At 41.3% G+C, this 288,358-nt stretch overlaps 2 protein-coding genes, 2 long non-coding RNA genes and 1 pseudogene across 9 annotated transcripts in view; 3 read left to right on the top strand and 2 right to left on the bottom strand.

Annotated features, from left to right (window-relative positions):
• The window catches only part of STX17 (syntaxin 17), a 44,940-nt gene extending 1,885 nt beyond the window's left edge, over positions 1–43,055 (bottom strand). The window contains exons 1-6 of the mRNA XM_008141862.3: positions 43,024–43,055; positions 35,600–35,780; positions 26,518–26,583; positions 14,347–14,572; positions 7,778–7,893; positions 7,645–7,695 (exon numbers count right to left, since the gene is read on the bottom strand). Coding sequence (XP_008140084.1) covers positions 7,645–7,695; positions 7,778–7,893; positions 14,347–14,572; positions 26,518–26,583; positions 35,600–35,722 — 582 coding nt within the window. The 5' untranslated portion in view covers positions 35,723–35,780; positions 43,024–43,055. The remainder of the gene's footprint in view (positions 1–7,644; positions 7,696–7,777; positions 7,894–14,346; positions 14,573–26,517; positions 26,584–35,599; positions 35,781–43,023) is intronic.
• On the top strand, positions 8,725–12,321 carry LOC103286547 (60S ribosomal protein L37-like; annotated as a pseudogene).
• Positions 43,056–43,130: 75 nt separating the features above from the next.
• Positions 43,131–74,035, top strand: LOC114231724 (uncharacterized). 5 transcript variants are annotated; one of them, XR_008558352.1, is made up of 6 exons: positions 43,131–43,231; positions 52,633–52,663; positions 60,016–60,064; positions 70,179–70,222; positions 70,824–70,988; positions 73,572–74,035. It is a non-coding gene; the product is annotated as an uncharacterized LOC114231724 (long non-coding RNA). The 5 variants fall into 5 exon arrangements; XR_008558350.1 differs by lacking the exon at positions 43,131–43,231 and adding an exon at positions 44,093–44,232; XR_008558351.1 differs by lacking the exon at positions 52,633–52,663.
• Positions 74,036–76,276: 2,241 nt separating this feature from the next.
• NR4A3 (nuclear receptor subfamily 4 group A member 3) lies at positions 76,277–103,601 on the bottom strand. The gene is made up of 6 exons (XM_028145933.2): positions 102,655–103,601; positions 98,717–98,846; positions 98,083–98,255; positions 87,205–87,404; positions 85,168–85,346; positions 76,277–76,723 (listed from the first exon to the last, which is right to left on the bottom strand). Exons 1-6 carry the CDS (start codon positions 103,597–103,599, stop codon positions 76,476–76,478), a joined length of 1,875 nt encoding a protein of 624 aa, XP_028001734.2. The 5' UTR covers positions 103,600–103,601; the 3' UTR covers positions 76,277–76,475.
• Positions 103,602–111,913: 8,312 nt separating this feature from the next.
• LOC114231682 (uncharacterized) lies at positions 111,914–257,900 on the top strand. 2 transcript variants are annotated; one of them, XR_008558393.1, is made up of 4 exons: positions 111,914–112,021; positions 181,664–181,810; positions 193,620–193,742; positions 257,118–257,900. It is a non-coding gene; the product is annotated as an uncharacterized LOC114231682 (long non-coding RNA). The 2 variants fall into 2 exon arrangements; XR_008558392.1 differs by lacking the exon at positions 111,914–112,021 and adding an exon at positions 139,379–139,473.
• The last annotated feature ends 30,458 nt before the right edge of the window (positions 257,901–288,358 follow it).

The following is a 288,358-nucleotide window of genomic DNA, read 5'->3' as shown; positions in this document are numbered from 1 at the left end:
TGAAATCTTTCTACTAATCTGATAAGCAATAAGGAGCAGAGAATGAATTTACTGTCCTGTGTTTTACACCTGTACAATTTAATACATTTTAAAATCATGACAAGCTAAAATGTTTCTGATCAACTATATTAATAAATCATTCTACATAAAACGACAACACCTGCACTGACACAACAGAAATTGTGACTCACGGAATCTCTGGGTAGAAGGAATGCTTAGGTCATTGAGTGGGATTTTTCCCTGAGATGTGTAAAACCCTATTACAACATTTCTGACAAGTGGTTACCGAACCTCTGCTCAGACAATAAAACTTCTTTAATGTTAGCTCCTCTCCCCCAACAACCCACAGAAGCATAAATGCCAGTTCTGACACCCTACCCTTGTTTCTCTTTAGGACAACCCCACACTTTCCATTCTTGCTTGAAAGTCTATGCTAGAAGATAAATCACAGATGTAAAGTTCTATCATCAACCTCCATATCCTGATGAGTTGAAAATAGTCAGCACGTCCCCTTTTTCTCAGACCCAAAAGAATTCCATCAAGATGGTAGAGCCTGCCTGAGCCAACCTCTGTGGCTAAATGGTTGAACATCGACCCATGAACGAGTAGGTCATGCTTTGTTCCCAGTCAGGACACATGCCTAGGTTGGGGGCTCAATCCCCAGTAGGGGGCATGCAAGAGGCAGCCAATTGATGATTCTCATCATTGATGCTTTTCTCTCTCTCCATCTCTCTTCCTCTCTCTGAAATGAATTAAAAAATATATATATATATATTTTTAAAAAGATGGCAGAACCTAGCAGAATTACTATCATTTCTAATACCTCAAGTGTTATCTCAAGACCTCAGGGAAATATCTTTTAATGCTCCTTCCTAAAAGGTTGGATATTGAAGCTTTATTACTTTTTTTTTTTAATAAAGTAAAATTCTAAAATAATTTTATTTAAAATTTTCTTTCCACAAAAATACTTTGGGGTAATTGGAGAAAGGATCACAAGACAAAAGAAAGCCTGAGATTACTGATTATTTGAGCTGTAATGCTCACTATCACTGCAATCACCAGTACTAAATGAGGCCCATCTCACGCTGGGGAGTAGCCCACACCTCTAAGTACTTATTCACTGACATAAGGAAGCTTGCTTAAATATAGGCATGGAAATGAGGCAGAGAGCAGACCACTCCCTATCCTGGGATCAGTAGTCATCCCTCAGTTGTGTAGATCTGCCTTCTTCTTCCTCTATTTTGCTTGGTTTGAATCCCAAACTTTGCCCATATCTTCAAACTCTGCTTCTTGAGTAAGAAGGACTCAAAATGACAGAAAATTAGATTTAGGCAACTGGTGTCAAAGTGTTAGTCACTGTCCACAGCATGACCAGCCAGACTCAGAGCCAAATCTGATCACCACCTGTCCACTGTGTCCTTGGGTCTGTATGTTGGGCAAAATCACACATACACAACTTTATCTCAGTACAGAAACCCAAGCTCTTAACAACAACAGTGGCTCAGGAGCCTCCTCACCTATATCTACTAACCTCCTATATCTACTAAACTGCCTGTAGTGCCCACATTTGACAACCTTCAAACTCTCTTCCTGACATTATATACTTTGTGTATGTTCTCAGCATCCCTTTAACAATAAATTAAATCACTTATGAGAATCACTGTAGTGTTTCTAGAGTAATGCATGGACTTTTTCCTTTAAAAAAAATTCAAAAGACTAAGAATATGTCTATGGATTTCATTTTAAGAAACATTGAATTAGGTCCCACATCTGCCTAGAAAAATAACGGAATCATAATTAGCAGTGAAGAAAATGTGATTTATTTGTCAAGAAGAATGCAATTTGCACATTTGAAGTCAAATTTCAATACTAATTAAGAATTGTTTTTCTCTCTTTTTAAAAATAATTTTTAGTGATTTTTAGAAAGAGAGGAAGGAGAGGGAGAGAGAGAAACATCTATGTGGGAGGAAACATCCACTGGCTGCCTCCTGCACATCCCCTACCAGGGATTTAACCTGCAACCCGGCATGTGCCCTGACCAGGAATTGAACCAGCAACCTTTCAGTGCATGTACAATGTCCAACCAACTGAGCCACACAGGCCAGAGTGAACTGCTTTTCTTTTGAATGTTGATGTTGATAGTTATAGGCACACATCCTCTATATCAAGTAATAGTAATACGTTCAACATATCTACTCCCAAATCCATTTATATCAATAAAAATGCCCTCTCTTGAATAGTCTTGCTAATAGTTGTGCAATTTTATGATTGTGCTTGAAAAGCTATGGTTTAAGAAGTTAATACCAAAACTCCAGAATTTTTTCTTTATTACTGACTCCAAATTTCAGCCAGCTTTCAAGGCCAGCTCTACTCTTAGATCTTGACCAATCCAGATAACATTGATCTATCCTGGTTCTGAGCTCCAAATATATGTAATCTCTATCCTGAATCATATACAATCACATACACAGAAAAGCCCCAAAACATACATATAAATGCTATGATATACAGGGAGAATACAGGATTATATTCACCTAGAGTAGTTAATAAATGAAGTAGGTAAGTAGGATGTTGACATCAGGGGATTTAGCAACAGGAAAAGGGCTGTAGGAGCTATAGTACTAAAACATCCTATCTAATAAAAGAGTAATATGCAAATTAACCACCACTCTGCTACACCCACAAGCCACGCCCACCAGGCAATCAGGAGCGAGTATGCAAATTAACCCCAACCAAGATGGCTGCGGCCATGGAGCCAGCAGGAGACTTGGGTTTCCCCGGCAATGGAGGAAGCCAAGCTTTCTGCACACCCTGGCAGACTCAGGCCTCCACTCAAGGCTACAAAGTTTCAATTATAGAAGATAAATAAATCCCAACAAAAATGGTGGCAGCCACAGAGCTGGAGAGAGCAGGAGGCTTGAGTTGCCCCCCGGCAATGGAGGAAGCCAAGCTTTCCGCATACCCTGGCGGGCCCAGGCCTCCACTCAAGGCTACAAAGTTTCAATTATAGAAGATAAATAAATCCCAACAAAAATGGCTGTGGCCATGTAGTGAGCAGGAGGCTTGGCTCTGCTCCAGGCTACAAAGTTTCAATTATAGAAGACAAATAAATTCCAGATACCAGGGCCTCCACTTGGGTTGCTGGGAGGCGTGGCCGGCCTGTAAACCACCACAGGCCCCTCGCCCAGGCCGCCCTATGCCCCAAGGGAACCCCCACCCTTATCCGGGACACCCTTCAGGGCAAACCAGCTGGTCCCCACCCGTGCTCCAGGCCTCTATCCTATCTAATAAAAGAGTAATATGCAAATTGACTATCACTCCAACACACAAGATGGCTGCCCCTATGTGGTCAAAGATCCTGCCCCCAAGTGGACACAAGATGCCCGCCACAAGATGGCCAGCAGGGGAGGGCAGTTGGGAGGGACCAGGCCTGCAAAGGAGGGCAGTTGAAGGCAATCAAGCCTGCAGGGGAGGGCAACTAGGGGTGACCAGGCTGGCAGAGGAGGGAAGTTGGGGGTGACCGGGCCTGCAGGGAAGGGCAGTTTGGGGGGACCCAGGCCTGCCAGGGGAGCAGTTTGGGGGAGGACCAGGCCTGCAGGGGAGGGCAGTTAGGGGCAAACACGCTGACAGGGGAGCAGTTAGGCATCAATCAGGATGGCAGGGGAGTGGTTAGGGGGTGATCAGGCTAGCAGGCAGAAGTGGTTAGGGGCAATCAGGAAGGTAGGCAGGCAGGTGAGCAGTTGGGAGCCAGCAGTCCTGGATTGTGAGAGGGATGTCCGACTGCCCGTTTAGACTATAGGCAGTCGGACATCCCTCGAGGGGTCCCAGATTGGAGAGGGTGCAGGCTGGGCTGAGGGACACCCCCCCTGTGCAAAAATTTCATGCACCGGGCCTCTAGTATAAAGATAATGTTGGTAGCAAAAGTAGAATTCTAAGCAAGGAGCTTAAAGGAATCAACTAAGGGAGGAACAAAAGCAGGAATGCAATTGGGGTAGTAGAAGGGAAGGGGGTGAGAAGTAATAGGCATTATTTCATTTACTACTCCCATCAATTTACAAAGCTCATTATTGTCAAGTAACATCCTAATGGTCACATAGGTAATAAATGGAGGAATCTGATCTAATCCATTACAACCCAGCTTTTATGCATCCAGAATAAAACTGGATTTAAAAATCCATAGTGAATAAGGCAAAATGTAGAGACAAAACTGGACCTATAGCTAGGGTGGCCTATTATTAAGCAATTGGGCCAGCATTTTTAAAATGCTGGGCACAATTCAACCATTTTTAAGTATACAATTCAGTGGAATTAAGTACATTCACAATGTTGAGTAATTGTCATGACTATCCTATAGGTTCTTTTTTATACTATTCTCTATTCTTAGCTCAGTACAATGCACACAGAAAGTGCTCCATAAATAAATGGTTAACTTGCTTACATACTATCATGTCCATGTGATGATAATGAGAGGATGTGGTCACTCTGATTATGTTCCCAAGTCATTTGTTGACTAAATGGAGCTTCTGTGAGTTCTTGACCATGTGGTCATGAGAACTCAGTCACCCTTGGAATAGTAATCAGGGTTTCTCCTTTGAGCTATTGCCCAATAACAATCTGTCCTTACACAGATTATTATAAATAGGACATTTGTATAGAGCTATGGCTATAGTCTAACTCTCCCTGCACAAACCTTCCTTAGATTAAGGATTAGGAACTGCTTAATAACCTAATAGTACTAGTATATATAATAGTTAAATAGCCCAAAACCCTTCTTTTTCCTTTCATGTGTTGATCTCATTAGAAGGGAAATGTGTTTGTCTTGAATGAGAACTTTTTAACATGTTTAGTTTGTTTTTTAAATAAACTTTAAGTATAATCTACGTACATTAGACCTCATACATTTCATGTGTACATACCAATGACTTTTGACAAATGTATATATCTGTATAACTAGACATACAGATCTTACAAAATACATTAGATCAGAGATTATGCATTACAATTAAATAAATCTTGATTCTAAAAACAACAAATATTTTGGGATTCTTGTATCATTCTTTTATATATATAAATATATTAATAGTTTGTACAGATACCTAATCCAGAAACTTCATTTTGCTTCTTCTGCACTTAGAGGCATCATAAAAAAGGAAAATGCTTTAAAGAATTTGCTATATTTGCTGTAGCTGGTTGGTCAGTGGTTATATCATCTGCCCGCAAACTGAAGGGTTGTAGTTTCAATTCAAGGGCACATATCTCAGTTGCGGGCTCTACCCTCAGCCCCTGTTGGGGTGCCTGCCGAAGGCAACCAATCGATGTGTCTCTCTCACATTGGTGTTTGTCTCTGTCTCTATCCCTCCCTTCCGTTCTCTCTAAAAATCAATGGAAAAAATACCCGTGGGTGAGGATTAACCAAAAAAAAAAATTTTTTTTAACAATATTCAATTTAAACGTTATATTTCAAGAAAAAAAATCCACACACTAGAAAACAAGTAGAGTAAGGGTCTAGTACTGATAAGCCTAGAAATCATATTCTAGGAATACATTAGAGAATCAAGGGTTTTTATGAGAAGAATATATGGTGAGGTAGGATAGAGTGAGGAAAGAGAAGGTGGTCTCAAAAAGGTTGAAAAACTTTTATATGGAAAAGAGATAAAACTTGTTCAGCATATGGCTCCAGGGAGCAAAAGTACCAGAGGGAAGTTATTAAAGGGCAGAGTTTACTCTACATGAGGAAGAACTTCTTCTAAGAGCCTCCAAATGGGATGGTTGAAGTATGATGTGTCCCTACATTGTAATTGTTCAAAAAGAGGCGAAAGACCATCTATTTGAGAAGTTGGGGCAAGAGTAGATTAGTTGACCTTTTAAGTCTTTTTCAATTCCAATTCTGAGATTGGTTGATCTAGGAACCTCTTATAATTTAAAGCCATGTGTCAAGGAAATCATAACTCAAAAATGTACAACCCCAAATCATAGTTTGATCAAGAACAAAGAACTAAACCTAGCCAGAAGCATAAGCAGAAACAGGGTTGCTCCTGCAGGTACTTCCATATATACACACACATAACTCATACATCCAACCTTCCCACACAAAATTCCTGGGAAGAAAAAAGAATTTAGAAAAATAGTAACCAAATCTATTCTATTTTTCCACTAAATTTACTTTATGTTCTCTAATCTATGTTAACAGTTTCACTGGCTACCTGATTAGGCAGAATAAAGCCTTAATGTTCCTTATCTTTGACTTTTCCATCTTCCTCTAATTTCTACTCCAGTTGTCCCTTATCCATGGGAAATATGTTGCAAGACCCACAGTAGATGCCTGAAACTACAGATTGTATTGAACCCTATACATACTGTGTTTTTCCTATACACACACACACTTTACAGCTTTGCTCTGGTATATACAAGTTGCCAGCATCACTACTCTTGCACTTTGGGGTAATTATTAAGTAAAACAAGGGTTACTGGAACACAGGCATTGTAATACCACGACATTCTAGCTGATAAGCCAAGATGGCTGTTAAGGGACTAAGGGCAGGGAGCCTATACAACAACGATACTATGGACAAAGGGATGATTTATGTCTTGAGCTAAGACAGAGTAGTACAGTGCCAGATTTCATCATGCTACCCAGAACGATGTACAATTTAAAACTTATTATTTCTGGAATTTTCCATTTAACATTTTCAGACCACAGTAGACCACAGTAACTAAAACCATAGAAAGCAAAACTGCAGAAAGCTAAACCACAGATAAGGGGCGGGGAGGGGGGGAGCGAGAGGGGGCGTTACTATACTTGCTTTGCCATTGCTCTTGGTGAAACTCTTGCAATTGATTCCTAACCAGTCATCCTGCCTATAATCTTCCCCTCTCCAAGGCCATTCCTCACACTGTGATCTTTCTGAAGCACAGACGGTATGGATCACAGCACTCTACCTATTCAAAAATCTATATTGGCTCCTACATAGTAAAGTTCAAATTATTTGGTATGGCCTTCAATGCCATCTGAATCTCACCCTAACCATCCTTGCTTTGCTTGCCCATGGTACCTTATGCTTAGGTTATACTGCTATACTTGTCACTCCTAAATTATACTGTACTCCATGTCTTTGTTCAGCTATTTTCAAATGTACCTCTCACTCCACCTGTGGACACTTTACTCAATTTTCAAGGCTCAAGCAAAGGCTACCTATCTTGTGAAGCTATCCTTAATGCTTCCACCTCACAACCCCTTCCTCTCTCAAATGTTGCTTCTTGGAGCTTATATTACTTGTTGTCATACCTTATTTTTGCATTTAACAATCATGCTTGAAATTTCAAGTTTGGAGATCCAAGCATCTCTCTACCCACTGTAAATCCTTAAAGGCAGAGAACAGGCTTCATTTATTTCTATAGCCAACCTTATCAGACCCCCATTGCCAAGGATCTAATACAGTACCTTTTATGGCTCCATAAAAGTGCTTAATAAATGTTTATTGAACTTATCTGGAATTTGACAACAATTAGACTTCTATCCATGACCTAATAGCAGTCTTAAAAATTATAACTTCTATTAAAATTCTAGTCAAAAGTCTAATGACTGATAAAAGCCTTTTAGCTACTAATCTAACATCTCTGAGCCAAAAACTGTCATATACTTACATTCACTAGGAGAGAGAATTCTGTGACCAGGTGGCTAAGTTCAATTAGGTCCTTAAAAGGAAAAAGAGAGAGAGGAGGTTATTTACTTTTATGCCTCACAGTTACCAAAAGAAAAAAAAAAAAATTAACATACCGCTTCTAAGGTTTCCCATGATTCTGCAGCATTTTGATCTCGAGGAATTTCAGGCAATGCATATATCTGAGTCATACTCTGAGGATCAGCTTCAGCTTCAGTAGTGTGAAATGCTCCTGGATGAACATAGCCTCATGTTTAGAGTTTATCTGCTTTGCTAAAAAGGCAACAGCATTAATCGACTCCATAAAACAATTGTCATGTAAAGTGCTTACTAATTAAATTCAGGCTGAAATTGATTATTCTATAAAAAGATTTATCTATAGGCAGATTGTTCCCAGGTTAACAAATATTTTTTTTCTTTATTCTACAAAGTCATCTTTAAAAAAAAAATGGCTACAACTACTATCTACCACTCTGAATAACTAGGGCTAGATGTGAAAGCACCACCAAAGGAAAACTATTCTATTTGGCCAATGTTCCATGAAAAGATACCCAGGTTTAACACTTTCATTGCTAAATTATTAACCTTTTTCTCTGGCTATTTTAGTAATAAACATCAGATCCTTAAGCTGTTAAAAGTAGAGAAGTGATGTGTTTTTAGCAATGAAAATCAGTCATTTTTGGTAACAAATTTGTCATAAAAACTAAAAACTAACACCTATTACTACATGTATATTTTTGTATATATTAATACCCTATTTCTCTTCAGAGTCATTTTTCTGACCCATACCTCCATTGCCTCTAATTCTCTTCTGAGTTTTAAGAAGTCATCAACACGCTATGGTTTTCCTCATTAAACACTGTTATGATGATGAATTAATTTACATTCCAAACTCCACCTTCAAATCTTTATTTTCCTGTATTGGTTTTACCAATTGTACATTCATTAAACGTATATTTATACAATGCCTACTATATACCAATTAGTGTGATAAGATGCTGGGTACACAATGGTAAACCATAAAATAGTTCCAAGGAGTCAATATAGTATGGTGGTTAAGGGTATGGGCCTCATCAGAAAGACCTGGGTAAGAATCCTGGTTTGGCTATTTACTAGCTCTTTGACTTGGGAAGGTATTTCATCTTTTAAACTTATTTTCCTCGTTTATAAAATAAGATGATACTTTGCATTGTGCCTGGCTTACATATCAAGTATAAGTGGTTAGCAGTTACTACTACTGCCATTGCTGCTGCTACTATTATTAGTGGAGCTTAACATATGTGTGATATACACATGTTAACAGGCAAACTCAGTATAGTCTCATAAGAACTGTGATATGGGTAAGTATGGAATGCTATATGAGCACAGAGTTAGTTAACTAGATCTGTGGAGAAGAGAGTGGTCCAAGAAGGTTCTGGAGCTAAAGCCTGAGGATGAACAGAAATTATATAATTGAACTGGGATAAGAGTGAAGGCAGAAATAGAGTATTCAGGTCAAGGAGAATAATATGTGCATAGGATTGGGGACTGAAAGGAGTTCAGTATAGCTGAAGCATACTCTATGACAAAAGAAAAGCAAAGGTTGAGGTTGGAAATCGAGGGTGACATTACTCGTGGCATTGTAAACTATGTTCAAGAGTTTTGTCTTTCTCATAAGATCAATATAAAACTATTAAAAGGAATATGAGACTATTGGTAAGCTGCAAGGTGCCATATCAGATTTCAGATTTAGAAAGGGAACCATAGCTGTGGTGTAAATAATAGATTAAGGATGGAGTTGAAAGGTAAAAAAAAATTAGAGAGTGAAACACAAGTTGGAAGGATTTTCAATATGTCTGATGCAAAATGATGATGATCTGATCTGGGATTGTGGCAGTGGAAATGTAAAGAAGAGATCTGAAGGTCTTTCCTTTTGTCCCCCAAACTTCAAGCTAAAAAAAATACCTACCACTTTAATATTTTCTGAGCACTCATGTATTGTGTTGAGTACTAGGGATGAAAAAGTAATACAAAGTAGTTGCTCTCAAGGAAAGTATATTCTAGAAAAGTTAGACATAAAAAGAAACAATCCTAAAAACAGTAAGAGTTCACAAATATCTAAGTAAGTAGATATAGATACACATAGTGCTGTGTGGGTGTTCCAGGCTGGAGTGGCATGTGACCCAGCTAGTGTGGTGTACAGTGTATGGGACAGCTTCATAAAAAAAAAAAAGATCTTACTAGGTAAAGAAGATAATATAAAGGTAGGTAGAGATACAGCATGAAAAAGGCCTCAAAGAAGAAAGAATATAGTTTAACATAAAATCAGCAATTTGGTCTTGCCAAAGCATAAAGTAAAAGCCATAAAGTTACAAGAATAAGACATTATAGATGGTTTTAAGGGGCCTTGTAATTCAGTTAAAGACTTTGGACTATCTGGTAGACAGTGGAGAGCTACTGAAGGGTTTTAAGCAGGGAGATGATAGTAACATATGACACCTGATCTAATCCTAAAAGTATATTATTATAACACTAAGTCCAACTTCTCTCTCAATTTCTTTTTCCATTCTAGCCTATAACAATGGTATTTTATACAACTGCATTACTAATTTACTTTCATAATTCAGGAAAGCTTTACCTCTCGAGAAACACACACACACCTGTTTAAATAGTTTAGGAATGGCAGAAACAGCAATGTGAGACACACACATCGATTGGTTGCCTCCCACACGTGCCCTGGGATTGAGCCTGCAACCAAGGTACATGCCCTCATCCGGAATGGAACCCAGGACCCTTCAGTCTTAGCTGATGCTCTATCCACTGAACCAAACTGGCTAGGGCTGATGATATTCTTTTATTTTTATTTTTTTGTAAGAATACATATATATACATTGATTTCAGAGGGAAAGGGAGAGGGAGAGCGATATAGAAACATCAATGATGAGAGATAATCATTGATCAGCGGCCTCCTGCACGCCCCCTACTGGGGATTGAGCCCGCAACCCAGGCATATGCCCTTGACAGGAATTGAACCTGGGACCCTTTAGTCCATAGGCCGATGCTCTATCCCCTGACCCAGACCAGCTTGGGCTGATGGTATTCTTTTAATTTTGAATCTTAACTTACCTGAATATATTTCCTTATCTTAAACGAAGAGCAAAAACATGAGATACAGAGTAAATTTTACATTACAAAATTATGGCATGCTGTAATATTTTAAAAGCTCTCTATAATCTTTACAAATGCTTAAGAGTTATTTACCTCATGTCCTAATATCACACAAAGACACTTTCATTTTAACTTCAATGAAAATAAATGAAATACTCTAAGACCTTTCTTCCACTTAATATGCCTATTATAAGAAGAACTCCAACTTCTTTAGTAGCATGATGAATAATGATAACTTCATTATTAACAAACAAAATGTAAAGCATAACTTTATAAACACAACACCCACTCTAAATATTTTTAAGGCAATATCTTTGTACTATATAGAGAGGATTCAAATAAATTATGCTAGGGTATATAACAAAATGAGGAGAAATTATCATATATAAATTATTGATCTAAACAATGAAAGGATGGGAAATGTTTGGCATTTTAGGCAAACATTAAAGATTTCCCTCGGCAAAAAATAAAAAATGTTTAAGTCATTTACATCTTACTTGAAACCAAACTGTATATGCATCTTAGTTCAAATGAAGTCTTAGAACAAAGAAATCTGTTCTCCTCCATAGAAAATCCTGTTGTAAACTTACAAGACAGAGCATCATTAATCAATTCAAGGCATGACTAGGAATTAAGAAAGGAAACCCTTTAATTTCTACAACTTCCATAATTTATTTATTCCAGCTTGTATTAAAAATCTGTACTTTAGTGGTCATCCACTGACTTTTAACTTTTACAAAGTGCTATAGACAGAAGGAAGCAAAACACTGAAACAGATTATAGCTGCAGGAAAGAAGGCTAAAGAACTATTATTCTGTGCACATAAGTCAAAATTGCTATTGTTTTATATGACATATTAATCTCAGCTAGTTCTATCTGCAATCAAACAATTGCAAGTGTAAAGGGCACAGAATATATCACTCACCACTGTTTTCAAAACTCGTTCTAAAATCATATTATTGGCTATAAAATCAAGATAGATTTAGTTGAAGTGAGAAATAAGCTTAATATATAGACATAAAACTTTCCCTTTCTCTGTCTAAACATCCATTCATTCACTCATTTATTCATACTCATTCTGTCCTTCTCCCCACGATGCCCCCCCCCTCCATATTTCATGAAAAGTCAGTGATTCTACTAAGAATTACAATATATATAAAAAATTTCCACTAGCCCTTTGGTCTCAGCCGCAGAAACGAGGGGACAAAAGGAATGTCATTGTTCAGCAAGCGCACAAGACGCGCACACGCTGTGCCGCCACTGTGCCTAAAAGAACTACTACCTACAGAAGTCCACCTGGGGCAAGTGCAGCTACCCCGCCAAGCAGAACAGGAAGTATAACTGGAGTGCCAAAGCTAAAGGATGAAACACTACCGGAACTGGTCGCATGAGGCACCTAAAAATGGTATACCATAGATTCAGGCATGGATTCCATGAAGGAACAACACCTAAACCCACGAGGGCAGCTACTGCAGCATCCATTTCATCTTAAGGATTTCAAAGATTGGTCGTGAAACAGATGTTCTGGTTTAAAAATATTTTTTTTTCCCACTAAACTTTACTACACGAGGAAAAGTGTCATTATGAATCTATATTAATTCAAAAGCATTTCCTGATTTTTTTCACTTTCTGACAGTTTAAGATTAGTGAAATTAATTTACTGATCATCTACATAAACCTAACTATCAAAATAAAATGACTTCTAAGTCATGGCTTAACCTAGCTGCAAAGGAGGATTTTTTTTTTTAAATATATTTTATTGATTTTTTACAGAGAGGAAGAGAGAGGGATAGAGAGTTAGAAACATCGATGAGAGAGAAACATCCATCAGCTGCCTCTTGCACACCCCCTACTGGGAATGTGCCCGCAACCAAGGTACATGCCCTTGACCGGAATCGAACCTGGGACCCTTGAGTCCGCAGGCCGACGCTCTATCCACTGAGCCAAACCGGTTTTGGCTGCAAAGGAGGATTTTTAAGAAAATTAAAATCAATTGAAAACACATCTTCTGAATAATATACAAAAACCATTTACATGTTTTACAAAATGGTTCAGTACATGTATATACCTGTGATAAAATCTAATATTACATCAAATTCAATATGCTGGTCTGAAGTTTCCATAAGTTTTAAGATTGGATTATTTTCTTTTGTGAATATTTGTTTAAAATGTAATACGATTCTGTTCCTATTGTGCTGGTGAAGTTGTGTGCTGGATGGGGAGTAAGAAAGACAAGATGGAGAGAAGCAATGATTCACTCTGTATGACTTGGAACACCTTTCTAAATACAATTCAAATCTGTTGGTGGGAAGCAATGTGCTAAAAATGAAACTAGACACACAAGTGAGACAGAAGGTAGTTTCTCAGACCTAGCAAGATTGGCAGAGAAGATTTACTTAAGGAACTCTCAGAAGCTGGACAAAAGAAACAGAAAAATCATCCCAGATTTTCCCCAAGCTTAATAAGCTTCTTTCATTCTCCAAAGAACATAAAACGCCCTATTCTACTTGTTATTTCTATCTGTAAATGAAAAACTATTTTTGTATTCTGATCTCACTCATGGAAATGTGGCAACATTACTCCAAATATCTCTGCTGATGTTTCCAACCAATTTATTTAGAATCAGATTGAATTTTTAAAGGAAAAAGTATTTTAAGGCCCTTCACTTTATGCAAATCAAACTTTTTTTTTCCTGTATAGGCTGTCACTACTATATTGAGTATCTAAAGCAAAAATAAGAAAAAGCCAGAGAACACTGGATAAAAACATGCAGAATGACAGAAAAAATTCTATAGCTAAAAGAAGACTAGACATGGAGTGGAACAAATCCAATCCCACTACTAAAGCTTTAAGTAAATTAGTGCTTTTTCATATTCTTGTCCTTCCATCCTCTCAATTTTTTAAATAATATTTCTGGATTTTGAGGCAACTTAGAAGAAACTCTCATATTTGATGAAAAACTCAGGCACAGGGTGAGACAGTTGATTGGAACTGCTTAATGTTGGCAATGGTGCAATATGACCCAGACCATTCAGAATTTGAAATTCTAACACTGTTTTAGGTATAACTTAGGTATTTGATTTTATAAAGGGAATGACTGTCTTAATCAAATCCGAATCGGTTGCAGAGATTTAATTTTGTAGTTTCTCCAAGTGTTCAAGTGATTAGAGATCTTAGGCCAATATGGTGTTCCATGAATTGAGAAGTTTGAGGATCAAGAGAATTGGAAAATAAACTTTATCTGTTATTTCTTTCCCCTCATCCTCTGGCTCTGCCTCAAACTTTTTCATTTCCTCTGTATACATGCTTCTCAAATTTTGCCAATTTTTTTTTAATACTAGTCAGCTTGGAGAAAGTTTGTTGTCAATACAACAAAATAGCATACATATCAAATCGCATATATATCAACAGATGTGTAACTCCATCTATTGAAAAAAATTTGCATTATTAACCGGTATACCTGGTATTATCTGCAATATCTATACAAAGAGGTGAATTAACTGCATCACTATAATCAAGAATAAGACTAGTACATTACCACCAACAGTCATAGATCTGGTCAAAGAAGGCTGTAATAAAGTTTCTTCATCATGAAATTGTTTCTCAAGTTCTTCTACAGATTCCTGACGGAGCTGGAGAAATTCTGCTGCCGCTGCTGCTGCTGCTTCTTTAACAGGATCTATCATTCTCCTCAGAAGTACTAGGTCATCTTTCCGGACTTTCAAACAAAGCTTCTCCATTTCTCGGATATTGGAGCGAAGTTGCTATAAAAGAAAAAATATCATTAAAGCCAACCATATATCTTAGTATAAAATGTCTTTATTTTCAGAGATAATTTGTGATAATGATTATGAATGAAAATGATTACAATAGAAAGTATGCATAACACTTTGTTATGTTTCATGTCTCTGGCCAAAACCAACTTCTTTAGAAACTCACATCCTCATACTTTGAATTTACTTAGTATTTTTCCTTTATTAAATATGATTACTACAAGGGAACAAATGCTTTTCATAATATATCAAAAACTGCAGAAACATATCAAGAAATATTTAGAGATTTCTCCGCTTCACCAATTCCACTACCTCTCTTAATCCACATTTCTCTTCATTCATCCAAACACTGATAGACATAATCTTATTTTTTACAAGAAATGGATTATATTATGCAAAATCTTACCTAATAATAGACAAACATGTAAATTGACCATACCTCTGCTACGCCCACCCCCAATCAGGAGCGAGTATGCAAATTAACCAACAAAGATGGCGGGTTAATTTGCATATACAGGCGTGGAGTGGCTAGGAAGGGCGGGACGCCTGCTATGAGGGGGAGGAGGGAGGCGGAGGGAGCTACAGGAGCGGTGCTTCAGCCAGGAGCGAGGACTTGCAGGCTCCCAGATGGCCAGGAGTGAAGTCAGGGGAAGGAAGGCCTATTCTTGCACGAATATCATGCAACGGGACTCTAGTAATCTATAATTTGTCATTCCACATCCCAACTTAACAATATCATCACAGATATCCTTCCTAGCCAATGGCTGTACCATATTCCATAGTATGGATGGAATGTAATTTATTCAAACACTCTTCCAGTGGTCAACAGTCATTCATGTTGTTTCCAGTTTTAATTATTACTAATTATGAAACAAATATTCTTGAATATAAAGCCTAATACACTATAATTATATATATTAGTATTATAGTAAATACTATTATACTATATTTTATAAAAATGATTCCCAAAAGTGAAAGGAACCAGTCAAGGGATAACGTGCATTTTTATTTCAATAGCTATTATCATCAGCTTTTTTCCTGAACAGCTGTAACAATTCATACTACTACTAAAATATGAGTACCCATTTCCCCACATACTGCCAGTACTACATGCTATCTCATTGTTTTTTACTTTACATCTCTCTCTGAGTGAAGTTGCTGGATTTTGTCCAAATGATTCTCTCTTTTAAAAAACATCTATTGGCATAATCATAAATTTTCCTCTAATATGCTAATATAATGAATCATGAGCAAGAGTCATGAATAGACTCATCTTTATATTTCTGAAATAAAGCCCTGCCTGGTGTGTGCATGTGTATGTAATCTTTTTTTTTTTTAATTTAAATTCTTTATTGTTGAAAGTATTACTGTTATTTTCCAGCGTATAAGACGACTTTTTAACCCAGGAAAATCTCAAAAGTCAGGGGTCTTATATGCCAGAAAATACGGTATTTGGGTTTTAAGCAATCTGATATACATTGTCAGAGATTTTTCTAACCTACCGTATTTTCCGGCGTAAAAGACCCCCAACTTTTGAGAAGATTTTCCTGGGTTAAAAAGTCATCTTATACGCCAGAAAGTACGGTATATGTCTCCTTTTTACTCCCATTGACTTCTCCCCGGCTGCTGCCACCCCCTCAGCCGCTGCCACCTTCCTCCCACCCCCCAGCACATGCCCTCACCCCCTACTGTCTGTGTCCACTGGTTATGCATACATACAAGTCCTTTGGTTGATCTCTTAACTCCCATCCCACCCTCCCCTTTCTTCCCTCTGAGGTTTGACTATCTGTTTGATGCTTCTGTGTCTCTGGATCTATTTCTGTTCATCAGTTTACATTGTTCATTATATTTCACAAATGAGTAAGATCATGTGATACTTATCCTTCTCTGACTGGCTTATTTTGCTTAGCATAATGCTCTCCAGGTCCATCCATGCTGTAGCGAATGGTAAGAGTTCTTTCTTTTTTACAGCAGCATAGTATTCCATTGTATAGATGTACCACAGTTTTCTAATCCACTCATCTGCTGCAGGGCACTTAGGCTGTTTCTAAATCTTAGCTGTGCTGCTACAAACATAGGGGTGCATATAGTTTTTCTGAATGGTGTTTCTAAATTCTTGGTATATATTCCTAGAAGTGGGATTACTGGGTCAAATGGGAGTTCCATTTTTAGTTTTCTGAGGAAACTCCATACTGTTTTCCACAATGGCTGCACCAGGCTGCATTCCCACCAGCAGTGTATGAGGGCTCCTTTTTCTCCACATCCTCGCCAGCGCTTGTCATTTGTTGATTTGTTGATAACAGCCATTCTGACAGGTGTGAGATGGTACCTCATTGAGGTTTTGATTTGCATCTCTTGGATGATTAGTGACTTTGAGCATTTTTTCATATGTCTCTTGGCCTTCTGTATGTCCTCTTTCAAGAAGTGTCTATTTAGGTCATTTGCCCATTTTTTGATTGGATTGTTTATCTCCTTTTGTTAAGTTGTATGAGTTCCCTATAAATTTTGGAGATTAAACCCTTATCGGACTAATAAAAAGTTTCTGCACAGCAAAAGAAACCATCAACAAAATAACAAGAAAGCCCACTGAATGGAGGACGTATTTGCCAATATGACATCCAATAAGGGTGTGTGTAATCTTTTAATACACTGTTAAATTCAATTTGCTAATATTTTATTTGGAATTTTAGCAAATGTACATTTATGTGTGCATATGTGAACAGTGTGTGTCTATACTATCTTACTACATTTAAACTCACTTTAATAGGTTTAAGGTGTGCTAACTTCATAAAATGGGGAGCTTCCCATCTTTTCAATGGTCTATACATTGAAAACCATAAAAACCAACTATTGTTTGACAATTAAATAGAATTAAATTGTAAGAATTATCTCAGTATGAAGATTTTTAAAATTATAGATCTTGCCCTAGCCAGTTTGGCTCAGTGGATAGAGCATCGGCCTGTGGACAGAAGGGTCCCAGGTTTGATTCTGGTCAAGGGCACATGCCTAGGTTGCAGGCTCGGTCCAGTGTGCAGGAGGCAGCCAATCAATGATTCCCTCTCATCATTGATGTTTCTACCTCTCTCTTCTTCTCCCTTCTCTGAAATCAATAAAAATATATTTTAAAAAATAAATAAATAAAAAGTATAGATCTCTATTCATACAATATTTTAAATTCTTTTCCCCTAATGTATTTTCAAAAATACTAATACAAATTCTATGTAATAGACAGGAAAAAAGTATTAATTTCTTTAATTTCTCAAATGCATACTCTGAATGAGGTATTATATTCCATATTATTACATTCCACATTATTACATATAGAGAAATTTTAAAAAGTAGTTCAAAATTTACTTCATTATATAGAGGCAAAGTTGGGATTAAAATCCAAGTATTCTTACAAATCCAGCAATCTTTCCATCCTATATAATAAAGAGCTAATATGCAAATTGACCATCACTCCAACACACAAGATGCCCGCCCCCATATGGTCAAAGATGGCCACTCCCATGTGGACATAAGATGGTTGCCACAAAATGGCCGGCAGGGGAGGGCAGTTGTGGGTGATCAGGCCAGCAGGGGAGGGCAATTGTGAGGGACCAGGCCTGCAGAGGAGGGCAGTTGGGGATGACCAGGCCTGCAGGGGAGGGCAGTTGGGAGAGACCAGGCCTGCAGGGGAGGGCAGTTGGAGGCGACCAGGCCTGTACGTGGGGGGCAGTTAGGGGTGACCATGCTGGCAGGGGAGCGCAGTTTGGGGCAATTGAGCCAGCAGGGAGCAGTTAGGCGTGGATCAGGCTGGCAGGGGAGTGGTTCGGGGGTGATCAGGCTGGCAGGCAGAAGCAGTTAGGGGCAATCAGGCAGGTAGGCAGGTGAGTGGTTGGAAGCCAGCAGTCCTGGATTGTGAGAGGGATGTCTGACTGCCCGTTTAAGCCTGATCTCACTGAGGGATCCCAAATTGGTGAGGGTGCAGGCTGGGCTGAGGGACACACACACCCATGCATGAATTTCATGCCCTGGGCCTCTAGCTAAACTATAAACATAATCCATATCTATATGGTACCTTAATACAATATAAAGTATCCATTTTATTCTAGTAAAATTAAAGCTAATTCTGGAAATAATAGTTTAGCTACAACCTAAAACATCTTATAAGATTGTCTGGGTGAATAAAAAATGTGTGCCTCTATCCTACCCTGACTCTACTTCCTTTAACCTTATGTGCACTCTTACCATTCCAACGTGCGCTAGAAAACCTAAAGATAATTGGACTGTAGATTAATACAAGCATTAACATGTAAAAATCATAGAACCTTAAGAAGCCAATGTGCTCATCCAATCCAACTTCATGATTTTACAATAAGTAAATTGGCATCCAGATGAACACAGTGGCAAAATTAGGACTATAGCTCAGTTCTCAAATCTTGAAACAGTATTGTCTCCAACACACCATTTTGGCTGTGTGGTTCCTTTCTGGAAGTACATTAGGGGCCACCTTGTTGGATAAAATATATTAATTAATTCATTTGATTAGACTGTAAGGTTTGTAGGAATAGGGGCTATGCTTATTTTCTTCACCATTGTGTTTGGTCCCTAATATCAGTTTGATTCAATTAAACATGGTAAATTAATGAATACTTTATTATTTTCCACAGTGACAAATCAGTGGTCCAACAACAGAGATCTCCAACTATCAAGGAACTAGCTAGAATTCTTCCCTAAGAAACCATAATATAAGTCCCTGGCATGGGAAACATTGCATCTTACAAGAGTTTTAAAAAAGTAATGAGCCGAAACCGGTTTGGCTCAGTGGATAGAGCGTCGGCCTATGGACTCAAGGGTCCCAGGTTCGATTCCGGTCAAGGGCATGTACCTTGGTTGCGGGCACATCCCCAGTAGGGGTTGTGCAAGAGGCAGCTGATCAATGTTTCTCTCTCATTGATGTTTCTAACTATCCCTCTCTCTTCCTCTCTGTAAAAAAATCAATAAAATATATTAAAAAAAAAAAAAAAAAGTAATGAGCTCTGGCCAGTGTTTCTCAGTGGTTAGAGCATCGGCCCATGCACTGGAGGGTCATGGATTCGATTCCAGGTCCAGGGCATGTTCCTGTTGTTCCTGTGTTGCAGGTTTGTTCCCTGGCCTGGTCAGGGTGCAGCAGGAGGCTACCAATGGATGCCTCTCTCACATCAACGTTTCTCCCTCTCTTTCTTTCTCTCTCTCTTCTCTCTCTCTCCTCTTCTCTCTCTCTCTCTCTCTCTCTCTCTCTCTCTCTCTCTCTCTCTCTCTCTCTCTCCCCTCCCTTTTTATACCCCTCCCTCTTTCCCTCCCTCCCACTTTCTCTAAAAATCAATGGAAAAAATATTCTCGGTGAGGATTAACAACAACAACAAGTAATAAAAGAATTGACTCTTTTGGAATTAGTTCTGACATACAACCATAAAATAGTGAAGTGGGAAGGAAACCCATAAGAGAAAACAATCATGCTAGCTTGGAATTCATAATAGTTATAAAAATGAATACTAGAAAAAGTGATACTTTAGGGAAGTGAGTCAAATTGAAAGAAAATAGTTGTATGATAATACAGCAGAAATTATATTGCAATAGGATCTTTTCCAAGAGACAGAGTTTCTAAAAAGTGAACTTCTGACACTGTGAAAAAAGGTAATCTGATAAGTGGCATCTTAAGAATCCAATGTAGTTGTGTAAGGCATGCTATGATAAGTTCAGAATTTTAAGAGACTTTTTTTTTAAGGAATAAAAAGAAAGGCATGTGAAGAAGGATGAATACAGAAGAGTGGTGTGAAATGGGGAAAATCATGTAAGTAAAATAGGAGCCCAAAATGAGCGGAGGCTGGTGAAAAAAGTTAAGAACAATAAAAAGGACGTAAAAAATACATGTAGAGCAAGAAGAACAGGAAAGATGGTTTAGGCCTACTGCTTGGGACAGATGGTATAATGTTAACAGATGATGCAGAGAAAGCAGACTACTTAACTCCTATTTTGCTTTTGATTCTCTATTAAGGAGTGATATTCAAACTTGAAAGGGACAGAAGAAACATGTTCAAAGGACACTTGAAACATCTTACTGTATCTTCACAGGCTTCATGAAGCCTGAAGAAGAATATTGGGAAAACAGAACATGCTAAATAGAATAAATAAATTGGGAAAAGACAAAAGTGAAATAGAAAGGTAGAAGCTTTCTAAATACTATTATTTCATCAATTTTAAGACAGTATCTTTTCCACATTTTAACATCTCTGAAATTAGAATTTATCTTAAACTAGATGATTAAAAATACTATCAATAATGGTCTTATTTTTGTTTTTTTCTGGTGATGTCTTGTCTGATTTTTGACATGAGATTAAATCCAGGCTTATAAAATAAATAAATATTGTGTCATTCTTAACTGGCACCACTTTTTCTTTCTTTGAGGTACTCAAAATAATGATATACCTTACCATTGATGGAGCCTTAGATATTATTTCCTCCCTAAGGTTCTATAGTCAAAATAAAGGTCAAGGATCCTAAGTCCTAATTAATCAGCTCATAAATATTTAAGGCACAAATGAAGTTTAACTTTCTCTGAAGCTTATAATAACCTAAAACAAGTTAACTTCTGATAGCATTCATTTTGGAATTTACTCTTTCATTTTCTCTCCATTCTCTACCTGGCCTTGCTTCTCTTTAATCTTTTCTTTTCTCCTAACTTCTGTCTCTTGTCCTCACTTCTCTCTCTTTCCTCCTCATTTCCTCTTTTTTCTATTGCTTCTACCTTTAAAAATTTTTAAATTAAAAAGTAGACAGCTCAAATATTCTCTATTTCTCCTAATAAAATCATGACTGTCACATTTTACTTCTTTAAGTTCATGGCTGATTTTTTTGTATTTATGCAAACTTGGAAACAGTGATAGAATCTCTGTACAGCAATATCTTTCTAAATGTGGTCTGAAATCTACTGAATCAGATAATTTTCAAAGGGGAACAGAAATCTGTGTTCTCAACAAGTTCTGCATCACCACTGCTACGGGAGACTAGCCTAATTAAGTTTCTGTAAAAGCCAGGTCAGTGAATTATTACAGTAGTACCAAATTTTGAACTTTTTACTTAGTTTCAAAAGGAATATCCTACATAATAAAAAGGTAATATGTAAATTACCATCACTCCGCTATGCCCACGATTGGGCCAGCGGGAGACACAGGGGGCGGGACTCGGGGTGGCTGGGGTGGTGATTGGGCCGGCAGGACGCTGAGCTCGCGTTGCCAGCAGCGACGCGAGCTCAGCATCTGCGCCATGGCTGTGCTGCAGCACAGACGGGCCTCTGGGGCAGTTTGGAGGTTTGGAGGCGGTGCAGGTGGGCAGGCTCCCGGGGGAGGAGTCTGGCGGCAGTTGGGCCGCAGGAGCGCGTGGCGGCGGTGTCCCGGGCAGTGTCCCGGTGTCCGCAGAGGACGCGGGTTTCCACGAAGGCAGAGGAGGCAGCGGTGGCCCCAGCCTTCCTGGGAGGGAGGCGAAGGCAAGACCCCAGCCCCGCCCCGCCTCGCCCTAGGGGCCCAGGGACTTCAGAGCTGCCGGCCACACTAGGTCCCGACCAGTGGACAGACAGCCTACAAGTGCATGATTAAATCATGCACTGGGCCTCTAGTATATATATATAAGAATATACATAGCTTAAAAAATAATAACCGAGCCCAGCCAGTGTTGCTCAGTGGTTGAGCATTAACCCATCCACCAAAATGCTGCTGGTTCAATTCCCGATCAGGGCACATGCCCAGGTTATGGGCTTGATCCCCAGTGGGGGTTGCGCGGGAGGCTGACAATCAATGTTTCTCTCTCCCTCACCTTCCTCTCTCTCTCAAATCAATAAAAACATATTAAATAATAACTGAACCACCAAATGAATAAAAAATCAAAGGAGAAAAAAGCCTCCACTCATTTACTCAGCAAATATCTAAAGAGGACCTACTTATATAGGTATTAAGTGCAGTATTCCACTTTCTATCCACCTGAGTTACTATTAAAAATAATTCCAGATGAGTGTATTAAAAAACTGTGGTACATCTACACAATGGAATACAACGCTTCGGTAAAAAAGAAGGAATTCTTACCATTTGCAACAGCGAGGATGGAACTGGCGAGCATTATGCTAAGCAAAATAAGCCAGTCAGAGAAATATAAATATCACATGATCTCACTCATTCATGGAATATAATGAACAACATAAACTGATAAACAAAAACAGATCCAGAGACAGAGAAGCATCATTCAGACCATCAAACCTCAGAGGGAAGGTAGGGGAGGATGGGGGTAAAGGGGAGAAATCAACCAAAGGACTTGTATGCATGCATATAAGCCTAACCAATGGACACAGACTCCAGGGAGTGGGGGGGGGGGGGGGGGGGCGCTATAGGGCGATAAGGACACATATGTAATACCTTAATCGGCTTAATCAATAAAAAAATAATAATAATTTTAAAAATTCCAGATTGAATTCCTGCACTACCACTTATAGCCTTGTCCATTACACAAGCGATTTTCAATCTTTTTCATCTCATGGTACACAAACTAAATACTAAAATTCTGTGACACACCAAAATATATATTATACTTTTTGCCGATTTGACAAAAAAAAAATCAGGTATAATTTTGATTTAGTCAGACTGAATGGCTATTGTTGTGTTGGCTGTTGTCATTTTTTTTATTTGACAATCTAAGAGAAAAGAGGTGAGTTCCCCTGACTAAAGAGTCAGGTACTGCATGGTGTTTGTTTTTTAAGGGCGGGGGGGGGGGTGGAAGAGAGAGGGAGAGAGAGAGAGAGAGACAGAGAGAGAGAGAGAGAGATTGATTTGTTGTTCCACTTACTCTAGTATATACTTATTCATTGATTGATTCTTGTATGTGCTCTGACCGGGGCTCATATCCACAACTTTGGCATATCAGGATGATGCTCTAAGCAATTGAAGTACCCAGCCAGATATTACATGTTTTAAAAATTCTTGCAGCACACCATTTTAAAATTGCTGCTTTAGACAAACACTAAATTTATCTGTTTTTCAGCCTTCTTTTATCTGAAAAATGAGGATAATACCTTGTCCAGCATTCAGATAGCTGGCACTCTATCACTTCTGGTCTCTAAAATATATTAGACAATCATATACTACCTTATATTAACTCTTTTACTAAAGCTTTAAACTGTTATTTAAGTGTTTTATTTAACTTTTCATGAATTTTCATCTAGCTGAGTTCCTTCAAAGCAAAAATGTGATATATTTTTCAGAATCTTCTACTATCAGCTAGCATTGTTACTATATGTTAAGTATTTAGGGTGGTGGTAGGGAAGACTACGGTTTTTAAAATACACACTTTATACTTTTGTATAACACAAGACAACCAAAATGGGGTAGAGCACCTGTAACATTTGCAATAATGAAGATAAATTTCAAAAAAAAATAAATACATACAAGCATAAAATTTAAAACATTCAATAGGAAAATATCTTCTTGATCTTAGGAAAGAGAGCATTTCTTGAACAATAATAACTAAAACAGATACCAAAAGCATGAACCATAAGAAAAAACATAATTAAACTATGTTTAAATTAAGAACTCCTTTCCAATGGAGACATTATAACTGAAGTGAAAAGGTAGCTCTTACTCTAATGACATACATAAATCTTTTGTGCCAGATGGAGATCAATAGATATATATATTTAAATCAGTAAACAAATACTTTGACAATAACAATTATCTCAAGAAAATCATAAGTGATTTTTAATGACATTAAACAGTGAAGATGTTAAGAAATACAAGTCATAATAATCTCATTGACATTAACGTGCTTAGGGCCATTCAATAAACACTGAATCTTGCAGAGTACCAGATATAGTGGGATACAAAGATAGCAATGGCATAGTCCCTGATCTTTAGGCCTATAAACTAGTTAGCAAGCAGTAAAATAGACATATATATATGTGTGTGTGTGTGTGTGTGTGTGTATGTGTATATATACACACACACACACACACATATATATGTGTGTGTGTGTGTGTGTATATATATATACACATACACACACACACATATATATATATACACATACACACACACACACATATATATATAGTCAAGTTTTTATCTAGATCTCAAATCTGTTTTTCTCTACCTCCACCATCTTTGTAACCTCTCCTAAAGGACCTCTTGCATTCACCTAATTCTATCCTAATATATTCAATATACTGAAGCTATAATAACCTTTATGAAATGCAAGAGGACCAGAGATACATTCTTTGGAGAAAACAACTCTAGATTTAGAAACACCAAGCATAGGGCTAAACAAAGGCGTTTATGTGAAAGCCCAATAGCCTTCACCTAACCTGCTTCTATAACAGAAAAATAAGTATTTACTTGCCCTATGGGGATAATGAGGATTCTTCTTTAGAAAACTAAACTAGAACAACCTCCAGATACTGCTATTTGGAGGCTTTCCAAGTAAAATGTCAGCCTGCCAAGCACCTTAAGTAAAATCCACCAGCAGACAGGCAATTGACTCTTTTTAAGTGTCTCAGAAGTGCAGAAGTTATTATATCCAAAGACAAAATGCTATGAAAAAAAGAAAAAGCTCTTGGAAATTAAATACAATAGCAGATATAGAGAATTCAGTAGAAAGAATTAAAGATAAAACTGAGGAAATCTCCCCGAAAGTAGAAGAGAAAATTAAACAAGCAATCCAAAAGTCCTAACATACAATAGAAGAAGAATCAGCAAACTTTTGCAGCAAAGGGCCAGAAAGTAAATAGTTTAGGCTTTGCAGGCCATATGGTCTCTGCTGCAACCACCCAATTCTGTTGTTGCAGTGTGAAAGCAGCCAAAGACAATGTGTAAACAAATGGGGAAGGTAGCAGGCCAGATTTGGCCTGTGGGCCATAGTTGCTGACTCTTGCAATAAAATATTTTAAAAAAAGGAAAAAAAAAATAACAGAGAAAACACAGAGGAATAAACTATCAAATAAAAAAATTTATTTAAAAAAATTTCCAAGAATGAAACAACATCAATTTTTAGAGTGAAAATGTTCAACATAAAAAGCACATAATCAAAAAAAAAAAAAAAAAAGCACATAATCATCAAATTTCAGAATACCGGGGATAAACAGATTGGGGGAGGGGGGAAAAGGTCCTAAACAAAGACTGGGAATCAGATGATATCAACATTTAAAAATTTTATGTTTCTCACATACAGTTTACATTCAACATTATTTTGTATTAGTTTCAGGTATACAGCATAGTGGTTAAGTAAATAATATACTTTAAAAAGTGTCTTTCCAATATTTCCAATACCCACCTGGAAGCATACATAGTTATTTCAATACTAGAGGCCCAGTGCACGAAAATTCGTGCACTTGGGGGTGTCCCTCAGCCCGGCCTGTGCCCTCTCACAGTCTGGGATCCCTCAGGGAATGTCCACCTGCCAGCTTAGGCCCTTCCACCCAGTCCCCCAACCCCCTTTCTTTTGGCAACCATCAGTCTGTTCTCTGTATGTATGTCTGTTTCCTTTTTTAAAAAAAAATTGAATTTACTGCGGTGACATTGGTTAATAAAATTGTTTCAGGTGTACAATTCTATAATACATCATTTGTACATTGTATTGTGTTCACCAACCCAAGTCAAGTCTCCTTTCATTACCATTTATCCCCCATTTACCATCTTCTAACTCCCTCCACCCCCATTTCCCTCTGTATAAGTCTGTTTCAATTTTGTTCGTTCACTTATTTTGTTTTCTATATTCCACATTAAGTGAAATCATATGGTATTTGTCTTTCTCTGACTAATTTATTTCTCTTAGCATAATACCCTCTGGGTCCATCCATACTGTCACAAATGGTAAGATTTTTAACAAAATTTTCTTAAGTCCGTCTTGTTCAAATTGATTTACTAGAAACATAGCCTTACCTGAACTGTACGTCCCGCATTGATATGCTCTTCGTGCAACTTGTCCCAGATTCTGCATCTCTGATACTACACAAAAGAGAGAGAAAAGGAACAAAATTTTTTTTATCAGTAAAGTAATTATTACTAGCTACCACAAAAATCCCCAGTCACCTACCCAAACTTAAACATACTAGCTAGGAGGGAGGGGGGGGAGAGAGAGAGAGAGGGGGAGAGGGAGAGAGAAAGGGAGAATGAATTGAGAGATTACTGAGAGAAAAAAAAAACAACAAAATATATGATTCTCATTATTTCATCTTAGCTGGAATGTGAGAGCTGGAGCTGGAGCTGCCATTTTATATGAGAGTTGTCCTGGCCAGTGTGGCTCAGTTGGTTGGAATGTTGTTGGTGGTTCGATTCCCAGTCAGGTTCAAACCCCAGTTGGGGTGCATGCAGAAGGCAACCAATTGGTGTTTCTCTCTCACATTAATGTGGTGTCTCTCTCTCTCTCTCTCTCTCTCTCTCTCTCTCTCTCTCTTCCTTCCCCTCTCTCTAAAAAAAGAGACAGAAATAAGTTGAGAATTGAACAGTAAGTTAAAAAGAGCCGGGGTCTTTAATGACTTTTGAGCTGCCACTGTAGCCCTAGACTGTCTCTATGAGATTAAATATAAAAGCAAAAACAAAAACTTCTTATTTCCTATACTAATTTGGAGTTTCCTGCAAACTTGCATGCTAACCATAGACTAATAAATCAGTACATGCTACACAATAAGTTTCCCTCAAATCCCTATAATATGAAACAAAAAAATTATGTTCCAAGCTTGTTGTTCCTATTCACTACTCTTAAGTCTATCTTACATTAGCCAAAAAGTTGAATGCTAATCAAGTCTATCACGTATAATAAAATGTACTGCTGAAGGACCTATGGAATATAGTCCCAGGTGTCCACAGCACACTACTCTCATTGTTTTCAGATATTGCAGAATCACTCCACTAAGGCTTAGCTTCAATTTCCCTTCAGTCTGACTTTCTTCTTTTAAATTCATATTGGATGACTGATGGCTAACATAATAAATATTTTATCTTTCTACACTCTTCACCCAGGAAGAATATGCCTTTTTGAAAGTGAGGCACCATTAGACACCTGAAGTCCAAAATTAGTTCTTAACTCTTGTCCACAGTGAACACTGCTGCTTTTATATAATTTTACATTGCCATAAACTATCTATTAAGATATGCTATTCAATCTTATATAGATACCAAATCACTTTCATAACTAAACTAGAAATCCTAGAATAAGTAAAATGATTAAGAGCATGGAGTAAAACATAGATCAATATGAGTTTAACTGCTTAGCTTCAGACAATATCACTTATATTGTAAATTATAATTATTATGATATTGTCTAACATTTTCACAGTAAGTAAAAAAATTTAAAAAACCAAAGAAAAACTGTTCTGGCAAAGAACATTCAATATAACTCTAGAATAATTTTCTCACAAAGTCTGGTACAACTAACCAAGTCAGTAATAGACCCATTCCTATCCCAACTCAGCTTTCTCTCAGGGTTCTGACTTTTTCACTGATGACTGGATGATACATATGTTTAAGCTCTGAGGATAATGACAGTAGGCACTTTCATATAGAATAAACATAAGAAAAAGGAAATCTAAAACATGCCAAACCTCAAATGTAAAATAGGACAATAAAGAGGAAAATATGGTCTCAGTAGACCATAGTCTACTTATTTCTGCCTTTCATAATCAATTCTGCCAAATTCTTGTCATCTTTATAACCAAGCACTTCAAAATGAGCTCAGGAATTTGAACTAATCAATCAAAAGTAAACAACTCTATTTCTATACTGTTATAGTACTAAAAAAATGAGCCTTCCTAATTAAACAAAGCATGGAACCCTTTAATTTGTTTATGTTCATGACCAGAATAACCAGTTTACTGGAGCACTCCCCCATCCTTAAAGGTCATAGTTCTGTCCCTGGTGACTCCATTGGTCGGAGTGTCATCCCATGCACCAAAAAGGTTGTGAGTTGGATTCTAGTCAGGTCACATACCTAGATTGTGGGTTCAATCCCCATTTGGGGCACAGAATCAATGTTTTTCTCTCTCACATAGATGTTTCTCTGTCTCTCTCTCTCTCAAATCAATAAGACATAGCCTCGAGTGAAGAAATATTTAAAAGCCATAGTACTTATTGCTTATGAATAAAACAGAAATTAAGGAATGACAAAATACGAATCCTGAATTTTAGATATCTTGATATTTGCTTTTTAAAATTTTTATTGCTGACACTATTATAGATGTCCCCCATTTTCCTCCTGTTTGCCCTCCTCCACCCCCACCAGGCCTTCACCCCATTATATACCTTCATATTTGTATGGAAATTTTCATTGTAGTATTCTTGGCACTTATTTTCTATAGTTTTTTTAAAATGTTTTTCTTGATTTTTTTGTTTGTTTGTTTTTTTAAGAAAGAGAAAGGGAAAGGGAGAGAGAGATGGAAACAGCCATTGGCTGCCTCCTGTACACCTTCTACTGGGAGTCAAGCCCGAAACGCTGACATGTGCCCTTACTGGGAGTCAAATGAGACCTCTTGGTGCATGGGACGACTCTCAACAGACTGAGCCACACTGGCTGGGCTATTTCTTTTCTATACTTTTAAAAAATACTTAAATATTAGGAAGACAGATATATATGGAGGAAAAAGCTGACGCTCTTTTAACTTGTATAAGGTAGTCAGTCAGTTGAGGGTGATAAATATTTTTGATAAAGGCTTAATGATCACTTCTACCCCACTCCCCAAATCAACGGAGGGGCATACAGCTTAAAATTTATAGTGGTGAAGGTTCTTTGGAAGGATAAAATACCACTAATCTGTCCCACAGCAAATAAAGACAATATAACCTATCAAAATCAATGCTCAGGTCCGGGTGAGGCTGCGCCCCCCTGGGTCCGGGTGAGGCTGGGTCCCGGGTCCGGGAGAGGCCACGCGCCCCCTGGGTCCGGGTGTAGCTGGATCCCGGGTCCGGGTGAGGCCGTGTGCCCCTGGATCCAGGTGAGGCTGGGTCCCGGGTCCGGGTGAGGCCGCGCACCCCCGGGTCCGGGTGAGGCCATGCGCCCCGGGGCCTGGGTGATGCTGGGTCCCAGGTCCGGGTGAGGCCACGCGCCCCTGAATCCGGGTGAAGCTGCGCCCCTGCGTCTGGGCGAGACCAAACCAGAGGGAGTCGGACCTGCATTACCACCATTTGTCCACCATCCAGAGCTGAAAAGTCAGTGCCGACATGTACACATAAGGAACTGGTGGACATTGAAATTGGGTCTCAAAAGAACTGTTGATCCAGAACGAAACTTACTACAGAATGATTCATTTGCCTGTCAGCATAACTATTATTGCTCGTCTCACATTCGGTTCTTATAAGTATACTAGAGGCCCGGTGCACGAAATTCGTGCACTGGGGATGGGGGTGGGGGGGTGTGCCCCTCAGCCCAATCTGCACCCTCTTCAATCTGGGACCCCTCAGGGGATGTCCAACTTCCAGCAGTCGGACATCCCTCTCACAATCCGGAACCGCTGGCTCCTAACCACTCACCTGCCTGCCTGCGTGATTGTCCCTAACCCCACTGCCTGCCTGCCTGCTCGCCCCTACCTTGATCTCCTGCCAGCCTGATTGCCCCTACCTTGTCCTCCCCTATCAGCCTGATCACCCCAAACTGCCTGTGCCTTGGCCCCCAGTCTGGCCTCCCTCTGGAGGCACCACCCCCATAACCCCAATGCTGCTGCCACTGCAGCTGGTTATGGCTGCCTGAGCCTTGGCCTTTGTAGCCACTGCGGCTTTGTCTGGAAAGATGTCCGGAAGACAACCACTCTAATTAGCATATTATCTTTTTATTAGTATAGATTTGGGGACCATTAAAACCACGCAGAACTTGAAGAAAACACATGGCCCTGGTCAGTTTGGCTTAATGGAGAGAGCATCGGCCTGTGGACTGAAGAGTCCAGGTTTGATTCTGATCAGGGGCACACATGCCTGGGTTTTGGGCTCAATCCCCAGTAGGGGGCCTGTGGGCGGCAGCTGATCAGTGATTCTTTTTTTTTTTTTAATATATTTTATTGATTTTTCACAGAGAGGAAGGGAGAGGGATAGAGAGCTAGAAACATCGATGAGAGAGAAACATCGACCAGCTGCTTCCTGCACACCCCCACCAGGATATGTGCCAGCAACCAATGTACATGCCCTTAACCGGAATCGAACCTGGGACCTTCCAGTCCGCAGACCGACGCTCTATCCACTGAGCCAAACCGGTTTCGGCTGATCAGTGATTCTTATCATTGATGTTTCTATCTCTCTCTCCCTCTCCCTTTCTGACATTTTAAAAATATATATATTTTAAAGAAAACACATGAGCTTCACTTTGGGCTTTGTCATCTTACAATATCCTTTGTGCAGTGTTTTAACTTCCCTCAACTTTCCTTTACCCACCTTTAAAGTGCAATCTATTTTGGGGAAGATGATCAGGAAAGTTATTCCAATGGGTAGAAGTTTTTTTTGGAGGGGATGGGTCATGAAGATATTTAAAAATTGAGCATGGTGATGGTTGTACCATTCTGAATTTACTTTAAAAAACCAGTTCATTGTACACTTTAGGTGACATGTACAGTATATGGATATTTCTCAACAAAGCTGTTCTTTTATTTCTTTTTAAATAAAGACCAGTCTTATAATCAATTGCAGATGTTTACAGAGGCCCCTCAAGATTTGCTCACCATGTCCCAAATCACGGCTGTGATTCCCAGTTGCCTCCAGTCCTGGTGGATCTGGATGGTGTGGTTTGCAAAGGAGAAGGTGGCAAGAGGCTTATGGAATTTCGGCAACCCCATTCCCCCGGTCTCCTCATAGGGCACCAGGGCCATTCCCACTGTGCCAGCTCTGCTCCCTTTAACCTGTTGGGCAAAAGAATCCTGCGTGCTCTGGCCAGAAAGTGCATTCTTTCTTAGGTGGCCCGGATGCTTTTTTTAAGGTCGTTTTATGGATTCAAAAGAATAAACAGAGATGTGGAAAGCTTTTGTCAAAATCCTTTTACATGGTTCTTCCAGTGTCATGGGAAATGAGATGTGGCTCTGAATTCATCCCAAAGTGTGTTTTTGGGCAAAAGCACCCAGAACAGCACAACTCCTGCAGAATGCCCCACACACTTTGCTGTCAGGACTCAGGGGGGCTTGAGGGTGAGCGAGGCGGCGGTGCCAGCACAGGACCTGGGAGAAGGTAGCGCTTTCTACACTGCCCAGGCCACGTGGACTACAGCAGTACCCGCCCAGGTGGGCAGGGTGTTTCTGCTGTTTTGTTTTGGTCTGGCCTCCACCCCGTCAGCCACAGACCTGTGCCTGCACTGAGACTGAATGCTTTGATGGCCCTACTTTTTGGTGGACAGTGGATGCACTCCCAGAGACTGGCAGTTAGACTCTGGTGGCTTCTGAGTCCCTTGCGGGGAGAGTCCGGCCCTAGGTCAAGAACAGACTCAGGCGTCCTCGGCCAGGAGGCCTCCTTGGGCTAGGGGCCGCCACAGTTTGAAGGCTGGCCATGACCCCAATCCTGGCAGGGGTCTCCTCTGGGGTGCTGGCAGGCCTGGGCTAGGGCTGCGGGAGGTTTAGAGGCTGGTCACGCCCCCGATCCTGGTGGGGATCTCCTCTGGGGGGCTGGCAGGCCTGGGTTAGGGTCACTGGCGGTTTGGAGGCCGGTCACGCCCCCGATCCTGGTGGGGGTCTTCTCTGGGGTGCTGGCAGGCCTAGGCTAATGGCCACCCTGGTTTAGAGACTGGTCACGCCCCCGATCCTGGTGGGGGTCTCCTCTGGGGTGCTGGCAGGCCTGGGCTCTGGCGCCGCAAAGGGAGAGGTTCCTGAATCTGCTTCCCACACACCTAGGCTAGGATACATCTTGTAGGAGGCGGCTTTAATGCCCGGGGTCGGTGACCAGGTCCTCTGGAGCCTCGCTTTCTGGGCTGCAGTCCCATGTCTCCCAGTGCCCCAGCCTCGGATGCGCCCATGCAGTTGCCCCCACCACCAGCCACCTCAGCGCAGGCTACAGCAGCTGAAGCCAGCCTCTTGGAAGCCAGGCCACCACACCCACCACCTCTAGTAGCTCTCTGCTGCTTGCTCTCTGTGCCCTATCCACTGGGGTGGGGGAGTGCTCCCAGCCCAGAGGCCCTCCCTCCCTCCGCAGCCTGGCTTGGGAAGCTGGCCTCATGCTGGGGCTACTATGCCAGCATGCCCACTCGGCTACTATGGGTGCGACTCGGGCCCCACGGAGGCCAACCTGGAGAATGTGGACCCCAGCTCTGCATCCGGCTGCTGCAGATGGCCTCCGTGGTCAACTACCACCTGCTCCTTCCACTGGCCCCATTGATCCCTCTCAGCACCAGCCATTTAGGCGAGGGTGGCGATTGCCCAGGGACATCACCCCTGGAGCGGCTGGCTGGGCCCGGCCACGCCCCCCGGGTCGTGATGGGTCCCAGTACCCCAGGGAGGCTGCTGGCCGTGCCCGGCCACACCCCCCCGGGTCGCGATGGGTCCCGGGACCCCGCGGAGGCTGCTGGCCGTGCCCGGCCACACCCCCCCCACCCATGGGTCCCGATGGATCCCGGGACCCCCGGGAGGCTGCTGGCCGTGCCCGGCCACGCCACCCCGGGTCGCGATGGGTCCCGGGACCCCCGGGAGGCTGCTGGCCGTGCCCGGCCACGCCCCCCCGGGTCGCCATTGAACCTGGGACCCCGGGGAGGCTGCTGGCCGTGCCCGGCCACGCCCCCCCGGGTCGCGATGGGTCCCGGGACCCGGCGGAGGCTGCTGGCCGTGCCCGGCCACACCCCCCCCACCCATGGGTCCCGATGGGTCCCGGGACCCCCGGGAGGCTGCTGGCCGTGCCCGGCCACGCCCCCCCGGGTCGCGATGGGTCCCGGGACCCCCGGGAGGCTGCTGGCCGTGCCCGGCCACGCCCCCCCGGGTCGCCATTGAACCTGGGACCCCCGGGAGGCTGCTGGCCGTGCCCGGCCACGCCCCCCCGGGTCGCCATTGAACCTGGGACCCCCGGGAGGCTGCTGGCCGTGCCCGGCCACGCCCCCCCGGGTCGCCATTGAACCTGGGACCCCCGGGAGGCTGCTGGCCGTGCCCGGCCACGCCCCCCCGGGTCACGATGGGTCCCGGGCCCCCCTGGAGGCTGCTGGCCGTGCCCGGCCACGCCCCCCGGGTCGCCATTGAACCTGGGACCCCCGGGAGGCTGCTGGCCGTGCCCGGCCACGCCCCCCCGGGTCGCCATTGAACCTGGGACCCCGGGGAGGCTGCTGGCCGTGCCCGGCCACGCCCCCCCGGGTCGCCATTGAACCTGGGACCCCCGGGAGGCTGCTGGCCGTGCCCGGCCACGCCCCCCCGGGTCGCCATTGAACCTGGGACCCCCGGGAGGCTGCTGGCCATGCCCGGCCACGCCCACCCCGGTCGCGATGGGTCCCGGGCCCCCCTGGAGGCTGCTGGCCGTGCCCGGCCACGCCCCCCCGGGTCGCCATTGAACCTGGGACCCCCGGGAGGCTGCTGGCCGTGCCCGGCCACGCCCCCCTTGGTCGCGATGGGTCCCGGGACCCCTGGGAGGCTGCTGGCCGTGCCCGGCCACGCCCCCCCGGGTCGCGATGGGTCCCGGCACCACAGGGAGGCTGCTGGCCGTGCCCGGCCACGCCCCCCTGGGTCGCGATGGGTCCCGGGACCCCCGGGAGGCTGCTGGCTGTGCATACCATGCCCCTCTAGTGTTGCCATCACTCACCAGGACCCCCGGAACTAAGAGGATTTGGCGCCGCCATCTTGGTTTTCTCAATGGCCAGTTAGGCCACCCGGAGTCCCGCCCCCAGCCTCTGGCAGGCCCAATCATGGGCATAGCGGAGGTGCGGTCAATTTGCATGTTTCTCTATTATAATGTAGGATTTCTAGTAACACATGATCTTACTCATCTAGGGGAAATGATGAACAACATAGAATGATGAACAAGAACAGAACCAGAAACAAGGAGGCATCGATCCAACTGTCGGGCCTCAGAGAGAGGGTAGGGGAGAGTGGGAGGAGGGGGGAGAGATCAACCAAAGGACTTGTGTGCATGCATACGAGCCTAACCAATGGTTAAGGACAACAGGGGGGTGGGGGCATCCGTGGGGAGGGGTGTGGGATGGGAATGGGGGGATGAGGACAAATATGTGACACCTTAATCAATAAAGAAATTTAAAAAAAAAATCAATGCTCAGTACTGAATAAACTTGATGTTCCCATAAATACCACAATCATTCCACCAGACCCCGGCCAGTCCAGGTTCTATGCAACCTCCACCATAGTCCCTGAGACTAGTTCTTCCCTCTACTTATCTCCTAAACCAGTGATGGCGAACCTATGACACGCGTGTCAGCACTGACACGCGTAGCCATTTCTGATGACACGCGGCCACATGCAGAGGATGAAACATTTGCGAAATAATGTTTTTTCCTCAAAGTGACACACTACCCGAGTTATGCTCAGTTACTTTTTGGCGAAGTTTGACACACCAAGCTCAAAAGGTTGCCCATCACTGTCCTCTAGGCTATATTTCTGAATTTGGGGCTTTTCTCAAAGCAGTGAAGTTGGGAAATTCCCTCATATCACATAATGATTTGCCTCTTTAATGCATCTGAAGAGATTAGGAGTTACTGATAGACACACATTCAAGGTTCAAAAAATTTGCCATCGGATGAATAAAATTAAGGTAAGCCCCTCAGCCAAAGTTTGCCACCTTCACATTTTAGTGCATTATCAAATTGTTTGTATTTTAATTAACTGCTTAATATGTCAGTATGTACAACTAAAAAGATGCAGATCTTATTCTTATATCCCTTCCTAAAAAATGAATAATATAAGAGGGGTATTTGCAGAACAACAACAACAACAAAAGCACAGATGAAAGAATGTTGCTAAATCAATAGAAGCGAGATGTTTCAGCAAAGCTTATTTAATATTCTGAATTAAAATGTACAACAAATATAAATCTGAATATGTACATGATTTTTTGTGGTAGAAATAGAAAAACTTACCTTCTCAATATTTATCTGGTGCTTTCTTAACCTCTCCAGGTCTGTGGGGATTACTATTTTAATGAATTTCTGGATAGCTGGTTCAAGACGGCGTAATTTCACTTTTTCTTCATCTTCAGACATCCTAAAAAATGTTGTCTTCTACTTGCAACAACTGTCTTCTCTACTCATATAGAAAAACCTAAAAGGAAAATATTTAAGAATGTTTTCAAATGTGTTTCTATTAGGTAATTTTATAATTTATTCTAAATGCATATTCAACTTAATGATGAACTTCAGTGACTTTTTTCAAGAAACCTTTTATTTGAAAAGCTTTTTCTCTGATCAAAAGTAATGTATACTTCCTTTAGAATGTTTAGAAAATATAAAAATAAAATAAAATCAATAATTATTTGCTCACCCATAATGAATTACTCCCTCCCCCCCATCATCTACTCCTTCTATTTTGATGTATGTCTTTCAGGTCTTAAAAAAATGAAATGGCATGGAACCATGGTGCACATCACACACACACACACACACACACACACACACACACGTATATGTATATGTATATATGTATGTAAATACCTTCTTTTAAAAACTAGGAGTATACTGCCCAAGTTTACATTTCTCAATGTATCTTGGACATTGAATAACCTTTTTGGAAAAGGTGTCAAGTGGTACAACTGGAGGAAAATATTTTATTTTTAACATTTCTGCGTGTATTAAACTTCATTTTAATGTCTTCATAATGTACCTATGTAATTATCCTAATATATAAAAAGTCACGACAGAAACAACTGGATGGACAACCGAACACAGGCTGCATGAGGCGACGGGGGTTAGTGAGGGACGACCAAACGACTTAACAGCAGGCTGCGTGGGGCAACCAGGCTGGCAGGGGGGAAGTTGGGGGCGACCAGGCTGGTGGGAGAGGGCAGTTGGGGGCAGCCAGGCTGGCAGGGGGGCAATTGGGGGTGACCAAGCTGGCAGGGGGGCAATTGGGAGCAACCAGGCCGACGGGAGTGGGGTAAGTTGGGGGCGACCAGGCTAGCGGGGGGGCGGGCAGTTGGGGGCAACAAGGCCAGCAGGGGGGACTGTTAGGGGTGATCAGGCAGGCAGGCAGGTAAGCAGTTAGGAGCCAGCAGTCCCGGATTGTGAGAGGAATGTCCAATCCCTGGGATTGGGCCTAAATTGGCAGTCGGACATCCCCTGAGGGGTCCTGGATTGGAGAGGTTACAGGCTGGGCTGAGCGCCCCCTCCCCCGCCCATGCACAAACTTCGTGCACTGGGGCCTCTAGTATACTATAACAAAGTATATAACTCTTCTCATCAATGTCCTTTAATTGCCTCTTCCCTTTCTTACAGTGATTAGCATTGTCTACAACCAATACCAAAAAATTAGTGACACAGCTGGAATAAGAACCCAGGATTCCTTGGAATACAATCAAATGCTCTTTCTAATTCACAAGAGGTTACTACCAGTATTCCACAAAGTCCAAGTGTATGCATTTGAGGACAGGGTAGAAGAGAGTAAGGATTGGCAAGTGAGCAGGCTCCAGGATCCCACACCTACTCCAATTGGAGAAAATTTACTTATGTCTATTTCACAAACTTGAATTTATTAGATTTTATATAAATAAAGGGCTCCACTGCTTAACCAAGCTTTAAAACCATTGTTATGCACCACAGTTCCATGCCATCTCATTAGCCACAACCTCTTCCATATTTAAAAAAAATTGTAATTACCCATGTTAATTCCATTGGGTTATTATGTCTTAGACCAGGGTCCACAGAGATAAGGGTTCACAAAAAGACTTTGTGGAATCACTGAATCTTTATGAAAAATTGTGTATGTATTTTGAGTTATTTTGAAGGACAGAATCCATTGCTTTCATGAGATTATCAAAGAGATCTATCACTCCAGAAACATTAAGAACCATTATTCTCAGTAATGTTCTGTTTCTCTTTCTTTCACAGTTGAAAATTTTGAAGTGTTGGTTATATAGACTACCTTATTTACTTGTAATTTGAATGTAATGTTTGATCTAAGTTCAAAAGCAAAAAAAGGAAAATCTCTAGACACCAATAATGAGTCCTATAGTAGTGAGTGGGAATTGGAGACACATGGAGAAGTTAACTGCCAAAAGAGTTAGTCCTCAAACACAACAACACAGAAAAATTCCCTAATGGACTAGAAATGATAAAGCAATCTAAAAAGAAAATTAAAGTAGGTACATTAAAAATATTCAAAGGTAAAAAGGAAAGAATATAATCTTTTTTTAAAATTAGATGTTATGAAACAGTAACAGGCCAGTCTAAAAATAAACCAAGTAAAAAGTCTACTTTAAAATTTTTACTCAACACTGTAGCTAAAGATATCAGTCAGAACACAGAGGAATAAAGAGGTACAAAATATAACAGAAAATTAGGGACCTAAAGGATAAATGAGAAGCTCAACAACAAAGAGGAGTCCCAGAAGGAAAGAGTAAAGTGGTGAAGAGGCATTCATTATTCAGAGAGAATATGCTGAGAATTAGAATGTAGGACCTCAAACTGAAGATGCACATAAACCCCAAGTAGCATAAACAGAAAAAAAAAATTTACCTGAACACATGGAAGAGAAATTGCAGAACATCAAGGACAAAGAGAAAAATCTTAAAAAGCAAATCAAAGATAAAAGATAAACTAAACCAATAAAAACAGCAAACTTTTCATCAAAGCAGGATATCAAAAGACAGGAATATCTTCAAAGTGCTAAGGGAGTTGGTATATACCCAAAGAAATTGTTATTTAGAAGTGAAGGCAAAATAATAATTATCAGATATATGAAGACTGAGTTCATTACCAAGCCCATTATTAAAAGAACTACTAAAGTGCATACTTTAACAATAAAGAAAATAAACTCAAGGGAGTGGAATGGCAAAGAACAATCAATATAATAAAGTATACTGTTACTGGGTAAATAAATGAATAAAGAAAGGGTTTAAAGAAAGGGTCTATTTTAAATAACCTGATTACATATAATAAAAATGTTTCCATTAAAATTATTATTTTTCTACAATGCATTTATTATTAATTCTCACCAGAGGATTTGATTTTTGTTTCTGTTTTTTAATTGATTTTAGGGAGGGAGGGAAGAGAGAAAAAGACATTGTGAGAGAGAGACATCGATTGGTTGCCTCCCACACTCATCCTAACTCGGGATTGAACCGACAACCTGGGTATGTGCCCTGCCTGGGGATTGAACCTGCCACCCTTTGGTGTATGAGATGACACTCCAACCGAGTTACACTGGCCAGGGCTACAATGCATCTTTTTATAACACATGGTATTACTTGGCATAGATGTTCTATAATTTAACTAATCATTGATAGTTGGCTATATAGGTTGTTTCTAATTTACCACCATTATAAACTACTAGAGGCCTGGTGCACAAAATTCGTGCACAGAGAGGGGAGTACTCAGCCCAGCCTGTACCCTCTCCAACCTGGGACCCCTCGGGGGATGTCCAACTGCCAGTAAACTGGCAGTCGTACATCCTTCTCACAATCTCAAACAACTGGCTCCTAACCACTCGCCTGCCTGCCTGCCTGCTTGATCGCCCCTAACCCCTCTGTCTGCCAGCCTGATCGCCCCTTCTTGCCCCCCTCTGCCTGCCTGATTGCCCCTAACCTCTCTGCCTGCTGGCCTGACCGCCCCTAATTGCCTCTGCCTGCCTGATCACCCCTAACTGCCCTCCCTTGCCAGCCTGATCTCGCCCCCAGCTGCCCTCTCCTGTTGGCCTGATCTTGCCCCCAATTGCCCTTCCCTGCTGGCCTGGTCATCCCTAACTGCCTCTGCCTCAGCCCCACCACCATGGCTTTGTCCGGAAGGAAATTGGATGTCTGGAAGATGGCCAGTCAACCCAGTCTAATTAGCATATTACCCTTTTATTAGTATAGATGCCACAGTGTAATTACCCTCCTTACAAATAAACCAAAATACCATCTATAGTTATATCTTTAAGTTAAATACCTTGAAAGAGAATTAGTAGGTATACACATTTTTTAGAATGTTTGATAGGAAGTTGTGCCTATTGACATTCCCACTAGCAACACATCAAAATGCCCATTTATTGATTTAATATTTGCTATTATCATTCTTCTTAGACATTTAACTGGTCACAAAAATGGTGTCTCATTCTTGTTTTATTTTTCCACTAGAGGCCCGGTGCACAAATTTGTGCACAGGTGGGGTCCCTAGGCCTGGCCAGTGATCAGGGCTGCCCAGGGGAAGGACCACGGGAGGTTGGCTGGCCGCAGGAGGTTGGCTGTGGGAGCACACTGACCACCAGGGGGCAGCTCCTACATTGAGCATCTGCCCCCTGGTGGTCAGTGTGCACCATAGTGACTGCTCAACCCGTCATTCGGTCATTTTGGTAGTTAGGTCAGAAAGGTCACTTAGACTTTTATATATATAGATTCTTAAACTACTAACGGGATTGATTTACTAGCCCAGTGGTCGGCAAACTCATTAGTCAACAGAGCCAAATATCAACAGTACAACGATTGAAATTTCTTTTGAGAGCCAAATTTTTTAAACTTAACTTCTTCTAACGCCACTTCTTCAAAATAGACTCGCCCAGGCCGTGGTATTTTGTGGAAGAGCCACACTCAAGGGGCCAAAGAGCCGCATGTGGCTCGCGAGCCGCAGTTTGCCGACCATGGTACCAGCCATTTGCATGTCTTCTTTCATGAAATGCCAGCTCATGTGAAATGTTGGTTTTACTATTAGGTATGTTTTTCGTATTATATGTAACATATAATAGACTTATAAATTATCAACTATTTGTCTAACATTAATGTTAGAAATACTGAAATTATGTATCTACTAGAATTGAACAAATAAAATATTTTGTAGAATATGAAAACCAGATTTCTTACTGTCAAAGAAAGAAATTACAAGTAAGGGGTGAGAACAGAATGAATCCTGTGGTGTTAGATTAGAATCAGAGGTATCAGAATAAACTTTTGTTTTTATAAAATATATATATAAATAGTATATACAGATATATATACACAGATGTCTATATATACAAATATAAATTTTTGTTTATGCCTGGATATATGTGTAGATTTATATATATACATATATATATATCCATACTGTATATGTATCTCCATATATAAACAGCTTACGTGTGTGTGTGTGTGTGTGTGTGTGTGTGTGTGTGTGTGTGTTTATGCCAGGCACTACAAGTAATGATACCCCAGTAGCAATGAGCATTCCTATTGCCTAATCTAGATCTTGGTGTGTAAGTAACACTCTAAAAAACAAATAAACAAAAAACCAGGGACCCTTGGAGAAGTGGTTGATTCCAGGGCTGGGGCAAGATAAGCCTAGAGCATCTTAAGGTGCCAGAAATTCTCAAAAAAAAAAAAAAAAGGGTCGAGATTTGTCGAAAGGGCACAAGAAGCAACTGAAAAAACTCCCAAAGGCCAAAGCTGGAACAATTTGAGCCTAAAATAAATGACAACAGTGTAGAATAAACAACAGAAAAACAAATGAATCCATACCGATACTAATAAATAACAATATCACATAAATAAATGGGAAGGGCAGCTTTTCCTTAAGAAGAACTTAAATTAATAAATGAAGAAGTGAGGGAAACAAAGTCACCATCATACCACTACAATAATAATTACTGAAGGCAAGATCCACTGATGGATGCTAAAATCAGAAAGTGAAAGTTTGAGGAGAAACAGGATGTTTGTATAGTTTCCAAGTTCTCTCCCAGGATATCAGTTGTTTACAAAGTTCCCTATGCAAAGCACATAGTAGCTTTACATTAGAGAATTCCAGCAGACACAACCTTAACTAAACGATCGAAAGTAATATAAAATGCAGTGTCTTACATCATAAATGATTAACCGAGAAGGGCCCATATGCTTCTGTGGTATCAACAAAAATGCACAACCTTAACCATGAGAAAAATTCAGGCAAAACCCAACTGACAAAATAACTGACCCGCATTCTTCTAAAGCATCAAGATCACGAAAGACAGAAAAAGACGGAGCTGTCACAGATTGGAGGAGCCTAAGGAGCCATGCCAACTAAATGCAATGTGGGGCCTTCAATTGGTTCCTGGTACAGAAAAAGGTCCTGAGTGTAAAAAATGATGGCAATTTGAAGAAAATTGGTATAGAATTGGGCCTATGTTAATGTCTTACTTTTGATCAGTGTACCAGTTATACAGGTGTTAACATTAAAGTGAGCTATAGAGGACTCTGTATTATTTTTTGTAGCTTTTCTATATTTGTAAAATTATGTCAAAATAAAGTCTTTTTTTTAAAGGGGCTTTTAAACATATATATATATATATATATATATATATACACACACACACACATATATACATATACATACATATATATTATGTGTGTGTGTGTGTGTGTATATATATATATATATATATATATATATATTTTTTTTTTTTTTAAGTAAACTGATGTTTTACATAAACAGGGCAAACATTTAGAAGCCAAAGAACTGCAACCTTGTCACGGCACAAACCCTACGGGGGAGGGGTTTCCAGGCGCTACAAACTTGACCATTCAGCACTCAACTACATCAGCTCTGAGTACCATGATGCTCATGCTTCCCACGAGGAAAGAGCGCCGGGAGTCAACTAAATCACTTAAAAGATTATTTATATCTAAAAGCCCCATTTCTCAGGAAAAAAAAGAAAAAGAAAAAAAACACACACAAAAAATCCAAAATCTCTGGAACACCGCCCCACCCTCTCAAGAGTGACCTTCCAGCAGCCCAGATGCCCCCTCCATTGGTGGCCCCGAAATTCCGCAGGCACGTCGCCCCGAGTTTCTGCCTGGGGGACGGTGCACCGAATTTGGAAAGTCAAGGCCTTGGGTCCTACCGTAGGGTCTCCTCTCGGAGCCTCGGATCCCGAAGGTGCAAAAGGGGGACCTTCAAGTGCAACACCTCCCGGTCGGGCTGACAGGAGGCTCCGACCGCTCGCACCTGGCCCTCCCCTCAGCACCCCGAGCCTCGCGTCACCCCTCGCAGCGTCGCCCACGGCGCACCTGGGCCAACACACCGCACGCCCCCCACCAGGGAACGGATGCGCGGGCCGGTCTCGGGTCCGAGGCGCCGGGGACCCTGGCGCCCACAGTGCGTCACGGGCAGAGCAGACGCCGGGAACTTTTCCACCCCCCCGACCTCGGGAGGCCGTCACACTCGTCCCGTCGGCCGCCTCTCTACCCCCGCTCCGAGGAGTGCTTCTAAAAACGAAACCGCCACTTCTTGGAGCCGGGAGGAGTCCCCACGACGCTGGCATTTACGACAGGAAGCCCGGCTTTCGTGGGGCGCCTCTCCCGCGCGCCCAGCCCACCCTGAGGATCAGAGCCTGACGCCCCTAAGGCGGCCTCCCACGAGCCCCTTACCTCCCACCCGGGCGCTCGAGAGCGGTCGGTGCGCACGGCGCAGGCGCGGGCGCAACGGGGCGGGGCGTCGCGTTGGGCAGGCCGGCTAGGCCACGCCCCCACCGCCCTGTCCCAGCCTTGCGGGCTTGTGGCCAGCGGGGCGGGCGAAATTTTTTTTTCAAAAGTGGTCTTGATTTCTGCAATGGGGTAGTAATACTGGTACCAGAAGGTAAGAGACACATCAACGCCTTTTAAGTCAGTTTGTTGTGTTTTCAATATGAGACAATTCACATTTGTATAGCCTTCTGCATTTTGCAAAAATGTTCTGTTCCTTTTCCTCTGTTTTTTCCAGGAATTTTATTGGCGGGCTGGCCGGGTGTTCTTAGAAATTGAAGCTCAGAAAAGTTGTGCTTTCTCCCTCTCGCCCCCGCCCCCCCTCCCCCCCCGCAAAAAAAACAAACAAACAAAAAAACCCACAACAACTGTGAGGTGAAGAGGGCACAAGACTTCATTGTAACAGGCGCAGAAATTGAAGCTCAGATAAGGTGTGATCTCCCCCCAAAACTGGTGGAGGCCTTAATGCCAATGACCTTATTCCAATTTTATAGCTAGTGATACTGAGGCTCAACAAAAAGCGTTAAGTGACTCACTGCAATTCACCCAGTTAATGACAGAGTGTGAACTTCAGCTGGGTTTGCTAATTTCTTTCCCAAGTTCTTCCTGTTATACCAGCTGCCATCAATGAACAAGCAGATGGCTGGCTTTGAAGCCAGGTCCAGGTTATAGGTGATGGCCTAACTTCCACACCCAGCCTTTTTTTATATATGTGTTTGTGAATATTAAGATGACTTGCTTAGTTAGAATCTATTCACTAATGATATTGTCCTCACAAGTCATAAAGGAAACTTAGTTCTTAGAGTCCTCCAGTGGAGTGGGTGTAGAGGTAGAATTTGTAGATCAAGGAACATTAAGAAAGCCTTGAAAGGCAATTTCTAAAATAAATTTAAAAATCTAAGCAAAGAACTTGAAAATTGTCACTCATATTCTTACCAAAAAAAAAAAAAAAAAAAAAAGCTGAACAAACTGAAAACCTATTACTTTTCTTGGAGTCATCAGAGAATTGAGATTGCAGGGCAAACTTCCCCCAAGAATCAGGAGAGACAGACAAATACAGAGAATTACAGCCACGATCAGCTTCCCCGCAACAGAAGCCCCTGGAGCCTTAAGCTGGTAAGAACATTTAAACAGTAACTTTGACAAGTTATCAGAGGTTGAGTGTGGACTAGTGTGTTAGTGAGAAACTCCTGGGAGCTGTAGTCTTAGGGGGACATGTCCATGGATTTCCCTCCAGGAACCTCACCAGATTCTCAAGGTGAAGAGACAGTGAAAAAAAACCCTCATGTTTCTGGCAGAGGAGAAGAAAAGAAACCATTTCTTAAATATACCCAGTCTTCTTCCATAATAAAGGCCTACTCAGCAGGGAAAAAGACTTAGCCAGAGATTTTTTTTTTTTTTTTTGGAGGGGGCATTACCCAAATCCAGCCCCTCCTAGTTTTCCTGTTTCTCCCAATGGGGGAAAGGATAAGAAATACTTGTGAAGGTCACAGCCCAAGGACACAGGCCCACTAAAGACTGAAACAAGATTATAGAATGCTGCCCCTCACCCTTCACCTTCCCATCACATCCACAGGGCTCCAGTAAAATAACTGGGTTACAGTTGAAAGATCTGCAGGGTGAAAATCCAAAGATTTTAGGAAAATCCAAAGAAAAGAAAGACTCTGAAGGAAATTGAAGCCTCTGATATCTACCTGTGTGGCAAACATTAAACACAGACCCTAAACAGATTAACATAAAACCTGACCTTAAAAGCCAATTCACCTCTGTTCCCATATACATTATATCTGGATTTTAAACAAAAATTACAAGGCCTATTGTTACTGTTGTAAGTAGCTAGTTATTAATAACTAGAGGCCCGGTGCACGAAATTCATGCACTCGGGGGGTCCCTCAGCCCGACCTGTGCCCTCTCACAGTCCAGGAGCCCTCGGGGGATGTCCACGGGGAGTGGGCCTAAGCTGTCATTTGGACATCCTTAGCCCTGCCACAGACGCGGGCTGTATTCGCCAGCCATGAACATAGCTCAGGGATTCTGTCTGAGCGGTGCTCCCCCTGTGGGAGTGCACTGACCACCAGGGGGCAGCTCCTGCATTGAGTGTCTGCCCCCTGGTGGTCAGTGCGCATCATAGCGACTGGTCATTCTGCCATTTGGTCAATTTGCATATTAGCCTTTTATTATATAAGGATCATAAGGAGCAAAGGGAAGGCCAGACTTTATAAGCATGACCATCTGGGGAACTTCACCAGGAAGCTGCAATTTCACACTCCCCAGGGAACCACTGGTCCATTCCCTGCAGATCACTGGAGGAAGGGACCCGACAAAGGGGAAGACTGATACATGCTCAGTAAAGTTGGAGTGAAGTAGGGAAGGTGCTTGTCAGTCTAACCTGGAACAAAGATAATTGGCTAGAGAGGGTGGAGCCACTGCAAGCTCACGAAATCTTAGAAGGTTAAAATCCCCAGACAAAGGGATTCTCTCTCTCTTATTCCTCCGGCTTTGCTCCTGCTTCCTTGCACTCACCCATGTTACCTCCATAGCTATGGGGCCCTGGAATCTGCATGGCCCATGGCCATGTGGACCCCACACCTACTGGGCTGCAGCTGGGAACATAAGTTAAGCTAGCCTGATACTGGACTGGACTGTGCAAATATGGAATGGGCAACACCTTTCATCCTAGCTCTGCTGATAACACAGCTGGACTTCTTCCATGGCAGGATGGAGGGAGAGCGAACCTTGGAAACTCAGGAATTTAATTCCACACAAATAAATGTCACTCATTTTCCTATGCAAGTCTCAGAAAATTCCTTTTCTTATGACACTGCAAGAAGCCCACTTCCACTGGCCACAGGTGGGGACACGGAGAGTTCTTCACTGATAACACTATTAACAGGCAAGTAAAAATGTAGTCTAAAGAAACAAAGCAAGGCCCTAGCTGGTTTGGCTCAGTGGATAGAGCGTTGGTCTGTGGACTGAAAGGTCCCCAGTTCGATTCAGGTCAAGGGCACATGTCCAGGTTATGGGCTTGATCCCCAGTAGGGGGCATGCAGGAGGCAGTCGATCAATGCTTCTCTATCATCATTGATGTTTCTATTTCCCTCTCCCTTTCCCTTCCTCCCTGAAATCAATATGTATACACACACACACACACACACACACACACACACACACACACATATATAAACAAAGCAAGGATCAGATTTGGCTATGGCATAGCTTTTGTAATTATCAGACAGGGAATTTTAAATAACTATGATTTATATGTCAAGGGGTCTAAAGGAAAAAGTTAACAACATGCAGAGCAAGTGGGTAATGTAAGCAGAGAGGTGGAAACTCTAAGAAAGGTGGGGGAAGCAGGAGGACATTTGTAATACTTTTAACAATAAAGATAAATTTTTTAGAAAAGAAAAAAGAAAGCATCAAAAGGAAATATTAGGAATGAAAAACAGTAATGAAAATGAAGAATGCTTTTGATGGACTTGTCAATAGACTAGATATGGTCCCAAGGAAAGAATCAGTGAGTTTGAGATACATCAATAGAAAATTCCCAAATTGAAATGCAAAGGAAAAAACACACAGAATAGAATATGTAAGAAGTGTGAGACAATTTCAAAAGATGTAACGTATATGTAGTTGAAATACCAGAAGGAGAGGAGAAAAAGAATGGAACACAAGAAATATTTTAAGCAATAATGCCTGAGAATTTTCCAAAATTAATGACAGACCCCAAACCACAGATGCAGGAAGCTCATTGAAAACCAGGCAAGATAAATGCCCCCAAATCTATAACTATATATATTGTTTTCAAACTCAAAAATCTTGAAAGAAGCCAGAAGGAAAAACGCCTTACCTATAGAGGAATGATAAGAATTACATAAATATTCTCATCAGAGACCATGCAAGCAAGAAGAGAGTGGAGTGACATATTTAAAGTGTTGGGAAAAACAACAAAATACAAACTTCAAATTTGTTATCTAGAAAAATTATCCTTTAAAAGTCAAGGAATGCCCTAACTTGTTTGGCTCAGTGGATAGAGCGTCGGCCTGTGGACTGAGAGGTCCCAGGTTCGATTCCGGTCAAGAGCATGTACATTGGTTGCAGACACATCCCCAGTAGGAGGTGTGCAGGAGGCAGCTGATCGATGTTTCTCTCTCATCAATGTTTCTAACTCTCTATCCTCTCCCTTCCTCTCTGTAAAAAATCAATAAAATATATATTTTTTAAAAAGTCAAGGAACAATACTTTAAACAATAAACAAAAAAAGTCAAGGAACAATAAAGAAAAAAAAGAGGGAATTTATTTTCAGCAGACCTGCTCTGTAAGAAATCAATATATATAAAAGGCTAAGCGACCGTTGCATCCAAAACAACCGAATGGATGACTGAACAGGCTGCATGTGGCGACCAGGCCGGCAGGGGGGTTAGTGAGGGGTGACAAAATGACCAAACAGCAAGCTGCTTGGGGTGACCAGGCCCACGGGGGGGCAGTTGGGGATGACCAGGCTGGTGGGGGGGAGCAGTGAGGGGCTACCAAACGACTGAGCAGCAGACTGTGTGGGGCAACCAGGCCAGGAGGGGGGTTAATGAGGGGCGAACAAATGACTGAGCAGCAGGCTGCGTGGGGTGACCAGGCCGGCAGGGGGGTTAGTGAGGGGCGACCAAACGACTGAGCAGCAGGCTGTGTGGGGTGACCAGGCCGGCAGGGGGGTTAGTGAACGGTGACAAAATGATCGAATAGCAGGCTGTGTGGGGTGACCAAGCCCACAGGGGTGGCAGTTGGGGCGACCAGGCTGGCAGGGGGGGAGCAGTGAGGGGCGACCAAATGACCAAGCAGCAGGCTGCGTGGGGCAACCAGGCCGGCAGGGGGCTTAGTGAGAGGTGACCAGGCTTGTGGGGGGGGGCAGTTGAGAGCGACCACGCCAGCAAGGGGGGCAGTAAGGGGTGACCAGGCTGGAAGGGGGGGCACTAAGTGGTGACCAAGCCTTGGGGGGGACAGTTAGGGGTGACCAGGTCAGCGGAGGGGGGGGAGCAGTTGGGGGCGACTACGCCGGCAGGGAGGGCAGTTGGGGGTGACCAGGTCAGCAGGGGGGGCAGTTAGGGGCAATCAGGCAGGCAGGCAGGCAGGTGAGCAGTTAGGTGCCAGTGGTCCTGGATCATGAGAGGGATGTCCTGGATTGGAGAGAGTGCAGGCTGGGCTGAAGAGACCCCCACCCCCCCCGTGCACGAATTTCGTGCACCAGGCCTCTAGTGTTAAAATAAGTTTTTCAGAGAGAAGGAAAATAATATAGATCATAAATTTGGATCTACATAAAGGAAGAGCCCAACAGAAGGAATAAATGAAGTTGAAATAAAATATTTTATTTCTTATTCTTAATTGATCTAATAGATAACAGTTCAAAGTAATAATAGTTACAATGTATTGGATAAAATAAATAGTAGCAATGTTTTAAGGGATAGGAGGGAGGAGTTGGGAATACTCTGTTCTAAGGTACTTATACCACCTGTAAAGTAGACTTAGATTAGTTGGAAATATGTATTATAAACTCAAGAATAATTACTAAAAAAAGTTTAAAAAGAAGTATAATTGGTATACCAGAAAAGTCAGAAAAGGGCAGGGAAAAAATATAGAACAAGTACAACAAATAGAAAACAGTTACAAACATGGTAAATATTAGGCCAACTATATCAATAGCCACTTTAAATATGAATGCTCAAAAACACCAATTTTTTTTTGTCAGTTTAGTAGTCAAAGTGAACAAAAAAACATGACCCAACTATGTTTTCTGCAAGAAACCACTTTAAACAGAAAGCTTAAAATTAAACAGATAAAGGGATACCATACTAACACTAATCAAAAGAAGGTGAGGGTAGATATATGAATTTCAGACAAAGCAGACTTCAGAACAAGGAAAATTATCTGAGATAAAAAGGGTCACATTGCTAAAGGGGTTAATTCTCCAAGAAGACCTGACAGTTCTTAATGTGCATGGGCCTAACAACAGAACATTAAAATAAGTGCAGCAAAAGCCAATAGAACCTCAAGGAGAAGTAGACCAAGTGCTTTGCAAATAGGATATGAGAGTAACAGTGCAAAAGTTAAGTTCATGAAAGTTGCCATTTCTTCCAGGGGCAGTAAGATTGTTATAGAAGAACTAAGGGAGTAGAACAATAGACCAAAATGATTTCCAAGATACCAAATATTTCTAGATTCCTGTTGGAGAAGCTGCCGGAGCTCTCTTTGATAGGATTATAGAATCTACTTTCAATCCTTTGACAATTGACACTCTCACCAGGAAACCTTTTAATCCCCCAACTAGTGAAATACGTTTCAAGAATTGAAAATCAACAAAATTCACCAAGAGCCCCACCCTCCCTCTTCGAAGCCCAGCAAGCCCCCAAATCCCATTGTCACACCCCCTAGGGGATTGTTTTCCTTTCTGTGGGCCTCAATAGATTGCAGGGGCTTTTTGAGTGATACTAGACAAAAACCACATTAACTTTAATATTTCTTTCACAAATTATTAACTAAAGAAAGAAGTGTTGCTTGCTATATGGAAATAAATTGATAGATTCAGCAACTGTGACTTTGCTTATACAAGTGAACACTTCAGAATAGAAATGTTCCAAGACTGAGCAAATGGTTTTAAATATGGAAAAAAAAAATTCCGAATCTTTGTACTCAAACATTAAAGGACATCATTGCTAAGTTTGAATCTTTCCAACACCTGGTAAGTGCTTTTCCATTCATTCATTCAGTAAGTCTACAAGGCCAAGGTGCCGGCGTCTGTGCTGAGTCCTGGTGATTGAAAATTTAAAAAAAATCTCATTTCTATCCTCTAGGTAGGGGCGGGGAATGTCCCTCCGGCGGCCCTATAAGGCCTTTGAAATCATTTGGTCTGGCCCTGCTAGGGCTTTAGGGGTGAGTTGATTAAATATTTGACCAAATATAGCAGGCTCATGTTTAAGTTGATAATTTTGTGTGGCCTGCAAGTGATGTTATAACTATCCAAATGGCCCTTCCTGCTACAGGCTCACAGTCTGCAGGTAAAGACAGACATCTCAATAAATACAGTACAATCGACAAGCAATAGTATTAGCTATCTCTGCAAAAGTGCTATAGGAAAAAGCACAGAGAAGCTGACTTCCATACGTAGAAGTTATCAAAGAAGGGAGGAAAGAGCATTTTGAAGAGAGGGAACTTATGTAAAAGGCACAAAGAATACAAAAAATGTTCAGGTCACCAGAGTAGTGGGGGCGGATAAGCAGAGAGAAGGTTGCCAGAGGGCAGGATGAGTAACTACGGGAGATGTGTTTATCCACCTTCTCGCGTTGATCCTATTCCTATTTGTTTCAGATCTGGCCATAGCACTATTTAGCTTTAAACCTTTATTGTGATCCCTTCATCTAAGACATACATTATTCAAACTCACACAATACCTATGTATCATCGATTCCTTGTGGGGGCTTCGGAGGCCTTCCAATTTTTCGTTTAAATTTCCAGCCTCATAGTTCACCATTTTCTGAAGCGCCACTGGGTTCCTATAATTCCCTAGCATCCCATCCACTTCCTTGCTTCTACGCCTTTGCTCAGACTACCCCTCTCTTTGGAATACTTCTTGCCTCCTTTCCATTGATCAATGCTTGACTCTCAAGATCCACCTCAAATCACTTCTTTCCCCCCAAGCCTTTCATTTGTTCCCCAGCCGTGCTCCCACAGCACCTCAGTTTAATGTTGCTCAGCAGAACAGTGGTTCACATACCTGTCTTTCCATCGAGAGCAGAAACTTATGGAGGGTAGGCACGTTGTGTTATTTATTGTGTGTTCGCAGCACATGACCTGGAATGTGACACTTGGTAAATATTTGTTTTAAATGGCCTGTCACATCGCTTTTGTAGTCTCATTGGTCCCTTTTTCAGTTTCACAACTGAGTTCTTCCAGCTGGGCAAGCCTTCTAAAGCTCTGTCTGTCACTGAGGGTGAGATCAGAGGAAGAATAAGAAAACCACCTGAGGCATAGATTCGCAACCCTTGATGGCACAACAAAGCCACTTGGGGACCTTTTAAAAAAATATAGTTGCTTCAGAGATCATGGTTTAATTGTTCTGAAACAGAAATCAGGCATCAATATGTTTTTTTAAAGTTCTCTAGATAATTCTAAAGTGCAGTCAGTTTCGAGAACCACAGTGCTAAAGGACAGGTGAGAAATAGTTGCCAGGCCCCAGATATGAATTAGAATAATGTCTAATTCACTTTTCTCAAAAGGTGATGCTTTCCTAGCTGAAACCGGTTTGGCTCAGTGGATAGAGCGGCGGCCTGCGGACTGAAGGGTCCCAGGTTCAATTCCGGTCAAGGGCATGTATGTACCTTGGTTGCGGGCACATCCCCAGTGGGGGGGTGTGCAGGAGGCAGCTGATCTATGTTTCTCTCTCATAGATGTTTCTAACTCTCTATCTCTCTCCCTTCCTCTCTGTAAAATATCAATAAAACATATTTTAAAAAAAAAAAAAAGGTGATGCTTTCCGCAGAACAACATAGCTACAAGAACGGAGGCCACACATCCGTGTGAAGCTGACCTTCTTCCAGGTGAATCTTTGCCACAGAGTCCAAGTCATGCTGTGGGAGGAATCACACACTGGACATGGGACTGGGCCTCACGTTCCCACTCAGTGTGTCTAAGAATCCCAGTGTGCAGACATCTTTGACAGGAAGTTACAGGAAGTGATTACATGAACTGAAATGAAAGCACCAAGCACTACATCATCAATGAGTGATGGAAGCCTGAGAGTTTGCCGTTCTGTTGAGGGTCTCCAACATGGATATCCCCTATGGCACTCAGTCAGTGCAATGGAGGGAGACAGCCAGACACTGAGGTTAGGACCCCGTGTTGCACCATTCCAAGGGCACCGTGCACATTGTATTCCATGGGAAGGGGGCCCCCTGGAATTGTGGAATGCCACCGCTTGGCACAGGGACTTTCCTGTCCTTAGACCCAGGAGATTCCTGGTAGTGGCCTCCATCTAGGTTCTGTTCCCCAGCCCTACCTCTACTGGCATCTTTTCCGACCTGGTGATGTCTTCATCAGAAATTCCCCCAACTGACAGCTCTCATCAACACATTCTTGATCCACCCAGTGTGTTACACCATCCTGCTGAGCTCCAGCCAGAACTGGTCCCTAAATGAGTCACTGCAGCGGAGTTTCAGAAAGGGTGTCAGTTTCTTCCCAGCATCACTACCCTTTTCCCTCCTTAGTCAAAGAATCCACAGAGATGGAAAGCACATGTTTTCTTTCTAGAACTTGTGTGTTGTGTTTTTTTGAGGGAGAATCAAATTTAATAGTCTACGAGCAAAGAAAAAGGTAAATTGAAGTAGTATTATCTTATCTATAAAGCACCTGGCAGAGAGTACGGACCTAAAAAAATGTTAGGTTTCTGTTGTCCTTGGGGGATGGTAAAATTACTGTGGTAGTAGTTGTGGTTTATGTAATCTCCTGAGTAGCTTTTACTTTTTATATTTTTAGAGAGTGTGGAGAGAGCAGCAGGGTCCTCAAGGTAAGGAGAGGATTAATTATTTTTCTCTAAAAGTTGTGAGAATGAAAAATAAATAGGAATTTAGCATGCAAAAAAGTGTTTTGTAAACTGTAACACACCATATAAAATGTATAGAGTTATTAGTAAGTGTCATAAGAAATGTATAAACCAAATGGCACAAGGGTTTGAGGGAGAGGAAGAGACCACACCCCGCCGTGGACATCGGGAGGAAATGGCATCTACCACTTAATAAGGAGGTACCTTCTACAAGGCTTCTGCATGGTAGAGCATAATCATGATCCCTGCTAGACCACAAAGCAAGCTGGTTTTGAGAATAGGTTAAAATGTTTGTGTCAACTATAGAGCACTATACAAATGCAAAGAGATGCTATTGTGGCTATTCTTGGTGATGGAGATACTGTTATCGACCTTGAGGATACTGGTCACCATTCAACTGGAAGAGCTGTCAGGGGAAGGCCTTATAGGTAGAGAGATGAGGGCTGGAGAGGTTTCCACAAACTTTCTTAGCTGATCCACAGTCCCTCTATCTCTGAGCATCGGTTGACACCTACTGTGGCTGGCGCTGGTATTGAATAAGAAATGCAGCCTGCCTTCAGGTAGTTCATCTTGATTTGGTTTTGAGGATGGCCTCAGATATTAGACCAAGATGTTTATAGTTCATTTATAGCCAATGGAAAAATCCTGAACTTTTCAGAGCAGGGGAGTGAAATAGCCTGCATTGCATTCCAGGTACTCCTGATAAATGCATAATTCCTCTTTCAACCAGCTCAGTTTACCACCAGGAAATATTTTAGGTTAGCAGATGATTGAGCTTCTCCACCCTTGGACTTTTTAGAATGTTGATCCCTCTAAATAGACTTTATTTTTTAAAAACTTTATGAATCACAGATCTGATTGTGTCCTTCTTTGCAATGGCTGTTAGATGCTTAAGTCAAAGTTAACAAGTACACAGGACATCAAAGCATGAATGTACTTCTGCCCTGGCTTACTTTTCCCACATTCAATTTCTTTTCAATCCTGCTTTTGCCTTTAAAATATCTTGTTGAGCCCTGGCTGGGTTTGCTCAGTGGATAGAGCATCGGCCTGCGAACTGAGGGGTCCCGGGTTCGAGTCCGGTCAGGGGCGCATGCCTGGGTTGTGGGCTCAGTCCCCAGTGGGGGGCGTACGGGAGGCAGCTGATCGGTGGTTCTCTCTCATCATTGATGTTTCTGTCTCTCTCTCCCTCTCCCTTCCTCTCTGAAATCAATAAAAATATATTAAAAAATATCTTATTGAATTATATGTAGTTGTATAAGTCATCTTTAATCCTCCTGGAGTAAGGTTAAATTATAAATAAAGATCCTTTCTTATTTTTTAATTTCTTATTCAATTAATTGCAGGTAAAGAGTATTTGCAATGTCCCCTGAGGAAATATGCATGCATAAGGTATATTGGAAAAATAACATTTCATGCATTTCTTTCTGGTACTATTGCTGATCTCCTAACTTTTAAAATTTGGTTAAAGTCATGTATAACATAACAAGAATATAAAATAAATCTATTGGTAACTGAATATTTTTGCATTTCGTGTTAAAGTTTGAATTTTGTTTTCAAAAGAATTGAAGAAAAGGTACAAACTTAAAACTACCTAAACCTTTGTTCCTATGTGTTTTAAAAATTCCATTTAAGTTTAAATAAAAGAGGTAAGATTCATAGCTTATCAGAACATTAGAAGATAAAGTCTGTTATCCCGATTTTTAAAAATCATACATATAAAAATGTACTTGAAGTGGAGTGAAACCTGTTCTGTTACTAAAAGATTTATTGTTAATGCTCGGATTACATTGCTAGATTAGAAGAAAGGGAGATATAGAAAAGTCTATATATCTTCCTATATTCAATCTCCCTTATCACTTTAAGCTTGCATTTTTAAACATCTGAAAGCAAAATAATCTTTAAAAATGCAAAAGTAGCCCAGCTGGTATGGCTCAGTGGTTGAACATCGACTTATGAACCAGGAGGTCACAGTTCGATTCCCAGTCAATGCACATACTGGGTTGTGGCTCGATCCCCAGTGTGGGGTGTGTAGGAGGCAGCTGATCAATGATACTCTCTCATCATTGATGTTTCTTTCTCTCTCTCCCTCTTCCTGCCTCTCTGAAATCAATAAAAAAATATTTTTAAAAATTCAAAAGTATTTTCCTACATTAAAAAACCCCTGTTGCCCTGGCTGGTGTTGTTCAATGGTTAGACGTCAGCCTGTGCACCGAACGAAAGTCACTGGTCCGATTCCCAGTCAAGGGCATGTACCTGGGTTGCAGGTTCAATCCTCAGCCCTGGTTGGGCTCCTGCAAGAGGCAACCAATCCACGTGTCTCTCTCACATTGATGTTTCTCTCTTTCTCTCACCCTCTCTTTTTCTCTCCCTTCCACTCTAACAAAACAAACACACACACACAAAAAAGCCCTGTTTAGCCCAACTTGAACTTGTGGTGGCCCACCCTGCCCAACTCGAGCCCTCCAGGAGGTCAGGGCAGAATCCCAGACTGACTGAGTTGTGTGGCTCTAAGACAGGGGCTATTTTTCCTCACATACCCAGCCAGATCATAGCCCTCCCTTCACGTGGCCAAAGCTTGGTCTGTTTGGGCCTGATAAACTCTGCAGGCCTCACCCTGACGGCTCCCTGAAACCCCTCCCACCACAAAGATAACCCTCCTTCCTGCACTTCACAGTAACTCACAACTAAAACCCTTCCGATGCCCATTTCCACAAGCAAACTTCAGGTCTTTTTCAAGGTAAAGTCCCATATTTTTTATAGAATTAAGAACTTCTCAATCACCTAACAGGTATAAAACTGCACTACTCTCACTCTGGCTGGTTTGGCTAGGCCAATGGTCAGCAAACCACGGCTCAAGAGCCACATGCGGCTCTTTGGCCCCTTGAGTGTGGCTCTTCTACAAAATACCACGGCCTGGGCGAGTCTATTTTGAAGAAGTGGTTCTAACGCTGAGCCACACTCAAGGGGCCAAAGAGCCGCATGTGGCTCGCGAGTCGAGGTTTGCCGACCACTGGGCTAGGCGGATAGAGCATTGGCCTGCGGACTGCAGGGTCCTGGGTTCGATTCCAGTCAAGGGCACAGCTGATCAATGATTATCTCTCATCATTGATGTTTCTATCTCTCTCCCTTCCTCTCTGAAATCAATAAAAATATTTTTTTAAAAATCTGCACTACTCTTTTTAGTATGCTTCTATTTATTTTTACCTGTCACTGGCTAAGTGTTTGAATGTTTTACCCCAGCCCCATTTTTTTGCTTAAGACTTATGATGTTTATTGCATGATTTTGCGTGGCAATGGTGATGAAAACAAACACCAAAACAAAAGCAAACAAAACAAACAAGGAACCCTGTTTAGAGATTGCTTTTAGGGCCAATTTATAAGCCCCCCCCCCCCCAAGTAAATCAATTTTCCCAGTTCATATATATTCCCTTAATCTTTGCCTTCCTCACTTTCCTGTCCCCTCATCCAATTGACTAGATGATCATAGTTTATCTTTTTTTTTTAATAGACTTGAGTATTTCTAAAAAATTTTTAAATTTATTCTTCAAAGGGCAATAATTTTCAACCTGTGAAGACAGAAAGTAAACTTCAGGAGGGAATTCAAAAAGAATTCGATGTTCCAAATAAAGGCAATGTTATCAGAACTAAAATTTTGCCCTCAGGGTGACTACAGGAGGTCCCATAGTCTAGACGGACTCACTACAGTTTTACCCAGACTTCTAAAGAACAAAGAATTGCTGCTATGTTAACTGGTTTGGAACACAGAAAGAACATCACATACCATTGAGTTGATTTTATTATTATTATTATATATTATTTTGCATTTTAATTTCTTTATTGGTTAAGGTATTACATATTTGTCCTCATTCCCCCATTACCTTCCCAACCCCCCGCCCCCCCCCCCCACTCATGCCCTCACCACCCTGTTGTCTGTGTCCACTGGTTAGGCTTATATGCATGCATACAAGTCCTTTGGTTGATTTCTCCCCCTTACCCCCACCCTTCCCTACCTTCCCTCTGAGGTTTGACAGTCTGATCGATGCTTCCCTGTCTCTGGATCTGTTTTTGATCATTAGTTTATGTTGTTCATTATTTCCCATAGATGAGTGAGATCATGTGATATTTATCTTTCTCTGACTGACTTATTTCACTTAGCATAATGCTCTCCAGTTCCATCCATGTTGTTGCAAATGGTAGGAATTCCTTCTTTTTTAGCGCAGCGTAGTATTCCATTGTGTAGATGTACCACAGTTGATTTTATTACTTATACTAGAGGCCCAGTGCATGAAATTTGTGCAAGGGTACGTCTTTGTAGGCCCGGCTTCGTCTGGAAGGTTGCCCAGAAGATCATCCGTTCGGTCGTTCCACTGACCGGCCATTAGGTCGATTTGCATATTATGCTTTTATTATTATAGATTTTGGTTTGGTCTTAAACCCGATAAACCAATAAGTAAATATATCTGCTAATAACCCAGCCTAGAACGTGAATTATGAACTGAGTTATTGTCATTGTCTGATGAATGGCTGGTGCATTTGTAGTGAACTCGTATTGCTTCCTAGCAGTCCCTGCCTTCTTTTCTATGCTCGACAATCTGCCTAAACCTTTCCAGAGGTTTATGTTAGACTTACTTTTTTTTTTAGGCTCAAAACATTTCTCTATTTAGTAAGTCAGAATATATGCTTGTTTCTAGAGTTCAAACACCTCTTCTCAACTCTATAATGTCTCAAAATGTCTCAGAAGACCATAAGCAGTGCCTGTGTTTCTTGTATGTTACGGGATAGGATATATCTGGGTCTAGAGATTTAAAGTGGGACCAAAGGGGCCACATGCTAACCTGACAAGCTCAGGGAAGGCCTGCATGGCAGTCTTGCAAACCAGAGACCTAAAGTCACCACAAAGGATGGTCTGAAATTAAACTTCAACTAGAGCAGTTATGGTGGGTAGTTACGTCCTAGGCTGGTATTTTCACTGACAAGGTCAACCTTTACCTTGACTGAGTCTATCTGTCTTTTTGCATCTATGATAACATATCCTTAAAATGTCTGGGTAACTTGTGTGGACCTCCTGGGGTCCTTCATTGTTATTGTTATCATGTTAATTGTTGACTGCTGACTATTCTGCACCCACCTAAGTATGTGTCTATCATTTTACTTTTTATCCAATCCCAAGGCCCCCCCCTCCCCCTTTGCTTTCTCCTGCCTCTCTAATCTATCACCAGTGGATCTCATGTAACCCACCTACGTCCCCTCCTCTGATTGCAATGTATAAAAATAGATGAAAACCTGCCATTCTCTGGAGCATTATCTTAATCTGTTAAGGTTCTGCTTCCCTGGAATTGTCAACAGTTTGGCTCAAATAAACTCACAAAAATTCTTTACAGGTTTCAATGTTTTTATGTTAACAAAGTCATGTAGAGTAATTAAGGGCACTCTTTCTTCCTGCTCACATATCTTGAGCCACAGATCTCTACTGTTGTGGTTTGTCCTTCCCTTTGAGTTTCTAGTATTCTTCCATTTGCACCAGAAGAAAATGGAAATCAAGTTATCAAGCTGAAGTTGAATATAAAAGGTCAGAACTAGAAAAGTTATTAGATCAAGTATAGGTAAACAAACTGTGAGGGATTTCATCTGTCTTGTTCCTTATGGAGACAAGTGTGTGGGGCTATATTTCTTACTTTTCTTTTTCTTTTGCTCTTTATTTTTGAAAGTATTACATATGTCCCCCTTTTTTCCCCATTGACCCCTTCTAGCCTGCTCCCATCCCTTGCCCCAGGCCTTCATCACCCTATTGTCTGTGTCCTTGGGATAAGTGTATATGCATACAAGTTCTTTGGTTGATCACTTCTCACCCTCCCCTTCCCCCCTTCTCTCCCCTCTGAGATTCTGCAGTCTGTTCTACGATTCTGTCTCTGGATCTGTTTTATTCATCAGTTTATTTTGTTCATTTGATTTTTGGGCTATATTTCAAAGCTGATGCTATTAAATACTGGACTCGTGTGTTAATTCCCCTCGTTCTGAGTCTATGCTTATATGCAGCAGACTTTTGATAATAATTAGGCTTTCTATGTAGATTTGTCTATAGATGAATATACTTATCAGAGGATCCAAGTCCCTGGTTATAAGTTAGTAAACATGTTAGTGGGTATCCATCAGAGAGAGAGAGAGAGAGAGAGAGAGAGAGAGAGAGAGAGAGAGAGAGAGAGAGAGAGAGAGAGAGAAATCCATTCCAACCGTGCTGCTAAATCAGGTTCCAGAGGTGAAACCTCACGAACATGGAAATCACACCAGGACACTTTGAGACCTCTCTAGGCAACTAGCAACTCTTTAGCATGGGATACTTTGATTCCATCGTGTAGCTAGTTGTCCACAAATACCCACTCTGTGAAGACAGTCCACCTCTTGGTTTGCAAGGCTAGAAATAAATACAGCTTCTTCTCGAGACACATTTACTGACCACAATAGTTCCTTTCTTCCCAAGAGCAAAAGCTGGAATTCTCCCACCTATTAACAGCTGTGAATCTTTTGAAATGCTCCATAGAACAAAGACTGTTGTTTGTCTTTAGACATATGACGTGAACATTCATTTTACAGACATACAGTGAAATATGCAGTTGTGTGGAAACCTTCAGGACTAAAGAAAGATTACAATAAATCCCCTTTCAAACCTTTTAGAGATTCTTCAAATGATGGTATCTAATTTGAGAATTTGATACATGTTCCAAGGACTGAATTGTGAATCTTTATAACAAGTAGGAAAAAGGATTGAAAATGCCTAAAAGCTCTAACACCTATGTTTTTTATAAAATTCTTACAAAATATAATTATTGAAAAATACTAGTTGGAAGTATATGATGATGAAGGAAGCACCTGAAAGTAACCTTGCTTGGCAATTTTGAGTTATTTTCCAACTGAAAACTCTGGTTAGTGGACTTTAAGATGATTTTGTATCTGTGTTTAAAAAATATGCATCTCTATCCAATTTGACAGCTTAAGTACCAGGCTCTAGCAAGATAAAATCTGTAGTGACTAAGGCAGTGCTTCTTAAATAAGCGCAAATTGAACCTGCCATCCCAAATCACTCCCATCTCCTCTGGCAAGACTAGATTAGCACTACCTCTCATCTGATGAGGAAGTCACCTCAAGCTTGAAACAGCCAGTTTGGATTACCTAGCAAGTTCAGGGTACAAGCAGAGAAGAATACCAGAACTCTGTTCTTTAGCCAGCCCCGTAAAGAATGAAGAATCTTGTAGGGGTGATGTGGTCAACAGTTGGAGACATTTTAGAAGAAAGCATGACTGGTTTCTTTGTCTCCTTAGGCCAGTTCAAAATGACCAAGCAAGCACCTGCCCTCGCTGACCTCTGAAGGTGAGTTACTGTTAGGTTTTTACTTGTTCTTGCTTTACATCTCTTCTTTGTTTCACTAACTTACCTGACTTTGGTTCTGTTTTTGGCCCTTTGGAATTGGTGTTTGAAATTGTTCTCTGTTCCTTTAGATCAATGGTTCTCAACTTTCCTAATGCCGTGACCCTTTAATACAGTTCCTCATGTCGCGACCCACAGGTTGAGAACCGCTGTCAGGGGTCGCCTAAGACCATCGGAAAACACAGATATTTACATTACGGTTCATTAACAGTAGCAAAATTGCAGTTGTGAAGTAGCCATGAAAATAATTTTATGGTTGGGGGTCACCACAACATGAGGAGCTGTATTAAAGGGTCGCGGCATTAGGAAGGTTGAGAACCACTGCTTTAGATCCTGGATTTTCCTAACAGACTTCAATTTGGTTTATTCTATTGGCTTTCTATGCTCTGGGCTGTCCTAGTTTTTGTCCATTTGAAGCTAAGTACCAAGACAATCCACTTGGCTGGCTGGGGGGTATTCTCTGTGTTTGCAAGGGTATATGTGAGTGTATGGGAGGTAGGGGGAGGGTATATGCGCAATTTGGATAATCACTCACTAAAATGAGAGGGAGGGAGATATCTAAATAGAAACAAGGGGAGTGGGGAAGAAATGCATTTGTTACTCCTTATTAACCATCTTGAGGTTTAAGATAAATTCTTAATTAGTTGTTTACCTTCCTGGCAAGAATTTTATCTCAGCTCTCAGATTTTGCTGCCACCTGGTGCTAAAATGTTCCTGGTATTAAGGACTAAATAGTTTGACAAAATTCAAAAAATATGACCTACATTCAGAAATAGCATGAATTAGGATACTGGATGGTTAGTGCAATAAATAAAAGATATAACATTAAAAAATAAAACTTGACTTAGGGGCGGGGGCAGGAAGAGATTAACCAATGAATTTATATGCATATGTGAATAGCCCATAGACAGACAATAGTGTGGGGAAGTCCTGGGGAGGAGATGGGAGTGAGAAGGGAGGGTCAGTGGGGGGAGGGATATCTGTAATACTTCCAACAATAAAGATAAAATTTAAAAAATAAATAAGTAAAACTGACTTAATATAATAAAAAATGAATGTGGTATACCTGTGATAAGTTTATCCTATCTAATAAAGAGGGAATATGCTAATTGACCCTCATGCTGTCACAAAGATGGCGGCGTCCACAGCCAATAAGGAGGGAATATGCTACTTGACTGCCACACCCTCAAAGATGGCAGCACCCACAGGCACAAGATGGTGGTGCCCAGGCCCCTCAGCCCTGCCTGGGGGCAGGCCCAGCTGCTCTGAATGCCTGCCTCCAGAGTCCCCCAGTCCCTTCAGCCCCCCTGCCACCCAGGGCCAGCCCAAGGCACAGGCAAGTCTCGGATGGCAGCTGCCCAGCCACCCAGGGCCGTCTGAGGCTCAGGTAACCAGGGCTGGCCGAGGCTTGTGCTGCTGGCAGTGGCAGCAGCAGAGGTGTGATGGGGCATCACCTTCCCCTGATTGCCAGGTTGCCTCCCGCCCCTGAGGGCTCCTGGACTGTGAGAGGGGGCAGACTGGGCTGAGGGATCCCCCTCCAGTGCATGAATTTTCATGCACCAGGCCTCTAGTAAGTAATAATAGTAAATTACTATGTACTTCTGAGATATCACCATCAAGTGGGAATGATATGTAAGAGATCAGCTCAAGCAGGGCCTGAAGACACAAGTAAATTTCATTAGTAAGTGGCTCATATTACCATAAATGCTGTTCCTGCTACATTGGGTTTCCTCTTTCAATCTGCCTCTGTGGTCTCACGGGGAAATCTTTATGATCATCTGATTAAGGAAGAAAAAATTGGTCAAATTTACAGGTATTTCCACCAAAAATGTTGGCAGAACTGAAATTGGATACCTACCCTACAGCACTCCACCCCTACTGAAGTGTGGCCATGAATGACAATGTGAAAGAGAAATTTTCACAGTGGGGCAAACTCCAACCATTGCACCTGGTTAGTTCATTAGCCTAGAAGGAGAAATGGCCAAAAGTAGGGATTATATTAATTTATGAGCAATGACTAAGGGTTTGGTTGATTGGTTATGGACTTGGAAGGAAGATGATTAGAAAATTGGAGGAAATGAAATATGGAAAAGAGATATGAGGATAGTCCCCTCTGAATATTATAATACTGCGGTGCCAGGTGAATGTTCACCAAGAGCAATCTTACCAGAGAAGGATCTAATCATCAGGTAGACAAGATGACCATGGCCACTTTATATATGAGTGGAATGGGCAAGGACAGGAGTGACTAGTGAAAGAGGCTGACTGATATCTATAAATCAGGTCATCTTGTCTACATGGACTTCCTCTCATTAAAGCTACTACCGAGTCCCCAACTGCTAACAGCGAAGATCAATATCAACTGGGGATATGACACTGCTTTTCAGGCCACCTGGCATCAGGCTGATTACATTGGGCCATTTCCATCATGGAAGCAGAAGGGCATTGTTTTTACTAGAACAGATACTTTTTTGGAAAGAGATTTGCCTTTCCTTCCCATGGTGTCTCTTTCAAACCCCTCTCCCCCATCTATAGTCTAACAGAATGGTTTATTCATCATCATGGTATCCATACAGTCTCTCTCTTTTTTAAACTACAGAACTTATTTTACAGATGATGAGTGGTGAAGGACTAGTCTTCCCATCACCTGGAAGTAGTTGACCTGATTGAATTATGCAGTAGCCTTTTGAAGACTCAGTTTAGTGCCAGGTGGATGGCAAAATTTTGCCCTTTAAAATAGACAAAGTAGACTTTGTGTATCCTTTTATTAGAATTTTGTGTATTTTCAGTTGTACCAGTATAGACAGTTGAATTTTGTTATACAAAAGCATGGTCTTGTTGGTGTTTTTATTTGGAAGTTATATATGTCTACAGAAGTGTGTGTAGATACCAAGTTGACAAGGGGTGGACTGTGTTGGATTGTGTTATGCAAACTTGGATGAACTGAGAACTACATTTCCTAGAATTTCATTTTTGTACGAGTCTGAGTTAGAGTCAGTCAACAGAGAGATTTGTTCTACATTTGAAAGACAGAAGTAAAAGTAGTGACCAGGTATTGTCATGGACAGAGACAGAGCTGCCCAGCAGGTTCATTTTATCCTTTCCCATTAGCATTTAAACATGTATTTCCTCTCTTTAAAAATCTTTCACTGGACTTCATTTCCCCTTCCATACTACCCTCTATTCTTTTCTGCTGTGTCCATTTTCACCTTCTCCTCCATCCTCTGCTGCTGGTTTCTATCAGATCCTTCTCCCTGAAACTGTTCTTCTCCTGATGCTCATTCTTTCTGGATTTCTATTACTGCTATATGCTGATGGTGTTCAAGAATTTGCCTTCTCTGAGTTTCATACCTGTGTATCCAATGGTCTACTCAACACTGCCACCTGGATGATAGACAGGCATCTACAACTAGGCATGTCCATAACTAAACTCATCATATTTTCCCTCAACACCATACCTCCTGCATATCTCAGTAAATAGCATCATCCTCCACTCAGGTGTCCAAGCCAGAAACCTGGTTTGAAAGTTTCCCACTTTCCCTCTTCCCACTGTCACTCTCACTATTTAGATTTCCTTTATCTCTTGCCTGGATTACTGCAACAGTCATGACTCCTGAAGTTGTGAAGATTCAATTAAACAATACAACTGGAATGTGCCATAAAAATGCTATGGTTTATCTTCAGTGTAGACCCTGAGAATATGGGACTATAAACCCACCTTATGTAAGAAGTTGCAGCCAATATTGGGTAGCCTGAAGTGAACAAGAGGGAAACACAGTTGCACAACAGTGGACATTTTTTAGTTTGTTAGACCTGGTTACAATGCTATTCATTCCACAGATATTTACTGATTTCCTAGCATGAGCTAAGAACTGTGCCTGCAGGAGGCATTTCCAAGGCATTGACTCATTGTGTACTTTTTGGATCCAACATTAAGGTTCCTGTTCTTAAGGGGCTCTTAACTTTCTTCAGTCACTACCCATTATGTTGAATGGTCTCTCAGATGGCCCTATCTAATGAGCTCCTTCCATAGACAGTGTTGCATTGAAATTCTTTCCATGGCCCATGATTTTCAGAGAATAAATGACGTGCAGAGGAAAAGAAAAAGTCAATCTAGAGATATATGTAGACTGTTGTCTAGATGCAAAACTTATTTTTTGGATGACACATAGGGACCACCTCTTTAGGACCCGAATTAAATCGCAAGCAATCTCAGTAATGAATTCAGCCTTGTGTTCAGCCCATTCCCAGAACCTCTGGCTTAATTATGAGAAGAAAACTTATTTATTCTGGGACATCACTATTTTTGTATAAATTCCTGGAAGCCAACAGAAAAGAAAAGGGAAGATCTTTCTCAGAGTCTCTTCTCTGGATTTCTGAGAAAGAAGTGTTTCATGTTTGGCCTGTCAGTTTGCTTTTAATATCAGCTCACAGACTTATCCCTTATTTAATTCTTTTTGAGCTTTGGTCCCCCTGTCCATCCTGAAGCTGAGGTCTCCTATTGGGGAGTAAGTCCATCTTTCTTGTGTCTTCCTCAGATATCATCTTTCTCTGAGCACATTTTTCATGCTATTAGTTATAAAATACTAAAAAAGAATAATACTTATATAGTAATTTACGTTTTACAAAACTCTTTTCATGGCCCTAACCTGTTTGGCTCAGGGGATAGAGCATCAGCCTGCAGACTGAAAGGTCCCAGGTTTGATTCTGGTCAGGGGCATGTACCTTGATTTCTGGCACATCCCCAGTAGGAGGTGTACAGGAGGCAGCTGGTCAATGTTTCTCTCTCATTGATGTTTCTAACTCTCTATCCTTCTCTCTTCCTCTCTGTAAAAAAATCAATAAAATATATTTTAAAAAACCCTCTTTTCATGGATTTTAGTTAATTTAACCCTAACAGCAAGAGGTGTGAGGAACCTGAGGCTCAGAGAAGAGTAACTAGCTCTCAGATGACAGATATCACAAAAAACCCAGATATTCTAACTCATATCCTCCTCCTCCTCCTCCTCCTCCTCCTCCTCCTCCTCCTCCTCCTCCTCCTTTAATATATATTTTATTGACTTCAGAAAAGCAGGGAGAGGGAAAGAGAGAGAGATAGAAACATCAATGATGAGAGAATCATTGATTGGCTGCCTCCTGCATGACCCCTACTGGGGATCAAGCCCGCAACCTGGACACGTGCCCTTGACCAGAATCAAACCCAGGACCCTTCAGTCCGCAGGCCAATGCTCTATCCACTGAGCCAAACCAGCTAGGTCCACCATTTCTTCTTAAATCCATCTGGTGGCCAAAATAATTTCTAGCCCTGATCCATTTCTAAATTATTCTGAAATATGAATAAAGTCATGTTGATATCAGGGGCCAAGGAACATGATGTTTCTCTTGGGGCCTCGCTTGGTTGTGGGGACCCATGGCCTACCAAGTGCAAGGAAATGCAGAAGGTCTCCTGAGACAGTGGTTCTCAACCTTGACTACACATTGAAAATACCCGAGAGCTTTGAACACTATTGAAGCTGGGCTTCTAGCCCCAGAGATTTTTATTTAATTGCTCTTGGGCAGCCTGGTTATTGAGATGTTGTTAAAACTTCCCAGGTGATACTAATATGCATCCAGATTATGAGAAACATTGCCTGAGGGCTTCCACGGGTTTATTTGTTCCTTGTAGAACCTGTGGGCTCATTCTCTCTACCTCTCTTTTCTAAGTGCTTTTTACACCACATATAGTCATTGAATAAAATCTAGAAAATATAGACTCATCTTTTTGGAGGTTAATCATAATCATTTTACAAATAAATAAGAGTATAAATTTCCAGACTTTTTTCTCTATAGAGACACATAAATAAGCCTATAATCTTTTTTTTTTAGATCCTTACCCAAGGATATGTTTATTGATTTGAGAGAGAGAGGAACATAGAGACAGAGAGAGACACACACAAACACAGAGAAATATCGTTGTGAGAGGCACTCTAACTGGGATCAAACCTGCAACCTAATGTGCCCTGACTGGGAATTGAACCTGCAACCTTTTTGGTGTATGGGACGACACTCCAACAGACTGAGCCACTGGGCCAGGACAAGCCTATAATCTTTTTAAAAATCAAAATGAGCCAAAACCGGTTTGGCTCAGTGGATAGAGCTTCGGTCTGCGGACTGAAAGGTCCCAGGTTCAATTCCGGTCAAGGGCATGTACATTGGTTGCGGGCACATCCCCGGTAGGAGGTGTGCAGGAGGCAGCTGGTCGATGTTTCTCTCTCATCGATGTTTCTGGCTCTCTATCCCTCTCCCTTCCGCTCTGTAAAAAATCAATAAAATATATTAAAAAAATAAAATCAAAATGACACATACTGCTGTCTTTGCCATTTTTTCTATATCAGTACATTCAAATCAATATCATTTCCAAAGCTCAATAGCATTCCATTGTTTGGCTGTCCCTCATTTAGCCTTTAATAACAAATAGGAGTTTTCTCTTTATCCATAGCCACTTCCTTTCAGGCAACGTGACACTTGAAATCCTAGAATCTAGTAAGAATGATTAGATTCTGTAGGTTCTCTTGGCTCCTGAGCCAACTCCAATTTATCTGGAAGAATTACAATTAATCAAACAGTGTGCCAATGTGAAAGAGTCTCTTTTTTGCGGGAAACTATTATTAACATTTGAGCCCCAATAATCTTAAAGAAAGAAACTTTAAAAAAAGAAAGAAAGAAAGAAAGAAAGAAAAGAAAGAAACAAACAAACTCTGGGCTCTATGACCATGAAAGCTCCTCTATGTCTTCAGTTGTTTGGGGGTCTTTTCTCATATTGTTAATGTCTAGACAACCACTCTCTTGCTCATTGAGAGAGTTTATGAAATAATGCTAAAAATAATGACAACTAATTTTTTTTTTGTGACAACTAATACCTGATAGCATTTTAGAGTGGTTAATTCCAACATAAAAGTAAGAACTAATTACTATTAAGCACCCTCATTGAGAATCAAAGTGGGAGGTGCTGAACTAGGCAGTTAATAGAGTCCTCTATTTCAGTGGTCGGCAAACTCATTCGTCAACAGAGCCAAATATCAACAGTACAATGATTGAAATTTCTTTTGAGAGCCAAACTTTTTAAACTTAAACTTCTTCTAATGCCACTTCTTCAAAATAGACTTGCCCAGGCTGTGGTATTTTGTGGAAGAGCCACACTCAAGGGGCCAAAGAGCCGCATGTGGCTCGCGAGCCGCAGTTTGCCGACCACTGCTCTATTTGGCATCTCATAAAGTCAACACAGTGCCATTTTATCCCCATTTTACAGACGAGACATCTAGGTTTCAATGAATTGCTCGAGTTGACCTGTTAAAACATGGATTATGTCGTAGTTTTACTGTATCTCAGAGCCTAGCTCAGTGCCTTGCACTGTGCCTAACAGCGGGTAGGCACTCCATACACAGTTGATGGAAGAAATATATGAGTCACATGCTGTTTCATGAATTCATACTGCCTCTGGCTGATGTGAAAGAGATTTGCTTCCTGGATGTTCACTCTTTGCCAGTGATCACTCACATAGTTATAGAAATGTGCCTGAGTTCTTTTCATTCCCTAGGGCAGTGGTTCCCTATGTGGGGCACATGCCCCACAGGAGGGCAATTTGATTTTTAAGGGGGGGCAATTCAAGAATGAGTTATTAACAGTGATTTTTTTTTTGCATTTCTTATGGTTCTCAGGGGCCCATATACAGTATATAAATATACATTGTGACATATTTATGCATTTCAGTTCTCTATTGTATGTTTTGAAACTTTGCTATTTTTTCATATCACTTCATATTATTATTATTTTTAACAATTTCTTAGTGATTTCTTCCTCAGTACTTCAACTGTCCTTTCATTCTTTTATTTTTCTCTTTCATGGATGCCATGTTCTTTGGAAGCTTGTTTAGACCAAGTTAATGGCTTTTTAGGCTTCTTCCACGTGAATAGGAGTTTACTTTTTGAATAAGAATTATATGTCCCAGGGAGGGCATTGGGCTTTTAGAGATGCTTAGGTGGGGCATGGCCAAAAAAAGGTCTGGAACCACTGCTCTAGGGCAATTTTCCTCAAAATGAGGTCCCTCACCCAACAGCATTGGTGTCACTCATGGGCTTGTTAGAAATGCAAATTCATGGGCCCCACTTTAGATGGCCAAATCAGAATTTCTGGACATGATTATGAGAACCACGGAGAATAAATGAGTACCTTCGTGTTCTGAGACTCACAATAGTTTAGCTTGGATTAGCGATTTTTAGCCTTTTTCATCTCCTGGCACACATAAACCTAATTACTGAAATTCTTTGACACACTAAAAAATATACTTTTTTGCCAATCTGGCAAAATAAGTAGGAATAATTTTGATTCATTTACACTGGATAGCTATTGTTCTGTTGGCTGTTGTCATTTTTTTAATTATTATTTTATTTTTTAAAGTATATTTTTACCGATTTTAGAGAGGAAGGGAGAAGAAGAGAGAGATAGCAACATCAATAATGAGAGAAAATCATTGATTGGCTGCCTCCTGCATGACCCACATTGGGAACTGAGCCCACAACCTGGGCATGTGCCCTGACCGGGAATTGAACTATGACCTCCTGGTTCATAGGTTAACACTCAACCACTGTGACACACTGGTCCGGCTGTTGTCATTTTTAAAAATTAGATAATTGAAGGGAAAAGAGGTCAGTGCCTCTGACTAAATAGTCAGGTATTACATGTTTTAAAAATTCTTGGGGCACACCAGTTGAAAATCTCTGGCTTGGGTAATTGGGTGAATAGAGGAACTATTTACAGAGATTGGGAAGACAGGAGGGGCAAATTTGGATGGAGATCACAGATTTGGGTTTGGTATGTTAAATTGGAAGTATCTGTGGGATATGCAGGTGAAGATTTCTGGAGGCATCTGGAACCTCCAAGTTGGGAGCTCAGAGATAAGAACGGAGTTAGAGATATAGATTCAAAAGTGGTGGTTGAAGCCATGAATATGACTGCCTAGGATAGTGGGAAGCATTGGAGGAGAGGCAGGCCATTGACATCCCCTAGGTCCGTGGTCGGCAAACTGCGGCTCGCGAGCCACATGCGGCTCTTTGGCCCCTTGAGTGTGGCTCTTCCACAAAATACCACGGCCTGGGCGAGTCTATTTTGAAGAAGTGGCATTAGAAGAAGTTTAAGTTTAAAAAATTTGGCTCTCAAAAGAAATTTCAATCGTTGTACTGTTGATATTTGGCTCTGTTGACGAATGAGTTTGCCGACCTCGGCCCTAGGTAATAGCATTATTTAAGGAGAGCAGGGGAATCAGCTGTGTTTAAGGAAGAACATGCATTGACCCTTTGGAAAGGAGAGGTGCTCAGAGAAAGAAGAATCTGGGTATAGTCATTTTATTTTTCTTACAATGACTTTCATTAGAATGTTTGTCTCACCTTCCCCTCTGGATTATAAACTCTTTAAAGACAGGGACTGTGTAAACTTTAATAGGTCCCTCAAACAAGAGCACATTGATTCACAGTCTGTGAATAATCAGTGAATTCCTGCCAGGATTCTGCTTTGCAGAAATTCAATGTGATCAAAGCTACTAGCAAGATGTTTCCCCCCAAAACTTACATAATTTCCCAATGGACAGTATGGCAGATTAAAAATAAGTGAATAAATAAAGGGGATCATGTATAATCCACTGATATCCATGCTAATCACATTAACCACAGTGAATTAATTATACCTGAAAACAGATGCAAAGTTAAATTCCTTAGAAAATCAATTCATTAAACTCATATTGGAATGCACAGTCAACAACCCCATGTTTAGAAACTATGATTTGTGGCAACTTCTGATTTACTGAAGAAACTGCTTAAAATATTTTAAAGGCAATTACAATTACTGTCTGGCAATTGATGGAAAGAAATATCGTCAGCATAGTCCCTCGTGTGTCAGCTGTCACAATTTTCTAAAATTTTTGAGGCAAAAAATAGGCAGGCTCTACTATTTGCTAGCCTCGATTAGGGTTAATTCAATGTGTGTCTGCAAATAATAGTGTTTAATGTAATCTCTCTAATTACAGATAAAATGCATTTTCAGTCATGCTCATCACTGACAGCATTTTGGGTAAGTTAAACTGACAGCTGCTTTCTAAAGGAAAGAAAAAAACAAACCTTCCTTGAGGTTGTTCTAATTTTCACTCTCTCTGTCTTTTTTTTTTTTTTTTTTTTTTGCATTGAAGTTCAGAAAAAATATGAAACTAGACACTTTGGCTCTAGATAGATACCAACTTTGAAAATCATGACATAGTCTATCTCTTGAGAATTTGGTATGTTTCCCATCTCCCACCCCCATCAATAAATATTAACTTGAATTTACTCAACAAGGGTTTCAGGGAACCAGGCATTGTGCTAGGCACTTAAGAGATTGAGAAAGAATGATTCTACCAAAACTGTCCTCTACAATTGGCCCCATGAGCAAGTCAACTGTCCTCTATAATTGGCCTATATACTAGACATGTTAGTCCCAGTGACAATATAATCACAACCCCTGTAGATAGAAACTATTCAAGTTACAATATTTTCCGAAGGGTCAATGCACGTTCTTCCTCAATCACAGCTGATTGGACCAGCCATGACCCCAGGGCACCAAATCCACAGATTGTTCAGGGACCTCACTTGGCCTGGCATGAAAAATTGAGCTGGACTGATTACATTTTCTCTCTCAGGAACAGGAATTGGAAAATACTGAATAAGGTGGTGAGTGGCAAAAGTGAAATTAGACGGTGATAAGAGAAGAACCACAAGACAGAGAGAAGTACGACCATGAGGGGGCAGGCTGCATCCGGTCTATGAGGTTATGAAGAAGCACAAACACAGGACCCAGTTCAAAGGTGAATGAATCGAGGAATTAATAAATGAACAAATAATTGTGACCTAAGATGTCTTTGGGTTTTTTTGGTAGGCTCAAAACATGACTGATTCACACTGAGTCATTATCCTTAATACTCCTGGCACTAAAAAAACAACAACCCAAAACAAAACAAAACAAACAAAAAACAACAACAACAAAAAAACCTGTGCTGCAGATGGGCTATTTTTCTTGTGTCCTGTGTATCTTAGTTGGGATTTTAGTTCAGCTTTCAATAATGGAAAAACTCAAAATAAACAGTGATTTAAACAAGGAGTTTCTTTCTCATGAACAGTTTAATATAAGAAACCCAGGACTTAAAAGGGTAGCTCTTCTCCACAAAACTCAGAGACCTGGATTCCTTCCAATTGTTTTTCTGCAATTCTTAGGAGGTACCCTTATCTCCGTAGTCTAAGCAGCATTCATGTTCCAGATAGAAGATGGAGAGAGGGAAGAATAAGAATAGGTGAATGACACCAAGTATTGCTTAAGATAGGTTTCTAGAACTTGGGAAAGTCTTATGTATGATTTTGAGGTGGAAATTAAGGAAAGATCCAAGTTGTACTTCCAGAAATAGGGGTGACACCAGAAAGAAGTACAGCAAGACAGTTCATTAACAGAGCTAAGCAAACAGAAGTGGCACCTTAAAGCCAGGGCTACTGTATAAGTTGGCAGAATTTGAAGATATCGCGAGGAGGTCTTTCGACCTCCCTATTTATGGAATAGGGAGTTCAAAACAATCCCTTCTAGATCCTAAAGAGCAGAGGTCTCAGCTAATGTGGGCTACAGCATATTCCAAGACCAGGCCTATCATGAGCCATCCTAAAATATCACCTATCATGATACTGCTCTTGATTCTTCTCTAAGTTGAAATTTCTACCCACAGAGACACTTTCTGGGGCCAGACAATAATAATGTCTCTAGAAGTCTGCTGTCAGATGCCACCTGGAAGGAGAGGGTTATATAGGACATAGTACCCAGATGGCAATGTCACTTATATCCCATTGACCAGAACAGACTGCCAAGACCACCCCTGGCTGCATGGAAGTATAAGAAACATGTTTATCCTGAGGGGCCATGTGGGTGGCCAAATATTCTATTTCTATGTAAAAAGGCATGGCAGCTTTTTATAAAGTTAAACCTACCCAGCGATTCCACTCCTAAGAAATGAAACATGTTCGCACAAAGACTGTAGGTGTCTCAGTTTTGCAAGATGAAGAGTTCTGAAGATTGGTTAACGTGAATGTGTTCGACATCCCTGAACCATATACTTAAAAATGGTGAAGATGGTGTTATGTGTATTTTACCACAATTTTAAATATATTTTAAAAATTGATTTCAGAGAGGAAGAGAGAGCTAGAAACATCGATGAGAGAGAATCATTGATTGGCTGCGTCCTGCACACCCCCTATTGGGAATTGAGCCTGCAACCCTGGCATGTGCCCTGACTGGGAATCGAACCATAGGTTGACACTCAACCACTGAACCACTGTTGCTGGACTTACCACAATTTTCAAAGAAGTCAACATTTATCTTCTTGTATTATCTTTGTGTATTTAACTTATGAAAATTCAACTACAGGCAAGTACCCCTTATGTAGTCCTGACCTGCTTGCCTCCCTACCCATTCAAAACCAAACTTTTGCTCCTAGCGACCTTTCTTTCCTTTTTTCCTTTTTGCCAAGCCCCTATATTTAAATTCTTATGCAAGATGATGCTTCACTATCTCTCATTTTTTCTTACTAACCACATTTTATTGCTGAGGAAATGAAAGTACTGCTGAGCAGCGGGAAGATGGGTTTGTTTGGCTTTTAGACCACACATGGCACTTAGATGTCACAGAAAATGCTTTATGCACAAACGGATGAAGTAAATCACGAGAGCTCCACATTTCTCTTTCTGAACCATCAAAACACAGAAAAAAGTGTGTTTGCACTAACTCAATGTATGCTGTGTGGGGTAGAGTTGAATAAAAGTTGCATTTGCATTGCCCACAGAGAGGGGTGTCTAGCAATGTAGGAGTAGTAATGGCTTCCGAAAAAAGGCAGAGTACCAATCAATCTTTGAGAACTCTAACCTTGATTCTTGTAAATTCTGATTCACAATTGATATCCCATCATCTTGATATGGAGACAAATCCTTCATACCGCTAAAGAATACACTTAGACAATGAATTGTTAGCTCCATTTACAATTGAAACAAAAAACAGTTCCATACCCTGTGCATTTGTATCTCAAAGCACCCAACAGTGCTTTGCCCGCAGGAAATAGTCATGGTTAAATGGTTATCGAATTTAGAATGTCCTCCTTCCCAATCAGTGAGGTTTAACATATTTCCAATTGGAATGCCTATTAATTTTTCAGCATTAGTAAGCCTTTTAAAAAAAATCAATTTGCGGATGTATTTAAGAGTTCACAGCAAATATACTATTACATAAATGATAAAGAAAATACTGGTAAACGAAGCATGCTCATTCAACACACCAGTAGCCATTGATAAAATGTAATTTAATTTAATCATTTAAATTTACATTGTTAATGTACAAGAGCATTTCTTTCAAACCACAGGTTAACACATACTAAAGAGCAATGCTGTTTGAGGAGCAGAGGAACTCTGGAAAACTCTGCTGTCTGAAATGAAAGCAAGGCACTCTCCACTAACAGCTGGTGGATTCCTGACTTCCGCCCACAGGAGGCCTGTTCACGCTGAGAGAGCTCTCCCCAAGGGAGGAATCACCTGCTTTAATTCTTGCTGTCCTCTTCTGAGCTAGTTCGGTCATCCACTCTGTATAAACTCGTGTGTCCACATGAAGACAAAAAAAGAGAGTTGAATCGATAGATGGCGTGGGAGCCTCCCAAGGCTCTCATAGTTGCAATGACCATGGAAGACAGAAGAACGCTGGCTATAATCTTTGTTTTCAGCACTAAGTGTCTGGGCCTATCTTCTTCATTGCTTCCAGCCAATCGATATTACGGTGAAAAGGTCTTTTTCCTTAAATCTGATGGGTGTAAAAATAAAAAGGAACAGCATTTCTCTAGAGCTCTGTGTGTGTTTTCTTTTCTTTCCTTTTTCAGACATGACAAAAAAACAAGGACTGACTTTCCATTACTAATGGTGCACGGAAGGATTATGTATGCACAGTACTTCTAACTCATTCAAATTCAACTTGAATTTGGTCTGAAGCTACCTTAAATGAAATGTTAGCTTTCCTGATATTGAATAATGTTTATTATGTTCGCATAAAAGCTGAAAAAAGTAATGCAAAAGTACTACTTTACTCATGGTTATTATTAGGTAAAATATAAGTATTTCTGGTTAGTTTAAAAAGCCTGTTTTCCTATAGATGAAGTAAGTTGAGTAAAAAGACTATGGAAAAGAGACTTAGGTCCTAGACTTGATTCTGGTACTAGCTCTTTGACCTTGGTTAACTTTTTACCCTTTGCTGGGTCCCTTTTCTCCTCTATGAATTTTGGGACTGGGGTGGACTAGCTGACAAGTCAGGCCCCTTCCAAGTTGTAACATTCCAAGATCCTAACATTCCAGATGCTATCATCTTGATATAAAAATAATAATCTTTCATAAAAGCTCACACAAACATAATGTATGATCAACTATCAGAATGACTCTTGGGGAAAAAAAAACATATATGGTTTGCTATCTGGGTTCTCCTCTTTGCAGCAATTAGGCAATTCATTTGGCATCTGTTTGATTGTATAATTTAATGACAATATAAACGGCGCAGTTTTGTTATTTTTCCTTTAAAAAGCAAAAATGACTCAGAGCTAACAAAAACTACTGTGATATCAGTTTGACATTCAAAGTTTGTTTCTTAGCAAAATGGCCAAACATATTTTGACTTGATACAGAATATATAATATAAAGACTTTTAGACCTAGAAATCTTCAAACATTATATTTAAATTTAGCAAAACATAAGCAAAATTTTAATATCAAAGTGCTAAACAGTACTGCCTTAAAAGTCACTGCAAATGAACCATAGAATAACCGCATGGGAAGTAACATTTATTGTACAAACGGTTAATAAAAAGACACATTATAAATATATATATGTAACCTGCTATATTTATATATATTTGCTTATTTAATTTCTAGTTGGCGTATCCAAGTCACTGTGAACACCCCATTTAAGTACTCTGTAACTCAGCTTCCAGGAGCTGGTGGTCTTGCAATAAATACAGGCAAAGCTATTACAATATAACGTGCATACAAATGTTTATACAAATAAGAACACTATGCAACAAGTTATCTCATAGTAATATGGCATTAACAGTATAAACATACAAAAGGGAGTACGAACACGGAATGTTGAAACGCAGCCCATTAATCCTTCCTAGTACTCACATTCATACTACTTTTTAAAAAATAAGACTTGCTTACTCTCCATAATTGTCTCTGTAACTGATAACAAAAATTAAATTGTATATATTAAAAACCTTATTACCCCTGGTGTTTACCCTGTATGATCCAGTTCCTATTTTTTGCATGTTCTTACCTAGGGACCAAACACTTGAGACTCACTGAACGCTGCTGGGCTTCTGCATGACTGTGTCCGTCAGTTGCTATAACTGAAGGAATACAACCAAAACAGTTGTATATAATCCATTTTATAATCTGAGCCCCCTTCAGGACAGCTGGACAGTCAGGGCAGGGATCGGGATCCATAAGAATGGCCTGAAATATTGGATGGACCATACCTCAGAAGGGTTCTATAGGGCAGGTGGACAACCTCTGCTAGGAAATTAGCACTTGTCCTTTGCTAACTTGCCTCCTTTTTTATTTCTGTATAAAATAAAGGAGAGTTAATAGACAAGACGTAGTAAGACAGCACTTTAAAAATTGCACTTGTATATGGAAGCGAACAGCCATTATCATTTTGCTATGTCTGATTTATAGGTTATCGTCCATCTTTCACCATTTGTTAAAATAAAGGAAGCAAGAAATTAAGATGAGGGAATTTCTGCCTTGTTTGCACCACATACGTACCCTTGATCCAGGAAGTATATTCTAAAGCGATCCTCTCAAGACAGGTCCTACCCTGGCGAACAACCCTTGGCTGTTCTTGTTTTTAAATACAAAGAAACTATAATTGTATCCCCCAGAAAAGGTTTTCAAACAGTTATATTATCCTTTTTTTCTTCTTTTTTTCCCCCTCCTGCTGGGATAGCATCATCCAAAAGTGCTTTGTTAGCAATTTCTTAGAAAACCCTCATGAACTATAACCCCCTCCCCACCCCAAACCCAAGCCTAAATATAAAACACAACCCCAACACAATACTCTGCAAGTTTTCTGGCTTTGGGTTGTAAGGAAAAGTGCCAGAAAAAAAAAAAAAAAAAGTCTTTCATTTTGTCAGGAGCTGCTTTTTCTCTGAAGGAAGGACAGGAATGGTAGGTGTCCAGACCCCTCCCTCTGCTGCTCAGCAAGCAGGCGCTAGCAGATGAGGCGGCTCCTCCTCAGAAAGGCAGGGTGTCCAGGAAGAGCTTGTCGATGATGGAAGGTGGAGACACCAAGTCTTCCAGCTTCAGGTAGAAGATGCGCTGGAGACCCAGGGTGCAGATCTTCCGCAGTTCTACCAGGGCACCCAGGACCTTGGGCTCCGTGGGCTCCAAGGCCTGTCCCTTACTCTGGTGGTCTTTCAAGCTGCTTGTGATCTTGTGGCATAGCTCCTCCACTCTCTTTGGTTCTTTTAACCCATGTCGTTCTGCAGAGGCATGGAAAAGAACACGTTAAGGAGGCAGTTACATCTTAAGAGACCGTGAATCCCTAATCAAGGCCCGTGTCCTGTTCTGCCAGTTGAGATGGCATTTTACAGAGTGCCCTCCCTCGGAGAGGTAGGTCTTTGAATCCCAGTCTGTCACTCACTGCGTGCCCTTGAATAAGTCCCTTAACCTTTCAGTCCTGGTTTCCTTATAAAACGAAGACAACAGCATACCCAGTTCAGGGTTTCCGGGAAGACGAACTTAGGTAACTAATGCAGATGAAGTACACAGTTTCCTGCGCGTAGCCACATGGACTGAATGAATGACAGGATGGTTATTATTTTGCACACCTTATCCTACTGAGGTCTTACAAAAGCTCTGTCAGGAGGCAACTCCTTTTCGGAGTGACCTGGAATCACATCCGGGCAAATGAATGAATGTTCCCATCTTGGCGAGCTCCCTTGGTGGGCGAGGCTCTAAGTCCCATCGGCTAATGCAAGGGCTGCTCCGCAAGACCCCAAACCAAGGGCACCCCTGTGTTTTCCTGGTAACCAGAATTTTAAAAAATCCATTTTCTCTTTTCCTTGTTTTCCGCCTTGAAACACTCGGGGACCTGTACCTGGCAGTCTGTACTAAACACGCATGTCCTCCTGCTGTGGAGATGGCAAAGGCACAGGGAAGGGAGGAGGCCCGGAAGGAGACAGCGCAGGCATTGTATCATGTGGCTAGACATGAACACCAGTATCTTTTTTATTTATTTAAATAAAACAATATATAAAAGAGCCCCACATTAAATATTATGACCTCTTATTTTATGTATAATGTGAAGTGATTTTTCCAGTCTTCTGAGGCAGATGCTGCCTCTTGCCCTGGAGCAATGCTACTTCTCCCTGTAATGAGAACGGGCCCGCCATCCGGCACCAATCAGCTTGCTCCCTCAGCATGTAGGTATCAAAGCCTCTTTCCTAGTGAACACCTTGGCCCCAGTTATCCCAGTCAAAGTTTTCATCTCTCAGTACCTTGACATGTAAAATAATCATTTGTGAGAGGTGAAAAACATCCATCCCATCGGACATCACGTTTGAGTTTCTAATTTTCCCAGCAGTAATGCTTTTAGTTGGGAATATTTTTGTTACAAAAGTTATTTCCTTAAAGCATAAGTCATCAGAAAAATGAAGCAACTCTCCAGACATTTTTTTTTTTTCTTCTTCCTCTCTTGCCCTAAATTAAAGGAGGCCCGGGGACCAGGAGATCTGCCTTCTTCCCCAGCTTGGCTAGTTGAGTTTGAGTTGTTCCCTTTCTAGGGCCCGTCTTAAAAGGAGGCGGTTGGACTTAATGACCTCTAAGGTCCCTTCCAGCTTTGAGGTGTTAAAATTGTATTCAGGTCCAACCATGAACATTGCCAGCAGCATCTCAATGGATTGTAAACCTAAGACAATGCCCAACGTGTGGCAAATGGCATAGCCAAAAACAAAACAAAACAAACTAATAAAGTCCCCTAATTCCCAAGCTTTGCAGTGTATAATTTTGCTTTCTCCAGGAAACTAGCTAATCAGTCCAGTGGCAAATCTGTCCCCATGGTTTACCCTTACTCAATACATGCACTCAAGAGTGAACTTCAAGAGTAACCCAGCCTGCAATAGTGTTCTGCCTAAAAGTTTTATTTGCCCTCCAAAGCAAAAACAAAACAAAACAAAAAACAGAGTGCAAATTTGGCAGTATATTTCAAGAGCTATGAAATGTTCGTTGCCTCTGTAACCCCACTCACTGGAATTTATCTGAAAGAAAAATTCAACAGGAGAATAAAACTGTATGCATGAAGATATTTTGGATAAGCATCTATTTTAAAAACTTGGAAAAGATAAAGCGTAGAAGAACAGAGGAACCGTTAAGTAAAAAATAGTATGTCCACGTAATGGAAGATTCTTTAGACATCAGAAAGGACAAATACTAACGCTATGAAGCAACATGGAAAAATACATAACATCACATTAAATAGAGAAAAGAATATGAAATGGTCTCTAAGCTGTGATTACATCTATGTAAAGATTATTTCTTCATCTAGAGAAGGATGAAAGAAAACGGAAAAGTGAAAATATTTATGAGATTTGTCAGGTACCACTTTCCCTTTTTCTAAAAAAAATTTCAGGCTAATGCTATTTGTATAACAAACAATGTTAAAATAGAACAAATGGGGATTCGGTCCTTTGTGAGGCCTTCTCCTAGCCGCAACCTGATCACACAATCATCTTGCTGATAGTACATTCTATTAATACTGAGCTATCTCAAATTAGGTTCATAGCCCAGAGAGAGATGCTTCTCCCAGAATAAAATACCAATCCATTGATTTAAGCTTTCCCTTCCTTTCCGTGCCTCATGTCTAGAATTATATTCAAGATACCATATTCATGATCAGCATAAAGAAACTGAGCGATGTTGTTGGCTGGATTTCGGGAGAGAGCTGATTGTGGAGCCTTGTAACCAGACTTTCTCATGGCCAAACTCACAAAAGGTGCCTCGGAGTTTTCCCTGCTCTCCAACCAGTGGTGACTGCTCAATAACTATGGCAACCATTATTTATTCAGTGAATTCAAGTGGAGATCGATACCTCCTGCCAGCTGGATCAACCCTGGGCCTGGAATTCCTTGAGGAATTCAGAGACACTCCTGTTAGAAGCCAGAGGCACCTCCTTTGTTGTTGTGAACAGCGACTGGATTTGTGGCTTCTTTACTTTTTCAAAAGGGCTGAGATAAAATTCAGTCTCCATGCAAACTACTGCCAGCAGCCAGCAAGGTTTTCAAATCACTAGGGAGTCACTAAGTGCCTAGGCGCTTCCCAGTAATTTGAAATTCCTCAAAACCCCAATCACTGACATTTTAGCTTAAGGGACCCCCTTTCTTCTCGCAGCTCGGTAAACATGGCTGCAGAGCTGATAGAGAGTTCACTAACGAGGGAGGAAATCAGACGTTTGAATTACCCCCTTTCCTAGGAATTATACACAGATTTTAGTTTAATATCTTTGTCCACCATTAAACAAAACAAGTTTCTCGGTGTTGCATTTTGATCTACATCATTTTTATCCAGTACTTCAGTATTGTAACTGAGCTTTATGTAGTCAAAACTTTAAAATACAACTTCTAGAAATGGTTAAGTAACGAATGTATGTGTCAGAACCAAAACAATTTGAGTCATTTAGTTCAAACTCCCACCTAAGATAAGAATCTCCACTACAAGATACTACAGAGAATGCTGGGCACCAGCTGGACTAGGAGTTCACTATTTCACCTGATAACAAAAATACAGGGGTGAGCAAAAGTAGGTTTACAGCTGTTCGTATGGAAAATAATGAAATAATTAATAAATAATAATACAAGAATAAACTCTCTTTTGCATACTCACACCTGTAAACCTACTTTTGCCCACCCCTGTATATTTGAAAGCACTTTCTACTACACTTTTACCTCAATTATTTTATCAGACCCTCACACTAACCCTTTGAATTAGACAGGACACACATCGTCTTTGTTTAATAGATAAGGTAAGGCTCAGGGAGTTAAGCTACTTGCCCATGGTCAAAATTAACAAGTGGTTAATTCCTTTCACTCCAAGTCCAGAAATACCAGGCTGCCTTGAACATTATGTTAGAATGTCCCTCCTCCTTCAGCCTCCCTGTAACTCCCTCCTACACTTTGTGTACCTCGTTAACTAATTGATTAACTACTTCTTTCCACAAATATTTATTGAGGACCTACTTATAGCCACTGGGGTTAGAGCAGTGAACAAAACAGACCACAGATCACGCTTCTAACCTGTGTGGTACCTAAGGACACTGCTGGCTTACTGTGTATTTAGCTATCCATGCCATAGACATCCCTGCGAAGAGAGAGAAGAAGGGGAGGCACGGAAGAAGAGGAGAGAGAGAGGAGAGAGATTTTAACTTCACCTAGTTAAAATCTACTCATTCTTAAATCACAGATCAAATTTTTTTCGAGGAAGTTTTTCCCTTTTACTCTCAGTCGAGATTATTTTTTCTATTTTTTTTTTTCTCTGAAGGATACAGAATCAGATATTTATGTGACTATGACCTGCCTCCTCCTTTAAATGTAAGCTCCATGGGGGCACGGGCTGTGTTTGCTCACTGTCGCATCTCTAGCACCAAGCCTACTGCACAGGAGACGCCAGAAGCACAGAGACCAGGCCCCACAATGGATTCACTCTCCTGCTCATTCCAGGACATGCAGTCATTGAGTGCAACAGCCTCTTTTTCTCTTCTTGCTATGAAATTTTATACGTGGTTTAACAAATGTTCAAAGCAATTCCATTGTACCCGCTTTCCCCCAAAATGTGCTGACGTGTTCTACTGCCATGACCTTGCTATGCTGCTCCCTTGGTTTGCAATGTCCTTCCTCTATGTCTTGCCATGCCTAGAAACCACCTCCTTGGGAAGCCATTCATGATCAGCACCTCCATCTTTCTACACCCCCAAAATGTTGGCAGTAATCTGGACTTCCCCTGCACTGACTCTGTCCCTTTTAAGGACCTGAGCACTAACCACCATACATGAGTTCATTGCATCATAATCAGATATGACTTCCTAGTAACCTATATACTTTCTGACAGCAGAATTCACGCATGGCTCATCATTGCATCCCTGGAGACTGGCACTGTGCCTGAAATATAGACAGCACTCAATATTTGTTTAATGAATGGATACTTATAAACGGACAATTTCACACAAACTTTCTATTTGGAGGGGCCGGCTTCTTATTTACTAATCACAATGAACTGCAACTAGATTATCACCTCATTGGTATCCCATCAGAAGCTAAGCACTTCCATTACCCCTGGGACAGGGATGTGGCACTGGCAGAAAGGCATGGTTAGGGTGGATGAACTGGGACCTAAAAACATTTCACAACCACAACTGTGGGGAACTCCCTTTTACTGTAGGGAGGAAGAGTGATCTGAAAGAAACCATTTCCTGCCCCACCTCTCCACCAGTCACAGAGAGAGAGGTGGAGGAAGAAGAAGAAAAAGAAAGAAAAAAAGCCATGTTTGTACAAACTAGCAATACTGTCCAGATTCTTAATTTTCCTGGAAGCGAGACGGGTTTGATTTTAAAGATCCCTGAGTTCACTGTGGTTTAGGAACAGACAATTCTGGGTTGTCTGTTTTCTGATGCCAATAGCCCAAGTGATATCCCACAATCACCCTTTTTGATCAATGGAGTTCATTCAGAAGTCAAGATTTCACGGGAGCCCATATTCAAATGAAATTAATATCCACAACAAGGCGCACTGCTGCTTCCCAGGCATTGTCTTTTCTGCCACTTCCTGATGCTTTCACACATTTCAAACCCCTTCCCATCCAGCAAATCACAAAAAGAATACTGTCAGGTCCAGAAAGGAGAGAAGGGGGACTTACGTTATAACCACAGCACCTAAAACAACCCGCTCTGCACGGGCTGGCAGGGCTGCGGGCAGGACCTGGAACTTCACCATAAAAGACTTGGCCTCTTCTAAGTGCAGCTTAATTACTTTAAAATTATTGTCCTTTTTTGAGCCTCTCTCAAACCTCCAAAGAGAAATCCACCAAACACACTGCCTGTTTCCTCATGTCACTGAGACTGATTTAGGACCCCAAAGGGAAGGGACAGGCCTATTTGAGGGAGTCCCTGTCACCATCCCTCCAGATGGAACACAGGTGGTTCGACTGCCTATTCTGAATTCAGTTTGGCTGCATCACAAACCTAATTTTATGTAATCCTTACTGCTGCCTCATGGAATACATGTTGCTTTCCCCATGTTACAGGTGCGGAAACTGACGTTCAGAGAAACAAAACGCATTACTCAATGGCACCTACTTATTAAAGAGGGGATCCCAGATTAAAACCTGGGGGAGGTGCTGGATCCCAAAGTCCATGCTATGTCTGCCATACCAGACTGCCTCCTTCCTGAGCAAGTCTCCACACAATGGGCAGCGGGCTGAGCAGCCATAACCACAGGACACACAGCAAAGTGCAGGCAGAGACAGGACTGGCACCACCTTCTCCTAATCCCTACTCCGTATTCTCAGCACTGAACTGTCCAATGTTCTCCACGTTGGGACCTCCTGGCCTCACAGTTGCCTACTGATATTTACTTGACTTTGGGCCCTCCTCTTAAACTACAGCTCTCACACCTGGACTGGCCTTTGCCGTCTGAGTCTCTTTTCTGCTATAATTTGTGCTCAAAACCCACTGCCAGGGCAGATCTTTCTAAAGGGCAAGCTTTCCCATGATGCTCCTCTGGTCAACACTTTCCTGTGGCTCCCCACTGCTCTCAAGATAACCTGCAACCTTCTCACCTATGTGTAAAACCCCCATGTCCAACCCCACCCTTACCTAGCGTGGCAGTCTCATTTCCCATCACTCTACTCTTTTTAGAGATTTCCTTCCTGAAACTTATAACAGCCATAGTTTCAATGGCTATTGTAAATTTTTACTTGTGCCTAGAAATCACGCTCCTCCCATTTTAGTTTGGTGACATCGTATCCTCTTTTGAGAAGACCTCATGTGACCTCTTTTGAGAGACCACCCCCCACCTTTGGTCTCTCAGCACTTTGTACCCACTCCCTCATCCCCACCATGGCACTCAATGCCCTGTATCACATGCATCATCTCTGAAAACCTACTGACATGCCAGAGTGCCTAGATCAGCGAACACTTGTTGATTAACTACAGAGATTTGCTGATTTCCATAGAGATGTGGCAATGTACTGGGTTTATTTACAGAAAGCCAAGGCTGACTCTAGATTGTATTTCTGGGTGTGTGTTTTTTTTTTAATTAACTAAACTCCATACTCCCCAGTTTTGAATGTTTAACTGTCCTAAGAAGAGCTGAATCGTTTTGAAATTGAGCTGAAGAGCTTTAGTTGAAAGACAGCCTTTGAACCTATTTCATTACAGTCCTGCTGGAGTGATATGCTTGTCCTTGAATGTGCTTATTATTTTTCTTCGGGTGCTCTCGTATGCCATTTGAAAGTCCTTTAAGTGGAGTCCATATCCTTTAAGACTGCCTTTATTTTTATTGTGTTTATGTCTCCCTTGGAAGTCTCTGTAGGGTCCCATCAAAAGAAGGGAGTTTCTCACCCAAGACCAAAGACCACCGGGAGGAGGTGAAGTTCCACTTGGAATACCGAGGGAATAAGCTAGTGTCTGATTCCTACCGTAGCACATGCCCTTTGCCTCCATGTAAATGATTCAGTGATGAACCAGCCTAGCGTCTTGAGGTACTCAGACATATCTCATGCTGGCTAACAGTGAGGTCCCAAGAAGGTGCATGGAAACAATGCACATCTCTGATGATCAGAAAGAAGGGCCCATCTTGCCAAAGGATGCATTTGGTCCCCTGTGAAACTCATCACCTGCCTGAAAAGCATGTTTTCTACAGTCAAGAGGGTATTGAATCTGAACCTCAATTCTTAGTCCAATAGTCTAGGCTGTGCTTCAGTCTGATGAAAAGAATGGGAGGTAAGCCCTAGGTGTGGCTAGCCTCTTAGGGAGCCTCCACTTGTTGTCATTGCCTCACTAGGCCCCAGTCTGGCCAAGAAGGATGAGATCACACTGGAAACTCTGAAAGTATCAAGTCACAAAGGGAGCTGGGGCCTTGGGTCTCAGGACCAGCCCCAGGGAGATGGAATCTCCTCTCTTACCCGATATGCCTTTCTAGTTCTCTCTCTCTCTTTCTTTTTTTCTCTCTCTCTCTCTCTCTCTCTCTTTACTCTCTCTCTCCTCTCTCCTTTCTCTCTCTCTTTCTCCCTCTCTCCCTCTCATTTCATCTTGGGACCATTTATGTCCCAAAAGATAGAAAGAGAGACACATCTAAGGACAGAAAGGCAGAATATAAAAATTGAATAAGTTTTATGCTTGTTTCTTCTTTTAAAAATTATTGAGTTGAGCCATATTTGCTGTGTACAAGTATCCATTTTCTCACTCCCCTGCCAATCAAAGTTGTAAATCAATAAATAAAGGTGTGTTTTATGTGTGTACTTCTTTGGTTTTACTTTAGGTCGATAGCCAAGGACTGGAGAGAGCGGAAGACTTGCCCCTCAGTCCCACAGGAGCAGTCTGGTTAAGCTCATCTTCCTTTGAAACCCGTGTGAAAATAACCCTGAAGCAGCAGTGCAATGCTCAACAGAGAGCCTGTGGAAATTTACATGTTCATATACTGGGCTTGTTGACAATGATAACTCAATAGGAATCCTCTCTCCTGGAGGTTCCTGACAACAAGTTGCAGATATACGTCTGTTGTCTAAACTAAGTAAGATGTCGCAGATTTCGGAACAGTGGCAGTCACTTTCCTAATTTTCTGGTGTGTATGACAGCCAAAGCCAGACTCCGCCTTAACACAGGAAAGGAGAGAAAGGGGGATGTGGTCGCTTCGGATGACAGCAGGGTGGTGCTTACCTGTGATCATGCTCAGCGCTGACAGGCATGCTAAGGCTTGGATATCAAGGTTCAGGCTCTGCAAACTTAAGGAAAAGTCTTTAATGGAGTCGAGCCACTCCCCAAATCCACGAAGGCACTGAAGTCGGTGCAGGACAAGTCCATTGCAGAACACAAACTTATCTTCAGCAGTGTTTGACCTACAAGAGAAAGTCATGGGAGGGTTGGGGGTAGAAACACATTAAATAGGTCTGCTCAGTCTATCCAATGGGATAACATCGTAACACACGGGCACCCAGACAGCCATGGGTGCAGTGTTCAGAACCCAGTGTGGGGCCGTCAAACCTGCCCAAACACCCTGGATGAACACCCACCACCACTTGTCTATGCTAACTTCCTGAGTGAGCACCAATCCCTGGGGAAGCTGCGAGGCTCTGTTGTGGGCTCACCCTGCTTTCCACAATGGGGCTCAGAGGGCTACTTCTAAATCTGTCCTGATGGTGTATATCAGTCCATCAGTATCCCACACTTCTCTCATGAAAGGTGCCCCGCAACTTCTAGTTGGACATCACCACTCAGCCGTGGGGCTTTGGGCACTCCTTTGCTCTCTCTGGGTTTCCTTTTCCTTATGTATAAACAGGAGTTCTAATGGCTACCTTCTACGATTGTTGTGGGGATTAATAAAATACAGGATCTGAAATCACGCACAATGCCTGGTATAAAGAGGAGTATTAGGTGTAATTAATTCTGAACTCTATGTGGTCCTAACTTTAATCTTAGCCTTCCTTTAATTTCCAAATTGCTTTCCACATATTTATCTCTTTCAGCCTACTGCACTAACGAGTTAATATCTCTAACTGTGCCTCTTCGATGAAGAGTTTTATCCATTCATTCACTAGTCAAGTATTTGCTGAGCACCACGTAGGTGCCATTCCGAGAGCCAGGCGCTGGAGGAAACTTGGTGACTAGAGCATGTAGAGTGCTTGCCCACATGGAGCTAATCATTTGCTTAATCCTATGCTGCCTGCCTAACAGATGATAGTCACATCGTTGGCTTGGCTCCTTCGTACAGCAGATTAGCTGTAATGATGCTAATTACTGACACTCCAGTTGTAATTCCCCCTGTCTCTCCCACAGATCCCCCCACAGAGGTACACAAGGACCTCTCAATCTCAGAGTTTAAAACCTGGACCTCAGACCACTGGCATCAGAAACACTGGAGCATGAGTTAAAATGCAGATTTGTGGACTTCTCCTAAGACAAACCAATATAGCTGGGAGTGAGGCCTGGGAATCTGCACTCTAAACAAGAATTCCTGCTAACACAATATGAAATTGGAGGGGAGGGTAAGGAAGAGAATGAGGGGGAAGGGACATTCTTTCCCTGTAATATTTGGTGAAATGTTGGTACCATCTCCTAAAATTATATAACGGCAGGGAAGCAAGGAATTTAAAATGTTACTCATGCTGAGATTCTAGGTCCCGGCTTTTTGGAAAAGAACTGCTTTGTGTTCGGTGTCTCTGAGCATGAAAGGCTGAACCAAACCTTTTGATCTAGGAGCTATTCTCTTGGAGTAAACACTGGGGGTTGAGAGGCAGTGGGAACTCTTTAGAGCCCCATCTGGTGTACTAGAACAGTGACTTGTAAATAGAAACCCGTGAGGTAAATGCAATGTTCTCAACAAATACGTGCTCCCAGGAAATACCTTATGCACCATGGGACTCTATAGAATCCCAGAGTGTTGGCATTACAAGGAGCTTCAGAGATCACCAAACCCAGCCTCCTCATTTTACAAAGAAGGAAACTGAACTTCTGATGAGGCAAGTGACCTGGTCAGGGTCGTACAGCAAATCCATATATTAGAACTGAGGGTAGAACCCACGAGTCCTGGCTTCCAGTCCAATGCACTACCCACTACTCAGTTTTTTAATGCCTGATCATATTTGATATTTCCTTCTTGAGCAACCTTCTCTCTGATGACTCATTTGCAAACACAGCAGGTTTCAAAGTTCTTCAAAGAAAGGAGTGGACTGGACTAGATAAAATAATAGTAATTACCTGATGGAAAGTCTGAGAACAAACAGCTCCAAAAAGGCTGATTCTATAAGTAATGTCTGATCTTCTTTGGGGAGATCAGTAAATCCAGGGATCTTTTCTGCCCAGCTTCTGGATACGTCAATGGAGGCTGTCAGAAGGTTGTAGAACTGCTGTACATGCTCAGCATCTGTGCCTGCAGCGGCCTGGTCAGAGGGACAGTACTAGAATGCAAACCACAGGCAGCAGCGTTATCTCAGTTCAACGGGGATGACAGCATCATTTGCAAATGGGCTCTCCCAAGGCTGTCTAAGCCTGAATCCTTACTTTTAGGTCCCACAGTTGATAAAACCCTTTGCATTCACAGTCTCATCTGATTCTCACAGTGGCCCCATGATATAGAGTGAAGGTTGTTACCATTTAATACAGAAATTTGCTGAATTCCCATCAGTGCAGTGGTTTTCAGTCCTGACTGCAATCATCTGGGGAGCTTTAATAAACACTCATGTCTGGGTCATCACCACAGAGATTCTAAATTAACTGGTCTGGGTTGAGGACTGGTCCTCGGGTGATTCCCAAGGGCAGCCAGTGTTGAGAACCAGTATCTCAGGGGTTTGTGTCTGAGTGAACCTCCAGCACCTTCTGACTCCACTAAAGTACAGCTGCCTCCAAACAAGATGCCTAATTAATCCATGGTTCTCAAAGTGTGGTCCCTGGACCAGCAGCATCAGCAACACCAGGGAATGTACCAGAAAAGAACACCTCGGGTCCTGCCCCAGACCTACAGAATCAGGAACTCTGCGAGTTGGCCTAATACACTGTTTTATCAAGATCTCCAGGTGATTCTCATGCACACTGAAGTCTGAGAATGACAGAATTAAGGAATAGGAGAAGAGAATGATTTTCGCTTGCTGTAGATAGATTTCCGTGAGACAAGACAAACCAGGAAGAGGAACAGGAAGGGTGTCTCAGTGGCAGGGCCCAGGCGGCTGTGTGCCATCAGACTCAGGACTGTGGCTACTTAAATTAATGAACGTAAAATAAAAATTCAGTTCCTCAGTCACACCAGCCACATTTCAAGCTCAACAGCCCCATGTGATATAGAACATTTCCATCACTGCAGAACATTCTATTGAACAGAATTGATCTAGAAAGTCCCAGGAGAAGAAAGATACAAGTAGGAATAAAGTCTCTACCCAGCTTTTGGATATTCTGGTAGAGTCAGGGCTTTGCCGGAATCACAGGAAGACAATCTTTCCTACTTCAGGCAAAAAGATGGATACAGCAAGGTAATCATCAAGGGACGATCAACAGCACAGACAGACCTGCACAACACGCATGTGAATATGCACATCATTCCCTTCACACTAAGAGCTGCGGGTGCTTTTGCATCCCTTCTCTAGGTTAATCCTCCTGGGGTATAGATTTTAATTCTTCTTTTACAAGTGAGGAAACTGAGGCCCAGAGAAGCTCAGAGAGTCTGAGAGTCTCCAACAGCGGTATAGCCAAGACTTCCACGTGGCCTTGTGGTTTCCAGTCCTAGCTGTTAATATGTCTGTTTCTCGCTGGTAGCCCATGGTATAGTTTAAAAAAAAAAAGCATTTTATTTTGCTCTAATTGGAGGTCTCCAGGTATGTATTCATTTGGTCCCATGTTTTGTCAGCAGCACAGTGACTGGCACCTGATTGACTCTCAATCAATCGTTGTTGAATACTCTTCGGTGAAAGAAGAGTCAGGGGAACGCCTAGGCTTGCCACAATGCCCTAACCTGGCTGAGGAGAATCAGCCAATAAGCAGCCAGGTCCTTACTGTAGAACTACTTAGGTATGAGGAAATGAGGCACTTGTCTTAATTGGGCTCCCCTCCCCGCCCCCCCATCCCCCTTTTGTGCTTTCCCAAGAGGCATCCTGAAGTAACAAAAGAAACATCGGACAAGGAGCCGAGCTACTTTAATCCTTGATTTGTCCAGGCCCCTCATTTGTGAAACTCCTTGATTTGTCCAGGCCCCTCATTTGTGAAACGGGGTAGCTGGCTGCTTACTTTAGATATCTGGGGTAAACGACTCCACTTTTCTGAGCCTCAGTTTTCCCCTCTGTAAAACGGGGACAATGCCTTCCTCAATATTTTGTTGTGATGATTACATGTGATAATATATGCGAAAGGCCTGACACATGGAACACGTTTCACAGACGATGACAGTGATGCTACTGATAACGGTGATGATACTTGAAACACTCACTGTCCCTCAGCCTCCACATTTATAAAATGGGAGAAGGTTTCTACTTTTCAGCCCTGACTATCTAGGATCCTATAACTGTGGTCGGCCAACTGCGGCTCGTGAGCCACATGCGGCTCTTTGGCCCCTTGAGTGTGGCTCTTCCACAAAATACCACGGCCTGGGCGAGTCTATTTTGAAGAAGTGGCATTAGAAGAAGTTTAAGTTTAAAAAATTTGGCTCTCAAAAGAAATTTCAATCGTTGTACTGTTGATATTTGGCTCTGTTGACTAATGAGTTTGGCGACCACTGTCCTATAACATCAGGTCCAGTTCAGAGCCCTGGATCATCTCACTCAGAGCCCAGGCTCTATGAAGCCCTGGATGTTTCTGTAATGGGTTCAATGAACCACGGGAGAAAGAACCAGTCTTCCTTCCTATGGATAGTCAAGGATGGCAGCCTGATCCTGGTGCCGGATACTTCCCATCACCTCCTTTCAGTTCACACTCTCTATATTAGCTGCAGGAGAGTGGGAAAGGGAATTTTATTTTACTTTCTTAATTTCTCCTCTGATATTAACCTAATTCCACATGCTCTCCAAGGGCAGGATGAAAAGCAGGGCAGGACCACGGTTAGAAAGCTGACAGCACTACATGTGAAACTCCCGAACGAGTGATAACATGGAGCAGAGGCAGCAGATCATGGGGTCCTTCTCCAGGCTCAGGCACTGACTTGCTGTGCAGCCCTAGACAAGTCACTTCACTTCTCTGGGCCTGTTTCTGCCTCTGAAGTAGGAAGTGACTGCCCTAGCTGATCCCTAAGATTCCTTCTGCCTCTTGCATGCAGCCATGTTTCTGTTATTGATTTCTTTTCTTTCTTTTTTAATTGTTAAGGTGTGTTTTAAGGCCCAGACTATCAGCAATCCTGGTGACTGTTCCATGTGCTGGCTCTTGCATTCAGTGATTCTGAATGCAGCTAATCACACAGGTATAAAGTTATTGCCTAGACTTTAAAAAAATTTTGTCTTTATTGATTAAGGTATTACATATGTGTCCTTATCCTCCCATTTTCCCCCCTGCCCCCCCTCACCCCCACACACTCATGCCCTCACCTCCCTGGTGTCTGTGTCCATTGGTTAGGCTTATATGTATTGCCTAGAATTTGACCTTGATTCAGCATTGTTTTGTTTTAAAACAGTGAGCAAAATGGAGAGAAAAAGACTAAAGAATGCAAACTTTTTTCCTGGGCATGGGACCTAACAGCTCCCTCTTGCACTGACTTCCCTGAAACCATGGCTCACAACTCAATAATCTCTGTGCTTCCAATATTTGCTCACCATCCCCCAGAGCACTTAGCTTTCACCCAGGTCCCCTGCAGGCCTCTGCCCCTGCTGGGCTCACATTTCACGCATCCTGCACACGGGGAAATGCAGCCCCTGCCTGCTCTGCGTGTGCAGTTTTCCCTGGTGAGGCCCAGCAAGGAGAAAAGCCAGCGGGCCTGGCATGCCAGGCTCCAGCCAGACCCTCTGGGCTTCACCTGTGATGATTCTAGTCCACGTTCCAGTATTCTGGAGCCAAACTGGACTCAGCCTGGGCCACCAGTAACTTGGGGGTGAATGGAGGGTCAGCATCCAATGCTGAGGGAAAAGACAAACCAAGTATCCCCTCTACTGAATATAAGACTTAAAGAAACATAACAAAACGTTTTAGACTTTTTTCTCTGCCTGGCCTAGCACTTTATAAAAACCTCACCAAGGAATAGTGGGCCTGGAGTTGGAAGAACCAGATCCCCATTTCTCCTTGTGTGCTCCCCTACATTACTCTCTCAGGGCCAAGCAGGTTTGGGGTTCACCAAAGGAAATCTAGAAATACTTGTTTATTGATCAAAACATAGGCCAAATAGAGAAAGACTTTAGAAATGAATCCTAACTTTTTATTCTAGTCTATATGGATAACTGATCCATCAAAAATCAGGCTTTAGCCATAGCCAGCTTGGCTCAGTGGATAGAGTGTCCTGGGTTTGATTCCAGCCAAGGGCACATGCCTGGGTTGCACGCTCGATCCCCAGTGGGGGGCGTGTAGAAGGCAGCCAATCAATGATTCTCTCTCATCATTGACGTTTCCATCTCTCTCTCCCTCTCCCTTTTTGAAATCAATAAAAAAAATCTTTAAAAAAAAATCGGGCTTTACAACCAGTCAAAGATATAGTATTACATTTACTGATGTCTAATGGTGATTTCACCAAAGCACCTTGAATGAGAATCTAGAGCTGCAAACAACAATGAAAGCTATTTAAACTGAAATGAGTCTACACATTTTATATGGCAATAATGTGGCTATACAGGTCAGATGTGAGGCAGAGCCTCGGCCTAAAATAAATTATTTGAATGGGAACACCAGCCCTAAAAAAATTAACAATATGATGCTGTCATAGCAATGTGGAATCTGGTGTTTACTTTATCTCACTTATCAGTTCAGGCTCAACATGCTATGACAGCATCATATTGGCTATGGCTAAAGCCTGATTTTTGATGGATCGATTATCCATATAGACTAGAATAAAAAGTTAGGATTCATTTCTAAAGTCTTTCTCTATTTGGCCTTACAATGTTACTTTTCCCTGGGTCTTTATATATTTTAGATGTGATCACTCTAGAAGCCAAACTATATATACATATTCTTAGGTTCTTACACTTTAAAAATTGGCAGTGAATATATTTCCTCCCATATTTATTCCTTTCTTATCTAATTAACTCACCTTAAAAACAAAACCAGAAACAAACCAACAAAGTGCCCCACCTCCCAATGGCATCACAGTTATTTGGTTACTTTCTCTTTCCTTCATTAAAGTAGGAATGTTTTTTTGTTTTTGTTTTTTTTTAATCCTCACCTGAGGAGTGAGGATATTTTTTCCATTACTTTTCAGTGTGGAAGGAAGGAAGGAGGGGGAGAGAGAGAGAGAGAGAGAGAGAGAGAGAGAGAGAGAGAGAGAGAGAGAGAGAGAGAGAAGAGAAACATCGATGTCAGAGAGACACATCGATTGGTTGCCTAGTACCCGCCCTCCCCCTCCCCGCCCTGGACTAGGGTTGGGTATCAAACCTGCAACCCAGGTATGTGCCCTTGACTGGGAATAGAACCTGTGACCCTCTGGTGTGCAGGCCGATGACCTTACCACTGAACAATGCTGGCTAGGGCAGGAGTGTTTCTTATTCAACAATGCGTCCATTGCTCTAGAACAGTGCCTGACACCCACGAGCCATTCAATACATATCTATTAAATAACTTAATTCCTTTCTTGAAAATTTATATCTCCATTGCTCATTCCTTCTCAGCCCAAGAAAAGCTGGAAAATGGAAGATTCAAGATAAAATTGTTCTTATTAAACTATATTGGTGGTTCTCAAATTTTAGTGTGCCAATTAATCATCTGAGGTGCTTGTTAAAATATAGATTCCTGCCTGCCTTGTCCCTCTCCCCAATGCTGATACAGTAGGCCTGGGTATGGCCTGGGAACCTGCATTTTAAGCAAACCCCCTGGCTCTTTCTGAGAGAGGCTGTCGGGGCACCACACTTTGGGGAATGCTGACCTGTACCCACAGTGGAATTATAGCAGGCGTGCCGATCAGGGAAGGAGAAGGCTGGAAGGGGTCATGGGAGTGCACTTAGTCCAATCTCCTCACCATTCAGATGAGGAGACAGGCCCACAGAGGGGCAGGAACTGGCCTGAAAGCATCTAATGAATTGGTGGCAATTTGAGAGGATCCCCTGAGGAGCCTCTCTCTGCAGAGTTTTCAGGCTGTTTCCTTGGTTAGGTCTAACATGTGTTAGCCATGTTGTTTCTCAAGCTATCTTGGTAACATACTTAAACGCCATTTGCTGGTGCCTGGTATTTTATCTGAGCAATATCTCTTGTTTTGGCGTCTGTTACTACACTAAGTGACACCAATTACCAGAAAACATCGTAGTTTGCTGAAAAATACTTGAAATGACCAGCTAATGAGGACGTTAAGTTTATTTTCTCGTTAGTAATTATGCAGGCTCTGAAGCCAAGCCCAGTATCTATATATACTTGTATTGCTAAATTAAAAGCAACTGTGGGGTAGAGAATAGCAACATTTCAAGAAGAAACAAATCAAATGTGACATGTTTTGACTGCACTGATATACAATGATCTGAGCTGGGTTTTAAAGGATGGAAGTTTGGCCCAAAGGAAACGAGGAGGTCCCAGAGCCAGGAACGCTTCGCAAAGCGAGCGTTCTGAAGCATTCGTTCCCTCTGTGACTTGGAACACCACCCCTCCGCCTCCTTCTCCCACAAATGAGGAAAGCCACTCACTTACAACCTTCAAGGCGCGAATGCTGGCACAAGAAGGTTAGAACACACCTGTCTGGCAAACACCTCCTCGTTTCTCTATCAGCCTGATTCACTGAGCCGAGCTGGTACCTTTTATAAATTGTTTGCATCAAATCAACCGTCTGACTCAAACCTGACAGGGCACATTCTTATTAAAAATGTAATAAATTATGAATACACACTACTGCTGTTATCGGCTACTGCTAAAGAGTGAAATTAGGCAGACACAAATAAAGGCACTTTCATTTTTCACTTCTAAATGGTTTGCCTTTTTAAAAATGAATGGGTATAAATTACTATTATTGTAATTTAAAATAAAATAAATAAAGCTTCTTTAAAGAAAACAACAACAACAACAACACACACACCTAGTGAAATTGCCACTAAGTAGAAGTGGCAGTATGGTGAAATAGAAACATGTATTCAAATACCTTGAGTGATGAGATTTGGATCTAGGCCATGCTCTGCCACTGACCTTAGACAAGTCACTTAACCCCCTGGAAGCCTTTATTTACTCCTCTTAAAATATGAGGGTTGGATTAGATGATCTGATCTCAAGGTCACTTCCAATTGTATAAATTTATAAATATAAAACTTTAAGGAGAAGGTATTATGAAAACTGAGTTTCAATTGATGACATTCTTTTTTTTTAATCCTCACCCGAGGCTATGTTTTATCGAGAGGAAGGGAGAGACAGAGAGAGAAACATCGATCAGTTGCCTCCCGTACACACCCGACTGGGGATTGAAACCACAACCTAGTTAATGTGCCCTGCCCCGGGACTAGAATCCTCAGCCTTTTGGTGTATGGGACAACTCTCCTACAAACCAGGGCTGAGGGACATTCTTAAGAAAATTACCAAAACCATAAATTATATCACAGGAAGCTGGGACTTAAGTAGTAGGCACTCAATAAATTAATGTTGCTTCATTCATTTTAGGTTAATTGTTTTTTAGAGAACAAAGCAAGTTCAATTTTATTAAATAACAAGTTACTTAACAACACATATGTTTATATGTATATGTATATATAATCACTTGCATTTAGGGACAGTAAGGTAAACCCCAAGAATCATAAAATCTTAGAACTGGAGGAACTTAATAAAATCCAAAATAACCTCTCTGCTAGTGAGAAATCCTGTTACGTGTTCCCCTTAGTTACTTGTGTGATGATCACACACCCTTGTCTTCAGAGTCATCTGAAAGGGGCCCCCTCCTTCTCCCTCTAGCTCTGTCCTTGGGAGCAACAGTCCTCTTTGCCACAGAGCAAAAGAGTGACCTAATCCTGTCAAACCTTCTCCCTTCCTACATATTGCACATATATTGTCATTTCATCCAATCATCCCTTACAAGTTTCCAGGCACAGTATGTCCACATCCCTCTTAAACCCCAGCTTGGAATTAGCTTCAACCCTGAAGGGTGGTCTGACAGGACAGAGCCCATGTACCACCCCCAACTTGGTCCTGGTACCATACTGCTGTAGCCCAAGGTGATTTAGCATCTCTCTCTTCTACTACATGTCCTCTGTTGGTTCATAGTGAGTGTATACACTCCCCAAGATCTTCTTAACATTAACTACTAATGGGCCAAGGCCCTCCCATGTTTTAAAATTCTAAATGCTTAGCTTCACATTTATTTTTGTTAACTTTCTTCGTGATGGTTTCAGCCCATCTTGTTCCAACCTGTCGAAATCACTCTGAATGTTGATACTGACATCCATCATATTAGCGATCCCTCCCAGCTTTCTGTCATCTGCAAATGTGATCAGCATGCCTTCTCTGCCTTCATCCAAGTTTTTGATGAAAGCTCACTGTATTTTTTAAAAAGTCTTTTAATTTATTGATTTGGGTCCAATTTTTGATAATTTTGTAAAGCTATCTAAAAGCAGAAGAATCCAAGCTATGAGGTTCAACCTGATTCCAAAACAATGCAATTAAAATAAATATGCTTTACAAAATTGAGCCAGGCCCCAAAGGTAGTATCAGTATGACCTAGACTCTGGCATCGTCAATCCGCTATTTTGGACAAAGCTAACAATTAAATTGGATAAATGTTTGTTGATGAAGATGATGACTCTAGTCTAACACACTGAATGGTGCAGAGGCAAGCAAACAAGCTGGATTGATTTTTCCGTGTGGAGACAGTTCCCAGCTGGGACAACTCAAAGTTCTGGGGAGGGTTTGCCACTGAATAACTGAATAGTCCACAAAGACGAATAATTGGATAATTTGGGGCCAAAAAAAAAAAAAATCACTTTTGGAGCCTAAATTCTCTGGATTGACCACCAAAAGTGATTTCAAATATCCTGGAATAATGACAGACTGTGTTATGTAGCCTCAGTGTGGATAGTATGAAGTAGCTTCATAAATCCAGAAAGATTGCATGAGAGGAGACCAAAGTTCCTCTAGGGAGGAGGTCTTTATTCCAGAATGCTTTTCCAGCACTCTCTCTCACTGAAACCAGAGGTGCAGTAAAGCTTGGTATTAGGAGCTCAGACTTTGGGGTCCAATACACTTGGCTTCTAATTCTATTTCTGATGCATATTAGCTTTGTGACCTGGGGCAAATCAGTCCTTTAGCCTTTCTCAGTTTTAATCTTCTCATTGTGAAATAGAGATCATAACACTTACCTACATGGTATTGCTACATGGCACCTGATATGTGAAGTGTTCACACTCAGAACATTCAACGAATGGCAGGGAGGGCACTGTGCTAAAGCTTTGACAAGTATCATCTTATTTAATCTTCGCAAACCCCAGGAAGTAGATATAATAATTATTATTCCATAACACCAATGAGAAAGCGAAGTCATTAAAAGGTTTAAGCAGTTGCTTAAGGCCAACCAGCTACTAAATGATGGTGTTGGGATTTTAATCTAGGGACCTGCATGGGTCCAAAGCCTAAGCCCTTAACCACTGCATTATTATGCTAGACTATTATTTGAGACTTGACTTCAAGAGATGCTACTTGTAATCAGAATAAGAGTCCTCAACCTTTGGTGCTAACGATCTGCCATGCTTCTCCTATGAAGTCTTGTGATCAGGGGCAGAGAGGAGGCTTCCCAGACCAGAATGAGGGTAGGGATGAGGGAAGGAGGATAAAAGCAGGTGTACCAATCATAACACTGTAACCTAAAAGGAGAACACACAATGGGCACACTCACACACTCTTTCCCAGCTGTTCAACCAGAAGTTTGAAATACTGATTAGACCTGGGCAGGGAAATCTGGTAGGAGCTGCCAAGCCAGACCAACCAAGTGGGGATTCCTGGACTGGTCTCTCTTTGATTTGTGGGCAATCTGTATTTCTCAGTTGTTTTTTTTTTGTCTTAGAGTGAGGATAACGATCCCTACAGTTCATGGTTCTTTAAGTGGTTAAATGAAACAATAAACCACAATGTCTAGCATGCAGAAATTGCCCAATAATTGTGATTTTTTTTTCTTCCTGTCCATCTTTGGTGAGACTCTGTCTTACTAGAAGTTTGCTTTTCCAAGTCTTTTTAAAAGCTGCCTTAGAGTCATATTTATACATTTGCTTAGAAAATCCTTTCTCGTGGTTCTTCTCTTTGTTATCCAAATTTCTGGCAATTTTCAGAATTCAAACTGATGATATTTTACTACATGCCATATGAAATAGGAATGTTGATATATTTTGGTTGACTAAAATAACAATACTGGTAATCACTTATGGTCTTCAAATGTTTTCTCAACCATCTTTCCTGTGTGGCTGGTGATCAAAACATCCCTCTGAGGTTAACTGCTGTAATCATGTCCACTGTAGGGAAGAAAAAGCCAAGAGCAGGAGCCCGGTGACACAGCTAGGAAGCAGCAGAAGTGGTGTTCCATCCCAGTCCTCCTGATGTCAAGGCCACAGCCACTCCTCTCTATCAATGGTCTAATCCCTCGAATAAGCAGCAGATCAATCAATGCCAATGCAATTGGGTAAACTGCTTAAGGGTAACTTAAAGCTCACCCAGAAGGTTTGATCACAATATGAAAAAACCAGTCGTCACTTTGTCTAAGCCATGAGAGAAATCTGCAAATTGTAATTCACCTGCGCAGATTTTCATTGGCACAACCACCAGGAATCCTGCAACAATGGGTATGACAGATGCAGCACTGTCAAGACCATTTGTTAAGGGATTCAGAGACCCAATAAGGCAAAATTATTTGGTTCAATGGATGCACTGGAATTGCGAAATGAAGTGAGAAATACAGGAAAGGCATGAAAACTGTTTAGCACAGTGGCAGGCACAAAGTCAATCAATCAACTCTTATTACTAGTATCATGAGTAGAGACCCTGATCGTTCATTCAAAAGCAGGACATTATAAAACTTACTCTGGAATAATCAAGTTCTCTGGGCGTTGAGTCTGTTAAAGCTCGGACAAGGGCATTCATCATACAGCTCGGAGGAGAAGGTGGAGAGGGCTGAGAAGGTTCCTGCTGTAATGGGCTCTTTGGTTTTGAAGGCAGCCGACCTCTCCTCCCCTTCAGACTATCTGTACGGACAACTGATGGCAAGGGAAAAAGAGAAAGAATGTCTTCAAAGATATTCATGCATAGCCATAAATCACAAAAATGAATTAAAACACTTTACAGTCGAGCAATCATTAATGAGACCAACCATTTAAAAGTGGCAATAAGTTTGGAATAATATTCATACAACGATTTAATGAGAGTTGAAACAAGCAGCATAAAAGCCACTCCATACTTGTATTTGGTAATGAATTAGTCCTAAAAGTCTCCTTCTTAAATAGAACAAAGATGTATGTACACAAGCTCTCTATTGATTTTGAGAAATTAGAAAGTAGTCCTCAGCTATTTTTAAATGTAAACATACACTGTAACAACAAAACGTTGGAAGGAGAGGAAAACGAGGAAAATTCACCATTCTAATGTAAATATTAGCATTTTTTCAGTGATATCTGAGAATACATATAAGTAAGTTGGATAAAAAGCATTATATTCATACCTTCTTTAACCATTCCGACACTGAGACACTTCTGAAAACGACAGTACTGACATCGGTTTCGACGTCTCTTGTCTACAGGGCAGTTTTTATTTGCCAGGCAAACATATTTAGCATTTTTCTGCACCGTTCTCTGAGAAAATACAATACAGAGATAGTCAACTAATAGTTTCTGGAAAGAGGTAGAACCTGACAAGATGTATTTTAATTACAATGTGAAAAGCGACAGTGCAATTCGTATAATTAGATAAATTTAATTTCCTAACACGCTAGCCTGCAGGAAAAACAATTTTATTAGTGTTAGCTGCTGACAATGAAAATCATCTCAGATTGTTCTGAAGCAAGTCTCAGGAGACATCCAAGTCTGAATGATAAAATCATATCTGAAATTACCAGGTCAACATATCATACCTTGGAGGATTAGATTATCTCCACTTTTAATATCCCTCTGGGAACAATTTTCTACTTGTTCCACTCCCCTGATTATTGCTGACCTTATTAAAATAAAATCAAAATTATCTGGGATGTACTTTGTTGGCTATCACTTTTGTAAGTCAAATATTACAGTAACTAGCTTTGTTTCCCAATAGAGATGAAATCATAAAAAGCAAAAATCAGGATTTGTCTAGATAAAATATATAGGAAATAATGTTTAAGTGCCCAAAAGATCCCTTTATCAGCCTTTGTAATTTATATTCAAAAGGGTAAATGGCCATTTTTGAGACTTAAAATCAAAATCTTAAAATTGGACACTAAAAACCACTATCACATCCAAGAAAGGAATAAAGAAAAACCAAAACAAAAAGAAATGAGAGAAAGAAATATGAGAGCCATATATTTTCAATTAAAATTCCCATTGACTGGTTATTTCATAAATGACTATTGACATAGACATCAAAATAGCCATATTGTAAAACATACTTCATAAAACTTGGACTTGGCTATAAAATAATGTTGTATTCTTCAGATGTAATTTTAAAATGGCACATGGAGAAATAATTGAGCATAATTTTATGCTCCAAGTATAAGGGAGGCTTGATTAAAAACCCCCACAAAAAACATGTGTGCAACTGGATGTGTGTATTTACCACTTAGGGTAAAATCATTCAGAAATTACCTGAATCTATACAATTCCAAATAGAGCAGAAAGTTGAAATTTATTTGATAAGCCTAAAAAAGAAAAGAAATCTGGGTAATTTGGGGTTGGTAATCTATTTCTTTGCCCCAAATTCTAGGCTTATTTTCAATCTTTACTTTCAGCAATTCTCAGCCTTCGTTTATCAGTTTTCACCCTGTCATCTTTTAATTTCACTTTAGGAGATCATTTTTGCTTATATAAAACTTTAAAAAAATCTAACAAAGCCAGATACATTTTCCCTGCCTTTGTAGGTGATTTTAGTTTAAAATGCAAAATTCCAAAACACAAACATGCTTCTGAGTTTCCAGCATTTAAATTCTCAGCACTCTTTAAGGGAAGGGAACTTGTGTTTCCTGATTGAAGTTCTCTTCATCGAACGTGCAGTAATTTCTAAAACTCTATTTCTTGCCATTGTCCTCAAGATTATATGCCAATTTGAGTGCTTGGCGGCATTTTGCTTCAGGTATACATTTTTCCAATAACCTGAAACCTTTCCCACAGTCATGTGTGCCTGCACAGTTTAAGGACAAGGAGAGATCGTTACAGTTCAATCACTGAATTCCATCATTAACTGCATTTCATGTCACATTTTTAAAGAATTCAATTTAATGGTAGAAAGCCACTGGGTAAAACCTGCTCCCATTCCCTTAATTAACAGATCTGTGGGATGGTTCTCTCCCATCCTACCCCCCGCCCTTTCAAATATAGATTTGTTTTCAAGGGATTGCTACAGAAAAGGAACCCTGTTGGGGAACACTTAATTGACATTTCTAGACTAGGAATGTATTACCACTCCTGTATTTTGGTCAACTCTCAATTATTCAGGGATGGTTATATTTGAAGTTACTTGCACTTCTCTTAATTGTTTTTCTTCCTTTCCCCCTTTTTGGCTACCTGTTTTCACTGCCCTTCAGCATTTCCACTGAAATGATATAAAAACCAATTTGTGAAAGGAATGCAGTTTCTTGAAAGTAGCCCTGGTAAAGCTTGAGTAGTTAAGACTAAAAAATGGCTAACCTGAGGGCTCAACATTTAAAATATCATGATCCTGTACATGCCTTCTGTATGGTTGCAAAGTCTTTCCATAAGCATTTTTTCACTTTTCTGCAGAATGCAATTAATCACATGATTTCTACTCCCAGATCAAAAGTAACTGTTGCTTGTGGGTATGATAACCAATACACAAACACGTGCATTTCTACAAATACTTTGTAGTTTTGACTTACAATAAACTATTGTTTTTTATGGCCCTTTAAAGATTATAAAATGCCTTCATAATTGTTTTATCCCACTTAATTCTCACAGCCCTTCTCTGAATTTTATTCACCTGATAGGGAAACTGAGGCCTAGAAAGAAGTATCATGCCCAATGTCATACAATTGGTAGGGGACAGATCAAGGCCTCCTATTTGAGTGTCCAGCCTGCTCCCAGATACATCCTGTCGGCCTCCTAAATCCTATTACCCAATCAGCATCCAGCTTCCCCTTTCCCTCCACCCTGCCCAGCATGTAGGCTAGGGAGTGATTACTGTGGGACAGTGATGGCGAACCTATGACACGCGTGTCAGAACTGACACGCGTAGCCATTTCTGATGACACGCGGCCGCTGAGGCGGCCGCATGCCGAGGATGAGACATTTGCTGCTCCTGAGGATGAAACATTTGCAAAGTAATGTTTTTTCCTCAAAGTGACACACTACCCGAGTTATGCTCAGTTTTTTTGGCGAAGTTTGACACACCAAGCTCAAAAGGTTGCCCATCACTGCTGTGGGAGAACACGTGTGGTTTTGCAAATGCCTGAGATAATGGCCAGGGGAGTGGGGATTGGGGAAAGTGGCACAGGATTAAGTGTCTGAGGAAGCCGGGGAGTCAACAGCAAAAGCAGAGCAGCAAGAGGACAAGGCCTCTTTCCCCTGCGTGTGATAAAGAGCACCGAACTCAAGGGTCACCACGTGCTGATAAATCACTGTTTACAGGCCACCCAGAGCTTCACTTCCCTGGGCTTCAGCTTCCTCGTGGGTCACATAGGTGGAGGCTGGAGACCCTCCCGCTGCAAAATTCTCACACGTGGCACTGTGTGTGGCCCAGAGGTAGAGTGAATTGGTGAAACCCCAGCTTCTCTCTTCTACGAAGGGAACTGTCACAAACTGCATCTAGTCAGTGGCCTGTTCTACAGCGGCAGAGGTGTGAAGACCATGTGCACTTCGGGGGTCATGCAAACATGAGCTGGCATCCTGTCTCCCTCCCCTCCCTCTCTGAGTGTGTGTCCTGGGTCACTGAATAACCCTTTCAAGTCTCCATGGCCCCATGTATGAAACATGGATAATGAAGATCTACCATCAAGACACTTAATAAAAATAGCTAGTAAGTGGCCAGAATCCACTCTCAGGTCTGTCTGATTCAACAGTCCTAGCTCTTACTGTGAGGATTAAATGAGATACAAATGTCCATGGCCTGGCACACAAACCCTTCTCCTCAGGACGGACATGGGGAGAAATGCAATTAGGTTTGTGCACTTTTGAGATCACAGGCCCCTTGGAGAACCTGCCGAAAGCTTCCCCCAGGAAAAAAAAAAATGATCATAAGAGAATGCCAAGTCAGGAAGTTCACAGCTCCTCACATCCATCCGGGGCGGCCTCCTGTCATGGCCTTCAAGTTCAGCCACCCCGAGAAAGTGGACGTGAAGGTGCTAGGCTACAGGAACGCAGAGTTGAACCATTAGGACCCACTCAGAGGCTCCCTGGAGCGGGTGGCTCCGGAGGCTGGCTGCGGAGGGAGGGGCGCCAGGGGGAGGCGTGCGCTCACCTTGAAGAAGCCCTTGCAGCCCTCGCAGGTGCGGACGCCGTAGTGCTGGCAGGCGGCGTTGTCCCCGCACACGGCGCAGGTGCCCTCGCCGGAGGATGAGCTCCTGATGGGCGGCGACGGCAGGCTGGGGCTCTCCCCGAGCAGGCTGGACGCGGTGGGGGAGGCCGTGAGGTTGAGCGGCGGGAAGGCCAGCGCGGCGGCCCGCTTGGGCAGCGGCAGCCCGTAGAGGTGGCCCTCGAGCGCGGCGGCCTGGCTGCCCGCGGCGGCGGCGGCGGCGGCGGCGGCCGTCGGGTCGTAGCGGAGATGGTGGCCGCCGGCCGGGCTGGGCGCCGGCGGGTGCGGCGGCGAGGGCTTGAAGTGGAAGAGCGGGAGGCGCGCGCCGGACAACGCCTTCATCGGCGGGTCGAGCAGCGGGCCGGGCGCCAGGCAGCCCTGCGCCGAGGGCAGCGCGTCCTCCCACAGCGCCCCCGCCTGCGGGGGGAAGCCCGGCGTGGTGGGGGTGGACGGCGGGGACTGCTTGAAGTACATGGACGTGCTGGGCAGCACCTCGTCCTCCGGCCCGGAGGAGGGCGGAATGGATGGCTCTTGCTGCTGCGGCGGTTGCTGGTGGTGGTGGTGGTGGTGGTGATGGTGGTGGTGGTGGTGGGGGAGATGGGGATAGCTGTGCGGGTGGCCCTCCTCCACCTTGATCAAGGGTCGCGGCCCGGGGGGCTGCATTTGGTACTGGCAGGAGGGCTTGACTTCGTGGTAGCCCTCCACGAAGGTACTGAAGCTGGGCAGGGACGTGGTGGCCCTGGCCGTGATGTCCGTGCTGCCGAAGTCCATGGCCGTCAGCTTGGTGTAGTCGGGGTTCATGATCTCCGCGGTGTACTCTGAGCTGTAGGTCTGCGCTGCATAACTGGAACCTGGAGGCGAAGGGCTATACTGGGCTTGCACGCAGGGCATATCTGCAGGGACAGGGCAGAGGGTCTTTCAGAAGCAAGTCAGCGCGCTTTGCTAGCATGGCTCTTGAATCTAGGCCTTAGGAAACGGAGAGGAAGTGACATCCCTTTTCTCCTCCTGGTAGCACACCTCTAAAAGCCCAGTGTTTCCTTCCTTCCATTGCTGGGGAGAGAGAGCTGAATCCCTTACAGAGACTGTCAAAGGGCCTACAGGGTGTCAAAACCCAGCCTCCTGGGGACCTCTGTGCCCACCACCTTCCTTCCCTTGCCCTATCCTCCACCAGATCTGGGAAGTCTGATGTCTTCTCTCACAGGCCCAGGGATGTTTTTACGTTAATTGGAGTGACTTCAGCCACCAGTTTGGGGGGTGGAGGGGGGAGAGGAGGATGCATAAAGAAAGCCAGTGAATGCCTTGTTGGTTTATTTTTTGGGGAAGAGGTCACTGGTCTCCCAAGTCACACACATTGACTTATAAATTCTATGAGTTAGTAAAATAAATAAATAAATAAACAAACAAACAAATAAAGGTGTCCTACATGGGAGTTACTGGCCAAGGGAAACAGTGACATTCTAACATTTTATAAGTGCCAACTAAGGGTACCCACACATATTGTGGTCGCTTTTTCTTCCACCCCCTTCCCACTCTTCCAGACAGGGCCAGCAGCCTGCACAAGCTGGAACCCTGCTGATGACTTCAGCCAGCTAGGTGTTGAGGTGGGAAAGTAGGCCCAGGAAATGGACTGGGGGAAGTTTGCACCATCTGCAAAGAAAAAGATCAGCAGCTGCAACATGGCACCCACCAAACCTGCTCTCTGCCATATACAATATACAGTATATATATATATATATATATATATATATATATATATATATTACACTTTTCCTCAATTCTGACTAATAAAATACATCAGTGGCTGTTTTATGACATTATAGCTGTCATAATAGGTGAGTTGGTTTACGTATTATCTGATGACAGAATAATTAGGACCCCTACAAAAAGAAAGCAGTTTCTTAGTATTAATTTCTCTGCCAGTTTGACTATATTGAGCCCCCCCACAGCGACTGGTACCCAGGGTGCTTACTATTGTTCAGAGAGGTTGAGCTGGATGAGAGGGCCCCGAGAATTATTAGATCTAATGAATAACTTACCTAATGATTTCCCTTTCTTTATGGCTAAATGTAAGTGGTAAAATGGGCAATTTCTGGTGGTTGGTTTTTTTTTTTTTTCTGAACCAAAGGAAAACCAGGTGCTTAATGTCTATTTGGAGCCTATGGTGTAAAATGTGTGACTAATAGAAGAGTGAGTACTGCACATTTCCTCTGACATCTTTCTCTTACCCACATTTCCAAATCTGATTGAGTCATGGGTGTATGGGATGAAATCTTGACTTGAAAAAAGGTGATGTGGGCCTGTTGGAAGAAGCAGTGGTGAGGAGAGGCCAGTTCAAGCCTTTATTTTCCAAACAGGGCCTTAAAAACACTCACTGGATGGAAGTTAGAGGATTACCTATCCTGCTTTGCAGTTGTTGGGGTGAAATGAAAGGCTAGTCATTTAAAAGCAAGAACACTGCGTGAGGTTTCATCTCCTCTCCTTCCCCCTTTAGACCTCTAGGATTTCCCTATTAGTCATTCTTCCTGGCCAATCCCTGCCTATTGCTCTTGTGTCTTTCTGTTTCCCAGCTAGACAGTGAGCTTGCTGGGACTGAGTTCTATTTTATCTGCCTATCTTTGGTGCCTACACAGGCCTGGCACCTGGTATCTCTCTGACAAATGCATAAAGAGATGTTACAAGCCAAGCCTGCAATCCTTCCTTTTTGCCAACTTACATTGACTCCTTGGGTTTCAGGTCAAATGCTTTTTTCTCTTTCCCTCTGAGCTTCAAGAATCCACACTTCTGCACCCAAGTGATTTGGATTTTATATAAACAAAAAATACTCGATATATTGCTCTAAGTGACCCCATCATTCTTAAATGAATAAACTGCACGTAAAGGAAGAGCAGAAATGAAGACACTAAAAGTAAAATATCCTGATCTATGGTGTATTTGTATTTTTCTTAGGACAAATGTCTTTTTTGAGAAACGCAATGCTTAATTTAATCTGGCGGCTCCGCTCGGTAGCAACAGGGTGTGGTATCCAGAGGAGCTTCCTGCAAGGAAGCCACCTGTGCTGAGAAACGCGCAGCCAGCAGGCAGTGTCTGAGCCGCTGGGCACGTCGACCGCCCTGCCCGCTGGCAGTGTGGCTCCCCCCCCCCCACACACCCCACCTCTCCCAGCCGGGTTGGAGGAAGGGGCGGGTGGTGCCTTCAGACCTACCTGGAGGATATCTTGCGCGCTGAATGGTGGGGCTGTGGGTCTCTCCAGCGGAGGCTGAGAGTGAAGGAGGCGGAGACGGACGACTAGGCGAAGCGGCGGCGGTGCTGCCCAGCTCCGCCGAGGGTCCAGTCTCAGGGCCGGGGCTCGCCGGGCCGCGCTCTTCCGCAGTGGGCTCTGCGGGCACCCGGAGAGAGAACAAAGGTCACCGTCAGTCCAGGCTGAGTCGCCGGGGCCTGGGCTGGGCGTATGGGGAGTTGGTGGAGGCCTCTAGAAATGCCATGTTAATGACAAAAACAAATTCCAAGGTGCCTGGAGCCCTGAAACAAGAGGCATCGCACCACCTTGGGGTAGCCGAGGACAGGTGGTCCCTACCAGCCGCGCTCACCGCCCTTTTGTGGCACCCGAACCCAGGCCACAATGGCAAAGCCTGACATCGCCCAGAAATCGATCCTCTCTGCGCCCCCCCACAATCGGTTCCGAGCTCACGAAGTTAGGAAAACCGAAGAAAACAGTGGAGGAAAGAGTCCCGCCCAAATTCGGAGGGTGTGTGTGTGTGTGTGTGTGGGGGGGGAGGGGTCAGTGAGTGTGCACGAGGGGGAAATAGTCATTTTCCAATGCCGCCCGCTCCCACCCCTCCAACACAAATTTCCACGTTGCATAGGAAATGCCCAAGGTCCGGAACGAATGCGTGCATGCCCCCGAGGAACGAAGCGAGTCCGCTTTTCATTCTAAATGCTAATGGAGCTTTGCGTCTATTAGCCGCGAGTTTCGGGGGGCCAGGGGTCAAGCAAACAAAAGGGCCCAGGGAAAACAGGCCCGCGCTGGAAGCGAGGCGAGAAGGCGGAGGGCGGTTACAGCTGAAGGGGAGGTCGGAGAGAGGGCCCCCTGCACCCAGCGGGCGGTCTCCTTGAGGGTGGGCGACTTCTAGGCTCTGGACCCCCGGGCGGCCCGGAGGGGGCACATCCGGAGGGCGCCGGCGCGGCCCGCGGCCCAGCGTCTCAGCGCACAGCCTCAGCGAAACTTTGTAGCTGGAAGCACAGCTCCGCGGGCCTCGAGGAAGGATCCCACGGCCGCCAGCTCCGGCCTATAGCGCCCCCTTTGTCCGGACCCATTCCCAGCCGAATGGGAGGCAACGTGGAGCCAGACATAAAACAAAACCCCCAAATCCTCGCGGGCGCGCAGGCGGCGAGAGGGTCGTGTAAGTGTCATCGCCTGCAACCTCTACGCCCAAGGCTTCTCTGAAGAAGGAGAGGTACTCGGAGTTTTCAGGTCCGGGGAGCCCTCGAAGGCCAGGAAATGGGGGGGATTCCCTTGACTCCCCAGTCCCAGGCCCAGCCCCTTCCCCAGCCCCAGCCCCAGCCCCAGCCCCAGCCCCAGCTGAGCCTACGGAAAGCTTGAGCGAACTCTAGTACAAGCACGGAAGGATCTTCCCACGGTTGTAGCTAGTGCTTCCAGCCCTTCTCTCCCCCCCCCCCATCCCCCATCTTCAGTGGGGTCTCCAGAAACCTCCCATCACCTCTCCCAGGAGGTGCCCGCATCCCCGCCCTGCCCCGGGGCCTTTCAAGCGGAGCCTTTCTCTAAGGATCGGCCTTTGACTGGGTGGATGAGGGTCGCGTTTCCTGGAGCACCAGCGTTGGAGGGGAAGAGCCACACCACGTTTCCTACAGCTGAGCCAAGCGCCCCTCGGTTCTCTCCCCCCCCCCCCCCCCCCTTCCTCCCAAAACGTCCGGTTACCTAGGCAAAGCCTCCGCGCCTGGAAACACTTTCGGTGGCTCCTGCTCGCGGCCGCGGGGCCGGGAGCACGGAGCCTCGGGGGTTGTAAATCAGGAAGAAATAACGACCTCTGTCAAAGCCCCTTTCTTTCTCGTGGGCAGACGAAAGGAACACCCCCGTGTTCCCCTCCCGGTGGTGAAGCGAGTGGAGGAGGAAACCGTGAAACGCACCGTTGTGACCCCGGCCCCTCCGCGGAGTTTCCAACCTTGGGGAGCGGGGGCGGAGGCTGGGCGGGGGCCGGAGGAGCGGAGGAGACCGACAGAATGGGAAAGACAGAGGTTCTCAGAAAGACCGAGGGAGAGGAGACAAACCGCGGGGAGAAATCCTGCGGGCGCAAGGTCCCAGGGAAGGGAGTGGGTGGGTGCGGGGGGGGGGGGGGGGGGAGGGAGCGGGTGTGGAGGCTGCTGTGGCCCGAGGAGTCTTCGTTACTCACACGGGAGCATCGTGTTCCGCTACGATAACGCGAATAAACTCTAACTTCATTCATTGTGCCCGGTCGCCGCGTTGGGCACGTTTCTCTTTTCCCAAACTTAGTTCTAGAAAACATGTCTTGGCCGTGGGAAAAGAAGATGGAACGTGCGATGAAATGACCAAACAGGCGCCCTGTGTGCCTCTCCCGGCACCCCAAGGCTCTGGGGTCACAAACGGCCCGAGATTTCGGACCCCCAAACTCCCTGCAGCTAGCTAGCTCTTCCCTTTGGAGTGTGGAGGCATAGAGAAGAGGCAAGACCCAGGCGAAGCCTCCGCGCGCCTGGAAGCACGTTCTTTGGAATCCAGGGACAAATGCTGAAACTTCACTTGCGCCCCAAACCCCCAGCAGGTTCGAGAGGTGCCTTTGGGAGCCAGTCTCCGCAGGCTGCGCTGGCACGACCGCCCTCTCCTCTCCACCGAGAACTTTCAATTCTATGAACACACTCGGAGCAACTTCTCCAAAAGCGCGAGTTCTGTCCGTTAAGAGGAAAACATGCCTTTTCTCACACCTGCGCCAAGCCTGGATGAGAGGGACGCCGTCCCCACGCGTGTCGGAGTGCGGGAGTCCGCAATTACCCCCCATCACCTCCGGAGGGAAAAGTGTAAAACGGGCAGGTCGGCGACGCCGGGCAGACGTGCCTCGTGGAGCCCCAGGCTCATTTCAATACAATAAGCCACATTCCTACAGTTATGCCCTCTTTCCTGAGATCCTCCGAGCGCCTCTGCAAACTCCGGCGGCTGCCGCCCTGGCCCCTTTCCTCCCAAGCTGCCTCCCCGTCGACCAGCTCGGAGTCACTCTTAGGTGCATTCCCTTGGACCCCCGGAGCCCCTAGGTTCAATCCTAGTTAAAAGGCAGGAGAATTACTGCCGTTCATCACCGGAGCTGCAACTCCCCGCCGCCGCCGCTGCCGCCGCCGCCGAGAGCATCATTACCATGACAACTAGAGCTGAAATACCCTGAATTACATCTCTGGAGCTGCCACTGCACAAACCCCGGTCCTCCTCTTTGTTAGAGGCTTTTCGCCCCTCCGGGTGGGGGTTGGAATCCCACGAGCTCCAGAGATCCCCGGGGGTCCGCTGCCGGGGAAAAGTTTCAGATCTGAACCCACCCGCCTCTCAGCAAACCAAAGCGGCAGCGAGGAGGGGAGGGAGGAAAACCCCACGCTCAAAGTTGTCAATTTCGGGAGCGACGCTTCCCAGTGCGCCAACTTTTTTAGCAAGTCCCCCAGTGAACCGGGCGAATCTCAAATACGTACTTGAGTGCTGTGGCGGTTCCGTCTTTAGAGCGAGTTTCTAGAGAGCTGCCCCGAAATCTGCGCTGGGGGGGGAGTCGCAGCTGCTGTCCCGGAAGGGCTGCGGTATACAAGTCCAGCGGCTCCCGGAGGCGGTGAGCGGCTGGCAGGGGATGCTGCGATCCCGACTCATGGGAGAGCGCCGCCGAGGGGTTCCGCTGGCGTCCCGGCTCCGGCCGCCACCAGGGGAGAGGATGCCGCCGCCGTTCCCACCTCCACGGCCACCGCTGTCAGCGTTGCAAAGTGAGCCCGGGAGGGGCGTCCGGCTGCCGTGCCGCGCTGCGCCCGCGAGGGTGCAGGGCGAGAGGGGTGTGAGCGCGCGGGAGAGAGTGGAGTGTGTGTGCGGAGCGTGTGTGCGCGCGTGTCTGTGTGTGCGAGTGAGGGAGCGGGTGTGAGCTTGTCTGTGTGTGGGGAGCGGAGGAGGAGCAGGAGCTGGAGGGGTGGGGGGCGGGAGCCAGGAGACTCCGCTCTCCCGGCTGCGCGTTCGCTCGTTCTCTCGGCACGTCATTTATGCCACAGGAGCCCTAGCGGCCTCTCCATAGAGTGCCTGGAATGCGAGACGTCAATGTGACGCCATGGGACGCTACGTCACCCTCCTCCTCCCTCCCCTGGCCCAGCCGGTTCCGCGTGTGCGAGGGAGTGTGTGTGTGTGTGTGTGTGTGTGTGTGTGTGTGTGTGCGCGCGCGCGCGTGTGTGAATGTGTGCGCGCGCGCGTTACCCGGCCATTCGCCGGGCGGCACAATGGAAACTACGCGGTGCAGCCAGCCCCAGCCCGGAGGCCTTTCCGACCCGCGCTGGCAACCCCTTTGCAGTGGCGCTGCTCGCCCGGGCACGAGTCTGAGAGAGAGAGAGAGAGAGAGAGAGAGAGAGCAGCGGCCCGCCCGCGGGTCAGGCGGGACCGCCCAGCTGTCAGGCTCGGGTGGAGTAGAGTTGGAGGAGTGCTGCTGGCGCGCCTCCGAGGCTGCCCCAAGGCAGGAAGCCAGGGCGAGGGGGTAAGAGAGAGGACAGCTCTTCCGAAAAGGAAGGCTCCGCCAGCCAGCTTCTCCGAGGGACCTGGCAGGGGGTGCAGAAGGAGTCAGGCTCCGGACCAAAGATTCCCCTGAGGTGCAGCTGCGCTTTCCGCCAGCCACAGTTCTAGAACTGTTTACGTCTGTCCGGCCCTCTGCGCCTCCCATCCTCGACTTGGCTGCGTGTTTTACACAGGGATGCAGATGGCTCTGGGAAGATAAGGTTTTATTCCTTTATACTTAAGGTGTGCGTTTTGTAAATGTAACCCAACTAAATGTACCTCCACCGTCCCCCCCGCGCGCGCCGCAGCAGAAACTATTTAAATGTGTGTCAAACAAACACAAACGTATTGAACGTCTGAGCGGGTCTGACTATTGCAAATGTTCCCCCCCTCCCCTCCCCGTCAGAAATGGAACCCTCAGTTCGCACTTTCACTTTTTGATGGTGGAAGACGGGCCTCCCTTCCCATCTCCCAAATTAAACATTTCGAAATCAATCAACAAGATTTATTAGCCAGTCCCTCCCGAAGGGATTTTCTCTGGTCTCCTGGGACACATTTGTCACTAAGTGGTGTGCAGAGAGCCTGGGCGACTGTAGGAGGGAGAGCCACTTCTTACTGGAAATGATGAATTTAAGTGTGAATTTCTTGCCGAAAACAAAAACAAAAATCTAGAAGAGTTAAAAGCTCCTACTTCCTAAGGTTGCCTCTGAGTTGGAAGCATCCTCTTTTAAAGATCTGAATTTTTTTCAGAAAATATCTGAGTGAAACAATGCAGACAGACATGGTTCCCGTGTGTCCGCTGGGATCATGTGTGACATTTCTTCGACCTGTCACAATCCTGGAGTGTGTGAGGGGGACGGAGAGGGGAGGGTGCAGCGTTTCAGACTCGTGGAAGGTTCTAGCTAGTGCCAGAAACTTGGAAACCAAACTAGTGTTGCATATGACATAGGTCTATTTCTTCGCCTCCACTCCCACTTGAGACAGGGTGGTGTGGAGGAGAGCGTGGGAGGATGCTCCGAGAGTTGACCCGGCGGAGAGGAACCAAGCCTCTGCCCCGCCGCGGATCCCAGTCCGGCCTCGGAAGGAAGGAGGGCGCTGCTGCATTGTATCCATTCAAAGGCTGGGCGGTGGGGGGAGCAGACCTGGAGCCGCGCGGCGCTGACGCACGCGAGGCGCATGATTGACGCAGGCGATGTTACTAAATTCGGCGGTTGGCCCGGCCCCGCCGCCGGCGCGCGCGGCAGATAGCGGAGTAGGTTCCCCTTCGGTCACCCCCGCCCCTTCTCCATTCAGCGCCGCGCGGGGCGGGGCGGGGCGCGGCGGGGCGCGCCGGGAGGGGCGGGGTGGGGCGCGCCGCGCGCCGCCGCGCTGGGATCCGGCCGCACCAAATATAGTCGGGCCTGGCTATTTTTAGCCGGGACTCGGGGGCGAGCGCGCCGCGCGAGGGGGGCGCCCTGACCCCGCCGGGGGTGCGGAGAGGGTGGGGGCGGAGTAGCCATCTTGGACTCCGCTCGACCCCGTCTGGTGGCGGGCGACGCCGGTCCGGGCTCCGCGCTGGGGGTCGGGGTGAGTGGGTGTGAGCTGTGGGAGCGAGGGCGGCGCGGGCTGTGACCCGAGCGGGGAGGGTGGGGCGCGGGCGCGGGGTCCGCCGGGAGGGGTGGCGCGGGCGAGGCCGCGGGGCGCACGGCCCGTGGGGCGAGCGTGAGAGGGACGGACGTCTGGTCCCGGCGGTCCTGCCACCCCGCGGCCTGGCCAGCCCCGAGTCGCGTGGGGGCGGAGCCGCCCGCGGCCACCACTTCCTGAGAGCCGGGGATACCCCTCCCGAACGTCACGGAGGAGCCGAGGCGGCGGTGGCGGCCCCGGGCTCATCCTGCACTTGCATCACGGGTGCAACAGCAGCTGCTCTGCTCCTTTGTGGCTTTTTCCCCTGTTGAGTAACTGCTTTGTTAACTGAAAATACCATGACGGGCCAGTGTGATCACCAGCTTCAGACCTCAAAGAAAGTGAAGCTGTCAGGCAAGAAGAGGGAGACTCCCTTAGCCGGCTGCGATGGTATCTGGTGGGTGGGTGTGTAGAGAAGCACTTGACAATTTCCACGTATTACTTCTTGCCTAACTCTTCGCCCCCCTCCCCCAAGAAGGTTTAAAAATACTTTTATTTCCATGCGGTAAAAATTTCATGTGTTCTGCACCCCACCCGTTCCCCCTTCCATTTGAAATCTCACACAGAATTGGAATCACACTAAATAAAGCAGGAACCCTAAATTTAGGCACAGTTTTTAGGAAACGGGACATCTTTCAACGAATTTATTTAATAAGCTCCATTTTCTAAATATATAAAAGGTCCTTGCCCACTCAAGGTAGTTATAAAACTACTAACCAAGTTCTTAGGAATTGTGCTTCCTCAGTTTTAACCCTGCATTTTTGTTTACCTTGAGTTAAAAATAATTCTGTTCCTTGCTGAATATCTCCAGGTAAAGCATTTCTCTTTGAGTAAGTGTATCTTTCTGGACATCTATGTTTGGTTAATGTTGTGCTTCCCTGCCCCCGTGGTCACTAATCTTTGTTCCTTGATGACTATTAGGTTCTGGGCTGTTGTCTGATTGCCCTGAACCAATCCGCTGGTGTAGGGCTTCTCTGAGTAGGAAACTGGACTGACTGTTGGAGGATTCCAGTGGTCACTGATAAGTGGTAACATTTTTGCACTGAAATGGAAAGTCTTGGAAGCAGAGACCTGGCTCTGTTACAAAATGGGACACCATCCCCTGCTTAATCCTAGGTCCCTAGACATATGCAATTCTTTAGGAAACCTCACATGGAATGAATCATTCTCTTTTTAAAACAATATATTTTTATTGATTTCAGAGAGGAAGAGAGATAGAAACATCAGTGAGAGAGAATCATTGATCGGCTGCTTCCTGCATGACCCCCACTGGGGACTGAGCCCGAAACCCAGCCATTGACCAGAATCGAACCTGGGACCCTTCAGTCTGCAGGCTGATGCTCTATCCACTGAGCTACGGTGGAATCATTCTCTTTTCAAGTTAATATGTGTTCTATAACTTTTCAAAAGTCTGATTTACTAGAAGTCAGGGGTAATATTCTATAAGGCATGTGTATGACTATTTCAGTAATCTACCTTTTGGATGACATTTTTTTTATTAAAGGAAAGTTAATACTTTATAAAGCTCTCATTTTAGGAAATCAAGTAGAATAAGACTACCTTAATCTATGAAATGTTGTACCTGGTTTTGCCCTTTTTCTAGAAGAGGGACATTTATGTGTGGCCTAAGCAACGAAAGTAGTTAGTTTCTGCTTTCATAATACTTATGGCAGCCAATGTGTTAAAGGCTCTTTCGATGAAGTAACTTATTACAGATTCACTGGATAATTAACTTTCATTTTGTTTTGGTTTTGTAGGTATAATCTATTTGTAAGAACGAAAGTGCTCTTTCTCTTAGACAATAAAATATGAAAATTTTGGGACATTTATTATGTGTGATAGAAAGCAATTGCTTTAACAAAGTGGGACTTACTTGCTTTAAATGCTCTTCTGATTAAGCAATGACATATAATCTTGTTGATTTTGCTAATAGGTAAAGAATGATGATGAGTCTTATTAATGCAAAGATTGGGTGAAGAAAGGCAAAATAAAAATTTCAAGCCAGAAGTTAACTGAGGTGAATATAGGAAGGAAAGTTAAAAAAAAAATTGTGTGTAACTTCAAGTTTTCTAGAATCAGTGTAGACATTCTATATTGTATTTAAGAGATGTATATAAAATTTAGTAACCTGAGGTACATTGACATATACTTAAATGTATGAGGCTCAGGCACGTGGGACTACTACAGTAGCCTATCTGACCTACACGCATACCATCCCTTCTTTATCAACTCTATTATCGCCAGATTAATCTTCCTAAAATATAGCTTTTGTTATATAACTCTCTGGCTCAAAAGTCTTCAGCAGTTGGATCTTATCTCTACCATAAAACACCAAAGCTCTATATCGTGGCCTCTTAATTTCCACAGGATTTCTCTGTTCTCGTCGAACTGATATCTTCACTGTTCTTCAAACATTCTTTTACCCTTCCACATTTATTCATAGTTTCCCTTTTTATGGCATTTCCTTCTTCCCCTTCTCTGCTTATTGAAATTTTACCCTTCCTCTAAAATTAGCTCAGGTTGTGCTTTAGTCTTTCATAAAATTCTTATTTTACTGCCTTGTTTTTGTGCTCTTGTGTTCATTGCTTATTCCCCTGTCAAACTATAAGCTTCAGAAGCATGTCTCACACATCTTGGAGATTTCTGTGGCAACTCAGTTTACCATAGTAAATATTTCCCCATTTAATTTTGAATTAATAATATAAGTAACAAATTGTATGAATGGGTATCTTGGCATGAATGGATGTATATGAGATCACACGTTAGTTGTTTTCTTTACCTGAACTTCGATACTCATGATTGAACATACCTTGTCAAGGTGCCTGCCACAAGTCCAGACAGCTGCATGCTGATACAAGGAAGTTGCAGTTTGGCTTATATCTGAAATATCTGCGTAGGAAGATTTGCTATGATTTTTTTTTTTTTTCCTGGTAGACTTTTGGTTTGACTCTCATTCTACCCTCTTTCCTCTATTTGCACTTTCTCTTAGGCTGCTTTTGTCTCGGTGATACACTGGATGCTATAGGCTAGGAAATGTTAATAACTTCTTTTGGAAAAATTACTTAATGTTTAGAAAATTGAGAACCAGTTAAATATAAAAATTCTTGAATCCTTTACCTTTTGCAAAGTATATTTATATAGATTTGCCTGACTCTCTATAGGTGCAGAAATAAACTAGGCAAAGAAAATTTGGAATTACGATTTGTTAGAAGTTTCAGAGAGAGACCCATGTGACTTAGAAATTAAAATTTACTTTAATAAAGAAAAAGTAATAGATCGGGAAAGACTTTTTATGTTATAGACAATTTTAGAAAAGAGTGAAAAACCAAGATGGAAAGATTACTTGGTAGTATAAGTGCTAATAATATTTTAAAATCTCATTAAGTAATATTTGTCTATTCACTACTAAAAACCAGGACAGGCTTGCATTCTAGTTAAAAAGGTAGTTTTTATTTCTTAGTCATGTTTTCCCCAGTCTCTGGTAAACTCTGGAAGACCACAAGTGGTTTGAGGAGAAAAGTTATTACTTATGAGTGTTAAACCTATTCAGGATATTATTTATGCCTGTGAAATAAGATCTGCATTTGAGCTACAGTTGATGTATAAAGTAAACATCCCTTTCCACATATAACCGTACACCTCTTTCCCATCACCTAACTCTGGAAAAAAACAACAACACACAAACAAACCCCAAAACAACCCACGAAAAAAATCCTGATTGCTTTACATGTACAAGTTCAGTTCCTTCAGCATGTTCTCCAAGAGTGGGATGCTGTATTTCAGGGAGACCACTAGATTGCTCTCAGAGGCCTGAATCTGGCTTTGCTGCTGTGAAGCAGCCCTGCCTTGGGTAAGTTAATTAATCTTTTGGTGGGGCCTTGGTATCATCATCTGTAAAATGATAGTGTTCGGCTCACTATATGATCTTTAAGGATCTTTCAAGTTGTAAAGTTGAATGCTTTTTTAGGTTCATTCAATATTGTGACTCCTGGGTCAACTCTGGCCTGTTCTATCACTGTCTGATTGCTGTAGTCAGGAGGCGCCTGAACTCTTTTTGTATTTAACACGTGTGCTTATAGTAGCAATATTATGTTAAAACTAGCAGCCCGTTTGCATGAAGATTCGTGCAATAGACCTTCATTCACCTGGATGCCTGCACCAGTTTTCTGCCGGCACCGGGGACCCAGGCCTTGGCTGTGGCCACCGCCTTCTGCCTTCTTTCAGGGTCGGGGCTTGGCCCCGGGCGGCGGCCTTGGGCTCTGCTGCACCTCAGCGTCCCTGCTAAGGATCGTAGGAGCCGACCCCCAGTGGTTGCCTGTGATCCGTGCAGGCTTCCCGCTGGTGCCCAAGGCCGGGACAGCCTCCGCCCGAGGCTTTCCGGGCCTTGGGCTCCGCCGCACCCCAATGTCCCTGCCACAGTTTCCTGGTGGGCGTGGCTGGTGGGCGTGGCTTGTGGGTGTAACGAAGGTACCGTCAATTTGCATATTACTCTATTATTAGGTAGGATGCTTTGACTTGCATGATAACTAACCGTAGCCATTGAGTGAGATCTTGGTGGCCTGACAGAGTTAATGTACTGCCAGCATCATAGCCTTTGCCTGTCCGTAAAGTGGAAACAAGCAGAAACCTGGATAGTCCAAAAGTCATTTTATATTTTTAGCTTTGAAATTTGTTTTTGTACAATCATTTGAATATGGATGAGTCACAAATTGACTTCATACAAATTAATAAACTTTCATTGGAATGGATTCTGTTGTTTGTTCCTTTTCAGTTCTTTTCTGATCTTCACTGTGAGCTAAGAATAAGCCATTTCTTAAATGTCACAGCCAAGGCAGAAGTGTCCTGTCTGCTTTTTTCCTAGAGAAGGACTGGTGATGCTGGGGTTGCAAGTCTTTATATCTCTCTTTAGAGGGTGAGTCAATGGAGAAAGTGAAATATTAAGAAGGCAGATCAAAAGAAAAGTACCAAGTAGCTATTAACCCTTTGCACTCGCTTGCTTTTTTCTCGATTCCTTTATTCTACTCGGGATTTAACTTTTTAAATACCCCAGATTTTAGAAAACGCGGCAGTAGAATAAAAAACTGGAGTTTCTTTTCATACAAACTTATTTATTTGGATTTTTTTATATTTCAAATTATGGATACATTCAAAGAGTAATTTTAATCTTGACATCCGAGTGCAAAAGGTTAAGTTGAAAAATGCTAGCAAAGAGAGCAGAAAGAATACATTCTGTTTGCAAACTTGTTAGGTTTGCAGTTGGGTACATCTTTATGGATAAATAAGAGCTGCCTATTATGAGCTATGGGTGGGGAATGTCCGGCCCTCAGGCCATATAAGGCCCACGAAATCTTTTGGTCTGGCCCTGCCAAGGCATTAGGGTTGAGCTAATTAAATGTTTGACCAAATATAGCTAATTTTTAAGTTGACAATTTTGTATGGCCTGAGAATCCTATATAATAAAAGGGTTAATATGCAAATAGACCGAATGGCAGAACAACCAAACAATCAAAGTGTAATATGCTAATGATATGCTAAGGCTGCTCGACCACTCACTATGATGTGTACTGACCACCAGGGGGAAGACAATTGACTGGCCGACCAGTCACTATGACATGCACTGAACACCAGGGGGCAGATGCTCCAACTGGTAGGTTAGCTTGCTGTTGGGGCCCAGCTAATCGGGACTGAGTGAGATGGGCTGGACACGCCCTGGAGCCCTCCCGTAGTCCTTCTCTGGCCTGATTGTGCACCTGTGGGGTCCCTCAGCCTGGTCTGCACCCTCTTGCAACCCGGGACCCCTTGGGGGATGTTGGAGAGCCGATTTCAGCCTGATCCCTCAGGCCACTTCCCTTGGGAGGGTGCCAAAGGCAGGGCTCATGGCTGGTGAGTGCTGCTGTGGCAGCGCGAGCCTCTCCCCATCAGGACTGATTGGGCCCGAGCCCGTGGCAGGCACAGTGGGGCTGGGATGAGCGGGAGTGGCAGGTAGGAGCTGCAGGCGGCGTTAGACTACGTTTCGGCCCAATCCCTGCAGGCCACCCAGAGGGACCCCACCTGTGCACGAATTTGTGCACCGGGCCTCTAGTAATGTTATAAATATCCAAATGGTACTTGGCAGTAAAAAGGTTCCCCACCACCAGGCATTGGGAAATACCTGAGTTTTAACACATTGCAGGTTAATGTATTATCTAAGTTTGGATAGTAAAAAAATTTGTCCATTAATTTAGGGTAATTTTTTAAATGCCTATTCTACGTATTTAGATATTTGGTTTCCTGCTTAGATCTTGTAATTAGTAATTGATTTTTTTTTTAAAACCATAATACATTTTCCAGTATTTATTCCGCATGTTTATAGTTCACTACTGGAAAAATTCTTCTCTAACATCTGTTCTGCATTAGTTTCCTTTTCCAGTTATGTTTTTCTGTTTTATCAATTGTAGTGATGAGAATAGGAAGTCATATTTTAAAGATTTATGTTATTTAAATTTAGTAAAATTGAAATACACTACCTTATTTGTAATTTCTGAAAATGATTGCCTTATTTAAAATTCACATGTTAAATTACTATATTAACAATAGAATAAACTGGATAAAATTTGAAATCACTTTATCATAGTTTTGTAGTACCTTAGAGTTGTAAATTGACTTTTTAGAGACTTTTTCATATTTCAATTTTTTTGAGAGAAGCTTCTATTTTTCTCAAAATCTCTTAAAAATGTCTTTTTTGTTTAACGTATCTTGGCCATATTTATTTTTGGGGGAAGAATTTATTGTGCACTTAAAGCAATTTTTGTCACAGAGTAGGTTCTTTGTAAACATTTGATGAAAGAATGAAAGCAGTTTTCAAGAAGCTTTTTTCAAAATATTCTATTTTCTTTATCATTTTTTTCTTTTAATTTTTTGTGGTTAATCCTCATCTGAAGATATTTTTTTTCTATCGACTTTTAGAGAATGGAAGGGAGGGGGAGAGACAGAGAGAGAAACATCAATGTGAGAGAGACACATCGATTAGCTGCCTCCCACACACGCCTCCACTGGGGCTAGGGATCGAGCCTCTAACCAAGGTATGTGCCCTTAACTGGAATTGAACCCCGGGATCCTTCAGTCTGCAGGCTGATGCTCCAACCACTGAGAAAACAATTAAGAGTAACTATTTTCTTTATCCTAACCAGCCTCCAGGCCTTATTAACTTTTCTGAGAGAGTTTTACTCGGGTTAGGCATAAGAGAGGAGCAGAGAAGGCCTGCTGTACATTTTTGTGCTGCTGTTAACTACACCTCCCTGTCCCAGTTGCCCATGCTGAGGATAGTACCCCTGAGTTACACCACTCTGTGACACCTGTGTTTGCACTAAGAACCAATTCAGGTATCCTAAGGAATTACCACCTTTTGACCCCAGGACCCCAAGAATTAATCTCTGGCTTATCTCTTTATTTTGATGTGCTACTTTTGCCATGACACTTTCACAAGCTTGTGTTCTTCCCTCTTTTTTTTCACTGTCTCTTCCCTGGGCATATACAACCTGTCATCAGGGAGTTCTTTTCTTCTAGCCATCAGATTTCCATCTATAACCCTGACTTAGTTTTCCATTTCTAGATGCTACTATTCAAGGCCTCCAGATCTGTCATCCATAGACTAAGGGGCCCAAATGTAGACTATTACCTGGGAGCTTGAATTATATCTTCTAAACATTTAATCTATTAAACATTCTAAGATTTAATTTTTGCAAAGGCAATGCATTCACGTGATTCAAACAACAAAATGTCTAGCAATGAAAAGTTTCCCTTCTATCCCTGTTCCCATCTACCTAATTCCCATCTTTCTAGAGTTTTAATAAAATGCATATTGAAGCCAATAAAAACAAAAATTCTGTTTGCCTTTCCTTTTTTATACAAATGGAAGTTTATATGTATTATTGTGCGTTTTACACTTAACAATGTGGAGTTCTTTCCATAACAGTGGAAAAATATCCAAGATATATTTCACTTTAACAACATAATTGGATATCTCTCCCACGTCATTGTGTGTCTATAGCATCATTTATTTAACCAGCCCCATATTTATAGACTTTTGGGAAATTTTCAGTCTCTTGCTATTACAAGTAATGCTGCAATAAATACTTTAGTTACATAGATTATTTCACACTTGTGAAATATATTTGTAGGGTAAATTACTAAAAGTAGAGTTGCTGACTAAAGAGTGTAAATCATGGTAGTTTTAGACGTACAACCAAATTGCCCTACATAGAGGTTGTACAGTTTACACCCACCTCCCCCACCAGAAATGTACGAGAATGCCTGATTACCCATATTCTTGCTAGCAAATGTGTTATTGAACTTTTGGATTTTTTCCAATCTGATAGGTGAAACTGTTATCTTAGTGTAGTTTTCATTTCTGTTTCTCTTATGAATTAGTTTGAATATCTTTTCATATGTTTAAGAGCCATTTGTAAGTGTCTCAGTAGTCTTTGTCTGTTTTGGGAGGGGTGGGTCATTTCAAAATAATCTCGTAGCTAGTTGATTATTATGGAGATTGGCCTTTTTTAATATGAACTGTAACATCACATCCCCTTACCCTGTTATTTATTTTTCTGACTTTGCTTATGGTGCTTTTGCTCTGTAGATATTTTTCTAAAATGTAGTTGAATTTGTAAGTCTTCTCTTTTATGGTGTCTGGATTTTGTGTCATAGTTAGAAAACCCTGTCCTACTACAAGGTTATAAAAGAATTTTCTCTTATTGTCTTCTACTACTTTGGTGGTTTCTATTTTTATGCTTAAATATTTTTTTAATCCTCACTTGAGGATGTTTTTACTGCTTTTATTTTTTTAGAGAGAGAGAGAAACATCGATGTGAGAGAAATATTGATCAGTTGCCTCTCTCTACGTGCCCCAACCAGCAATTGGACCTGCCACCTTTTGATGCACGGGATGATGGTCCAAACAACTGAGCCACCTGGCCAAGGCTTTATGCTTAAAGTTTTGACCCATTTTTCTTGGTGTATGGTTGAAATATAGGTCCAACTTATTTTTTTTTCCAAATGGCTACTCAATTGCCCCAACAGCATTAGTGAATAGTCCATCTCTACATTTTTTTTTACTTCTTACCAAAAACAACAGAACTGTTAAAATCTATAACCCTCTTCCCCTTACATACTTTGCTGTGTCTGAATATGAATACAGTTCTCTGTTTTCCTTTTTTTTCTATAGAACGCCTTCTTTAATGGCAAAAATGTCTTTCACTGTGCTACCTTCCTGCTTTCCTCAGCAACATCCTGGCAGACAGTGAATATTTGAATGATTAGAGGCTGCTCAGAAAGCTCTCCAGGATTTTTTATTGACTATAACTGGCTAAAAAGAAATCCTAACTATAATCAGGTTCCTTAGAAGGCTGTTAAAATCAGAGATGTCTTCTAGCTCTCTCTAGCCATATTAATATTACCTTTTGTAATTTGGAGCGGGAACCATAACATACCAGAAAAGTGGTTTGGATTCCCATCATGTAGTGGCTACTCCAGAACCTCATTTACTTGAGGAAGTGATTGTGGGTGAATGACTTGGGGAACATGCATCCTTAATTGAGCCCCAAGAAGATTAAGTTTTTTCATCTAGGGAAAACCCCAACAATGTTCTAAGGGAAAGTATCCAAGCAGGCAGACGAAAATGAATTTATTTGATACCCTTACTAGTACTTTTGAAGCTAATTGGACTAGTTTTACAGCTCCTTGATAAAATACATTCTTCTACTTTGAATCATTGCCCTAGATTATCTTTCTCTGTCAAATTAGGTCATCTTGCCGGTTCTTTATTATTAAACTTTTTTGGGGGGGATCATATTTTTTATCTCTGCCTTCAGACTTTCCCTTGATGATGGTAGTATATTGTTTGTCCAACACCAATTTGACTTGAAGTTATTCTGGCCGAAGCCAGTTTTGGCCAAATACAGTTCAGTTGAAAGCAAACTAATCAACTAGATCAGTGGTCCTCAACCTTTCCAATGCTGCGACCCTTTAATACAGTTCCTCATGTTGTGGTGACCCCCAACCATAAAATTATTTTCGTTGCTACTTCATAACTGTAATTTTGCTACTGTTATGAATCGTAATGTAAATATCTGTGTTTTCCGATGGTCTTAGGCGACCCTGCTAGCTGTTCTCAACCTGTGGGTCGTGACAGGTTGAGAACCGCTGCTGTAGAGCAGCGGTTGGGGGTCACCACAACATGAGGAACCACTGAACTAGATAAATTGGTTAAAACAATGATTTGGTAAAAAACAAAAACAAAAACAAGGAATGTCCTAAATTACTAGTTTTTTGAGTAGTGATAATTTTAGTTAGTATATTATAGGATAATTAACACTTTTGATTCATTTCCTAAGGGCCTTTCTAATTTTTCCTTTACATTTCAAATTAATTTTCAGCTACAACCTGCAGTCAGTGTTTGTGATACAAAAAAATTAAAACAACTTAGCTGCCCAATAATAGGAGACTATTTGAACAAGCTTAATCTTTTTTTTCTCCCATTTCTTTTTGAACAAGCTTGATCTTAACTACAAGGCAATAAGAGGTTAATTGGAACAACTAAAACATTGAGCGATAAGATAAAAACATTTTCCTTTATTTTTTTTTATTCTCTTCATTAAAAAGGCAATGCATGTGCAGTACAGGACACTCAGAAAAATGTAGATAAGGAATAGAAGGACAAAAGAAAAACAAAAACATAAATCAACTCACCCAGGAATAACCACTGTTGTCCTTTAGTGTCTTTTCAAATAAATCTTATACACATAAATTACATACTGTTTGTAATCTGCCATTATTTAAGCATTCTCCAATTATTGATTAGTCACCTTTGTCCAGGATTAGGTTTTGGTTCATTTCTGCCTTTTGTCTTGCAAGTGTGGGCCAGTCTACCTTAATTGGAAGTGGGTTGCCATTCTTTTTTCTTCTTTCCCTCAATCCTATGCCCAGCCCCAAAGGCCCCTCCTGCTTCCTTTAAGGGAGACAGTTTGTAAATGAAGCCATTCTGCCAAGTCTTTCTGTGGACTTACAAAAGGGACTCAGTTCCAAATGCCTGTGGAATCTCCCATTATATATAAAATAAATTTTGGAGTTCATGCTTGATGTATATTATATGTATACTAGAGGCCCGGTGCACGAAATTCGTGCACGGAGGGGGGTTGTCCCTCAGCCCAGCCTGTACCCTCTCCAATCTGGGACCCCTCAAGGGATGTCCGACTGCCCGTTTAGGCCCGATCCCTGGGATAGGGCCTAAACGGGCAGTCGGACATCCCTCTCACAATCCAGGACTGCTGGCTCCCAACTGCTTGCCTGCCTGCCTTCCTGATTGCCCCTAACCACTTCTGCATGCCAGCCTGATCACCTCCTAACCACTCTGCTGCCAGCCTGTTTGCCCCCAACTTCCTCCTCTGCCGGCCTGATTACCCCTAACTGCCCTCTCCTGCAGGGTTGATCACATCCAACTGCCCTCCCTTGAAGGCCTTGTCCTTCTCAACTGTCCTCCCTTGCAGGCCGGGTGCCTCCCAACTGCCCTCTCCTGCTGGCCATCTTGTGGTGGCCATCTTGTGTCCACATGGGGGCAGGATCTTTGACGACATGGGGGCAGCCATATTGTGTGTTGCAGTGATGGTCAATCTGCATAGTACTCTTTTATTAGATAGGATAGAGGCCTGGTGCAGGGGTGGGGGCCAGCTGGTTTGCCCTGAAGGGTGTCCCTGATCAGGGTGGGGTTCCCTTGGGGCATGGGGTGAGGGAGATATAGGCCCCCCTGAGTGAGGGGCCTGTGGTGGTTTGCAGGCGGGCCACGCCCCCTGGCAACCCAAGCAGAGGCCCTGGTATCTGGAATTTATTTTCCTTCTACAATTGAAACTTTGTAGCCTGGAGCAGAGCCAAGCCTGGGGCTCCCTCCGAGGCCCCGCAGCCATTTGTATTGGGGTTATAATTGAAACTTTGTTGCCTTAAGCGGTGGGCCCGGCCAGGGTGTGTGGAAAGCTTTGCTTCCCCTGTTGCCGGCGGCAACCCTGGCCTGCTCTCTCAAGCTCCATTCTGCCGCCATTTGTTTGAATTTGTTTACCTTCTATAATTGAAACTTTGTAGCTTGAGTGGAGGCTTAGGCCTGCAACTGCTGGCAGAAAGCTTGGCTTCCTCTGTTACCTAGGAAACCTTGCTCTCTGTGGCTGTAGCCATCTTGGTTTGGGTTAATTCACATACTTGCTCTGATTGGATGGTGGGTGTGGCTTGTGGGCGTGTCGGAGTTATGGTCAATTTGCATATTTCTCTATTATTAGATAGGATGTATGTAAATTAGATGGGGAGAGTTAAGTGAGAGGAGGATTAGATTGGATTCCCACTAAAATAAAAATAAGAAAGTCATTATCTTTGTAGGGAAATTATTTAGAGATTTTCTCTAAATATATGCCATGTGTTGTGTCCAAACCCAAGTCCCTGGTAGATATCACTACTCAGTCACGGCACTACTTCCCATTGGATCCAAACTCAGCTTTGAGTCTATTGAAATGGTATTCTAGGTCGCTGTATCTACTGAAGTTGCTGTGGGAGACATTCTTTTTTATTTTGTTATTGTTAATCCTCACCTGAGGATATTTTTCCATTGATTTTTTTTGGAGAGAATGAAAGGGAGAGGGAGAGACAGAGAGAAACAGTGATGGGAGAGAGACACATTGATTGGTTGCCTCCTACACTCACCACGACCAGGGCCAGGGAACCTGCAATCAAGGCACGTGCCCTTGACCGGAATTGAACCCAGGACCCTTCATTCTGCAGGACGACACTCTATCCACTGAGCCAAACTGGCTAGGGCTGTTTAATATTCTTGCTCTAAAATGTTGCATTAAAGTATTTTGTAAATAGTGGATTGAACAAGAAAGTTATAAAATGTTTTATATTTGATAAATAAGTTTATGATGGTAAATATGGGATGTGAGCAAAGAGTAATTATCTGAATCTCAGGCAGAGCACATGCCTAATAGTTGAGATTATGGAAGCAGCGTAATTAAGTTATAGGTTTGTTATGGAGTAAAAACAGTGTCACGATAATACTCATCATTATAAATTGCCCCTGGTTTGGTCATGGTGATTGACTCTGCAGCATTCATTCCACCCCAGATGATTAGTCTAAGCAATCTTGGTTAATTCCATTTCCTTTGACAATGAAGAGTTAAGAATGAATGGCCTGCAACCTGTTCTGCCCAGTGAGAAGTGAAGGGAAGTCTAGAAGAGGGTGCTTCTGGGAAAAGGTTTTTTGTCCCTAAAAAGAGATAAAAGAAGGAGATGGTACCTCTTCTCCTGATGATGTCCTGTCTGAAAATAATGGCGAGAGCTGCCCAAGCCATTTTAGGAGAAACTAGTTTTGGATGAATCTGATCTAGATGACAGAACACAGAAGAAACCTGAGCCCTTGATGACCTTACTGAACTGCTGATTGTATTGTACTTGGTCTCCCTTACCTTCCGAACTTCCAGTTCTGTGAGATAATTCAGTTCCTTGTTGTGTGAGCCAGTGTGATCTGGGATTTTGTCACATGCAGTCCAAAGTATTCTGGGTTATATACTCACTTTGTCCCAAGCAAATTCACGTCAGATGAATTTTATTTTATTCTGTTAACATTGGGCGTTCTTCCCTCCCCTGTCTTCTAGCTGCAGATTCTGACTGGCTAATCTCAGTCTTCTCTCAGGGGCTCTATCTTAGACCAGGGTTTTTCAAGAAAGCAGCAAGGAACCAATCAGCACCCATCTTTTCTGGAGTCTTTTGGATTGTTCAGATATCTGGTGGTGTCACTGTTCCTGTTTGTTCCTTCTTTCATTTCCTGATTCTGATTCCTTGCTTTGATCTCAGTCCCTGCTCTTGCATATTTAGCATTTTATATCGGGCCTCAAGATTGTTTAATAGATTTATTTTCCTCTCTTCTCCCCACTGCTCCTCTTTCTCCAGATCTCTCTCATCCATTCCTTCCCACTTTGTGACTACCTTGTGGTCAGTGGGGCTGTTCTAAGCAGATGTGTATAACCTTTGCCAGAAAAAATAGTGAGTTAAGTTAAATAAGTAATCGTAAGATATTTGGTGTAGATGGGTACTTTGTCCATTTTCTCATCTAGTGCCTTTTATTCCTGGCACAGAATAAGTAGCACCAGAAATAATCTAGGGGGCAGGACACTTGAGTCACTTAAAGACATTGAGTTTCTTTGAAATTTGTTACTAATTCTTGTCTAATTTTTCAATAATATTGTTATGATTTAAATATAATAAGGTAAAAAATTAAAAAAGAATACTTAATCTTTGTTCAATTTTCTGATTGTTTTCCAGTGAACTATTGTCAAAGTCTCTAGAATCAGCTCTATGTAGCTTGTTAGTCTATGTGGAAAGGGCAATGAAGTAAGATGTGGGACATAATAGTAATTAGGGATTGAAGTTGATATTTTTGTGGCAGCTTACAGCCCGAAATGAAAAGAAAAGGCCGCACCACATGAAGGGGAAGTAAAGGTCAGGATGTAGATCTTGAGGCTTATTTCTAGTTCAACCAGAAATTCTGGTAAGCCAAGTAAGGGGAAAGGGAAACCAATAGAAGAAATACCCCCTCTAGTGGCGAGGGGCCAGATTCTACACTTGATTGTGAAGATGGGTGATTGGGGAGTGGATGGCTTTTTAAGAATCCTAATAATCTAGAATTAGAATAATTAGGGAAGATCTCTAGCTCCAGATTTCCTTTAGATCAGGAGCATTAGCATATTTCACAGAATATGTAGTATATTCTCCATGTAATCGATTGTCTGGAAAATGTAGAGGGTATGGTTGTTGGAAGAGGTTCACAGTTTACTTTTAGACCATTTAGAAATCATCAAAATTAGGAGACTGTTGTTGCTAAACTTCTTACTGTTTCTCAGATGATACAATAGGTAGGGGGATAAACCAATGTGTAGGGGGATAAAGCCTATATTTAAAGTTATGGGCAATGCCATAGAGTAGTATTTGTCAGTAGTTATATAAAATAATGGTTGTGGATTTCCTAAGTATGATTTTTGATTTGAAATTTTTAGTGGCGATCCTGAGAACCAAATGTTTAATTTGCATCTTAGAAGTGATTTAATTGCTACTTGTGGAAAGTAATGAAGCTGAGAATATTACAATAACATATTATCCACGATTCAGTGGCATTCTTGAAGGACATCTGATCTTAAGGATATATATTGGAGATGCTAATAATTGCATGTGATTATTACATTACAAATTTCAATGTTTATTGAAGTTTTTACGGTTTCAATTCTTGTTTGGGAAGAATTCTTTTAAATTTACTTAAAGTACTCTGAAGAAGCAACATTTTAGAGAATAAAATATTTATGATACTCTGTAACAGACCTAAGGAAGATTTGAATGCTGCTCAACTCTACTACAGGAAAGAATGATTGAAGCACAAGAAAATAAATTCTGGTACAAGACTGCATTATCGAAGTGCCATTTCTTTATTTTTAATGTCAAATTTCCTTTCTCCAAAGGGAAGAAATTTGAAGCTTCCAGTAGAACCAGCCTCTCAGTAATTTGGAATATGTTTGATGATTTTTCTTGTGAAATGAAAATAGAAAATTTCTCTAGAAAATACAAACTTGTACGTGGGTAAAGTGAGATTAGAGTTATGAAATTAACCTTTATGCATAACTTGTAGAACTGATATCTTTAGTTATGGTTATACTTCATAGATATACTTGATTTCAGGACAGAAGAACTAGGTCTGGCAGTGGAGCAGGATCTACCTATTGGGGAAAACCAGAAATAGGAAGGAGAGGTTATTAATGGTATTCCTAGATGAGAAAAATTCAGTATGGAATAATTAAGGTCAGCCAGAGAAGGAATTATGATTATGGTAAGTGAATTTACAGACATTGTTTAAGGCAAGTCAGAACTGACTTGTTAATATATATGGGGGCAATAAATCAATTGGGTGGTTTCTTTACTAAATTAGTGTGACATTACTAGAAGATATCTGAGGGAAATGAAATAGATGATAAGTTAGTAGTAATTAGACCTTAATTAAACCCCGGTACTAAAGTGGCACTAGAGTGATAGCTTAATTCTATAAATAAAATTTGATACTAAGAATTGATACAATATTGGTATTGCTAAAATTAGGCAAGTATTGATTTGTGTAAAGGGTTGCAGCAGTGGGCTTGAATAAAGAGACCAGTCTTCAAACCTCATTTGAAATTGCATGTAAAGTAAAAGGATATTAATTAATATCTATATAGGATTTTACAGCATTTGGAGTGTTTTTATATACATGATCTCATTTGATTCTTATCAGAACTCTGGGAGATAGATAGTAGCACAGATTTGATTATCTGAGCTTTACAAATAAAGCCAGTGGAGTCTCAGAGAAGCTAATAGACTTACTAAAGAGCACTAGGGACTAAATAACAGAATGGGACTTGAATTCATTCATTGATACCCTGCCTGTATATAAGTTATGTGAGAAATACATTTTAGGTAAATGACATTAAGTCCATATTCATAATGCATATGGCTAATGAACCTGGAGAACATCTTACAGAGGTCTCCCACTAGGAGTTGGTCTGCTAGTGTTGACACCTGACATACTGTGTAAGGTCTTGTTGCTCTGTTCCCCTTCTTCATACTCCCTAGATTTTTCCAACTTTAGGCCCCAAGTGGGAGTCTTATGTTGGAGGATGTTGTGCAAACCACATGCGTAAAGAAAATAATTTACATTTTTCCTTTCTTAGCTTCTGGAACATCAGTGATTCCATCCTCCCACTTCTATTGGGCAGAAATTGAGGTATTCTCCTTATGCTCCTTCATCTTCTCCAAAACCCACCAAACACCACACACACACACACACACACACACACACACACACACACACACACACTTTGCCATGACTGTCAGAGGGATCCAGAATAGCTACTTTATTTTTTTCTGATTCAAGGACCCAAGAACACACAGTCTTTGTAATAAAGGAGCCCACCAGCAGCTCATGTTTTCTTACCCATTCCTACTCTTCCCATTTATAACTGTCTTTCAGCTTTCTTTTCTGTTTCTTACCATTTTACCCCTGTCACAATGTCTAGTATATAGTAGTAGGCATTCAATAAATAGTTTTTGAAAGACTAAAAGGCAAGATACGTTGCATATTCAATACCTTAATGATACTCAATTGTAGAAAAATTGAATGAGATCCAGGGCCAAATTATTGCCTTGCCTTAATTTTTTTTTTTTTAAAGAGCAGATTGTTCTTAGCAGGTGTGCCCCGCTTTCATCTCCACTGCCACGTTCGAGCTCGCACAGCTCCCAGATTTATTTGATTACCCGGAGTATAGTTTTGGTAGTAAGGGAACTGAATGGATACCTCAGCAAATGTGGGAGGGGATCTCCAGGTTGGAGACAGGTCTATCTCATGGTATTTCCAAGTTCCTTTGCAGTTGCATGACTTTATAATGGAAAAGTTTCCACAGATTTAAGTCCATAAAGGAAATTAATAAATCATTGGAGACATACTATTTACTGTTAGAAAGTGGTGGGAGAAAAATAATCTGTGGAAAGTAGAAGATATCCAGAAAACCCAAGTTCATTGTCTCAACTCACTTTCTAGGTTCAAACACTCCTTGCTGTTCACGGGCTTCTCCAGACTTCAATGTTGGGGGGATAGGGGTAGGCAGCAGTCTTAATTCTGTTACTTTCCAGTTTTTAAGCCCTTGCTTATATCATCTATTATATTTAAAATTGTAGTAATTGTCTCTTATGATTGTTTTGATACTTCAGTCCTCCCATACACATTTTCTCCCACTAACTCTATTAACACTTTAGAATTTTTAATTCAAATTGTTTGTCATTATTTATTGATCACTGTGTTAAAACCTGCAAAATTTAGATATCCAGCCCATGATCCAGAGTAAATAACCTTCATCATTCTGGTATCTATAAGAACTCAAACTTAATATAGACAGTGATGCTTAGATCGCCCTCCCCCCTGCCCCCCTCTCACTGGTGTCCTAGGAAAACCTTTAGAAATGTGAAAAAGAGGCTTAAACTTTAGGACCTTATCTTTGCCAGACAGTGCAGACTCATGTTTAGTTTGGGCCATGACGACGTACCAGCAAACTGTCCAGACGTGTTCAAAGCAGGGAACCTGATCCTTCAGGACTTTGACCCTGGATCCCATGCAGTGTACTGTAATATGCAGAGACACTGTGTGTCCAAGGATGAAGAACATCTCCTAAAGCCCCAGCATCGTGTGTGTGTGTCACAACCTGGAGGTAGTTTCACGTGAAAGTGATAACCCAGGCTTGAATTTGCCGTGCCTCACACTTGAATCTTGTTCACTGCCTACTCGTATCCAAACCTCATGAAGAAATTAGAAAAAGAGAGACAACACCAACTGTTGGTGAGGATGTGGAGAAACTTCTGGTAGGAGTATAAAATTACGTAATCATTTGGAAAAATTTTTGGCAGTTTCTTATAAAATTAATCATATACCCGTGCTGTGGCCTAGAAATTCTACTAGGTATTTATTCAAATGAAATGAAAACGTTCCACAAAAGGTTGTTCACAGCACTTTATTCAGACTCTCCACAAACATGAAAGACCAACAATATCCATCAAAAGAAGTATAAGTTATGGTATAATGCATGTAAAAGAACATTATTCTGTAAAAACAAATGAACTACTGATACATGTAGGGACAGGAGTAAATATAAGAGCAAATTTAAAAACATTTGGTTGAGTAAAAGAAGCCAGACACAATATTGAAGGATTTTACTTATATAAAAATTTTAGAAGGGTCGACATTTATGTTGATAGAAATAAGAGCAGTGGTTGCCTATAAGGTTATATGGTAATTTTCTGGATGACGGAAATGTTTGATATCTTGATTGGAGTGTTGGTTACATGGGTGTATATGTTTATCAAAACTTGTTGAATTGTACACTTAAGGTTAGGCATTTCATTGTATGTATATTTATCTCTACAAAAACCAAACCAAAAGTTAACCATATGCCATTATAGCAATGACCTGTTGTGCAAAAATTATAGTAAAGAACAAATAAACAAATGGGTGATAATATTATCAGATGTAGATTTTAAGGCAAAAGCATTACAAGAAACATTAAATAAAGTAATGCATTTTATATTGGTAGAAGGTAGAATTCATAAGAAATATTAATAGTATCTGGAGGATACAGCACTGAAATATATAAACCAAAATATAAGGGGGGTTTGAGATGAGCACAATAATTGCAACTCAGTAATTGACAGAATAAGTGGATACAAAAATGATATATAAAATTTGAGTTAGAAAAACCAAGGATATATATTAAACTCTATGCCCTGTAAAGCAGTATTCAGCTTGGCTGGTGTGGCTTAGCAGTTGAGCATCAACCCAGGAACCAAGAGGTTGCTGGTTTGATTCCTGTTCAGGGAACATGTTCAGGGAACATGTTCAGGGTTGCAGGCTTGATCCCCAGGGGAGGCTGTGTGTAAGGCAGCCAATCAGTGACGTCCTCTCTCATCGATGTTTCTATTTATCCCTCTCCCTTCCTTTCTCTCTAAAAGTCAATAAAAATATATTTAAAAACTAAAAAAAACAACAACCCCCCCACACCAATAAAGACAGTATTCATTGTTTCCTGATATCCATATTAAACATTTATAAAATGTGATTATATTGTGTATCAGGATAGAAAACTTTAATTTCCAAAAGCAGAAAATGTATGAGCCATGGTCTCTAATTATCCTATATAATAAAAGCCTAATGATATGTTAAGTGTCCAACCATTCGACTGTTCCACCAGTCCCTATGATGCACACTGCCCACCTGGAGGCAGATGCTCCAACCGGTAGATTAGCTTGCTGCTGGGGTCTGGCCTATCAGGACTGGGCCAGACACGCCCTGGAGCCCTCCCGCGGTCCCTCCCTGGCCCCAGTCATGCACCGGTGGGGATCCTTGGCCTGGCCTGCACCCTCTCACAATCTGGGATCCCTTGGGGGATGTCGGAGACCCAGTTTCGGCCCGATCCCCTCAGGCCAGGCTGAGGGACCGCACCAGTGCAAGAACCGGGCCTCTAGTAATACCATAAAAATTTGAAATTGATTAAAGCAAAAAAAATCTAAACTCTTTTAATAATTTAAAAAACACTTTCCAAAATCACTGTTGGGGCAAAGAGAAAATGTATGCATTAATAATAATAAAAACTGCTCCTAAAAACTTAAAAGTATGACTAAAGCAGTACTTAGAGCAGATTTATCATCTCAAACATATATTTAATACTAAATATGAAATAGGAAGAATTAATGATTGAAAAATTAAAAATAGAGCAACAAATATAACTGAAGATATAGAACATACCAAAGTTAAATATAAAAATTACAGAATTGGTAAACAAAGAATGTGAAATGATAAGTTCAATTAGTATGCTGAGAAATAATAAAGCCTAATTAAGGCCAGTCAAGGGAAGAAGAAAGGAAAACAAACACAATAGTAAGATTGGAAATGAGTATCAAACCACAGATATGAGGGACATAAGAAATCACAAGTGGACATGATAATGCTCATCTTCCAGCTAATGGATCTGAAAGTCATGATAAAATAGATGACTTCCAAAGAAAAGAATATTGTTTTCAAAATCAGAGAATATCTGCATATACTAGGACCCATACAAGGAATTGTAAAGATGATCAAAGACATATTCTACCTAGAAAACAATGGACTTTGATGATTTTATGGGTAATTCCTGAAAATGTTCAATGCTTGTTAAATATCTATACTAATAAAAGAGTAATATGCTAATTAGACCGGGTCAACTGGCCATCTTCCGGACGTCCGACTTCCTTCCAGACAAAGCCATGGTGGTGGGGGACGAGGCAGAGGCAGTTAGGGGTGAGATCAGGCCGGCAGGGGAGGGCAGTTGGGGGCGACCAGGCCTGCAGGGGAGGGCCATTGGGGGTGACCAGTCCGTCAGGGGAGGGCCATTGGGGGCATTAGGCAAGCAGGCAGGTGAGTGGTTAGGAGCCAGTGGTCCTGGATTGTGAGAGGGATGTCTGACTGCCTAAACCTGGACATCCCCTGAGGGGTCCCAGATTGGAGAGGGTGCAGAGTGGGCTGAGGGACATCCCCCCACCAAGCACAAATTTCGTGCACCAGGCCTCTGGTTTTGGATAAAAGAAATATACAGAAATATTCTCAATTCATATTTTTTGAATCAGACATGATACCTAACCCTGACAAAATTAATGTATACACACAATTGTATCAATCTCACCTATGAAAATTGATATAAAGATTCTATAGGGATGTGGTATAATGTTTAACATATTACACTATGTTAAACATATTATACTATATCCCTCTAATGCAAGGCTTATTTCAGGAATTTATGGATAGTTCCACATGAAATTTATTAATGTGATTTACATTAAACAGACTAAAAGAGGAACAAACATGATACCATAAAGGTATTTAGTACAATTTATTACCTATTACTGGTTTAAAACTCTTAGTAAGGTGAGACCAGAAGGAGATTTTCTTAACATACTAGAGCCTGTTCATGAGAAACTAAGAATAAACTTGTTTATTGATGAACCTTAGAAACATTTCATTAAAGATGCCAAATATTACTGAAAATATTTAACAGTATCACGAGGGTTTCTAGCCATTATTTTATTTTTTATTATTTTTTTTTTCTAGCCGTTTTAAACTGAGGAAAAGTAAGTATAAATATGGAAAAGGAAGAGACACTTTTAAAACTAATTTGAATTTTGGTAGGCCTTTTGGTTAGTGTGTGTGTGCCAATATACATACATACATACCATATCACATGACATTATATTTCATATCGTATGCTACCCCAACATATCATATATATACACATTATATATGTATGTATATACAGATACATATCTGCATGTTAGTTTCACATACATATATGAACCAACACAAACCAGTTAGAAAATATAGATAGAAAACAAAATTCCTCTCACAATTGCAACATAAAAATAGAGACCTTGGAATTAATTTAGCAAGAAATATACATGACTATATGAAGAAAGCTACAAAATTCCCTGAGGAGAAGAGAAGAATAAGTGGAGAGACAAACCATATTTCTGGATTAAATAACTCAAAATTATAAAAATGTGAATTTCTTCCAAATTACTCCCTAAATTCTAACCAAATCCAATGACAGATTTGGGGAATTTGCCAAAATGACTCCAAAGTTTAGATGGCATTACAAACATTCCAAGATATCGAAGAAAAATATTTTTAAAAGTAGTGGAGGGTGATTTGCCCTATAAATTATTAAGATAATTACTAAGCTGTGATAATTTGTTCTGCATAGAACTGGTTCAGAAATAGGCAGGTCACAGGAACAGAATCGAAAGTACAGGGCAGCCTAGACCAGGGCAGCTCAGTCGGCATAGGAACCAGGAGGTCATGGTTGATTCTCTGTCAGGGCACCTGCCCAGGTTGTGGGCTCGATCCCCGGTGATGGGCATGCAGGAGGCAGACAATCAATGGTTCTCTTTCATCATTGATGTTTCTGTCTCTTTCCCTTCTTCTCTGAAATCAATAATAAATTTTTTTTTTAAAGTACAGAGCAAAAAAAAGTACAGAGCAGTCACAAGGGTGTATAGCAATACATAAAATTAATTATAGATTCATTTTAAGTCAGCAGAAAAATGTATTATTAAAATATTAGCATTGGATGGGACACTAGTTCACTCATCTTAGAAAAATCCTTTGGAACTTTCCTGCTCCAGTTACTCTTCACAATGTCAAATTCTTCTAATTTCCAGTATTTTTCCCACCCTCTTCACTATCTCTTTGTCCAAAATTTCTTTCATATTCTCTTTCGGACTCAGCTTTATTTTCTTCCTCCCTGGCTTTCCCTTTCCTATATCTGTGTTTCAGCTGATAATTCTCTGCTTTTGTGGTTGGTTTTAAAAGAGAAAAGGCTGTGAGTACTCAGGTGTTGATTTTTTAAATTTTTTATTTATTTTATTTTAATTTTAAATATATTTTATTGATTTTTTACAGTGGAAGGGATAGAGAGAGTTAGAAACATAGATGAGAGAGAAACATCAATCAGCTGCCTCTTGCACACCCCTCACTGGGGATGTGCCTGTAACCAAGGTACATGCCCTTGACCGGAATTGAACCTGGGACCCTTCAGTCCACAGCCCGATGCTCTATCCACTGAGCCAAACTGGTTTTGGCAGGTGTTGATTTTTTTAAAGTGAATTTTAGGGAGAGAGAGAAACACCGATGTGAGAGAAACATTGATCGGTTGCCTCTCATACATTCCCCGACCAGGGATCAAACCAGCAACCTAGGTATATGCCCTGACCTGGAATCGAAACTGCAACCTTTTGGTGTCGGGATGATACTCCGATCAACTGAGCCACGCTGCCAGGGCTCAGGTGTTGATTTTTTTTCATCATCAGAGTTAAGTAAATTGTGAGTTATTTATGAACTGGAGTGCAGCTATTACAAATGAAATCAAGACAGGGATTTTCAGACTGCCGGGGTACTGTTAAAATGGCTCAGAGGCTGCCAGAGGTGGACAAAGAGTAGGACTAGCAGTAGGGCATGACTTCCTAAATATGCTTTAACCAGAGCAATATTGGCATATTGAGGGTTCACATAAAATTTTATTTCAGGTAAGGTTAGTGCTATCAAAAAATTTGAAGGGTGTTAGAGAGCAACCAAAGGACTTGTATGTATGCATATTAGCATAACCAATGGACACACACTGGGGCAGTGGGGACTTGCCCGGGGTGGGAATGGTTGGGAGTGGGGGGAATCAATTGGGGAAAAAGGAGACATATGTAAAACTTTAAACAATAAATAAATTTAAAAGAAGTTTGAAGATCACTTATTATAAAAACAAACTATATAATAAAACCCTAATATGCAAATCGACCAAACAGTGAAACAACCGGTTGCTATGATGCGTACTGACCACCTGGGGGCAGACGTTCAATGCAGGAGCTGCCCCCTGGTGGTCAGTGCACTCCCACAGGGGAGCGCCGCTCAGCCAGAACCACTGCCCTAACCGCTTCTGTCTGCCAGCCTGATCACCCCCTAACCACTCCCCTGCCAGCCTGATTGATGCCTAACTGCTCCCCTGCCAGCCTGTTTGCCCCTAACTGCCCTCCCCTGCAGGCCTGGTCCCCCCCCCAACTGCTCTCCCCTGTAGGCCTGGGTCCCTCCCAACTGCCCTTCCCTGCAGGCCTGGTTGCCCCCAACTTCCCTCCTCTGCCTGGCCTGGTCACCCCTAACTGCCCTCCCCTGCAGACTTGATCACCCCCCAACTGCCCTCCCTTGCAGGCCTGGTCTCTCCCAACTGCCTTCCCCTGCTGGCCTTCTTGTGGTGGCCATCTTGTGTTCACATGGGGGCTGCCATCTGGTGTGTTGGAGTGATGGTCAATCTGCATATTACTCTTTTATTAGATAGGATAGATGCCTGGTGCAGGGGTGGGGGCCGGCCAGTTTGCCCTGAAGGATGTCCCGGATCAGGGTGGGGGTTCCCTTGGGGCATGGGGTGGCCTGGGCGAGGGGCCTGTGGTGGTTTGCAGGCCGGCCATGCCCCCTGGCGACCCAAGCGGAGGCCCTGGTATCTGGGGTTTATTTATCTTCTACAATTGAAACTTTGTAGCCTAGAGCGGAGCCAAGCCTTCTGCTTGGTGGTGGCAGCCATTTCTGTTGGGATTTATGTATCTTCTATAAGAGGAGGCCTGGGCCAGCCAGGGTGTATGGAAAGCTTGGCTTCCTCCATCGCCGGGGGAAACCCTAGCCTCCTGCTCTTTCCAGCTCTGTGGCTGCCGCCATTTCTGTCTGGATTTATGTATCTTCTATCATTGAAACTTTGTAGCCTTGAGTGGAGGCCTAGGTCAGCAAGGGCAGGTGGAAAGCTTGGCTTCCTCCATTGCCGGGGAAACCCAAGCCTCCCTCCTGCTCTCTGTGGCCGTAGCCATCTTGGTTGGGTTTATTTGCATATTCACTCCTGGTTGGCTGGTGGGCATGGCTGGTGGGCGTGGCTTATGGGTGTAGCAGAGTGATGGTTAATTTGCATATTACTCTTTTATTAGATAGGATTACAACTTGTTTATTCCCCCGTCCCCCAGTGCACAAATCGTGCACCAAGCCTCTAGTTATATGATAACTATGTCCAGTAGGAAATAATAGATTTAAAAAGTAGCATGATTTGTAAATTAAAAATATATGGCTACCACACCAGTTAACCAGTATTTATATCTGAGTAGTAGGAAGTGAACAATTTTATTTACTCCTTTTGCTTATCTTTAAAGTACTTTAGAGTGCTAATATAGTTATTTTATTTTATACCTTTTGAGGTATATTTTAGATCAGTAAAATACACTTATTTCTTTTTAAAAAAATATATTCTTATTGATTTCAGAGAGGACAGGAGAGGGAGAGAGAGAGAAACATCAATGATAAGAGAGAATCATTGCTCGGCTGTCTCCTGCATGCCCCCTCCAGGAGATCGAGCCTGCAACCTGGGCATTTGCCCTTAACTGGAATCGAACCCAAGACCCTTCAGTTTACAGGCCGATGCTCTACCTACTGAGACAAACCAGCTAGGGCTAAAATGCACATATTTCAAGTGTACAATTTCATGACTTTTCACATATGTGTACACCTATATGACCAGCACCCAGATCAAAATATAGAATATTTCTATCACTCCAGAAAGTTCTCCCATGTCCCCTTTCAAGTCAGTAGCTCTGCTTCCCATGTCCCACCAGAGATAACCTTTATTTTGACCTAGTTTAGATTTGTTTTTGCCGTTCTTAAACTTCTTGTAAATGACATCATACAGCATGTAACTTTTGGGCATGGATTATTTTGTCCAACATAGTATTTCTGAGATTCATTCATCTGATGCGTATATTAGTCAGTTTTCTTTAAGTTGCTAGGTAATATTTCATTTTATGGCAATATTACAATTTGTTTATCCTTTTGTTAGACATTTGGGTTATTTACAGTTTTTATTATTAGGAATAAGGAGGCTCTGGACAATCTTATATGACTTTTTTGGTGGACATATCCATTTCTCTTGGACATATACTTAGGAGTAGGATTACAGCACTCATGCATCTCTAACTTTTCACAATTTTGCCAAATTTCTCTTCATTGTGAACTTACATTTTTTTAAAATATATTTTTTATTGATTTTCCACAGAGAGGAAGGAAGAGGGATAGAGAGCTAGAAACATCGATGAGAGAGAAACATCGACCAGCTGCCTCCTGCACACCCCCCACCGGGGATGTGCCCACAACCAATGTACATGCCCTTGACTGGAATCGAACCTGGGACCTTTCAGTCCGCAGACCGACGCTCTATCCACTGAGCCAAACCGGTTTCGGCTGTGAACTTACATTTTAATTAATAGTGCTTGAGAGTTGCCCATTCTCTTTTTTTCTCTATCTCTATGAAGTAAACAAATAAGGCTGGCTTTTCCCTTTGGGAAGACAAAACTAAGCCTGGGGCATTTTGGCAAAACCAACTCTCTTCTGATCCAGTGTCCACTCCAAGAAAAACATGCAGAGAGCAACAGCAGGGCTCTGGGTCAGCAGTTGTTTCTCGTGTCCATGAGTTTCTGTGTTGCAAGCCCAGTCTTATGGCAGAGAACTATGCACACATGTTATGCAAATGTCAATTCTTTGGTTTTGATACTGTCTTATAGTTATATCAATCCTTTGGTTTTGATACTGTCTTATACTTATCTTATAGATACTGTCTTATACTGTCTTATACTACCTTATAGTTATGTAAGGTAAAGCTGTCAGGGCAAAGTGGGCAAAGGGCACACAGGAACTCTCTGTTACATCTTTGTAACTTACTGTGAATCTTTAGTTATTTCAAAAATTTTAATTTTTAAGTTTTTACAAGGTGGTTAATAGGACTCTATAGGGCTGATTCCATAACACCTTCCCCAATTGTCTGAGTTGGGACTCTTTTTTTTTTTTTTGATAAAACGTAGGCCTGGGTCCCTACAATGCAGTGGCTTTTCATAATTTAACTATGAAGTCTATTTCCAAGGAATTTTCTATTGAAGGCTCAACCCACTCATTCAGTGTGTTTATATTGTGTTTGAGCAGCACCAAGGCCAGCCTTAGCAAGAGCACTGTGTGTGCAGGTCTTTCTGGATACTTGGATTCCACACCATATACCGCCTTTCTCTTCCCCATTTCTAGGCTCAGTCTTCCCTAGCTCTATGCAGACAAAGGGCTGTGAAGTGGCCTGGCCAGTGTCCCTCCTGACCTCTGAGGACAGAATTCCCAAATGACCACTGGGACACATGAGGTAAGATGTATCCCATGGTCATTTATGGACGCAGTCTATCTAGAATCCATTCTTCTCTAGGTCAGGGTGGACAGCGTCAAGGTATGAAGAGAGGGTGTTGAAGGGAAGAGGAAAGATTAACAGCTCCCAATGTTTTTTATGTCCTCATCCTCAGAAGCTGAGGGTGTATTAGGTTATATGGCAAAGGGGAATTAAGATTGCAAATGGAATTCAGGCTGCTAATCAGCTGACCTTAAAGAGGGAGTTATCCTGGTTTACTGTAGTGGGCCCAGTGTAATCACAGTGGTCCTTAAAAGTAGAAGAGGGAGGAGGCAGGAGAGGAGAGTCAGAGAAAGAGATGTGATGATGGAAGCAGGATCAGAGAGATGCTATCCTGCTGGCTTTGAAGATGGAAGAAGGGGCCATGAGTCAATGAATGTGGGTGGCCTCTAGAAACAGGAAAAGGCAAGTAAATGAATTCTCTCCAAAGCCTTCAGAAGGGAATGTACCTTGATTTTAGTCCAGTGAGACCTATGTCAGATGTCTGACCCACAGACCTGTAAAATAGATTTGTGTCGTTTTAAGACACTGACTCTGTAGAAACTTGTTACAGCACCATAGAAAACTAACATACTATTGCATTATGTAAGTCAGACCTCAGGGTAAGAAGGAGGCCTGGCCTCAGGAATGAGAGAAGAGAGTCCTGGGGCTGAGTGTAGTGAAAGCTGAGACAGGAGGTGGTGATTGGGAAGGACAAGAAGCCCAAGGTTTAGGGAGCATAGCCTTAGGGAGGGGAACAGTGCTAGGCTAGGAGGGATTGAGTAAAAGAGAGGTGCAGCTCAAGCAGTCAGAGAAGCAATTTGGGAGGTTTGGTTTACACAGATAGTAGCATAGAGAGGTGAGACTTGGATGGGGAAAGAGTATATGAAAACAGGGGGTTTGTTTTAAGCTGGGGAACAGAAGAGGGGAGTGGAAAGAGCACGGGGATAGAAATCAAGAAGTCTGGGTTTTGGTCATTTTGCTGGCTGAGCTGTCTGGTACAGGTAAGTCTTTACACTTCCTGGGCCTCTGTTTTCCCATATGCAGGGTAGGGCAAAAGTAGATTTACAGTTGTTTGTATGGAAAATAATACAACAATTAATGAATAATAATACAAGAACAAACTGTATTTTCAGTACTCACAACTTAAGCCTACTTTTGCCCCACCCTTTATGTGACAAAGGGTGTCAGAGTATGGAGATTGCTTTCCAGACTGAAATAAGTATTACATGATGTGGTGAAACCTTAGTAAGCAAGTTAGGTAACCTAACTGTGATTATAGTGTTTCAGCTCACTGCGTCACTAGGTCAGTGTCTTGGGGCACAGCTCAATGCAGTGCATGTAGGATGTGGCTTCCCCATAGCAGATAATGCCGCTCCATTTGTGAATGAATGTCCATCGTATTGTTCAACATCGAAGGGATGATCGTGGCACACAGGAGTCTTCCTGTAATTGAAATAGTTTGCTTTTACAGAATTGTATGTTCATAATGCTTTTCACGGGACAAGTTCAAAGTCTTCGCAAAGGGCCATCTCGGATTCCCTTTAGGGTAGATGGGAATAGCCATTGTAAAGTTGGCCCGACAGAGAAGCACAGGCCTGTGAAGCCCCAAATCTCTCTTAATTCTTAAACATTAAGTATTCCAGGATCCTGAAATCCTGAATTTAGTAAAAATGTCTTTGCATTCTGTTTGATTTGGTACACTTTTCCGTTTCTCACAAACCTTTTACTGACAGAGCATTGTAGCATCTGCCAGTGACAGGGCAACCAGAGGGTTTGGCAGCTTGTGGGTGGGAGTTTCAGGGCTTGGGGACTTGGCGGTAGTTAGATTGGGCTGTTGGTGTGGGAGGATGGAACCGTGTATTGATGATGGTCTTGGCTTTTCCTAAATCACAATTGCATCATATGAGATAGCTGAATTTATGTTGAGCTTTTCAAAAGCCTCCTGGGAAAAGGGCAAAACTGGGTTTAGTGCGTAAGAAATTTATTTATGGCAATCATGGTACCACACTGAGCCTGGAGACTGTTGAGAATCTGGACCGTTTTCTGGTGGAGGAGAAAAAAAGTCTTTTACTTTTGTAAGTAGGAGTCATGTAGTAGAATCACTTTTAGTGCAGTGATGTTTGAAAGTCTTCTTGTGCTTTCCATAGCGCAGCGGGGAGGATATTCTTGTTATACTAATTCAGTTAGGGATGGCTCCTGGAAAGAAATGTGAGGGAAATGCAAGAATACGGGTGAGTGGAAGGAAAATGGCCAGCTCCCGGGGAGGAGGTTTGAGGATGTCACGTATGGTTGGCCAGGTTTCTTATGACTCATCTGCACAGCAGAGCCGCGTGCCTGGTCCTCTTGGAAACACCGGGTCACAGCTTTCTGTGGAACTGAGATGACTCAGAGAGTAGGGGGCTGAGGTCCCATTGCGGGGTTATCTGATGTGCAGAAATGTGACTTAGGTCTATGGCTTAATTTGATTTTTTTAAACTTGTGGTACTCTGATTTCTAGTGATCAAATGACATGGCAGGGAAATTGTATTGAATGATTTAAGAAAAAAAAAAAAGATTAGAATACCTGAGCGCGCCTCATTCATTCTTGCATGTTGTCCTCTAAAATGGGTTGCTTTTGGTAAGGTTCTGATAAGAGTTCTTCCAATGTAGTGTAGTATAATGTAATCTACCTATTGACAACTCAGTTGGGATAAACACTTTAACTTTTTTTTTAATCCTCACCTGAGGATATGTTTTTATTGATTTTAGAGAAAGAAGAAGGGAGAGGGAGAGAGAGAGAGAAATGGTGATGTGAGAGAGCAACATCAATTAGTTGCTTCTCACATGCACCCCCACTGGGGATCAAACTTGCAACCTGGGTATGTGCCCTGATTGGAATCTAACCCACGACCCTCCGGTGCATGGGCCGATGCTCCAACCAACTGAGCCACACCTGCCAGGACAACACTTTTTTGTTGTTGTTGTTAATCCTCACCTGAGGATATTTTTTCCATTGATTTTCAGAGAGAGTGGAAGGGAGGGAGAGAGTGGGAGAGAGAGAGAGAGAAACATCCATGTGAGAGACACATCCATTGGTTGGCTCCTGCACATGCCCTGATGGGGGTGGGTTGGGGTTGGGGGAGCAAACCCACAACCCAGGTATGTGCCCTTGACCAGGAATTGAACCCGTGACCCTTCCCGGTGGACGCACTAATCACTGAGCGACACTGAGTGACCATGGCCAGGGCAACACTTTAACTTTTTTTCTGATCACTTTTAACTAAACTGCAGAATCCACTGTTCCCTTCCTTTAATCTCATTTTAAGTAATTATCAAAGCATCCTGATCATTTTTGATGAGTAAAGCTCAGTCTAATACTGTTTAAAACTTTAGTATCATGTCCAATTTAAAACTTGTCTTCTAATCTGTCACTTAAGGGACCCAAAAATCTGCGTTGGAAGGGAGAGGGTTTGAAAGAGGGACGTGGGGGGATAGAGAGAGCCATAGAGCGAGAGAGCGAGCGACCGAGAGAGAGACAGTCTGACTATCTTCTCTCCTTCTCTCTGGGGTGAGGGACACTTGGATAGAGGAAGTAACAATAGTCTCACACACTTGACCTCCTGCTGGTTGAAGGAAGGTGGTCTTACTCAGGTCACTCTGGGTCCATCTGCTTCTAGCATCTTCTGCTCATGAAGTGATCTCTATACGATGGTTTCTTGTTCAGGTCAACCTGACCCACTCTGTCAGCGAGGACTTGGTTAAAGAGGGGCAGCCCTGCGTGGTCCACAGCTCCAACCACCTTTCTAGGGGGGTGCCACCTCGTTTGTCCTGGCTGTGTGGTTAGCCCTTTTGTCTCGCCTCTGTTTCCTAGTCCTTTCTGAGGACTGATGGAAACCATCGAGGTTTTCTGTGATACCTTCTGTCATGAAATGGGGTGGAGGTGCCACACATCCTTTCTTCCCAGGATTACTGCTGTCTGCTTCCTTGGTGTGCTGCTGCGGGGCAACTCCAGGAACCCCCTTGCCTTCAGAAATCCCCAGGGAGAAGTGGGCCTAAGCGTCTGTGTTCAAGTGCACACCCCATCTTCACTAGCTGGCACCTTCACTAGAACTCTCCCAGGCTCCTCTGCTTCGCGCGGGGCACGGTGGGATGCCAGTTTTCTCCCTTTCCTGTGGCTAATCTCAACTCTACAAGGGGTTCTCTGGGAGCAGTGCATCCCCCTTCCTTCCGACAAACTTGGCTTTGTAGGGTAGGGAAAGGAAATTTCCTCGCTCTGGACACTGTCCTCTCCACAAGGCTGGGGACTTCGATCACTCTCCTCTCCCTGCCTAGCCTCTTACATATATAAAATATTTAACATGATGCCTGGATAATAGGAAGTACAGTATATGACAAGGTTAGCTACTGTTATTATCTCTATGGTATAGATCAGGCGTCCTCAAACTACGGCCCGCGGGCCACATGCGGGTGTTTTTGCCGTTTTGTTTTTTTACTTCAAAATAAGATATGTGCAGTGTGCATAGGAATTTGTTCATAGTTTTTTTTAAACTATAGTCTGGCCCCCCAACGGTCTGAGGGACAGTGAACTGGCCCCCTGTTTAAAAAGTTTGAGGACCCCTGGTAGATAATGCTCTATTATCTATATGATTATATGAATTCACTATGATTTGAATAAAAACACATCATACTGGGCCAGTTTCTTTTTGGTTAACTCTGATAGAGTTAAGTAGAATTGAGCAGTTTTAAAAAATGATTGTTAACTTGATAGCCAAACAAAAATTTACTCAAGTTTTCATATTTTGATCCTAACTGGGATTTAACATAACAACCACATATATGTTAGCCATCTGCATTTCTCCTTTTGTGAATTATCTACTCATGCTATTTGTAATTTGGTTATTGAAATTTTAGTGTTTTATTAAAATGTGCATGCTCTTGATATATTGACTTTTTGTCAGCTATATTTGTTGAAGTATTTTTTCTCTATTTATATATACCTTTTAATTTTTGATTTCATACTTTTAGGGTATAAGGAATCAACAAAATGAAAAAGCAACCTATAGAATGGGAGAAATATTTACAAACCATATATTTAATAAGAAGTTAATATCTAAAACATTTAAGGAACTCTTACAGCTCAGTAGCAAAAGAAAAATAAATAATCTGATTTAAAAATGTGATAAGGTCTTGAATAGACATTTTTCCAAAGAAGATATACAAATGGCCAACAAGTATCTGAAAGCATGCTCAACATCACTAATCATCAGGGAAAAGTACAAATCAAGATCACAATGAGATGTTACCTCACACCTGTTAGGATGGCTGTTTTCAAAAAGATATCAAGTATTGGCAAGGATGTGGAGAAAAGGGAACATTTGTCCACTGTTGGTAGTATTGTAAATTGGCACAACCACAATGGAAAATGGTATGGAGTTTCCTTAAAAAATTAAAAATAGAACTACCATATGATCCAGCAATCCCACTTCTGGGTATATCACCAAAGAAAGTGAAATCAGTATCTGGAAGAGATGTCTGCACTCCCGTGTTCACTGCAGCATTACTCACAACCTAAATGTTTGTCTGCTGATAAATGGATAAAGAAAATGTGGTAAATGTAATGGAATATTATCCAGTCTTAAGAAAGAAGGAATCCTGTCTATCACTTGCAACATTATGAATGAACCTGGAGGACATTATGCTAAGTGAAATAAGCCAGATACAGAAAGACAAATATTTCACCATTTCAATTACATGTGAATCTAATCCAACAAACTCAAAAAGCCAATCTCATACAGAGAGTAGAATGGTGGTTACAAGAGGCTGGGGTGTGGGGGAAAAGGAGAGATAAAAAGAAAAAAGAAAGTAAAATGATGGTTGCCAGGGAATGGAGCAGTTACTATTTTATGAGCACAGAGTTTCAGTTTTTCAAGATGAAGAATTCTGGAGATGGATCGTGGTGATGATTGCACGACAATATGAATGTACTTAATGCTACTAAATGAGTATATTTTAAAGTGGTTAAGATACATTTTATGTTATGTAAATTTTACCACAATAAAAAAATTAAAAGAAGAAAAGAATTGGAAAAAATATGTTGAAACATAAGAAAAAAACCCCCATAAAATAAGGGACATATGTTTAGATATTGCAGAGATTAAACAGATAACAATAAGATCTTATGGTGGAAAACAGTAGGGTGATTCTCAAAAAGTTAAATATAGAATTACCATATGGTGCAACAAGTCCACTCCTAGATACACTGGAAATAATTAAAAACAGACTTGAAAATGTATGTGTATACCAATGTTCATAGCAACATTATTCACAATAACTAAAGGTGTAGACAACCCAAGTGTCCATCAACAGATGAACAGATAAAACAAAAAGTGATATGCACATAAAAATGACATTCTGATATGCTACTACAACTTGGATGGTCCTGGAAACATTATACTAAGTGAAATGACCCAGACACAAAAGAACACATACGATTCCACACGTATAAGGTAGAGAATAGTAAATTCATAGAAACAAAAAGCAGAACAGAGGGCATGGGGAGTCATTGTTGCTTATTTGGTAGAGATTCTGTTTGGTATGATGAAAATGTTCTAGAAATAGTGGTGAACATAATATTGTGAATATATTTAATTCCACTGAATTGTACACTTAAAAATGGTTAAAATGGTAAGTTTTAAATTATGTATATTTTGTCACTATAAAAATTTTAAAAAGAGTTTTTTACTTTAAAAAATCATGACTTTTAAGATGACTTACATGGCTTTTTTTCTAATATACCTTTTTACATATAATTCTTTGTATTTTCCTCTAGGCATTATAAAACTCAATTTTTGCATATACCTGTTATCCAATTGAAATTTATGTATGAGATACAGATACAAATTTATCATCATACCATTTATTGTGTATTCTCTTCTCACTGATTAGTGATCTTTTTTAAAAATCAAGTATTAAACTTACATATAATAATCCCTGTTTATGTGTAAATTCTGTTACTGACTTTAAGAATATCAAAGAGATTCTTTTGCTTCATAGTGCTTTTGGGTATGGAAATGTGGATACTGAACTTCTGGTTGTGTATTTAGCTAAGGCATCTCTTTTGTGTGTCATGTCTGTCCCATCTATACTAATAAAAGCCTAGGTGGTCCTTGCGCGTGATGTCACCACAAGATGGCCTCCACAAGATGGCCGCCACAGATGGCTGCATGCAAAGCGGAGGCGGGGCCTGGTGGCTGCTCTGCGCAGTAAGGCCTGGGGTTCCCGCAGTTCCTTGTGGCGCAGAGGAGGCCAACCCTGGCATCTCTGCTGCCTTGCACGGAGAAGGTGGGTCCCGGCGGAGGAGGTGGGTCGCGGCAGTTGGACATCCCCCGAGGGGTCCCAGATTGGAGAGGGTTCAGGCTGGGCTGAGGAACACCCCCCTCCTGTGCACAAATTTCGTGCACCGGGCCTCTAGTAATATTATAAAATGCGTGTTTTTAGAATGTAATTATCAAGTGATGCTATAGCTCATTCAAATTCATTTATAAATACTAGTCTTTCCACATATGGCCAAGCTCAGTACCACCAGTGTTGACAAGAAACAGTGCATATCATGTTCAGTTTCATAAAGGAAACCTGCTTCTGTACTATTTGTAGAGCCATTAGTTGTTATTATGTCATATTTGTTCTTATAAGTAATAACACTTATCCTTCCAACTGAGCTGGTGGCTGTTAATTCAGCAATTTAATTTTCCAAGTGAGAAAAGTTGTCCTTGCCTCAAACTCATGAATGTAATGTCTGGTGGCAGATGCAATTCTTCCATTATCACCCCCATTCATCACACCAAGGCAAGTGGCCAGACTGTGAGATTGAACATGGCAAAGACTGGTAAAGATTTCTCTTGCTTAACTTCACTAATGGATTTCATTTTTTAATGTAATAAGGATATGTCTATCTACATATAGGACTGTACTTATAAGATATATATTTTCAATATGAAGCAGCTTCAGATCATTTTTTTTTAGAATACTTTATTTGGAATTACTCCCTAGATATAATTTATCAAGTGACCTTGTCCATTTGAGTACGCTGGCCTCTAGGTAAAAGTTCTGCTTGCTCAATAATACTGTCTCTGAGTTTGTAACTGTTAGAGCCTCTGTGTGTGTGTGTGTGTGTGTGTGTGTGTGTGTGTGTGTGTGTGTGTGTGTTCAGGCTTATAGAGGAGGACTTGAGGACTATCATGTCTTTCTTGGGATTTGAACATCCTAGCCATTCCTGCCTCCATTGGGATTCTTGTTCTCTAAAAATCTAAGGGATCCCAAAAAACATAGTTACTCTCTTACTACTGAGCAGTGCATCAATAGTTACGTGATTGTTTCTTAAATTTTTCTGAGCTCACTTAGGTTCCTGGTATAATGTGCATTAATTTTTTTGGACTTGACCAATTGACCAAATCATCCTACCTTCTCTTTCATTCTCATGAAAGAAACAGGAATAGCATTCCCAATGGGTTGGGAATCTGGCTAAGACTTGATTCATGGATTCTGTGGAGGAAAGATATTTTATCGGAGCCTACAGATTTGGTAAGGCTATAGGAAAAACAACTGCAGGTTTCTGTGGAAAGCAGGCAGACTTTTAGGGAGTTTAGGAATCAGACGGAATTGGTAGTTGAGATAGACCTGTTAAGATAGAGTGTTCAGGGATTTAAAGAGAAATAGGCACATCTTTCTGGGGCTTTGGCTATTTTCTAGGATTCATGGAGAAGAGAGGTTTTGATTATTTTTTACTAGAGGCCTGGTGCACGAAATTTGTGCAGGGGGGGTCCCCTCAGCCCAGCCTGCATCCTCTCCAATCCGGGACCCCTCGTGGGCTGTCGGACATTCCCTTCACAATCTGGGACCGCTGGCTCCTAACTGCTCACCTGCCTGCCTGCCTGATCACACCTAACTGCCCCCCTGCCCACATGGTCGCCCCTTTCTGCCCCCCCAACCCCCCCACTGGCCTGCTCACCCCCAACTGCCCCTCTCTGCTGACCTGGTTGCCCCATGCAGCCTGCTTTTCAGTAGTTTGGTCATCCCTCAGTAACCCCCCTGCCGGCCTGGTCGCCCCACGCAGCCTGCTGTTCGGTTGTTACTGTTACTGTGACGGTGTCCCAATTTGCATATTCCCCTATTATTAGTATAGATTATTATTATTACTTTTAGTCCTCACCTGAGGAATGAGGATTTTTTTTTTCATTTTTTTAGAGAGTGGGAGGAAGGGGGTTGGGGAGAGAGAGAGAGAAACATCGATGTGAGAGAGACACATCGATTGGTTGCCTCCTATACATGCGCCCATCAGGGGCAGGGATCAAACCTGCAGCCTAGGTACGTGCCCTTGACCTGGATTAGAACCCACAACCCTCCGGTGCACAGGCCTATGCTCTAACCACTTAGAAACACCAGCCAGGGCGAGACAAGAGGCCTCTATAACCTTATCTATATATCAGAGGTTTATTTTATAGGTTCAGGACAGGATGGAGGAAACAGATAGAGCTTGTTGCACAGCCTAATGACATGGGGTGACCAGTAGAGTCCAAACAACCAGGGAGGATGATTTCTAGCCCTTGAGATGTAACTGTGATGGGTTCCTGGCCAAAGGGAGGCCAAAGAGAGGGTAAGCCAGTAATAAGAGGGTCAGAGGCACCTGAAGAATCACTTCATACGTTCAAATCTTCAATTACATTTGATTTGGTAAAGGAGAGGCCCTCTGCCCCCCTTGTTAAGGGCTTGCTTACTCAGCACTGGAGGAGTTATCAGTTGAAGCTGAGAGGACCAGGCCTTGATAGTATCAAATGCCAAAAGAGAAGCAGTAGGGATGAGAAACTAGGGTTAGAGACTGGAGAATTAAGGTTTCAAAGTAGTAGGGATTCCAGTAGAATTTTAGGAAGGACAACCAGATAACATAAGCAAGGTTATGCCTAGTAGGCAGGCCTAGGATAATAACAATAAGAAGGCAGAATTTTGGGAGATAGGAATGTTGTTCAAGATTTTAATTTTTAGAAGAAAAGAGTAGTATGTATTAAATAACATGTAGTTCCAAAGATTCCTCTACTAAGATAATTTGAAATAAAATTTGGTCTCTAGAAGTTTTAATAATATAGATTAAAAGATAAAAATACAGTATCACAACATATTTGTGAATACTCTTGCAAAAATTTCCCAGATTTTAAGAATGTATGGATTATAAACTTAAGATACAAGATCTATCTCTATATCTATCATCTATCTATATTTATAATACAAAATTAGCTTGATTCCCTTCCTGATTGTGTACTTTTATTTTTGGCTTGCTATTCACAGTTTAAGTGACTCAGAAACGGAAGTGAAAAATCATTTTACAGTTTGACTAGAGGTTTTTTTCTATTAGGGTTGTTGTAATTCTTACATAATACGAATACAAGCCTCTGAATGTTTGTTAGACGTCTGGTGCTACATTTCTGTGTAGAATAACAATACCAGCCCCCTAACTTCCATGCCTCTCTAATTATATGTAACCTTGTTTAAGATCATCAAGTGCAGTGATTCATCACTCCTAGGTGCTCTGCGAAAGGCTACATTGTTATAAGACCATTGTTCCCTACTGAGTATATTTATTTTGAGCTTTGGTTGATTTTTTATTTTTAACATAAGCTCCAGATCTCTATCTGTACTTATTATGTAAGAAATAATAAATACTTGAATGCAGTTATCTACTTTTGAAAATTTACTTCTTATAAAAACAGAAGGCTAGAGTACTCTTAAATGTCCATTTAGATTTATTCTTATTATCAGCAGCATCGTTATTGTTATTATTATTATCATCACCATCTGTTAATATTGGTTGCTAACCATTTAGTTTAGGGATTATTATAAGTTCCCAAAGCATTTACCAATAGTTTATGCCAAATAACAGAGTCATTAGGAAAAAGAGAGAAAAATGAGTAATGGTCAAAATTATAAGCAGTTTCTTATAATCAAATGGGATGGTTGCCAAATTTTGTTTGTAGGTTGTTTGTTTGAACTTATAGCCCTTTTTATTGATGGGTTGGTAAACAAAGCTCTGTATGGGGTATCCATACCAAGTTTTACACCCCAAAACCCATTCAAGAGTTAAAACTCTGTGTGTTTGACCCTATGGCAGAATATTTGAATGTGGATCTATTGAAACAAATTTATCAAGACTCAACACAGAGCCTTCCACTAGAATTGGTGGAGAGTAACTCTTCTTTTTCTGCTTCCTTCACCTACACCAAGGAAAACCTGAAGACATATTTATGCCATCTGCTGTGTTTTGAATTGTGCCCTCCCAAAAGATAGTTAAAATCTGACTTTGGGTGGTGGGCACATAATGCAATATACAGATCATGTATCATAGAAATGTACACTTGAACCTACATAATCTTAACCAATGTCACCCCAATAAATTACAAAAAAAATCCTAATTCCAGGTACCTGTGAATATGACCTTATTTGGAAATAGGGTCTTTGCAGATGTAATCAATTTAAGGTGAAGTCATATTGGAATAGGATGGGCTTTAGTCCAATGACTGGAAATTTGGATACAGAGATAGCCATGAGACAATGGAGGCAGAGCGTCTCCCCTGTGGTTCTTCAGTTCACACACCTTGGTTAAGAGCACTAGCTTTAAAGTCTGACAATCCTGTGTTTGAGTCCCAGGCCTGCCACTTACTGGATAGGTGGCCTTGGAAAATGAACTTAAGCTCATTAGGCCTCTATTTTCAGAACTGTAAAATGGGCATACTATTGTATCTTCCTCATAGATAGTTGTTAAGAATTACATGAGAAATGCAATAAATCACTTAGGATAATGCCTTGCACATAGCAATATTTATAATAGTGAAATAGTGACTCAGTGACCAAGGGTTATATCTATCTGTATGATTATGAAGAGATTTGATGATGTCAGGAAATACTTATAATTTATAATAGGTATAATTTTAAGGGCAAACAGAGGAAAAAATTATATATATACTGAGTGGCCAGATTATTTTGATCTCTGAACACATAATAATCTGGCCACTCAGTGTGTGTGTGTGTGTGTGTGTGTGTGTGTGTGTGTGTGTGTATACACATACACACACACACACAGGCCCGATGCATGAATTCGTGCATGGGTGGGATCCAGCCAGCCTGGCCAAGGGGAGGGGACATGGGTGGTTGGCCGGCTTGCCTGCTGGTCGAACTCCTGGTCGAGGGGACAATTTGCATATTAGCCTTTTATTTTATAGGATATACACCGAGTGGCCAGATTATTATGTGTTCAGAGATCATAAAGATCTGGCCACTCAGTGTGTGTGTGTGTGTGTGTGTGTGTGTGTGTGTGTGTGTGTATGACAAGGAGGCTAATAATGGTCACTAAACATTCACTTTTATTTTCCTGACATTTCCATTCTTTCATCTGTGATTATATAATTAGTTACAGACAATAGGCTATAAGCTTAAAAGGTCTGGTGTGAGAACCTCCAGCTGTGGCTTCATCTCTTAAGATGACTGAGGTTCATATGTTCCAGATGCAGCTACAGGTTTCTAATCAGCCTGGGTTCCTGATGAACTGAAGCCCCTGCTGACACATGATGGACAGGTAACATGAGTGAGAAATAAGCTTTAATTGCTTTAGGCCATTGGGACTGAGGGGTTAATTTGTTACCACAGCATAATCAGGCCTACCCTGCCCAATACCCTAATCTTTATTAAAATATGTGTAAAAAAAAAAAGACTTAAAGATGACTCACCAAAGATATAAGTGGTTATTTTTAGATAGTGTGATTATGGGTGCTTTTAATTTCTTTAAAATTTAATGTGAGTTACTTTACTCTCTAGCACTGACAACTAAATGAAGATTTAGTGTAGATTAGGAGTTGACAAACTACACAGCCTGTGGGGCACATGTGACTTGCAGCCTGTTTTTTTTTTGTAAAAAAAAAAAGTGTTATTGGAACACAGCCACATTCATTTGTTTAAATGTTGTCTATGATGTTTTGGTTCTACAGAGGCAGAGTTGAGTAGTTGCAACAGAGACCACCTGGCTCATAGCACCTAAAATAGTTACTGCCTGGCCCTTTTCAGAAAAAAGTTTCCAACCCCTGGTGTGGATTATAATCTCTGGTCAGGGCCAGGACTAGGATGAAGGAGTGAGGCGCTTACCTAAGGAGCAGAAAGTAAAAGGGGCACCGAAAGCCTCAGTGATTGCCCTGCCGGCTGGCTCAGTGGTTGATCTTTGACCTGTAAAGCAGGTTGGAGCACACGCACATCTCCGGGTTTGCAGGCTCAGTGTGGGGTATGCAGGAGGCAGCTGATCAATGATTCTCTCTCATTATTGAGGTTTCTATCTCTCTCTCTCTCGCTCTCGCTCCCTCTCCCTTCCTCTCTGAAATCAATACAAATATATTAGAAAACAAAACAACCCCTCAGTGATGAAGATTAATAACATTTTAATATAATATTTAAAAATAAGTACTAATGTGAAAAACCCATGATGAACAAAATATCAAAATCTTCAGCAAACATAAATAGTACTATGCCAAGCCACACTGGAGCCAGAGGCAATACTAATCCTGTCTTCATTTGGAATTTTGATACTTTGTTCATCATGTGGGGCAGGGAAGTGCCCCAAATTCCCTAGCGCAAAGCTTAGCATATAGTGGGCTAGTAATACGTTATTCATAGATTATAAATTCATTAGTTCTTGATGCTGCAAAAGAATCAGGGAAACTGTGTGGTGGGAGCAGTTATTGACCTAGTTGTTCTGGTACATTTGTACTTATCTGCAATTTGTAGAATTACTATGACAAGATCTGAATATATAAAAAAGACTTCAGTAGTTGGATGACCAACAAATATTGATGGTAGGTTTTGCCATAGTCCTAGACCCATGGGTGCCATCCTAATTTATATAACTATTTTACGGTGGTATTTTGGGGATGATTTATACTTTAAGAGTAATTTTGAACATACCTTTTTGAAATTTAGATTATCTGTGAAGAGTTGCTTGTAAGATCTAAATACTTGATGCATTACTTTTAGCCAACTATTTCTGGAGCTCTCTCCCATTTCTTAGTTGATGTATTCATCAGATAAACTAATCCCATCCTCTCCTTCCTGGCATTTTTTTTATAATATCTCTATTCTGACTGGAAAATGGAATGTCTATTCCAAAGCCAGATATGTGGGGATTCTAAGCCACATTTTTCAGAGTTCAAAGGCTCATGTACTGTGTGCACTTGAACTTTACTCAATAGGCCATTTGGATGTAGCTGCTCCCAAGGAATGAACATTGTATTGTTTACTCTTTGGCATAAGGACCCACATTGATCAGTACAGAGGCTTGGATGAGGATAGGAACATTCACCTTTCTCTTCCCAATACCCACCATTTGGGAAAGAGAAGTAGATTCTAGGAAAGGTTGCGGAAGGAAGCGCTATATAAGTGTATGCTGAAGTTACATAATAGCCATTAGACACAGCATTTTAAAGAGAATGTATTAAATGTGGAAATGGAGAACACAATTATACATTTAGTTTACCATTGAAAACCAAAATAAATACACCCAAATGATAGTCGCTCCACTGCAAAGAGAAAATTACTCATGAAATTCTGATAAACTTACAAATAGTTTAGTCTGAATTATACTTAAAATGTTAGCTGGCATTTTGTTAGATGTCTTTGTTACCAGACTTTTATTGATATAAAGGTAGAATTTATGGGAAGTAGAGAAAGAACAAGAAAGCCTCTCCTTCCTCACCTCTATTCTTTGATGTGGTTAGGATAAGGGTGGGACAGTGGTAGAAGACAGAGGAAGGAAAAACTCAGGGATGAGGTTTGAAGAAGGGAAGAAGGAGAGAGTGAGAGGAAGAGATTAAAGGAGAAATGCAGAGTGGAGAGGAGGAAGAGGATCAGAAAGAGATGTGAGGAGGGAGCAACTGACAGGAGTCTGGGTCTAATAGCTCCATTTTGTGGCCTAGCTGGAGGTAATATGATGCAGACAGAGACTTAACAACTGTTGCCAATGGAGACTCATCATTTACTATTCAGGTGTCCTGCAAATCAGTTGTATAAAGAGGGAAAATAATTCAGACTTAGTGCCACTATGATGATTCCTTCTGGGGCGGGAGGGGGGGAAAGGGGGACTAATATTCTGAGTTTTGAGAAAATTCTTGTCTCTACCTACAATGAAGCGAACTAAGGAAGAACTACACATTAATCAAGGACACATGGAAAGATCTGTGAGGAATTTGCTTGAGAATTTAAGGGTCTAACACTTCATTTTCCCACTATCCTAATTTCCCTTTATTTTTCCAATTTTCTGACATATTTGGTGAGGACTGATATGTTATGTGGAAAAATGTATTGGTTTTTCTGAAGAAAACTCTACTGTTCTCTCTTAACTGTAGAGGAATTGATATCCTAATGTTTTTCTATTAAAGAAAATTTTGAGAGAAAATTTGAAGATTTTCTGCATAGGCATTTTTCTAACATTCCATAGCTGAGTCACATGGAGAGAGTATTTCTGGCGTTCACAACAATTTTCTTCTCTCTGGAAAGAATAGACAGAGTATTTCTTAGTATCTCCCACAACACCCAGTCACAGGCTTTGTTTACAGAAGGTTCTCAGTAAGAATTCACAAAATTATAAATTTTAAAGTCTTTATAGGCAATGGTATACACATTAGAAGAATTTTTTTCTACCTAAAGAATTATGAGAATTGTGGGCTCTTAAGCCAACTTGTGCATCTGTTATATTTTATATATGAATTACACTGCTGACTTTATCTTTTTAAATATACGTAATTTGTATTTTTATCAAACCAATATAAATGCATGGTTGAAAAATCAAAGAGAATAAGACTTAAAATGAAAAACCTCAGTATACTGTGCCATATTTTATTTTTTCATTGATTTGAGAGAGAGAGAGAGAGAGAGAGAGAGAGAGAGGAAGGGAGATGGAAGGGAGATGGAGAGGAAGAGAGAGAAACATCAGTGTCAATCGGCCACCTCGCCCCTTACTGGGTGGGGATCAAGCCTCCAACCCTGGCATGTGCCCCGACCTCTCAGTGTGTGGGATGATACTCAACCAACTGAGCCACACTGGCCAGGGCTACTGTGCCATATTTTCTTACACCTGATTCCTGTTTACTATTCTTCATTAATAGCTTTTTCATCTCCTTTTTTCTAAATAATGCCCTTATACTAACTTAGAACATTTTTTAATGTTCAATGACTTTCTGCTATAAATTATGGAGCTTTAGCTCTTCTATCATCTGTTCTTTCCCTCCTCCTTCCCCACTCCTCATTCTCCTAATATAGTCATATAAGAGTTTTGCTTAAATCAATATTTATAAGCTCTTTCATTAAAATATTTATAAATTCTTTTTAATGGTTATACTCTATGCCTTATCAAATATACTTCTGGACATTTGTTTTAAGAAAAATATCAGAGATGTGCACAAAAGATTTATATACTAGGATGTTCATTACAGTCCACCAATAATTATGAAAAAGTTGAAAAAATCTGGTCTAGCATTAGAACTTTTTTTTCTAAGAATATATTATTACTTATTCATATGATAAACTATTACTGTTTTGAACCATTAACAATAATATTTTGGAATACTGTTAATAGAATAGACAATGGTTTATGACCTAATGAATAAAAAAGATGCTAATAAGCCAGTTGACAGTATATCTAATTTGATCAAATAAAAAAATTTTAAAAAGCAAAGGAAAAAAATCTATAATAATAAAAGTGTAATGTGTTAATTAGACCAGACGTCCTTCCAGATTAAGCTGGGGCTGCGAGGGAAGCCTGGGTCCTGGGTGCCAGAGGGAAGCCGGTGCCAGCAGCCAGGGGAAGGAAGGCCTACCCTTGCATGAATTTTGTTCATCGGGCCTCTAGTATATAATAAGAGGGTATAAAAGGCTATATACCAAAATGTTAAAAGTGATTTTCTCCAGTTAATAATATTGAAAAGTAATTTTGTTTTCCTGTTTAAGTTTTTCTGTAATTTCAAAATGAATCATGTTGGTAAACTGCTTTCTAAAAGAATTATAGTATTTTGCAATGCCACCATCCATTTACAATATTAACTGCTTTGTTGTAGTCTCAGCATTACTTGATCTGGTGCATTTACTTTTAAAATTCTTCATCGTAGGTGTGCTTCCTTTTTTAAAAAAATTATATTTGGACATCTTTGTGGAATTTTGACAAGAATTAAATGCCTTTCATTTTAGCTATATTTTTTAGGAAGATAAACTATCATCATAAGGTACATGAATCATTCTAACTTTGGGAGGCTAATCTAGTTGACAAAAATTGCACCTTAATTTGAATTTTGTTTCTTTGTGCTCAAATTATTTTTCATAGCTTTCTTTTCTTGTTGTACATTGACAGTGTTGGAATTCCTTTTATGTCTGTTCTTGTCCTCTGGATGGTAGATTTGTAGATAGTAAGATGGTGGAAGAGATTATTCTAAGCAGAGAGAACAGCATGAGCACAGGCATAGAATTATAAAATTGTAGACTGAGTTTTTGAGATAGCAATTCCTGTTTGACAAGATTGTCATGTACACGTAGGAGAATAAAGCAGGAAAAGGTACTGCCTTCGAGATGTTGATGGTTGCCTGTCCTTCTAAAGGAATTTTTCTGCCCACAGCCTTGTTTCCCAAGGGTCCATTCTCTGAACCTGTGGTCCTGCCCAGTCCCCATGTGTTTAGATCCAGCTGATGGAGCAGATGATACAAGTGCAGACAATCCGTAGGCTGTTGTGTGGCATTTCTGTGATGTAGCATGAAATAACAGACTAGGTGGAACTCTTTAGAATTGGAATTGGGAAATCAAGAAACTGAACTAATTGGCAGTGGGGGTCGAAACTGCAAAGAAGCATTGAGCGTTGCCAAGGTTTACAAGGTATTGAGAGTTGTCATATTGTGCTGTATGCTAGTTGAAAACCATAAGGGAATGGAAACTGAATCACCAGAGGAGGCAGAGCATTAGAGAGAAGGGAAACTGAAAAGAGAAGCAGAAACACTGACAGCAAGAGAGAATGGTAGAGTTTCAGACCTTTCTTGTTTTCTGACAGCTATCAGTTGATCAATAAGTATTTGTAAATGTCTTCTTTTCTTGTGGTAACTTGAGTCCTTCCTAGCATATAGGTGTTTGAGGGGCCATATTATGAAGGACTTTGAATGCTAGGGCAAGATGTTTGTAATTTGCAAGGCAAGGGGTCAATATGAACTATTTTTGAGATGCATAGTAATATCATTAGAAGTGTGCTAAATGAAGAGTAAACTAGAAGTAGTGTGTAGGAGAGATGGAGAAGCTGACTTGGGAAGCTAATAAATAAGATTTGCGGGAGTAATTAGGGCCTTATTTTGAGCATATGACAGAAAGACAAGTGTAAAAACATAACAAAGGAACAACCAATAACACATGTTAATTTATTAGATATAGAGGACAAGGAAAAAGACATCAGAGTTGGAGCTCAGATATTAAGGCTTGGAAGTTAGAAATATCATTAAGAGAAATAGGGAAGTTAGGAGGCTGGGTTGTTTTGGGTTGTGGAGGGCTAGACAGCTGTTTAGTTTTGTTTCTGTTCAGTTTCAGGTGTGGTGGGAAATACTGTTTAGTTCAGCCTAAGTAACTTTTCTTGAATTCCCACTACCCTGTTCCTGGCCCTGGATGGTGGAAGTGGGGGATTGAAGTACAAGGATGAATAAAACATAATTATGCCTCTGAGGAGTCCCTAGTGTTATGGACGAAATTGTCTGTCAGGTAGAGACATATGTGTGGAGCAGCTTGAGAGAGAACTTTTGGACTGATGATCCAGATGAGATCTCAATAGAGCCCCAAAGCAATGGATTTTCAAAGGATAGAGTGAAGTGGTGTACAGAGAACCAAGGGTAAAACCATGGGGAATACCTGGTGTCATAGGGCAGAAGAAGGGAGAACAAGGGGATGCATGGCTGGGACAGTCAGGAGAACCAGAATAGTACAGGATCACAAGCTCCAGGGAAGGAAGGGTTTTAGGGGACACAAGGCCACCCATAGTGTGACAGCTTGAGAGAATGAATTTGGATTTGACGTGTAGGAGGTCTTAGAAGTAATATTAAGTAAAGGGCAAGTGAAGAAATGTAGGAAGCAAATATAGACCATTTTTCTAATAATTTGGGTGTTGAAGGGGAGGTAAGAGGAGGAAACTTGAGGGAAGGGGCAAGGTGAAAAGATTTAAAAAATATGTTTTATTGATTTTTTACAGAGAGGAGGGGAGGGGGATAGAGAGTTAGAAACATGGATGAGGGAGAAACATCAATCAGCTGCCTCCTGCACATTCCCTACTGGGGATATGCCCGCAACCAAGGTACATGCCCTTGACCGGAATGGAACCTGGGACCCTTCAGTCTGCAGGCCTATGCTCTATCCACTGAGCCAAACCGGTTAGGGCATGAAAAGATTTTTGATTGTTTATTTTTAAAAACTGGGTCTACCTGAGTAGGCAGATGAAGAGATGGTTGGTCAGGAGAGATAAAAAAAAAAAATTAAGGAAGGGAATTGAAAGAGCAAGGAAGTAAGGAGACAGGAGGGTTTATGATTCAGTGTAAAGATGGAGAGGATAACATTACCAGAAGGAGAGCCATTTCATTCTGGAGCCAAAGATTGAAAGGAGGAATACAATGTACAGCACAGAGGGCTTCAGAGGGGAAGACAGGGGAAGTAAAAAGAAAAATATCTCACACAGCTTCTATTTTCTCAGAATAGTAGCAGGCTAGAAGTAGGAGTCTTGTGATTGGGGATTTCAGGAATATAGAGGAAGAGAAAGTTTTGAAAGGCCACTAAAGGGAATAGAACAGGGAATTAATATGAGGTGAGTGAGAGGCGTTTTGAACGGTAATAAAGAGACAAATAAGGATGAGAAGCTGAGAGATGAATCAAGAAAATGAAAACTATTTCAAGTAGTAGTACTCAAAGAATTTCACCCTCACTCATTTTCAAGTAGTTTAATTCCAAGCTACTTACTCATGGGTCTGTTGGAGTTCCAACCCCCCACCCTCTTTCTGCATGAAAAGAGAAGTGACAGTTGATTATAAAGTTAATTTAGGGAATTGGTTAAATCTGAAATATGACTGAATCTGGAAAATATAAAATTGACCCAACCAAAAGATCTGTGCCAATGTATGTTGAACAATGTGATAGCTGGTCAGTGAGTCACAGTAAATGATTATATATTCTATAGTGTGTGTGCTAGGTAAGCATATTTTTAAAATTTCAAAACAATTCTGATTTTGCATATAAATATTTAAATGTCTGATTTATACAAAATGACTGCCAACTAACTTATTATCTCAAAGCAACGTAGAGCCCTGGCCGATGGCTCAGTTGGTTAGAGCATAGTCCTGATATGCTAAGGTTGTGGGTTCGATCTCTAGTCAGGGCACATACAAGAAAGCAACCCATGAGTGCATGAACAGGTGGCGCAACAAATCAATCTTTCTTTTTTGCTCTCTATCTCTCTTTCCCTTCCCTTCTTTCTCTAAAATCAATGAAATAAAAGAAAAGAAAAGAAACACAGTGCCCATTCTATAATGAAAGGCCAGTTTTCACTGTGAAAATTATAGTTGTGGACAATAGTCTGAGAAATTATTATACAATCAGAAGTAATCATTTTTAGCAATGGAATGAGAAAATTATTTAAAATGTTTTAAAAAGTATTTAATTCTCAGATCTCAAGACAGTCCCTTAAGTTTCTATAAATCATCATAAAAATTAGACTGAATTACTGAAAACTCATTTTTCAGCAGAGATCCAAGAAAGGTTAAATTTCCTTAGAGGTAGTAGGGAAGTAATAATTGAGTCAGACAGGGAGATTTTAAAAAAAATCTTTACTGTTGAAAGTATTACATATGCCCCCGTTCTCCCCCATTGACCCCTTCTAGCCCACCCCTGCCCCCGGAAAGTAATATTCTTATTTGTATTTGTGGACAGATCAAATAATAACTTTCTATTGAATTTCAGTTGTGACCATTAGGGGCTAAATTAAATGATCATAGCTCTTCTGTGTCATTTTCACTCATAACTTTAGTAGCCACATAGAGAATAGACAGAATTGTCACAGTAACAGGTAGAATATTATTATTATTCCAGTCTAGCAAATTCTCTAGCCTTTTTTTTTTTTTTGGTTATTGAAACTAAATAGAAAATGATTTCAGAAAAATATGAGTTTTATTAGACATTTCGTGTTTTCAAAGCACATTGTGGTAGTTGGTTATCTTTTATCCCGCTGTGACAGCAGATGGGAATGCCATCCGTGATGTCCATGAGCTTCAGCGTTAGGTGGGGGTCAGTCATAGTCCTGGCCTACTGCCCAGGACCTGGAATGGGATGATTCAGTTTTCTTGGTTGAATTCCAAGGAGGCCGCGGGAGAGCCCTTTACACTGAACTGGTACTGAAAACTTTAACACTTTTCTGAATTGGTAGAACTTGTCCTTGGGTCAGAGGTAATGCTAGTGATATACCTATCTCTACATGTGTGTGTGTGTGTGTGTGCGTGTGCGTGTGTACACTGTTGCTGGCAGCCCAAGTCCATACTCATGTCCACACAAGGGAGCAGCTTATTTCTGACCCTTTCTATCTCTTAGATCTCAGTTTAGGAAGGGGTGTTCTGCATGTCAGGGGTATTCCTAACCAAAGAATTCAGCTTCCATGATCAAGTATTGGGCATTTCTAAGGATGAAGCCTTGGTATGGCAGGCCATGCTCCCTGTCTGACTCAAAAGCCTGAACGTTGTCCATGGCAATCCTATTTGTGGGGCCACATTCTAAAAATATGTCTCCTTAAACTGTGTCTGAGGAGTAAGTCAAGAGTGCCTGCCTGGGGCTATTTTTCACTGTATACTCAAGCTACTTTAACTTCTCCTGAAGTCTGCTCCAGACACCTTTTAGTTCACTTCAAATTTTTGCCACCAATATTTCCTTGGTGTCTGGCTACGTGCCATCCATTTTGCTACCTCTGTGCCACGAGTTCTAAACACTCTACCACGTACAGGTAAGAATTCTCAAATGGGAAGGCAGACGAGCTTCCCTTGCCCCCACATTCTGTGCTCATCACCAGGATGGCACACGATGTTGCTGGAACCTGGTATTTCTGCTGACACAGACCCAAAGCTGTTCTTTCTCTTCAACCCAAGGCTGAAGTCCTTTATGAGTATGACAACATTTATGATGAAGAATTGATCAGTTTTCCGCATCTCCTGTGGGGCTATCTTGACTCTCTTTAATAAAAAAAGGAATGGTGTTTACCTTTTCTAGCAAGACAACTGTGACCTCAGCATGCTCATCATATACAATACATACTGGCTCTCAGTGGAAGAGGCATTATAGCATAAAGCAAAGACCATAAGCATGGGGACCAAGAAGAACCGAGTTTGACTTCTGACACCACTAGTTCCTAAATATGTGACCTGGTAGCTATTAGCATTGTTTATCCACCATGGGACTGTTGTGAGAATTAAAATAACTAATGCATGTACAGGTCTTAGCATAGGGCGTGATAGGAACTCAATAAATGGTAGCTATTATAATCAGTATCACTGATTTTCCTAAACATGGGCAATAAATCTTTATGAAATTTGACAGCCATGAAAGTTATAACTTTGTTCTTGGAAAAGTGGCAAGTAAACCACATCCTTCCAGGCATATTTTGATGAGTCTAATACAGGGTTGGGCAAAAGTAGGTCTACAGTTGTTCTTATGGAAAATAATGCAGTAATTAATAAATAATAATACAGGAATATATGCTGTGTTTCATGTCTTCACAACTATAAACCTACTTTTGTTCCATTCTGTATATTGTGAGGCCATTTGGCATCTACACTCCTTGGTCATCTTCCAACACCTGTGGAACGACATCTTAGATGAGCGCTGCGACTGAGGAATCGTAGTCTTCTTAGGGGACATGATAACATATCCTATCTAATAAAAGAGTAATATGCAAATTGACCATCACTCCAACACACAAGATGGCTGCCCCCATGTGGACACAAGATGGCCACCACAAGATGGCCAGCAGGGGAGGGCAGTTGGGAAGGCCCAGGCCTGCAAGGGAGGGCAGTTATGGGCAATCAGGCCAGCAGGGGAGTGCAGTTGGGAGGGACCAAGCCTGCAAGGGAGGGCAGTTTGGGGCGATCAAGCCTGCAGGGGAGGGCAGTTAGGGGTGATCAGGCTGGCAAAGGAGGGAAGTTGGAGGCAACCGAGCCTGCAGGGAAGGGCAGTTGGAGGGGACCCAGGCCCTCAGGGGAGAGCAGTTGGGGGGGACCAGGCCTGCAGGGGAGGGAAGTTGCGGGGGGACCAGGCCTGCAGGGGAGGGCAGTTAGGGGTGACCAGGCTGGCAGGGAAGCAGTTAGGCATTAATCAGGCTGGCAGGGGAGTGGTTAGGGGGTGATCAGGCTGGCAGGCAGAAGAAGTTAGGGGCAATCAGGGAGGCAGGCAGCTGAACAGTTGGGAGCCAGCAGTCCTGGATTGTGAGAGGGATGTCCGACTGCCCCAGTAGGATCGGGCCTAAATGGGCAGTCGGACATCCCTCAAGGGATCCCAGATTGGAGAGGGTGCAGGCTGGGCTGAGGGACCCCCCCCCCCCCCCCCCCCCCCCGTGCACAAATTTCATGCATAAAGGCCTCTAGTACTTCTATTATTGCTGTCATATAAGTCCCTGCTTTGGATAGTTTTTGCAAGCTTCCTGAAATATCTCTAGGTCTACTCTGAAAAATGTGTACTTGAGAACCCAAGAGTGAGACTCAGTTTCCCTTCAGAGATTTTCCAAGTCAGAGAAACATATTATGTCAGTAAAAGGGTGGTTGGGCCTGGCAGGCATGGCTCAGTGGTTGAGCATCAACCTAAGAGCCAGGAGGTCACAGTTTGATTCCTGGTCAGGGCATATGCCCAGGTTGTGGGCTCGATCCCCAGTGGGGGGCATGTAGGAGGCAGCCGATCAATGATTCTCTCTCATCATTGATGTTTCTCTCTCTCTCTCTCTCTCTCTCTCTCTCTCTCTCTCTCTCTCTCTCCCCCTTCCTCTCTGAAATCAATAAAAATATGTTAAAAAAATAAAAGGGTGGTTTGCTTTGTGTCCATACCCAAGTGTTATAACTATGTAATGTTAACAATTCTACCTGTCACTCAAGTCATTGATATCAGCTGACAGGAAGTTTTGGGATCCACCTTTCTTAAATGCCATAGACCTCTCATACCACAACTTGCTACACTCTATGGTATTCAGTTCCATAGCTGCTGTTGTCTGCAGCCCTGCTAGTTTCCTTCAACTCACTGCATCTCTCATATCATAGGTCTTTCATGACCTGGGCAAAATAGAGGCCATTCTAAAGGGACTTCCAGACACTCTCTATCAAAGAACTAGTTCAAAAAGTATTTACATTAGCACTTGGCTTTCAGAGAGAATATCTGTGTGGGTTATACCATCTGTCTTCTCCTATACCTACTTCCCACTTGAGGTGAAAGCAGAATATTTCCACTCAAGGTCCTTTGAGGGGGTTATCCTGTCAAATGTCATTACACCCTTCCAAGTGAATCATCCACACCTATTGTGTGTGTGTGTGCTACATGTAAAAAATTGTCCCTTTATATGTTGTATGCCAATTTTCAACTGATGTTCAATTTTTCTTATATTTTTAATTTTTATAAATAAGTATATTTTATAATTGAGAAACAGGCTGTAGTAGCAGGCTAAAGTGATACAATCTAGGCTTCTGTTCTTGGTTCTCCTCTTTTTATTCTGCACACTCCCCTAGATCATTTCATCCAATTGCATGGCTTGAATTACCACCTTTCTGCTTGCGGGTTCAAAATGTCTTTCTGTAGCTCAGACCTCTGTCCCAGATGATGGACGTACAATTGCAACCATCTCCTGGGCAGCTTCTTCTGGACCTGCCACAGGAAATATTGTTGTTATCTGGCCACAGTTGATGGCTGATGGGTGGTCAGAACTCATCATTTGGATTTTTGAACCAGGGACCAGTGAAAGGCATGGCCTGTACTTCTGTGGTGGTAAAGCAGAGATGAAGAATGGTAGCTATTTTCCTCATCATATGCTTTGCAGCTAGTTTCAAGGAACAAAATAAATTTGCATAGAAAAGCAATGAGACAGAAAATTCTGGTGAAATTCAGGTTCATGGTTCCAAAGTTGCTGATATTGAAGTGTCTTATTATCTTTGAGGTTCGGCTGTAGTCCTGTCCTTCTTGTAGCACTCAAACCAATACATTCCTCCCTTTTGCCTAAGCCAGTAGTCGGCAAACTCATTAGTCAACAGAGCCAAATATCAACAGTACAACGATTGAAATTTCTGTTGAGAGCCAAATTTTTAAAACTTAAACTTCTTCTAACGCCACTTCTTCAAAATAGACTCGCCCAGGCCGTGGTATTTTGTGGAAGAGCCACACTCAAGGGGCCCAAGAGCCGCATGTGGCTCACGAGCCGCAGTTTGCCGACCACGAGCCTAAGCTAATTCAAGCTGAATTTCTGTTACCATGCAAACTGAGTTTCAAGCTGTCCACTTTTCTCATCTCTTCCTCTATATAATCCGTTCCATTAGATGACTTGCATTGATAACACTTTTGCTGAGCATATACGGAGTGTTCAAAGTGAGCAACGTCATTAGGAAATCAGGTACAACAAGTGAGATGACTTAAGAACAACCGGAAGATTAGTCAGGAGGCTGATTAATGTCTAAGGTTAGTCAAGATTGTTCTCTAGAAGATAGAAGATCAAAATCTTATCTAGAAAGGAATGGAAAGATCTGGGGTTTGAACTCAGAAGTTCAGAGAATCTGGAGAAAAAACGATTGTCAGCAGATTATAAGCACTGATTTATTTTTTCCAGTTTATTGAGATAGAATTGACATCCATATATGTAATTGACAGCATTGTATAATTTTAAGGTGTATAGCATAGTGACTTGCCTTACATTAAGTACTGATTTAGAAGGGGGGGAAGTGGTACATATTGTTTTACAGAAATGTGTACATAGGCCAGCGAGTTTAACATTTGCTTAGGAGTCCAACAGTTGTATATACCCACTGTATATATCCCTGTATATACAGGTTCAATATGAGAAGAAGGATGTTTTGGTTTGTTTGTTTTAAAAAGAATTTGTTGAAAAATTGGGTTTCAGTTTTTTAAATAGGAAAGCAAAGTTTTTATTAATCTAGATACTAACATAATGACTAAAAATGTGACTCAGGGCAGTCCAGTTCATATATCTTGTTTTATGGACTTGAAAGAGTTCTTTTAACTTGAATCTTATAAAAAAAATCATCATAATAAAAAGAAATGCAGCCTAATAAAAACAAGCAAAAGATTTGAGAGAGAAACATCGACCAGCTGCCTCCTGCACACCCCCAACCGGGGATGTGCCCGCAACCAAGGCACATGCCCTTGACCAGAATCGAACCTGGGACCTTTCAGTCCGCAGGCCGACGCTCTATCCACTGAGCCAAACCAGTTTTGGCAACAAGCAAAAGATTTAAACAGATACTTCACAAAGGAAGATATACAAATGGCCAATAATAAGTACGTGAAAAATGTGCTCAACGTCATTAGTAATTAGGGAAATGTATTTTAAAACCACAATGAGCTAATATTGAATACTCACTAGAATGGATAAAATTAAAAGATCAGTATCACCCAATGTTGGAGAGGATATGGAATCACCAGAACACTCATTCATTGTTGGTGGGTATGTAAAATGGTTTAACTACTTTGGAAAACAGTCTGGAAGTTAATTAAGAATACAACTTCTTAATGATGCAGCAATTCTACTTGTAGGTATTTACCCAAGAAAAATGAAAAATATGTGCACAAAAACACACTTAAATGTTCATACAACGTTTTTCATAATAAATAAAAATTGGAAAACAAGGGCCCATTTATGAGAGAGTGGGTAAAGATACTATAGTATTTTCAAACAATGAATACTACTTAGCAATAAAAATGACAAACTACTTCTATACATAATAACATGAATAAGATCTTAAAACGCTCAAACCTATACTAAGTGAAAGATGTATAAAAAAGAGTAAGTAGCCCGGACAGCATGGATCAGTGGTTGAACGTCGACCTATGAACCAGGAGGTCATGGTTCAATTCCCGGCCAAGACACAGGCCTGGGTTGCAGGCTTGATCACCAGTAGGAGGCGTGCAGGAGGCAGCCGATCAATGATTCTCTCTCATCATTGATGTTTCTATCTCTTTCTCCCTCTTCCTTTCTCTCTGAAATCAATAAAAATATATGAAAAAAGTAAATATTTTATGATTTTATTTATATGAAGTTCTAGAACAAGTAAAACTAGTCTATGATAAAACAAATCAGAACAGTGCCTGCCTTTGGGGCTATGTGGACTGTGAACAACAGGGAAAAAGCAAGAGGGAACTTTCCAGGTTAATGCTACTGTTCTATAATTTCCTAAGGGTTGGGTTACCCCCCTTTACATTTGTCAAACTCATCAACTATTATAAGATTTTTGCATTTAACTGTACATATAGTTTACCTCTAAAGAATTGTAAATAAATATTAAACTCACCAAAGTGTTTTGGGAAAAATGTTCTGATGTTGCAAGTTACTTTGAAATGCATCTTACCTTATAATAGACAAATATGCAAATTGACCGCACCTTCGCTACGCCCAAGCCATGCCCACCAACCAAGCCACGCCCACCAACCACGCCCACCAGGAAACTGTTGCAGGGACGTTGGGGTGTGGCAGAGCCCAAGGCCGGGAAAGCCGCCCGAGGCTTTCCAGCCTTGGGCACCAGCGGGGAGCCTGCGCCGATCGCAGGAGACCACTGGGGGTCAGCTCCTGCGATTGGTAGCAGGGACGCTGGGTGCAGCCGAGCCCAAGGCCACCGCCCAGGGCCAAGCCCGGACCCTGAAAGAAGGCAGAAGGCGGTGGCCACAGCCAAGGCCTGGGTCCCTGGTGCCGGCAGAAAACTGGTGCCGGCAGCCAGGTGAATGAAGGTCTATTGCACGAATCTTCGTGCAAACGGGCTACTAGTTAAAAATAAGATGGATTGATGAGTGGGTAGAAGGAATCATGGATTTATATGTGATGATGATGTACCAAAATGCTAATTATAAAATTCAGTTGGTAGGTGTATGTATGTTCACTATAGAGTTCTTTCAACTTTTCTCTGAAATTTTTCATGATAAGGTAATGGAAAAAATAAATAGCAAAATGGAACCAAGGAGAACTGCTTATATATTAACAAATGGATTATATACAGTTCATTGAACAGCCAGCTTAACCACAAATATATTGGCACAACATAATAAATGACTAATAATATATAGACACACCCCAAACAATGCTGATTTGAAATAGTGCTGACTACCTCAGAAATCCTATCTAATAAAAGGGTAATATGCAAATTAATGTCACTCCATCACAAAATATGGCAACACCCATAGCCACAAGATGGCGGCGCCCAGTCCCCTCAGCCCCACTGGAGTCCCCCAGTCCTGGGGGGGGCGGCCACTGAGAGTGGGCAGCGTGAGTGGCCTGGCGGAATGCTTGCCTCATCGCTGTGGCGATGAGGCAAGCATTCCGCCCCAGCCTCGGAGGGCCTCGGAGGGCTGTGGAGAGCCTCTGGGCAGTGGGCGTGGAGTGGCCAGGCCCCGCAGAGAGCAGAGAACCACGGGGAGTCAGCCTAAACCGTCATGGCTCCCGGATTGAAGAGGGCTCCCCTGAGGGCTCCCAGATTGGAGAGGGTGCTGGTTGGGCTGAGGGACCCACTCCCCCGTACGCAAATTTCTGCACCGGGCCTCTAGTATTTTTATATTAGAAATACATACGTGTATACATTCATTCAAGCTCTGAGCACTATGATAACACAGACCCTCCTCATGGTCCCTCAGCAACTGCAACACATTGAGATCCATCAAAAGTTCAGTTAGCCAGAGCTTCGGAGTGGGACTCACCATCCAGTTTGCTGTGTCTTTCTACTGTGATTTCTCTTTCCAACATCATTCCCACTGTTTCTTTCTGGTAATTAGATATGATCCATAATGGCCAATAAGGGTGTGCAAGTGGGAGTATTAGAAATGCTACAAAACCATGATGCTGGAAGTGTCAAATCCTAATTTTCTGTAGCAGGTGATCTTATTAAGGAAGTACATGGTAAAACCCAGCAGTCCAGTAGGGCTTGCCCGAAATCCTCTCAAAAGGGAGGCAGTGAAGAGGACAGACCGCCTGGTTCCTGCCTTGACACTGCAGCTTAGCTTGTGTGTGTCCTTGGGCAAGTTAAGTAACCTCTCTGCTCATTTTCCTCATCCCTAAAATGAGTGTAATCTTAGTACCTACTTCCTAAGGTTATTGTGAGAATAAAATGATTCAGTATATGTAATGCCCTTAGCATAGCTCTGGGCACTTAGTAAGAACTAAGTAAATGTAAGCACTGCTGTTGTTACCATGAGGGCATCAGAAGCATCACTGCAGCCTAGGAGGAAGTAATCAACAAATGTCTGAACAGGTGTGGTAAGAATGATGGCCACAGGTATGCCATAACTTCAGGGACTTTGGAAAGGAGGAAGCCATGATTGCCAATCTGTGACGTAGGGAGTGTGTTTTCATGGGACCCTATGGTAACGTGCCATGCAGTGCCCATACAGCTCATGCTCCATTTCCCAAGGATGCAGCCCACTTGCTGTACTTTTGAGGTGTTATTCCCCCTTGCTAGATTTTGGAGACCCCGCTAGCTAAAAGGCCAGTCCTAATCCAGTTCCAGTTCCTATTCTCAGATTGCAATTTTGTAGCAAATACATAAATAAATATATTTGTTGTGGTCACCTAGTATTCAAATTCACTTTCTATGCTTTTGGAATCTAGTGTAAGATGTGGAGACAAGCAGGGCCCACTCCATGGCGGAGGCCAAAAGAGCCAGTTTGTTGTTAATTTCCCCCCCTTGTAGCTTGAATTTGCAGCCCACAAATTTGAATCTGAGGTGAGTTACCTGAAGAAGCAGGGACAGTGTAGAATTGTTGTTGTGGTGGTGGCTGTGGTATCCAGCATCCAGTGGTGGTTGTGTCAGTAGTTGTAGCAGAGTTTTCTAAGGGACAGGTGGGGGCAGTTCAGCTGTACCATCCAAAGTTCAGTGGTGATGGCTTAGTGTCAACCCAGCTATTCCTGTTATGTGGCCTTGGCAGTGGTTCTGGTTACCTATATTTTCTTGGTTTCTGCTTATATTTAAAGCCTAGCTCTTTCAATGAATTCCTTTTTTTCAGTGATTTACCAGGGTTGGTCTTATTGTTTCTAACTGGAAACTGCCTAAGGCATGGATTTTCTGTGATCCACTGATTCAGTTCTGTTCCTACTGCTACAATGGCCATTTCTTTATGTCAGAGCAAATGTATTGATTGTAGAAATGTCTAACCTTTGTCTATTGCAGTCGTTTAAATCTCAATTTTTAAAGTATAGGCTTTGCTCCCAGACATAATCAACAATGTTTTTTTTTTTTGTCAGAAATTGGCTGTATTACTACAATATGCATTATATTTATTCAACTCATTTCATTTTGCAAACACCTACTAAACATTTTACCTTGTTGTAGGTCAGTGATGGGCAACCTTTTGAGCTTGGTGTGTCAAACTTCACCAAAAAACTGAGCATAACTCGGGTAGTGTGTCACTTTGAGGAAAAAACATTATTTCACAAATGTTTCATCCTCAGGAGCAGCAAATGTTTCATCCTCGGCATGTGGCCGCCTCAGCGGCCGCGTGTCATCAGAAATGGCTATGCGTGTCAGTGCTGACACGCGTGTCATAGGTTCGCCATCACTGTTGTAGGTGATGGTTATGCTCTGAGGATAAAAGTCAAGTGAGACATGGTCTGTCATGTATGTATTTAGAATTATAGCTATTTATTTGCTGAATCATGGTGAGAGGGGAGTCAGCCACACACAAAGTGCAAAACAAAACAAAACAAAACAAAACAAAACAAAAAAATAATCCAATGAATGGGTAGGTATAGGGTGGGGAAAACAGTGTAACATGTTGGTTAAAAATCTTGATCCAAAAGTTTGACCAGCGTTGATTCATATTCAGGCTCTCATTTGGTGTGTTAATAGGACAAATTTCTTAAATTATCTAAACCTCAGTCCACTTATTTGTAAAGTGACAACACTAATGCCTACATTCTTATTATGAAGTTTAAATGAGATGATGGATATAAAGTGATTAGAACAATGCTTGGTATATGAGTAAGCACTTAGCAAAATGGTAGCCACATTCAGGTACTGGAATAGACTGTTCAGCGGGATGGTGTAATTCCCAGGTTAAGTACAACTCTCAAGATCATAAACTTTGCCTTGATAGTTTATATTAGTTCCATAATCTCCTTGACCATTGGTCCCTCTTTTTTTTTTTTTTTTAGTCCCTCTATTATATTATTCACTAGTGGCCCGGTGCACGAAATTCATGCACAGAGTGGGGGTTCCTTCAGCCCAGCCTGCACCATCTCTAACCCACAGGGATTGGGCCTAAACCAGCAGTCAGACATCCCTCTTGCAATCTGGGACTGCTGGCTCCTAACCGCTCACCTGGCTGCCTGCCTGATTGCCCCTAACTGCCTCTGCCTGCCTGATCACCCCTAACTGCCCTCCCCTGCTGGCCAATTTGGTTCTGATGGGTCAGTTTCTATGCCAGTCAGTGTCAAAAGCTCTGCTTCCTAGGCAGCCATTGGCTCCTCACATTTGACCCAGATTTGGTTCTGATTGGTCGGTTTCTATGCCAAGTCAGTGTCAAAAGCACTGCCTCCTAGGCAGCCATTGGCTCCTCACAGTTGACCCAGATTTGGTTCTGATTGGTTGGTTTCTAAGCCAGTCAGCATCTCTGGGCCTATCTCCAGGCCTGATCAGAGAGGTGGGGCTGATTAGCAGCCCCTGCAGAGGCCTGAAGAGAAACAGAGGTGCGGCTGCTGGTGAAGCCTGGAGAGAAAGAGAGAGGTAAGGGCTGATCAACAGCTGCCACAGAGGCTGCGGATCAGACGCTGCCTCTCTCTTCGGGGTTCTCTCCAGTCCTAATCAGTAGCCCCCTCGACAGTCAGTGCTGGGTCGCTGCACCCGCACCAGCGCACCAGCGGCAGTCAGTGCTGGGTTGCCACGGCAACCCAGCACTGACTACAGGACTGACTTCCAGTGTTTGGTCGAGCCTTTGGTTGGTTGTTATGGACCCTGGGTTTTTATATATTATATATTTATATATATATTATATAATTAGGATAATATGAGTAGTCAGAAATGTTTATAACTGTGAATAAACCATAGTTTTAAATAAAAGTAGGCAATGTTTTTTTGCTAGTTTTTCTCAACTTGGTGCTGTTTAGCAGCATTTTCAATGGAATTCTTGGCTGCAGCCTCATGTCAAGGCAATGTCCTTCATGGAATTTCTGTTTTGTCTCTGGGTTAGAGTAGTGTCATAATCTAGGCTTGAGAGTATTTTTTTCTCCTCAATTGCATAAATATGTGCTTTACACAGAGTGAAACCTCTTTGCTTTTTTCCTGCTCACTCATGGGCATTTGCCAGTATTTGATATAGAAAGATTAACTTGTATATTTCAAGATACTTATTATGCAGGAATCTCCCCTCTAGCATTTTCCCCCCAGGATGACCAAGAAAAATGATTCACTTATGCAATTTGCTATCTGATTTTTTCCCTGAGTGTACCTCTTTTAGACCCTGATCATTAAATTGTTATTCAGATTCTTCAGCCCACTTAAAAAAAAAAAAAGTTATAAAAAGTATTTTATTGCCTTTGGAATCCTTTTCAAAGTATTTTTCAAGTTATATTTGGTCTAGTTTTCAGTTTATAGCTAACCTGCTATGTTTTGTGGACTTCTTTTTTTTCCTTATATGGGCTAATTTTCTGTTATTAAAAACTAATTTTCTAAAGCCCCTGGAAATTTTTTCTCCCCCATCAACTAGATAAATGGGGTTTTTGTTTATTTGTTCATTTATTCATGGGAGAGTTCTTTTAAAAAGTGTTTTTAGTTATTTATTTTAGAGAGAGAGGAAGGGAAAGAAATAGAGAGATAAAAACATCGATGAGAGAGATACATCACTGATTGGCTGCCTCCTGCACGCTTCCCACTGGGGATTGAGCCTGCAACCCAGGTATGTGCCCTGACCTACAGGAAGTAAAAACGGTGATCTCTTGGTTCATGGGTCGATGCTCAACTACTAAACCACACCGGCCAGGTTCATGGGCGAGTTCTTAATTAAATTTATTTTTTGGGGGGGAAACTTTCTTCCCAATCGATGTACAACTTTATTCTTGTCTTCTGATGAGGTGTTTGAAAAACGGTTCCAGGCTTCCTTTTTATTTTTGGTTCTCATTCACTTCTGTCCCCACCCTGACACCTGCATTTGCTTATGCTGAAATCAGTGGGAATTATACTAAGCAGGAATTGTATGTTCCAGTGCTAGGATTGCTTCAAAGTTACTGTGTGACTTTGGTTAGGTCATTCGACTGCTTTGCCCTCATCTGTGAAATTAGGGAAGTTTACTCATTTATTCGACAAGTATTTTATTCGGCACAAATTTGTAGGCACTGTGCCAGGTGTTGGAAAATCTATAGTGAGCAAAAGAGTCAAGATGCCTTCCCTCATGGAATGTGTATTCTATGTTAAATGGTACAAACTCCAAGGAATGCTTGAGTTTCTAACCCTATGTGTACAGGATGGGACAAAAGTAGTTTTACAGGTGACAGTACATGAAACAGAGTTTATTCTTGTATTAATATATATTAGTTATTGTATTATTTTCCACATGAACAACTGTAAACTCACTTTTATCCTGCCTTGTATAATAAACTAGAGGACTGGTGCACGGAATTCGTGCACGGGTAGGGTCCCTAGGCCTGGCCGGCAATCAGGGCCAATTGGGACCTTCTGGCTGCCAGCTGAGGCCCTCCTTCCCCGGCTGTCAGCTGCTGGCTGGGGCCTTCCTTGGTTCTGCACTGCCCCCGGTGGTTAGCGCACATCATAGCAAGCAGTTGAACTCCTGGTCGGTTAAACTCCCTAGGGGACAATTTGCATATTAGTCTTTTATTATATAGGATTATATAGGATGGGACTTCCACTTGGTTCCAAAATCTCTTTTGAACAGGACAGAAAAAAAATGTCACATGTGTGAAGTTTGTTTTTGGCTTTTGGGGATTCCTTGAACTTAAAATAAATACCTCACAGTTTGTCTTACAGAGTGTTCCATGGAAACCAGTGTGAGATGCTCTACTAGAAAGGATGTAGGTCAAAAGCTGCATACTACTTCCATCCCCTTCTTAAAGTGGATCTTAACACACTTTGGAAATACACTTCAAATCTCTGCTTTTAGACACACATGAAAAAAACAAACTGGAATAATTACCACTGGCCTTTATTTAGATTTTGGAGTCAGTATCAGTGGATGAGGAAATTAGCATTTTCTTATTGCTGTCAATACTTACTGAGTTATAAAATTGCCTTTAGTTGTAGACCATAAAGCTCTTTACCGTGATGAGTAAAAATTTTACCAATAAATAATAATGGTAAAAATGTAAATTTTATTTTTTGGCTGACAAATAGCATGTGACATATGCCTTGCAAAAATAATGGGCTGGTAAATCTTTAAACTTACTTGTCAGTGGGTTATTAGTGTTACAGGAACTATCACAGTAGGGGTCCGTAAAAGGGTATTTCAGCCAAGTCTTCTCTTCCTTTCCCTTCATATTCCATTTAATTTAAAGGGAGCTATTTGTGGCCATGTAGTAAGAAAAGGTCGGAATTATATTGAGGTAATTTTGGAACTATTATCAGAATGGGTGCAGCTAAAATAGTTGTTTGTAACAAATAATAGCTGATAGGAAAAATAAAATAGAATGAAAGATGTAAGATAGTGACAGAAAATAACAGATGAACTGGTGGAAAATCCAGAAAGCATCTTGTTTGATTTTTATGGAAAGAAATTAAAGAGTAAATGGCAACTTTCTGTTTCTCAAATTCTGTCTTTATTCAGGGTAATATTTTTTTGTCTCAGTCCTCAATTATCACACATGCATTTTTTTCCTGTTCATGAATTAATATTAAATTCTCTTAACATTATGGCTCTAATTTCATTTGTCTCTTTGGATTAATCTTCTAAAATTTTAGGAAAAATAATCACAGTTATCACTGAAAGGAGGTAGAGTCCAGTATTCTGAAAATGTTCATGCATATGCACACTTATACAAAAATAACCGTAAAAGAAAATACAAAGTAGTGCCAAAGGAAAATTGGAGGTAAAGAGCTATTAAGATTTCTGAGGAGGGAAAGAGCACTTCCGAATTGGAAGAAAAGGGAACAATCTGTGCTTAGAATCCATACTGGCTTTAAAAGATAGTAAATTTAGGGCATTTAGAGAGGCAGGAACACTCTGTAAGTGGAAAGAGTAGTAGCCCTATTCAGGTATAGTAGGAAAGTATTTGGCTTGGTATTAACTGAACTTCGGTTCAACTTTCTCTAATTCCTAGTTTCATCTGTAAAAATGGGAATAATAACATAATAACCTTGCTGCAGGGTTGTTGTGAGTTTTAAATAGCATAATAGAGTGGAAATTCCTAGCAAAATTCCTGCAAAAAGTAGGTGCTTGGACAAAAGCCCTCCCTTCCTTTTTTATGTAAATCTGGTGAACACTGGAGTTCCAGGTGAGGAACTTGCTGGAGCCTTTATCCTGGTTCTGCCATTGACTGGCTACATGACCTGGGGCACTTTATTGAACCTTGTTCAGTCTCAGAGTTCTCATCTCTAAAATGGAGATAATACTAGTGCCAATTTCATAGAGTTGGTGTAAGGAGTATACAAGTTAGTTCAGGAAAGAGCTTATAAAACATGTGGCACAGACTATGTACTTATTATTTTTTCATAGGTCCTGAAGAGCAACTGAAAGTTTAGGGTCAGAGGGTAGAGGAGAGGGCCTCAATATTTTCTTTAGAAAAGTCAATGTATCGGTGTTTTATGAATTGGGTGATGAAGGATTGAGGAGAGACCGAAAATGGGGAAGACTAATGAGGAGATTGGTAAACACTTGGGATCAGAGACTCTGAGAGCCTGATGAATAATGATGGTAGCAGGGATGGAGCGGACCTGTCACTTGGACTGCAGATGTGCTTTTTAAACTTCAATGTGCACAGGAATCTGCTGGGGATCTTGGAAAATGCAGGTTCTGGCTTAGTAGGTCTGGGTGGGGCCTGTGATGCTAGTTTACAGCTGCCACTCAGAATAATAACAAGGGTTTTGAAGGCAGGACAGGAGCCCTCAGAACAGGAAGAGTTGACCATTGATTGTCATGGGGGTGGAAAGGAGACAAAGGAATGGTGAGTTTTCATAGAAGGAGCTAAATTGGGATGGAAAACTACCAACTCAGATTGACATGCTGACCTTGAGATCTTCCCCCCCCCAAAAAAAAATTTAAGTATACCATATAATATTGTTAACTACATGCATACTTTTGTACAGCAGATTTCTAGAACTTATTGCTCTGAAATTGGACACTCATTTGTATTATTCAGCTCCTTCTGTAACAAACTGCATTAGATAGGACCGCTTAAATAACAGACATTTATCTTCTCACTGTTGTGGAGGCTGGAGGCCTGAGATCAGGAAGCAAGCATCATGGGTTTTCTGTGAGGTCTTTCTTCTTGGCTTATAGGTGGCTGCCATCTTGCTCTGTGCTCATGTTGACCTCGAGTTCTTGAAATTGGAGTTTTAGAAAGTAGAAGAGTGTAATGCCAAAAGGGGAGATTTATTTGAAGACCTGGATTAAATCCTGGCTCCAGCAATGATCAGAAAGATGTCTTTGGACTATAGCTCTTCATCTCTAAATGGGAGACGACAATGACTGCTTCAAAGGACTGTTTTATGGATGAATGGAGAAACCTTGTTGTGAAAACTCACATGGTGGCCAGCACATAGGTGGCACTTACTGAATAAAAATTAACTTTGTAGCTAGAGGAGTTTATGAACTAATCCAGCCCCTGACCTAGGTTTTAACATATATGTTTTTCCTACAGTGCATGTACCGATTACTTCAAACTACAGTAATTTGACAGCCTTCTGAACTTTATGTTTTCTAAGTACTCATTAGCTGACATAATTTCAGGGGACTTGAATGCCAGGATTGGCAGCGGTTCCACCGTAGCTACATCCATCAGAAACCTGCAATTGTCAGATTTTTCCTTTTAAGGCACTTCTCCAGGAATAACTGTCTGAATCAAAGAGGAAAATATCTGGTCAAACTTATTTATAATCATAGTCCAATAACGGTAAATAGCAGGCTGTGGGATAAATCTGTGGACTTTCACTTATGTTTCAAACCAGGGGCAGCATTATTGATGATTGAAGAATTAGCGCGTCAGAGCTTATTTGCAACCTTCAGTTGGATATTTCAGACTGGTTGAAAGTAAGCGTTTTCCTCTTAAACTTAATTTGAGCTTTCAAAACTGTCCTTGCATCTGTTCCTACACATAACTCAAATCAGTGAGATTTTAGGGATAAGGTTAAACTGAAGTGAACAAATACATTTATGATAACAAAGGATTTATGGCACATATTTTGTGCTGGAAGTCTTCATGAATAATTATTTATAATATTAACAAGTCATGGTTACACTACTATGTTGCTGGACTATGCAAGAACAAGTACTTTCATCTCTTGCTTCATAAAAGAGATCAGAAAAAAATTCCAGGCCATATTATCAAGATATTATCTTAAATATAACTGAGATCAAGTCATCCAGAGACTCATTAAGATACAGTTCTTTTAAAAATGACTTCTCCTTTCCAAAAATTAAATTACATAAAATGTGCAGGAATATTTTGGGCTGACCTGCAGGGACACTGACAATGCAGATTTGGGGACTTCATCTTCTTTGGTGTCACTTCAGTATGAGGAAATTAAAATCACGTGCATGAATTGACTACTACACAAATCATTTCAATTTCCATGCTGCCTCTATTTTGCTGTCTCCAGTATTCTTGATAGCCAGAATCCATTATTTTCATCAACTCTAAAAAGATAAAAATAATAAAACCCAGTTTTTTGAGGCTGAAAAGGGCTCCAGAAGAAAATCTCTGCTGCCAAGCCTGTCGGGCGTGGCTCAGTGGTTGAGTGTGGACCTATGAACCAGGAGGTCACAGTTCCATTCCCCATCAGGGCACATCCCCAGGTTTTGGGTGTGTGGGACATGCAGGAGGCAGCTGATCAATGATTCTCTGTCATCATTGATGTTTCTATCTCTCTCTCCCTCTTCTTTCCTCTCTGGAATTAATAAAAATATATTAAAAAAAAAGAAGAAAATCTCTGCTGCCAGAATTATTTTGATCTTGCTTGAGTAGTTGACTGAAGTCCTTGTCAACCTATTTACCTTAATTAACACCACAGATACGGTTCGCTCAACATGAACACTAAGCGTAGTTGACTCTAGATTCAAAAAGGGAAACCTTCCATCTCCTGGAATTGCAGAACCTTGCATTAAGGCTGTCAGAGACATCTTCAAAAAAACATCACATTTCTTCTTTAAAAAAATCTCAATCTAATTGCTTGCTTGCGTTGTAGCTAGCCAGTTCTAGGTATAAGCTATTTTTTTTTTTTTTTTTTTTACAGATAATGACTATTAAAATATTTGTTGAATGAGTGGATTCTGTTATTTATTTTATCTCCTCTAAAGAATAACTGAGACCTTTTGTGAAACGTTTATCTGGATACATTACTTTCCCCCTGTAATCTTCTCTTCCTGTATCTAACTATCATTGGTCCAACAATCTGAAGGAGAAACCTGAAAGTTTTCCTGGTATCCTCCTGTCCTCCCCATCTTCTCCCTCCCCTCCCCATATCCATTCAATTCCCAACACTTGCTGACTTTTACATCCTAAATGTGTGTTGATCCTATTCTCTCCTTCGATCCCTTCTGGCACTATACAGGCTCCAGTCCTCACCCTACCCGCTGGGCTTTTAGAGTAGCATGCAAGGGGCTTTCTCTTGTCACCAGTAATGACATCCTCTGATTTATCCTGCAGAATATTATATTTAAAATCCAAATCTGATCAGTCCATTTCCTTTTAATGGCTCTTCATCATCCCCAGTGAAAAAACAAACAAACAAACAAAAAACAAACAAACAAAATAACAACTAAGCTCCTGGCATAAAATCTAAGCCTTCTGTGATTTGGCTTCAATGAACCTCTCAGGTTTATTTTCTACCTGCTGCTCACTGCCTAACACTTCGCGCTGCAACAGGTCTTTCATCCGGGGCACTACTGACATTTGGGGCTGGATAATTCTTTGTTGGGGCGGGGAGGCTGTCCTGTGCCATTGTAAGATGTTTAGCAGCATCCCTCACCTCTACCCACTAGATGCAGTGGGACTCCCTTCTTTTAGTTGACAACCAACAGTAACTCCAGACATTGCCAAATGTCCCCTGGTGGGCAAAATTGCCCCTGGTTGGTAAGTAGGAGTTGGGTGGTGAATCACAAACTCTTCACACACACCAGGCTATGCAGAACCACTCTTCTCCTTTGCTTTTTTGTTTGTTTGTTTGTTTTGTTTGTTCCTGGAAAGGCTTTCTTCTTCTTTGCCTAATGCAGGAAGAGGGGAAAAGAGTCTGTCCTGTCCTTGCCCTTCTTTGTCTCCTCTGAAGAGGAGAAGCTAGCAATCCGATTGGTTAAGTGCCAGGACACCGATTGGATCACGAATGAGTTAATTTCTTTGAAAGGACCCCATAGTGAGTATAACCCACTCTTCATTTTTTAAAAAACCAATTAATACATGAATCCATACTTATAAAAATTCTAATAATATAGGACATAGAATTAAAAGTTAAAGTTTCCCAGGATCAAACCATTCTAATTAAAAAAATAATTTTGACAAATACTGCTTCAATATTGTCACCACAGCCCCTTGGAGTTCAGGATTGTGTATGGCTTGAGGCTAGGTTGGCTCACCACATGGCGGGAAACTATTCACTTCGGAATGCTTGCTAGGATTGTTGAAGCAGGTATTCACATTTCAGGCCTGCCTAGCTCAAATAAAGAAATTTCAGCAGAACTTCTAGAGCCCATGTGGTCCATCCCTTCTCCAAATCCTTACAGTTCCTTTCCCTTCTATTTGCATTAAAATCCACAAACCATAATAATCATCGGAGCTGTTATTAAGAAAGAGAGACTTTTGGCGTTTTGTGATGTACAATGCTACAAACATCAGTCCATAGACCAGCCTCAGAGATTCCATTTCAGAGTCCTGGGGGGTCTCTATTTTTTACCAGTCCCCCCTCCTCTCCCAAGACAAATCTGATGTGCAGTCCTACATGAATGCTAGTGACTGAAGAGCTACAGGTGAACATGTAGAAAGATGCATCCAGGTACCCAACATTTTGACAGCTGAGTTTGCCACCTCACATTCATGTGGAATCAGCATGTAGCATCCACACTTAAAAAATCCCAAGTTACAGAAATCCTTATAGCAGCTGTAAGAAAAGATGTCTCTGTGCCTATGTCCCTAAATACTAAGCAGGCCTTAGAAACAAACCAGGTAAAGAGGAAATACCTGCAAGGGGTCTTTCTTAAGATAACAAAAACATGCCTGGTGGTGGGGGAAATGGTGCTATTTTCATAAAGGTTTCCAGCTATGGGAACAAAGGGTGAGAGCAATCCTTTCCATGTAAGTTGAATTCTACAGAACTCATTTTTTTAAACGGGGAACTTAAAAATAACTTTCTCCTTATTCTGTTGATTATTATTCTTCAATCTGTTCTCACCTCTGGGAGGTCGCTAGGAATGGTGGGGTGAAATGTTCCTAGTAGTAAAAATGAGGATGATGGAGAAAACTGGGAAAAGTGCATTGAACATTCGGATGGAGACAAACCTGACTACCAAACTGTATCTGTGCTGTGATTGCAACTGTAAAAATTCCATCTGCATATGGACAGGGACTGAAAGGGAGCATGAAAAAAAATAAACAGTTTGGTTTGTAGGATGGCAGAATTTTGGGTGGCTTTTTCCTTCTTTTATTTTGAATTTTGTCAATGTTTTGGTAATGTTTTATAATAAACAATGCTATAAAAAAAAAGGCAGCCGAACCTGCTGACTAATTATTGTTAGAAAGAGCAGTTCAGCGTCAACTCTATCAGAGCTCAACTGCTGCTGTTGGCAGAGGGTCTCCAACATTATTAGGCTGATAACATCAGGTAACCTTAACCAAGGAGTCAACTCTTTCTGGTCCATAGGAGCATTCCCCCCCAGCCAAGTCCTTCTGGCGGGCATACCAGGTTTTAGTTCAACTGGGGCCACAAGGAGGGTGTTTGGTTTTGTTGTTTTTAATCTTATTTATTTAAAAAAATAGTTGAAAAGGTTGATTGGCTACACCTGCCCTAAGAAAGGTCTTGGACCCAATCCTCATCTACAGTACAGGGTCCTTGAAAGTGTTCATCTAAGTGTGTGAGTGGATCCCATCTCCATTTTGAGGGAAATACTGGTGTCACCTGCAGGCACCCCTACAGCTCATCTTTGTGTGCAGAAATGAAATGGCAAGAATACAAGTCAGGTTCTTAAGAAGCTGACAACAGAATGTCAGCTCACTTCCTGCACAGCTGGTGTTTAAAGCAGATGGATAATCAACAGCATAGACTATTGGCACTTCAGGCACCTGTCAGGGAATTCAATCCTGAAGTGACTTATAACTGCGCACTACCTAAGGCTCACCCGAGACATCATATTGGGGAGACACAGTTTAATGGAGGGGCGATCTCTCCATTCCTCTTCTAGGGGCTCTCATCTCTGTTCTTGTGATTCGCCGTAGTCTCAGGAAGCAACATAGCTCCTGGGCTGGGTTACCTCTGCTCCTGATGGAAATGCTTTCACTGAGTTGAATATCTAACGTTATGCTGCTTTAAGCCTTTATGAGATTCAATATCAATAATAGCCCATGGGAACAATGTTTTTGAATTTTTTGGCAAATATCTTTGCTGAGGACGTTGTGCCTTATGTTAGCTAAAATCTGTTATTAAAAATATCCATGATAGATTCCCTCTGGATTTAGAACATCAGCTTTTCTTTGCTTGGAACACAGGTTAGAAACTGGGTGTTTCTCTTTGTGCCTTAGGTACCAGGAAACCTAGGGTTTATCTCTCGTACTCATCCACTGGGCGGTCCATACAGATCAGAGGACGTGATGAGCTCAGCGGAGTTGGGCACAACAAGGAGGATACCATTTGGTGCCCATTTAGTTGCTGTGCCTGTTATGGCTTAGGTAAGTACCATGCTGCCAATTTTAATGATCCCATTAGAATTTTTTTCTCCAAGAATTAGTTGTTCCTGAAGTGCTGGATTTTCATAAAGGAAGAAATGCATTTCATTTTCTATAAATATCAAAATTAATTACTCATCGTTATAACTATTCATAAAAAAAATCAAAATTAGATGAACATGTTCTTCATAGATTTTTTTTAAGCCTCGAAGAGATCCATGTTATTATAGCATTTACAGCTCTATTATTTAAGGAAATGATGACATAAGATTCATCATTAAATTAAGCCAATACCTTTGCCTAAATCCTAAGAAGAAATTCGTTAAAACTCGTGGGTAAAACGATGGTGTCTTATTAGGAGAAAGTATAGGAAATTGAGTAGCATTGCTTTTGTAGATTTCACACCAGTGGATCTAGTTGGGAACATATTCATTCATTTGCTCATTTATTCTTTCCATCATTCATCAGGTGAATCTAACTTGTTCCAGGGACCATTTTAGGTGCCGAGGATTCATCAGTGAAAAGAACAGACAGAACTTCCTGCCTTTACAGAATTTATATTCTAACCTGTGTGTGTGTGGCAGGGGGAGGGAGGAAGGCAGTCAATAATGAACAAATAAAAATACCTGGTATGACAGTTGGTGTTAAGTGCTATAGAGAAAAGTTAAGTGGGTAAGGGAGAGATAAGATGCACTGGATATGAGGGTGGGATTTGCTATTTTAAACAGTGTGACCAGGTGGCATGTGAGCAGAGATCAGAAGGAGAGAGCTGCATGAGTCTGGAGGATGTGTTTTGCAAAAACCCTAAAGCAGGAGTGTGCTCGGTGTGTCTGAGGAAAGCAAGGAGGCTGATGGGGCAGGAACAGAGTGTGGGGGCAGAGTGGTGGGAGGCCAGAGAGGGAGTAGGGAGCCAGGTTATGTAGGCCATTTAAAGGGCTTTTAAAAATGAGATGGGGAAAATTGAAGTATTTCAAGCAGAGTAGTAACATGATCTGACATGTTTTAAAAGCATCATCTGGTGGCTTTGTGGAGAGTACGCTGTAGAGAGGAGATGTGGGAAAAGTGGGTGCAGGAAACCTAGTGAGGAGATATCTGATGGTCATTCGGACTTGGCTTGCCATGGTGAAAGTAGGAGAAGTGGTCAGATTCTGGATCTATTTTAAAGGTAGAGCCACTGGGATTGCTGACTGTTAGGATAGGAGTCAGGAAAGAAAGATAAGTGTCTGGTCAGAGCAAGTGCTTCAAGGAATGCAAAGAATGAAGTAGCTATTATACTGGCTGTTACTGGCTTATCTCACATAAGCATCATGTCCTCAAGGTCCATGCATGTTGCAGCACGTGTCAGCATTTTTGTCCTTTACAAGGCTGAATAATATTCATTGAACGGATATACTGCATTCTGCTTATCCATATACATTGCTGGAACCACAGCGATGTTTATTAAATATTACCACTCTTAGAAACTTACAGTAACTTGTTCCCATCATTCTTAGGATAAAGCTAAAAGTCTTTATTATGGTCTGCAGGGCCTCCACCTAACATTGCAGCCTTCATTCTACTTACGTGCCCTTGACTCTCCACTTCAGTCAGGCTACCTGACCTTGCCCCAGTCTTTTCCACATCTGGATCTCTGCCTCAGCTTTTTCCTGGGCCGATGGCACCATTTTTGCAGAATAAGCCCAACCTGTTCCTCAGGACTCAGTTCAGGATGTCACCTCCTTCAGGACACGTTCCCCCTTTCCGTCCAGGCTGGGTTTGGTATCCCCTTTTTTGTGCTTGCAGAATCCCCTGAACTTCCCTTTACCGATGCATTTGTCACTCTTGGAGTGAAGACGATGTTTTAATTATCCGTTTATTCCTTGAGTCTACTATACTTTTATGCTCAAGACATTTCTGTTGGACGAATGAGTACTGGAGTGGTCAAAGATCTGGGGGCATGGAAGATGCGGGCATTGAGGCAGTGGCCTGTGTGTGTGACTACCTCAAGGCCACCAAACGTGAAGGGGCTATCCCGTGTAGTCCACTGACCGCTGGCTCCCTTCACACCCACGAATGAGGCGTTTGGTGCTCACAGTGGGAGTCATGATGCACCGAGACCCACATTCCTCAGCCCTCAGCTGTTAGGGGTTTTGGTACTTTCAGCTTAGTGTTATTCTTTCGCTCTTTTGGTAAATGATGCTTACACCCTTCCTGCCTCTATTCTCTACCAATTCTTTCCCTCACTCTACTCCCACTACTCTGAACTTAGAAATAAAGTCATAGGTTTAGGTCACTTAAACAAAAATGAGACTTTATTCTGTGAAGTAAGTGTTTCATTTGTAAAAGGATCAATGGGCTATTTTGGATCAAATAACTGTGTTTTCTTTAGCCATTTAAAAGGGTTATTTTCATTTTTTGAAGTCATTGCTTTGCGAAAGGACCTAAGAATACCCCCAACTTAGTGTTAGATCCCGTAATTACATTTTCCCATTTTGAAAGCAGTTATGCAGTCCTTACAATAGAGTCAGTGCAGCTAAAAATAAACCTCAGGCAGTTCATATTAACTGGGTAATAATAACAGGCAACTAGGAGGCTCGGTGTCCAAATATGATGAAAACAGGAAGTTCATTACACAAGCTGTTCTTTCCTGATAGATCTGAATTCTTAAAGCCTTAACTCAAAAATAATCCCTTCAGGTTATAAATAAAAGCAGAGAATTGTCTCTTACTTGTGGCTTAATGGGGATGATAACATTGTAGCTAAATAAATCCACATAGTTATGATCGAATGTAGCACTGGAACGTCTGTGCTGGTAGAGGAGAAAGTGAGTTTAGAGACCCCTGCCCTCTCAGACAGGCAGCTTTTCTTATCCTGGGCACAAGTTGCCAAGGAGATATTGCTTTGCTTGGGTACAATGATAGGAAAGCAGAACACCTTCAGGTGTGGAAAGTACTTTTAGCCAGCCAGGCCTGCATGGCTCAGTGGTTGAGCATTGACCAGGAGGTCACGGTTTGATTCCCGGTCAGGGCTCTATCTCCAGTATGGGGCATGCAGGAGGCAGCCAATCCATGATTCTCTCTCATCATTGATGTTTCTATCTCTCACTCTCTCTCCCTTCCTCTCTGAGATCAATAAAAAGTATATATATATATATTTATATATATATTTTAAAAAAAGAAAGTACTTTTATTTTTCTCAGGGGGAGAAAATGTATGAGCAGAACAACCCCAACTATAAGTGTCAGATAGATATTGTAAATTTCAATCTTGGATTTTTCAGGGTGAAGTGGGAATGAGGCCCAAAGGAAGAGGTTAAGCTCCCTTCCTTATACAACTCCTTTTCTCTATTGAGTGTCACTGATTGCAAATTTTAAGATTTTCTTGATGAAAATAAGGTGAGCATGAAGAGAAATTTTAGTTTATGTAACTAGAATAAACCCCACCCGCTCCCTTCCTGAAACCAAATCCTAGCCCTCCAGGTGTCACTGGGCATTGTGAGGGGTCATGTGACCTTGCCATTCACCTCCTCTTTGGAAATCTCTCATTAGTTGTTACCACGGCCACCAGTAGGGTTCCCCTGGCCCAGTGGTCTGCAAACTCATTAGTTAACAGAGCCAAATATCAACAGTACAACGATTGAAATTTCTTTTGAGAGCCAAATATTTTAAACTTAAACTATATAGGTAGGTACATTGTTATTAATTTAATTAGGGTACTCCTAAGCTGGCCTTTGCTAAAAACTCAAGGGGCCAAAGAGCCGCATGTGGCTCTCGAGCCGCAGTTTGCCGACCACTGCCCTGGCCCAAGCATCAGTCACTTCTTTCTTTCTTTTTTTTTTTCTGAGTGTCTTTCTGGGTCAACAGTTCTTTTGAGTCCCAATTTCAATGTCCTACAGTTCCTTATGTGTACATGTCAGCAATGATATTTCAGTTCTGGATGGTGGACAAATGGTAGCAATGCAGGTCCGACCCTCTCTGGTTTGGTCCTGGGCAACCTGCAGTGATGCACAGCTGCTGACTGCTAGTATGGCAAGGCGTCATCAGCGTCTTCCATCTCTGGACTGCTTCTCTTCTGTTTTCATGGCTGGAGTAGTCCTGTCGATTCCTCTCTGTTGCAGGAATCCACATGGTCTCGGAGTTGTTTTCTGAAAATATACAAAGATATTCTCAACCAAAAGTTAACAAAGGAATCTTTTCTATAAATTTGACTTTCGATCCTTTTTCATTTTTTGCCCAAACGATTTTCCTTTGGCTTGTTTTGACCCCATGTATGTTTTACCTGGGTGTCTTGCTGTTAGCATTACAAATGAAAGTTAATTTTCTAAAGTAAAAATTTTCTAGATGTAATTTACTTACAGGATATTTTTCCTTACATGATATTCTTCTACTATCCCCCCTTTTTTGATTTAAATATTAGGAGGCTTTTGAAAATTTTATAATGTAGTCTTGATAGCTTTTAAATTTTAATTTTTTTGCACTATAATATGACTGCTTTAGGTTCATTACATGTTACACAATTTTACCATGAGATGAACTACCAATAAAAATTTTAGTTAACACTTTAGGAACAGCTTTTTGTCCCATACAATTAATTTTTCTAGAATATTTGCTTATTTCAATTAACCAATTTAAATTAGCCTGAAAACTTGACTACTATTTTACTGTCAAATTTAATACTCTAACAACAATCTTATTTTTTAAAATTTCTTTATTGATTAAGGTATCACATATTTATCCTTAGTGGAAAGGATTATTTGCCTTCTTGAGTAGGCCCTGAGCATTCCTGGTACTAGGCTGGATTTAGATATCAAAAACCCACTTCCCCACACCATGGGTACAAGACAACTCAAACAAGTCTTGTTGCAGTGAGAGGGCAGCTGCTGTCGGCCAAGTCTCTGTCTGTTACCCGGGTCCCGATTTGAGCGGGGCATGGGAAGTTAAGCAGTCATGGGGGCAGGAGACCTCCCTCAGAAGGGGTGAAGGTTCAGGCCCCTGCAAAGTTGGGGGGGGGGGTGAGGGTCTGTGCCCCACCTCTGTTGACCCCCAAGTTCTCTCCTGATGGCCCCTCTGCGACTGTGCCTGTCTTAGGTTGTTCCTTTCCTGAGGAATCTTACCCATCTCTGGCTAACCAGCCATCCTCTGGGGCCAAGCAGGGTGATGTGAGGTTCAGTTCTGTCTCCTTGGTAGCCTATGCCCCCGTGGCCTCCACGCTCACATCTTTCTTTAATTTCCTGTAATACAGTGGAGACCTGGCTGGGAGTTTAATCAAGACAGGATTGGGGTGGCGAAGAGAATGGGAAGGACAAAGAGGTGTCCTGCATGGAGAATGACAAGTGCACAGGGATCTGGCAGTTTTCTCTCCCAGGTCAGTAACGTCCGCAGGGTTGGCCGCAAACAAAAGTGTCTGCTTGGGAGGGGAGTGGTTTGGGGACATGGGGCATACTTTCCCCTTCCGGGAGAGTGGGTTTTTTTTTTTTTTTTCATATTCAACAAATCTAGGAATATATCCCAGGAAGGGGGTCCACTTTTGAAGTGATAATGTATAGGGCCAGTCACAGTAGGTCTCGGGAGGGCCACATTGCCAAGACCTCACATTTGAGAATAGCCTCAAACGTGGAATTTGGATGTTATTTCCAAATGAGGTTAAACACACAGCCACTGACACACACTGATGTAATTGGGGAGGGGGAGGAAGAGAAGGAGGACATCACACAAGACTTTAAACTTGTGTTCTATGACCAGATCATATTAGCTGTTGGGTACTATCAATTTTATATTTTGTAAACCTGTGACTAGCACGATTCTATTGCACTATATATACTTATTGAGTGTAAACATTAGGGTATATCACAATTCTTGTAATCCTGTTGGCATTTCTTCACTTTCTAAAATCCTGCCATTCTCAGAAATTGGAAGTGCTCTGGCCTCTGAGAGGCCCCGACTGTAGACTTTCTCTGCCCTCGATGCTGCCCGTGGGGCATGGTGGCCTTCCGTAAGAGAAGGAGGAAGAGTGGTTGCTCCGGAGGGATTTATAGAGATATTCCCCTGTGATGGAGGAGTGCGGTGGTTCGTGAACTTACACGGCAACTAACTCTCCTTGGTAGCTTGTTAGAAACGACCTACGATGCACTGAGAATTTCTGGCCCAGACCCAAGATCTTGGCTCAGGGCGTCTGGGACTACTCTTTGAAAAGCCCTGCTACCGATTACAGAGGCAGCTGTTGGGGGAAGGTCAAATTATAGAAGTCCCCTTTGGGAAATATGTGATGATTCCCCCAGGGAACAGTGAAGACTCTGTCTTAGAGAGAGGTTTCCCCACTAGGATCAATCAATAAAGAAACGAGCCAGGGCCCTGGCAGGAGAGAGAGCAGAGGCAGGGTTGACCGGGAAGCCTGACTGCAAAGAGCTGGGAGCAAGTGAGGAACTGTTTGAATGAGCAGACTGTGGGGGTAGGCAGTCATACCAGAGGGACATGTGGTGCAGGCAGCTTCTGGGGAACCTCAGTGGAGGGGAGTGGCGGAAGGGTCAGGGTAGAGTGGGCATGTCCTGGAGGGTCAGAACCTTGAGCACAAAGCTGAGGAAGAAGAGGCTCTGTGGGGGCTGGTATAGGAAGAAGCTCAGAAGGCACCACTCCCTCCAATAATTGCAAACAAGTGTGAATATTCCTTATAGGCCGCGTAGCTACTGAAGTCACAGTGAAGACAGATCTGTTATGACGTTTCTGACTAACTAATGTTTTTGTAAAAATAAGGGAATATATAGAGTACCTGAGATAGGGGAGGGAGGTGTCCTAAGCTGTGGGGTGAAGTGTGTTTTTCTAGATTATTGAGTGACATCAGTACTTCTGCTACAGGGTCAGTTTTATACATTTTAACAATTATAGTTTAGCCTTGGTCAGTGGGGCTCAGTTGGTTGGAGTGTCATCCTGTGCAGGTTCATTTCCCAGTCAGGGCACATACCCAGGTTGCGGGTTCAATCCCCCGGTCAGGGTGAGTACAGGAGGCAGCTGATCGATGTTTCTCCCTCACATTTTTTTTTTTCTCTCTCTCTCTCCCTCTCCCTTTCTCTCTCTCTCATATAAATGAAAACATATCCTCAGGTGAGGATTAAAAAAAAAGCAAAGTTTAAACACATCAGTTTTATTTCCATGATCCACTTATAATTCTGTGCTCAAATCCAAAATTCTTCTGTTACTTTTTGTCCATTCCAAAGACGTAACACAAAAGCCTTCCTATGAGTAACAAGAGAAATTTATCCATTCGTTATATGATTGAATAATTATGGGCTTTCTGTGGTTTTAAATATAAAAACATCTCTGTTACCTAAGTTTTTACTAACTTTAAATTTCATTTATTTAATTTATACTAACGATAGCAACTATGCTTTATATTTTGGAGTAATCTGCTTAGCAACTTGACTAAAAGCCATTTGAGCTAACAGTACAATTCTCAAGCTTTCTGGATTGCAAAGCTCTATTGTTTCCTGACTTCCACATATTATCCTTTTTTTTTTTTTCTAGTGGAACAACATTAATAGATTAGAGCAAAAGAGTCCTAACAACTCAACTTCTATTTTGCTTCTGTTGTGGCCATCACTGATAATGGTTCCTAGGCTATAAAAAGTCGGACAAATAGTGTTAATAGGACTTTGAAATCAATGACAGTTGTTGGATGTGTATGTGTGTTTGGGTGGTTTGTGTGTAGGAAGTCAAAATATAGCCTACTCAAAAAATTCAATAAAATTTTAAAATGCCTAATATAAGCTAGACACGATTTAGGTGCTGGGGATATAAGTACAAAGTAATGGGTGCATTCTCAGGGAACTTACATTCTTATGGTAGGAGATGGATAACGAAGAGAGTGACAGGAAGTGGGGTATGTGTGCTATTTTATGGTGGGATAGTGAGAGAAGGCTTCTATAATGAGTGACATTTGAACAAAGACTTGAAGGAAGTGAGCAAGCTTAGTGCATATCTGGGTGGAGGAATTTTGGTACAAAGGCCTTGAAAGAGGAGGTGACATAGGATTTGGAGGAATATCAAGGAGACCAGTGAGAGTGGAGTGGAATGGATGAGGCAGGGAGGGAAAGGAGATGAAGTTGCAAAGTTAGCTGGCTGGTCTTTTTGGCCATGCTAAAAATCCCTGAATTTTTGTCTTTTTTCTTATCTTGGTGAGATGGGAAGCCAATGGAGGGATTTGTGCAAAGGAATGATATGAACATTTAAAAAATATATTTGTATTGATTTCAGAGAGAGGGAGAGAGAGATAGAAACATCAATGATGAGAGAGAATCATTGATTGGCTGCCTCCTGCATGCCCTACACTGGGGATCGAGCCACAACCCAGGCATGTGCCCTGACTGGGAATTGAACCATGACCTCCTGGTTCATAAGTCAACACTCCACCACTGAGTCACACCAGCCAGGCTGATGTGAACTTTTTAACAGGTTAACTGTGACTGTTGTAAGGGGAGAGTATTAGGCTGAGTTCCCAGAAGTAGAACCTGAGAGGGGGATGTGTGTGTGATTTATGGATAAACTGGGGGAGAGTAAAAGAAGCAGGTAAAAGAGGAGGAGAATGGCAAACATTCAGCCTGATCTCATGGGAAGCTCTGGAGCATAAATTACACTGTAGAGTTTTTTTCCCACTTGAGATGAGGGAGAGGGGCTTTTTACCTTCACCCTGGTTATTGGATGAAGTCTCTGGGGGAAAGGGATGGATGGTGTAAATCCCAGGCCCTTCCAGGTGTAGTGGCTTCCATTGCCCAAGTGCAATTATCATTGATGCACTTACAGCAGCTGGGTAAGGGGCTCACCAACCAATTGATAAAAGGCTTTTCAGAGGGTCTGATTTAGTGAGCTAATAGCATCTTCTACATGGAATAAGGGTGAAAGTAGAGACACTAATTAGGAGGAAAGTGCAATAGTCCAGAAGGAAGATGAAGGTGGCTTGGATTAGAATGTAGCAGTAGAGGGGTTGAGACGTATTGTTGGATTCTGGATAAATTGGGGGAGGGGCAAGGCCCATAAGATTTGCTAATGGATTGCTTATAGAATATAAGAGGAGAAGAATCAAAGGTGACTTCAAGGTTTGTGACCTAGTCATTTATTGAGATGGAGAAGACTGTGAGAGGAGCAGGTTTTGGAATGGGGTGAAAAGTAGAAGCTTCATTGGAAACATTAAATTGCAAATGCCTTGTAAGATGTCTGAATGAAGATGTAAAGGAGGCAAATAAATGTAAGAGTCTGAAGTTGTGAAAATACGTTTCATTTCCTAAGTTCAGATGACCAACTGCTCATGATACTAAAAGAATGTGCATATGTGTTTGAGATAGCACTGTTGGAAACTTTTGGGTTCTGAGAGTGGATGTGGAGTGAGGAAGCCATAACTAGTTCCAAACAACCTCAAAAAGGGCAAAGATAAATATTGGAGACCATAGATCAGTAGTCTTGATGACAACTTCAGCTACCATTTCTAAAATAGAGCATTAACAAGATGAGCTTTCATATAGTTACCAAAAGTTGTAATAATTTAGAGGTAGCATGGATTCCCAAAGAACAAGTTGGACCATACTAACTTCATTTATATTTTGATAGCATTCTAGGCACAAAGGTTTAGGAAATTCTATCTTAGTATATCCCAATTTTTATGACAAGATGAACAAATATAGGCCAGAATATAGAATTATCATGTAGATTTCTAACTGGCTAAACAAGAGCAAAGAAGGGTCAACCCTTAGGTTATTTTTTGCTGCCAAACAAGTTTTTACATATCTAGGCCTTTTGGTAGTTGTAATTTTTAATCAACAACTTAACTGAAAAGCTAGAAAGCTTATTATCAGATTTGAAGATGACACAACCTGGGGAAAAATAGCTAATATATTGAATTATAAAGTGCAAGTTTTAAAGAAGGAGAAACCAAAACTCACAATCTTAAAATTAATAGTGATGAATGCAAAATATTCTATTTCACGGATGTGAGAGATCTCCCTTCACAGCAGTGAACAATATCAACAATTTTTGATAAAGATGCTTATTTTTCATTGTCATTTGTGGCAAGACATTAAGAGTTCAGGCTTTGGAGCCATCTGCCTAGGTTAGAATCCTGGCTCTGCCACTTACTAGATGTGTGATCTAGGGTCTGTTTCTTAAAATCTGTGTTTTATTTTCCTTACCTGGAAGATGAGGATGATATTAGTTACAACTAATATTGTTGGCATTTTCATAAGAATTAAACTCATGTACTTAGGACAATGCCTGGGACATAGTTAGTGCTCATTTGATAACTTTAATAACAGATTCAACAATGTGATCTGGTTGCTAGAAAGGTAAGACTGAGTACAATTATAGAAGTGAGCTATCAAGATCAAGGGAAGCTCATGGCCCACTGTATTCTTTACTGCTGGGATTTTATTTAGTTCTGGGTGTCCATAATTAAAAAAAGTGTCTCCAACCTGTGGGAAATTGAGTGCTGAAGGTGGTGAAGAGTATAGACTCATGCCAAATGAAGAAAAATTGAACGGACTGGGATAGAGAGAATGACTTCTTTTGGAAAAAGACTCAGGAGATGAAATAAAGTTTCCTTGAAAAATCTGAAGGGCTGTCATGTGGAAAAGTAATTAGATGGAAAAGAAATTAGAGTCCCTGTTGCTCTGGAGACAGAACCAGAAGCAAAGAGTAGGAATCAAAGGTAGGGTGCAAAAGTGTTTTAACTTTGTTACTTGCAGAGAGAGGGCAGAAGCCCGGTCTAGCTCCGCCTCTAAATTACTGTAAGATATCAAGTTTCTCCACTCCACAGGCCCCAGTTTCATAATCTGTGAAATCAGGGTTTGGAGTATTATGTGCTCTAAAGTGGAAATTAGGATTGGTCTATTAATGGGTTATCTTCCTAGACAGTGGGTTTCCTATTGTTACCATCGTAAGTAGCTAGTTTATTAATATTAATAATGGGAAGAAAGCAAAGGGAAGGCCAGACATTATAAGCATGGTCATCTGGGAAGCTTCACCAGGAAGCTGCAATTTCCCAGGCCCCAGGGAGCCACCAGTCTATTCCCTGCAAAACACTGGGAAAGGGGCTCCGTCAAAGATGGGTGCATGCGCAGTGAATTTGGAGAGATGTTTGGAAGGTGCTTGCCTGTCAGTCTAACCTGGAAAAAAAGATAATTGGCTAGGGTGTGGAAACACTATAAGCATGTGAAATCTTGAAGGCTTAATTGGTTAAATTCCTAATTATAACCCAGACAAAGAGTTCTTGCTCTCTTGTTTGCTCTTGCTTGCTCTTGCACTTCTATTTCTTGCTTGCTCCATGATCTGCACTCGCCCGCCATGTGACCCCACATGCAATGGACTGCAGCTGGGAACACAAGCTAAGCTAGCCATATGCTGGACTGGATTGTGCTTTAATATGGAGCTGAAACTCTGGGCAGTGATTTTAATCCTAGCTCTATTGAAGATAATAGTTGAACTTTTTCCATGGCTAGAGGGAAGGAGATGGGACCTTGGAGAGGAATTCCCCTAATGTCATATCATCAATAAAGCTTTCCACTATACCTCATCCTCCTGTGGGGGGCCTCAGGAAATTCTTGTTCCCGTGGCACCCCAAGAACTCCACTTCCACCAATAACAGGTGGGGACACAGCGGGCACCCCACTGATAACACTCTCCCTGGAAATGTCTAAATTGAGACATATTAGAGTAGACATTATTGTATTTGATTAGGATTTATTTGATCTAAATGGCATCAAAGATCTCTTTTAATTCTAAGATTCTAGGAAAAAAATTGCTTATTTATTTATTTAAAATTTACTTTTGCAAAAATAGAAAATGCTTTATTTCCAGGAATTACAAAAGCTAATGAAGTACAGGATGAAGGGAGTGCTGATGTAATCTTGTGTAACAGAAGGAATGGCCACCTAGTTTTGCTTTCCAACTACAAACACCATGGGGATCTCGTGGTTTAAGGTAAGGCACGATGAGGGCCAATATTAAGTAAAATAAGGCTGCCTTGAACACAAGCACTGCGATACCATGACAGTCTATCTAATAACCCACATGGCTACCAAATGACTACAGGGCAGGTAGCCTATACAGCGCATACTCTGGACCAGGGGTGGGGAACATTGGGCCATTTGGATATTTATAACATTATTCACGAGCCATACAAAATTATCAACTTAAAAATCAGCCAGCTATATTTGGTAAAATATTTAATTAATTCACCCCTAATGCCTTGGTAGGGCCAGACCAAATGATTTCGAGGGCCTTATATGGCCCGCGGGCCGGACGTTTCCCACTGCTGCAAGGGATAAATAAATCATATACCAGGTAGGATGGATTGGGATGGCACACAGCTTAAAACTTATGAACTTTCTATTCCTGGAATTTTCCATTTAAATTTTCAGATCTTGGTTGACTGTGGGTAACCACAGAAAGTGATACTATGGATAAGCAGGGACTGCTGTACTGTGAAATGCTCAGATGTTTAAGTTCATTAGTTTTGACAACTGCATATCAAGATAAAATATTATCATTAGCCCATTATGTTCCCACATGCCCCCCAGTCAATTCCCATAGTTACCCTTCAACTACTGATTGGCTTTGTATCATCATACCTTAGTTCTATCTATTCTAGAATTTCTTATGAGTGGAATCATGTATGTGCTCTTTTGTACTTTGTTTCTTTCATTGAGTATAATATTTTAAAGATTCATTTATGTTGTATGTACCAGTAGTTCATTTGTTTTTATTGCTGAGTAGTTAAGTGTTCCATTCTTTGAATACACCACAGTTTTAAAAAACTCTCTTTCCCTGTGATGCACATCTGGATTGTTTCCAGATTTTGGCTATTCTGAATAAAATTTCTATGCAAATTCTTATATAAAGCTTTCTATAAACAGACATTTCTATAAACACACATTTTCATTCCTCTTGGGAAAATATCTATGAATCGAATTTCTGGGTCATAGGTCAGATGTATGTGTAACCTTGTAAGAAATTGCTAAACATTTTTCCAAAGTAGTTGTACCATTATATATTCCACCAGAAAAAGTGAAACTTGGAGTTGTTCCACATCCTTTCCAACATTTGGTGTTGTTACTGTGTGTGTGTGTGTGTGTGTGTGTGTGTGTATCTCATTGTATTTTACTTTGTAGAAACCTGATGACTAATGATGTTGAATACTTCTACATGTGCTTATTGGCCATTTGTATAACTTCTTCGTGAGCTGTCTGTTCAAATCCTATGCCCATTTGAAAAATTGAGTTCTTTTTCTTTTTATTATTGATTTATAGGATTTCTTGGTGTGGTTTGGGCATATTTATCAGATATGTGTATTGTGAATATTTTTTTCCCAGTCTGTGACTTGCCTTTTTACTTTCTTGATAGTGTCTTTAGATGAACAGACACTTTGTAGTTGGATGTATTAAAGTTTATCAATGTCTTCCTCTTATGGTTCATGCTTTCTCTGTCCTTCTTGAAAAGTTTTTGCCTACTGTAAGGTTGTAAAGATTTACTCCTAAGTTTCCCCCCTAACTTTATTATTATATTGTTTTACCTTTAATTCTCAAATTGATTTTTGTGTATGATGTGAGGGAAGAGTGAAGATACTTCCCTTTCCCCTTCCCCTTCCTATTCCCCTTCCCCTTCCCCTCCCCCTTCCCCTTTGAATACACCACAGTTTTAAAAAACTCTCTTTCGAGAGAAACCAAGATGGCGCCATAGGTTAAGCACCTAGCCCGCAGCCGGGCACAACAATTTCAAAGATACAACTAGAGGTCAGAACGGTCATCGTCCAGAGCCGCGGGAAAGCTGGCGGACTGAAATGCCCACAGCTGGGGAGAAGGAGAAGGCCACGGGGACAGTCGGGGGAGCCGCAAAAGCCTGAGGTATGGAGAAACGGACGGAGACACGAGCACGCGCGCCTGCGGGGAGGATGGAGCCGGAGAGGAAGGGGCGGCTGACGGCCTGGCCGGCGTTCACTGGCAGGAAGGAGATAAAGGCTCCGGATTGCGCTGAGCGCCGGCTCCGACTGCACTGAACCCCGCTCCGGGCGAAACCCTGGGAAGCCAGGCGCAGGCTGGGGGAATGAATCTGGGCTGTGGGGCGCAGGCACAGAGGAGCGGCGGAAGGCAGAGCTCCAGAGGCGCGCGCAGGAAAGGGCGCAAAGGACGGACTGTTGCCTGCGCCACTGAACTGCCCTAGCGGGAAGGAGACAAGGGCTCCGGACCGGGCTGAACCCCAGTTCCGACTGCACTGAACCCCAGTTCCGGGCGAAACCCTGGGAAGCCAGGCACATGCTGGGGGAATGAATTTGGCCTGTGGGGCAGAGGCACAGAGGAGCGGCGGCTCCAGAGGCGCACACGGGAGGGCGCGCAGAGGAGGGACTGTTGCCTGCGCCACTGAACGGCCCTGCTGGGAAGGAGACAAAGGCGCCAGACTGCGCTGAGACCCAGTTCCAACTACATTGAAACCCAGTTCCAGGCAGCGGGCGAAACTCCAGGGCGCGTTTCTCTCAGAGGTGTTTGCAAGGAATACAGAGGGACACAGACACAGGAGCCTCATGTCTCCTGCACAGCAACTCTTCCTATATAGACAAAGAGGGTCCTCATGGACAATTGGCCTGGAGGATAATTCCTCCTAGTGACACCAACAACAATCAAGACTTAACTGTAGATACGCACTCAGTTTCGCAACTGCGCCGCCCCCGCAGGCCGCCCGGCCCGGGGCACTGGGGACGCCGCGGCGGCAGCGGCGCCCGGAGCCCGGCGGCCGCCCAGCGCCCATCCCCACCGCGAGGCCCCCGCGCGCCTGGTTCCGCGGGCCGCGCGCTCCGCACACCGGACGGAGGCCCGGGCGCCCTCTCCGTGCACCTCCCGGCGCCACTAGACCTCAGTAGAGTTGACTGAATTCAAGGGATTAAGAAGAACAAATTGGGGAATTCGAAAAAGATGACGGCGGAGGTGAAGGCTGATGTGTTGCCTCACATGGCAGTTTCGGAAATACAACTGGAACATGGACTAGTGAGGGTGGCGACTGCTGCTCGCGTCTCCCCAGACCGGGCGGCTGCTCCTCTCAGTCAGCACCGCAGCCGGGGCCATGGGCTCGTGGGCGCCGCAGCAGCTGCTGTGGCGGCGGCCGCGGACTCGGCGCAGCGGCTCTCTGTGAAGGAAGAGACCATCTTTCTGCAGGAGGGGCGCATCCGCGCCACCGACCTGGCCGAACTGCGCAGTGAGATCCTCGAGGCCCCGGAGGCTGCCAACACCGATTTGGAGGATTCTTAGGAGTTCTCATCTTACATTCAAGCCCTTTAAGCCATTTTGACAGAGGAGAATCAAGAAGGCGGCTAAGTTAAACAAAGGAACTGCGAACTCCACCGCGCACAGCAATTTCAGGGGCACGAATGGAGGACAGAGCCTCTGCCATCCAGAACTACAGGAGAGATGGCTGAATGGTAGATTTATAGCTAAGAGGGAAGAGGAAACCAGCGAAATCGGAGGGGATGAGGTGTGGAGGCGCGTGGGTCTGGTTGGTGGCGGGGGAAAGGGGCTTTTGTTCCAAACCTAGGGGAGATTAGCTCTCCATCACACTGAAATCCAGCTTCTGGGGACCCGTGGGAGACCCAGATGCCTGCGGGGAGAGGCGGGACTCTTGCGGAGGTGCCAAGCGCCCCTGGGTCTGGGGGAGGCCACGCTCCCCTGGATCCGAGTGAGGCCAGGGGTCCATAGATCCAGGTGAGGCCTCGCGCATCTAGGCCCGGGTGAGCCCAAGTGGCCCTGGGTCTGGGAGAGGCCAAACATCCCTGGGTCCAGGTGAGACCATGTGTCCCTGGATCGGGTGAGGCCTCGTGAACCTAGGCCCGGGTGAGCCCAAGTGGCCCTGGGTCTGGGAGAGGCCAAGCGTCCCTGGGTCCGGGTGAGACCATGTGTCCCTGGATCCGGGTGAGGCCTCGTGCACCTAGGCCCGGGTGAGCCCAAGTGGCCCTGGGTCTGGGAGAGGCCAAGCCTCCCTGGGTCCGGGTGAGACCATGTGTCCCTGGATCCAGGTGAGGCCTCGAGCACCTAGGCCCGGGTGAGGCCACGTGCCCCTGGGTCTGGAAAAGACCAAGCGCCCCTGGGTCCAGGTGAGACCATGTGTCCCTGGATCCGGGTGAGGCCTCGTGCACCTAGGCCCAGGTGAGCCCAAGTGGCCCTGGGTCTGGGAGAGGCCAAGCGTCCCTGGGTCCGGGTGAGACCATGCGTCCCTGGATCCGGATGAGGCCTCGTGCACCTAGGCCCGGGTGAGCCCAAGTGGCCCTGGGTCAGGGAGAGGCCAAGCGTCCCTGGGTCCGGGTGAGACCATGTGTCCCTGGATCCGGGTGAGGCCGCGTGCACCTAGGCCCGGGTGAGCCCAAGTGGCCCTGGGTCTGGGAGAGGCCAAGCGTCCCTGGGTCCGGGTGAGACCATGCGTCCCTGGATCCGGATGAGGCCTCGTGCACCTAGGCCCGGGTGAGCCCAAATGGCCCTGGGTCTGGGAGAGGCCAAGTGTCCCTGGGTCCGGGTGAGACCATGCGTCCCTGGATCCAGGTGAGGCCTCGTGCACCTAGGCCCGGGTGAGCCCAAGTGGCCCTGGGTCTAGGAGAGGCCAAGCGTCCCTGTGTCCGGGTGAGACCATGTGTCCCTGGATCCGGGTGAGGCCTCGTGCACCTAGGCCCGGGTGAGCCCAAGTGGCCCTGGGTCTGGGAGAGGCCAAGCGTCCCTGGGTTCGGGTGAGACCATGTGTCCCTGGATCCAGATGAGGCCTCGTGCACCTAGGCCCGGGTGAGCCCAAGTGGCCCTGGGTCTGGGAGAGGCCAAGCGTCCCTGGGTCCGGGTGCGACCATGTGTCCCTGGATCCGGATGAGGCCTCGTGCACCTAGGTCCGGGTGAGCCCAAGTGGCCCTGGGTCTGGGAGAGGCCAAGCGTCCCTGGGTCCGGGTGCGACCATGTGTCCCTGGATCCAGATGAGGCCTCGTGCACCTAGGTCCGGGTGAGCCCAAGTGGCCCTGGGTCTGGGAGAGGCCAAGCGTCCCTGTGTCCGGGTGAGACCATGTGTCCCTGGATCCGGGTGAGGCCTCGTGCATCTAGGCCCGGGTGAGCCCAAGTGGCCCTGGGTCTGGGAGAGGCCAAGCGTCCCTGGGTCCGGGTGCGACCAGGTGTCCCTGGATCCAGATGAGGCCTCGTGCACCTAGGTCCGGGTGAGCCCAAGTGGCCCTGGGTCTGGGAGAGGCCAAGCGTCCCTGGGTCCGGGTGCGACCATGTGTCCCTGGATCCAGATGAGGCCTCGTGCACCTAGGCCCGGGTGAGCCCAAGTGGCCCTGGGTCTGGGAGAGGCCAAGTGTCCCTGGGTCCGGGTGAAGCCAGAGCCTGGGTCCGGGTGAGGCCGTGTGCCCCTGGATCCATCCGGGTGAGGCTGGGTCCCAGGCCCGGGTGAGACCATGCGCCCCTTGGGTATGGGTGAGGCCACGTGCCCCTTAGTCCGGGTGACGCCGTGCCCCTGGGTTCGGCCGAGACCAAACCAGAGGGAGTCGGACCTCCGTTACCGCCATTTGTCCACCATCCAGAGCTGGGGGGTCAGTGCTGACATGTACACATAAGGAACTACTGGACATTGAAATTGAGTCTCAAAAGAACTGTTGGTCCAGGGGGAAGCTCGCTACAGACTGATTCATTTGCCTGTCAGCATAACTATTATTGCTCGTCTCACATTCAGTGCTTATTAGTATATATCTAGTGACATATGATCTCGCTCATCTAGGGGAAATGATGAACAACATAGACTGAGGAACAAGAACAGAACCAGAAGCAAGGAGGCATCGATCGGACTATCGGGCCTCAGAGGGAGGATAGGGGAGGGTAGGGGGAGGGTGGGGGGAGGGGAAGAGTTCAACCAAAGGACCTGTATGCATGCATATAAGCCTATCCAACGGTTAAGTTCAACAGGGGATTGGGGCATGCGTGGGGAGAGGGGTGGGATGGGAATGGGGGGATGAGGACAAATATGTGACACCTTAATCAATAAAGAAATTAAAAAAAAAAAAAAAAAAGAGAGAGAGAGGGAGAGAGAGAGAGTAAAATCAAAGGTCTGTTTTTAGAATGGAAATGGTAGGAGACTTGACTTGGGTGGTGAACACACAATACAATATACAGATGAGGTATAAAATAAAATAAAATAATAAAATAAAATGAAGTGGGCAGAATGTGAAGATTTCTGAAATATGTATAATTTTATTAACCAATGTCACCCCAATAAAGTCAATTTAAAAAAGGAAAAAAAAAAAAAAATAAAAATAAAAAACTCTCTTTCCCTGTGATGCACATCTGGATTGTTTCCAGATTCCCCTCCCCCTTCCCCTTCCCCTTCCACTCCCCCTCCCCTCCCCCTCCTCCTCCCCCTCTCCTTCCCTCCCCCTCCTTCTCCTCTTCCTCCTCCTTCTCCTTCTTCTTCCTCCTCCTCCTCTCCTCTTCCTTCTTCTCTCTCTCTGTATGGATATCCAGTTATTCTAACCCAGTTGTTGAAGAAATTTTGCTTTTTTCACTGAATTGCTTTGGTGTCTTGTCAAAAGTCATTTGACTGTATGTGTATAGGTTTCTTTTTGGACTCTATTCTGTTACTAGTCCTGTTTTCTTTTCTAAGTGTTGTAATGGTTTTAAAATAGAAATGGATTAAGATTCTTAGGTATACAGAGGTTTATGAATTAGTATAGGAGTCCCACAGTAAGCATTTTCACCACTTGAAGACTTTTTGTGTGTGTTCAGTGAATACAAGATCACTTATTTGATTCTCATGTGAGTACTCCAGGGGAGGTTGTTGTAAAGAGCCAGCGTGTTAATGTGTATTGGCTTTTACTTGCTGCTTATAGCAACATCTTTCAGGAATGAGATGAGCTCAGGCAAGAATTAGCTGGGTTGAGAGCAGAAACAGAGGGAATAGAGAGAATCTAGAAATGCAAGGCTTGCCAGGGTTGAGAAAAACAACTATTCCTAAGCCCAAATAAGCTGTTGCCTTTCTATTCAAGTTTATTATTTTTAAATAGTTACAGTATAGCTGCCATGAGTTGAGAAAGGTAAAAGCTAGACCTTTTGCAATTAGTTAGAAATTTAGCTGAATTCTTATTAGCCACCAGTATGGCACCCGGGGTTGCTTCCTCCATTTTCCTGGCTCCTTGGAAAGTCCCGCCTTTCCTTAAAATTTAGGCTACTTGGCTGTCATGGGACTGTAACTCTCTGATGGTTCAGAAGAAGTTATAATTTGAGTCTATCCAGCTTTATATTGTTGTTAGGGTTGGACTGAGCTGTTACCAGCTTTTTACATCGTTGGTGGAAACAGAACGCCCAAGAGGGTGATTTATGAAGGTATTCTCCACTTTGTAAAATGACGTTTTGTAATTTGAATTGCAATCCCTGTTACCATTCCAACTCCTATTACCACTCAAGTCTGTTTCTTTATTGGATCTAACTCATCTGCCTCTAAACCTCCAGACCACAGCTCCTGGAGGATATGACTTGGCATTTATTTCTATCTCCAGTAACTTGCACAGACCCTGGCACAACTCAAACACCCTGTTTGTTTATTAACTGATGAATGGAAGGCCTTGGCCAACTCACGTGACAAATGCTGATCTGTCTCCTTAATCCTTGGTCCATTCCTCCACTGGCATTGGTTATGATGATGATTTTTACATCTTTTAGTCTAGCTTGTGAGTTTGTTGGGAGCATGAACCAATTATTCTTTTCTTGTTGTTAATCCTCACATGAGGATATTTTTTCCCCATTGATTTTTAGGGAGAGTGGAAGAGAGAGGGAACGACAGAGAGAAACATCGATGTGAGAGAAACACATTGATTGGTTGCCTCCTGCAGTAGCCCTGACCAGGGCCCAGGCCAGGGAGGAGCCTGCAACCAAGGTATGTGCCCTTGACCGGAATCGAACCTGAGACCCTTTGGTCTGCAGGCTGATGCTCTATCCACTGAGCCAAACAGGCTAGGGCTGAATCAGTTCTTATTCTATATTTTGGGTACCTAGAACAATGTGTAGTACATATAATTATGACTTAGTTTGTAAGTGGGTTTTCTAAATGAACTGTTGAATGACTTTGTTGAATGATTATACCAGATGGGTTTATGTTTATGCAATTTTTATTTAAGAGATTAATAGAATAAAGACCTGTACTTGTAGGGTGTGTACATGTGTGTAAGTCTTACCTCCTAATGATGTAGGTAAGTGTAGAATTTGTTTTAGGCAAAGATGGTAACCACATGGCACCTCTGCCACCATTTTCTCCTTGTGTGCCCATGGCAAACAGTCCATTTCAGTTCTCTTTCCCGTTGATCTCAGACACAAACTCGACACCCTACCTTCCAATAACAACTCCACCACTGCATCAGATTTGGAGCATGGAATAACGATTATTTTCCCTTTCCTAATCCAAGGGGTTTGTGAGGCAACAAGCTAAAAAGTCACCCTTGATGCCTTGATGCCCTGGCTGGATGGTACCTAGAGGAAAGATGCTAGTAAGCGGCAGACACTTTGCAGATTCCTGTCTCTCAGAACTTAATCATATTTGCATTTTGGCTATGATCAGATGGAGGAAACACAAACTCCAAACTGTCAATCAACTTGGGCTTCTTTTCCAACTTTTTCTAAATAAATTTCTTTTAAAAAATCTCTGAACGCCAAAATTATACAATTGGTTTTAAAACAATTACAATGTTTTTTATCTATATATTGCATTATATGTAATTGGTAACCTAGAATTCATTACTGAAATTCTAGGTTTGGAGGTGTGTATATAAATGTATGTGTGAGTGTGTGCATCCATCTGTGTGAACTGAGATGTTCATGAGATTTGGGAGAGAGTAGAGGGAAGCTGTTTACTGAAAATATATTTTTATATTGTCCAGTTTTTGCCTTTAAATACCAGTAGAAAAATTTCTGAAGCATATAGATTTCTGGCATTGTAATTTATCTTCAAAACAGAAATTAAATCTAACCAGTTATAAATTTGAGTTTCTTTCTGAATTAACCATGTTGGCATTACCCCAGCTATCTCCTTATGTTCACATGGTTGCTTCCAGACTCTCTGTAGAATTTTATGTCTCTGTAGTATCAAATTTGTTAAATGGCATATTTTTATATCAGTAATTTTTATAGCATATTGTTATTCCAGACTTTTACATGCCTCTAATTTATTCTTAACTTCAATATAGCAGTAGTGATTTTTTTCTCCTAAGTTTGACGGTATGAACACTTTAGTTATGATTTAAAGTCATTAAAACACCTTCACTCTTTTGTACTTTATTTTCTATTCTTTTGCAAACTTTAGATAATTGGACAGATACAACTGTAAGTATTAATGCTCCTCAAGTTTTTTTTTAAAAAATGTCTCTTTGAGAAACATTTAGATTATTTCTTAATATGATTGAGATAAGTGTTTCTGATGACCTTGGATTACTCATGATACTTTTACTCAGAATAGTAAGAGTGATTTTGATTGCAAATCAAATAGAAACTGATGCAGTTTTCTAAAATCATATTCCATTTTCTTAGTCCCTTGGTAACAAGGAGTACGTTGGTCATAAACTTTCTCTTCTTTCTTTCACAAAATGAGGTAATTGGGTTGCAGAGTTTGCCTTAGGAAAGGTTTTGGGGCAGTGTCCTTTCTCAGCTGTCTGGGTACTGTGTTTCTGTGGTTGTCAGGATTATGGTCAAAGGTGACATGGATGAAGAAGGCTGATGAGGTGTGTTTTGGTTGCTATATAAAGCAAGATTCACAAGTGCAGCAATCATGACATTGTTTTTTCCTTTGAATACTTTGCAATTGAGAAGGGTAGTGTCTTGGTTGTCTGGCATATGGTCCAAATAACTTTAATGGAAGAGTTGTTTAGAGCATTGATTTTCTGTTTTAATTGTATCATTTTATTATTGGCACAGAATTATGACCACATTAATGGAAATAAAGAAGAAAAATTAAACTAAAAAATCAAGTGTCTTTTCTTTTCCCTTGCTTACATTTAGTTTGCATCCACTTATAATTATAATTTGTGTGTAGTTGAAATCATAGCTTTTGATATACAGGTTTTATTCTAGTTTTTAAGTAACACATCAGAAGCATGTTTCTATGTTGCTACATGATATAATTTGTAATGATCATTTCAATAAACATGTATCTTCACATTAGTAGATATCCATTCAATGTTGATATACAAAAATTTTATAAATTACATATAAGTTATAAAAAAATCAACAAGTAACACCCATCTGCCTATCATTCAGTTTAAGATAAAGAACATTACCAGTAAGTTTGAAGTTCCCCATCTGCCTCTATCTATCTCATCCTCTTTCTTACTTCCTAGAGGTACATGATCACCATCTTAAATCTTGTGTTTATTGTACCCTTGATTTTCTTCTACATTTGGTTGTATCCCTAAACAACATATATTTTCATGACTATTTTAACCTATATTTAAATAGACTCATACCAGATGATTTTTCTGTGATTTTTTTCACCCAATATTAAGCACCTATTTATTTCATATCATTGTGTGTTATATTGCATTCATTTGCATGGCTGTAAAGTATTCCATTATATGAATATGGCCACAACTTAGTATCCGTAATGAACATTTGGATTTATTCCAGTTTTTTCCCCATTATAAATGATAGTTTAAAGAGCACTGCAATATACGTATACTTCCTCTTACAATTGTTCAAAAGTGTCTTTTTAAATGTAACATTCAATTTTATTTTGTATTAGTTTCGGGTATACAGCATAGTGGTTAGACAATCATATACTTCACAAAGTGATTCCCCCAATATTTCCAGTACCCACCTGTCACCATACATAGTCATTACAATATTATTGACTATATTCCCTATCCTGTACTCTTCATTCCCAAAAGTTTCTTTATGATGTATATCTAGGAGTGACTCTGGTGGGTCATTGGGTATATACCATTCAAATACATAGGTAGTCCCAAATGATTTCCCAGAGTGGTTTTTACCAGATTACACTCCCACCAGCAATGTGGAAAAATTCTGGTTGTTACAGAGAAACATCAATCAGACTGTCAAACTTCAGAGGGAAGGTAGGGGAGGGTGGGGGTAAGGGAGAGAGATCAACCAAAGGACTTGTATGCATGCATATAAGCCTAACCAATGGACACAGACAACAGGGGGTTGAGGGCATGAGTGGGGGGTATGGGGGATAATGAGGGATAAGGACACATATGTAATAACTTAATCAATAAAAAAATAAAAAAATTCTGGTTGTTTTACACACTTGTCAACTTTTGATATTATCAGACAGTATGATTTTTGATAAGCTATTTGAACCCATATAACCCAAAGAATTAATATCCAGAATATATAAAGAACTCCTACAAACCAATAAGGAAAAGAAAATCCAAGAGAAATATAAGCAAAACATTTGAACAAGGACTTCACTAGAAGATAAACCATGTGTAAACATGTTCTATCTCATTATTAATTCAAAAATGCATATTTAAACCCAATGAGAAAGCATTTCAAATTTGTATCAGTCATGGGAATCATCAATATTTAAGAGGTTATAAACAGAGCCAATGTAAATGAAAATATAGGACCTATTATTCAAAATTAGGAAAAAGTGCTATTTAAGTTAGATTACAAAGCTTTTCCCTTTCTTCTATGGTCTCTCTCTTGACATCATGGTAGCTTTTGTTTGTGATGTAAGGTCATTTCAATAAAGAATAATTAAAACTTTAAATTACTGGCATGAATGTTATCATTCATCTTTATATTGTGCAACGCCAGTATTTTTTAACAGTTTTGAGGTATAATTTGCATACAATAAATTCACCCATTTGAAGTTCACAGTTCAGTGGTTTTTAGTACATTTACAGAGTTATGCAACTATCACCACCATTTAATTTTAGAACATTTTCATCATCCCAAAAGAAATCCCCCTACCCATTACCAGTCTCAATTACCTCCTTCCCAAGCCCTAGGTAACCACTAATCTACTTTCTGTTTCTATAGCTGTATCTATTCTGGACATTTAATATAAATGGAATAATACAATAGGTTTTTTTTTGGGAGGGGACTGACTTTCTCTCAGCAATGCCAATTTTAAATGCAAACATCAGAGCACTTAACTTGTATAAGGAATTACCAAAATAACACATTTCATGTTTTATGGCTTCTTTTTGGAGGGTGCCTTGAGCTGGCCAAAAGAGACAAGTTAAGCCAAACTCAGGAAGGTTGAAAGAAGAAAGAGAGAGGATTCTCCTCCCCGCTCCCATACAGCTGTCTGAAAGAGTATTTCCAGGCAAGAGGATGCTTGTTGGCAAGGGCATGCCCTGCCCCATGGTTTTTCCTTCTATCAAAGTGGAATTTCCGCATCAAGCCCTAATCAAAGCTGAATTAGGGAAGTGGAGCCATTAATTTCCTCTATCCACAGTCTACTGTCCCAAATCATGCAGACGGGTTGGCTGCCCACAAGGATCTTTAAACCTCTGTGCCACAATACATGCTGAGTACCCGGGTGGGAGTGGCCAAGAGGATTGTGGACCAAGACTCAGTGTCCAGTGTTCACCTGCCATGCATGCCATGGTGATGATAGTTTGGCAGAGGAATGGATTGGGTACCCAACCCTGATCCCTCCAGTACCAAGCCCAGGCCCTTTCCAGGGAGCAGAAGAAAGAGAAGTTTGATAGGAGCTGTATGAAAGTGGTATCAAAGAAATTGATTGAAGAAGATGTTCCAAGAAAGATGGAGAAGTCAGCAGAGTCATTGCAAGAGAAAAACATAGAAAAGGAAAGGACTGAAAACTGTCATATGACAGCACTGATGACTTTGCTGAATCAATTTCAGTGCATTGGAGGGAGTAGAATCCAGATTACAGGGTTGTAGGGAGAATGAGGGAGTGAAGAAGTGGAAACAATGAGTGTTGATGTATTCAAGAAACTTCTACAAATGGCAGGATGAAAGTAGAACTCTGAGCGGCAAGAGTCTAGAGCAAGGGTTGGTAAATGACAGCCTGAAGGCTTGTCCATGGCCTGTTTTTAAAAATAAAGTTTTATTTGAACACAGCCATTGAAGTCAGCCTCTTAGGTCTTCTCCAGTCTAAAGTTCTATGATTCCTGCCATTCATCTTTCATTGCTTTCCCACTATAACAGCAGAGTTGAGTAGTTGCAGAAGAGACCATATGCTTGCAAAGCCCAAAATACTTTCTATCTGTCTCTTGACAGAGGTTTTTGATCCCTGATCTAGAGAGTGGTTCTTAGACCAGCAGAAGATCATCACCTGGGAATAAATACAAATAATAAAAAAAGCAAATTCTTGGGCCACACCCCAGAAACTTTGAGTGGTAACCAGCAATATGTATTTTATTAAGTTCTTTAGGTAATTCTGACGCACCTTACAGTTTGAGTAACATTAGAATAGAGCACAAATATGAAGATTAGCTTTTCATTGGAGGAGAGAACCACTTCCTCTGAGGCAGATTAGTAACATTTTGCCTTCTCATAGTCCTTATTAGATGGAAGCACCTAGGACTGATTTCCAAGTGACATGCACAACACTACCTTGAGTCTAAAGTTAAACTTTATAGGGGAGGGGAAAGATTTTAGCTTAAGATAAGAAAGGAAGCTCTATTCGATTGTAAGATGGAATACTCTTGGGAAAACTGCATGCTCACCCATCTGGAATGCTGTAGAGGTCATTCATGTATTGTATAGGTACTTGGATCTCAAGACAGCCTCTTAGGTCTTCTCCAATCTAAAATTCTTATGATTCCCGCCTAGGTATTTCCTCCCAGTTGTTCTCAGCTGTCTGGGATTTAATTGAACTAGCTAATGAGGGAATCCATTGGTCTGCTTGTAGACCAATCAAAGGGCAATGGGCAAATTTTTTTTGTTCTAGCGGACTCTCTGCTCTATGCTAAGAATGCCTGTCAATATTTAGTGAGTGATTCCTGTGTGATGAAAAACTGTGAAAGTGTGAAAGCCAGGGTAGGTCCTTGGTCAGCAGTATCCTTTCTACACTCCTCAGTGATGTCTCTTACACTGTGTGAATTAGTAATTTACGTTGTACCCTTAGCAAAGCAGTTCACACAGGTCCAATCTGTTCTACACGTGCTTTCTGCTACAGAGTTAGAATTATTCTTCTTTATGAAAGGGCCAATATGTTTTCAGTATGAAGCTCCTGATCTCCAGACTTGTTTCTCCCTTGCTCTGCTCATCACGAAAGAATTCCAGAGAAAGAGATAGGAGCCATTCAGTGATGAAAACAAAACCAACTAGCCTGATGCATCACATTGGGATCTTTTGGCTCTGAAGAGCTCACGTCACCTCACTCTTGGGGTGGGGGGAGGGATGGTGGCCCAAAAGGACAAAATAAAGGACATAGTGGTCTAGGACAGGGGAATGAGGTAGGGAGTCTCTAGGGGTCTCCAGTTGCCATTCAGTCACCAATCTGTTCTAAAGGAATACACTCTGCCTCTAAATCCTAGGTGTTCTGGAGGTCTTTAGAAACTCCCATGGAATATTCAGGACCATTGACATTGCAGTTCTGAAGCTTTGAGAAATATTAAAACATTTTGTTGACAGACTAAGTAATAAGTAAAATATTGTGCGTTGTTTGAATAAACACCTTTGATGGCCAGTTCGTGTATATTGTATAATAGTTGTATTTTCTCTTTGGTTAATTGTCTTTTTATGACTTTTTTATTGGTTTCTCAAACAATAAAGATACAAACTGTTTATCTTTCATTTTTTGCTATAAATATTTTTTCCAGTTGGTTGTTTGCATTTTTATTTTGGCTATGATTTTATTTATACAATTTAAAAATTTCAAGTAGTCAAAGTGTTAATGTTTCTTAAATGAGAAGGTGGAGAAATGTCATGCTAACCTTTAGGCTAAAGAAATTCCCTGTGTATGAGAATTTTTTATGTGTGCTACAGTGAAGGTACAGCATCCCAGCATGGGTCATGTGCCGTTTCTGATTGGGGAGAGTGGATAAAGAGATGAGAAAGGATAGTATCCAATCATTTTAGATGTCCAGTTCTTTGAGGATTTTGCCAGATCCTTCTTAAATAAGCTGGCATGGGTATATGTCCAAGCTTGACTCTTGTGTATGGTCATTAGTAAGAAGATAGAATGATCACTACTCTTACCAGCTCACCAGACCTGCTGGGGCCTGGCACAGTGTGTGCCCTTGTATGAGTAAGAATCCAGGCAGTGTGAGGGTTCTTTCCTACCTGCATGCTTAATGATGGGCAGCTAGAGTGATGCTCTGTCTATGCTGCAGTAATTCCTTGATGACCTACCTACAGATGCGGGGTAGATTTTGAACTATCTTCTAAAAGAGGAACTGACCAGGTCCAGCTTTGTGCCTTCTGTTCTTTTATGGTTGTCAACCTACTCTAGAGTATTTCCATTGGCTTTGGAATAATAAGACTCTGTAACTTGCCGGCTGACTAGGGTTATAATGGACTGTAGAATATAGGACAGGTTTAAAAGATTATGCTTTGTTTTTAGCAATGTAACTTCTAGCATGGCTGAAATCCAACCGGAATAAGTGACTCATCAATAGGGAGCTACTGCTGGGGGTGTTTGCCATGTGGATGACCTTACTCCTGAATATCCGGGCAGAAGGTAACATGGAGCTGTTCATATTTGAATTCCCAACTTCCCATGTTACCTTGGGTATTGGGTCCAGGCTACCTTGAGGACCCTTGCCTGGGGGTGATTATACTGCCTTCAGAATTAATAGGTGCTAAAGGCCACCACAAAGCCTGCCCTCCAAGGAGGTGGACTTTTAGGAGTTGTACTCAGAGCAAGAAGACAGGCATGAAGTTGCCTGCCATTATCTGAGAGTCTGAAATTATCCTTGTACTTAGAATTGAATTACAGCTTAAAGGGATATACTTCCTCTTAAAACTGGAGCTGGAGGCCTCTGAAAACACACTGACAAAAATTTGTGGTTAAGGTTTCTTTGTCCTGTATAATCTTCAGGAATTCTGTGATAAGAAGTAGAATGAACACAGTTTTTCCATGACTAAACATCTCCTGAATACAATAATTCACTTCCACTCAATCCTGGACTAGTTGTGAAGAGCTGGCATAATAATGAGCTTGGACACTGGACCCATGGACCCCTGCTATGCTTCGGGGTGGGATGGATAGAATTCCATGGATGGGAGATCACCTTCAAATGACACCTAGACTTGCTTAAGACCTCTCTTATGTTATTTGGTTTGTACAAATTCCAGTTGTCCTATTTTAACACCTAATGTATGAGTCTGCATTCTGTATCCTGTACAGTCTCTTGAATCAAGAGCAATTCTTCAGATGTCTATAGTTTATAATTATATCTAACCTGAGTCTTTTTAAAAATATATATTTTTCTTGATTTCAGAGAGGAAGGGAGAGAGAGGAAGGGAGAGGGAGAGGGAGAGTGAGAGGGAGAGAGAGAGAGAGAGAGAGAGAGAGAGAGAGAGAGAGAGAGAGAGAGAGAGAGAAAAAGAAAGAAAGAGAGAGAAAAACATCAATTATGAGAGAGAATCATTGATCGGCCTCCTGCACACCCTCTACTGGGGTCCGAGTCTGCAACCCTGGGCATGTGCCCTTGACTGGAATTGAACCTGGGACCCTTCAGTCCACAGGCCAATGCTCTATTCACTGAGCCAAACTGGCTAGGACTAACCAGAGTCTTTTTAAAAACTACATATTTTTATTGATTTCAGAGAAGAAGGGAGAGGGATAGAGAGATAGAAACATCAATGATGAGAGAGAATCATTGATCAGCTGCCTCCTGCATGCCCCACACTGGGGATCAAGCCTATAATGCAGGCATGTGCCCTGACTGGGAATTGAACCACGACCTCCTGGTTCATAGGTTGACGCTCAACCACTGAGTCATGCTAGCCGGGCTCACCAGAGTCTTCTTTTCCCCAGGTTAAGAAAAACTTCTTTTCCTTCACTTATTCCTCATGGGAAGAATTCCAAGGGAACATGATACTTTCCAGTTCACCAGCCATGAACTTCCCAACAGAAAAACAGGCAAAGGATATAACCATCATAAAAAATAAATAATTAAAAATGTAGGATAGCCATGTATGAAAAGCTTTAACTCACTAGTAAAGAGAGAACTCCAGTTAAACTGGTTACCTGTCAGTTTGGTAAAAGTTAAGATTATTTCACCCAGTGTTGGTAAAGGTATGGGAAATAGGCAGTCTTATATGGGGCTGCTGGAGAGTGAAATGTATTTCTGAAGATGGTCTGGCAAAAGTTGCTACAAGCCTTACATATGTGCATAGCAGAAATTCCACTTACAGGAATTTAGCCTGAGGAAATAATCAGACAAGCCTTAACCCAAGGCTGCACTGGTTATAATAGCAAAATAGCAACTAATAATGTCTAGTACTAGGGAATTGTTTAAATAAATGATGATAAAACCACATAAGAGGATGGTATAAATTTATATTGAAATGGAAAGATATTCACAATATGTTTCGTTTGGGAGTACACCAAAAGCATAGCAGTATGTTACTTTTGAAAGACATACATTAAAATGTTAATACTAGTTATTTTTGACTGGTAAGATTATGGGTGATGATCTCTACCATAGCTCTATTTCTAGTTTCCCCCCAGGAAACAATTATTACCTAGATCTTAAAGAAATATTAAAAGTTAAAAATATTTGCTAATTTGTTAGGCAAATTGGCCTCTTGATTTAATTTGTGTTTTTGATTATTAGCGAGTTTAAACAATTTTTCATGTTTATTAATTACTTAATAAAGTGTAGTTAAATAGGGACTAAATTCAAGTCCTCCTTTTTTCAGAAGTAATATTACATCTGAAAGGGAATTCAGCCCTGTTTAGTCTCATTCTCTCATTTTATAATAATGACCAGTACATCCAGGGAGGTTATTTGATTTGATCCTAATATTAAGACAGAATTATGGTTGGTATCTGACCCCCAAACCTCCATGCCATTGAGCTTTGTTTGCTGTCTTTCTCATGTTAGGGTCTTGATACCTCATATAGGCTTCCTGGCAATATCAGGTGTTCCATTGTGTTAATTCTGAGATTGAGTTGTGATTCATAATTATGAATGATTAATTTTTGAGGTGATTTTATGGTAGATGTTGCTTAATATGTTTTTGTTTGTTTTGAGAGGAGTTTAAGAGGCTCATTCAGTATACAAGTAAGTTGTCCAATAGAAAGAAAAATTTGTGATTTGGGTCAGAAGACCCAGGCGTGACTTTAGAAGTACCATTCCTTACCTGTGGACCCCTGGGTAAGTTACTTAAACCCTTCTGAACTTGGCACATAAATGGTCAAAAATATCTACTTTGCAAAATTGTAAGGAGGATTAAACAGGGTTGTAAAGAGAACTAATGTCTGAAAAAAAGACCAGTAATGTGCTAAACTGAATTTTATATATCTAGCCTCATTTTCTTGAATTTTATATATCTATCAACCCTCCCTCCCCCTTACTTATCAAAAGGGATTAGAGAAGGCATATGTACATCACTTGTTGTTGACATGGCTTCTACTAGTAAGCCAACTCTGGAGAAGCCAGTTGTCAGGATGGACGGCAGCAAGAAAGGATAAACATTCACATGCAACCTGTTTCAGAGAACTGGGGGAAGAGGGAAGCCCTTGGGAGGGAAAATTAAGTTTTTACCAGCCACCAGGGCTAGGAGTGGGTCTGTTAGTCATGATGGGGCAGCATGATCACCTGGACCAGGCCCATGATTTACTGACAGCCAAACACTTTTCAGTCCGGGGGAAAATTGTGTCTTTTAGCAGAATCGTTTGGGGGATACATGGATAGGACTGATCCTCGATTAGCCTATGCATTTCCCAAGTCAGGGACTGTATCTTTCCTGTTTGCTGTTGGGTCACCAGTGCCTAGCCCAGGTCAATAAAGATTAGTTGCCGAGTAACTTCTGACACTTATAGTGCTAAGGTGCTCAGCACACTGTGCTGTGCTGTCAGGGACCATTTGAACCGGGAACCCAATTTCCTTCATTTCTAGGAAATTTGCCTGTGTTGTTAGATAGTGTCCTCTCCTTTGTTATCTATTTGTTCTTTTTGGAATTCCTATTAGTTAAATGTTAGATCTTCTCTACTGATACTCTCACTTTTTCTTTTTGTTCTGCTTTCTGGATGATTTGCTCAATTTTATCTTTCCTTTTGTCATATTTTTAAATACCAAGAACTTTTTTCTTATTCTCTGAATATTATTTTTTTCATGGCAGTCTACATATTCATGTTTAGTGAATCTAATAGGCATTTAAAAGATCTCTCTGAAGATATTAATTACAGATTTTGTGGGGGGAGGTTTTCTTTTGAAATTCCTTGTATTATTTCTAGTTCTTTGCACTTTTTTAGGGGCATGTTTTTATTAGTCTCTGTCTTAAAAACTGATTAGAGATATTTCTGAAATGACTAGTGATCCTTGTCGTCTGTTGCTGGCGTGAACTTCAGTATCCACTCAGAAAGAACCCAGCACATTAGTTGGGGATTCTCAAATGCCAGTATCTTTTTTTCCCCCCCTGCAAAAAGCTTTATTGTTTCATTTATTGTTTCAACTTCATTGCATGGAGTTGGCTTTAGGGTGGTTAAAAGAATGGCTAGTAGTTTCAGGGAGATGCTCAGGTAAAAGCCAGACACCAGGGGAATGCAGAGGGGCCCCTCAAAGGCCTCTGGGCTCCAAAGGCTCCTAGTCGTGCTTGAGGGTGAGCCTTTGAAGAGATACTTGCCCAGCCCAGCCTAGGGGCCAGCAGCCTGTGGAGGTGAGTCAGGTGTAGCCCATCTTCTTGATGAGTTTCATCTCCTCACCCAGGAAGTGGTTCTCCAGGAAGTCACAGAGATGAGGGTCTGCTTGGGTAGAACCCAGGGCCGGCAGCTCCAAAAGAGCCTGGCTCAGGTTCCTCTCCAAGGCCATGGTGGCTCCATGGCGTCCTGAGTTTTGCCCACTCATCTGGGGAGGCTTCAGCACGTCCTGGAAGAGAATGCGGCCACAGCGCTGGTTTTGCAACTTTAAGAGACGCTCAGTGCCCTGGCACATCTTCTCCGCCAACTCGCAGAAGCAGCAGCCCACACCCTTGAGAGAAATAGAAGCCCAGAGAGAGGTAGGTGTGAGAGGCCCACAGATGCAGGTTGGCCAGGTGGTTGACCGCAACCTCCACCTCAGTGGAATAATTCTGACGAATTTGGGAGCTCATGGCTGTTGGGCAATAAGGAGTTAAGGTAGAAAAAACCCCGGTGTGTTGGCTGGTCCCGGAGGTGGTTCTGAAGGTGGTGACTGGATAAGATGCAGGAGAGTGGCTGGAGGCTGGAAGAAGGGGCGTCCCTGGGTCTGTTCCGTCCAAACACTGTTGAAGCAAGAGACAGATCTGGGATCGCTGAGGGCACTCACTCACCAGTATCTTTTTTTAGGCCTGTTTCCCTAGAGTGGAATCTTTTAATCTTTTACACTGGTGTGGGGTCAGATACTTGGGTCTCTCTTCGAATTTTGAGAGCCGACTGGGGAAGGGGCTGGAGGTTCCTCAATGTTCAGAATGCTGACTTGCACTTACTCTTGCCATTTTAACCAGACATGACACCCTTACTCCCAGGATTTCTAATTGATCTCAAAACTAATATAAGCCAGCAGTGGGATGAAGCACTGAGAGTATTTCTGAAAGCACATTGTAAACTAAAAATAAATTAATATGAGTACTCTGCTTATTTTAAAAAGTGATCACCTTGGAACCATGGCACTTGACTTAGAGTGTCCTACTTGCTGGTATTTAATCGCCCTATTGTACTTTATACTGGTTCTGCCATCTTTAGAGCAGTGCTTGGCTTTCAGTGACACATTTCAAAAGGGACGCTGACAAACTAAAGGAGGTGCTAAGGATAGTGGAACATCTAGTGCAGAAGTTGGCAAAACATGGCCTGTGGGTCAAATCTAGCCAAATCTCTATCTTATAAATCAAGGGTTGTTGGTACACAGCCACATCCATTTATTTACATATTCTCTAAGGCTGCTTTCGTGCGAGAAGTGCGGAATTGAGTAGTTGTGACAGATGTATGGCTTGGACAACCTAAAATATTTAATGTCTGGCCCTTCAGAGAAAAAGTTTGCTGACCTCTATGCTGCCACGTTCTATGCTGCACTCTTGAAGGAAGTAGAAATTTCACCTGAACATAAGATGATAAAAGAGTTATGTAATCGTTAATAAGAATAATGTCTGATATTTGTTGAGCGTTTGCATGTGCTTGGCACTTGTAGGCATGCATTATCAGCATGCATTATCATATTTAATAGTGATTAAGGATAATCTCCCTAACTACATTATGTGTTCCTCAATGTCAAGTTTATAATTTTAAGATTACAGCTCCAGAATCTAGCAAGTATGGGGCTGTGAGTGAATGCTTGCTGAGCTGAGTGAGCAGAGTTATCATGGAGAAGACATGAAAGCCCCTTCTTGGAGATCAGAATAGAATTTTCAGAGAAGCAGATATCTACCCCTGAGAGGGGCTCACAGAGTCTGGCTGCTCACCCAGGGATATTATAAGGGCTTCTCGTTCTGCGTGGCAAGTTGAACTAAATAAAGTCTTGACTTCTAGGATTCTGTCATTCAAACTAGGAGAGCGAAGACTAGAACTCAGAACTTACAGTTGTTATAGTTTTCTTCCTACTGCATCGCACTGCCTCCCTGAGACTTTCCACAAGAAGAGCCACGAGGTGTTGTAGTGGAAAGAGCATCATGGAAGCATCAGGGGTTATAATTCTACTCCTGCAACTCACTTACCACATGAGCCCGGCAAGTCTCTTAATCTCCTGGGGCCTAAGTGTCCTCAAGTGAGGGGGCTGGAATAAATTCTCTTTCAGCTCTAAATAATTTTATCCAAGGATTAGCGGGGCTCCTCCTATCGAATGGACAGGACAGACAAGTTCAAACAAGATGTTTCCCTGTCATGTATTGCCAGAATACTAAGGTTCTGCTTTTAAAAAAATATTTTGCCCACCTCCCGATTCCATCCCAGTCTCATCTGCTCAGTTCCCATCCCCCTTCTGTAGCCCTGTACCTGTCTCCCTTTCTGGCACCTCTTACTTTGGAACTTAGGTTTAAACAGGCTGCAGTTTTAGCCTTTCTTTAGTGTGGTGAAGGCAAGCTCTTCCTTGTTCAATTCTGCTCCTTTGGCTGCTGGTGAAGAACTTGGAGCTGTTCAGCTCAGAAAGGTGATTGGGCCTCCTTTATTTAGGGCACTAGACATGGAGAGCTCATATTTCTCATGGGGGAACATTTTATTCTTGGTGGAAGCAGTTTCAACTCTCAGAGTGAGCCATCTACCCATCCCTTTATTTAAGGTTTTTATTTTTTAGCCTTTAACTAAAGAGCTTAACCTACATTTGTTTTAAAACTTATGACAAGATTCAATCTTAAATGGACTCTCATCTAGCAGCATTTTCCCCGCATCCCCCTCAGATACCAACTATTAACTGTGTTCTCCTATTACTTCTGGGGTTTTATTTGAACTATCCAGTTTTTAAAAATTTCATTTGACCTACGTGCTTAGTGTTCAACTGTTTTATAGTTGCCCATATTCCACATTGTATTTACCATACATCTCTTATTAATTCTGGATAGCCCCGAAAACTGCAGTGTCATGTTAAGAACTCCTTTTAGTCCGAGGCATGTCAATACGTGTTGCCAACTTCCAACTGATTCTCATCCAGAAGATTAGCAAGGCCGCCACATGGTGTTCTTTTTTACAAAACACTATTGCCTTCATTATAGCTCGGACTCGATGTGGTGACATGAATCCCAAGTCTGCAGAATGGTACTCTTAATTCTGCTTGGGTGGAGAGCAACTTGAGCTGTCAGCATGAGCCTTTTATTTTGGGAATACCATTCTTTGTCATCATTTCTGTAAGGAGTCTTAGTCAGTTGTTAGGAATTTTACTTTGCTCCTGAAAAATAATATTTTCTCTCTCTTTCACAGTGAGATAGCCAGATTTCACATCTTTACTGAATAATAATCTCCAGCATTGATTTAGTTGCTGAATATCTTCCCCAGACATGTTTTAATTATTCACTAAGAAGCTGTAGGAGTTCCAGCTGAAAATGTAGCCTGGCTAGAAATCCCTGGTGAAGTCTTTCCCAATGTGCCTACTAAAATGCCTATAAAGACAAAGAAAAATTATAACAATTTAAACACAAAAATAAAACTAACGGACAGTGTAATCTCAAAACTGGGCAAGAATCTATACTAACTATAGAGCAAGTCTGAGACAAACCTACCTCAGTCTTTTTCTGTGGCACACCAAGTCAGCTTTACTGCATGACACAGAAACCCTTTAAAATGAGGAGGGAAGGCACCATGTCCTCTCCATTGTCTGTCCATTATCAGGAAAACTGGGCGGGTAGGCTTTTACCCATGTGGGTTGATAAGTGAGGTTCAGAGTATTGTCACATCATTCTATAGCCAGAGAAATTAAAATTCTCAGAAAAGAGCTTGGATTCTCAGAAAACAAGGTCAGCTTTGGCTGAGATGAAAGACTGGTGGAGGTACATTGCATTTTCAGGGAAAAATTTCTTGCAGGTAAAGCTTCTTAGGTTTAGGCTGGGTCAGAAATAGCAATAACAAAACCAAAGCACCATCACTATCACCACCACCACCACCACCAGAACCCTGGGACAGTGCAGGCTGGGAATTACAGATTTTTATGTACATTGCAGGTTCACAGTACCAGGAGATTAGACAGTGCTGGTGGAGCAAGGTGGAACCTCAGTAGAAGAGGGGTGCATTAGGGGAAGGCATGCTGGAAGCCAGGGCTTGAGCAGATGCTGTGCACATCTCATGAATAGAATGGAGCCAAAGGTACTTCAACTCTCCTGTTTTTTGACAAATACCAAATATGAATAAATTTCCACTTGTTCAAATATAAATAAGGAGTGGGGAAAAAACCATATGGAATGTGTGAAAAAGACTTTACTGCAAAGGAAGAAAGAGTATCTAGAAGACCAGAGGAAGAGCCCATCTCTGAAATGGTTTACTGCAGAGTCCAGAAACTGGAGGATTTCAGGGAGCTGTTTGGCTCCTGACATAGATACAAAATATATGGATGTTAAAGACCAGAGAGCAAATATATAGATAATTGGTATTCCTGAAAAAGACAGTTAAACTAATGGTAAAAATTCATGAGCAGGAGTAAGACCCATATTGAAAATAATTATTGTCTTCCTGACAAGTCAATGCACAAAGACACACACAGGTTATAACCTGCAACAATTTTAATTTTTAAGATATGAAAAAACTTTCACAAGCATATAAGCAGAAGAAACAGACTACCTTTAAAAAACGACAAAAGTCTAACTGTTCTCTGGTTTTTACCCTGAAAGCTTAACTTTAAAAGAAAATGGAGAATTATACACAGAGTTTGGAGAACAAAAGTTTGTAACTTATTACTTTTATATCCAGCATTAATCATCTTTAACATGTGGGAAAAAAAGACATCTCAGATATGCAAGGCCTCAAAATATGTACCCTCCTTGGAAATAGTTACTTGAAGGACAAGCCTAAGATTGATTGGAGAACTTTGTCTTAGGTCTGAAACCAACTAACTAGGGATATGTCCAAATCAGTGCTTAACAAATGCCTTTTAGTCCCTAAATTTCATATCTAGAGAATATCATTCTTGAAAACTAAAAATATAAAACAGATACAGTCATCATTCTCTAGTTAAAGAGAGTATGAAGAAGGAAGAAATCCGGCCACTGGTAACCTGTGTGGTACCTCTTCAGGACCTGAGGATTCCATGGAACAAAGTCTGAAAAACACTGCTCAAAAATAGTTATTGTATGTAAGTCATGAAACCATAAAAATCCTATAAGAAACCATAGGCAACAAAATCTCAGACATCTCTCATAGCAACATGTTTACAGATACATTTCCTAAGGCAAAGGAAACTACAGAGCAAATAAACAAATGTGACTACATCAAAATAAAAAGCTTCTACACAGTAAAAGAAACCATCAACAAAAGGAAAAGAGAGCCAACTGTATGGGAAAACATATTTGACAATGATGCATCTGATAAAGGGTTAATATCCAAACTATATAAGGAACTCATACAATGTAACAAAAGGAAGACAAACAATCCAATTAAAAAGTAGGCAAAGGACCTAAATAGACACTTCTCCAAAGAGGACATACAGATGGTCAAGAGATGTAGGAAAAAATGCTCTAAGTCACTAATCATCTGAGAGATGCAAATCAAATGACAATGAGGTACCATCTCACACCTGTCAGAATGGCTGTCATCAACAAATCAACAAATGACAAGTGCTGGCAAGGATGTGGAGAAAAGGGAACCCTAGTACACTGTTGGTGGGAATGCAGACTGGTGCAACCATTATAGAAAACAGTATGGAGTTTCCTAAGAAAATTAAATATGGAACTGTCATTTGACCCAGTGATCCCACTTCTAGGATTATATCCTAAGAAACCCGAAGCACCAATCAGAAAGAATGTATGCACCCCTATGTTCATAGCAGCACAATTTATAATAGATAAGATCTAGAAACAGCCCAAGTGCCCATTAGTAGATGAGTGGATAAAAAAACTGTGGTACATTTATACCATGGAATACTATGCAGCAGTAAAAAAGATTATCTTTCCCTTTGAGACAGCATGGAGGGACCTAGAGAGTATCATGCTAAGTGAAATGTCAGTCATAGAAAGATAGTAGTATCATATGATTGCATTCATATGTGGAATCTAAGTAACAGATGAACGGAGTAGATCCAGAGACATGGAAGCATGGAACAGGGTGTGGAATCTCAGAGGGAAGGCGGAAGGAGGGTCGGTAGGTGGGAGGTAATCAACCAAAGACCTTGTATGCATATATACATAACCCATAGACATAGACAATAGGGTGCTGAAGGCCTGGAGCAGTGGGGGTCGGGGCGGGGGGATTGGAGGGGGTCAATGGGGGAAAAGGGAGCATATGTAATACTTTCAACAATACAGAATTATTTAAAAAAATAGTTATTGTAAATCTCTTTATAGAGCTGAATGCAAATATAAAAAATGATTATCAAGAGATTTACAATGGATAAATTAATTTGTTAATAATCTAATAGTAAAGGAATTTGTAAACTGATGGGTATATGGGAATACTTGTGAGGGTATGTCTAGAGCAGGGAAAAATAAAAGATACCATTTCATACTTGACTCTAGCAGTTAGGAAATAGAGGCTTTTGAAAAAGTAAAGCAATTATTAGAATAATTTTAAAAAGAATGTACCCTATCTAAAAAACCTCCATAAAACAGTAAGGAAAAATGAAAACAGGAAACTAGATGAAAGAATAAAGATTTGAAATATCAGTCAAAGTTGTAAATAATTGAGAGAAATTACATATTAAAAGACCTGAATTCTCAGATTGCTTTAAAAATTCTATGAAATACAACTAAATTCTGTTGTAGGAAATATATCTAAAGCAATATGACACAAGAAGTTTAAAATAAAAAAATTATTTTAGTAAAGGGTACAATTTCAAATGTAAATATATTTAAGCAGACCAAATAACATTCTCTTGAGATATGTACTGCAAAATTTGTTCAAAATATAAACAAAAATCAATAGTTACAGATTATTTAAAAATATGAAAAATAGGATCTTTTCTATTTTCATTTTTTTAATAATGTTCTATATCTTATTTATCTATTTTGATATTTTGAAATTCTCTCTTTTATATCTATTTGGATATTTTAGGCTTCCTTTTTAAAATTGTTAATAAAACTTTTACAGAAATTCATCATACATTAGCTCTGAAGGGAAAATCTTTATAAATATCAATAGTAGAAATTATAAAATTATATTCTTTAATATATTAAACCTAGACATTAATGATTGCATTTAAATTACAAAAATTCAACCATTTGAGAACAATTAAAAAATAATCTCTTAAATAATACCTGTGGCAATAAAAGAAATTAAGAGTCAAACTTCAGACAGCAAACTGCTTAGAACAAGTTTCTGAAATTATTAAATTTAGACCTCCTTAGTTATAAAGATTTAGTCAAGCTTTACGTGAAATTTTTTTATTAAGCTATACTATCCTTGCAATAAAATATTCAGAGATTAAGTATAATTTGATCAATATTGACAATTTATGTACCTGTGGTATATATTTAACTTTATAAAAAAACTAGAGGCCCGATGCATGAAATTTGTGCAAGAATAGGCCTTCCTTCCCCCAGGCTGCCGGCACCAGCTTCCCTCTGGCACCCGGGACCTGGGCTTCCCTCCTCTCACAGTCCCGGCTTCGTCCAGAAGGATGAAAGGATGTCTGGTCTAATTAGCATATTACGCTTTTATTATTACAGATGAACAAAGTCTTCTAAGTAGTTGTCAAATTGCACCAGCAGTGAATGAAAGTTTCAGCTCCTCCATCCTTGCCAACATTTGCTATGTACTTAATTCTAGCGGATGTAGCCTAATATCCCTTTGTGGTTTCAATTTATATTTTCCCTGATGACTAATGATATTGAGCACCTTTCAATGTGCATATTAGCTATTCATATATCTTTAAGTCACAATTTTTATTTATATATTTTGTTACTGGTTTATAGGAGTTAATCTCCTATAAATGATTTTTCTTTCAGAGCTGATGTATGATTGCATGGATAGTATACCTCAATAAAAAAAATTTAAGTAAAGCTTGGCTAAATATTTATAACTGAAGAGGCCTAAATTTAATAATTTCAGAAACTTGTTCTTGGGTTAAAAAGGATAGAAATCCTTTTCAAGATAAATATGTTATAAGTATTTTCCTCCAGTCTATGGCTTAAATTTTTATTTAATGGTATATTTTGATAATGAGAAATCTATTTTTATAAAGTCCAATTTATTAATATGTGGTTGGTGCTTTTTGTGTCCTGTGTGTTCAACCATGCCAAAATTGTGAAGATATTCTTCTAAATTTTCTTCTAGAAAGTTAATTGTCTTGCCTTTTCCATTTAGGTGTATTATCTATTTTATATAAATTTTTATATTTGGTGTGAGGTAGGGGTGTACATTCATTTTTTCTTTTCATTACAGATATCTAGTTGTTTTGGCACCACTCACTGAAAAGATTTTTCTTTTCCCAGTGATTTGCCTCAGCACCTTTGTTGAAAATCAGTTGATTACACGTATGTGGGTCTGTTTATGGGTTCTCTTTTTTGTTTCATTGATCTTTTTGCCTGTTCTTATACTAATGTCACATCTAGTCTTAGTTTTTATAGTAAATCTTGATATCAGATATTATGATTTCTCAGACTTTATTCTACTTTTTCCAGATTATTTTGACTATTCTAGGTTTATTACAATTTCATATAAACTTTAGAATCAGCTTGTCAATTTCTTTAAAAAAACAAACAAAGAAACAAAATGCCTGGTGGATTTTAATACAATTTTGGAATTGTATTAAACTTAGTTATTAATTCAGAGAGAATTGACATCTTAACAATATTTAATCTTTCCATACTTTTAGCTTTTTAAAAATTTTAACTCTTATGTACATATTTTAGTATTCATTGTAGAGGCCTTGCACATTTTTTAAAAAAAATTATATGTTTTGATACTACCGTATTTTCTGGCGTATAAGACGACTTTTTAACCCAGGAAAATCTTCTCAAAAGTCGGGGGTCATTTTATATGCCGGGTGTCATCTTATAGGGTGGGTATATCCCAAACTCTATATTTTAACTGGAAAAGTTGGGGGTCATCTTATATGCCCAGTCGTCATATACACCGGAAAATACGGTATTGTAAAAGATATTGCTTTAATTTAATTTTCAATTGCTAGTATATTTAAATATAATTGAGTTTGCATTTTTATCTTGTATCTTGTTTTCATAAAATATAATTTCCTAATTGCTACTATATGGAAATGCAATTAATCTGTGTATATTTATTTAGTATACTGTGACCTTGCTAAATTTACTTACGAGTTCCAGGATTTTTTTGGGTAGATTTCTTAGCATTTTCTAACATATAATCATGCCATCTTTAAATAAATACAGTACTAGTATAGTACATATTCATTAATACAATTACATGCTACTTCTTTTTCAATAGACAACCAAATTTTTAGTTTGAGCCTTCTTCACACTACAAGTCTGGAATGATTGCATTTCTTTTGCAATCATCAATTTTTGTCTAACATAATGGTGACACATTGCTTTTCATTTCTGTTCTTCTGAACATAACCACTATTCACCTTTAGCATTGACAATTTAATTTTAAAGCACACTAAAAGGGGTTCACTTGCTTTTTTTTTTTTTTTTACTAGATTAAATGATTTCTACTAGGTTAAAATAATTTTTTTCTTAGTAGATGTACATATAGCTAGATGACAGTTAGCATCTCTACAAAGTCAGCCAGCATTGGTCACACTCCCATTCCTAGCTTTGGAAGTTCTATTATTCGTCTGAGAAATTGGTCATTTTCTACTATCTTTAATTGTGTTGCTTTGTATGAGACAGAAAATCACCTGCATACACAACATTTTCATTTCAGTGCTGCATGGTATGATATTTTGGATTACATTTTAAGTGAAAATGCAGCAGTCATTTTTAAGTTAAATTTAACCCTATGTTGAATTATTAATACAAATAACATCCAATGTGACAATTGGATGAGCGTGCCTTCCATGCATGGCTAAGATCACATGTATGTACTAACAACAACCAGGCCTCAAATTACTCCTCTACTTGGCCACTGCCAAATGTCTTTGACATCTATTGAAAGATACAGTGAAATTTTAGAAAAGTTAAAATTTAAAAATAGTACTAATGAATTGTAAAATGGAAAAATTGTTGAATTCTTCAATAAATTAAAGAGCTCCTTTTAAAGAATCAAAACCCAACACCTGCTAGATTTATCATCTGTAACTCACACATAATGTCTATAAATAACTTATGCATTGTGTAACTTGCCCATCCTGGCACTGTCTGTGCTAACTCTCTCTTGGACTATAAGCCATAATCACCTGGCTCAGCTAACTTACATAGTGAGTAACCACTGCTATGAGCAAAATCCTTTTCTTGACCCAGTTTTCTATTCAAGATGTCATCTCCCCTTTACCCCACTTACTGAAAAAAAAAAAAAAGAGAGAGAGAGAGAGATCCCAACACTCTCTCACCTCCCTCATTTCTTGGTGCATTTCAATCAGACTTCCACCCCTACTGCTTTACTGAAACTACTCTTATGAACATTGAAAATGGTTTCCAAATGTCAAATATTATATCCTCTTCTTAGTCTTGATCCTATGTATCCTATGTGTTATCTTTCTCAGAAGCCTTGTCTGTCAATATGCTGATACTTTTCTGTTCTTCCTGACAACTGCTCCTCTGCCCAGGTTGCAGTCTCCACTTTTGTCGCTGCCTCAGACTCAGGTGTTTCCATGCTCAGCTTTCTCTTCCGACTCTCCTCTCCTGCTACATTATATACACCTCCATAGGTACGCTTATCTCCACGGGTGTTTGGCTTCTGTGTCTGTACTTACAATCCTGAATTTCTAACTAGATGTCTTCATGTAGACACCTGCAAATATGACAATTTTTTAAAAATATATTTTTTATTGATTTCAGAGAAGAAAGGAGAGGGAGAGAGTTACACATATCAATGATGAGAGAGCATCATTGATTGGCTGCCTCCTGTATGCCCCATACTGGGGATAGAGCGCCCAACCTGGACATGTGCCCTGACCAGGAATTGAACCATGATCTCCTGGTTCTTAGGTCGAACGCTTAACCACTGAGCCATGCCAGCTACACAAATATGACAATTTAAATGTTTATTTTATTTTGAATTTACACCACACCTTATTTCAAAAGGAATCACAGAGGATTCAAACTACTATTTTAGCTTTCTGTTGAAATCTTACTTCTCTGCAAGTCTGAGAGTTGCCTCCACTAAGACTCTCCCCACATTCCTATGATATAATGAATCATCACTTGAGACCTTATGTCATTTTAATTGTCCCATGGTCATAGATTTCTATTATAAAAAATTGTGTATGCATCCCCTATATTTGGAAGTTGCTTGAAGGTAAGGAGCCATTTTTTCATCCTTCTTCTGTCACCTGCCCAGCTCTGAGCACAATATCTTGCAGATAGGGGAGCATTCAGAAACAGTTCTAATTCTAAACTGAGCTAGAACAAGACAGGTTTTAATGCCTCAGATAGTTTTAACCCTTTGCACTCGCTTGCTTTTTTCTCGATTCCTGCTACCGATGCTAACCGTGTCGAGTCACACTCGACATCCGAGTGCAAAAGGTTAAAGCAAATAAAAGGGAACTATTCTTTTACAGCAGGAACTAAACTTGTTAATCTTCTAGGTAGAAGAATATAGAAGAGGAATATAGACTATCGGCTCTATAAGTTCTATAATAATTTAACCAAACTTAAATGTAAGTTTATTAAACTGAATTGTAAGTTTAGAGAGATGTATAATGTGTTACTAGGAGCAAAGAAGGACATGCCTTACCTTTCAAGTATAGGCCATGGTTGACAATTACAGGACTCACACAGGACATCTAATCACCCATGGATTTGGCAACAGTTCAATTATTCTGTTCAATTCAGATCACCAAGCTGGCTAATACACGCTTTCCACTTCACTGCAAGCTCTGGAGACACAAACGCTTGTCCACACCCCAGAATGAATCCAAGCTGAGGTTCAGCACAATTAGTTATTTGTTTCCTCTAACATCTGAACCTTGTGAGATTCAGCCACCTCCTGGGAATGAGCCGTCTGCCAGCAAGGCATGAATAAAACAGAAAAGGTTCCAGCTGGCATCACCTGCTGTGTTTTGCCTTATTTCTCTATACACATTTCTAGACTTCTGAAATCCAGGGGCCTCTCTCAAGAAGACACATGCCACATGGGCTGGTCCTCTGAGACCTGGATTGAGCTGCTGAATTTTTTATTTTTGAGTCTCAGTCTGACTCAGGTATGAGACGATGGATCTGGGACCCCAATGCTCAGATTCTCACATGGTTCTCACCCTGGTTACTCTCACATTCAAACCCTTTCCAGGTAGTTCTCTGGATATTATTAATCTTTAGATCATATAAAATTTCTGTTTAAAAGTTCATCTTTTAAGGATACCTATACTCTGTCGAGATTTCACTCTTGTCTTATAAAATGGCATTTGGGTTTCATTTTCGTTACACTGATGGGAGCCATGGATGGTATTGTTGGGGATTCATGGCTCTTCCTTCCTTATAAAAGATCAGAGAAATGAGTGGGCACTGGAGAGAAAGAGGTTACTCTGTAGTTTGAGAGACAATGTGACATCCTGGGCTTTAGAGTTGGACATTTCTGGGTTTCAAGTCTAGTTCTACCACAACCTGGCTCTCTGACCTCATTTTCTCATCTTTAAATTGTGGTTATTAATTGAACTTGTAGTATTGTGATGAAAGTTTAATTACGATTAATGACGAAACTGGCAAAGCGCAGTGCCTGCTGGTACATTGTAGATACTCAAAAGATTTGCTTTTGTAGTGGCAGCTTCTATCAGGTAAATGGTGATGCAAGGTACCAGGTTCTAGGGTTAGGGGCTGAATGACATGTAATAGGGTTCAATAGGGACTGTAGCCAGTGGGATGGGGCTCCTGAAGTTGCACCAGGCTTGGGTTTGATTGGGTGCGGACATTATGATAAATATAGTGAGAATACAAGAGATGGAACAGATAGTTGCATGCTTTAAGGGGCTGTTTCCATTAGGCAAAATCATTTGGTTGGATTGCCCTTTTTGTTGTAAGTATAGTTCTATGTAAGGAATCAATATTGCTCGTATACAATAGAAACACCCTCTTCCTTGTATATGCTGGGTAAAAACTGATAAATGTTTCCTATAAAAGTTCACTCTTTTATCACTTATCAGAAGTAGCCTTGAGCAAGGTAAATAAAAAAATCCGATATATCACCACCTTTACAAACTCCATTGAACTGACTTTAGTCATGTCCTCTTAGAAATAAATTGAGGTTGTCTTGAAAGAATTTGGGAAATACTCCAGTGTTGATAGAGACTTGAGAACCACACTCTTCTTCTTAGCAACACATTTATAAACTTTTTCCTAAGATGAGTTACTTCTGCAGAAGATGATATACTCTACTATATACTAATTATTTACCAATCTTACTTTTAGAAGACATCAGTTCTTTGCTTTATTCCTAGAGGCTGGGGCAGCATACTGTACAAAATCAATGGCCCAAACTTCTCACCTGGAGTTAGGCACCAGGGTTAGTGAGAGAGAATTATGAAAGGAGAAATATGTAGAAGTTACTCCAGCCTCCTGGATCAGCCTCTCCTAAATGCCCTACTCTTGTGGCTTCCACCGCAATTTAAAGCAGATTTAAAGAAATAAAAGCAGCTACATCTAGATACCTTTATCTTTCTAAAAATATGTTTTTATTGATTTCAGAGAGGAAGGAAGAGGGAGCGAGAGAAACATCCATGATGAGAGAGAATCATTAATCGGCCGCTTCCTGCACACCACCCAGGCATGTGCCCTGACCAGGGATCTAACCATGACCTCCAGCCAGGCTAGATACCTTTATCTTAACTAAGCTTTAACATAATCTGTCATTGCACGATATAATTTTAAATAGTTTTTTTCCCTTTTCTTAACTGTGCTGTAAGGACATTGTCTTATTTTCTCATACTTTGGTATGTGGGCTTAGCTCTCACTAAGAGTTTCTTCCTCAGCCTTTGATATGAACCACATTGCAAGATCTTAGTACCAGGGTGAAAAAATTTTATTTTCGTAGGGACACAGAATTCTTTTGTGTAGGTCTTCTCAGCTGTAGGCATGACGTTTGTGTTGAAAGAACAAGATTCCCAAAGAAGGCACAAACCTCATGGCTGGCATCTTCCAATCAGATAAAGGTTATAACTGGCCAACCACTTTTACATTATTCCTCCTAATTTCATGTCTGAGATGAGGGGAAAAGCATGAGCTTTGAGTTGAAGACCCAGCCTTGCAATTTCTGTGATCTTGGGCAGCTACTTATCCTCTCTGAAACCTTGTTTTCTCATCTGTAAAATGGACAATAACGAAAATCATAACACTATTGTGAATATGAATTAATATATAAACCACCTAGCATGGTACCTGTGCATAGTAACACATTTTATTCCTTAATATCTCTTACTTAACTCTTTTGAGATTTATAATTGGGGTAAAATTACTTGCACAAAATACTAATTATTATAATTTAAACACTCTAACAGCTTGCAACATACTTGAAACCTCATTCTCAAAAGAATGATGCCTAATTTTTCTTGGACTTAAATATAACGTTCACTGCATTTATTATTTGCCCCAGGATACTGAGAGAACTGGCAGTTAAGGATTCACAGCTATTATCAGTGATCTTTGAAAAGACATGGAGGATAGGAGGAATTCCAGAAAAATTGGAATAAGCAAATATTCCAATTTCTAAAGGAAGAAGAAAATATGCACCCCACCCGCACCCCACCAAATTAGAGTTGCCAGCTTGATGACAATCCCTGGAAAAATTCTAAAAATGTAACTCTGCTTATGACTTGTAAGCATTTAGAAAAGAGAGCAGTGATTGTTGGGAGCTAGTGTGAATTCACCAGGATCAGGACATTTCCTTTTTTTCTTTTTTTTCCCTTTTCAATGATTGTAAGTCCTGTGGAACCCATGAATTTTGTAGACACAGTGTGTTTCGATGTAGCAAAGCATCTAACAAAATTCTCATGATATCCTTGTGGGTAAAACACTTAGAGAAATGTGGCCTGGGTTATCTGTCACTCTTGCATCTTTTAAAAAAATATATATATATATTAATTGATTTCAGAGAGGAAGGGAGAGGGAGAGAGATAGAAACATCAATGAGAGAATCATCCATTGACTGCCTCCTGCACACACCTCCCCCACAAAGGGGATTGAGCCCACAACCCAGGCACATGCCCTGACTGGGAATTGAACCTTGACCTCCTGGTTCATAGGTCCATGCCCAACCACTGAGCCATGCCAACTGGGCCCATCTTTATCGTTGTTCTAAAAAGATTTTTGATGGCTTTAACAATCCTAAAATTCAATAAAACGAGGCAAAAAAGTGAGTAAATTAAAGCTAAACCAAGGTGGTTAGGGAGAATTAGACAAAACCACGAGTGTGTGGTGGGTCCATAAAATTTGTGTCATGAGAGTTTTTATTCTATATTCTTTGTTCCATACACTTTCTAGAGGTGGTTTAGAAATTTTGCTGTGGGCTTTTTAACAATCCAAGCAAAGAGGAAACATCATAAATAAGAGTGTCTATGAAAAAGAAAAACAGTACTGAGAGTAGAGAGAAACTTCTGTGGGTTCTTGTAAAGAGGACATATGTCATGTAGGAAACCATCTTCTCAGGACATCCTTACATGGAATGCAATGGTGAGTTTCAAAGGCTGCTTCTTAGTGTAGGCAAAAGCACTATCATGTAAAAAACATCTATGGGCAGTTGGGGGTTAGGGGTCTTGAGAATGCCATCAAGATAAGCAACTCTCTTGCCCTGACCGGTTTGGCTCAGTGGATAGAGCGTCGCCCTGCAGACTCAAGGGTCCCGGGTTCGATTCCAGTCAAGGGCATGTACCTTGGTTGCGGGCACATACCCAGTTGGGAGTGTGCAGGAGGCAGCTGGTCGAGGTTTCTCTCTCATCGATGTTTCTAGCTCTCTGTCCCTCTCCCTTCCTCTCTGTAAAAAAATCAATAAAATATATTAAAAAAAAAAAAAAGATAAGCAACTCTCTGGTAGTCAGGGGAATACTTTTACCACTGGCCCCTAGTTCGACAGCTGATTTATTCAAGGTCATTGATTGAAGGACTCATGTCTCTACTGCTCTGGTTCTATCCTCGGATATCCAGAACTGCCACCAAAGATAAAGCAATTGAAGACACTCCTCATATTTTTGGAGAATGAATTTGGAGGGACAGTGGATATAGTTAAATTGTCTTAATACCTGAAATGTTGGGTCAAAGGCTACAAGCTAAAATTTGGTAGCTGTAAATACAGGGTGTTGCCCAAAAATGATTGCACACTTTAACAGCTGGTAGCTCAGTTTTGAAAATGAAATGTATTTTAATAAACACTGCCTTTATAATTATTCAAAGTGTGTGTATAACATTTTGGGAGGACACCCTATATATATAATAGTGGATTTAGGTTAAAAAGCAAATCCTTATGTTATAGAACCAGGGACACCCTGAAAGCAATGCAGACTATTTAAAAAGAACCCCAGGAGCTTTTGTGACTTCAAACTCAATGGGTCAACAGTGTGACACGGCTTCCAAGAAAGGTAAATTCTCACCCGGAGAAGCATTGTGTCCACTGAGTCCCGGCGAACTCTGCCCTGGCCAGATCACACCTGCAGCCTCATGTTAAAGTTTCGCACCATTTTTCCAAGAGAGAAATCCATTCAAAGGGGAGTGTCTGGGATACTGAGAATTCTAAAGGATATTTTAGAGAAACCACAAATGCTTATCCTGAATATGAGAAGACAAAACAAAATAAAATCTGACTCTGTTGAAGAGGTATTATGTGGATAAGAAAATAATTTATTCCTGGATTAATCCAGAAGGAAATATGATAAATTGTTGATTGATTATATAGGAATACATTAATGAAAATGTTCTGAAAATGAGAGCTAGCTGAAAAACCAAATGCTTTTTATTATGAGTAGTGAGCTTCCCATCACTGGAAGAACTCAAGGAGAGTCTGGATAATTGCCAGGAATGTTATAGAGGACTAGAGGCCCAGTGCATGGATTCGTGCACTGGTTGGGTCCCTCGGCCATCCCCCATGGGGTCCTGGATTGCGAGAGGGTGGTTCTTGGGTGATGCACCCCGGAATTGGGCTCCCTCCTCTCTGGGTCCGGGGTGTAGGGGAAGCAGATTTGAGGACGACAGTGCCCCAGCAGCAACCTAACCCACAACTGATTTTGTGAGGAATCGGGCTCCCTCCTCCCTCCTCTCTAGGTCGGGTGCAGGTGAAGCAGATTCGGGCCGATAGTGCCCCAGCAGTAACCTAACCCTTGGTTGATTCCGCAAGGAATTGGGCTCCCTCCTCTACTGGTTGGACCGTCTGCCCCCGGGTGGTCATTGTTCGTCATAGCTACCAGGCAAATGGTAGAATGGTCGGATGGTCGCTTAGGCTTTTATATATGTAAATAGCCTGATGAGGATGAGAGATTGTTTTAGGTGACCTTTAAGTTCCCTTCTAACTCTAAGATTTTAAGCGTCTTTATTTGAAATGGCAAAAATTTTCAACAGTTTAAAAAAATTCACAAGTTATTTAAGGAAGAAAATCAATCTAGTCTCAGACTATTGTTGGTGCCTCAGAAGATCTGCCCCCAGATGACTAAGTTAAAATAACACAAGCAGAAGATGATGAATCATGCTGCTTTTCCTAATGGTCTCTAATGTGCAAAGCCCAAGATCGCAGCTGCCACTCTGAATGACTACAAGGAGAAGGGAGGACTAAATTATGGTAGGTATAACACTGTTGTGTTCCCAGTTGGTAGCTTGTGTGTATGTGATTACCTAGTATTCCTTACCAGCTGTTTAACATTAGTCATGCTGATTTAAAACAACCACCCTTCTTTTCATTTATCTCAATAAGCATTGTTTTTTAGGGAAAGTAAGACCTTTCATCTAAAAGTGGAAGCTTTTCTTAGTTCTCAAGTGCACATGATAGGATTGTATAAATTTGTACTTCATATTGTGAATCTCAGGTGAGGTCACTATTGAGGTTCCACTCTTTCTTCTTATTCTTGTCCCAGGTCACTGAGGTTGACCAGGGTCAGGAGAGTGAGGAAAACTAGTCTCTTCTTGGGCCAGAATAAAGGAAGGCTTTAGTGGTGGACAGCTTTCAGAAAGTGTCCTTGGACGATAAGCATCCAGGACAGGTGGTCCCCAACAACCTCTCCCCCTTCCCAGGGTGAGAGTACTTAGATGGGTGGATTTTCTTTCTTTGTGCTCTTGGGGCTTGAATGAGGCAAACTCCTGAGGTGTGCCGGATTGATAAAATAAATATGATTGTACCAAATCTGCAATGGGAATTGGGTCAGCAAAGTTAAGCAAGTTCAGGGACTGGATGAGACCCTGGAGCAACCTAATCAGGGGTTGTGGGGGGAGGGGTGGGGGAGAAGATCCTGAAAACCCAAATCTAAAGCCAGAATAAGAACCAAGGGGGTGTCTAGATAATTAGAAGCTTGAAAAAAATCAGATGAAGACTGTCCACAGATATTCTGCTAAAAGGATTGTTGACTTCACAGGCTCCCTATTTATTTTCTATCTACATTTACTACCTTGGTAATCTGTTCTAGTCTTAATACCATCTAAGTGCTGGTAACTCCCTAATTTCCAACCTGGACTTCTCTCCAATACTCTGACTAATATGTTCAGCTATTTCGTTAATATTTGCACTTTGATGGCTAATCAACTCAAATGTCCAAACCTGAATTCTTAATTACCCCCGCTGCACACCTGCTTTTCCCACAGTGCTCCCTTTTAAGTAAACTATAACTCAATTCTTTCCGTTTCCAGGGACAAAAACTTTGGTGGCATCCTTGACTCTCCTCTTCTTCTCATACCTCATATCAAAGCAGTCACCTGACATTGCATCTTCAAAATCTATGCAGAATCTGAGTGCCTCTTCCCACCCACATTGCTGCCCTCTGCTCCAAGTCACTCTCCTGGATTGTTCTAGCTTCCTACTTGGTCCTCCTGCTTCTGCTCTTGCCCTCCACAATCTATTCCCAACGAGGTAATCCTTCCCAAACCCAAGTTATGTCATGTCCCTCTTCCCTGCTGAACACTCACCACGGGTTTCCATCTCCCTAAGAGAAAAGTTCAAGACTTTCCAGGATATACAAGGCCCTATGTGATCTTGCCTCTGGCCACCTTTTCTGACCTCATCTTTTATTACTTTTCTCCTTACTCTGGTCCACACACATTGACCTCCATGCTGTCCCTAGAATATGCCCAAGTACTTTCCTGCCTTAGGCTACTGCCTAGAATTTTCTTCCTCTCCTGCTGTCATGGTTCCTTCCTCCCCTACTTCAGTCTACGTTCTAAATCCACCTTCTGTGTCAAGGACTCTCCTGCCAATGTTATTTAAAATCACAATGCCCTTCTTCAAGATTCATGTCACTGCTTAGGCCTCTTGCTAGCTTTCTTCCCCTCCATAGCAGCTATCATCATCAAACATGCTTAATTTTTTTTTTATTGTCTGATTTCTCCAACAAGAATAAAAGCTCTACCAGAACAGAGATTTTTCTTATTTTGTTCACTGCTTTTTTCCCAAATGTTGAGAACAGTGCCTGGTACATAGTAGAAACTCAACAAATATTTGTTGTTGAAATATTCTACAGATATTGTATCTGAGAAAATATCAAGGTGTTACCATTGGTGCTAAGGTGATGGATAAAGCTCACAGTCACTTGGAAACTTTTAAGTGCTCATCAAATGAATAACTGCTGTAATATCCTAAGATGCCCAGTGGTAACAAGGGAAAAGTAAGATGACACCTCTGAGGCTCAATTAGGATGATGGGTGTTCCTTCACTCTCTCATGATTATTTTCTTGTCACTTGACATGGGATATAGCTTGTTATAATGATGGAGGATAGGGTACTGAAACTGGGAGAGGACTGTGAAATGTCATAATGGGAGATGGTTCAAAATATCCCTTTTAAAGCTAGGTGGAGACATTCATGAGGAAGACATAATCTTATCATTTAAATCTCCAAACACTGAGTGTATCCTGTCAGCATTACCTATTACTTCACAGCTGTTATAGGGGCAATTCTAGGGGATGTCTGATTCTGGAAGTTAGTATAAATGGACAGGGGCATATATTCATCGTATATTGAATTTTAAAAGGTAATGAAATACCATAAAGATAGCAATCTTATTTAGTTAGAAAAAAACCCTATGTTTTCTATCATCTATTTAATGATATCGGTGCCAAGAAAGTGAAATGGGAGGATATATACCAAGGTCCTATCAGTGAATACCTCTAGATGTTAGAACTGTATTTTTATTTCTTTCCTTTTGACTTAACTAGATCTCCAATTTCTGATTTTCTACAGTGAATTATTATTTATAATAATAAAAGTGTAATATGCTAATTAGACTGGACAGCCAAATGACCTTCCAGATGTCATTCCAGACGTCCTTCCGGAAGAAGCTGTGGCAGCGGGGGCTGAGGCAGAGGCGGTTAGGGGCGATCAGACAGGCAGGCGAACAGTTAGGGGCAATCAGGCAAGCAAGTGAGTGATTAGGGGTGATCAGGCAGGCAGGCAGGCAGGCGAGCAGTTAGGGGCAATGAGGCTGGTAGGCAGAGGCGGTTAGGGGCAATCAGGCAGGCTGGTGACTGGTTAGGGGAGATCAGGCAGGCAGGTGAGCAGTTAATGGCAATCAGGCAGGCAGGTGAGCAGTTAGGGGTGATCAGGCAGGCAGGCAGACAGAGTAGTTAGGGGTGATCAGGCAGGCAAGTGGTTAGGGGCAATCAGGAAGGCAGGTGAGTGGTTAGGGACCATCAGGCAGGCAGGTGAGCAGTTAGGGGTGATCAGGGAGGCAGGTGAACAGTTAGGGGCATCAGGCAGGCAGGTAGAGTGGTTAGAGGTGATCAGGCAGGCAGGAAGAGGCAGTTAGGGGCGATCAGGCGGGCAGGTGAGTGGTTAGGGGTGAACAGGCAGGCAGGCGAGCAGTTAGAGGCAGTCGGACATCCCCCGAGGGGTCCTGGATTGCGAGAGGGGGCAAGCCGGGCTGAGGGACCCCCCTCCCCCCGTGCATGAATTTCATGCACCAGGCCTCTAGTGCCTTTATAATAAAACATAAATTGTGAACATGGTTGTAGAGTTATTAGGCTATATGAGGGTATGAGTAGATTGTAGGTAAGGCTTGGAAATGATCTTTTGGTTAGAAGGCTCAGTTCTTCAAATGTCCTTTGTGAAGTGGTTTTTACTTGTACACCTCTGATGGCAGAGAGCTCACTGCCTTCTGAGTCAACTCATATGTTCACCTATGACTTCCACACAATGGAGGCTCTACTCTTTGGATTCATAGATTCTGGATTTTTGCAGTAACCTCCTACTTGGTTTTCCTACTTCCACTCTTACCACTTTATAATCTATTCTCAACAAAATGTTCCTCCAAAAACCCAAATCAAATCACTCTTCAGCTCAAAACCTATTTTCCAGCTCTTAAAGAGAAAAGTAAAAAACTTTCCATGTACAAGACCCCCTATGTCATCTAATCCATCCCCTACATGGAAATAGCTCCCTTAATATCACTCATGTTTTTGAGACTTACCACTTACCACCTTCTTGGGCATTTCACTTTGAATGTTATTCTCCTCCAAATTTTCTTTTATAGTGTTTGTCTTTTGAACTGAACACAGTATTCCTAGGATTACTGAACATCACAGAGCAGAGCATGATGTTTCCTTCCTAGTTCTGGATACTTTACTTCTTTTAATTCAGCCCAAGTTTGAATTATCCTGCTTGATGACCTGTCAAGAGTTCAAGGAAAGAAAGATCATATTCCATGGCTATAAAAATTTCCCAGTTCTCTCTCTCTCTCTCTCTCTCTCTCTCTCTCTCTCTCTCTCTCTCCTCTCTCTCTCTCTCACACTCACACACACACACACACACACACACACACACACACCCCTATATAGTTTCAGTCGACTGTAAGGGGAAGAGAAGGGGGAGAAAAAGCATAAAGAGGATTTGAAATTAAGGACTGAAACTTAGGAAAAAATAAAGGCTCTCGGTGCTAGGAGAAGTATGCTAGCTCTTTGAATTTTTATAGATATAATTTATCTTAACTTAATGAGGTTAAATTGTCTTCTGTGGAAGGAACACTATGGTGGGCACTGTTGTTTAAGTTGGAAAGCAAAGGATATAAGAGGAATGAAGATATGGACTTATTTCTCATAAAAACATTATCTAGTTAGGGTAGCGTATATATCTGAAACAGGTAAAATAACACATCCTGAGAGCAGACACCATAGAATGAGCCACAGACACAGGGTTTCAGAGGATTGATAAATGAAGGGGTGATGAGAGTGCACTTGTGTTCACATTCCACTCACTAAATATTTTTTTAATATCTATATCTATTTTTTAAATATCTAAATGACTGTGCTGTGTTCTATGGAAATATACCAAAAAAAAAGAGAATAAAACATTGACCTTACCCTTGGTATCCATGGTTCAGTAGAATGCAAGATTAAGCAGTAATAGGAGTTTTTAAGGATTTGGGCAAATGTTCATAATCATGTCATATTAAATAATTGGCACACAAAATTACATATTTGATATGATTTCAGCTGTGTAAAGTTCTCAGAAGGTTTGAAGAAAATATGCTGAAATATTTTTTTTAAAAGTTAATCACATCAGGCTGGAATTATGGTGATACCCTTGCCCTCTGGGGCCCACCAATTTTCTATCCTAAAATTCATTATCAAGTTTTATAATCACTTAAAAAGAAAAGTTAATGCCACCCATTTTACTGACATTCTTGTTTTAAGATTTTATCCCAAGTCCTGAGGTCATTTCTTAGCCTCTGTTTTTATTGGTTGCCGTAGCTTTTGACCACCCATTCTTTCTTAACACATACTTGACTTCTATGGATTTGTACTTTTCTAGTTCTTTCCCATCTTGCATTTCCCTCTCTGCGTCCCTAGCCTCCAAATTTGTGTTTTTTAAAAATATATTTTTATTGATTTCAGAGAGGAAGGGAGAGGGAGAGAGATAGAAACATCAATGATGAGAGAGAATCATTGATCAGCTGCCTCCTGTGTGCCCCACACTGGGGACCGAGCCTGCAACCTGGGCATGTGCCCTGATCAGGCATTGAACCATGACCTCCTGATTCATAGGTTGATGCTGAGCCACACCACTGAGCCACACCAAATTTATGTGTTTTAAAGGTCTGCCCTTAGTTCTTACCTTTCTCTGGGACCACTCTGTTCACAGACTAAAGTATCTCAAGTGTGCAATCTGTGACCTTGACAGCACACCCAATTCCTGAATCATGACACTTGAGTCTTGGCCTCTCCAAGGTGTATCGGGAGCCAAGGTGCTCTTCCATAACACACTTGTGCCCTGGCTCTTCCACATTAGATCATTTCAAAGATAATGTGAGGTGGTGGGGCAAGGAGATGAGACTGGGTCTTATCTGAGCCTCTGTGTCCTCATTTGTAAAATTTAACCTAAGGTTATTATGAAGCTTTGAAGAGTTAAAATACATCAATGCCCAGTGTGGCACCCACTTGCAACACCGCTCCAGGAATGTTTTTTTCCCTTTTTCTCTCCCTTCTTCCATTTCTACCATCTGCTTGAATTCACGAATGACGATCTTCGGGGGCATAGCGTCTAAGTGCTTATTATATACATCCATTAAAGATCCAGTTAATCTATTTTGGTTGCCATCAAAGCAAAGGATTGCCATCAAAAATGTCTATTTATGCAAACAGAATGGAGTACTTTATTGATCTGCTAATTAGTAGTGTTCTATTTTGGTCTAGTTTTATCATTTGGGAGTTTTTTCTGTAGTTAACAGAATATCAGTGAAGAAACAAGTAATTGTATTATGCGGGATTAAAACAATAGCAAAAGGGATTATTGAAATTACTTAGTATCATTTTAATGGTTTTTCTAATGCCTGCTTTATCTGCCTCTCTACCATTTATGAGGTTGAGGACTGTAGAGTCCTGGGACTCTGCCTCAGCAAAATACACTAGACATAAATTGAATATAATTATGATTTATTTGGAGAGAAGTCATTGTTCTCATCTCACCCTGCTGTCCCTTGGCATTAAATGTGGAATAGTGGTGAGTTTTTTGGGCTTGGAACCAAAATAGTGGGATTTGCATTCAGACTTCAAAGAGTGGGAAATAATTCCTATTTCATAGGGTTTGTATGATCAGTTAGCATCTATAAAATAACTTTTTTAAGAAAATGTTAGGAGTGTAAGTCATTATTATTTCTTACACTAACATACAAATCATCCAGAAATATCTATTACTTTCTTGATGTCATTAAATATTTACTTTGTTTTCTACTATGCCTGCTCTTTAAGCAATAGCAACTAAGAAAAGGAGATAATTATCTTAAAAAAAAATTTAGCAGCCACAGAGCCTCAGCTACTATATCTCTTGTCACTTAGCTAATATATGGCTTAGAGTGGATGCTCAACAAATGTTTATTGAATGAGTAATGAATGGAATAGATTTAGCCCACTCTTGTGATAGGAATAAAATCATGGTGACTTTTTAACACAGAGACAGACAAAATTCACTGACCATTCTTGACAAGGAACAATGAAGCTCTGATCAGCTTGGTCTGAACATTGTGTGCAATATATGCTATTAGGTTTCAGGTTGGCTCTGAACTATTAATTTCAACTAATCTGTTACTTTTTTTAATTAAAGAACTTTAACATTTGCTGAGTACTTTGTAGTTCATGAAGCAACTTTCATTTCAATATATCCTTTAACATTATAGAGTTGTACTAATCCTTTATTATAGATGAGGAAATAAAATTTAAAGAAATTAAGTAACTGTTTAAGGTAACATGGAAGGTAAGAAGCAGAATCTACCTGTGAAGTTAGGTGCTTTGGGTCAAGCCCAAGTTACCGTGACCTAGGACTCCTGCCATGCCTCTGCTAATGCGGCACTTGAGTGTTTGGCCTGAGTTTCCCCGGGGCCGAAGATGAGACACAGGGAACACAATTTTGTTTTGGAGGTGTGGAGGGGGAGGCTGGCTGTTCTACAACTGCTTGCTGAGCCATCTGCTCTCTCTTCCTCTTCAGAAATGATGCATTTGTTACTGTGGGCTGCTTTTGCCGAATACTTGGATTATGTCATTTTCCCTGTATGTCACATGGGGGGCATTTGGTGACATGCAACCCAGCCTACATTGGTTTCCTTACGTAGTGTGATAGGTACACACACATTTGCTTTCATTTCAATGTCTGAACAACTTTAATGTCATTTAGACAAGTCACATGTCTGTGCATCAAGAGCTTTCACATTCCAACTTCCCTTTTTGTGTAATGCTAATAGAAATTGGAGGAAAAAAATCAAACACGCACATACATGCAACAAAAACAAACCAAAGGAACCTATTGATTAGGTAGGACACTGGTCAACCATGTCACGTAGTTTTACATCAGTAGCAATAATTGCATGTGTGTTTGTGTGTGTGGCGGGGGTGGGGGGGTTGTCTGTTGTTTTACAATTTAGTATCTAAACCTATTCATGTTTAGTAATAATTATCAACAATGATTCTGGAACAATCTGTAAATGAACCATTGGTTGCAAGGCTTATGTGTGGGTGGGTGAATTAATTTTATCACTTTAGGAATATTTGGTAAGATGACTAGGGATCAACAGATGTGGGTTAGCCCTGTTGCTAATTTGCTTTATGACCTTAGGGAAGTAATGCCACCTTTTTAGGCCACAGATATTCCATTTATAAAATGAGTGCAAAAATTTCTTATAATTCGAACTCTGAGACTCTATGATCAATTGATTTTGTCTTGTGAAGAAATTAGGGCTTGTGACATATACGGGGTATATTTCCAGGGAACAGGTAATTGGCTTGAAACATTCTCTTTTCCTCTGTGATTAAAGAGAAGAATTATTCGAGGGTTGTCAGGCTGGGAAGATATCTCCAAACACAGAGTATGAAGTTTGCTGTTCAGATATAGAGCCTATATGAGGGAACATGTTGGCAACAATAGACTGGAAAAATCCCATTTCTGAAAATATGCTCAATACTTTCATGGTTTAATAGGATATTCATAATCCCTAAAAACTTGATCACTGGTAGCTTATCTCAGATTATATTTATTAAATGATTATTTCTTTATTTTTCAGATAGATAGAGTACTTACTATGTGTCAACTACTGTACTAGATGCTGGGGATTTGAGGGTGAATGTAATTAATTATCTGACCTCAAGGGAGAAACTGTGTGGAGAAGGGTTTGTGGGAACTCTCTGTGAAATTTTTCTGTAAATCTAAAGCTGCTCTTAAAAAGTCTAGAAAGGACACAGGTACCAGCTTGAATAGACTCCCATTCTAAGACAATTTGAGCATCAAAATAATGACTTTGACTGATTATAATCCCTTGAACAAAATAGAAATCCACGAGCCCATACTGATTAAATAAATAAGTGAATAAATAAGTGCACAGGTGGAGATAAAAAAATCTCTCCCTTATATTAGTATGCCAAGTAAGAAACATAGAAAGAAATATGTAATTAAAAGATCACAATTTGGCAATTATCAAAGAGAAGGGAAATGGAAACACATGTGCACTACCAATTGGAATTTATCCTTGTCAGCCATTCTGAAAAGCAATGTAACAGTGTTTAGTGTGCATATGTCTGATGGCCCAGCAATCTTACTTTCGGATATAAATTCCTACAAAGATAAAAAGGGATGATGATTAAGTGAGGGTTAGAACATTGAAGATAAGCATGGCTTTCTTTCTGCAGAGAATGGTTAAAAGAGATCTACTGGATAGACATGGAATACTATATGGTAGTAAAAGTCAATAAACTTTAGTATATGCAGCATAGATTTAGATTTTTACACACATGATGTTGAATGAGAAGCTGCCAAACTGTTTTCCAAAGTGTTTGGACCATTTTTTATTCCAATCAGCTGGATACATGAAAGTTCCAGTTCCTCCACATACTCACCAACACTTGATATGGTCAGTTTATTTAATTTTAATCATTCTGATAGGTAAGGAATGGTATTTCACTGTGGTCTTGATGAGTATTTCGCTAATGACTAACTATGTTGAGCACCTTTTTATGTGCTTATTTTTACTCCATTTTCTGTAATTGTTCAAATCTTTGTCCATTTTAAAAATTAGCTTGTTTATATTCTTATTAGTAAATTTTGAGTATTCTTTATATATTCTAGATTCAAGTCCTTTATCATATACTAGAAGCCCGACGCACAAAGATTCATGCTAGAATGGGCTTTCCTTTCCCTGGCTGCCGGCACTGCCTTTCCACTCCGGCCCAGCCCCTTTCCGCTCAGGCCCCGGAGCCTCCTCTTTCCGCTATGGTAGCCACCTCTTTCCGCTCTGGCCCCGCCTTACCATGCTATCCAGAGGCCCTGAGAGACCGGGAGTGCGGCAGAATGCCTGCCCTTATCACTCGATGCCTGTGTATGCAAATTAACCACCATCTTTGTTGGGTTAATTTGCATACCACTCCTGATTGGCTGGTGGCGTAGTGGAGGTACGGTCAGTTTACATGTTTGTCTATTATTAGGTAAGATTGTATCTATATAAATACTTGTATTTATTAACCCTAAATATACTTGTATTTATGTATGTATATTTCAATGTATGTATATTTCTGTTTTAAATACAAGTACTTTGTAAATATATTTTTTCTAGTCTCTGATTTATCTTTTTTATCTTTTCATTCTTTTAACAATGTCTATTAAAGAGTAGAAGTTTTAAATTTTGATAAAGTCTAATTATAATTTTTCTTGTATGGATTGTGCTTTTATTGTTCTACATATGACATTTCACCTAACCCAAGATCACAGAGTTTTTCTAATCTTTTCTTCTCTAAATTTTATAATTTTAAGTTTTATATTTATGTTTATGATCAATTTTGAGTTAATTTTATATATAATGCAAAGTATGGATAGCAGATCATTTAAAATACATAGATATATAATAGTTTTAGCACCATTTGTTGAAAAATGATCCTTCCTTGAGTGAATTGCCTTTGAATATAATTTTTTTAAAAAATTAGTTGTCCTTATATGTATGGGCTTATTTCTGGACTTTCTATTCTGTTCCATTGATCTAGTTCTGTCATTTCATCAGCAACACAGTGTTTTGATTGTTGTCATTCTTATAATTAACCTTTAAATCAGGCCGTGTTAATCCTCAAACTTATTTCCTCCTTTTCAAATTTGCTTTGGCTATTCTAGGTCCTTTGGATTTTTATATGAGTACTAGAGGCCCGGTGCATGAAAATTCATGCAATGGAGGGTGGATTCCTCAGCCCTGCCTGCCCCCTCTCACAGTCCAGGAACCCTCAGGGGCGGGAGGAGACCCAGCAATCAGGGGAAGATGACGCCCCCATCACACCTCTGCTGCTACCACTGCCAGCAGCGCAAGCCTCAGCCGGCCCTGGTTACCTGAGCCTCAGGTAGCCCAGGGTGGCTGGGAAGGTGCCATCTGAGGCTTGCCTGTGCCTCGGGCCGGCCCTGGGTGGCTGGGGGGCTGAAGGGACTGGGGGACCCCGGAGGCAGGTGCGTGGAGCGTTGGGCCCATCTAGGGGCGGGCCTTGTTATGCTGTGTGCCTGCCGCCTCGGCAGGGCTGAGAGGACTGGGCGCCGTCATCTTGTGGCTGTGGGCATCGCCATCTTTGAGGGCATGTCAGTCAATTAGCATATCCCCTCCTTATTGGCTGTGGGTGCCGCCATCTTTGTGAGGGTGTGATGGTCAATTGACATATTCTCTCTTTATTAGATAGGATTAGAATTAGGTTGTCAATATCTGGCAAAAACATACTAGATTTTTTATTGGTGTTATGTGAAATCTATACATCAATTTAGGAAGAGTTGACATCTTAACAATATTGTGTCTCCCAACCTCTGAACAAGATAAATCTCTCCATTTATTTAAGTTTTCTATAATTTCTCTTAGCAGTGTTTTGCTCATGTTTCTTTTTTCCCCAGATTTATCACTAAGTAAGAAATTTTTTTACTTTGATAGTAAAATCCATCTATCTATATAAAACCCTAATATTGCAAATCTACTGAACAGTGGAAGGACCAGTGGAACAACCGGTTGCTATGATGCGCACTGACCACCAGGGGGCAGACGCTCAATGCAGGAGCTGCCCCCAGCCCGCAGGCTGTGACTGGTGGCAGTGGCAGGGGGTGGAGCAAGTGAGCGGGCGGCCGCAGGTCAGCCAAGGTGGGTGTAAGTGGGGGCTCCAGTCACCCTGCTAGTTGCCCCACAGATTGGCCCTGATCGATGGCCAGGCCTAGGGAACCTACTCATGCACAAATTTCGTACACTGGGCCTCTAGTCTATATATTTACCTCATGATTTATACACTTTGAATCTTATTTAAGAAAGCTTTTCATATCCCTAGGTCATAAAGGCATTCTCATATTTTATTCTATTAGCTTTATAGCTTTACCTTATACATAAAGGTCTTTAATTCATCTTGAGTTTACTTTTGTGTATGGTATAAGGCAGAGGTCCAACTTAATTTCTTTTTAAAAAAAATATATTTTATTGATTTTTTACAGAGAGGAAGGGAGAGGGATAGAGAGTTAAGTTAGAAAAATCGATGAGAGAGAAACATGGATCAGCTGCCTCCTGTACACCCCTACTGGGGATGTGCCCGCAACCAAGGTACATGCCCTTGACCAGAATCGAACCTGGGACCTTTCAGTCCGCAGGCCGACACTCTATCCACTGAGCCAAACCGGTTTCGGTCCAAATTAATTTCTATTCAAGTGAACCAATCTTTCCAATACCACCTAGAAAATTATTTCTCCATTGTTTTACAATGGATCTTTATCATATATAAAACTTGCATACATACATGAATTTATTTCTGAGTTTTTCATTTGGTTCCATTGACCTATTTGACCTACACCATACTGTTTTAACCATAGTTAGAAGAAATCACTCCCTCCTTTCTCTTCTTCAAAGTTTTCCAAGCTATTTGGGGACTTTTATAATTCCACCTGAAATTTTGATTATTTGTTTGAATGTTTTTAAAAAGTTGAAATTGTCTTTGTGATTCCATGAACTTTATAGATTAAATACGAAGAATTGACTAAGTTAATCATCTCTCCATGAACCTGATGTAGCATTTCATGTACTCAAACCTTTGATGTCTTTTATTGGGGTTTCCCTTTGTTCTTTGCTAGGTAACCTTGGGCTTTCTTGTTGCAACTATATTATTTTATAATACAGTTTCTCAATGATATTGGAATGCTATTGATTTTTGTCAGATGGTCTTATTTTTAACAACCTTGCTGAGTTCTCTTTTTAGTTCTATTTATCTATTTCATTTTATTGTGGTCAGATAACATACTTTGTATTACCTCAATCTTCTACATTTATTGAGACTTTTTGTGGCCTAACATATGGTCTCTCTTGAAAAATGTTCAATATACACTTGAGAAGAATGTAAATGCTGCTGTTCATGGGTGGAGCATTCTGTTATGTTTGTCAGACCTGGTTGGTTGATAGGGTTCTTCAAATCTTCTCTTTCTTTTTTGAACTTATGCATGGTTGTTGTATCCATTATTGAAATTGAGGTACTGAATCCTCCAACGAATATTGTTAAATTATCTTTACTTCAATTTTTTAGGTATTATTTCATGTATTTTATTGTTAGGTTTATATATGTGTATAATTGTTACATCTTCCTGATGAATCGATACTTTTCCCATTTTAAAAATGGTTTTCTTTATCTTTATTAATTATTTTTAACTTAAAGTCTAGTTGTTGTTTTATACTACTAGTACAGACACTCTAGCTTTCTTTTGTTCATCATTTTCTATCCTTGTCCTTTCAATCTATTTGTCTTTGAATATTTGAGTGTATCTGGTAGAGAGTATATACAGTAGGCTCATGTTTTCATTTTTAACTATTCTGCCAATCTCTGTCTTTTGATTGCAGTATTTAGTCTATTTATAGTTAGTGTAAATTACTTGTAAGGTAGGACTAATGGCTGCTATTTGTTTCTTTATGACTTAAGCCTTTTATTTTTGTTCCTTTGTTGTTCTAATACTGATTTCTTTTGTGTTAAATATTTTCTAGTGTACCATTCTAATTTCTTTGTCATTTATTTTACTACATATTTATTTATTATTTTTTTAGCAGTTGACCTGGGAATTAACGTTTTCTAACAATCCACTTTGGGTTAATACCAACTTAATTTCAATCATATACAAATTTCTCTTCTATATTGCTTCATCCCCCTCTTTGTGCTATTATTATTATACAAATTACATCTTTATACACTATATGCCTATCAACAGTTTTCAAATTACTGCTTTATGCAGATGTCTTTTAAATCAGATAGAAGAAGAAAAGAATTACAAACAAAATACATTTATAATGTCTTTTATGTTTACTTTTACCTGTTTTATATTTATTTATGTAGTTACCTTACCTTGTTTCTTCTTGTGGATTCAAATGACAGTCTAGTGTCTTTTAATTTCATTTAAAAAAATTTTATGTCCTTTCATTTTAGTCTAAGGTGGGTCTGCTAGTGACCAGTTCTCTGTTTTTGTTTGTCTGGGAGTGTCTTAATTTTCCTTCATTTTTGAAGAATAGTTTTTGGGGATATGAAATTCTTAAAAGTCTTGCAGCACTTGAATAATATCATTCCAGTGCCTTCTGTCCTCCCTGTTTCTGATGAGAAAGCAGCTGCTAGTCTGAGGATAACTTGAATGTAATAGATCTCTTTTCTCTTGCTGCTTTAAGATTTTCTCTTTGTTTTTAACTTGCATTTGACAGTTTGATTATGATGTGTCTTGTGTGGATCTCTTTATCCTACTTGGAATTCATTGAGCTTTGTGGATGTGCAGATTATTGCTTTTGGATAGTTCTTCAAATATTCTTTTTGCTCTCTTCTCTCTCTCTCCTTTCCTTCTGAGACTCTCATTATGTATATGAGGTCCCACAGGTCTCTGAAGTTCTACTCATTTTCTTCATTCTTTTTTATTCACTTCCTCAGACCAAGTAATTTCAATCAACATAACTTCAGTCTATTGATTATTTCTTCTGCTAGTTCAAATGTGCTATTGAGCCTGTTTAGTAAAATTTGCATTTCAGTTATTTTACTTTTTTAATGCCAGAATTTTTATTTGTTTATTTAAAAATTGTATTTATTTGTATTCTTCATTTGGTGAGATATTTTCTCACACTTTCCTTTACTTCTTTAGACACAGAGCCCTTTAGTTCTTTGAATATATTGATAGTAGTTAATGTGAAGTCTTTGTCCAAAAGATCTGGGCTTCCTCCGGACAGTTTCAGTTTTTTGTTTTCTGTATATAGGTCATACTTTCTTTGCATGTATTACTTTTTTGTTAGAAACTAGACATTTAAAATAATATAATGTTGCAACTCTGGAAATCAAATCCTTCCTTTCCTAAGGGTTTCTTGTTGTTTTTGGTTGTTGCTGTTTGCTAGTTTACGTAGTGATGCTCCTGAACTAAGTCTGTATTCTGTTACATGTGGCCATTGAAGTCTTTGCTTAGCTAGCTTAATGATCAGTTAATTTTTGGACAAATATTTCCTTAAATGTTCTGCCAATAATTTTTTAAGTCCTTGCTGAAAGACTCTGTTTAAGTATTAGCCATAACTTCAACACTCAGAAAGGCAGCTAACTACTTTGCCTTAGCCTTCACCCCTGTAAGCACAAAGCCTCAAGTTCAGAGGTGATAAGTTAGAACCCTCTTGGGTCTTAGGTCTTTCCTGGGCACATGTACATGGCTTTCTGGATTTCAGAAGTATGTTGGAACTTATCAAAGCCCCTTATGGCTATCGCATTCACCAGTTTTTACTTTTATGTATTTATGGTCAGCTTCTTGTTGGCCCCAACTCTTAAAAAAAAAAAAAAATAAATAATATATATATATATATATCATTGATTTCAGAGAGGAAGGGAGAAGGAGAGAGAGATAGAAACATCAATGATGAGAGAGCATCATTGATCAGCTGCCTTCAGCATGCCCCACTCTGGCGATCTGAGCCCACAACCCGGACATGTGGCCCAACCTGGAATCAAACTGTAACCTCCTGGTTCATAGGTTTATGCTCAACCACTGAGCCATGCTAGCCAGGCATGCCCCTACTCTTTTCAACACTACTATTAATTAGTAAACAGTGCCAATGGGCATTTAAATTTTGTTTCTGTTGTTAATGAGAACATTTTTTGTTCCCAGTTACGTAGAATGCTAGCTCATGGTTTTAAGTAGATACTCCTTTGTATTGAATATCTTTCCACAGTAATTACTAACATTTTTTTGTGAAGTTAAAATGAAATATCATTGCATTCCTACATTTTCCTGTTTAAAACTTATAAATAAGTTCTGATGTTTCTTGAAAACCCTTTGGGCATATATTTAAACATGATGTTTATTATTTATACTATTAATGTGGTATATTGTTTTGATAATTTTTATTATATTGAATATTTCTTAAATTAATGTGACAAATACCACTTGTGGTGGTGTATTTGGTTTTTAGTAAATGGCTGAATTCTGTCTGCTAATAATTTTGTCTAACACTTTTATATGTATATTATTTTTTTGTATTATCATCACTATGTTTTATCACCAAGATCATAGTTTACTTATAGTTTTAACATTTTTGCAATGTTTGAAAATGGTTTATGATAGCCCTGGCTGGTGTGGCTCAGTTGGTTGGCACATCATCCCATGCACCAGAAGGTTGTGGGTTCAATTCCTGGTCAGGGTATATACCTAGGTTGCCGGTTTGATCCCCCGTCAGTGCACATACGGGATCAATGTTTCTCTCTCACATCGATTCCCCCCCCTCCCTCTCTCCCTCTCTAAAATAAAAAAAAGGCTTATGATACATTGATATTATTCCCTGATTATTTTAAGCTAATTTATCCATAGATTTATATAATCCCTATCCTTTCTTTGATATTGTCTCCAATTTGTTTTTATAATATTTTGTAAAAAGAAATTATTCTTTAGATGAAATTCATATTCACACAACTGTGTAGTCACTCATTTTATTTTGTATTTTGATTATGTATTCTTTCTCACTTCAATTTAATTTATTTGCATTTTACTCCAGGTTAAATTTTTGCTATTGGTTTCTCTGTTTTTAGTAAGTCAGTTCATGGTTTTATTTTTCACTTACATGTCTGTTCAATTTTCTAATTGCTTACTTAATTTTATTATTCCCCTTTCTCATTTTTGTTTGGGTTTTCTTTTTATACTCTAAAATATTCAGCTGATATTCTTTAAATTTTTTAAAAATGAGATGAATAACATTGTGACTTTTTTCTCTAAGAGTTACTTTTGCTGCATTCAGCAGACACATTGAGTTTTCAATGACATAATTTTATATATTGTCTGCTATTGTTTTCTATAAATTTTTTTTCAATTAACAGGTTATGTTCAATGTTATTTTGTATTAGTTTCAGGTATTCAGCATAGTGGTTAGACAATCATATACTTTAAATCATATACTTTAAAATATCCCCCAACATTTCTAGTACCCATGCACCATACATAGTTATTACAATATTATCTACTCTAATTCCTATGCTGTACTTTGCATCCCCATGACTATTTTGTAACTACCAATCTGTACTTCTCAATTCCTTCACCTTTTGCACAGTCCCCTAACTCCCACCCCTCTGGCGACCATTAGTCTGTTCCCTGTATCTATGAGTCTGTTTCTGTTTTGTCGTTTGTTTATGTTGTTTTTCTGATTCCACATATAAGTGAAATCATGGTATTTGTCTTTCTCTGACTGATTTTGCTTAGCACAATACCCTCTAGGTTCAGCCATGCTATTGTATTCTTAATTATTATTCTGTAAATACATTTTATAGGATATTTTTAATATTCAAAGATCTTGTTCACATTCTTATTATTATTTTCATAATAGCAATTTTTATGACTCGCTCTATATACAACTTTGTCAGAGTTGCTAATGTTTGTATGAGTTGGGGGTGGGTAGAGAGCAGTCTTCTAAAACTCTGCAGAGCAATGATGGATGAAGAGCATGTTTAACTTTCCTTTAGCTGGTTTATTAAGGTCAAGGTTATTATAACCTCATGATTAGGGCTAATAGATGAAAAACAGAATTGCCATCATATCTCTATGGGTTATGTATATGACAAGCTGGTAAACAGCTATATAATACTATACTTTCATATAAAGCTCATTTTCTTAATTCTTTATTTCACTACACCAGTTCACAGTTTACAGAGACACTTTTATATATACTTTCATTTGATTCCCGTAAGAACCCTATGAAACAGGGAAGTAGGTATGTGGTGCTAATCCATTTTGCATATGAAGAAATTAAGGCTCATGGAAGTCAACACTTTATTCAGGTTATCGGGTTAATTACTGGAATATCCGGAAGTAGAACCCAATTCTCGTGCTTCACAGTCCTGTGCTTATTGCCCTATGTCACAGCACTTCAAGTCAACCCTAAACTTAAAACACTGCTGTGTGGGTTCTTTTCTACTAGCTGGCTACAAATGATATGTAATTTTAATAACATATGCTTATTTCCAGAGAAAGGATTTTACTCCCATTCTATGCCAATGTTATTTTAAGGTGTGACATTACATAGCAGGCTGCATACTCTTATATGAAAAAAAAATTTTAGGGAAAAATGTTTGCATGTATCTATTTTTGCAGATCCATTCTAATTTAAGGAATCATGATGATTGAAAACCCACATTTCAGAGCAAATCAGAATAAAAATTTCTGTTACATCTTGACTTTGACCTCCTTTGAAGTCCATGTAATTCCAGGGAAGCACTTTAAATGTCCACCCTGAATTTCATGAGTGAAGTCACAAGGCAGGTGCGGGTTGGAATCCTGGACTTCCCATCTCTCTGCACCAAAGAGCTCATCGCTGGAGCTGCTTCTGAGTCGTGAGACATACTCTAACAATTTGTAGCGAATGTTATACCCACCCCGTCCTCTATGTGGTACTTCAAAGTTTACAAAGCCCATTCGCAGATACTCTTTTAAAGCTCCCGTGGGGAAGACAGGTCAAGGGTTATTAGTCCTACTTTACAAATGAGCAAATAGACTTAGGGGTGTGAAGGGCCCAGCCTGAATTTGTAATGAGTGGAGTGCTTTAAACCCACATCCTTTGGCTCACTGTTCAGGATGCTTTGTACCCTGCCATACTGCCTTCAGTGTGGTCGGTAGGGAGATCTCTTTGGTAACTGCAATGCTAAAGGTTTAAATTGTTCCAGACTCTAACAGCAAAGTCAGTGAGCATTTTGTAAGATTAAAGAACAGGAGGAAGCAGTTTCTTTTTACAGGATGTTATGAAATACCTTAGGATAAAAATGTAAGAGGTGATGTAGTTTGATGCAGGGACTTAAAAAAACAAGATATCACGCATATACCTACCTGACTTTATAAGCATTATTTGGAGAGTGAATAGTCTGTTTTGATCTCTTGTGCCATGTTTTTAGGTATCAATGGCTATGTATCAGCGAGTATGCCTGCATGCATAAACACATGTATAAACATAAGATAGAGGTACATGTGCACATGTACATATAGTCAGATATGTATGTGCTCATGTGTACTAAAACATTTTTATGTTGAGATTCCCCAGTGTCCCAAAAGAATTAGAACAGCCTCTAACAGAATCGGATGTTTGTCTCCCAGGCCATGTCCATAGGCAACATGAGCACAAAAAGTGCCCTTCGGAGTTTTAGAAAAAAATCTGGCCAGTTCCCTGGATGGGCAAATAAATCAGGGTGCATTTAGCTTTGTTTGCATGAGTGCGAGGTGATTTGCAGGGGGCATCTTTTCTCACTTCTGAATACAGTCCTAGTGCTGCCAAGTTGTTTCTTTTCTTTTAAACCTTAATGTGATCCCTAACTGTCTAGCTGGGTGGTTGTTTTTTTTAAGTGTACACTTGGTTAACACTCTACTTCAGGATAATAAATGACAGTGAGGAGGCCCTCCATTCTTGAAGTCTTAGTTACACTAGTAGACGAAGACCGGGCCAGGGATGTGCAAGTGCTTTTGTCACCGTTTTCCTACGTTTGGGTTAGATGCCATTGTGTTCTTCTTCTGGTCTATATGCCCCGTGAGATCACTGATGTGGCAATCCTGACATCCTGACCACTGCTCAGCTGTCCACTCAAACAGTGACAGGTCACTGTTCTTGAATGTCACTGATGATCCCATAATCGCCAAATTTCACGCCCTATTCTTGATATCCAGCCTCCTGGAAGTCTCTGCTGCTCCAGGAGAAGCAAACAGTCTCCACAAAGAATAAACACGGGTTTAGGGAGATGGGAAGTGAGAGAGAAGGCAGATCTTTAAGGAGCCAGCAATCTGAGCCTTGAACACCATCAAGCAGGAATCAGGGAAATCAGATCTTGTTTCAGGGCAGAGAAAGAAGAGTGTGACAAAGACCCCTTCTTTAAAATCAGAACCCACAGGAGTGATCTAGACTAGAGCATTGCTGTCCAGAAGAAAAGTGTAATTTGAGTCTCAGGTGTGAGCTATAAATACAGTTTTAAAATATCTGGTAGCCACAATAAAGAAAGTAAAAAGAAACAAGTGAAATGAAATTTAATGATATGTTTTATTTAACTCAGTACACACTAAGTATTATTCTGTCAACATCTAATCAATAAAACATTATTAATGAGATATTTTACATTCTTTTCCTCATACTAAGTCTCTGAAATCTGGGTTTATTTTGCAATTACCGCATACTCAGTTAGGACTGGCCACATTTAAACTCAAGAGCACATGTAGCTAGTGGTTACTATATTGGACAACACAGGTCTATGGCCAGAGGGGCAAGAATCAGCCTGTGGGTGAGAGCCCAGCAGCCTTTGCTACGGGGACAGGGGGATGACTTGAACTATGGAGACCAGAAGCAGTTAAGCCTACTAGCTGCCAGATTAATTTCAGAAATTAATTTCATGCCTGTTGATATGCTCAGAAACCTTTACTATCAAATAACAACAACAACAACCGTTAACTAGTCCCTTACTGTCTATTGCAGTGCCCCAAGTCCTCACTGTGACATTGGAGGCCCTTCTCCATGTCTACTTAGCTTATATCCATGGTGTACTCTCCTTCTACTCTCCCCCACCTGTAATTGTACCATCTCTATTTTTTTAAATACAGCAAAAGCCCTCTTTTGTAACATGTTTCGTTGACCAAGTTATCGAAAAAAAGCCATTGGAGAAGGAAATTATAAAAATGCATAAAACGTATACACATATACATCTTAAATATGTTAAAACTTGGTAAGCATGTAACTCATGTGATGGAAGTGCATGTGAGCAGGTGTCCTAGAGCAGCCTACCAGCCCCAAGTACTCAGCATAGGTGTTACAGAGGGACTAGAGAACCTGGTTAATCAGGTGAGCTGGTTAATGGATTCTAGTGGTTACCCTGTCAATTCTTGTGGTTCTGCCTTGCTCTTAGCCTGTACCTCCTCCTGGAATCTCTTTTTTTTTTTCATCTCTAACCTCTTACTATAGCAAATCTTTGGGAGTCAGCATACTGGTCCCCAAAAATGTCCACATTCTAATCTCTGAAACCTGTGACTATATTACCTTACAAGGCAAAGGGCACTTTGCAGACGTGATTAAGTTAGAGATCTTGAGATGGGGAGATTTTCCCATATTAGCTGGGTGGGTCCAATGTAATCAGAGAATTTTTCCTGGTTGTGGTCAGAGGGACATGCATCTATGGGGAAAAGGCACAAAGAGATGCAATATTGCTGCTGTTGAAAGTGGATGATGAGGGCCTTCGACCAAGGAATGCTAATGGTCTCTATAAGCTGGAAAGGCAAGGAAGTGACTTCCCCTGCAGCCTCCAGAAAGGACTGTAGTCCTGCTGACACCTTGATTTAGGGTAGGGAGACCAATGCTTTGGAACTTCTAAGCCACACAACTGTGAGATAATAAATTTGTGTTCTTTTAAAGCCACTAAGTGTGTGATAGTTTATTAGTAGAAATAGAAGACTGCTTGGCCGGTGTGGATCAGTGGTTGAGCGTCAACCTATGAAGCAAGAGGTAATGGTTTGATTCCCAGTCAAGGCACATGCCTGGGTTGCGGGCCCAACCCCAGTGAGGGGTGTGCAGGAGGCAGCTGATCAATGATGCTCTCTCATCATTGATGTTTCTATTGTTCTCTCCCTCTCCCTGAAATCAATAAAAATCCTATGTAATAAAGAGGGAATATGCTAATTGACCATCACTCCATCACAAAGATGGCTGCACCCACAGCTGAGGACAAGTTCCCATAAGGAGCCTTAACGAGCAATCAGCAGGGACCTGAGACTACGCCCTCCCTCGCCCTTGTGGGGCTTGACAGGGGATCTCAGGCCACGCCCCCCACCCGGCAGGGCTTGACAGGGGACCTCAAGGTGTGCTTCCTGTCCTGGTGCTGGGCTAGGGGACCTCAGGCTGCTCCCTCCACCAGGTGGGGCTTGACAGGGAACCTCAGGCCATGCCCCCCACCCAGCAGGGCTTAATGGGGGACCTCAAGGTGCACCCCCAGTGCTGGGTCAGGGAAACTCAGGCCACACCCCCACCTAGCAGGGCTTGACGGGGGACCTGAGGCTGTGCCCCCCTCCTGGTGCTGGGCCAGGGGACCTGAGGCTACGCACCCCTGCCTGGCGGGGCTTGACGGGGGACCTCAGGCCACGCCCCCACATCCTGGCGCTGGGCCAGGGGACCTGAGGTTACACCCCGGCAGGGCTTGACAAGGGTGGAACTGGCCGGTTCTGGATCTAGCCCAATGGAGGGGCGGGGGGGGGGGGGGGGGCGGCCGGGTCTGGGTCTCACGCGATTTTGAGGTGCATGTGGATGGGCAGGGACTTGACTCTGGGTCCCATGGTGAACCCCAGACTCTGACAGGAGGAAGGTTTTCATATACATTTTACTAATTTTCTTTCATCTCTGACACTTCTATTATAGAGAAAGGGCAAATAGCAATATTAAATTATTTCCTCTAATTAATCCCCTTTTAATGTGCACGAATTTTGTGCACCAGGTCATTAGTATGTATAAAAAAAGGAAATAGAAAACTAATAGAAAATTTGTTCAATCGTCCAGCCTAATCTTAAACTCAAAAATCTCAGTGAAGATTTTCTTGTGGGAACAAACCCGCAACCTAGGTATGTGCCTCGACGAGGATTCAACCAGCAACATTTCGATGCACAAGACAACACCAAACCAACTGAGCTACTCCAGCCAGGCTCAAAGGAAGAGTCTTAAAGGACAACAGTTAAGAGTGGATAGAGTTAAGAGGACTTACAAAGAAATGTTGAAACACCCAGAGTTTAGCAAATTAGGAAGCCGTTACCATTTCAGGCTAAAGGGCTACTAGAGACATGGGAAGTGCCAACAAAGCTGGCCCTGAAGGAATGCAGCCTTTAACAGAAATGTGGGCAAAGCAGAGAGGAACGGGAAAGGATTCTCCAAACTCTTCTCCCGACCTCCAGCCTGCAGCCAAACCCAGCCTGGAGCTGATCAGTAAGGATCCTGGGAGAGAGAGTCTGTGGGGTGAGCCTCCTGCGGCACAGAATAGGGAGAAAGGCAGAGTGAATTTGGGTGTAGGAACAAATGGAAAATAACTAGCACCATGGTTAAGGGAATTATACTACATTCCTCAATCCAACTGAGAAATATTTATTTTAGAGGTAAGTGATTTAAAAGTTTTCCTTCTCTAGAGGGGTAGTTCAGCATCATGATTAATAAGAATAATGGCTCGCTTTTGCTATGTCTCTGGAAGGTCAGAGTGAAGGTCCATGACTGTGTGAGGGCAGCAGGTTGCCTGTCTGAGCTTGTGGGGTTTTTTTGTTTTTTTTTTGTTTCCTTTGCCTATTTCTTTTATTATATTTTACTTTGTCTTGTTATTTTAATTTATATTTTTCAATTTTATTGTATTTCTTTGTGTTTGTAATGTGAAATACAATGAGTATAAAACAGACCAATAGAGAAATACTTGTTTTTTTAATTCTCAGAATCAGCTAGCATTGTGTCTTGCCCATAGTTGGCCTATTTAGTTAAGTGCAGAATGGTTCAACCAGGCAGATAAGTAATTTATATGGTAATTTCTATTTCTACTTCTATTTCTATTCAATATCTGTTTCTTTTACCTGAAGTGTTTGAATATCTTCTAACTTTCTACATCCTCAGAGAGAATAATAAAGGGAACTTAAACTAAAACTCTGATACTGCAAGTGAAGTTCTAACTGTGTGAGTCACAAACTCAAAAAAGTAGTTCTTCCCTCAGATCTTGATTGTTTTGGTGAGACTCAGGGACTTTTATGAGAGAATTTTACAGAACTAGGCAAGATGAAATAATATCTGCCTAAAATGAACATATGGTTGGAGGTTAACAATATAATAACTTCAAGTATTTTCACATTCATTTTTTGTTTCACAATAAACTGCTCTGCGTAAGTCATGGATTCTTAGATATAAAGCTGAGAAAATACAGTAGAAAAAAAATTCAGGGTTGGAGTGATCCTCTTTGGTATTTATGTTCAAGGTTTTTAAGTCTCATGCCTTTAATAATCTCTATATAAGATATTTTACTATTTTAAAAATGATGAAATTGGACACTATAAAAATAAAAGATGTATCCATTCACCATCCTCCCATCTCCTCCTAAGTTTTCTACAGATTCATTAAATTGCACTTTCATATTTTTTTCAGTGTTCAGAAACAATGAAAAATATTAAATTCAGAAACCTAGTAAAATTATCAAAATCTCCCTTTAGTCATTTTTCTTTCTTGGCAACATGCTCTCACTTCCCCTTTCCCATCTTTCTAATCAGTCATGTATTATAAATAGGTTAGCATTTTGGATATTTACATTTTGTTCAATCTAGTCATAATTATTTCTTTTTTTAAAAGTTGAAGGCAAATTATATTTGATATATTCAATAATAAGGCACATTCTGGAATAATTCAGGTCTTTCTTTTGGAAGGTCATTGATAGATTGTTATCAATTATAATTCAGACTGTGAGACAGAATAACACCTTGAATATAGATAGAAGATATACATTTTTTAATTATAAAAATACTTTTCTTTGAAAAAAAGCAGTTATATTTTAGGAAATAAATTAGATAAATAAAATACTCTTTCCAGATCACAGGTATTTTTTTTGTTTTACAAATATGAAGTATTTTATGCATAACTTTATCATATTATTTGATATATTTTTTGTAAAATGTTTATTAATAATTTTAAATAGAATGACTATATTTACTTTTACATGGTTTTTATTTTGCTCTAAAATGGAATTTCCAGCTGTTGAATTCTAAGAAGAGAGTATTTCTTTGTTTTAGCCTGTTTATAGGAAGCCTTAAAAGATTGGGGACAGAGAAAATCATTAGAATACAGCATGGTAAATTCTTAAGTTCGCCGAAGTAGTGACCTTCGCGGTATCAAGCGGAAAGAGAAAATTCTCATTTTCAGGAATAGAACCGTAAGGAGAAGGAAGAACAACACGCTTGAAACTCATGGAACTTTGTCCAATTAATGCTTTTTCTGAGCAAACATTAATGTAATATCTACTTCTTCAAATGCGTCCTTTTATCATCTTCATGACTTCTATAAACTAAAGTCCCCCTCCCCCAAATTGTGATGATTTCCAGTGAATTACTAGCAGAAGACATTTGGATTTGGTTTCCTATGTAGAACTATGTATATAAAATGGCTGCTTGATCAGTTCTTTGACTTACAAAAATGGTTCACACTAATATTTCAGAATATTTCTTATAAAGACTAGGGTGAAATAATTTTTTTGTAGGAGACTTATCTACCAGGAGGAATTGTAACTGGGTATTGGAGAAGAGAATAAAAATGCTAAATGTAAGAGCAACATGGATTCCCGCAGGTGGGACCTAGAAGAAGTCAATGGAGACAGTGCTCAGAAATTCTCAGGGCAAATATGGGTCAGATATTCCCATATCAGTGCACAGAAAATGTATAACTAATATAGTAACCTTGAAAGACAGCACATATTGATTCTCTAACATAGGTACCAGTTCCTCCAGGTTAATAGCACATTTGCAGGGTCTGAGAGAGCTGTTACGAGTTGAAGCTTGTTAAACAATTGTTTATACCAATGGAAATATTCCTCCTGGGTGACCTTAGTACATTAAGCAAAACTTATTGGGTAGCTACATGATTCAATCCATATTTATCAATCTAATACATAAACATATCATGAGACACTTGGTCATATATAGTACTGAGTGAGACACAGTAGTACTTTATATCGGTGGTCTTCTCCTATATCAGAAAAGTAGATGAGATTTGTTCTGTCTTGTTGGTGGTGAACTTATGCTGGCTTGTGTTCCATAGAGGGGACTCTGTTCAAAGTATAATTGCTATTTCTAACTCTTTCCTGGCTGCTGAGGAACTAAGCCCCGGTCATAGTATTTGACCAATCTATTCTCCCCAAGACCACTTAGGCTGACTTTTTCTCTTCTGTGGTTTTCAAGGTTAAACAATCCTATTAAGAAATGGGCAAAGGACCTGAACAGACACTTCTCCAAAGAGGACATACAGATGGCCAATAGACATATGAAAAAATATTCAACATCACTAATCATCAGAGAAATGCAAATGAAAACCATGATGAGATATCACCTCACATCTGCCAGAATGGCTATCATCAATAAATCAACAAACAAGTACGGGTAAGAATGTGGAGAAAAGGCAACCCTTATGCACTGTTGGTGGAATGCAGACTGGTGCAATCACTGTGGAAAACAGCATGGAGTTATCTCAAAAAATTAAAAATGGAACTGCCTTTTGACCCATTGAGGCTACTTTTGGAATATATACTAAGAATTCTGAAAGAATATATGCACCCCTATGTTCATTACAGTGTTATTTATAATAGCCAAGAACTGGAAGCAGCTCAAGTGCCCATCAGTAGAAGAATGGATGAAAACATCTGTGGTACATTTACACAATGGACTATTATGCAGCAGTAAAAAGGGACATCTTTCCTCTTGTGACAGCATGGATGGTCCTGGAAATTATTATTCTAAGTGATATTAGCCAGCCAGAGAAATACAGATACCATATAATTTCACTTATATGTGGAATCTAATGAACAAAATATATTGATGAACATTATAGAAATAGTCATGGCTACATGGAACAGATTGACAGCTGTCAGAGGGGAGGGGAAAGAGGAGACTGGATGAAAGAAGGTGAGGGATTAGCCAAAGAACATATATACATGACACATAGACACGGACAACAGTGCGGTGATGGCCAGAGGGAGGGGGTGGGGGACTGGGTGGAGGTGAACAATGGGAGGAAGAAATGGGGACATCTGTAATTGTGTCAAAAATAAAAATAAAGTTAAAAAATAATTACATAAACCAAGGAAGATATAGTATTTTTAATCAGAAGGAAACTTGCTACAGGGTTGAGGAATGCCATGTAAGATAAAGGTCTCAAGGATGTCTCAATGGATCTCAGGGTCTCTGAGGACTCCCTTTCTTTCCCATAGTGCCACAAAAGCAGGACAGACATCATCAAGAGTGCAGTCAAGACAGGGACCCCAGGGATGCTACGGTGCTTGGTTGATGAAGTGGTTAGTGGATTTATATTCCCCAGAGCCAGAGAAGTCAGCAGATTTCTCTAAGTAAGTCAGTTTTATAGTTTCTTCAGATCTGGAGTGTTGTCATGCCCATTGGCTTAAAATACAATTGTCCAAAGCAAAAGCAGCGGCAGGCTGGCCTCAGACAGCAGAGAAAGTGGCCACTTGCCACTGTGGATGCAACATTCACTGGAATTACAAGTGGGTACAGAAAGTGAGAGGTAGTTAAGATTGTTTACAGATGATAAAATGTTTAAGGAATCAGGACGTCCTTTTCCTTTATTTTTTTGAGACTTCTTTACCCAATTTTATTTTTGGAATGAGATCTATGCTTTTTGTAGTTACATAGGCCAATTTACTAGGGAAAAAGGTAGAGTAGAAGGGTCATCATAGGCATTCAAAATGCCAAATTGCTGTGTGTTTGTGTATGTGTGTGTGACAGATATCTATGTGCTAATATTTTATTTAATTTTAATTTTAATATACATTTATTTGATAATTAATATTATGTGTATGGCCTGCTTTACTTAGGATACAAATGTGATTATATTGCTCTAATTACCCCAAAGGATTATGTAATCATTTATAGCCAATCCTAGCAGGAAGTTCAGTATGTCCCTATTGAGGCCTCCCAGCAAACCCTATCTCTGCCTCATCTGAGAACCTACAGGGTGGAATTTGTCTGACTTCCAAATGTTCAGGAAGAAGATAACTGGAGAGCCGGATCAGCACCTCCTGCCAGAGGCTACCAAGGGTGCTGCTGTCAAAGGCTGGCTCTGTGCATTTCGGGTCCTTATCCTGTGCCCCCCACACACTGGCTTGGTGTTTCCAAGCTCAGAAATTGTGCCCAGTTGGCTGGGTTGTGCTGGCATTTTAAACATGCCTTCCCAGTTCCTATGGAACTCATACTGGTTGCTGATGGTCACTCCTTTCTTTTCTAGTTCTTTCAAACAAAAACACATGTTGTGATCCTTTGGGGGAGCTGGTTACCTTTATTCTGTTTCTCTTCCCTTTTTCATTTTAGCTCGCTCATGTGATGAAGAGGCTTTTTCTGTCTCCATTTCCTTACAGAAGGGCAGATGTCAATGTGGATAAACGTGTATGGCCTTGTATAACCTTGTTCAGTGCCTTCCTCCAAATAAGATACCTTGACCATCGTCTTTATTAGAAAAGTTGAATTAGGGGGGAATAGGGCAGAGAAAAGTCCTACTGGCTCAATCTGCCTTGCTGCCACTGGGCGGGTAGGCTGGACCACCCCTACTGAGCTGTGTGGCTTTCAATGAGGACCACCAATATTTCCCAGATAGGGTTATTTTGTCATAAATGGTCTGTTTGCTAAAAGAAAATGCCATTCTGTTTTCATAACAGCCATGCCTAGTTTTCTGAAGATGGTTTACTTTTATAAGAACCATGGATATGTGGAATCTAATGAACAAAATAAACTGATGAACAACATAGAATTAGAGGCATGGATATGTGAAATAGACTGGCAGATGTCAGAGGGGAGGATGGGGAGGACTGGATAAAAGAAGGTGAAGAGATTAGCCAAAGAACATATATGTATGACACATAGACACAGACAACAGTGTGGTGAAGGCTGGGGAGGGGGCAGGTGGGAGCTGATTGGAGGCAAAGGAGGGGAAAATGGGAGACATCTGTAATAGTGTCAATAAAAAAAAAAAGAAAGAAAAGAACCATTGATGCATATTTCTTAATAAGCTATCCTGTGTTTTAAAATTTTCACCATCAAATTTACCCAAGCTCAAGATATTAGCTTTTTATTCTTAATTCCATCCCCAAGGAAATGTTTTCTTTTCCTGTTGTACCCACAGAGCTGCATGAGGTGGACAAGGACCCAGCAGTATTTTGCCAAAATGAAGCAGAAGGCAAATAAAGGACATGCAAAAAAGGCATTTGAACCAACAAACAAAAATGCCATTGCACCATTGTGATTTTCCCAGGGAAACTTGTATTCGTTAGGTGCCCTCTCTTGAAAATGGCATTAAGGAGGGTTCACACATCCCCAATAGTTCAAGTGGGGCTTAGCTTTTGGCATGATTACCAAAATGGGTTTTCCAACACATTTATTTTGGGGATTTTTTTCCACCTGTGAGTCTTTAATCTGGTGGCCAGATCTTTCCTTAATTTCATTGTTCTGTGTTTTTCTCTTGTTGCGGATACTATTGGATAAAACTCACAGGCACATTACTCAGCCTGGCAAGACTGGGAGAAAATGACTGTTTCCTGACATTCACTTTTTAAGGAGATTTACTTATTTCCCTGTTGGATCGACTGTGTTGACCTTCTTGCTATGTGTTGCTACACAGTCTAACATCTAAGAAAGACTTCATTCTGAAAGATGACTTTTCATCCAGACACCTCCTTGGTGTAGCTATATAAATAAAACCTTAGAATCCCTGCCAAGGAGCTATGCTTGATGTAAGAGCAAGCCTCTTACTCTTGTCCTACCTTATCAAGCTAAGCCTTTTTTTTTTTTTTTCTGATACTAACTTCCTCTTCTGAGATTAAAATTCAAACCCTTATGTACCCTTCCTTCTGAATCCAGGTTCATTTGACTGAATGTAGACAGAAAAAGGCTCATGGGTTAGCATAGAACCTATGCTGTGTTGTCTAGAAACCTAGTTTTTGCTTCCTTATGCAGATCCCACGAATATGCCACTTTTCTGTGGTCCACCTTGCCCTCAAACTCCCTCAGCCAAACTAATCTGCTGTCCTGTCTTCTGCTCAAGGGTTTGGCCATTCTTGCTCCTCTCCAAGTTCACACACGTGCACAATCTTATCTTTTCTTTCCACAAAACCTCTCAGGAGCCTCCTGATCTCCCATTAAAAGTGATCTCTTTCTTTTCAAATTCTTTAGCACTTTATACTTCTGTCTCATGCCTCTGAGCATTTTCTCCCTGTTCCCATAGTTATTTTACTACATGGTTTCTATATTAGAAGCTAAGGTACTCAAACAGGAATCATGTCTGATTCTATTTGTATCTGCCCCAGTCTCTGACACATAGCCTGACACACAGGAAGAGCTCAGAAATATTGAATGCCAGTGAAGAAATATGAAAGAAAGGGGCAGGCCAGATTTCCCTGGAGCATAACATTAGGTTTGACTAATCATTAAGAGATGGATTAGGGTTAGCTGTCTCCACTGAAGCCTTGTGAAGAGGGAATGAACTTAAATCATGGGGGAGGGACTCTGTGTCAACAAAATTTAAGTTCTGGAACCCTATTAGTCAAGGTCTAGTCCTGTAGTAGAGAAGCTTGGAACGTCTTTTGTTAAAGTTTTTAAGGTAGGCTTTGGAGCTCTCTTCTGGATTTATTGTTTTTTATAGGAAAGTAATTCAATTCAGAGCAGTGATTTCCACAAATCAAATATCATCGCCTCGCTGGTCCTAGAGGCCTCCCAAGAATGAATAGGAAGCTGATTCTACTTTGAAGAGATAGCCAGCTACATGTGTACTCTCTTAAATGTTGGGAAAAATGAATAAGAAAAAAATATTAATAACACCAGAATAATAACCAAGTTATAATGACTAAGGCCCCAGCCCCTGAAACTTCTCAGGATATGCTTTGAAAAGTTACCTATCCAATAAAATGTACTTTGCTGGTAGGATGCTCAACTTTGGACTAGGTATGTAAAATCTTTCCCAATCATTGGTTCTCTATTTTCAGTCATCTCTACCACAGTCACATCTTCCACTAAGCTCATTGTCTTTTTCCTCCAATCTATTGTGTTGGTAGAATTGCTATTTTCCTCAACAGCAAGCCCAAGTCTTGGTCTTCTTTGAGTTCTCTGTACAATAGCCTCCCAAGCTAGCATTTCCAGGCCCGGTTCCTATTTCTTCACCACTTTCTGGAACAGGGAGGCCCTCTATGCCAGACTGCACATCTGGACACTATATTTACCTCCTTCCTAAGTGATTTCTCTTTCTCTCTCCTTTCTCCAAAGCGTCATTCCTAAGCCCTGTGTTCATGATTGTATTTCCATGCACAATAACTTTTAGTGGTTCTTCATTACTTGCAAGATAAATTCTAGCTCATTAGAATAGTATGCAAAACATTCTACAATTTGCCCCTTTGCTCTTGTTCTTTCCTTTCAAAATTTTATCAATTCTTCAGGTTCTTACATCTCTATGTTTATGTGTTTGCTTTCCCCATTAGGTTGTAGTTCCTTGATGGTAGGAGCTGAGTCTGAATTATTTTTTGTATTCCCAAAGTGGCTAAGACACAGAGAAAGTCCTGGATTCCAACTTCAAGACTGTCTCATTCACCTATGTGATCCCAACATTCACACAGCTTCTGGCTCTGATAAACATGTTGAATTATGAATGAATAGAAAACAATGTATTCTAAGGCTTCCATTTTTTTTTTTCAAAGAAGAGGTAGTATGGAGTCCAACAGTGGTTAAAATGATGACTCCTCTATTGTCTAGTTAGACCTTGAGCTTATCACTATTCTCTGGGTCTTAGTTTTTTGCTTTCACAAGAAGAGGAATTTAAGTTTTAGATATAAGTGTGTGTGTGTGTGTGTGTGTGTGTGTGTGTGTGAGAGAGAGAGAGAGAGAGAGAGAGAGAGAGAGAGAGAGAGAGAATGAATTCCATTGGTATTTCAATGGGGAAAGAGAAATACTCTTCCTCGCAATTAGGCTTTATTTATACAAATTACCAAGGGTGATACCAAGGTCAAAAGAAGTTGAAGTTTAGAGTTCAAAGAGGTCCTTTTATCTCCTGAAGCTGGAAGAAGCATTGATTTATGTTTGCAGCCTTGACTTGGCTCCACAATCTTGGGACCTAATAATGATAAATCTCATCAACAACTAAACTCATCCTCTGAGTTCACAAAGTGCCTTTGTTTGCCAGCTTCTTTCTGTCTTTCTTTCTTGTTTTCCACAGATATTTCCCAAGCACTTTCAAATTTCTAATCATTTCATTGGAGCTTCATAAACCCCTTATGAAGTAGCTTGGGTAGATATGGTTTTAATCATTTTAAATGGTGTTTTGGCTTTAGAATTAAATCATCTTTTAATTTTATAAAATCTTTTTTTGTTATGAAGACATTCTAACCAGCCTTGGTTTGGAATCCTAGTTTATTTATTACCAGCTGAATGACCTGCATCAGATCATTTAATCTCTCTGAAAGGTGATCCCTCATCTATGAAATGGGGTTAACAGTGGTATCTACTCCACAGGTTTGTTTGAGGATTAAATAAGAGAATTCTTATAGAGAACTTGTACCTGGATCACAGAAATGCTAAATTAAAATAGCTATTATTATTTGACTAGAAGCCCCATGCACAAAATTCATGCAAGGGGCTCAGCCCTCACAGCCATAGAGGTTGCCCTCGGCCCTCACAGCCCTGGCTTCATCCGGAAGGCCATCTGGAAGGATGTCCAGAAGGTTGTTCGGCTGTCTGGTCTAATTAGCAAGTTACACTTTTATTATTATAGATGATTTCTTGGCAAGGGGGTACTGGATTACCAACATTCTTTCCTAAAGTCTTTTAGGTTACAAGCCAGTCTTAGCATCATTGTTCTTTGCTTTTTTTTTTTTTTTTAAGATTTGCAATAAAAGCTTTCAATTCTATGAACTTGGGCTTAATGTTGGATTCAGAAGTTTTAACTCAGCCTCCCTGACTACCTTTGCTCCTGGAATATTTTGTTATTCTTCCTTCTTGGAGTTGCTGTTAAGCAGAAACTCAGAGCCACGCCACTTTAAAGAGTTGAATCTCCTGCCATTTTCAAGATGTAGGCAGGCTTTATCTTTGTCCATTTTTATATCGCTATCTTACACCCTAGGGTCCTCCTGAAACAGAAGGAGTTCAAAGAGGTTCTTTTATTTTTTTCTATAGATCATAATCTCCTTGAGGACACAGAGTATTTCTTGCCTGGCAGAGATTTTTGGCACTTGTTCAAATACAGTCTTGGCCCATTCTTTACCTGTGTATGATTTCTTAAGAGGATTAATTGAAAAGTTATTGTAGAATAAATATGCCAGAGACCTGGAGAGTATTATACTAAGAAAATTAGCCAGTCAGAGAAAGACAAGTATCACATGAAATCACTCAAATGTGGAATCTAATGAACAAAATAAACCGACGAGCAAAATAGATTCAGAGGCATAGAAGCATGGAATAGACTATCACATCTCAGAGGGAAGGTGAGGATGGGTGAATGGGTGGGAAGAGATCAACCAAAGAACTTGTATACATACATGCATAACCCGTGGACACAGACAATAGGGCAGTGAAGGCCTGGGACAGGGGGTAGGGCCGGTCTAGAAGGGGTCAAGGGGGGAAAAAGGGGATATATGTAATACTTTCAACGATAAAGATTTAAAACAAATAAAAAAATAAAATAAGTAAAATGGCTAGGAAGAAAGAATAAATATGTCAGCAAAAGGTGTCACTAACACAATCCTTTCTTACTTATGACAAGATTCTGTCCTTTCATTGCTATTCAAAATGTGGCTCTTAGACCAGCACCCAGGAGTTTGTTAGAAATGCAGACTCTCCTGACTGTAGACCTAGTAACCCTAGACCTACTGACCTTAGACCTACTGACTCTAAACCTACTGAATCGGAATCTTCAGATTCTGTGTTTTTAACAAGATTCACAGGGAAATCTGTGCACAGTACAGTTTGTAAAACGCTGCTCTAAAAGACATGTCCTCAGCCCAACCCAGTGATAAGGACAGAATGGCAGACTGGCTGTGCTTACCAGATTAGTTCCTGTACTGGCTATTATTGACTCACTTGGTGCTTGATCTTATCTTATTTTATTCTGTCTTGGTACCTGTTTATTTCTCTGTCTTTCCATTTACACCATATTGGCAACCCACTCAAATTTAACTTTTGGGGTGCATGGCCCATCTGCTTTGCTTCCCACTTAACAATGAGCATTCTCCCTTCTGGCATGGTTTTCCTTCTGATTGCTAGATCTGAAACCCCATGTTTCATTATCTGTTCTCAGGGGTCTCTCTCATTAGGCAACCCATCACTACTTCCTCACTCAAGCCTTAGTCAACAGGACCTTTCAAAAGGCATCCACTAAGAATTGTGTGTGTGTGTGTGTGTGTGTGTGTGTGTGTTGCAAATGCAGCCTGATATCCTGAGCTGCTTCCCCTCCAGATATTACTGGGACGATCTACGAATGTAATGATAAGTAGATTAAAGGATGGTGACTATCATGTAGTAACTAGACTTTATCTTCTTCTTTTAAATCCTCACCTGAGGATATGTTTCTTATTGATTTTAGGGAGAGAAGAAGGGAGAGGGAGAGAGAGAGAGAGAGAGAGAAACATCGATTGGTTGCTTCCCATATGTGCCCTGACTGGGAATTGAACCTGAGACGCTTAGGTGCACGGGATGACACTCCAACTAACTGAGCTGCATCAGCCAGGGCTAGACTTTATCTTCTTAAATGCAGGTGTTACACTTGTCATACATAATTTTTATTAAAGAGAACTTATGTAACTGATACTTCTATACCGAATTGTTAACATTCAATTTGGTTTTTCTTAAAACAAATCAAATCACTGGGGGAAAGATATAATTTTAAAAGATTTTCTCTTTGGAGGATAGGGGGATTTTTAAATTCTTCTACACTGAAATTTTTCATGTGCATAGCAAAATACCAAAAGGAAATAAATTCAGTTCAAAGAAATGAAGAGCATAACGACCTTGGATTTTTTTCATCATATTTTTTTGAAATATTCTTCCTCTTTTGTAAGCTTTCATAGTGAAATAACACCCTTGTCAAAATGTCTAGGCACTCCAATAATAGGTGATGAAATGGTGACAGAGAGAAAACAGGTGTTTTTAGCTCACTAATATAGCATCCGGGTAAAGATTTCCACTCTTACCTGCTCTATAAGAGTAACTACTTTAGAACTATAGTCTTAATGAGAGTAAAAATGATTGTAAATAATGTTCATGTTATCTAAGGAAAACTTTTAACTTTAATATTATGAAAAATGATATTTCATCTATTTTTAACCTGCTCTTTGGTTACTAAAGCTTTTGTTTGAACACTGGTGGGGTGGGGGGAGGGAGAACCCTAAACTATTAATGACTATTCTATGTTAATCTGTGCTAATCAGTTAAGAAAATCTTTTTCCCCCTAATTTGGAAATCTCAGCATATATATGAAAAATATTTATACGAATGATGGTCATATCTCTGTCATTTAATTAGAACAAGGTGATGTCACGTGCTGTGGGGCTCCCATCAAAACTTTCTGATTTCTTGTCCCTTTCCCCCAGGACAATGACATAGTGATACAGCTTGTGAAAGTTTGTTTTGGGATTTTGAAATTTTCACTATATCCCTAATATGATAAACTAGAGGGCCGGTGTACAAAAATCGGTATAGGGAAGAACTTCTTTTTCTCCCGGGAGGGATGCGTGTGTGTGTGTGTGTTTGTGTGTGTGTGTGTGTGTGTGTGTGTGTGTGTGTGTGTGTGTGGCGGGGGAAGGGATTGGTAACAAGATATTTCCCACTAGTACTTCCTAGTACCCCAGTCTTCCCGAATTTGTTACAAGGAATATGTCGTTGCTTTTTTAGAAACTTTTTTAGAAAAGGGACTTTCCCATCATACTAAGAACTGGTGGACTTGGCAGGAGAGTTTCATTCCTTTCTTCACCACTTTTTAGGTTATGAACATTGATTTTAAGTTCCTACCTCTTTGGAATATTTTTCTTATTTGCTTCCCCACACAGATGCTGTATTGAATACAGTTTCCCTCGCAAGCCAAATGTGTGGAAAGGTATTCTTTGAGACCCTTCACTGTGACTTCTAGGGGGGGAGACCATTTGTAGCCCCTACTGTTCTCTATCTCCAGTAGGAAGGGAAACAGGACCACAAATGAAACCTTCTCTCCTGGCTGCACTGTGAGCTAGCTGGCTCCTGGGCCCCCACAGAAAACTGGTTCCTTGTCTTACAGAAGAGTGGACACTAACCCCATCTGATGCTCCTCACTCCCCTCCCTTGGTAAACATGGCCCCTGCCTGTGAGCCTTGCATTTCATTCTCTTTCCCCACTACCAGCTGCGCTGTGGTAGGAAGAGCGTCGGCATCCTGCTCCCTCAGCTCCTCCTTCCTGAAGGCTTCCTAGAATTGACCTTTGAGCTGAAGAATGAATTGAGGAGGCAAAAGGGCTGGGGGTGAGGAACGAAGCACAGGGAGGCAGGTAGGAGCAGGGAGGAGTGTGTCAGACCAAGGCAGTTCTTGCCCCACAGGATTCAGTAGAGATTCCAGAGCAGGCGTCCTCAAACTACGGCCCGCGGGCCACATGCGGGTGTTTTTGCCGTCTTGTTTTTTTACTTCAAAATAAGATATGTGCAGTGTGCATAGGAATTTGTTCATAGTTTTTTTTTTTTTAAAAACTATAGTCCGGCCCTCCAACGGTCTGAGGGACAGTGAACTGGCCCCCTGTTTAAAAAGTTTGAGGACCCCTGTTCCAGAGGAATACGTGATGCTCCTATCAGTGGGCGAGGCTCCGCCTCTGCATTTACTGTAACTAGCGCTCCTTGTGTGTCTGAATATCCAGAGCAAATTGGTGTGAAATTTTGCCTCCAGAATATTTGAAAGAAAACGGCCCTCACTTATTCACTCACTCATCAAACCTTCCTTAAGTGCCCGTCCTGTGCCCTCCGGAATGGAGCTTGGCCCTGGGGGAGGCTGGGCTCGGCTCAGTTTCCTACTCCCTGTGTGCATGCTTGGCTTACCAGGTGGGCCCACCACTCAGAGATGTCACAGCAGAGGGAGGACAGAGTCTCAGAGGCAGGCCCTGGCTTCCAGTCCAAGATCATGAGACTGCTCTGTGTGCAATTCGCTCTATAGGCATGCCCTTGCGTGGCAGGGAGGCTTGTTGATCAGAAGCAAGGACTTTCAAGTCTTTTTACCAAGGATTTTGTGGTGAAACAGTCACTGGGCCAGTCCCAAAGAGCAGGCTGCCTTGGCATGCTGAGGTAGATTTCTATGGCCACCCCGTGAGGGGTGGGGAATTCGAGGAGCTGCTGTTTTAGAGGCTGTGCTCTCCGTCTCGCCAAGGGGACCAGTCTAGCCAGTAGACACTGACCAACTGCAATGGAGGTTCACAAATGCTACAATGGATGGAAGGCCGTAGAGGGTGAGTGAGGCACAAAGAAAGGAGGGGAGGGAGGCAACAACTCTTAACCACCCAACAAATTTTACTTTGGACAATCATTTGTTTCATCTCTGACTTCCCCATTAGATGGTTTCATGCAGGCCTATGTTTGCCTTGCAGAATTCTGTGTTCCTAGTGTTTAGCATGGTGCCTTGCATACAGTGGGTGTTCAAAGAGTATTTGGGAAAAGAATGAATCACTGGGGGCTGGGGTGTGTGTGTGTGTGGCTGGAGCTTCTTCAGAAATCACAGGGGGCCTGAGGGGGAGGTCGGAGACATGTGATATTGTGGTGCTGCTAGGAGGCCTGCTTCCAGGGATCTTCAGCGAGTTCCTCAAAAAGAGCTGGGCAGAACCCTCGCAGCCAGGGTAGGGGAAAACCTTCCCTGAGCTTGGAAGCCAGGCCCTTTCCAAGAATGTATTTTTGTAAGTTGATTTTAGAACAACAAAGGTTATCCCAAGAGAGAGAAACTCATTTCTCAGTAGAAGCACTAGGTACACTCCTGGTACTTCTTATTCTATGGGGTTCAGAGCTGGAAGGAAACTTAGAGATGTCTAATTTCTTGAAACCTGGAGAGGGAAAGCAGCTTCTTCCAGGGCACACAGCTAGCTGTGGATCACAACCAGATCCCCTGGCTTCCAAGCCAGTTCTCATTTCATTACAACACACTACACTCTGATGTGGGGCCACGGTTGTCATTGAAGAGAAATCATTAGAAAATGAATGTTTCCTGAAATATCACCTGCAATTTATTGCACTCAGAATTTCACACTGATAAATAACCTCTTTCTCATTAACATGCAGGCTCCCTACAATTAGCACTCTCATTTGCACTGTGTAAACAGCTTCTAACTGTGCCTTTTACCTCTTTGTTCAAACAAAGACTTCTGTTAGCAAAGAAACAAGAAGGAAATTAGTAGCAGGTGAGAGGCTTATTTTTAATTATATTGAGATTGACTGTTGTTCTCCAAATCTCCTCTAATTCCCCCAAGATACTTATTTGCAGACCAGAGTTTTCAATCTATTAAAGCAGCAGCCATTTCTGATCTTTATTTACTAAATGAAAACACAAATGGCAGCAGTGGGTTTCTGGCTTGGCGCCAAGGGAGGCGGCGTGGGGGAGGGCCCCGCATCCAGCTTCGATCCAAGGAGCCCAGCAGTCAAAGTGAAGTAGTAAACAGAGGAGATGCTGAAAAGGACCAATTTCAGCCTGGGATGGGCTTAGAGTCCAAAGGCAAGTCCTTCTCAGTGATAACTCCCAACCTCTGCAACCTGAAGTGCAGTTTAGGTTCTTTAGCAGAAGGATTTTAGTTTGTCTCCAAGTATGGGAAACAGCGTGTCTGCCAATGGTAAGGGGACTGGCTTAGAGCATCCCGTGATCAGAACGTGACCAAGAGTGTCCATTACAACTTCTCACCAAGGGTACGAATTCCTTTCGGAACATCGGAAAATTGATGTTGTGGGCATCACCATTTCACTTGTTAATAGACTCCATTCTGAAACTGGCCTTCCTCTGAATCGACGTCTTGTCTCCAGCAACTTTCAAACTTTGGGGCATCCACACTGAAGGAAACGATTTCCTCTTTTCCATGGCAATCCTATTTCTCTACATACATCTGAAGACAGGGCCATGCCCCCGAGTCTGCTCCAGTCCATATGTGCCAAGTTTCTTTAACTATTTTTGAGGGGTCATGGTTTCCAGGCCCCTTATTACTCTGGTCTGTTTCCTACGGACACACTATATAAGGGGTGAAGCCCTCCTACAGTGAGCTGTAGGATGGAGTGCAATGCTCCAAGCGTTCATCTGATCGGTGCTAAGTCCATGTAAACCGAAACGCCCTGACTGCAGAGGCCATCCTTCCCCGCTGTCCTCTTGCAAATTTTCATCTGTTTGAGGAGCCCATTCGAACACCAGCTTTCTTTTTAAAACCTACACCCCTTTCCTAGGAGCAAGAAAACCCTCTTCGATGAAGAGTCAGTTATCAAATTTGAGTATATTTTATTTACCATTTCTGACCTGTTTCCATTATTTGTTAAATAATTTGTATCTTATAAAATATTTCACTTTACAAAGCCTTTTATAGTAACTCCAAGAGACAGGTAAGGTGAAAGTTGGTATTCTCCTTTCACAAATGAGAGAACCAGGCCCGAAGAAGTCATGACCTGTGGAGTGCCATCCACATTGGGAACCCCAGTTTACACCTTGTTTTTCTCTGCTCTGTAGCTGGCCCTCCTTAGCAGATAGCTGGGTTGAAAGGGAGCAATTGGGCATCTGGAGAGACAGAACAAGACCTTGCTTCCTCCACTCTGTCAGGTAGAGCAGTTCTTCTGGAACCGTCATCTTCTGTCATTTGTCCAGGGAGGCAGGTTGATGGGAGGGCGGCCCATCATCGTATGATTCACCCACATTTACAAGCTGAATAGAGAAGGTGACTTTCTGAAACTTAAGGTAAAGCATGAATTGAAATTTTTTATATTGCATTAATTTGTAATTTATGCTCTGACTACTTCTAGGTGACTGAATTCAAAGTTACATTTCCAAAGAATAAAGAACCCAATAATAGAAAGGGAAACAATTATACCTAGAAATCTAAGCCAGGAATAGTTACTGACAGCTTTCAGTTTCCTGGTGTCCAAGGCAAGAATAGAAACAATGGGCTCCGTAACTCTTCTTTTCTTATAAAAGGAAGCAAACATTTAGAGAGAAGCGACACGTACACCGACTGGAATCTCTCACTTTCATCATTACGTATAATAATGATCCATGACTTCGATAATAACTTACAAACTGCTTCCTAAATAAGAGATTCCATTCAAGGGGTCTGTTTTGAGAATCCACATTTTGAAACTGCTCCCAGATGCTTTTGGTAATCAACTAAATGAGGGAACTGCTACCTGGGGATGCTTGTCAGCAATGCAGATTTCTGGCTCTGCCCCATAGAGCCCTGTGCCTGGGATTCTTACTTCTTAGCTGGGATTTTGATCAGGGCAGTAAGTAGCTTGTTAGCTAATACTTGGGACTCAAGTGAAGTCAGGAAGCCAGGCGTTCTTTATAGGAGCCAGGAAGCAGCCGCAATGATGTTTTCATCTCACTCCTCCGTGTCATGGCCCGGTCAGGGTTACCAAAAGCATGGCCCAGACATCTCTTATTTAGGAAGCAGTTTTGGTTCTGAGCAGTTGCTTGAGGAGGTTGCAGTCCATGAGTTTGACACCACAAAGAAAAAGAGAATCACCTCAAACCAGGTAGATCTTGGAGCGCCCTCTCAGTCATCTGGCTGTTGACAGAAGAAGCTTACTTAGCTTGGCTCCTGTGACTGTGAATAAAATACTGCAGTCAGAATGTCCCTCTGTACAACTCAATGCACCTCTGCCTAACCTACTAACTTCACCTGTTAGTTATTGAATATTGTGCATCTGAATGCTGAAGAGTGTCTGCATCTTAGAATTAATGTCAGTCTTGGACATGATAAATGTGATTCTAGTGGCTCCTCTGAAGAGCTCCACGAGGGTACCATTTTATTGTCTGCTATCTCAAAGGCTTCAATCTCTTTTTCTGCCTTCAGCTCATGGGATAAAAACATGTGAAATCACTGGGATTTATATAGGCAGATTTGGCAGTTCTTTCATTTTTTCCTTGGACTGTCAGATGTAAATCAACGTTACAGCACTCTTTCCAAGAATGTGTTAGAATGTGCATGTGTTTGAGGAGCAGATATGGTATTTCTATTATAATTTTGTTTGTTAGGTGTGATCTGAATTGTTTGGCTTTGTTTTATAACATTCACAATTTGTGGTTATTTAATTGGTTCTCCTCCGTTATCCCTACACAGTGACTGCCGGGTTCTTTTTTTGACTCTGTATCTTTACTCCTGCCCAGAATGCCCACCCCCTCCTGCCCATTCTCTAAGAATTAACTCTGGAACCACTTTCTTGATAAAGCCTTTTCTGTTGTCTCTATTCTATAGTGCTCTTCCATAAATTAAACTTCTTTAACATTTATTGCCAAGACCATGTACGTAACATTTTATTGTACATTTTCTAGTTATCAACCATCTGTACCGTTCAACTTAGCACTTTATTATAAACTACTCTGTTGGCCAACAGTTTTCACATGTGATTCTTATTTTCCCAATTAGATTTTTTAGCTCATCATGGACAGAATCCACATTGATGTCTTTGTACACCACTACTTCCTCAATGGTGTGTGCTTATAGCTAGGCACACGTAGATGTGTCTTGTTCAGGCCCTTATAACAAAATTACAATTGACTGGGTAGCTTAAAGAACAGAAATTTATTTCACACAGTTTTAGAGGCTGGGAAGCCCCAGACCAAGGTGTCGGCCAATTCAGTTCCTCATGAGGGCCTGATTTGCAGATAGACGTCATTTTGTTGGATACTCACATGATGCAGAGCAGAGGGAGGAAGCAAATTCTCTCATGTCTCTTCTTATAAGGGCACCAAGTCATCATGAGGGCTCCACCCTCACGACCTCATTACTTCCCAAAGGCCACATCGCCAAACACCATCACATGGGGTGTTCAAATCTCAATATATAAATTTTGGGGCAATATAAACATTTAATTTATAGCAAGATGCTTAGGGCATGATTGATTGTTTCCCAACCCCAACCACTACCGTTTGTAAAGACTTCCATTTGCGAAACTTCCAATCGAAGGAGGCACAGGGATCATTTGATTATAGACTCCATGAAGGCAAGAACCATGTATGCTCTATTTATCCCCACATGTCCAATGTATATCTTCAACAACTTGAGCAGTTGCTGAATTAATTTGTTAAATAAGTCCTTTTGTCTAAACCTGATCTCACATGAGGCTTATGTGTAGAAACGGAAAGTAGGGTATTTATTTCTGGCAAAGCAGAAGCTTCTGGAGTTTGGGATGAGTTGGGGCCTATTCTTTTCTTGCTCCTTACTAAGTTCATCCCTCCTTGTCACATCTCAACATGAACAAAACAAAAGAGGCAACGGGGAAGAAGCCCTGATCCTATGGCACTACGGAGGGAGTATCTTCTTCCTTGAAGAAACCCCCAACCAAGTCATTTGTTATTTCAGACATCTCTAATCATTCGGACTTCCTTGCAGGCAAAAGAATTCTAAATCCTTGTACACCCTTCTGATATCCAATCTACATAGGTTTCAGTTACCAGACAAGGTAAAATCAAATCCCTTTTAAGAATATCCTAAATACAGAAGAAGGATCCTAAAACAGTGAGAACAAAGAAAAGTCTTATGCAAATAACTTGCCCTTCAACTTTAAGGGGGGAAAAAAAGCAGGAACAAACAGACTTAAAAACCTTCCACTCTTGAGTTTTCATCTTAGACATGTAGGTTTATTACAAGAAAATATGGGAATGTCCCTTTATCAACCACTCAGCCTCCCAGGCTTCCACTTCTTCAATACACATTTCCCATCCAGTCTCAAGCAGTTCAAGAGAACTGGTGGCCCTCCTCTGTTTATTTGACTCATTTTGCTTCTCAACAGGAGGATTTGGTTGGCTCAGCTTCCCAAGATTCCTCAGTAAGCAGTTCCTGAGGGGCAGATAGTCTTTATGGTTCCTGCTCATGTAAGAGCCTTAGCATGGGCACTAGTCTTTATTCCAATCCATTGTGATGAGGGTAGCGGTGTTGGTTTCACTTCAACATAAATATATTGGGAAGAAAATAGCAAGAGAAAGCAGGAAAATTGGTTGGGGCTGCTTCCCTTGGAAGGAATTTAACAGATGCTTGAGGCTTCATGGATTGTCCTTTCATACATCCAGTCAAATAACCACCAGAGGTTTGGGGGCAAAACTAACCAGGCTGAGGATGGCAAGGGGCAGGAGCAGTAGTGACCAATATACAGGGAGGAGGCCAGGGAAGACTTTAGGCTGAGCTTGTTGAAAAAGGTCTAGGGGTTATATAGGAAAGTTATGGGTTTCAGATAGGATGCCTAGTTCCGGAAGGACCCATTCTTCTCTTTATTGGTAAGCATTCCCATTTCACTTTTCTCACCCATTTAGGGATGATTCATAGATAATTTTATTCTGGGTCAAGGGACCCATGCTCATGTATTAGAAGGTTATATTTCTCTTGATGTGTCACTGACTAGTCTTTATGAGGATTTAAAGCAGTTGGCAATAGTGACAAGGATGAGTCGATAGCTCAAAACCATGACCTATAAGATACTATTAAAAGGCTTTTTTGTCTTCAGATATCTGAAGTCCACCATGGAGAAGAGGAGTTAGATTGATTCCATGATACTTCAGAAGACATAATGAGAACCACTGGTTGGAAGATGTAGGGAGGGAGGTAGATTTGGGCTCAATAAGAAGGAATTACCTACAACTGAATCTGTTCAAAGATTGCCTCACTCCCCCAGGGAACAGTGAGTGAGTTCCCCAATCCTAGCCGAGTTTGAGCAAAGTCTAGTGGCCACTCACTAGGAATGTTGGGGAAGAAATTATCTTTAAAAAAGTAACAATATGAAAGAATGATGTGTTCAATTCTGTCTTTGGCTTCTGTGGCAAAGGCTTAAGAAATGCTGATGACAAGAGCAGGGGTAGACCTTTCCCCCTTTCAAAGCCTCATTTTGCTTTCTTTCAAAATGAGAAGACTGGACCACCTTCGCAGTTCAGGTGGGCTCTGGCATTCTGTGCTAATGCTAACAATCCAGGTAATTTACCATTCCAGTTTTGAGGTCACATTGCTAAGAGCACATCCAGGTGGGTGTGTCAGGTTCTTCAAGTACCTTAATTCTTGTCCTTAGGGAAAAGGGAGGAATAAAGTTCAGCTTTGGTTCCCATGACCTCACATGCTATCTATCTATCAAAGGCCTGGGAGATTTTCTTGGCTGCCTGCCAATTTTCTTGGCCCTTTCACATCTTAACCTTGTCTGTGTGCACCAGGGGCCTCAGTGAAGCCCCAAGAGACATTGTTGCCCAGCACAGGGGAGCTAAAGGCTTTCAAGAAGCAGTGGAGGACTGGCTCTGTTCTAATAGTGCTGGGATTTGGGCTCTGATCATTTGACATGCTCTTAAATTGGAACTTATAGGAACTCCTTTCCTCAGTCCTATGATCAAGAGGTAGAATCAATGAAAGGGAAGGCCTACTCTCCTATCTTAAAAATCTTAGTGTTAGCAGATAACTAGAGCACACCTCTGCTTAATTACCGTATTTTCCGGTGTATAAGACGACTGGGCGTATAGAAGATTTTCCTGGGTTAAAAAGTCATCTTATACGCCGGAAAATACGGTAAAATAAAATACTTCCATAAGGATTAAAAAAAATTAAATAAATGAATCACAAAATGCATTCCTCATTCACTCATTTATTTAATCAACATTGAAGTGCTGACCATGTACCAGTCATTGATATAGCACTGTATTAGTTTGCTAGTGCTGCCATAAAAAAAACCAACCACAGACTGGGTAGCTTAAGCAACAAGAAATTATTTTCTCATAGTTCTGGAAGCTAGAAGTCTGAGGCTTCTCTCCTTGGCTTGCAGACAGCCAACTTCTCGCTTTGTCCTCACATGTGTTTGCTATCTGTCCTAATCTCCTCTTCTTATAAAGAAACCAGTCATATTGGATCGGGGGCCACCCATATGACCTCATTTTTACTCAAGTTACTTCTTTAAAGGCCCTACCTTCAAATGTGATCTCATTCTGCGCTACTAGAGGTTTAGGACTTCAACATATGAATCTTGGGGGAACACAGTTCTGCTCATAACAAGCACAAAGTTGTGACTTAGTGGCAGATATAGTAAAAATGCAAATAAGATTTCAGCTGACAGGGAGGTCAATATGATTTAACTGGACGCCTAAAGCTATGGCAATCTCAAGCTGTGTGACTAAAAATATGACAGAAAATATGTTCTCTTAATCAGTTTCCATTTAATTGACATATTAGACTGATGCATTCTCTCGATTATTTCTGTGAATTATATGGACCAATGCCCACAGCATGCTGAATGCTGGTGGCCAGTGACCTATTTTCTAGTGTGCTCAGCCACTTGTGTCCCCACCAGGTAGGTCCATGCTTACCAAGAATCACTTGTGTTTATTCATAAGTATGGAAATGTCATTATACTTGTTATTATAATTATAGAACTTAGAACTTAGTTATATATTATGCAAATCAATGAAATATATGTGCAAAAGAGAATTGTTTCTATGAGAACTAAATGGAATGTTTTAGAAACACTTGATAATGGTGAGCCACTAAAAGAATTGGTACCATTGTGAGTGTGAGACAGACATGGTCCACAGCTTGACTCTCCCCCACTCTAACATTGTATTTCTTTCAATTGTACAAAGCATTAACACAACGAGTGATAGCAAAGACCCCATCTATCTATATAAAAGCCTAAGCAACCGTTGCAACCAAACAGACGACTGAACAGGCTGCGTGGGGCGACCAGGCTGGCAGGGGGGTTAGTGAGGGGCGACCAAACAACTGAGCAGCAGGCTGCGTGGGGCGACCCGGCCGGCAGGAGGTGCAGTTGGGGGAAACCAGGCCAGTGTGGGAGACAGTTGAGGGTGATCAGGCCAGCAGGCAGAGGCAGTTAGGGGTGATCAGTCTGACAGGCAGGTGAGCAGTTAGGAGCCAGTGGTCCAGGATTGTGAGAGGGATGTCTGACTGCTGGTTTAGGCCCTATCCCCGGGATCGGGCCTAAACCGGCAGTCGGACATCCCCTGAGGGGTCCCAGATTGGAGAGGGTGCAGGCTGGGCTGAGGGGATACTACCCCCCATGCACGAATTTTGTGCACCAGGCCTCTAGTCAATTATTAAAGACTAGAAGGGTTCTATACTCAGATTGCTTCATGGGTATCTTTAAGTTCTTAGCTTAGCTTACTCCCCTAACTCTAAGCTGTATGAGGGCATCATATAGGTCTATTTTTCCCCCTCATCATACCTGGCATATTATAGACACTCAATAAATATTTTCTTAGTGAAGGACCTCTGTTATTATTGTGATGCATTTCCTCCCAGTATTTTTTCTATGTGTAATATATATGTATATTTTCGGCATATAGTGTATATATATATTTTTTTCTCTACCTTTTCTCCACTTAACCTGATTATGACCTAATCATTTCCCCAAGTCATTAGAAATTCTAAAGAAAAAAACGTTTTGTTTTGAAATGGTGTCTGGCACTCTGGGAATTGTGCCCAATGTACCATCTGCATTAACATGAAGGTTCTAAGATATCTTGGGTGTGGCTAAGGGGATGCTGTCCATGAGTGGCATCCTCCCCATGTGTTGCCACAGAAAAGAGGTTTAATTGCTGCTTTATTGGCTAGAACAGCTTACAAAGAGCAGATTGGTTTTTCCATCCTGAAGGCTACTTAGGAACATCTCTGCCAGAGACCAGGAGACTAATTCTTACTTCCTGAAACAACTCTCTCTTGGTTAGCTTCACATGTCCAAAGTTTTCTTGTTCCTCTACATTACCCAGTTCATGTTAGAGCACCACAGCTATCTTAGTCATTCAAGCTACAAATGTTGGGTTTCTCTTTGACACGCCACTTTCCTTCCACATTGGCTAAATCCTGCCAATGATATCTCTGAAAACTCTTTTGAATCCTCTATTAACCGTGACCCTGTCCTTTCTCACACCTGTATCGTTTGGGCTTTACAGCATCCTCCTGATTAGGTTCATCACTTCCTGCCTCACCCACTTCTCAGTCATTCTTTACATTCTAGTGAGCTGTTTTTCCTTCTCAAAGGGGAATTTAATCATATTGATTTTTTAAAATTTCTGCTCAAAATCCTGTAAGGTTGCCCTTGTCATACAATATAGTTCTCACTCTTTATTATGGCATTTATAGCATTTTGCTCTAACCTATATTTCTAGTCTCTTTTTCCTGGTATAAAATATTTTAAAATAAAAAAAAATTAAGAGCATTGTTAGAAATATTACAGAAAGGCAGACAGGGTCCAAATCCTGGCTCTGCCCAGTTTAGGTGGTAACTTTGGGCACATTACTTTAACCCCACAGAACAGTAACATGATGGTTGAGAGCAAGGACTCAGGAGCTCCTTCTCCCGGCTTCACCTCTTACTGATGGTAGAACCCTGGCCAAATGACTTAAACATTCTGGGTCTCAAGTTCCTCATTTCTAAAATGGGTTTTGCACCTACATGGTTAAATTGTTGTGGGGATTAAATGAATTGATACACCTGTAGTTCTTAGAATAGCACCCAATACATATAAGTGTTAAATAGGTGTTTGCTATTATCATATGAGACCTGCTTTTCACATCTGTAAAGTGAGATAGTATTACCCACTTACCATACAAGGAGTATTTTGTAATGAAAGAAAACGATATAAGATTGCCTATGTGACAGCACCTAGAACAACCTCTGGCACAAAATCCGATGTTCAGTTCTTTTCTTTACCCAGACTTCAACTTAGAATTCAGTTCTGCCTTTTGAGAACTTCCATAGCCCTTTTTTATAGTGTGAATACAGCAATAATCATTCTATATTATAATTACATATATTTTCTCTATATATATGTATTGTACACACATGTATATTATTATATGTATTTATATGCAAACTGTTAACTTCTCCTTCAGGGAGAGGGCTGTGTATCCTCATCTTCCATGTTACTAACTCATGACTGAATCCCAGCTCAGATGCAGTATAGGTAATCATTATAAGTGCATCCTCTTGAGTCAGACAAACATGGGTCCACATTCCAGCCCTGTCTCTTGCTAGCTGTATGTAGGAAATTAAAGAGGTTATTTACACTCTCTGCTAATACTACCCTCCCTATAGGGCTGGTTGAGTAGTAGACGAAGTAATTGAACATAAAGTATAGTGACTTGATCGCAACCAGAACTCAATAAATGTTGTCGGGTAATAATCATTTATAGACATTTATTAATTTTAATTATTATTATTAGGAATGCATAGATATCAACACTCTAATTTTTTAAAAAAACGTTTGATTTTATTCTGTTAGATTATGATCTATGAGTTTACCATTTAAGTTTCAGTTACTGGAATTTACTTCTTCTAGAAAGTTAGGGTATGAGGGTAAGAACTGAAATGGGAAGCTCTGTAGTGGCAGGCTGGGTAAAGAGAGAACCTTCTCTATTTTTACTAATAAATAATAAAGATGGGCCTTCTGGGAGATAAAGGAACAACCTTTTCTACTATGTGTTTGTTGAAATTGAAGAAATGAAATGAGCACTGACGGAGATGGGTGACATCACGGTGTCATCTGCCATCCCTGAAGTCCACTTCCTCTTTGTGGAAGCATGAGGACCCAACAGAAACACAGCCCAGCACTCACAGAGTGGGTGTCAGCTCATCAGATGCTCATTTTTAATGGAAGAGTGTCGTTGGCAAACACCTGGCTGCCTGCTCTGAGGGGGAAACAATCATAAGATGAAGACACCAACATAAGGGCAATTATTTTTCAGACAAATTATCTAAAGGCCTCATACATTATAAGCTCCCCTCATCACCACCATACATATACACTTCAATTCAATTCTACAAAACTGAATTCTGTGTGCCACATTTATGCCAGGCATCATTCTAGATGTGATGGGAAGTCACAGTGGGGCAAATACAAAGACTTCTCTGATATAGTCATGACCTCAAAGAAGGTTTCTAATCTAGTAGGAAGACAGAAGTAGTCTAGAGTCACCAATATCTGTAAAATAATGCAAATAGATTAGTGAAGAGTAAGCAGGGAGTGATGGGACACCGAGGAAGGAGGAATCTCCATGTAGCACATGCTGTGCAAGAAATTTTATAGACTGAATGGTATTTCTTCCATGGAAAAATCAAATGAGGTCTGTATTATGAACTCTTTTATAATTGGCTAAGTTGAATCTCAGAGAGGTTAAGTAATTCACCTATATCACACAGTGAGCATTCACCAGGGTGGCATCCAGATTCAAGGTTGTTTGATGCCAGAGTCTTGGCAATTTTCTTTCTAGAGATAACAGGAGGCAGCTTTTGATTGCAGCTTGAAAACATTTCAATGGGTGGAAAAGGTGGGTAGAGGGGACCTGAAGAGAAGGCTTTCACCTTGAGGAAAGGATGGTGTGTTTTGAGAGAATTTAGTAACCATAGTAGAACCGTACCTGTCTCACCTGTCTCATATATAGCATCCATCCATCAAACAAATCATGTATACTTTCTATGAGACAGGCCATGTGCTAGTTACAAAGAGATATAGGTACATGGGACAAAAACCTATGATGTCACTCACATGTCATGAGTTCAAAATATACCCTGTGAAACTTGTGAACAATATATAGTGTGGCCAGTGCCTGATGTGGCCCCAGTGTGTTATGAATCATGGTTATTTTATCCAAAATAGAAAGATGGAAACATAGAAAGTATCATGAAAAGGCACTCAGCTGGAATTGGGAGGGTTTGAGTTCTAGTCTTAATTCGGCTACTTCCTGACTTTGTGACTTTGGACAAGTCATATCCATTTTCTGTTTCTGAGTTTCTTCATGGAAGGAGTGAGGCTTAGTTTAAATGATTTTGACCAACTTCCTCCCAGCTCAGAGCAAACACTGAGGAGCTTTGCTAAATTTACTTTGCTCTAGCAGGTTCTTTCTTCTCTTTCAAGTTTTCTCCTCCACGTCTTCTCTGAGATGGCTGATGCTCCATTTTAGGAGCATTTATTGCAAACCCTCAACCTACCTCAGAATGAAGGCGCATAAGATGAGGAGGGAGAGGGGAGCCAAACATAAGCTCTGCCTCTGAGAAGAAAGGTAGAGTGAGACGCTGGCTCAAGGCAGTGCCAACACCCTCCCTGGAGGTCAGCTGACTGTGGCTGGGAAACCCCAGACTGGAAGATCTCTAAGGCCCTTAGCTCTGACTATCTGCGTTTCCACGGATGGACGTGACACTGTGGGTCTGCATTATTCAGCCAGCCACAGACGTGTACAAAACATGACTGGTAAATGCTGGGTAACTGACCACTTCTGGGTAAAATAGAAAATCACCATGTCATTGTGCTTTAGCTCTGTGGAGACAAGAAAAGGTGGAGAAAAGATTTTTTGGAGGCTAAATTTAAGTATTTGGGCCATTTATTACCACTGAATCCCTAATTCTTCCTTTCTGTGTTTCTAATAAATGTCAACTCATCATTGGACTGCTAAATACACAAATTAAATAATCTCTAACCAGTTACTCTGTTGGAAGGCCAGGTCCCTAGGAACCCTGCGTTTTTACAGAGCGCTGAAAAGCCTTGTATTCTAGTCTTACCTCTGACACTAACTCTTTGAGTCATCTTAGACAAGCTACTATTCTCTTTGTGCCTGAGTTTTCTCATTGGTAAGATGAGGAAGTTGGGTTCATTTGCTTTGACTACCTTTTTCTTACCATTGATCCCACATTTTAAAACGTTCTCACTCTCAAAAATTTACATAAGTAATACTCTGTCTTGTCCTAGTGCTTTCATTTATCATAGTTGTGTATCATTTCTAGTGAGAACTTCTGGTATAATGAAGTATCAAGTATAACCACACGGAGAAAATATAATTACAGATGGAAGAAACTTGGCCTTTGACCTTTCTTAGGGAGCCTTATCACAGGAAAACTTGTGATTTCTGGAAAGATGTTGAAAAGTTGAAAGAGCTGGGGGAATCGAATTGCCAAAAGCATAAACAGATATGAGTTTAGATCCTCATTTTATCATTTGGTAGCTCTGCAACTCTGGGAAAGTTATTATTTGAATCTCATCATTCTCATTTATAAAATGGAAATAATCATGAATTGTATTGACCTTGCCTACCTCACAAGTTTTTTTCTAGGAGTTAAATTGAATAAGATACTGAGAAATTTGTTCAAAGCCACACAACCTGATACAAATATAAGTTGTTATTCCTGGTATACTCCAATTTTATGTATTGTTAGGGTGTTCGATTGCAACTGACAACTTTTCAGACTGAGGTTCCCCCATCCACCCTGTCAGAGGTATGAGATCATTTACCTCGTGATTGTCATCTGTTTCTTTCCCTTATGCACAAGTGATTCTTTTTAAAATTGTGATAAAATTTACATAGCATTAAATTTACTATTTTAACCATTTTAAGGTATACAATTCAGTGGCATTTAATATATTTACAAGTTGTACAACCATTACCACTATCTATTTCCAGAATGTTTTCATCACCTCCAAAGAAAACCCCAGACCCATTAAGCAGTCTCTTCCCATTCTGTTCTCTCCTTACCCTCCAACCCCTGGCAACCACGAACCTGCTGTCTGTCTGTACAGGTTTGTCTATTCTGTACATTTTATACAAATGGAATCCTACAATTTGTGTCTGGCTTCATTCACTTAGCCCAATGTTTCCAAGCTTCATCCCTGTTGTAACATAGATCAGTACTTGATATTTTATTATGGCTGAATAATATTCTGTTGCCTGGATATACCACACAAAGGTTTTTAACCTTTGGGTTATAATCTTCTTTGAGACTCTGACCATACACATAAATTCACTCTTCTCCCTACAAAATTGCATGTAACTCTAAGATATTAGCAGATACCCCCAAGCCCATTAATGAACCCCTGAAGATTAAGAACTTTAAGAGATACTTTTCTGAATGCTTGCTTTCTTTCTTCTTTCTTTCTTTCTTTCTTTCTTTCTTTCTTTCTTTCTTTCTTTCTTTCTTTCTTCCTTTCTTTCTTTCTTTCTTTCTTTCTTTCTAAAGATTCATTACTAAATCAGTATAAGGTGCTTTTCTATGCTCTTGGGGAAATAAAAGTGATAAAAAAATCAGACAAGAATTTTCCTTACCCACAGAGCTTACATTCTAGTGGTGGATGACAAACAGTGAACAAATAAAACATATGGTTTATGAAAAGGCCATCAGTACTATGGGGCGAAACGAAGCGGGGGGAGAGGGGGTGGGAATGGCTGAGGAAGAGGCATTGCAATTCTAAATAGGCAGATGCTTCACTGAGAAGGTGATCTTTGCAGGAGTGTTTGAAGGTGTGAGGAAGTAGCCCGGGTTGTCTTACCCATAGGAAGACCCGATCACCCTCACAGAAGTCTCTTTAGCAAAGAGGCCTAGATAATGTTTGTTTTTCTGTTAGAAGGGCAATTCCATCTTTAAATTACCAACCAAGAATTCACATGGACGTGGATTTTCACAAGTTTTCCTCCCCGAAAGTCTAACATTTACTAAGTTTCATGGAAATTTGGAGCACAGGCTTGGTAGTTTAGACTCTATCTTTGCCACAAAAAATCTGCATGCCTTTCCAGAAAGTCAGTTACCTCTCTTCATAGCCTTTTCATTTGTAAAATGGTAATACCAACCCTAGAGCTCGCAACCATTTTACAACAACCCTATTCAATGACATAAAGGAAAACACCTGGGACTCTTGCAGAAGTATGGATTTTGCTTAATAAATGGTGGATAATTTTATTTATTTACAGAACACTTGCTGATTTTTACTCTCTCCCGAAATAAAATATTTCTGCATGTTGCATGTGGCTTAACCAGGGGAAAAAGGAAGTGTTCTGTGGCATGTGTTGCTTCAGGCTGAAAAAAAGGAAGTGGGAAGGTGTATTACGGGTAGAAACAGCCAAATTATTTCAGTCCCACAGATACACACGGTATGTTGCACCTCTCTGTCTCTACTTTAGGATTCATTTTGGATTTTCCTGGAATTTTAGTTCTTTGTGTCTCATTTAGATCTCAAAGACAAAATGTCCCTTCCCCCACTCCCGCTCTCAATTCTTCTAGGTCTCTTATTCAAAGACTCCTTCCCTGGACTCACTTTTCACCTCTGCATCCCCAGCCCCATCACTCACTATCCCTTACCCTGGTTTATTTTTCTTCAGAGCACTCAACACTCAGTGCATAGAACAGTGCTCAGCACTAGCAGGCACTCAGGAAAATATTTATTGAATAGGAAAATTTATTGAAAACCTTGAAAGTCCTGAATTTTGTGTTTCCACCCATTTGATATTAGGTGTGACTAAATGACTTACTTTGACCAATGAACTGTGTAAGTGGAAGTGACAATATATCACTCTTGGGTAGAGGCTTATAGAGACAGTGCATGCTCTGTTGCCTTCTCCTTCCTTCTGTCAGGCAAATAGCAGTGTTTGAAATAGTGGCTATATCATCAGCCTGGATGCCAGCGTGATCACAATGAATGGAGCCTCTCCTGATTTCTTGTGATGAGCACGTAATATGAGCAAGAAGCAAACCTTTGTTGTTTTAAGCCACAGAGCCTCAAGGTGTTTTGTTTGTTTGTTTCTTTGTTTTTTACTGCAGTTTAACCTAGACTATCCTGACTGATACAAGAACCAATCTTATAATTAAGTCTTCTTATTCTCTCTCCCCGCTGAGAGATATCTGGATATCATTCGCCTTCAAATGAAAGACTCAATATTAGAAAAAAAAATAATGGATGTGGCATTATAGGATCAAGTAAGGCCACATATGACTTATTTGGAGATGACTGCAGGACAGTCATTGGTTGGCTCCTGCTTCATGTGCACTTCCGGCTCTGGAGAACGAGTTTAAGTTTCAGAGGTCAGTTTCTTCAGGGAGCAGAGGTCTCTCTACCTGAGATAGCCCTCACCTAGTTCCAGGCCCTGTGCCATTTTCCCTGTTTCTGCCGCAATGACCAAGTTGGTGCTGTCTCTGGTCCATTTACCTCTTTTATGCTAATAGGACAGACAATTATCTTAATACTCAATTTCAGATTATTTGAAGTTTTAATGTTGGGGGGAGGGCAGCAAAAAAAAAGCCCTACAGGTTTCGCACTTGAGGATTTGGGTTTAAGTATCTATTTACTAGGTCTATGATCTTGGATAAATTGTTTCACTTTCCTGAGCCAAAGAATCTCAGTTATAAAATTGGGATGACACTGTGAGTCCATGATCGTTGCAACCACAATTCTTGGGGCAAGATGTGTTTTGGAATTTAGACTTTTCCAGATTTTACATTGTATGTGTTTCATACAATGTAGATAGAGCAAAACAAACCCAGCAGGACCTGGGTAGCCCTCAACACATTAATATATCTGCAGCAAAGTTTATTGATAATAAAGTAAAAAGAATAAAGACTGTGAAGAGGCCTATTTCAGTTCAAATCAGGCTTTGTAATAAATCATATGAATTCCCCCCAAACTTTCGATTTTTGGAGTGTTTTAAATTACAGATTGTATATTGTGTACCTGTACTATTTTTCAGGTTATAAGGAATAAATTAAATAAAGTGTATCAAAATGACATTGTGTACAATGTCATCATAAAAATGAAAATTGTTATATCCTCACAGCATAGAATTGGTAGTTCATTCAACAATAAAAATAATATTCAATGAGCATCTGTTATGTGCTTATCATTGTTCTAGGTGCTGGTACTTATGTCATTAATGGATCAATGGTCCATTACTTCCATTCAACCTTTTTCCCAGAGGATGCATGTGCTTCTATGAAATCCTTTCCCATATGTGTGCACAGAGTCAGTCTTTTGATGGTTTCTTAGGCTCATTAAGGTACTTACTTGGGGCTTTTAAAAATGTCAGATAAATTAAATTTTCTACTTTTCAGAACAAGTTAGCCCTAGAAGGTCTTCTGGTGAGTCACCTTCTGAGCGGGGAAATCTGTCACTGAGGCATAATTAACATTCTGGGTTGCCCTCAGTTTCTATGGAGATGAGTCTAGCCCCTCGGGGGAGGAGTGATGGATGTGTAATCTCCAAGATAAGTAACTGACAGGTAAGAAATTTTCCTTTCTCAAATGCATTAATTATCCACATTCATTATTCATCAAACACTGTGAGTTCCCATTTAGATATTGGACCAAATAGAGAAATTCTCCATTCTCCAGCCCCCGTAGGTCTGCTGTTTGTTTGGTCTGCATTTTAATGGCACGTGTTTGTCTAATGTCACTGGGAGATGGAATGAAGACTCAACACTTTGTTGACTCCAGTGGCAAAAACTTCCAGGTGATTTCAACTTTCTCAGTCTCTGATGTTTTCTTATTGTTTCCTCCTTCTAGAACGTAAGCTTGGTGAGAACCCAGGCCTTACCTGTCTTGTTCACTACTGCATCCCCCCTCCGCACCCCCCTCACCCCCCAGAGTAGTGTATAGTCACTTGATAAGTATTTATTAAAAGAGAGAATGAGCAAATGATGTTTGGGTTGGGGGATGGCAGAGTCCATTGGAGTAGATGCACATGTGAACTGTCTATGGATGATCCAGCCCTAGTTCTTCGAGTGGGATTTCTGTCCACACCCTCCTTTCTCTGGCTAGACGATAATACATAATAAGGCACAGAGAGAAGGCAGATGGGATAAGACACTTAGCCTATTCTAGGATAGGCACCTTTTGGCACATCCTTTAAATCCTTTCTTATGGCAAACACTGCCTCTTAATTTATCTGAAACTAGACCTGTCCTTTTCCTGACATGTATCCTAGAACCATGGTCAGTTAAGAACTATGGGTTGCGTCAATGGACAGGCTATGAAATGCCACAGAGTGCCTCGTGTCAGTATCCAGCCTTGGCTCAAGGTCAATTCTCCAAGATTAGTTGGTAAAAAATGAATTCCCTAAAGGCTGATTTGTCCAATGACCAATTTTTCAAAAATATATTTCCTACAATCCACTTATAAACTAGATAGCCATTGGTGTTCCATGGGCTGGTTCAAAAGTCTTTGAGTTTTTCATTGATGTCTTTTTGTTCCATACTCCTGTTAGTTTCATCAGAGCCATTTCTCTATGTCAGATCAAGGTTTCTTGTTTTGTAGATTTTCTGTTCTTTGGATCTGTGACTTTTGGGCATGAGGATTTTTTTGTGTGCATTTCAAACCTGGCATTGTTCATGTCTTAAATGTTCAGGTTAGGATAATAGAGCAGGTGTTTCTTATGTGACATATTCTAAGTCCAGTTTACTAAATGTTTGTTGACTGGCTCAAGCAATGAATATTTTGTTTGGGTTTTGAGCAATAGAGAAGTACTTCAGGATCTGAGTTACTAAACATGTAAGAAATTGACATTCAGTCCCCCTAAACAGAAAGGACCAAGTGACTGAGGAGAAACAAGAAAGCTAAAACCTCGTTGTACTTTTTAATAGCACATCTTTTCATTCATTTATTAATTCAACATGTCTGGAGTCCCTCTTTAGTGCCAGCTCTTATTCTAGGTACTTAAAATAAGAGAAAAATAGGACTTGGCTCCTACTTTAGAGATTAGTCTGCCATTTTGGAATCTCCAGGTAAGATTATAAGGCCCATTCTGTTGAATTCATTTGACTTTTTTTTTATTTTTGTATTCATTCTTTTAGCCCATTCTACCTTTTATTTTATAGGTATAACATATATCCTATTCGCTCTGAATTTGATCTTCATAGCCTATCTTAATTCTCATGAAAATGCCCTTTCTCATCTTCTAAATGCTGACTGCATTGTTAGTGACTTCAGTATTTATCCCCTCACCCTCTTTTGCCCTCTCTTACCCTGGCAGCCTGTCCCTTTAGAGTAGAGGTTGCATGAATCTGAAGGCCAGTGTTCAAGTCCTGCTCTTTCACTTATCAAGCAAATATGTTATAATTAAAAAATGCTGGATATTCAGATGGCTTCCAATTTTAAACTATTATAAGCAACATTGCTATAAAAGCCTTTTTATTTATAATAATTTTTTTCTTGTTTTGAATCATTTCCTTAGGACATATTTCCATGAATGAGATTACTCAGTCAAAGGCATGATTAATTTTGTGTTTTTGTTACCTGAGGGGCTTGCTTTCAGTAAAACAAATGGCTTATTTTTCTTATTATAAAAGTAATTCCTGCTCACTATAGAATACCTGGAAGATACAGATATTTATAAAGAGAAAACAAAAAATCTCCCTTAATCTTATCCCAGAAAGATAACCATTATTAACATTAAAAACATTTTTAAAATCCATCATTAATATTTTGGTATGTTTTCTTCAACGTTCACAAAATTTGGATCATATATCATTTTG

Source organism: Eptesicus fuscus, chromosome 15, assembly GCF_027574615.1.
Source record: "Eptesicus fuscus isolate TK198812 chromosome 15, DD_ASM_mEF_20220401, whole genome shotgun sequence".
Lineage (NCBI taxonomy): Eukaryota > Metazoa > Chordata > Mammalia > Chiroptera > Vespertilionidae > Eptesicus > Eptesicus fuscus.
The sequence above is the reverse complement of the archived record's forward strand: the minus strand, read 5'-3'. Positions and strand labels throughout refer to the sequence as shown.

Excerpts from the sequence above, each read along its gene's own strand:
- NR4A3 (XM_028145933.2), bottom strand. The coding sequence starts at position 103,599 with ATGCCCTGCGTGCAAGCCCAGTATAGCCCTTCGCCTCCAGGTTCCAGT. Across the intron at positions 87,405-98,082 it reads GAGAACTTGATTATTCCAGA|TACTGTCCCTCTGACCAGGC; the intron begins GTAAGTTTTATA and ends TTTGCATTCTAG. Across the intron at positions 85,347-87,204 it reads GTTCTCAGACTTTCCATCAG|GTCAAACACTGCTGAAGATA; the intron begins GTAATTACTATT and ends TTTCTCTTGTAG.